The following is a 288,358-nucleotide window of genomic DNA, read 5'->3' on the forward strand; positions in this document are numbered from 1 at the left end:
TCAGTCGACACAAGCTACAATACATTTTTAAAATGTGAACTGTACATAATTTTATAATATATTTTTATTTTAATCTCATCATTAATTTTTTCGGAGAATCGAGTTCAATGGATATTCGATCTTTGTCTCATTCTAACTTATGAAAAAAAAGACAAAACACGATTCTCCTATCCTTATTCTCTTACACTGTACTGCTTTAGATTACGTACCATTTCATCATAAAGCTTTTGAATAAAAAAAATGTCCACTATTTTGTGAAAAAAAAATAGTGAACATAATGTGAAAAAAGCGGACTGTTCGCTCAAATAGTGGACACCTGGCAACCCTACGTGACCATATGGTATTCTGTATTAACCCAAAAATAAGCAAACTCTCTTTCTATTTAATTTGTGAGCCACAATAAATGAGTTGAATGAATTCCACTTCAGCTGTTTCATGACAAAATAGGATGAGATAGTTACTTTCTCACATCTTTAGATTAAAGATGGCTTGAGAATGAAATTGCTTGAAATGTGGGAATTACTTCTTTGGGGCACTTTGCCATCTTAGTTGTCCATTCCTGACGACAATGAATGATGTCATAATGAGAAAATGCACACCATGCCATCCTGTCACAAGAAGCTGAACTTGCATCACAACTTTGTGAGGTATGTTTTCTTACTTCCCCTCCTACAAACCCCTTGCAACTGTTGTTGTTTGCATAGAGATTGGCAGTGCTGATTAAAATTATGAAAATATTCTCGTTTTTGAAGATACATATCTCAAAGGTCTGAGAGAAGCAAACTGGAGAGAGAAAATAGTGCCAGACAAAGAAATTATTTCACACTTTTTCCTAATGTTAATTCAATTTGTAGAAGAGAATCGCCTTTAAAAATACTTTCAGAGGAGAGAATTTTGGAGAAATCTTTATAGATGGAGTGTGCAGTTCTTGTACTTATTTAGTAGCAAGTACATTCCACTTTCTGGAGGGTTTTAGCATCTCTGCCCTTCTTGCCCATGTCAAATGAAGACTTCAGTAGTGACCTGTTCCATAGGGGGAGACTCAGAAATGAATCCCCTATCCCTGCTAAGGAGGAATCTCCATTTGAGAAATAATTGGAGAATATCCTTGTCGTCTGTGTCCCTCCCCCTCCAGAAAATGAAAATTGGAAAAGTCCTCAACTCTATTGCTCTGATAACAAATTTGAAGGGGAATTTTGAGTCTAACTCTGTGTGAATATGTGCATGAATTACGGTAGCTTCAGTTCACCATGCAGGAAACATGGAAACCAAATGACATGCCTATTATTCAGTGACCTGGAACTGGCTCTGAATCTAAACTATTTTATTATTTGAGAAGACCCGGATTCATGACACTCATTAGCCAATTTTGCACCAGTCACTATGTGTTAGTCAAACCAATTGATAAAACATTATAAGGATAAAATGTAGGGAGGAACTTCAGATGTTATTTTAGGTCCCAATGGATTGTCGGGAGATAAAAAGCAAGGAGGAGAAGGAAGAGAAAAAGAAGACCAATTATAGATAGACCAAAATCTGATGAAGAATGTGTGAAGGAAGAAAATATTGTAGAGCATGAGGGAACAGTCGTTGAAGCAGAAACAGAAGAGGCTTTCAAAAAAGTCAGTTTCAATAAGGGGGTGGAATTCTCTTAAGTACAAACACATACAGTACATGCATACACAAATACAAATACTCAAAATGCAATGACAACATGAACAATATAGGGAAACAAAACTTATAGAGCTATTCTGCATTACATAATATTTTTATATATGGTTTTGTCTGCTTATTCTATACCAGGGGTCTGCAACCTTAAATAAAGAGCCATTTGGACCCGTTTCCCACAGAAAAGAAAACACCGGGAGCCACATAACCTGGGTGGGCGTGGCCAATTCAATATCACTCACTTCCACCAGTCACATGACCCCCCCCAGCCACGCCTACTGAGCTGGTCATTAGGGCAGAGAACCAGTTGTTAAAAAACACCAGGAACCACAAAATCCTTTTGATATCTCTCTCTCTCCCCCTCCCCCTCCCCCTCCCTCCCTTCCCCCCCTCTATGTCTCTCTCTCTCCCCCTCTCTCTGTATCTCTCTGTCTCTTTTTATTTATTTATTTATTTATTTATTAATCAAATTTCTATACCGCCCTACTCCCGAAGGACTCAGGCCGGTGAACAGCCAAGATAAAATACAGATAATACAAATATTTAAAAAAATCCCTTAAAATTATTAAATATTTCGGCCGAAACACAGATTAAAACACCCAATTTATAAAATCACAAATTAAAAAATTTAAAAAATTTAAAAAATGGGAGTTAGGCCAGGCCAGCTTGCTGAAATAGAAAAGTTTTGAGAGCACGGCGAAACGTGCGCAGGTCCGGGATCTTCCGTATCTCTGGGGGGAGCTCGTTCCAGGTGGTAGGTGCCCCCACAGAGAAGGCTCTCCCCCTGGGGGCCACCAGTCGACACTGTTTGGCCGACGGCACCCTGAGGAGCCCCTCTCTATGGGAGCGTACTGGTCGGTGAGAGGCTATTGGTAGCAGAAGGCGGTCTCGTAGATACCCCAGTCCGATGCCATGGAGCGCTTTAAAGGTGATCACCAACAGCGGGAAGTAACGAGAGCATGAGTGACCGTATTTAACGAGTCCCGATCCAGAAAGGGTCTCTTCCCTGGCCACTTCTCCATCCCCCACTGTCGCCCTTACCTTCTCAGGCCAGGCGAGGAGTGACTAGGAGGGGAGGGTGAGGGGCGGGGCCAGCCAGTGGTGGGATCATCTGACAGCCACAGCAGAGGGCCCAAAGAGCCGCATGTGGCTCCAGAGCCACAGGTTGCTGACTCCTGTTCTATACTATAAGCCCGGAGTCCGCTTTGGTAACATGGGTAGCTATATAAATTTGATTAATAAACTTAAAAAAAAATAATTCTAGAAATAAGTGATGTTAACCAAATCTAGTCAAGGAAGTTTAAAACCAGTTATGTTTGCTTTATGGTTCTAAATCCCTTGGCTCCTAAGCTATTTGGCTTGCATAATTTAAACAGTGACAGATTAACTCTAGGGAAAACCAAGATGTTGTTAAACCCACTCAGCATAGAAAACAATTAACAGCCAAGCTTTGTCTTGAGGTTATCTGCTGCTGAAATAGTTTGAAAAATAAGATTTGACGGTGGAAGCAGATCACACAGGGGAAAAAAACAATGGTTAAGTCACCTGTGAGTTGAACTCCAATCCTGGTGACCACACACAAGCAAATTTATATAATTTTCTTGGCACTGTTGAAGAAGTCACTTATCATTGCTAACTTTGGAGAGAAATGTATTTCATTTGCCCAATCTAGTCTACCATGCTAGAATTTCCTGGTGGTTTTTGATCCAGCTACTTACCTTCGTCTGATTCTGTTTAACCTTTTAAGAACAACCAATCTCAGATAGATACTTTCTCTTCCTCTCTCCCTCCCAAAAAACACTCCCAATTAATTTTGATTGATCAATCAATCAAATACTGAAAACTGCTTGTCAATGTTAAGTGAAGACTATCTAAGTCTTCGAAACATTACTCAAAACATTATTCTAAAGCCCAAATCAAAGTTAAAAGCAAGATATATGTTTTAAACATCTGAGGTTAGGATTAGAGAAGGAGAGGGAGAAAGAGAAGAATGAGAAGTACTAAATAAATCTCATTTAGAGATTGCATTACTGCTTCTATCTTTACATGATATCAGTCTAAACAGAAACCATGATTCTGCATTCATGGTGAAAGGAACTTGACAGTTTGAGTGAATATGTAAATCTGGACCAGTCATCTGCCCTGGCTTAGAATACAAAATATATTATAGTTTATTTTGTTTTATTCATTTTTTTTTAAAAAAAATGTTATTATACATTTTGCAATTATAGCTCACAAGCTAAAGTCATAATCAAGGCTTGCTTTGGCAGCACATACCCCAAAAAGAGATAATCATGCATACAGATATTTCAATTGGCAAAACCCTCTTGCAAACAATTTCTGATGGAGACAGACCAAGGGAGTTGGCAACTACTTTTTGACATGTCTTTGAAAATCATCCATTTGAGGCCAAAGGTCAGTGATAAGAGGCTTAACCATGGAGTGAATAGGACTGGATCAAAAACGGGTGAGAGCACTTTAATTTTCTCCTCTTGAGATGGGCTCCAATGTTAAAAGCACATATGCCCAATCTCTGAAGTATATCCTGGGATGCCTATTAAAGCAGCTGCCAACTTTAATGTGAACAGCAAATTGGAGAAGAGGAAATTATTTCCCATGCTGTTGGTGATTTTGTGTTATTCGTGAAAAGATGCAAACTTGTTCATATCAAGGAGGCAGTCAAGAACATTCCCCATTACAAACTCTCTCCATTTCTGAGACAACTAGTCTAGTTTTTTGTTTAAAAAAAATCTTTTTTTGCCCTATGAGTTATCTGTATCTTCCTCAATCTTCAGTCCTCTACCAGAGGCCTGGGACTTTGAGGACTCTGTGCAGGATCTCAGATATTCCTAACAATAGGACTTAGATTTATATATTGCCCCATAGAGCTTTACAGCACTCTCTAAGGGGTTTACAGAGACAGCATATTACTCCCAACAATCTGGATCCTCATGTTATCAATCTTGGGAGGATGAAAAGCTGAGTCAACCTTGAGCCATTCAGGATCAAATTTCTGGCAGTGGGCAAAGTCAGCCTGCAATACTAACCACTACATCACCATGGACTCTTCTAGACAGAGATTCTGTCAGTCTGTCTATCCATCTATTTTTGTGGTCCACCGGCAGCCTGCGGAGCTGGCAGCAGAGTCAGACAGTGAGGAGGCTGGGGAGGAACATGGGCCAGTCCTGGAGACTGGAGAAGGCTCGGACAAGGGCTCTTTGTTGGAGGCAGGGAGGGCCATCTGGGAGTTAGGTGTGGACTCCAGAGTCTCCAGAGTCGTATATCAGTGAGGCAGAGGAACATGAGGAGCCTGTTTCCATGCGCAGAGCTGCCAGAAGGCAAGAACAATTAAGACAAAAGGGACGACTCAGGAGTAGGGCTTGGAGATGATTGGCCCCTCCCATAAGACATAAAGGATGAGCAAAGGCACATGGGCTTTTGCAGGAAGCAATATTGTTCATGCTGGCTGGTTTCAATTCTGCAGCTCCATTTTGACTCTGTGTTCCGTGTGGCCTTGCAAAGCTAATTGCCAATTAGGTCTTTGGCAGCGTGTCAAGAGAGGTAAAGGTGGGTGCTTATCAGCCTTATCCCGAAGGACTGTAGCAGACTTCTCTCGGACTCTTTACAACTATTTGGGACTCATCTGTGAATGAACAGATTGAGAATGAACAGGCTGTGAATGAACAGAATTCACAGCCGTTGAAATAAAAAGTTTTTGGGACTCCTTGTGTGCTTTTACTGTATCAGAAAGCCTAGGTCAGAACATCCATCCATCCATCCATCCATCCATCTTCTTGATGTGCAAGGAAAATGTCAGCGTTCCAGAAAAAAAACCCAACTCCAAGTAAAGACTCTGAAGGAAGCATTTTTCAAAGTTCTATTTACTAGAATAGGTAAACTGGCACATCTGGGAAAACCCGAATCTGAGAGGTCCGGGTTTTCCCTCAGGAAATCAAAACCCCCAAAACCATCCCCTCAGTCCTCAGTCGATCACATGCTCCAATCAACCGCCGTCCCATCTCGAGACAGCACTCCGACCACTCCTTCTCCAGATGCAGGATCGGCCTGACCTTGACTGACAGGAAAAATGCTATTATGTCTAAAGACAACCCCTCTACTAAATCCCCCCTCCTACTTTCTCACACGTGAGAAGGTGACAGCATGGAAGCTTCAGGTCTAATATGGCTTCCAAAGCTGACAGAAAGTTGCTTTGGCATAGTGGCAAATTTCCCCCTTCCTCAAGAAGAGCGAATGATGGGGGAAAAGAGGAGAGACACTTAGCAAGAGAGTTTTGCTCTCGACATGCCTAATAAACCTAAAAGTGGCTGGGCTGAGTATATCTTAGGACCAAATCTAATTCCTATCTTCCAGAATCACCTCTGAGATCATTGTGCTGTCTTATTCCATACATCGTGACAAGTCAGCTCTTTGAGGAAATGGCTTCTCGGAGTATGCATTGCCTTCCCCCTGTTGTCTGATTAAAGCCCTGTCAGAGATGCACTCCAGAGGTGGCATCAGACCCTCTAATTCAAACTGACTTTGGATCATGTAGTCTGCTGCTCACAAGTCAGAGTGTGTCTAATACAAGAACCTGACTGCTCTTTTTAACCCCCCCCCCCCGGGAACTGGCACATTCTGCCTTTCCCTTCAGAAGAAAGGTTTGGCAATGATCATGCAGACATTAAAAGAGAGAGAGAGAGAGAGAGAGAACCTTTTAGCATCAGTAGAAAAAACAAAGGTGGATACTGGGTTAATTCTTATTAGGAATCCCTGTTTTCAAAAGGCATCATGATTATGCATCAGCAGGCTCGGAAATAAATTATAGTTGAAGAAAACAAATAGGGCTTGGAGCAGGGGTCCCCAAACTTGGCAGCTTTAAGACTTGTGGACTTCAACTCCCAGAATTCTCCAGCCAGCTGGCTGGAGAATTCTGGGAGTTGGAGTCCACAAGTCTTAAAGCTGCCAAGATTGAAGACCTCTGGCTTGGAGTCTTGGCAAGCAAAGTTGGAACCTTGTCTAATGTGAAACTTGCAAAGAACTCAGAAGCCCCCCCACTTTTTTTCCCCCAGTCTCCCTGAGATGATGTGCTTATGAACGCTGCCAGCTCACCTTCAGTATAATGCTACGTCGAACATTAAAAAAACGAGAACAGCCATGCTGGATTAAGCCAAGAACCCATTTAATCAAACATCCTGTTTCTGACAGCAAACTGATGGATCTCCTAAACTGGGCTGATGTTTACAAGGCCAATTCCCCCATTAGATAGAATGAGATGGCAGCCAGATGGGGGGGGCTCGGGAGACAGATGCTGACAGGAAAGCAATGATGGCAAGATGTCAAAGGTCAGAGATTTGTCTGCCTCACGTGTTAAACGGCTCGGGTATCAGTGTAGACGTAAAATCCGTCAGATCAACTCTGATGTGTAAAATGGATGAATTCCGTCTTTATATCTCCATTATCTCGGTGAAGAACCAGTGTTCAGAATTTGCAAGTCACCTCAGAATAAGGCAGGCTGTCAGCATTCTGATGCTGCCATAAAAAGACGAGGCTTGACTTTTCACCTACTTATTTTCTCTGTAGATAATATTCCCTAGGAGATGGGATGGGTGGGGGGAAACATTCCTGTGGGGTGAGGTCAGAAGCTGGGGCGACTGACTTGGAAGATGGCTAATGAGAAGATGAGAATTGGGGAACAGAAAGGGAAGGGTTTGGGGGTCAGAGGGTTAGTATCGCTACGACGAAGTCGGGGCCAGATCTGTCGTACCCAATAAATGGAATATTTCAACAAAGATTAATTGTTTGGGAGTGCAATTTATTTGAAATGACATCGAAACCTGACACAGGCTGGTAAGATTCCTGCATGGTGTTTTCCAGATGGCATGCCAGTGACTACAAATGGCATTTTATTATCAAAGCAACCACTCTGAGGCAATTCTGGAAGGGGTCAACACTACTTATGATTACCTGGAATTTTTCCCCTGCTCTGAACTGTGTCATCAGCATAACAGGTTTTCACTTAGGGTAAAAGAAAAGGATTTTCAGCAACTAGAAGTGGCAGTTTAAGTAGTTGTATTAAGATCAAAAAGTTGGTAACGCCCAATAGTGGGATTCAATTTTTTTTTACTACCGGTTCTGTGGGCGTGGCTTGGTGGGTGTGGCAGGGGAATGATACTGCAAAATCTCCATTGCCACCCCACTCCAGGGGAAGGATACTGCAAAATCCCCATTCCCTCCCGATCAGCTGGGACTGGGAGGCAGAGAATAGATGGGGGCGGGGCCAGTCAGAGGTGGTATTTACCGGTTCTCTGAACTACTCAAAGTTTCCACTACTGGTTCTCCAGAACTGGTCAGAACCTGCTGAAACCCACTCTGGTAATGCCAAATTCAGATCCAGGCAAAGGGGAGTTTCCCTGGTTTGGGCCACAAGCATTTGGGCCATCCTTAATGGCAATCTTGGAAGCTGAAAACTTCACACATCTAGATGATATCAATTTAGGAAGACAATTTAGCCTTATCCTTTTTTCCTAGATGGGGAGTAAAGCACTGCCCTGAGTCCTCAGGGAGAAGGGCGGTATATAAATTGAAAATAAAATAAAAATAAATAAAATAAAAAAGTAAAACAACACTTCAGAAATGAGTAAAGTTCCTGATAGTTTTATGGAGACATCCACATATTATTCTTGGCAACAACATAATCATTGATACTGGTTAGGTTCTGAGTGAAGTTCAAGGGACTGGTGGTGACATGACATTGGCCTGGTTAGGTAAGGGACCACCTTTCTCTCATTTTCTCTGTGTACCTCTAAGATCTGGAAGAGTGGCCATTCTTCAAGTTCAACAGACCAATGAACAAAGCCATCAGAAAGGTCCCACGAAGTGTGCCTCTCTCTTATGGTGTCTGCCCTCTGAATGGTATCCCCCATGAGTTTGCATTGTCTTGATCCTATTGTCCTTTATATAAGCCTTGAAGATCTCTTTCTTCTCCCAGCCCCAGGATGACAAGGTGTTTTATTTTATTTTATTTTTCAAATTTCTATACTGCCCTTCTCCTTTCGGACTCAAGGCGGTGAACAGCCAAGTAAAACACTTTATATACAAAAGTTAAAATAGATTTAAAATAATGAAATAATTTGGCCCATAATTTAAAACATTACAATTTAAAACCAATTTCAAATTTTAAAAACCCATCATAAAATCAGGACAGCCCAGCTAACTGAAAGAGGTAGGTTTTAAGGGCCCGACGAAAAGTCCGGAGGTGTGGGATCACTCGTATCTCTGGGGGTAGATTGTTCCAGAGGGTAGGTGCCACCACAGAGAAGGCTCTCCCCCTGGGGGTTGCCAGCCGACATTGTCTGGCCGACAGCACCCTGAGGAGGCCCTCTCTGTGGGAGTGTACTGGCCGGTGAGAGGCAATTGGTGGCAGAAGACGGTCCCGTAAGTACCCTGGCCCTAAGCCATGGAGCGCTTTAAAGGTGATCACCAACACCTTGAAGCGCACCCGGAAGTCCACGGGAAGCCAATGCAACTCGCGCAGGAGAGGAGTCACATGGGAGCGCCCCGTCGCTCCCATAATCCCCCATGCAGCCGCATTCTGCACCAGTTGGAGCCTCCGGGTGCACCCCAAGGGCAGCCCCATGTAGAGAGCGTTACAATAGTCCAGACGAGAAGTGACGAGTGCTTGAGTGACTGTGCGTAGGGAGTCCCGATCCAGAAAAGGGCGCAACTGGCATATCAGGCGAACCTGATAGAAAGCTCCCCTGGCCACGGCCATCAAATGATCTTCTAAAGACAGCCGTGCGTCCAGGAGGACACCCAAGCTGCGAGCCCATTCTGTGGGGGCCAATGATTCACCCCCAATAACCAGCGATGGCATCAGCTGGCTATACTGGGACGCCAGCAGCCACAGCCACTCAGTCTTGGAAGGGTTGAGTCGAAGCCTCTTTCTCCCCATCCAGACCCGCACGGCCTTCAGGCACTGGGACATCACTTCCAAGGCATCGTTGGGATGGTCTGGGGTGGAAATGTACAGCTGAGTATCATCAGCGTACTGATGGAACTCCACCCCAAAACCACGGATGATCTCACCCAGCGGCTTCACATAAATGTTGAACAGAAGGGGCGAGAGGACCGACCCTTGTGGCACCCTACAAACAAGGTGCCTCGGGGTCGACCGCTGCCCCCCTGTCAACACAGATTGCGACTGGTCGGAGAGATAGGAGGAGATCCACCGCAAGATGGCGCCCCCCACTGGAAGTTTTTTTTAAAAAAATCAGGTCCTCCTTATTATATAAATTCCTCCTATTTTTATTCTGGTTGGACCATCTTGTTGAGTTTTTTATTGATTGTTTTCTGGTAAGCCACCTTGAGTTGGTCAAATTCAATGGTTTTATACATTTGATTCAGTAAATAAATATATAATCAATCAAATCAATGAATAAATATGGAAGTGGTTTGCCACTGCTTTTTGCTAAGAAGTTTTCCAACTCCTCCATCCCTCCTACAGCCCTAGGATGTTCTAATGGTCTTCATTGTAGAGGTATTTATCAAGCCCCACCTTGCTTAACTATTGTTGTGGTCTGCTGCAGGCCTGCAGAACTGGCAGCAGAGTCAAACAGTGAGGAGGCTGGGGAAGAACATGGGCCAGTCCTGGAGTCTGGGGAAGGCCCGGACGAGGGCTCTGTGTCGGAGGCAGAGATGGGGCCAGGGCCATCTGGGAGTTATGTGTGCAGACTTCAGAGCCTCCAGAGTCAGACATCAGAGAGGCAGAGGAGCAGGGGGAGCCTGTTCCCAGTGCACGCATGGACAGAGCTGCCAGAAGGCAATAACAAACAAAAGGGACAACTCAAGAGTAAGGCTTGGAGATGATTGGCCCCTCCCATAAGACATAAAGGAGGACCAAAGGCCCGTGGGCCTTTGCAGGAAGCAACTATTGTTTGTGCTGGCCGGTTTCAAGACTGCAGCTCCATGTTGAATCTGTGTTTTGTGTGGCCTTGCAAAGCTAATTGGCAATTAGGTCTTGGCAGCGTGTCAAGGGAGATAAAGGTGAGTGTTTATCAGCCTTATCCCAAAGAACTGTGGCAGACTTCTCTCGGACTCTTTACAATTATTTGGGACTGTCAGATGTAAATGCCTTATTCTCTAATGTGTAAATAGTATATGAACGGGGTATCAGGGGTTAATTTATTCTTCACTTCTTAATGTATTCATAATTCACCACTCCCATTCCTAGCTCCACCCATTGTATATATAAGGAGCTGTCTGCACCCTTTTCCTTGCTTCTATCTGTGAATATTCAGTGAATATAGAATGCCTAATGTAAATAAAAGGAGATATATTTAAACCTTTAACTCTTACTAAATTTATTGAGTCTGATCCTGAAAATATTGCAACAAGCTGGTAGCAGAGGATGGTTAATTGACTCAATAAAAACTTAAAAATGTCTAAGAAAGATAGGCCCAACACCAGGGCATACAGCAAAGAAATGGAAACAGAACAAGAAATAATCAACGAATCCACAAATGCGATTTCGAGAGAATCCGAAGAATACACCACTGAAGACGAAGAAATAATAGATGAAAATGATGACCAGGAGGAAATCGAAATAGAGAATAACGAACTCAGGTCAGAGATATTAAAACTATTAAAGAGCCAGAAGAATGATGAAAGCCTCATCGCGAACCTCCAAGATATGCTGAAGAACAGCGGAGCAGCGAGAGAGAAGCACATCACTAATGAAAAAACAAAAGACCCAAAAATAGTGAGTGATATGACTACAGAAAAAATTATTGTGAAGAAGAAAAACGGTGATCCCGCGTGAAATTTTGAATGGCAGCCATCTTGGTTTCAACAGACCTCCAGGGTGAGCGAAGCAGAGCCAATCAGAAAAATCAATTCAAAATTTCTGGCGCGAAAAACATTAACAGACAACGAAAACGAAAAAGAAGATTCAAACACCTCAGAAGAATCAGAATCAGAAAGTGAAGATGATTCAACAAACAAACAAATAAAATCAGCGATGAAAACGCTTTTTGCTGCATTTGGGCCAAAACTAAAAATTACTAAAAAGCTAACAAAGAAGCGAGCGAGCAAGCCAATGCCTCAAGACCTGCCCGCTCCCATCCTGACTACGAGAGCGACGACGCCCGAACCCAGAGAGCCCTGCCGATACCGCCCCACGCCACAGACCGAAGCAAGCACCAACGCACTCAAAAGAAGAGGAAGAGCAGCCGCCATCGTCAGGACTCCCAAAATCGAGCCAGAGACCGATTCGTCTGAGGAGGAGCAGAACGAGCGAGCCACAACGAGGAGAACCTCTCACGACGACTCCAGTGAAGAAATGAACAACGCGCATGCGCAAGACTACGCAGACGGTCCGGAAAGACATGAATTGACGAGGAGACCGTGCAGGCTCGTTGCGAGCATCCCCACGCCGTTTTGTAACTTTCTGCATTTACGAGACCACGGACTACCTCAGGTTGTAAGTAATGGACCTAATAATGTCGGAAATTTACCCAGTGACTTCCCAAAGCTAAGGATAGATGGCATTAATTTGCAAGAATGGTATCAGCAGCTCCAGGTTGTCTTTATGAAGGAAAACTTACTGTTTTTTATCACTAGTCCCCCAAAAAGACCTTGGACTTTAAAAATAGACTGTTTACACCATAGAGCATTTTTCTTATTAATATCTAGTGTGTCTCCTGCAATGTATCACAGCATTAAGCAAAATCTGACTGTTTCAGAAATTATTCAATGCATGTTTAATTTATTTCACAGTGACAGTGTAGCTACCACCACAAGGATGTCTAAAGATTTCTTTTCATCTAGGATAAGACCAGGGGTTTCCATAAGTGAGCATTTAATATCTTTAAACAAAGTAAGAGCTGAGTTGCATTTAAGGGGGGAGGTGATCTCAGACCAAACAATGAAAAGTGTTATTATCAACTCACTTGATCCATCATGGGACAATTATATGTCACACTTAGACACAATCAATCTAGGATACTTATCCATAGAAAGTCTATCCAATAAACTAATAGCAGAAGACAATTCAAGAAGGAATCGTTCTAATAATCACATAGAACACAAACCATATAGGAAAGTAGCTTTCCAAGAAAAATATAATGAAACATCTAAATGTCACAACTGTGGATCCAGGGAACACAATAGAAGAGATTGCCCCAAAATTTCAAAAGAAAGACATAGGTCAGAATATAGAAACAAATACAATTATAGACAGTCTTCCATGGATAGACATAGATATAGAAGCCCACCAAATTACAAAGATAATAGAGGGGGCAGAGATAATTCAAAGGATAGAAAATCTGGTTCACTGAATGGATTAAATAAACAAGACAACACTAACGCACAGCAGAGTGAGAACAATAATTGGCTTATTGATTCTGGAGCAACTAATCACACCACCAATAACAAAGATATATTGTCTTCATTTGTAGAAGATAAATTTGTAATAAAGGTAGCTAACCAAGAAAAGGTTCAAGTATTAGGTAGAGGGAATGTAACCTTGCCTGGTCTAGGAAAAATAGAGGGGGTATTGCTAATACCTGAAATACCTCATAACATACTAAGTGCCATAAAACTAAGTAGAGATTCTGATATTAACATTGTTTTTTCTAAAGGAAAAGCGACTTTGGAGAAAAATAAAATAGATATAGGCACTGTAATAATTAAAGGAGGCCTACCTTATCTAATAACAAAGGAAAAATGGTTGCATAACATTGATTCAAATATAGAAGATTGTATTGAAGTAGATGATGGAAACATTAGCAACAGTGACAATGATGAATGTAAAATATCTCATGATCACAAAGACGCACACAATGAAAAAAAACCAAAAATAGGTAAGCCAATTCATGATGAGTGTGCTCACATCTTACATAGGAAGTTAGGACATGCCAGTTTTCCTGTAGTACAAAAAATGACTGAACACGCAGAAGGTGTTAAAATAAAAAATTGTGAAAACTATTTGGAATGCTCAGTATGTAAATCTACAAAACTAAAAACTAGCCCCAGACCAAGAAAATCTACTAGATCAACCAACAAAATTTTTGATTTAGTACACATGGACTTAGTTGGTCCACTAACTCCATCAATCACTTATAGAAAACGTTACTTCTTGACCATAGTAGACGATTATAGCCGCTATGGATTTGTTTATACATTAAAACACAAAGATGAAACCTTTCAAAAATTTAAAGAATTTTATAAACGCATAGAAACACAACACAATATCAAAATAAAACAAATCATGACAGATAGGGGATGTGAATTCATGTCTAAAGAATTCTCCCAATGGTTAAAGGACAAAGGAATGTTACATTACACGTCTAGTCCATTTTCTGCGTTCCAGAACGGGATTGCAGAGAGGAAGAACTCAACATTACAAACCATGATTAGATGCACATTGGAAGATGCTGGCTTAAGCAAACAATTCTGGTCAGAAGCCTTACATTATTCCAATTACACACAGAATAGAACCTGGTCCAGCATTGTAAATAAGACACCATATGAAGTAATGTATAATAGGAAACCAAAATTGGCACACATGCACATATTTGGAGTTACTGCAGACGTACACATACCTAAGCAACTAAGAAGAAAGGGAGAAAACGTGTCCAGAAGACTCAGATTTATGGGATATGAGACAGGCACTAAAGGGTACAGATTCATTGATAGTAATAACAAATTTATAGTCTCCAGAACAGCTGTGTTCCATGAACAGGCCAACTGGTCTAAAATACATCTTAATGAAATATTTCCGAGTAACAACAAAGATACAAAATCTCAAGAGAAAGGGACTATAGAAAAGCAAAATATCAACAAATATAAAAACAAAACCAAAACTTGGACAAATAGCCAACACAAAATAAAGACAGACACATTAACAAAAAAGGAAGCGAGATATTTGCATGATAACAATAGTAAACCTGAAAAAACAATTAGAAACACCAGAAATCAGATGCCAAATAAATACAAAGATTATATAATGCATATGGGTGGTGAGTCAACGACACCTAATACATATGAGGAAGTGTTAAAACTCCCTCGTAAAGAAAAAGAAAAATGGGAATTAGCAATGAAAAAAGAGATGGAAAGCTTACAAGGATTAAATGTATTTACACCTGCAATTGCACCAAAAGATAAAACAATTATTGGTACCAGATGGATATATAAAATTAAGAACTTAGAGGGAGGCAATACCCTATACAAAGCTAGATTAGTTGCACAAGGTTATGCACAGAAATATCCGGAGGACTATACTGATACGTATTCTCCTACAGTAAGAACCGAGAGTGTCAAAACAGCTCTAGTGGTAGCATCAGCACTCAATCTCGATGTATTCCAATATGACATACAGACTGCGTATCTACACGCAAAACTAGACAAGGAAATATATGTAAGAGCACCTCACAGTCAATACACAAACAAGAATGAAACTTGGTTGTTAAACAAGAGTTTGTACGGGTTAAAACAATCTGGTAAACGATGGTATGATTGTTTAGTAAAAGTACTTAAAACCATGGACTTCAATGCCACCACTGCTGATAACTGTTTCTTTGTCAAAAAGGGTGATGATTGTTTAGAATTTGTATTGATCTATGTGGATGACATTTTATACATAGGAAAACATAAAGAGAAAAGAGAAACTTTTGTAACTAAGCTAAATGAACATTTCTCATTGAAATCTTTAGGCAAAGTAAACAAATATCTTGGTGTTCAAATTAATAAGACTAAAAGAGGATTCAAACTTACTCAGAGAGATAAGATCATAGAACTTTTAAACAAATGCAATCTAAGTGATGCCAAACCTTGTGATACTCCTATGCAGACTGACTTTCTTAGAAATGCTGATGAATCATCCCCTGAATTCAAAGATAACACATTTTATAGATCAGTCATAGGTTCACTTCTTTATATATCAAATTGGACAAGACCAGATATCGCTTTACCCCTCAATTTATTATCTAGACATGTCAGCAAGCCAACAATGTACCACTGGGAAGCTGTCAAAAGAATATTAAGATATCTGAAAAGTACACTTGACTTTTGTTTAATGTTGGAACCTAACGATAATAAAGAACCAAAGCTTACATGTTACGCAGATGCGGACTGGGCTGGAGACACCTCTTGTAGAAAAAGTACATCTGGTTATATATTCCTCTTAAATGACTGTCCAGTTTACTGGTACACTGGTAAACAAGAATTAGTGGCCACTTCAACGACAGAAGCAGAATATGTTTGTTTATCTAAAGCTGCAAATAATCTTGTATGGTTTAATGATTTGATTTCAGATGTTTGGAAAAAACCTGTTTTGCCTTTTGTTATGCATGAAGACAATAAAGCAGCTATTGAAATATCTAGGTCTGACGCCATTGGACAAAGATCCAGACACATAGATATAAAATTTAAACATGTAAGACAATTATCTCAGGATGGATTTATTAAAGCAGTGCATTGTGAAACTTCAGAACAATTAGCTGACATATTGACAAAACCTTTACCTGCTAAGCAGCATAAATACTTAACTTCTAAGTTGTATGTTTTGTACTGTCCTGAATCTGAATGTAATTGGTGTTGCATAACGAATCGGCATTTAGAGGGGGATTTGTCAGATGTAAATGCCTTATTCTCTAATGTGTAAATAGTATATGAACGGGGTATCAGGGGTTAATTTATTCTTCACTTCTTAATGTATTCATAATTCACCACTCCCATTCCTAGCTCCACCCATTGTATATATAAGGAGCTGTTTGCACCCTTTTCCTTGCTTCTATCTGTGAATATTCAGTGAATATAGAATGCCTAATGTAAATAAAAGGAGATATATTTAAACCTTTAACTCTTACTAAATTTATTGAGTCTGATCCTGAAAATATTGCAACAGGGACTCATCTGTGAATGAACAGACTGAGAATGATCAGGCTCTGAACAAGCAGAATTCACAGCCGTTGAAATAAAAAGAGGGTTTTGGGGACTCCTTGTGTACTTTTACTGTATCAGGAAGCCGAGGTCATAACAACTACCTATTTGGCTTGCTCATGCATCTATCAGTCTGTCTCTGAATACTGTCAACTTATCAAATCAACTTATACAGCTGACAAATCAAAATGCAATTCAGAACAGCATATATAGTTAAAAACAACAAACAACATTTGAAAGACACTACTAAGACATCATAAAATCTATTATCCCTAAATCAGCTTCAAATAACCCAACACAATAAATATAGTCCAGATGTGGATTAAATGATCCAACCGAATTGGGGGGGGGAATGGGTGTAGGGGCAGAGGTCTAGAAACTACCACTGCTTTGGTTGATGCAGGTAAGTAAACCCTTGTGAAATAGCTGCTCAGAAAAGATGAGGTTTAATTGCATTGCTTTTAGGAAAGCCAGAATTGGTATTAAGATTAAAACTGCCTGCTTCTGCTCCTTTGCTAATTATACACCTTGTGGAGATACAATCTTATCTGTAGGTTCAGGGAGCTCAGGGAGCAAGGTGCCCTTAAAAACTGTAGCAGTCAGAGGGAATCCCCAGAGCGATTCTGGGCAGTGTAGAAATAACATATTAAAAACATAAAAAACTGAATATAAACATTTAAAATAGAGGCAAGCATAGTTAAAACCCAACATTAAAAGTTAATTAAAAGGGTTAGAATTAGGCTTTCAGGGTACTATGTATTCCTCTGTGAGTCCCAAGCAAGGTAACAGAGAAAGCTGTCTTTAACTGATGCTGTCTGTCACATACATTTCTTGCCTGACAGGGTAGGACAGGCTGATACAATAGGGCCGTGATGGCAAACCTATGGCACTTGTCCTAGAGGTGGCACGCAGCATCCTCTCTGATGGCATGCAAACTGTTGCCCCAGTTCAGCTCTGCTGCGCATGCAATATGTTGTTTTGGCTGAAGACTCCATCCTCCTCAGCTCTCCCTCCTTCAGCTCCAAACTGAATTCATGTTAGAGTAACCTGTTGTGGCCCGTCAGTGGCCTGTGCAGCTAGTAGCTGATTCCGATAGTGAGGAGGCTGGTGTGGTGCTGTGCCAGCAGCCTGTGCAGCTGGCACTCGAGTCAGACAATGAGGAGGCCGGAGAAGATGTGGTGCCAGAGGCGGAGATTCAACCAGGGCCTTCAGAACCTCCAGAGGCTCCTTCAAGTGAAGAAGACAAAGAGGAGGAGCCTCTTCTCGATGCACGGGCGCGCAGAGCTGCCAAAGGCAGGAGTGGCTCCTCAGGAGGAGGTCTCCTCGAGAGTAAGGCTCGGGGCTAATTGGCCACTCCCTTAGCCTATTTAAGGACGGACGACAACTGAGGCAATTTGCAGGAAACAACTTTGTTCACTCTCCTTCGCGTCTTGATCTTAGTTCTCTGCAAATTGTTTCTGGGCTTTCTGCCAACCATAGTAAGATTACGGTTATTTATTCTTTGGATTCTTTGGCTAAGAAAGTTAACTAACAGCCTTTGTTTTTAAAAGACTGATTTAATTTAGTAAATTAATATTTGTACAGACTTTGTGTGTGCTGAGTTCTTTGGGGTCTGTAGCTGGTGCAGAACATAACCAAAGATATAAACAATCCCACAACCTGATCAGATTCTGGCTTGACACAGTTCTTTTAGGTAATCAGTGGTATTGAGATGGGTAAAAAGGAGCAACATGACTCAGATTTGTCACTGAATTATTTGAGGAATGATATCTTGACAGGGATATCTTGATAGGGACATGGTGACTCAGTGGCTAAGACGCTGAACTTGTCAATCGAAAGGTCGGCAGTTCAGTGGTTCAAATCCCTAGTGCCACATAACGGGGTGAGTTCCCATTACTTGTGCCAGCTTCTGCTAACCTAGCAGTTCGAAAGAGTAGATGCGAGTAGAAAACTAGGGACCATCTTTGGTGGGAAGGTAACAGCATTCCATGCGCCTTTGGCATTTACTCATGCCAGCCACATGACCATGGAGACATCTTTGGACAGCGCTGGCTCTTCGGCTTTGAAATAGAGATAAGCACTGCCCCCTAGAGTCAGGAATGACTAGCACATATGTGCAAAGGGAACGTTTACCTTTACCTTATCTTGACAGGGGTGGCTCCATTATGGCATATCAGATGCCTAGGTTCTTGGGTTTTACATAATTTTACTAATTATTCCTAAGGAAATGTGGAATTTGTAACTGCAACTCTTCCTGCTGGTTTTTGGGTAATGGGGGTAACCAGTGGTGAAATATAAAATTTGTTACTACCGGTTCTGTGGGCGTGGCTTGGTGTGGGGGGGTAATGTGACTGGGTGGGCATGGCCAATTTTTTTTTAACTTTTAAAACCATTTTTACTACAACCTCTTCCGCGAAGAGGCTGTAAAAAATGCTTTCAAAAGGCTCTGACGATCCCAGCTGAGTTGCCTGATCATCAGAGACTTTTTTTCTTTTAAATGCTTCTGCCAATCAGGCAACTCAGCTTGGATCGTCAGAGCCTTTTAAAAGAAAAAAAGCCTCTGACGATCAGGCAACTCAGCTTGGATTGTCAGGCATCGTCTTGGATCGTCAGCTTGGATCGTCAAACTCAGCTTGACGATCAGGCAATTCAGCTTGGATCGTCAGAGGCATTTAAAAGAAAAAAAAGCCTCTGATGATTGTGCGACTCAGCTGGGCATGGGGAGGGACAGGGATTTTTGCTACCGGTTCTCTGAATCACCCACCTCCATTGCTACCGGATCGGGTGATCTGGTCTGAACCGGGAGCATTTCATCCCTGGGGGTAGCCACAGGATACAATATACGCCTCCTGGAAAGGCTTTTCTCTAAGCCTTATTTTGCAGCAGTAACAAATCCACTTGAAGAAAGCAAATACCAACAACAATCTAAAGAAATTCTAAAGAGCTTGAAATAGAAACACAGGAGGGCTTTTTTGTTTTTTGTCCAGCAGACAAACCGGAGAAAGTTGTCTGTCAACACAGTATTCTCTAAGGTTCTTTGCTGAATGCCGGTAAGACTCTCCAAAGTCCGTCAGAGATTGTGTTATAGGTAAACATCCAAAACCTCAGTAAAACCACCCCAATGTATCGGCCTTCCCACGCCAAAGAAAAATGATTGATCGTACACACTTGTGCATCCGGAAAAGGGGTGCGGGTGCCTGAAACAGCTTCCCATTTTATCTGCAGCTTCTCTGCTAATGCAACCCAAAATACCATTTGCTTTTTAGTAACATAAAAAAGATTAAACTGGCTTGCTAAGGAAGATTTATGCTTCTGCTCCTATCATAACTCTTGTGAGTAAAGGCATGTCAGATGGTATAGAAACTGTCCATTATCTAACGTAGTTCAGTCGGAGGGGCCAAATGGCATTTTAAACAGCTTGGAAGCCAGTGAGTAACTGCAGCATTATTTGCAGCCAAGTGATATTTAATTGCTCACCTTCAATGGGTCTGCTTTTGGCAGAAGCAAAGTGTCACAATTAACCCATAGTATTCAGGAAGCATCTCTGTGTTTGGTCCTTTCCAAAAGACCGGGGTTATCGTGGGAGAAAATAAGGAGGCATAAAGAAGAATACAAATGCAATTTCTTTCTTTCATGTCCCTTATTATGAACCAAATAGCTTCAGTTTATTCTTTTATTCATGCGTGCAAATTTTCTATATAGGCAAGATATAAACAATTATTTTTTCAAGAGAGCTGGAAGTGATTTAAAAGAAATTCTGCTGCCAAAAATATTTTGTTGCCTCTCTATTACTTCCCGAAGAGGTAAAGCAGATTGTTTTTTTTTTTAAAAAAAAAATAATACCTGCAAAGCTTCTTAGTAGAGAAAGAAATGAATAAGTAAATAACTAGCTATTTCTGTTCTAAACTGCTTAAAAACAGTACACTAAAACTGAGCTAAAATTTCTTGAGTTGAAAATTCCTGATATGTTTTACTGGATTTTTTTTTTCTGCTATTCTTCTGGGAAAATACTATCCTGTTTATTTTCTTCCAAAGATTTTACACTATGCTTAATACTAATCTAAATAATGTTTAGAGCTAACATATGAAGAACGGTTGCAGGCACTGGGTACATCTAGTGTAATGAAGAGAAGGACTAGGGGAGACATGATAGCAGTGTTCCAATATCTCAGGGGCTGCCACAGAGAAGAACGAGTCAAGCTATTCTCCAAAGCACCTGAGGGCAGGACAAGAAGCAACGGGTGGAAACTAATCAAGGAGAGAAGCAACTTAGAACTAAGGAGAAATTTCCTGACAGTTAGAACAATTCATCAGTGGAACAACTTGCCTGCAGAAGTTGTGAATGCTCCAACACTGGAAGTTTTTAAGAAGATGTTGGATAACCACTTGTCTGAAGTGATGTAGGGTTTCCTGCCTGGGCAGGGGGTTGGACTAGAAGACCTCCAAGGTCCCTTCCAACTCTGTTATTCTATTCTATTCTATTCTATTCTATTCTATTCTATTCTATTCTATTCTATTCTATTCTATTCTATTCTATTCTATTCTACCACTGTTAAAATTAACCAAGGCATTAGTGGGAATGCAGTCACCAAACATTTAACTGATGTTAACTCTGTTATGCAAACCTAGAAAATATCAATGCACAAATCATGTTCAACTTAATATGGCTAAATGTAGATTTCTAGGTTTGGAATAAAAAAAAAAAATTCCAAGAAATTACGTAGTGAAGGCAGAGAAACAGGGAAGACTCTTAAGAATCTGTTGCTACTCCACTCAGTATAGGCAATCCTCAACTTACGACAACAACTGAGCCCGAAGTTTATATTGCTAAGTGAGAAATTTGTTAAGTGAGTTTGGTCCTATTTTATGACTTTTCTTGCCACATTTCTTAAGCGAATCACTGCAGTTCTTAAATTAATAACATGGTTGTTAAGTGAATCTGGTCTCCTCATTGACTTTGCTTGTCAGATGGTCGCAAAAGGAGGTCACATGACCCCGGGACACTGCAACTGTCATAAATGCAAGTCAGTTGTCAAGCATCCAAATGTAAATCACATGACCATGGGGATGCTGCAACGGTCATAAGTGTGAAAAATGGTCACAACCACTTTTTTCAGTGCCATTGTAACTTCAAATGGTCACTAAGTGAATTGTTGTAAATCGAGGACTTCCTGCAATTGTCTGGAATCTTTTCAGCCTATACATAATGGCCAGTGGTGAAACCTAAAATTTGTTACTACCGGTTCTGTGGGCATGGCTTGGTGGGGGGGGGGGGTAATGTGGCTGGGTGGACATGGCCAATTTTTTTTTTTTTTTTTTACTGACGATCCCAGCTGAGTTGCCTGATCGGCAGAGGCTTTTTTTCTTTTAAATGCCTCTGATGATCCAAGCAGGGTCGCTTGATCAGCAGAGGCTTTTTAAAAAAGCCTCTGCTGATCAGGCAACTCAACTGGGATCGTATTTAAAATAAAATTAAAAAATGCTTTTAAAAGCCTTTGACGATCCCAGCTGAGATGCAGAGGCTTTTTTTTTTTTACTTTTAAAAGCATTTTTTGGCCAAAGAGGTCAAATGCTTTTAAAAGTAAAAAAAAAAGCCTCTGATGATTGTGCGGCTCAGCTGGGCATGGGGGGGGGGGGCAGGGATTTTTGCTACCGGCTGTCTGAACCACCCGCCCCCATCGCTACTGGATCGGGCGATCCAGTCCGAACCGGGAGCATTTCACCCCTAATAGCGGCCCTATTTAGATATTGAAAAGACATTCTCAAATACCTTGAAAATAAAAACACAGAAAACATTTGGTAAAGTTTTTTTTTTTTCTATAGAAATTGCAAGGCAGATTTTTCACAATAAACTAAATAGCAATACCACTTAGACTTATATACCGCTTCACAGTGCTTTTACAGCCCTCCCTAAGTTTACAGGGTCAGTATATTGCTCCCAACAATCTGAGTCCTCATTTTACTGACCTCAGAAGGATAGAAGACTGAGCCAATCTTGAGCTGTTGGCAGCCGGCAGTCAGCAGAAGTAGCCTGCAGTATTGCATTCTAACCACTCCGCCACCATGTAGAAGCTTTTAGCTAATGTTTAATTGATTGTTATCCTTCCAGTATCAAATTCCTCTGCTTTAATTGTTTTCCAGGTTTTTCCAGGTCAGATACTGTAATGGTACATAGGAAAGACTTTGGAACATGGGGGAGGGGGGAAGAGTTGCTACATAAGGAATCTATATATATAAAAGCGAAAACCACTCATGCATTAATCACAAAATCTCCAGAACTGTAAAGCCTACAGACTTGAAATTAACCACGTATGTTCCTCTTGGCTTCTAGGTGCTCACTAAGAAAGGATTTTTCGAAATGACCATCAGAGCATTAGCATTTCCTATATTATTATTAACACGCTCTGATGCTAAGGAGTTCTACTCCCCCTCCCGACCTGAAAAGAAATCTGTTCCAAATGCAAAACACAAGCAGAGGAGAGGAATTTCACTTTCAGTTTTACTTTCACAGCAGCAAGCAGCTTTACTACAGAACAGTTGAGCTAAGCCACGCCCAGCCTCCTTCCTGTCTCCTTCTTGCTCACACAGCAAATACTGTTTGAGTTTCCAAACACCCCTCAACTCTCTCACACACTGACAGGATGCTAGCCAGATGAATACTGATGGATGCTGCGGGCTGGGACATTCTAGTCCCCCTTCCTCTCTGTTCCAACTACCAGTTCCATTATATTAACACACTCTGATGCTATGGAGTTACACATTATACATTAAGTTTCAGGCTGCAAGTGTCAATTTATCCAGCCCGAGCACATAGTTTCGTAGCGAACATGGGTGTCCAGCTAGTGGTCAGATAAGAGAGGGCATAGCCTGCAGCTGCAGGATGGCTGGAAAAGAGGCTCAGAAGGGATCTTCTCTAAGCTTTCAGTAAAGGGGAGATAAAGCTCTCGGTAAAGGGGACTGTGGGAGATTTGTACTTTCAGCCTTACAAAACTCTTAATGTTGCTATAAAATAAAACAGAGTTAGCTCATTTCCTGTGTGGTCTACTTGGGAAGGTTAACAATTACATTAACCTTAATAATTCTGCTTACTCCTGGCCTTAGAAGGATGTTACATCATGCATCCTGTGGAGTATGCAAAACCATGCCTGGTTACTTATAGACAGAGTCAGCTTTACTCTAAGGATAGGTAGTGACCCAAGGCATTCAAATGTAGGGAGTGCCAACCCTACTCCTTTTTCTGAATCATTCTAAAAAATGCTAATCTTTCTATGACCAGGAGGCTGACCAATCAGAAGCACCATATATTCTCCAGCTACATTGCTAACAGACATATTTGTTGCGTTTACCATTTACAGGAGGAAAAGGGTAGCTTGACAGTGTTGCCTGTGATGAATTTTATTGCATCGCACGAGAAACTGTTGAAGAATTTATTCTCCTCTTAGTGAAATTCTTCAAAAATTTCTCTCCCCCGCTTTCTCAGCTCGCTAGGGGGCAGAGAATTCGGGGAGATTTTTCTGTGTGTGTGCATCATCGTAAAAATGAAAAGCAAAAATAACTCAGGACCAAGTCATATGTTGCTCATATATTCAAACATAGGTTTGAAAATGTGTCAGCAAGAGGCTTGCTGAAATGTATTTGGTTTTTTTTTAAAAAAGGCAGCCTTCTTCTGATGATTGTGCCTTGCAGCTGCTGTACGTAGTGGGGATAAGTCGCTTGGGAGCATCACTTCAGAGAATTAGCCTGGGAACATACAGTAGAGCTGTTGCTGAGGGTTGGGTTGAATTGATTACCGTATTTTTTGCTCCAAAAGACGCACTCTTTTTTTGCCCCAAAAAGTGGGTGGAAGTGTCTGTGTGTCTTAGGGAGCGAATATTGCATCACTGTTCTGAGCTAGGTCTTGGATCAAATTGTTCCTTCAGGATTTTTCCTGTTTATCAAACCTTGGGTGGGTGGGGACCTTAGTTCCAGGAGCTGAAATGATAGAAAAGAGAGCTAGAATGCCTTCGGGACTTGAATGGGACAGATACATGTAAGAGGCCATTTTAGAAATTACATAATAGCACGCACAACAGCAATTTTTTTTCACCTCCTATTGTATCTTCAAGTAGCTAGGCAGTCACCTACCTCAAGGTGCAAGGAATTGCTACACCAGCTGAATTTGGTTCTATTTTGATAAGGTTACCTGAATTCTCAAATACTTTACAAAATGGGGCAGAAAGAATTTCAGTTTATTTTTTTTAATGAATGTAGAGAAAAGCAAATCAGAGAGAGGCCTCAAAGGATGTGATACCTCCTTAAAGTTATTTGCTTGACACTATTGCTCTCAGCTTTTTTTGGCACTGGGTGAAGTGGCAAAATGGATTTATTTAAGGATATATGTATTTATCCTTTTGATGGTGTTTACAGGCTTGTCTATGCAATGTGTGTGTGTGGGGGGGTTTGTGGGGTTGTATGTCTGTATGTGTTTTAATCTTCTTATTACTTTTATTTGGCACATTTTGCTACTTCCGATTTATTTTTGCTCTTTCTCTTTTTAAAAGTACTATTGTATATGGATGCATTTGTAAGTAATCCTGCGGCTTTCAGAAGTCAAACCATATAAGGATATAAAAATTCCTTAATAAAATAGATCGCTTCAAAAGGAAGAGAAAGGAAGAAGATGGAAAGAGAAATGTGATGGGGGGGGGGAACAAACTGAAAAATAAATTATATCTGTGTTTCAAAGTCTGCGCCAAATGCCTTTTTTTTTTTTTTGTTTGCCAGAAATTACAGTATAAACATATTTATTTTGAAGTGTTATCTTTCTTGGCCTTCCTTCACCTCCAAGCATCCATTCTCATGATCAACACTCCTTTGCCTCCTAAGGAACTTTATGGCTATCTTGCAACCAGGAAAAATGGTTAAGGGGAGAAAGGATGATTTGCTTAGCCTAACAAATGCAGGGGGGAAATCCAGCAGGTTCTGACAGGTTCTGGAGAACCGGTAGTGGAAATTTTGAGCAGTTCGGAGAACCGGCAAATACCACCTCCGGCTGGCCCTAGAGTGGGGTGGGAACAAAGATTTTGCAATATTCTTCCCTCAGGAGTGGGGAGGGAATGGAGATTTTGCAAATTCCTTCCCTCAGGAGTGGGGAGGGAATGGGGATTTTGCAATATCCTTTCCCCCAGGAGTGGGGAGAGAATGGAGATTTTGCAATATCCTTCCTTCGGAGTGAGGAGGGAATAGGGATTTTGCAATATCCTTCCCCTGGCATGGGGTGGGAATGGAGATTTTGCAGTATCCTTCCCCTGCCATGCCCACCAAGCCACGCCACGCCCACCAATTTTTTTTAAATTGGATTTCACCACTGAACAAATGCCATTTTCTCCTTCATATGGTATTTATGAATATCTGTGCAAGAAAAAGATTGCAGGAGTGAGAGAGAATAGCTAGGATATGCCTGACATTTGATAACCAGTGAAATTTATTTAAGCCCTCTTCTGGAAGGTGTTGTGAGAAGGTTAAGCTATGAGATGCTGTTATGGCCAAAATCTGGCTCACCTTCAGCAACCAAAGCACTTTGAGGATACAACATAATTTCATAACATACTGGGCTCTCAGCAAAGTACAACAAAATACACAGTACTCCCAGCTTCTTTGCTGAGCAGCCCTGAACAAAAGTAGAATCAGAGCTTATATACCTTTGGCCTCCTACAATGAAAGAACAACTCAAAGGGGAAAAAAGGGCAGACATGGTGTAAATTACAGCAAGACAGTTGGAACGGTTTAGATAAACCCTTCTGAGTGACCTTCTTGTTATTGATTCCTTCCTACTAAGTCAGCATACTTTGAGATAAATAGAAACAATTTGGATTACTGGGCCATAAGTTCCTGACTGAGTCCTCTCTTTGTCATTGCTCAGGGTCAACTCAGGCTGCTGTGTCAAATCCAATGAACCAAGAACAACACATGGAATTACCGCTGAGTAGTTTCCTTATCGTTGTTTGCCGATAGACAGAATCCTATCAGCCTATATTGATTATCTGCATAACTGTAGATACAATCCAAGAATTGCTAGGGAGGGTCCAACCTTGTTCTCTTCCTGCCAATCAGACATTCCAAACTCCATTGTCTCTGTTACGATATTTTCAGGATCAGACTCAATAAATAATTTGAGAATCAGATATTCAAATATATCTCTCTTTATTTACATAAGGCATTCTATATTCACTGAATATTCACAGATAGAAGCACAGAATGGAGGTATGCAGCTCCTTATATATACAATGGGTGGAGCTAAGTATGGGAGTGGTAAAGTATGAATACATTAAGAAGTAAAGAATAAGTTAACCCCTGACACACACTGTCCATGTACTATTTACATAATGGAGAATAAGGCATTTACTTGTGACAAATCCCCCTCTAAATGCCGATTCGATACATTATAACAATTACATTCAGATTCAGAACAATATAAGACATGTAACTTAGAAGTCAAGTATTTATGTTGCTTAGACAGCAAAGGCTTTGTTAATATGTCAGCTATTTGCTCTGATGTTTCGCAATGAACTGCTTTGATAAATCCATCCTGAGATAACTGTCTCACATGTTTAAATTTTATATCTATATGTCTGGACCTTTGTCCAATGGCATCAGATCTAGATATTTCGATAGCAGCTTTGTTATCTTCATACATAATAAAAGGCAAAATGGGTTTTTTCCAAATGTCTGAAAGTAAATCATTGAACCATACAAGATTATTTGCTGCCTTAGATAGACAAACATATTCTGCCTCTGTTGTCGAGGTGGCTACTAAATCTTGTTTGCCAGTATACCAGTAAACTGGACAACCGTTAAGAAAGAATATGTAGCCAGATGTGCTTTTTCTACATGAGGTATCTCCAGCCCAATCCGCATCGGCGTAACATGTGAGGATGGGCTCCTTGACATTATTAGGTTCCAACAATAAACAGAAATCTAAACTATTCTTTAAATATCTTAATATTCTTTTGACAGCTTTCCAATGGTATAGTGATGGTTTGCTGACATGTCTGGACAATAAGTTGAGAGGTAAAGCAATATCAGGTCTAGTCCAATTAGAGATATAAAGAAGTGAACCTATGACTGACCTGTAAAATGTATTATCTTTAAATTCAGGAGATGATTCTTCTGTATTTTTCAAAAAATCAGTTTGCATGGGAGTGTCACAGGGCTTAGCGTTACTTAAATTACATTTATTCAAGAGCTCTATAATTTTGTCTCTTTGAGAAAGTTTAAATCCCCTTCTGGTTTTGCTTATTTGAACACCAAGATACTTATTTACCTTACCCAAAGATTTCAGTGAAAAATGTTCATTCAGTTTTGCTACAAATGCCTCTTTCCTTTCTTTATGTTTACCTATGTACAAAATGTCATCCACATAGATCAATACAAATTCTAGGGAATCATTCTCTTTTTTAACAAAGAAGCAATTGTCAGCAGTAGTGGCATTGAAGTTCATGGTTTTAAGAACTTTTACCAAACAATCATACCATTGTTTACCAGATTGTTTTAACCCGTATAAACTTTTATTTAATAACCAAGTCTCATTTTTGTTTGTGTATTGACTGTGAGGTGCTCTTACATATATTTCCTTATCCAATTTTGCGTGTAGATACGCAGTCTGTATGTCGTATTGAAACACATCGAGGTTGAGTGCTGATGCTATAACCAGAGCTGTTTTGACACTCTCTGTTCTCACTGTGGGGGAGTATGTGTCTGTATAATCCTCGGGATATTTCTGTGCATAACCTTGTGCAACTAATCTAGCTTTGTACAGAGTATTGCCTCCCTCTAAATTTTTAATTTTATATATCCATCTAGTGCCAATGATGGTTTTGTCCTTTGGTGCAACTGTAGGTGTGAACACATTTAGCGCTCGTAAACTATCCATCTCTTTAGTCATGGCTGCTTCCCATTTTTTCTTTTCTTCAGGAGGAAGTTTTAACACTTCCTCATATGTGTTAGGTATTGATGATTCTCCATCCATATACATTACATAATCTTTATATTTGTTTGGCATTTGATTTCTGCTACTTCTGATTGCTTTTTCTGGTTTACTATCATTGTCATGTAAATACCTTGCTTCTTTTTTAGTTAATGAATCTGTTTTTATTTTATATTGACTGTTTGTCCATGTTTTAATTTTATTTTTATGTATGTTGTTACTGTGTTCTTCTCTAATCCTTTTTTCTTGAGGTTTGGTGTCTGGGTTGGTGTTTGGGAATATTTCATTAAGATGTATTTTAGACCAGTTGGCCTGTTCATGGAACACAGCTGTTCTGGAAACTATAAATTTATTGTTATTATCGATAAATCTGTACCCTTTTGTACCTGTCTCGTATCCCATGAACCTAAGTCTTCTGGGTACATTCTCACCTTTGCGCCTTAATTGTTTAGGTATGTGTACGTCTGCAGTGACTCCAAATATGTGCATGTGTGCTAATTTTGGTTTCCTATTATACATTACTTCATATGGTGTCTTATTTACAATGCTGGACCAAGTTCTATTTTGTGTGTAATTAGAATATTGTAGGGCTTCTGACCAGAATTGTTTACTTAAGCCAGCATCTTCTAATGTGCATCTAATCATGGTTTGTAATGTTGAGTTCTTTCTCTCTACCACTCCGTTCTGGAATGCAGAAAAAGGGCTAGATGTGTAATGTAACATTCCTTTATCTTTTAGCCATTGGGAGAATTCTTTAGACATGAATTCACATCCCCTATCTGTCATGATTTGTTTTATTTTAATGTTGTGTTGTGTCTCTATGCGTTTGTAAAATTCTTTAAATTTCTGAAAAGTTTCATCTTTATGTTTTAATGTGTAAACAAATCCATAACGACTATAATCATCCACAATGGTCAGAAAATAGCGTTTTTTATAAGTAATTGATGGTGTTAGAGGACCAACTAGATCCATATGTACCAAATCAAAAATTTTGTTGGTTGATCTCGTTGATTTTCTAGGTCTGGGACTAGTTTTGAGCTTTGTAGATTTACATACTGAGCATTCCAAATAGTTTTCACAATTTTTTATTTTAACACCTTCTGCATGTTCAGTCATCTTTTGTACTACAGGAAAACTGGCATGTCCTAATTTCCTATGTAAGACATGAGCACATTCATCATGAATTGGTTTACCTATCTTAGGTTTTTCTTTATTGTGTGTATCTTTGTGATTATGGGTTATTTCATGTTCCTCATTGTCACTGTTACTATTGTCTCCATTATCTATCTCATTGTCATTTTCCATACTTGAATCAATGTTGTGTAACTATTCCTCCTTTGTCATTAAGTAAGGTAGACCTCCTTTGATTATTACTGTACCTATATTTATTTTGTTTCTCTCTAATGCTGCTTTTCCTTTCGAGAACACAATGTTAATGTCAGAGTCTCTGCTTAGTTTTATGGCACTAAGTATGTTATGAGGAATTTCAGGTATTAGTAATACCCCCTCTATTTTTCCTAGGCCAGGTAAGGTTACATTCCCTCTACCTATCACTTGAACCTTTTCTTGATTAGCTACTTTGATTACAAATTTATCTTCTACAAATGAAGATAATATGTTTTTATTATTTGTAGTGTGATTAGATGCTCCAGAATCAATAAGCCAATTATTGTTCTCTGGTTGTTGTATGTTAATGTTGTCATGTTTATTTAGCCCATTCAGTGAACCAAATTTTCTATCCTTTGAATTATCTCTGCCCCCTCTATGTTCTCTATAGTTGGGTGGACTTCTATACCTATGTCTATCAATAGAAGACTGTCTGTTGTTGTACCTATTTCTATATTCTGATCTATGTCTTTCTCTTAGAATTTTAGGACAATCCCTCCTATTATGCTCTTTGGACCCACAATTGTGGCATCTAAATGTTTCATGATATCTTTCTTGAAATGCTACCTTTTTGTATTGTTTGTGCTCTATGTGATTGTTATAACGACTTCTCCTTGAATTGTCTTCAGCTATTAACTTATTGGATAGACTTTCTATGGATAAGTATCCTAGATTGATTGTGTCTAAGTGTGAAATATATTTATCCCATGATGGGTCAAGTGAATTGATGATAACACTTTTCATCGTTTGATCTGAAATCACCTCCCCCCTTAAGTGCAGCTCTGCTCTAATCTTGTTTAAAGATATTAAATGTTCACTTATGGTAACCCCTGGCTTTATCCTAGAAGAGAAGAAATCTTTAGACATTCTTGTGGTAGTGGCTACGCTTTCACTGTGAAACAAATTAAACATGCATTGAATAATTTCTGAGACAGTCAGATTTTGCTTAATACTGTGATACATGGCAGGAGACACACTAGAAATTAATAAGAAAAATGCTCTGTGGTGTAGGCAATCTAACTTTAGAGTCCAAGGTCTTTTTGGGGGGTTAGTAATAAAAAACAGTAAGTTTTCTTTCATAAAGACAACCTGGAGCTGCTGATACCATTCTTGCAAATTAATGCCATCTATTCTCAGCTTTGGGAAGTCACTGGGTAAATTCCCAACGTTGTTGGGTCCATTACTTACAACCGGGAGTAGTCCGTGGTCTTGTAGATGTTTAAAGTTGCAAAACGGTGTGGGGATGCTCGCTACAAGTCTGCATGATTCTCTCCCCATTCCATGTCTTCCTGGGTTGTCTGCGTAGTCCTGCGCATGCGTGTTGTTCATTTCGTTCTTGGAGTCATCGAGAGAGGTTCTCGCTGCTGCAGCTCCCTCGCTTTGTTCTCCTTCCGATGAATCAGTCTCCGGCTCGATCTTGGGAGTCCTGGTGATAGCGGGCGCTCGTCCTCTCTTGCTGAAGGCGCTGGTCCTTGGGTTATTCTGCGGCGTGGGGTGGCATCCGCAGGGCTCTCTGGGCTCAGGTGTCGATTCTCTCGCCGTATGGATAGAAGCGGGTAGATTTTGATGCGTTGGTTCGCTTGCTTGCTTTTTTGTTGATTTTTTAGCAATCTTCAGTTTCGGTCCAAATGCAGCAAAAAGCGTTTTCATTGCTGACTTTACTTGCATGTCTACTGGATCTTCTTCGTTCTCTGTTTCTGATTCTTCTGATGTATATGTTTTTTCTCTTTCGTTTTTTATGTCGAGTAAGGCTTTTCGCGCCAGACATTTTGAATCCTGCATTCTGATTGGCTCTGCTTCGCTCATCTTAGGTGTCTGTTGGAACCAAGATGGCTGCCATTCGAAATTTTGCGCGGGATTGTTGGTTTTCTTCTTCTCTGCATTTTTATCTGTAAGCATATCACTTACTATTTTTGAGTCTTTTGATTTTTTAGTAGCGATGTGCTTCTCTCTCGCTGCTCCGTTGTTTTTTAGTATATCTTGGAGGTTCGCGACAAGACTTTCATCGCTCTTTTGGCTTTTTAAAAGTTTTAGTATCTCTGACCTGAGTTCGTTGTTTTCTATTTCGTTTTCTTCTTGGTCATCATCTTCATTTATTATTTCTTCGTCTTCTGTGGTGTATTCTTCAGATTCTCTCGAAATTGCATTCGTGGACTCATCTATTATTTCTTGATCCGCTTCCATTTCTTTGCTGTATGCCCTGGTGTTGGGCCTATCTCTTTTAGACATGTTTAAGTTTTTATTGAGTCTATTCAACCATCCTCTGCTACCAGATTGTTACAATATTTTCAGGATCAGACTCAATAAATAATTTGAGAATCAGATATTCAAATATATCTTTGTTTATTTACATAAGGCATTCTATATTCACTGAATATTCACAGATAGAAGCACAGAATGGAGGTATGCAGCTCCTTATATATACAATGGGTGGAGCTAAGTATGGGAGTGGTAAAGTATGAATACATTAAGAAGTAAAGAATAAGTTAACCCCTGACACACACTGTCCATGTACTATTTACATAATGGAGAATAAGGCATTTACTTGTGACAGTCTCCTTGCCCTCCAAGAAAGAGCCCCTCCCTCCCTCCCTCCCTCCCTCCCACCCACCATCCATATTATATTCCACTATAGTATGTTTTTTGACAAGGGCATTTTAAGCAGTTGGGGGGGGGGGGCTGAGGGAAGCATCTGATAGATTTGGCAGTGAATTCAGTCCACATGTTTGTGGAGGGATGCTTTTTACCAGGAGAATGCAAGTGGTTAGAGTTTGCAAGTAATACAAATCATGAAAAGCTAAGCCTGGGGGGAATAGTAGAGATTAAAGGAGAGATAAATTGTTGGGGGGAGCAAAAAAAAAAAAAGAGAAAGTGGTTAATTCAGACATATCAGAGGGTCTCTTTCTCCAAGGAAGAAAGATGCAGAAATGAAACTTACAAATCAGGGAGGGTATAAAAGTAACATATTGTGGGTGCACAAGAGAAACTCACTGGGAAGAGAAGTACAGTGGCACCTTGGCAGGGGTGGGCTTCAACAATTTTAGCAAAGGGTCCTCTGCCCTGTTGCTGGGTGGGCATGGCCATGGTGGGTGTGGCCTAGTCAGCCTCCTGCATCATGGCTGAGGGGGCGTTTTTGCCCTCCCCAGGCTCCAAAAGCTTTCCTCAAGCCTCTGGGAGGGCGAAAATGGCTTCCCCAGGCTCCGGAGGCCCTCTGGAGGCCGGAAACAGGCCTGTTTCCAGCCTTCCCAAACTTCCGGTAGGCCCGTTTTTTGCCCTCCCTGAGCTTCTGCGCGCGCCCTGCACTAACCTACATCCAAAATGGGCCGCATGGGGACTACTGGGAGGGGCAGGGTGTATTGGGCAGGGCCATCAAAGAGTGGGATTTGGGGGTTCTCCAAACTACACAGAATCTTAGCTAGAGGTTCTCCCAAACCCCTGCAAACCCCCCAGCAGCCCACCCCTGCACCTTGGTATTCGACGGATTCAAAAACTTGTCACATTTGGTACTCAATACATTTTGATGCAAAACTGTTGTCCCAGCACTCATCTTTGTTTGGTATTGAGGATGCTGCAAAAGAAAATGGAGGACAGCCACAGAGTGTGGATAGTAAGTCGGCCATGCTGGGAAGGTCATTGCAAAAGGAAGCAGGGCAGATAAGAAATCAGCCATGCTGGGAAGGTTGGTGACATAGGAAAAGGGACAAATAGGAAGTCCTTCATGGCCGAAACAAAAGATCACATGGTTTGTTTGCTATTCATCCGTTTTAGTACTCATCATACTTCTCGGAACCAATTAAGCATGAGTACAGAGGTCCTATGTGTAAGACAACCAATAGCAATAGCATTTAGGCTTATATACCAGCCTATAGCCCTTTAGGGCACTCTGGATGGTTTATAATATTAGCATTATTTCCATATTGCCCCCAACAATCTTGGTCCTCATTTTACCGATCTCAGAAAGATGAAAGGCTGAGTCAACATAATAATAGATTGACAGAGTTGGAAGGAATCTTGGAGGTCTTCTAGTCAAATTCGCTGCTCAGGAAGGAAACTTTATATCACTTCAGATAAATGAAAGTTTTCAACTTTTCTTGAAAACTTCCAGTGATGGTGCACCCATGACTTCTGGAGGCAAGTTATTCCACTGATTAATTGTTCAAATTGTCAGGTAATTTCTCTTAGTTCTAGGTTGGTTATTTCCTTGATTAGTTTCCATCCATGGCTTCTTGTCCTGCCTTCAGGTGCTTCGGAGAATAGATTGACCCTTTCTTCTTTATGACAATCCCTTAGATATTGCAACATTGCTATCATGTCACCCCTAGTCCTTCTTTTCATTAAACTAGACATACTCAATTCCAGCAACCATTCTTTATATGTTTTAGCCTCCAGTCCCCTAATCAACTTTGTTGCTCTTCTCTGCACCCTTTCTAGAGTCTCAGCATCTTTTTAATATTGTGGTGACCAAAATTGGATGCAGTATTCCAAGTGTGGCCTTACCAAAGCTCTATAGAGTGCTATTAACACTTTACGTGATCTTGATTCTGTCCCTATGTTAATACAGTCTAGAACAGTGTTGGCTTTTTTGGCAGCTGCAGCACACTGCTGGCTTATATTTAACTGATTGTCCACTAGGACTCCAAGATCTGTTAAACTACTGAAGTTCGCAGATGACACAATAATGATCAGTCTCATTTGAGACAATGATGAATCCACATATAGACAACTAGCCTCGTTGTTCAATTAGTTGAACAACTAGCCTCGTGGTGTGACGGAACAATCTGGAACTGAACACTCTCAAAACCGTAGAAATGGTGGTAGACTTTAGGAGAAACCCTTCCATACTTCCACCTCTCACAATACTAGACAACACAGTATCAACAGTAGAGATCTTCAAATTTCTAGGTTGTACCATATCGCAAGATCTAAAATGGACAGCTAACATCAAAAACGTCATCAAAAAAGCACAACAAAGAATGTTCTTTCTGCACCAACTCAGAAAGCTCAAACTGCTCAAGGAGCTGCTGATCCAGTTCTACAGAGGAATTATTGAGTCTGTCATCTGCACCTCTATAACTGTCTGGTTTGGCTCTGCAACCCAACAAGAAAGACATAGACTTCAGAGGATAATTAGAACTGCAGAAAAAACAATGGCTACCAATCTGCCTTCCATTGAGGACCTGTATACTGCACAAGTCAAAAAGAGGGCTGGGAAAATATCTACAGACCCCTCACATCCTGGACATAAATTGTTTCAACTCCTACCCTCAAAACAATGCTATAGAGCACTGCACACCAGAACAACTAGACACAAGGACAGCTTTTTTCCCGAATGCCATCACTCTGCTAAACAAATAATTCCCTCAACACTGTCAAACTAGTTACTAAGTCTGCACTACTATTAATCTTCTCATTGTTCCCACCACCCATCTCCTTCCACTTATGACTGTATGACTGTAATTTTGTTGCTTGTATCCTTACAATTTATATCGATACTGTTTCCTGATTGTTTACTTGTACCCTATGACTATCATTAAGTGTTGTACCTTATGATTCTTGATGAACGTATCTTTTCTTTTATGTACACTGAGAGCGTATGCACCAAGACAAATTCCTTGTGTGTTCAATCACACTTGGCCAATAAAAAATTCAATTCTTCTTCTATTCTATCCCTCTCACAGTTACTATTGAGCCCTCTAGGCTGTGGGCAAAGTTTTTCCTGCAATACTGCACTTTAATCACTGTGCCACCAGGACTCTTAACCAACCAGATAAAGTACTAAATCTGAAAAGAAGAGGAAAAAAGATAGATTGGGGTGTGGGGGAACAGCCTAAAGAAGAAAAGAATGAAACTGAGAGTCCTTTCACTCTCTAAAGAGGAAGAAAGGAAAGATGATTCATAAATATAAAAAGAGATAGGAGAAATTGTTCTTTGCATGCTGTCAAAGCAAGGGCTCTCTTCCCTATTGAAATTGGAAGGCAGGATTACCTAATTCCTTTTTTTCCTGACCAAGTTACTGAAATGGGCTATTTATCCAGTGGTGAAAACCAATTTTTTTTACTACCAGTTCTGTGGGTGTGGTTTGGTGGACATGGTGTGGCTTGGTAGGCGTGGCAGGGGAAGGATACTGCAAAATCCCCATTCCCTCCCCACTCCAGCGGAAGGATACTGCAAAATCCCCATTCCCTCCCCACTCCAGGGGAAGGATACTGCAAAATCCCCATTCCCTCCCCACTCCTGGGGGAAGGATACTGCAAAATCCCCATTCCCTCCCCACTCCTGGGGGAAGGATATTGCAAAATATCCATTCCCACCCCAGTCCAGGGGAAGGATACCGCAAAATCCCCATTCCCTCCCCACTCCTGGGGGAAGGATATTGCAAAATCCCCATTCCCTCCCCACTCCTGGGGGAAGGATATTGCAAAATCTCCATTCCCACCCCACTCCGGGGCCAGACAGAGGTGGTATTTGCCGGTTCTCCGAACTGCTCAAAATTTCTGCTACCGGTTGTCCAGAACCTGTCAGAACCTGCTGGATTTCACCCCTGTATTTATCTTATAGCAACTAAACTGTAATATATGTGCTTTATGTATTATTTATCCTGATTTTTCATTACAGCTTTCCACAACATACATTGTGTTGTATGGACTTTTTTTTTTTTAAGAAAAAAGCCAATGAGGGACAGGGCAGGATTGGCTTTGATGGATTAGGCACTTTCATTATTTAATCTTTCAATCCATCTACACAGAGAATTGATAAAAAGCAGGCTTTCCTTGGACTCTTGATCCTATCACATTTTAAAGTCTCATGTTACCAAGAAAGAAGGAATGCTAAAGAAATCACATAGGTGGATTTTTGAAGACCAGGTTAATATTTTTCAGAAAGTATAAACTCTGGAAAACAGAAGACTAAGCTGGTCTTTTGATCTATTTCATCAGGACTTGTTTTACATGTATAAAGTTACAGCAGCCTGGATGATACATCCAGATTCTGGTTTCCAATTGTAAATCAAGAATCAGAAGGCTAACCAATTCAGACATAGACCATTATTTTCCTAACCTTGGGAAAATAGGTTAAGAAGCAATAATTCCTCCCCTGAATATGTGGAAATAGTGTCTTCCTATGTTAAAAATAGCTTTTGAAGACCTGGTTAGTACTTTTAAAGAAAGTTCTAAATATAAACTGTACAAATTAGAAGACTTAAGTTCATTTGATCTCTTCTATCAGGACGCATCGTATATTTATAGTTACAGTGGCCTGGACATTGTATCTAAGATGATAGATTCTGATTTTTCCTTTGTAAGTCAAGAATCAGAAGGCTAACCAATTCAGACATGGACTATTATTTTCCCAACCTTGGGAAAATAGGTTAAGCAGTAATAATTCTGTCCCTGAATATGTGGAAATAGCATCTTCCTGTGTTAAAAATACCCTTACCCTTTGCCTTTTAAAATCAAGTGATGCTTCTTCTCGTACCAGCCTGTATGAGAAACTTCTTAAATCTTTTAACAAGAGCTACTGTATTCATCAGTTGTTGAATGCACTTAGTTCACAGCTAAAGAGATATGTGTCTCTTTGGGGGTATTAAACTTCACTGCATTGGCTTTCTCAGCCTCAAAATTTCCCAGGACATAACTGTACTCTTCAATTTCCTCTGATCAGAAGTCTATTAGTGGTAATATTTGATTGAGGGAGGAAAATTTTATGAGCTCACGCTGAAGCATTGCTCTGCAGAGGGACAGAAAAGAGAAGGAAAGTTTTCTTATCCGTCAGTTCCAGATTCAGAGCTGCCAAATTTTCAACTTGCTTGAAAATGCCAAAGGCAAGAGAATTTGGCACTGTCCTCTCCCTGATTCTGACCTTCACTTCCTTCACTCGTCCTTTCATTTTCTTCCATACAACTAGTTTTGGTGCATCTGTGCTTCATTTGTCAGTGTGGACACACAGACCATGCCAGAAGCTTTTTTCACATTCATTACTATTCTCTCTTGTGTTAGAGCAGGGCTCTGCAACCTTAAATACTCAAAGAGCCATTTGGACCAGTTTCCCACAGAAAAGAAAACACCGGGAGACACAGAACCTAGGTGGGCATGGCCAACTCAATGTCACTGACTCCCACCCAGTCACATGACACACCCCCAGCCATGCCTTCCCAGGTTCTATGGCTCCCGGTGCTTTCTTTTCTGTAAGAAACAGGTCTGTCTCTCTGTCTGTCTGTCTGTCTGTCTGTCTGTCTGTCATATATATATATACATACATACATACATACATACATACATACATACATACATATATATATGTGAAAAAAAAGAGTCAGTGGCATCTGACTATATATAATCAGCAAGTACAGGGGTGCTTTGCTCCTGCTCTGGAATATGGAGCAAGTCTCCATCCCCTGCTGTCACCCTTACCTTCTCAGGCCAGGCGAGGAGTGACTGGGAGGGTGAGGGGTGGGGCCAGCCAGTGGTGGTTCAGCCAACAGGGAGCCACAGCAAGGGGACGAAAGAGCCACATGCAGCTCCGGAGCTGCAGGTTGCTGACCCTTGTTTTAGAGTAATGAAGACTACGGGTAGTTCTTGACTTAGGATCATAATTGAACTTGCAAAATGGTCATTAAGTGGCTCGCGCAACTATGCCTGATTTTACAGCCTGTTTTGTTGTGTTCATCAAGTAAACATGCCTGTCATTCACTGAACACAACGGTCATTAAATGAATGCAATGCTCCCATTGTTAAAAGAATCCATTGTTCACTATGGGCATTTTTTTTGCAAGAAAGTAGAAGTAAAATGTTGGTTTCCAGCAAAAACATAAATTGTGGTAACATGACTGAGGAATGCTGCAAAAGGCTGTAAATATGGCCTGGTTGCCAAGGTCTCCAAATGCAGTCACATCACCATGAGGGTGGGGTGTGGGGGAGAGACATCAAATGTTTGAACCCAGGTTGTAAGCACCTTTTTCAGGATCCATTGTAAGTTTGAATAGTCACTAAATGACCCTTATAAGGATATAAGGTTATGAGTCAAGAACTATCTATATACAAAGATCAGAAATAGACTATTAAGGTCTTGTGTCTGCCATGTATAACATTTTTCTTATGGATGTTTTATTACATCCCTTGATAACATCCAGCCTTTCCTCTAGGACAGCATTTCCCAACTTTGGAAACTTTAAGATATGTGGACTTCAACTCCCAGAATTCCTCAGCCATCATGCATTTCACATTTTAATATAATTAGTATAGTATAGTATAGTATAGTATAGTATAGTATAGTATAGTATAGTATAGTATAGTATAGTATAGTATAACAGGGGCGTGGTGGCTCAGTGGCTAAGATGCTGAGCTTGTCAATCGAAAGGTCGGCAGTTCAGCGGTTCAAATCCCTAGTGCCGCATAACGGGGTGAGCTCCTGTGACTTGTCCCAGCTTCTGCCAACCTAGCAGTTCGAAAGCACGTAAAAAATGCAAGTAGAAAAACAAAGACCGTCAGCGTTTAGTCATGCCAGCCACATGACCATGGAGACGTCTTTGGACAGCGCTGGCTCTTCGGCTTTGAAATGGAGATGAGCACCGCCCCCTAGAGTCAGGAACGACTAGCACATATGTATAGTATAGTATAGTATAGTATAGTGTAGTGTAGTGTAGTGTAGTGTAGTGTAGTGTAGTGTAGTGTAGTGTAGTGTAGTGTAGTGGTGTATTGTGTTGTGTTGTGTTGTGTTGTGTTGTATTGTATTGTATTGTATTGTATTGTATTGTATTGTATTGTATTGTATTGTATTGTATTGTATTGTATTGTATTGTATTGTATTGTATTGTATTGTATTGTATTGTAGGGACTTTGCAGACCTCTGGAAAAATGTCTGGACAATGAAAAGCCAGATATTTGCACATAAAGCAGAGAGAGGGAGTATTGTGACCTAGGCTTACTGAGTCATTACAATACACAATTAGTCCCAAACAAACCTATTTTATTATAACAGCTGAGAATTACGTTCATTCCCAGCTGAGTCCCAATTAGTTGCAAAACAAGTCCTTCGGAAGAAGTCCTTCGGGATAATCACCAACCTTTATCTTCTTTGACACCCTGCCAAAGGCCTTACTTGGCAAAGCCCCACGAAGTTCAGAAACAAACAAGAGATGCCGATTAGAAACAGAGTTAGCAACGTTGCTTTCCTGCAAAAGGCCCAAATGCCTTCGTTTCTCTTTTAAGCCTTATGGGAGGGGCCAATCATCTCCTGGCCTTACTCCTGAGACATCCCTTTCACTTTACCTGCTCTTGCCTTCTGGCAGCTCTGTGCATGCGTGCACTAGGAAGAGGCTCCTCCTGTTCCTCTGCCTCTCTGCTGTCCGACTCTGGCAGCTCCAGAGTCCGCGCATAACTCCCAGATGTCCCTGGCCCATCTCTGCCTCCGATGCAGAGCCCTCGTCAGCCCTTCCCCAGACTCCAGGACTGGCCCATGTTCCTTCCCAGCCTCCTCATTATCTGACTCCACTGCCAGCTCCTCAAGCTGCTGGCAGACCACAACAGGGAGAGGAAGAGGAAGAGGAAGGGGAAGAGGGAGAAGGAGAGGGAGTGGGAGAGAGAAAGAGAGAGGGTGGGAGAAAACCATCACATTTCACCTGAGAGAATTTTCCTGAATTCCTTTCTGCTTTGAAACAAATTTCTAAAACAATTCCTCTCTCATCAATTTGAATCAGAGGGGGGAAAAACCCTTTGAGAGAATGCATCTTTCTGCCCAGTATCAGCTCTAGGTTGCATATATATCTATATCTATCTATACTGTAACTATATCTATATCTATATTGTTGCAATATTTTCAGGATCAGACTCAATAAATTATGTAAGAGTTAAGAGTTCAAATATATCTCTCTTTATTTACATAAGGCATTCTATATTCACTGAATATTCACAGATAGAAGCAAGGAATGGGTGCGTGCAGCTCCTTATATATACAATGGGTGGAGCTAGGTATGGGAGTGGTAAAGTATGAATACATTAAGAAGTGAAGAACAAATTAACCCCTGATATCCCGTTCATATACTATTTACATATTAGAGAATAAGGCATTTACATGTGACAAATCCCCCTCTAAATGCCGATTCGATATGCTGCACCAATTACATTCAGATTCAGAACAATACAAAACATATAACTTGGAAGTCAAATATTTATGTTGCTTAGATGGCAAAGGCTTTGTCAATATGTCAGCTAATTGTTCTGATGTCTCACAATGCACCGCTTTAATAAATCCATCCTGAGATAATTGTCTCACATGTTTAAATTTTATGTCTATATGTCTGGACCTCTGTCCAATGGCGTCAGATCTAGATATTTCGATAGCCGCTTTATTATCTTCATGCATGACAAAAGGTAAGGCAGGTTTTTTCCAAACATCAGAAATTAAATCATTAAACCATACAAGGTTATTTGCTGCTTTAGATAAACAAACATATTCCGCTTCTGTCGTTGAAGTGGCCACTAAATCTTGTTTGCCAGTGTACCAGTAAACTGGACAACCGTTTAGGAGGAATAAATAACCAGATGTACTTTTTCTGCATGAAGTGTCTCCAGCCCAATCTGCATCTGCGTAACATGTGAGGTTTGGCTCTTTGACATTATTAGGCTCTAATATCAAACAAAAATCTAAGGTATTCTTTAAGTATCTTAATATCCTTTTAACAGCTTCCCAATGGTACATCGTTGGTTTGCTGACATGTCTGGACAATAAATTGAGGGGTAAAGCGATATCAGGTCTAGTCCAATTGGAAATGTAAAGAAGGGAACCTATGATTGATCTATAGAATGTGTTATCTTTGAATTCAGGGGATGATTCATCTGCATTTCTTAGGAAGTCAGTCTGCATAGGAGTGTCACATGGTTTGGCATTGCTTAGATTACATTTGTTCAAGAGTTCTATGATCTTATCTCTCTGAGAAAGCTTGAATCCTCTTCTAGTTTTACTAATTTGAACACCAAGATACTTATTTACTTTGCCTAAAGATTTCAATGAGAAATGTTCATTTAACTTTGTTACAAATGTTTCTCTTCTTTCTTTATGTTTACCTATGTACAAAATGTCATCCACATAGATCAATACAAATTCTATGTAATCATCACCCTTTTTAACAAAGAAACAGTTATCAGCAGTAGTAGCATTGAAATCCATAGTTTTAAGTACTTTCACTAAACAATCATACCATCGTTTACCAGATTGTTTTAACCCGTATAAACTTTTGTTTAATAACCAAGTCTCATTCTTGTTTGTGTATTGACTGTGAGGTGCTCTTACATATATTTCCTTATCTAATTTTGCGTGTAAATACGCAGTCTGTATGTCATATTGGAATACATCGAGATTGAGTGCTGATGCTACAACTAGAGCTGTTTTGACACTCTCAGTTCTTACTGTGGGGGAGTATGTGTCAGTATAGTCCTCCGGATATTTCTGTGCATAACCTTGTGCAACTAATCTAGCCTTGTATAGAGTATTGCCTCCCTCTAAATTTTTAATTTTATATATCCACCTAGTGCCAATAATGGTTTTGTCCTTTGGTACAATTGCAGGTGTAAATACATCTAATCCTTGTAAACTTTCCATCTCTTTTGTCATTGCTAATTCCCATTTTTCTTTTTCTTTAGGAGGAAGTTTTAATACTTCTTCATATGTATTAGGTGTCGTTAATTCTCCATTCATATGCATTATATAATCTTTGTATTTATTTGGCATTTGGTTTCTAGTGTTTCTAATTGTTTTTTCAGGTTTACTATTATTATCGTGCAAATATCTTGCTTCCTTTTTTGTTAATGTATCTGTCTTTATTTTGTGTTGACTGTTTGTCCATGTTTTGGTTTTGTTTCTATGTTTGTTGTCATTTTGCTTTTCTATAGTCCTTTTCTCTTGGGATTTTGTATCTGTGTTGTTGCTTGGGAATATTTCATTAAGATGTATTTTAGACCAGTTGGCCTGTTCATGAAACACAGCTGTTCTGGAAACTATAAATTTGTTATTATTATCAATGAATCTGTACCCTTTTGTACCTGTCTCATATCCCATAAATCTAAGTCTTCTAGACACATTTTCTCCCTTTCTTCTTAATTGTTTAGGTATGTGTACGTCTGCAGTGACTCCAAATATGTGCATGTGTGCTAATTTTGGTTTCCTATTATACATCACTTCATATGGTGTCTTATTTACAATGCTGGACCAAGTTCTATTTTGTGTGTAATTGGAATATTGTAGGGCTTCTGACCAGAATTGTTTGCTTAAGCCAGCATCTTCCAATGTGCATCTAATCATGGTTTGTAATGTTGAGTTCTTCCTCTCTACAATTCCGTTCTGGAATGCGGAAAATGGGCTAGATGTGTAATGTAACATTCCTTTGTCCTTCAGCCATTGGGAGAATTCCTTAGACATGAATTCACATCCCCTATCTGTCATGATTTGTTTTATTTTGATATTGTGTTGTGTTTCTACGCGTTTGTAAAATTCTTTAAATTTCTGAAAAGTCTCATCTTTGTGTTTTAATGTGTAAACAAATCCATAGCGACTATAATCGTCCACAATGGTTAAGAAGTAATGTTTTTTATAAGTGATTGATGGAGTTAGTGGACCAACCAGGTCCATGTGTACTAAATCAAAAATTTTGTTGGTTGACCTTGTTGATTTTCTAGGCCTGGGACTAGTTTTTAGTTTTGTAGATTTACATACTGAGCATTCCAAATAGTTTTCACAATTTTTTATTTTAACACCTTCTGCGTGTTCAGTCATTTTTTGTACTACAGGAAAACTGGCATGTCCTAACTTTCTATGTAAAACATGCGCACATTCATCATGAATTGGTTTACCTATTTTTGTTTTTTTTTCATTATGTGCATCCTTGTGATCATGAGCTACTTTACATTCATCATTGTCACTGTTGCTAATGTTTCCATTATCTAGTTCAATACAATCTTCCATATTTGAATCAATGTTGTGTAACCATTTTTCCTTAGTCATTAAATAAGGTAGGCCTCCCTTAATCATTACTGTACCTATATCTATTTTATTTTTCTCCAAGGTTGCTTTTCCTTTTGAAAACACAATATTAATATCAGAATCTCTGCTTAGTTTTATGGCACTTAGTATGTTATGAGGTATTTCAGGTATCAGTAATACCCCCTCTATTTTTCCTAGGCCAGGTAAGGTTACATTCCCTCTACCTAATACTTGAACCTTTTCTTGGTTAGCTACCTTTATTACAAATTTATCTTCTACAAATGAAGATAATATACTTTTATTATTAGTGGTGTGATTAGTTGCTCCAGAATCAATAAGCCAATTATTGTTCTCAATTTGCTGTATGTTAGTGTTGTCTTGTTTGTTTAGTCCATTCAGTGAACCAGATTTTCTATCCTTTGAATTATCTCTGCCCCCTCTATGCTCTTTGTAATTTGGTGGGCTTCTATATCTATGTCTATCAATGGAAGACTGTCTATAGTTGTATTTGTTTCTGTGTTCTGACCTATGTCTTTCTTTTGAAATTTTGGGGCAATCTCTTCTATTGTGTTCCCTGGATCCACAGTTGTGGCATCTAAATGTTTCATTATATCTTTCTTGGAAAGCTACTTTTTTATATGGTTTGTGTTCTATGTGGTTGTTAGGGCGACTCCTCCTTGAATTGTCTTCAGCTATTAACTTATTGGATAGACTTTCTATGGATAAGTATCCTAGATTGATTGTGTCTAAATGTGACATATAATTATCCCATGATGGGTCAAGTGAATTGATGATAACACTTTTCATCGTTTGGTCTGAAATCACCTCCCCCCTTAAATGCAGTTCAGCTCTTATTTTGTTTAAAGATATTAAATGTTCACTTATGGAAACCCCTGGATTTATTCTAGAAGAAAAGAAATCTTTAGACATTCTTGTGGTAGTAGCTACACTATCACTGTGAAATAAATTGAACATGCATTGAATAATTTCTGAGACAGTCAGATTTTGCTTAATGCTGTGATACATAGCAGGAGATACACTAGAAATTAATAAGAAAAATGCTCTATGGTGTAAGCAGTCTAACTTTAGAGTCCAAGGTCTTTTTGGGGGATTAGTGATAAAAAACAATAAGTTTTCTTTCATAAAGACAACTTGGAGCTGCTGATACCATTCTTGTAAATTAATGCCATCTATTCTCAGTTTTGGGAAGTCACTGGGCAAGTTTCCGACATTATTGGGTCCATTACTTACAACCGGAGGTAGTCCGTGGTCTTGTAAATGCTGGAAATTACAAAACGGCGTGGGAATGCTCGCGACGAGCCTGCAGGATCCTTTCAGCAACTCATGTCTTCCTGGGCCGTCTGCGTAGTCTTGCGCATGCGCGTTGCTCATTTCGTTCCTGGAGTCGTCGTGAGAGGTTCTCGTCGTTGCGGCTCGCTCGTTCTGCTCCTCCTCAGATGAATCGGTCTCCGGCTCGATCTTGGGGGTCCTGATGATGGCGGTTGTTCTTTTTCTTCTCTTGAGAGCGTTGGTGCTTGCATCGGTCTGCGGTGTGGGGCGGTATCTGCAGGGCTCTCTGGGTTCAGGCGTCGGTGCTCTCGTCGTCAGGATGGGAGCGGGTAGATTTTGAGACGTTGGCTTGCTCGCTTGCTTTCTAGTTGACTTTTTGGTAATCTTTAGTTTCGGTCCAAATGCAGCAAAAAGCGTTTTCATTGCTGACTTTATTTGAGTATCTGTTGAATCACCTTCACTTTCCGATTCTGATCCTTCTGAGGTGTTTGACTTTTCTTTTTCGTTTTCATTATCTAGTAATGTTTTTCGCGCCAGAAATTTTGAATCAAGTTTTCTGATTGGCTCTGCTTCGCTCACCCTGGAGGTCTGTTGAAACCAAGATGGCTGCCATTCAAAATTTTGCGCGGGATCACCGTTTTTCTTCTTCATAGTGTTTTTTTCTGTAATCGTATCACTCACTATTTTTGAATCTTTTGGCTTTTCAGTAGCGATGTGCTTCTCTCTCGCTGCTCCGCTGTTTTTCAGCATGTCTTGGAGGTTCGCGATGAGACTTTCATCGTTCTTCTGGCTTTTTAACAGTTTTAATATCTCTGACCTGAGTTCGTTGTTTTCTATTTTGATTTCCTCTCGGTCATCATCTTCATTTATTATTTCTTCGTCTTCAGTTGTGTATTCTTCAGATTCTCTCGAAATCGCATTTGTGGACTCATCGATTATTTCTTGATCCGTTTCCATTTCTTTGCTGTATGCCCTGGTGTTGGGCCTATCTCTCTTAGACATATTTAAGTTTTTATTGAGTCAATTCAACCATCCTCTGCTACCAGCTTGTTGCAATATTTTCAGGATCAGACTCAATAAATTATGTAAGAGTTAAGAGTTCAAATATATCTCTCTTTATTTACATAAGGCATTCTATATTCACTGAATATTCACAGATAGAAGCAAGGAATGGGTGCGTGCAGCTCCTTATATATACAATGGGTGGAGCTAGGTATGGGAGTGGTAAAGTATGAATACATTAAGAAGTGAAGAATAAATTAACCCCTGATATCCCGTTCATATACTATTTACATATTAGAGAATAAGGCATTTACATGTGACATATATCTATATCTATATCTATATCTATATCTATATCTATATCTATATCTATATCTATATCTATATCTATCTATACTGTATCTATATCTATATCTATATCTATATCTATATCTATATCTATCTATACTGTATCTATATCTATATCTATATCTATATCTATATCTATATCTATATCTATATCTATATCTATATCTATATCTATATCTATATCTATATCTATATCTATATAACCAGGTCAGTTTTGTTTTCATGCTTGCTACAATATACTGGAACCTTTTTGTTTTTGTTGTCGATTGGATTCCAACCAGTTTATCATGCAGGTTAAAGCTCAGCAATCCAACAATTATTGATGGTTTTGCCAATGTTTTGTACAATGCCACCGGACAATTATTTCATCTATTTTCAATGTGTGATCCTGAGCTCTCTTCTTGATGTCAGCTGCCATGTTACATGGCAATGATACAAAACATCCTATTTTTACAGTTTTCTCCAACAGCTGCCAAACTTGGAGAGATCCTGATATTTATCAAAGGGGCTCAAGGAGATAAAATTACTTTATCATCTGTCATTTGAAGAGCAGAGCTTTTCTTTAACAAATATCTAGACAGCTCCTTCAGGTGGCATGAGAAAAGTAAAAACTGGGCTGCTTCTGTCAACTTTTGGACAGATTTTCGCTTTTTCTTTCTCCACTCTCTTCTGAAGCAATTCTCTTTTCTTTTGATTTTTTCTTTTTTTTTTTTAGTGTCCGGTGAAGAAAAAATGAGACATTATCAGTAATAAGGCCTGCCAGTGATGAAGTCTGATTGATGGCCTGCACTAAAAGACATTATAATTCATCCACTGGCTTTTTGAAAATAACCAGATATATATTTTAAAAGTGTGCAATTAAAAAAAGAGGGAGAAAATGCTTACAGTTGCTGTCTACATAGATCTTTCTTTGTAAACATATTAGAGAGAAAAAGAAGTAAGGTTTTTTTTTTACATTTACTAACATGACACTAATTGGTTTGGGTTAATTTGGACTCCTAAAATGCAAGTGTAAAAAAAAAAATGTAGATTGGCCTCACTTGGTTTCAAATTCAGTTTAAGTAATCAGTGTATCCATCCAAGTCTCAAACTTCAGTTAGTTTCAGTTGTCAAATCTTTGTTGAATCAATTTCAGCGACTGAATATTTGATCTCCCATTTCTTGACAAGCTGTCCCATTTCTTATTAACCCACTTGTCCAGTCCTCTTCACTATCCCTCTTGAAAGCTGTGGAGGTAACACAATTATTTTAAAAGTGAAAGGAGGAATAACCATCTCTGACAAATCACCAACCAACATACAAGGGGCTATCAATTTCTGATTTTATATATATATATGGTAGGAAAGGTATAGTGACTAATCTTCTCTTCCATGTTGACAGCTGATTTAGATTTAGTTCCGTCTTAGGCTCAGTACTCTACAATATCTTCATAAATGACTTGGATGAGGGAATAGAAAGGGAAATTTGCAGGTGACACTAAGCTGGCAGGAAGAGCCAACACCCTGAATGATCTCTACATATTTGAACACTGGGCCCTATCTAACAAAATGAAATTCATTGTTGAGAAAAGTAAGGTCTTACACTTAGACAAAGAAAAACCACGTATAGATTAGGTGAAACTGGCTTAATAGCAGTGACTGTGAGAGGGATCTTGGAGTCCTAGTGGAACAATCAATTAAATATGAGCCAGCAGTGTACAGCAGCCAGCAAAGAAAAGCCAATACAATCCTAAATTGCATTGACAGAGATATTGAAACAAAATCACACGAGGTGGCAACTACCACTATATAAAGTCTTAGTAAGGCCACACCTAGAATACTTCATTCAGTTTTGAAACACCACACCCCACTATAAAAAAGATGTTGAGGCTCTAGAAAGAGTACAGAGAAGAGCAACAAAGATGATTAGGGCTGGAGGTTAAAGCACATGAAGAACGGTTGTAAGAACTGGGCATGGCTAGTCTAGTAAAGAGAAGGACTAGGGGAGACATGATAGCAGGGTTCCAATATTTGAAGGGCTGTCTCAGAGAGGAGAGGAAAAACCTATTTTCCAAAGCACCCGAAGGCCAGACAAGGAATAATGGATGGAAACTGATCAAGGAGAGACTCAATCTAGAAATAAGGGGGAATTTTCTGACAGTGAGAACAATCAACTAATGCAACAGCTTGCCTTTGGAAGTTGTGGGTGCTTCATTACTGGAGGCTTTCAAGAAGAGACTGGAGAACCATTTGTCAGAAATGGCATAGGGTCTCCTGCTTGAGCAGGGGGTTGGATTAGATGACCTACAAGGTCCCTTCCAACTCTGTTATTCTGTATTAGAGTCTCAACAATGAAAGGGGTTCAGTGTTCAAATGTCAAGTGCAAGCAAACAGAGCCAGTTGTGAATAGCTAAAGTCATCAACTTTATTTTCTACTACCTATCTTACAAGAATCTCACCACACTTGCTTGCCTTCCCCTGGGAACAACCAGATAAGGTTTCATGGGTCTTGGAAGGTCAGGATTATGGCATGTGCAGCTGCGCAATGACTCCAAGCTAGTTCCCCACTTGACCCTTCCTTCCAGGCTAGCTGGCATTGTACCACACATGCTAGCCAATCCCCCGCACCCCCTTCATAATGTAAACGATATATAGTGAACAGGTCTATTTGGAGTGAAGCAGAATGACAGTCAATGTACAAATTTGCTCTCTTTGTACATTCCAGCTGTGCAAATCACTAAACATTTTATCTCTGCTTAACTGTTTGTATTAGCAATGCAGCATTCCCGGTGTAGTGATACTTTTAAAATGTTCATAAGTATAGCTATTTAGATTTGCAATGACTCCTAACACTGAGATTCCTTTATGCATTCTGCCTTCATTCTTTAAAAACCAAATAACTTTCTAATGAAGCTATTTTTCCTCTTTTTGACATCTATATTTTCCCCAATGTAAGATCTCTTCTAAAATACTTCTGCCTGCATGTAACTTTCAACCTTCTGGTTGAATAAACAAAGAATAAACAAAGATCCAGATGCAGGATCTAAGAGACAATAACTACATTTGTGATGGGCATAAAGCTGTTGCAGAGAACCCCCATTTTTTTCCAATATGAAAATAAGGCAATCTTACCCCAGCTTTTAAAGTGCTCATAAAACCTTCAGGATGGTAAGAAACTACGACAAATGGGACAGTCTTTTCCATAGCTGAGGTTGAGAACATTATGTTTTGTTTTGGTTTTTATTATGTGCCTTTTTTAATTATTAAAATCAAAAGCACTGTGTTCTTGTAATTGCAACAGCATGAGCATCTTCTGAAGAAAGCCAAAAGTATTTCTTGAAGTGGAGAGAGCAGCAGTGAATTCTAAGAACAAGCTTAGTCATCTCAGCAATTTTATTAGTTGATCAAATGTGCACTCACATTTCCATTCCAAAGCAGACTGTAGCATTTAAACCTTTAGGGTATAGTTTGTATTTTCGGGGCCAAAAAAGGTCCATGGAATAAACAGAAACTTCAGACCTGATCTTGGGAAGTGCATAGGAAGAACCTTTCTCATGATGGTTCATATCAGGGGTGAAATCCAGCAGGTTCTGACAGGTTCTAGAGAACCAGTAGCGGAAATTTTGAGTAGTTCAGAGAACCGGCAAATACCACCTCTGGCTGGCCCCAGAGTGGGAGGGAATGGGGATTTTGCAGTATCCTTCCCCTGGAGTGGGATGGGAATGGAGATTTTGCAGAATCCTTTCCCTGCCACACCCACCAAGCCACGCCCATCAAGCTAAAAAGCATTTTAAAAATGCTTTTAAAAGAAAAAAAAGCCTCTGACGATCAGGCAAGTCAGCTGGGATCGTCAGAGCCTTTTAAAAGCATTTTTTTTACAACCTCTTGTTGTAGAAAAAATGCTTTTAAAAGTTAAAAAAAAAAAGTTGGTCACGCCCAGCCAGTCACATTACCCCCCCACCAAGCCACGCCCACAGAACCGGTAGTAACAAATTTTACATTTCACCACTGACTTTCTGCATAAGAAGCCTCTGAAATATACAGGAAGTCCTCAACTTACAACAGTTTGTTTAGTGATCAAAGTTACAATAGCACTGAAAAATTGTGAGCTATGACCAGTTACGACTTTGCAGCATCCCCATGACCACGCGATCAAAATTGAGATGCTTGACAACTGGTTCGTATTTATGACCATTGCTGTGTCCCAAGGTCACATGATCAACTTTTGCAACCTTCTGACAGGCAAAGTCCATGGGGAAGCCAATGTTGTGACCCAGGCCCAAGTAGGTATTATCAGACGCAATCAGTTCGAAAACAAACAGACTTTATTAGAACAGCTGAGAATTAACTCATTCTCAGCGTAGTCCAAACTAATTCAAAACAAATTCTTCATAGCACAATTCTTCAGCCTTATCACCAACCTTGGGTTAATTAGGTAACCTGCCAAAGGCTTTTCTTGGCAAAAGTTCAGAAGCAGAAGACGCCGACAAGAAATAAATGCAGCAAGACAAGAAACAAATCTATCAACGTTGTTTTCCGACAAAGAGCCCAAGAGCCGTTGCTGCTCTTTCAAGCCTTATGGGAGGGCCAATCATCTCTTGGCCTTACTCCCGAGTCATCCTTTTTGCTTTAGCTGCTCTTGCCTTCTGGCAGCTCTTCTCATGCGTGCACTAGGAACAGACTCCTCCTGTTCCTCTGCCTCTCTACTGTCAGCCTCTGGAGGCTCCAAAGTCCGTGCATCACTCCCAGATGGCCCTGGCCCCATCTCTGCCTCCGATGCAGAGCCCTCGTCTGGTCCTTTTCCGGCCTCCAGGACTGGCCCATGTTCTTCCTCAGCCTCCTCACTGTCCGACTCCACTGCCAGCTCTGCAGGCTGCTGGCAGACCAGAGCAGCCAGATTCACTTAACAACCATGATAGTAACTTAACAACTGTACTGATTCACTTAACAACTGTGGCAAGAAAAGTCGTAAAATGGGGCAAAACTCACTTTACAAACATCTCCCTTAACAACAGAAATTTTGGGCTCAATTATGGTCATAAGTTGAGGATTACCTGTACTGGAGTAAAGCTAAGTACAAAGAGATATGTAGACTAACGTTATAAAGTATAGGGACTGTTGGCAAATTGGTAGAGCTTAGGACATGGATTTTTTTCCCCTCAAGCATGAATCATCCAGCTGAGACTCCTGATTCCTTGAAATGTAATTAGTGGAGCTGTATCTGCAAATATTTGTCTCTGAAAGCAAGTGGGATCTTCAGGCATGGTTAAAGTCTCAGGATAGTGACCTTCACATGCTTAGAGAAGACATTGACGTCTGTAATACCAGTGAGTAACTAAGTTGAAAATGCACAGAAGGACATAGAGGCTTTTAAATAAAACTTCTGGACGTGCAATACAAACAGATCACTCCAGAGCTTGCAACTTCTCTACTACCATGAAGACTCATAGTTTGGGGAAAATGTAAACTCCAAGAGAGACGGTGATCTACCAGATCATCTTCTCACAATGAGAAATCATCCTTTTTATAAATGGGATACACCAAACATGCTTCCTTGTAGGAAATATATGGCACTTACCTGAGTCTGAAATGATTTGCTTTTTTCCAAGGGGAGAGAAAAATAACCCTGTAGGACTTATAGACCAACTTGATATATTAGTAGCCACGTGGCAATATTCATTATCCTGAAATAGCTTAGATTTCTTTAAGTAGTTTCGATAGGTTGCAAAAAAGAGAGATACAAAAGGGATGATGTTGATATTTTTACTACTGCCCTAAATTAAAATAGACATGCACTAGGCTTTCTGTAGAGATCTGCCTCTCCTCCTTTCCCAAGAAAGTATAGACTCTTGAAACGTGGTATTTCAAAAGGAAATTTGAGAAAAAGTGATAGCAGAACAGGTGAAGCAGACTCTAAATTCCCTCCCAAATTACACAGTTAGAAATAGGGCTTTAGAATCCCTCCCTCCAGTTTGAATGTGGATTTCAGCCAATCCACAGGTGTGAAGATGTTTATTATAACGGCCCTTCTGAGAACCAGATAAGGATCCGTTCCCATGGTCTTCTTCCACTTTCAACCAGTGACACAATGCACATGGCCCTCCCTGCTTATTTCATTCCCAAAAGGTGAGAATATTGCAGGGCGCTTAGGTGCCAGGAAAAAGATTATAAAATACAGCTTATCCCCATGCTCCCCTCTCCTTCCATTTGAATGGCAGTATCACATTAGGGATGTGACACTTAAACACCAAGGGAAAGTTTTGGATTCTCTATCTCTTTTTGCAGCATAAGTGTGACTTCTGAGTCAAATGATATAGTAAATGGCCACATTCATATAGATATTCTTTCACACGACTGGAGGTTTTGCTCCAAACAGGAAAGATTCAGGCTCTCCCTCCATGCAAAAGTTTCCATAATCTTGTCAGCTTCCATTCTACTTTACCTAACTTGGTTCATGTTGGGCGCAAGCAACCAGAACCACTCATGGATTGTCTCAAGCAGAAGCTATATTGTTAGTCACCCATGTTACAAGAATTTTGCATTTCCTTGGGAATAGAGAGATACAGTTTCAGGGACTGGGGGGGGGGGGGAGGGTAAGGCCTGTGCTGCTTCCTGCAGTGTAAAGACTCTTAAATTCAGCCCTCTTTTAAACACCTCCCTCAGTCCAACTGGAGATTCCACCACAGTTCCCTCTAAGTATGCTGGGTTTCCACTTTGATAATTGTCAGACAGTGAAAATCTCAAGTCTATCTAAAGCCGAGGTGGCGCAGTGGTTAGGGTGCAGTACTGCAGCTACTTCAGCTGACTGCTAGTTCAGCAGATCAGCGGATCAAATCTCACCGGCTCAAGGTTGACGCAGCCTTCCATCCTTCAGAGGTAGATAAAATGAGGACCCAGATTGTTAGGGGGCAATATGCTATTTAGTATACTGTCTTTGGTGTAAACTGCCCAGAGTCCTCGGAGAGTGGGCGGCATAGAAATATGACTAATAAATAAATAAATAAATAAAAATAATAATAATAAAGAATACGAGCTGCAGAGCCATGGTGGGGCTGGTTAGAATCGGGGTGAAATCTACTTACCTTCCCCACCGGTTTGGAAGTGCATTCACTGGCACATGCATGCATCATGTGTGCGTGTGGACCCTCTGCACGTGTGCAAACCCTTCTGCGCATGCAGGGTAAAAAACAAGTTACTTCCTGGTTAAAACCAAGAAGTAACAATGACTGGGCAGGTGGGCGGAGCCTCATGCTGCCATCGCTACCGGTTCTCCGAATCACCCACGGCCATCGCTACCAGTTCAGCCAAACCAGTCCGAACCAGTAGCATTTCACCCCTGGTTAGAATGCAGTACTGCAGGCTACTTCTGCTGACTGCCAGCTGCCAGCAGTTTGACAGTTTGATCCTGACATGGTTTAAGGTTGATGGAGCCTTCCATCCTTCCAAGGTCGGTAAAATGAGAACTCAGGTTGTTGGGGGCAATATGTTGACTCTGTAAACTACTTAAGAGAGGGCTGTAAAGTACTGTGAAGCGATATATACTAAGTCTAAGTGCTATTGCTATTGCTATTGCTATTCCAGAAGTCTTCCCTGGACAGAGCATAGGTTTTTAATGCAAGGAACACATGCAGATGAAGAGAGTCAAAAAAGGTGCTCTAGGAATCAGGAAGGGAAATCCCAATTATCGTACAGTTTCACTTTCTTTTTGCCATCTGTATCGTTGTGCTGGCAGGAATAATTATCTCAAATCTTTGTTCTGTTTGACTTATTCTGATTTACTTTCTGACAGAGGAAAGAGATAATTGTTACTTGAGTCCTCAGTCTCTCATTAAGGAAGGAGGGGGCGAGTGGATGGGGAAAGCGAACTGAACATCCATCTAAATGCAGATATCTGCTGGCAATAAATTATTCTCTGTGGGGTACACATTGGGATACACATTCTAATAAGTACTCCATTCAAAAAACACGTCTCCAGCCATAAACGGTACAGCAGATGCTCACTGCATTTTTGCCAACCAGTCCTTGTAAAGCTTGTCTGCTTTGATTCAAGAAGCTTTATTCAACCATTGCAGGATTATTCAGAAAAGGTGGGGAAGGGATTTTTAAAGATACTCAGCAGTTAATCCATGGATGAACACAAAGATGAGAAAGCAAAGTAGACAAGCTGACAAAATCCACACTCTTGTAGTAGATGAGGAGCATTGGTCTCTAACTGCAACACAGTTAGAAGCTATCAAGCCAAGTCATGATTCCTGGTGAAGAAAAGGCCTCAGGTCTCTCTCCCGTAAAGACCTAATTCTCTGTAGAGAATTAGCATTTGCCGACAATGTGTTAGTAGGGTTGCTAGTGCACAAAGAGTAATGAAAACAGCTTAGTTAATAAAACCCTCAGAAAATGTTTGCTCAGCTGAAACCCCAGATGTCCCATTTCCCCCAAAATAAGACATCTCCTGATAATAAGCCCAATCAGGCTTTTGAGCACATGGCAATAAGGCCTAGCGCTTTTTTCAGGATTCAAAAAAAAATATAAGACAGGGTCTTATTTTCAGGGAAACATGATAGTTATGAGATAAGACGACTGCATGAAGAGGAAACCTAGAATGTGATGACCTAGGGTGTGACACAAAGGCAACACAGCCAGAGAACCGATATGAGTCCCTTTATTATCACCAACTGTGCCCCCAATGTCCCTTTCAACTCTCCAGCCTGGAGAGAGCTCTTCCACCAACCTGTAATAGTCTTTGGCTGGTAATACTTCAGTCCCAAACATTGTAAACAGAAAACTTTCAACTAAAAATCCAACAAGGCAAGACAAGGTAATTAATCCAGCAGGGCAAGCAAAATAGGGAATTCCAGAAGTGAAGTAGCACGACAGTAAATCAAACCCGTTGGGAGGATGCCAGGAACTCAGATAAGCACTAGATGAACTCAGTGTTTGTTCCCGACAACCGGCCCTCCCATTTGCCTCTCCTTTTAAATTCCATCAGCAGCTGTGCCTTGTAAAGAGGATCGGATCCCTTTCCTCCCTCATAAGCCACGCAACCCACATTGCTCTCTTCTCCGTTCCTCTCTGGGCTGCCTAGGTCAGGCAATGTCGGCTGGCGGCCCCCAGGGGGAGAGCCTTCTCTGTGGGGGCACCCGCCCTGTGGAATATTTTTAAATATTGAGACATTGGAACTATAGAAATATACTGAGTAATTTTTATTAAATTGTTATAAAATGGATTTACAGGGGATGATAGAGGCATATGAAGAAATATTCTTGATGTAAAAAAGTGTGTGTGAAATTATAAAGAACAATAAGGAGGCAAGGGGATTGTTTAAAGACACAGAAATGAATGTAGAAGTCACACACCAACTGGGTGGGGGGAAAGAGCAATACGATATTCAGGAAATAGATGAGAAATTAAAAGAAACAGTGGAAGGGGAAAATCAAAATGATATGCAAGAAGCTAAAAATAAAGAAGAGAAAGGATTAATAAGTAGGAATCAATTAGATAACTCCTTAAAAGTTTATAATAGAACAGAGAGAAAAAAGAAAAATCTCTTCAAAAGAAGAAAGATTTAGAGGGAAAAAAGAAAAATCTCTTTTTTTAAAAAAGGAAATTTTGTGGATGGGAGTTCAAATAATACAGCAGAAAGAGACAGAGAGCACCCAGAAGGGAATGTTCAGTAGGTGCAAATATATCAAAAAGAACTATAAGATTCCAAGAGAGAGATAAAAGGCTGACTAAAAAGTCAATAAATGATGGAATTTCAAAAAGGTTATGATGGATGAGAAAATATATTAATAAAATGGAAAAATACAAATAGGGAAAATAGTAGTATATATATTAACAGATAATACAACTTATTATAAGTAAAAATAAATTAAGTTTAGTAGATGGGAATTTAGGATTAGGTAATCCTAATTGTATTATCAACATTAATAGTGTGTTAAAGTATATTGTGAATTTAAAATATTAAGAATTAGAAATTGTGGGGATTTTGAGATACACTCCCGGGATTGATTAAATATTGTTAATATTTGGCTTTATTATCTTACACATTTGGAATATTGAAGTTATGGTGGAATAATGAGTAATTTTTAAAACATTAAATATTAGTAATTTAGTAGGGGATAACAAATACATGACGCAAAGAAATGTTATTTATGTTTAAATGAATTAATGGGAAAAACTATAAAGAATTATAAAGAGAATAGTATTGTTGAAGTTGGAAGATTAGGATTAAACATACTTATTTGTATTATTATTGTTAGCATTGTTTAAAAAAGTTTGACCCAGTCAATGCACTGTCCACAAAATACAGTATGTATGGTGTGAAAAGAAAACTGCAAATAAAACATGTTTTTTTTTTAAAAAAAAAATGTACCAGATAGGAATAATGGACATCTTGACACAATAGCCAGTTTAAGAGACTCAGAAGAGACTGCATAATTCAAAGAATTTTATCTTATAACAGACCAAGGTGACCAAGGAAACAAAACCCTAGCATCCCTCTGTGTTAATTTGTTGAAAAAAGCTGATGGAATTGCCTACAATATAACATGCTTTGACTAAAAATAAATTGGATTTAATAAGTATCTCTGAAAGTCTGATATTACCTTTTTTATATACTTTCCAACCCCATGGAATGTTAGAAAAAATACATTAAGGGGTTCAGAATTCTACCCACCCACCCACCCATCCATCCATCCATCCATCCATCCATCCATCCATCCATCCATCCATGTATTTGTCAGCCTCTACCTTTTTATTGCTTGCTTGCTCGGCTGCCATTGTAACAGGAGCTGTTTGAATGTCTGGGAGGGGGGAAGTGAGCTGTTGGAGAAGAGGGGAGAAAGTTTTCCTCAGCTTTTCTCTGAAGCTGGGAGAGCGCTGATAACCAAAGTCAACCGTCGTGGCATACCAGGAGAATGGCACCATCGGAAGCTGCACCCCAAATGACCCCTGGAGGGGAGGTGGATTGGATAATCCTGACTGGACGATTGGGTGAAGGGTTTTAAAGATGTTTTCTATATGTGATTTTCGTGCCTATTGCCTCAGACCTTGCTTTTCTTTGGTTGCATTTAGTTCATACTCAGTAAAAATACCTTTCTCTATGAAAATGGAGTTGGGGTTTTTCTTTCTTTCTTTCTTTGAAATTTTTTTTTTATTTTTAAACATAGATAAAATACATCTTTTTAGAGCAAGGGTTTGATCCAGTATAAAATAAGTACAATTGCTCACACTCCCTTCCAAATTTCATCCATTAACATCTTAAAAAGGAAAAAAGAAAAAGAAAAAGACACAAAGAAATCCAAACTCAATTTTTATCACTCAATCTAACATCTTATTCTAAATATTTGGCATTCTGCTATATCACCCTAAATAACCTCCAGCTATAGACAGCTCTTTGCTATATTCATTTATCATTTTAACAATCAGTATTTCATATATGTTCCTTACTTCTAAGACCCAAATCAAATCAGTATTTTTCTTAAATCACATCTAATGTCCGTAGTTTTAACATAAAATATTTTACTCCTCTCTTAAAATCCTTTCAGAATCAATTCACCTTAAAATTTATTCTACATTTCCATCTATAATTTATTATTCCCAAAATGCTTTGTTTTTGCTAGATACGAGCTTCCTCTCCATTGCAACTAATTCTGAACCCCGTCTCCCTTGTTCTACCTCTCCCCTGCTCTGCCCAGCCTGACTTTGCACTTCCCCAGTTTCTTCCACAGCCAACGGATCCACTCTCTCACTCTTCCCCTTCGGATTCAGATTCCGACACGGGCATGACACTAGGGTATCATAGGTGCTAGGAATAGATGATTATGCTATATCTATATATCTGTATCTGTATCTGTATCTGTATCTGTATCTGTATCTGTATCTGTATCTGTATCTGTATCTGTATCTGTATCTGTACCTGTACCTGTACCTGTACCTGTATCTGTATCTGTATCTGTATCCATATCCATATCCATATCCATATCTATCTATCTCAATCATCTATCTACAACCATCTATTTCTCTATCTCTGTCTGTCTGTCTGTCCATCCATATCTATCTATCTATCTATCTATCTATCTATCTATCTATCTATCTGTCTGTCTGTCTGTCTATCTATCATCTATCTACACATACACACACAGAGAGAGAGAGAGGGGGGGGTTACAGATTTGTCAAAAGGCAACAGCTTGGGAAAAGAGAAATGGGGGAGCAATGTACTAATAATGGCATAATGTACTAATTGTTACTGGAAATTAGAGGCAAATGTGCTGATTGCTGCTAAACAGTGAAGATGTAAGCTAAGCAATATTGATAAAGATTGATAAGGTCAGAGGGGCTGGCTTCAGGTGGGCTTCTGGAGAAGTAATTGTAATTGTAAAAACTGTGTCCTTTCCTCTGTGCAGAATATAGCATTGCAAATCTCCATCTCAGCCTTTCAGAACCATTTTTCTCAGACAACATTGGTGACCATATGGACAAATGCTCACCATTTCAATTAATATCCAAAGCAACCGGTAATTATTTCAAGGACATTCCAGTAATTATTTTGGTCCCATCCATCAACCCATCCTATTTGTTGTGTTCCCATTCCTTTGTTTGCCAAGCATAATGCTATTTTTTTCCAGTGCTTCATCTGCTTGCATAACGTGTCCAAAGGATACGAGCTTCTGCCTATTGATCATCACCTCAAGGGACAATCTATCTTTATTTGGCCCAGGACTAAGTGATTAGTTCCTTTTTCAGTCCATGTTCCTATTACTAACAGTTTCCAAATCCCTAATTTGAAGGCATCTATCTTTTTCCCCTTGTTCATTCTCCATGTCTGTCTTTCACAGCCATATAATGCAAATTATATATATATAATTTATATAAAAATTATATAATATATATAAAAATCCGATCACAAACCCAAACTCTGGCTCAGATATGTGGACGACACCTTCATAATCTGGCCACATGGGAAAGAAAAACTGGACAACTTCCTCACACACCTCAACAGCCTACACCCCAAAATACAGTTCACCATGGAAACAGAAGTGAACAACCAACTTCCCTTCCTGGATGTCTTAGTCTACAGAAAATCCAATGGCTCCCTAGGACACACTATATACCAGAAGAAAACACACACAAACCGCTATCTGCACGCACTCTCACACCACCACCCTGCCCAGATCAACTCTGTAGCCAAGACACTCATTTCCAGAACAAAACGCTTAGCTGACGAACAACACCTAAAAACCGAACTACACACCCTCACTAACGTACTCACATCCAATGGATTCCAAAGAAATAAGATCACCAACCTAATCCAAAAAGAAACCCCCACTAAAATCCAAGACAGAGAACAAGAAAACGGCAAGGCCCTCCTCCCATACATAAAAGGCACCACAGACAGAATAAGCAAAATCCTCCACAAACATAACATCAAGACATCATTCTGCACAAACCGAAAAATATCCACCATCCTAAGGAACCCCAAAGACAAAATTGAGTTAGAAAATCAAGGAGTATATGAAATCCCATGCACCGCCTGCCCCACCACATACATCGGACAAACCAACAGACGAATAAGTGCACGCATAGAAGAACACAAGAACTCAGTCAGAAAAGAGGAACCAACTTCTTCCCTGGTCCAACACCTTAAAGCCACAGGACATGATATTGACTTTAAAAAGACCAGAACTATCGCCAAAACTGAACACTTTAACAACAGAATAATCAGAGAAGCCATTGAGATAGAAAAACGCCCACACAGCATGAACAAACGAGACGATACCTCCCGCCTACCAGCCATTTGGAAACCCGCCCTTATTGACAAACGAGTCCCTAACACGACGAATGACACCAGACCCACACTCACGAGTGCCACACCTGATGTCACCACCACACATCCACGCAGAAAGCAGACTCAAACCCACACTGATAATGAGCCACGACCAAGGACCAGAAGCCAGACCGCAGCTGCATCATTAGCCACTTTAAACCCCTCCAATCCATACATGAAGCAGACTGACACCCACCATGAAGAGCTCGCACGGCCACAAACACGAAGCCAAACAACAACAACGCAGCTCACCAGCTCAAATCCCCCTGCAACTCAGACTAAGCTGAGCACAACCAAGCCCCCACCCAAACAGAACACAACCCCAGCCAATCAGAGCACAGCCAAGCCCCTAACCAATCAGAACACACCTCCACCCAATCAGAACACAGCCAAGTTCCCACCCAATCAGCTCACACCTCCACTAGCAGTTAAAAGGAAGAGACAGCTGCGATCTCACATTGCTCCTGGAAGCACGAAGCCGAGAACACCAGCCTGAAGATGACGAATGAGACTTCGTCGAAACGTCGCCAAGACACTTCCAATTTTACGTGGGAGAAGACCTGAATAACCAAAGACCTACATATATATATATATATATATATATATATATATATATATATATATATATATAAAATGTTGCTTTAATTATTTTCATGGCTGTCATAGAAATGCCCTTCTTCATGTTTGACATTGCCATCTTCCTTCAAATTAATTTTCTTTTTATTTCTACAGCAACCTTCTTCTAGCCGAGGTGGCGCAGTGGTTAGAGTGCAGTACTGCAGGCTACTTCAGCTGACTGCTAGCTACAGTTCGGCAGTTCGGATCTCACTGGCTCAAGGGTGACTCAGCCTTCCATCCTTCCGAGGTGAGTAAAATGAGGACCCAGATTGTTGGGGGCAGTAGGCTGTAAACCACTTAGAGAGGGCTGTAAAAGTGCTATTCCTTCCTTCCTTCCTTCCTTCCTTCCTTCCTTCCTTCCTTCCTTCCTTCCTTCCTTCCTTCCTTCCTTCCCCCCCTCTGCCCACTGCCAACAATTAGATCCTGACCAGCTGCAGGTTCATGCAGCCTTCCATCCTTCTGAAGTGGGTAAAATGAGGACCCAGATTGTTGGGGGCAATAGGCTGATTCTGTAAACCACTTAGAGAGGGCTGTAAAATCACTATGAAGCGGTATATAAGTCTAAGTGCTATTGCTATTGTTTTTCTTTAGCTGTTCTATACTTGTTTGTGGTCCATTATAAGTTGGTTGACATTATCTTTGTCTTCTTTGTATTTAATATTAAACAGGATTTTCATTTTCCCCCCCGTTTCATTTACTATTCTATGCCTTCTTTCCTTTCCTTTAAGTGGTGTCATCTGCATATCTCAAAATGTTTTCTCCTCCAGTTTTGATTCCAGATACTATGTTTTCCAGTCTGGACATTCTTGTACTTTATAATAACTTAAAAGGATACGGGGAAAATCACATTCTTGTCTCATAGCCATTCCAACCATTCCAATACATTGTTTGTTGTAAATTTTCTTCAATAAAATAATTCATAATAAAACTATTTAGGCTCAATAGATTCCAGATTCTGCCATGATACTGTCAAAGACTTGATTATGGTCAATGAAGTTAAGGTAAATTTCATTTGGATTCTCTCTCTTTATTATCTATGGCACAGGGCCGTTTACTGGAGAGACCAATTGTCTCCAAAGATGATATTCTTTAATCAAAGGTTCCTGGAGGGGACCAATCCTGCCAGATTGATTTGGCTGGGCAAATGCTATGGGAGACAATTGGTCCCTCAAGTAAACAGGCCCTATGCTGTAGACCAGGCCTGTCAAACTGGCAGCCTCCAGGCCGGATGTGTCACACACAGGCCATGTCCACCCCAGCTCTGCAAAAGCAAGAGATATCACAATACGTCATGATACGTCATGTGACTCAATTGAGTTTGACACCAGTGCCGTAGACAATAAAGAGGGGATAATCAAATAAAATCTACCTTGATTTTGTTGACCATGGGTGTACGACAACTTTTTTTAAAAAATTTGATTTATATGCCGCCCTTCTCCGGAGACTCAGGGCAGCTTACAATGCATTAAGCAATAGCCTTCATACTTTTGTATATTTTTTATAAAAGTCAGCTTATTGCCCCCACAAACTGGGTCCTCAATTTACCTACCTTAGAAAGGATGGAAGGCTGAGTCAACCTTGAGCCTGGTGAGATTCGAACTTACAGTAATTGCAGACAGCTGGTGTTAATCACAATGCTTTTTAGTCTGCTGAGCCACCAGACTTGACACAGTCTACTCGTCACAGCCAACTTGCTATGGCCAACTCAAATGGGGGGAGGGGAAGCTTACAAGCAGGGAGTCAAGAGCAATTTCCATGAATGTTTTCTAAAATCTGGTATTTGGGACATGAGGATATTGGTTCTGGCACCCATCAGTTTCTAGTGCTGATTGCCATTAAGTTGTCTAACTCTATCTAAATCAGTAGCTATCCTGAATTGAAGCAAAACCTATTATTTAATCATGCAAAGCATGTCCTAATTTTATCAAGTCCTTATTCTGGATTTCAATCTTTTGAAAGATGGGGAAAAGATTCCATGCTATGTTCCATGCTATTTGAGATTTTATTCCCCCCCACCCCCCAATCCTCAACCACTAACTACAGAATCATAGAATCATCAAGTTGAAAGGCATCTTGGAGGTCTTCTAGTCCAACCTCTTGGCCAGGGCAGGAATCTTCATATCTTCCATGGTCACATTTACAATGAAGTTAGGAAGCAACTGTCAATGGTAGATGAATTCAAGGGCTTGGAACTCAAACAACTGAACTGTCTTCTTGCAGATGTGTTTCCAACTGCTGGAAAACTGATTTCTACTTTTGCTCTTCTGTTATTTGAACGTAGAAAGAAACGTTTAAGTTCTTAGTTGTGTCTCTTGCTTTATCTCGCTTTCACCTTCTTACATCTAATATTATTTTTATTATTTCATTTTACAAGCCTACTATTCCATTGTTATTTGATGGTACATTACACATTATGCCCTGTGGTTACAACAGTAAATTTACTGACTACACTGCTTAATAGCACTCACCATCCTTATTTCAAGTTTGGGTCTTCTTCTGTAAACTTTCACCCAACAGATCTTGTCATATTTGTCAGAGTTATGAAGCTCTTATCTGTGGACTCTATCATGTCTCCTCTTAGTTCTCTTTTCTTTAGGCTAAGTATATCCAGTGCCTTTAACTGTTTTTCATAAGATTTGGTATTTAGGTTCCTCACCATCTTCACTATTTTTCTCAGCTCTTTTGTCAGATCAATGTCCTTCTAATGTTGCAGTGACTACAACTGGACACAATTTTTCAGAGTGGTCTGACCGGTGCAGAAAAGAGCAGAACTTCCTCTGATCTTAACACTCTACCTTTGTTGATGAGGCTCAAGATTGTACAGGCACTTTTGACATCTGAAGCATGTTGCTCCTGGTATCATGCTTAATAACTGTTCTACCAAGACATCCAGATCCTTCTCACAAGTAGTACTGCCAAGTGAGATATTGCCCATCTACTTTAAATCTGGTTTATCCTACCTAAATGTAGAACCCCACTTTTCTCATGGTTCAATTCCACTTTCTTGTATAAGACCTAATGTTCAAGTCTATCAAGATCATTTGAACCTTGAGCCTATCTTCTGAGATTAGTAGTCCTACAAGATTTGATAAGTATCCCTTCCATCCTATTACCTAAATAATTTATGAAAATGTTAAAAGAGCACTTGAGAGAGTCTTGAACTATTCTGCTTGTTCATATTGACATAGAACATTATGGGCTACATCAGTGGTAGGTTTCAAATTTTTTTACTACCGGTTCTGTGGGTGTGGCTTGGTGGGCGTGGCATGGCTTGGTGGGCATGGCTTAATGAGCATGGCAGGGGGGAGATACTGTAAAATCTCCATTCCCTCCCCACTCCAGGGGGTTACTGCAAAATCCCCATTTCCTCCCGATCAGCTGGGACTCGGGAGGCAGAGAATAGATGGGGACGGGGCCAGTCAGAGATGGTATTTACCGGTTCTCCGAACTACTCAAAATTTCTGCTACCGGTTCTCCAGAACTGGTCAGAACCTGCTGAAACCCAACTCTGGGCTACATGTACATGTAGATTTGTTTCTAAATTTTTTGTTCTAAGCACCTTGACTCCTAAATTGCTTTAAAAATTAAAATGTTGGAGTCAGAATGATTCTACCCCTTTGTTTTTAGGGGGGCACATAAGCCTGATCTCAACATCCATATTTGGCTGCTGATGAAACCCTATATATTTTGTATTCACTGCTGTAAAGGCAGCTCAGGTTATCCTATGGCATGGATTCCACTAGAAACAAATGAGAAATGTATTTATTTTGCAACTATATGGAACCTTTTTAATATCTGATTTTTTAACAAAGTTTCATAAGCCTAACTTAGTTATCCTTCCATGCTCTGAATTTTGTGTTGCAGTTCACAAAGAAAAACAATAAAATTAGAGTAGCGTAAATTGCATACCAAGATTCATATATTCAAGAAAACAATATACCGAATGGTATTGTATCAGGGAAATTTGTTTGCAAGAACTGCACACATTAAGCTGAGCTACAAATAAGAATGCATACATTTGAAGTAGAGCATACCAAAAGATGTATAAATTTTAGGGCAAACCAGACAATCACGTTCAATGGAGTACATTCCATATATTTGCAGAAATAGGAATCTGACATTGACAGTTGTATCCAAGCCCAACTTTAATTCACTCTCCCTATATAGTAGTATAAATTAATGAGCCAGTGTTACTTTACTATGAGATTAACAGGAATTTAGTAGCATCTGCCTTTCCCTCCAACCTTAACTATATTGATTTGGATTAGGCACTTTAATTCCATTGGGTTGACTTGGCTTCATTCATGATCGCAGAAATGTCTTGGTCAACACTGTCTCCTTCAGCTAGGAAATGGAGGTGAATGTTGCCTCCTAGAATTGAAAACAACTGGGCAGGTATAAACAGAATGGAATGGAATGGAATGGAATAGAATAACTTTGTCACTTAGAATGTACACTAACTGGCATACATTAAAATGAAATTTTGTGGCATGCAGCTCTCAAAGGGTCACCATCTCCAATGTACATTATCATAAATAAATAAATAAATAAATAAATAAATAAATAAATAAATAAATATGCATATACCACATATATTAAACCTCCTCCCAGAAGGGAGCAACAGAAACAGACTGTAAAGTGGGTATGTGGGGTCCCTAACAATGCTTTGACCTCTAAGAACATCGCGATTATAAGCAGTATCCTGAATAACGGGAAGTGAGCTTCCCAGTGGTGGGTTGATCCCGGTTGCAAGAACTGGTAGTAAAAATTTGTAGTAGTTCGGAGAACCGGTAATAACATTGGCTGGCCACGCCGCCAAACCGGTCCCCAGCCTGGTCGCCACTCGCTTACCCCACCCACCTCATCAGAGGGTTTTTTTTTAACTTTTAAAAGCATTTTTTCTACAACCTCTTCAGCAGAAAAAATGCTTTTAAAAGTAAAAAAAAAAAAGCCTCTGATGATCCCGCGGCTCAGCTGAGATCATCAGAGGCTTTTCAAAACATTTTTTCTACCACCTCTTCCGAAGAGGTGGTAAAAAAAATGCTTTGAAAAGCCTCTGACGATCTCAGCTGAGTTGCCTGATGGCAGAGGCTTTTCAAAGCATTATTTTCTGAAACCTCTTAAAGTTGTAGAAAAAAATTCTTTTAAAAGTAAAAAAAAAAAGTTGGCCACGGCCACCTAGTCACATTACCCCCACCAAGCTATGCCCACAAAATAAGCCATGCCCACAGAACCGGTAGTAAAAAATGTTAGAACCCACGCCTGGAGCTTCCTATAATTTTCTCCACCATCCTCACCACTCTCTGTATGGACTTTCTATCTGAGGCACCACTGCCACCAAACCAAATAGTGGTGCAGTTTGTTAAAACACTCTCAATTGTGCCTCTGTTGTTTTACTGACATTGGGTAAAGAAGACTTTCTGATAAAACAATTGAGCTAATGCAGGAAAAAGTTTGCTCTGAGCTCTGTTTGAAAAGCCAGTTTGTAATTTTTTTCCCCTAAAGAATGACATGGCTGAGGCCAACGAAATTTAAGAGAAAGAACATTATAGCAAATAGGAGGGCAACGGAGAAGGCATTTTTACGGGGAGACTGGCAAATGTACAAATGGAAAACAAGCATCCCAAGGTCTCAGCATTTTGCCGTTTTACTTATTTCATATTTGAACTTCTGCTAAGCAGAGGTTATCTTGCCTTTTCCCAGATACATTTACTCAGAAGCAAGTCTAATTGGATGCTCTGAGGTTCAGCCCTTGCCTGCAAAGGAAACTCAGAATAAGACATTGTGTTGAATTTCCAAAGCCATCTCTTTGAAAGTAACTTCCCTCTCCCTCCCTCCCTCCCTCCCTCCCTCCCTCCCTCTCTCTCTCTCTCTCTCTCCCTCCCTCCCTCCCTCCCTCCCTCCCTCCCCTCTCCCTCCCCCCTCTCTCTCTCTGCTACTGCTTTGTGATGATAGTTTTATCAAATAAAACTGGGGGAACAAAACAAACAGAATGAGGCCTCTGCCTGTAAGACATTTTCCCCACAGAAGGATCCAAATGCTTTTTGAAGTGCTCAGCGGCTGAACTGGGTTTACCGAGAATGCACACGGTTGCCTTCCAAATAAATTCAACATAAATATTTTACGTACCCGTACAATCCATTTTGTGCAACGAGGGAAACAAGAATATTAAGGAGAGGGCTCTTGCCTGGAAGTATTTCATTTCAGTTGAATATTTGCTGCAAAGTTTCCATTTCCTAGCAAATTCTTAACTGTGTTTTCTAGAAGCGTCATTTACTTGTTAAGTAGGAACTTACCCGGAATGGACTAAAATCAAATTTGGTTCTAGGATATACTTCAGGGCGTGTTTGTTTTCTCCCTATGAAAATAAGCCCAGGAGAAATAAGCAGATTTCTGTTAGACACCAGCTTCTCTTGTAAGAGAAGTTTAATTCCGACTGGGAAATAGATTACAGAGATAGCCTTGAAAGTAGAGTTGTATGTGGGTGAAAAATGTGAAAGAAATCCATCACTCTTTTCCAAACAAAAGGAAAACAAAGTAGAATTCATGTCTAGTAGTGATTCACATCCAGACTGTAAAAATGGGGAATTAATTGAGTGATTGTGTGCCATCAAGTCCATGTCAACTCTTAGTGACCATATGGATAGATTTTTCTCCAGGAGGTTCTATCTCTAACCTGGTCCTTCAGGTCTTACAATAGTGAACCCGTTGCTACTTTAACTAAACCTGTTGCTACTTTAATCCACCTTCCTGCTACTTGTCCTCTTCTCTTCCACCTTTCTCAGCATTAGAGTCTTTTCTAGAGATAATGGAGCAAGGAACATGTTAATAATAATAATAATAATAATAATAATAATAATAATAATAATAATAATAATAATAACAACAACAACAACAACAACAACAACAACTTTATTGTCATTGTATGTGTATACACAGTATACCCATACAACGAAATTCACCTAACACTCAAAGACCAGGCCCAACACACATAATAATCCCCAAACACACTCCAACCCACCACAATTCCCCGACCCTAAACCACCCAAACATCCACACAACAGACCAAATAATGCTGTCCAACAGCTCACTGATGGTGGCCCTTTAGTTCATTGTTGAGTGCAATTATAGCTCTGGGATAAAAACTATTCAGAAAATGTGTGGTCCGAGTTTTAATTGTTCTGTATCTTCTGCCAGAAGGCAACAGTCCAAAAAGATTGTAAATGTCTACTGTGGATAGATAATAAATACACTGTGTATGAGTGTAGGAATGGGTGCAGGTATGTAGTCATAAAGTTTAGCTGAGGAGTTTTCTGGTACACATAAAATAACACTAATGAACACAGAGGACTTGGACTCAAAAATGTATTGAGTGTAATTTGTCATTTTTAAATGAATTTTTGCATTTGTGTAATTCAGCCATTAGCGTGTATGTGAGTGCTCTCAAATTCAGAATAAGAATTGTTCAGCAATGGCCTTTTCAAATGATGGTCCACAAGGAATAACAGATGATTTAAAAGATGAGCTTGTCACCAAGTTGTTCCTTTTCACATGTTTAAGAAGGTCAACAGGAGGGAGAGTGCTGTTTTATGGGAACATCAAAAGGCAGTTTATTGATCCAGTCAAACACACCAAAGAATGGCCTTTGATTGTGTCGATCATGTCAAGCTATGGAATGTCCTTAGCAAAATGGGAATCTCCTCATCCTCATGACAAACCCTTGCTTCAGTGGTGGGTTTCAAATTTTTTTTATTACTGGTTCTGTGGGTGTGGCTTGGTGGGTGTGGCATGACTTGGTGGGCATGGCAGGGGAAGGATACTGTGTAAATGCCTACTGTGGCGAAGGTTGTTGAGAGTGTGGTTGCGCGACAGCTCCCCCAGTACCTGGATGAAACGACGTATCTGGATCCGTTCCAGTCGGGCTTCAGGCCTGGGTACAGCACGGAAACGGCATTGGTTACGTTGGTTGATGATCTCTGGAGGGCTCGGGACAGGGGTTGCTCCTCTGTCCTGGTCCTATTAGATCTCTCAGCGGCTTTTGATACCATCAACTATGGTATCATGCTGCACCGGCTGGAAGAGTTAGGGGTGGGGGGCACTGTACTACGGTGGTTCTCCTCCTTTCTCTCTGACCAGTTGCAGTCTGTGTTGGCAGGGGGGCAGAGGTCGACCCCGAGGCCCCTCATATGTGGGGTGCCACAAGGGTCAGTCCTCTCGCCCCTTTTGTTCAACATTTATGTAAAGCCGCTGGGCAAGATCATCCGTGGTTTCGGGGTGAAATACCATCAGTACACTGATGATACTCAGTTGTACATCTCCACCCCGGACCACCCCAACGATGCCCTTGAAGTGATGTCCCGGTGTCTGGAGGCCGTGCGGATCTGGATGGGGAGGAACAGGCTCAGGCTCAACCCATTCAAGACCGAGTGGCTGTGGTTTCCGACGTCCCGATATAGTCAGTTGACGCCATCGCTGGCTATTGGGGGCAAATCGCTGCCCCCCCGGAGAGGGCTCGCAACTTGGGTGTCCTCCTGGATTCACAGCTGTCTTTAGAAGAACACTTGACGGCCGTGACCGGGAGGATTTTTCATCAGGTTCGCCTGATTCGCCAGTTGTGTCCCTTTCTGGATCGGGACTCCCTACACACAGTCACTCATGCCCTCGTCACCTCCCACCTGGACTATTGTAATGCTCTCTACATGGGACTCCCCTTGAGGAGCACCCGGAGGCTCCAACTGGCACAGAGTGCGGCCGCGCGGGTGGTTATGGGAGCAACATGGCGCTCCCGTATGACACCTCTCCTGCGTGAGCTACACTGACTCCCGGTGGTCTTCCATGTGCGCTTCAAGGTTTTGGTTACCACCTTTAGAGCGCTCCATGGCTTAGGACCTTGTTACTTACGGGACCACCTACGATCACAAACAGCCTCCCACCGGCCGGTACGCTCTCATAGAGAGGGGCTCCTCTGGGTGCCGTCAGCCAAGCAGTGTCGACTGGCGGCCCCCAGGGGGAGGGCCTTCTCTGTGGGGGCACCCACTATCTGGAACGAGCTCCCCCCGGAGATACGGAGGATCCTGGATCTGCGCACTTTCCGCCGTGCTCTTAAGACCCTCTTATTTCAGCAAGCCGGCCTGGCCTAATTTTTTCTCCCCTTTCTTTTAAATTTTTAAACTGAAATTTTAATTTGTTTTTAAATTATTGGGATTTTAAATTGTCGTGGGCTAAATTATTTAATTTGGTTTTAAATTGTTTCTAACTTTTGTATTTCTGTATTTTATCCTGTGCCTGTTCACCGCCCTGAGTCCTTCGGGAGTAGGGCGGTATACAAATTTAATAATAATAATAATAATAATAATAATAATAATAATAATAATAATAATAATAAATAATAATAACAATAAAAAAAAATAAAAAATCTCCATTCCCAACCCACTCCAAGGGAAGGTTACTGCAAAATCCCCATTTCCTCCTGATCAGCTAGGACTCAGGAGGCAGAGAATAGATGGGGGCGGGGCCATTCAGAATTTTTACTACCGGTTCTCTGAACTACTCAAAATTTCCACTACCGGTTCTCCAGAATTGGTCAGAACCTGCTGAAACCCACCTCTGCCTTGCTTCCATACAGGGAAGCTATATTGGAAAAAGATGAGCATAATTTTAAAATGGGAAGAAGAAACATCAATTACCTGCACTATCCTAATAAAGTTACACTTATAGCAAAAAGTGCAAAGGGCCTGCAATTTCTGGTAGTGAAAGTCAAGGACCACAGTGGAAAAAATGAGATCTCAAGAAGACTACTAATAACAACAGATGCATCAATCAGCTTTAAACTGACAATTATGATATTGAAGTGGTGATGAGCTCCTTCCTTTTAGGAGCAGACATCAATAGTAAAGGAACAAGGAGTCAAGAAATATGTTACAGACCTTCACTGGGTCAAGTAGCAATGAAGGAAAAGATGTACAGATGTCATGATGTGTTTATACCTAGAGAGATCAGAACTGTGCAAGGGATAGTTCCTCGTAACACTCCATGGAAGAAAAGTTGGACTTTGAAGAAGCAGAAAGTGAAGAGCTTTGAACTTTAGTGTGGAAGACTCCTGAGAATACAATAGACATCCAAAAAAAAAAAAACACCACACCAATGGATCATTGGACAAATCAATCCAGAGTTCTCAAATGAGGCACAATCCACAATTCAAATCATCCTATTTCAGATACATTATGCAAAGATCCAACTCTCTAGAGATGGCTCTGATGCTGGAAAAATTGAAAGGAAAGAGAAGATCACTTCTTCAGCAAGTAGATGGACTCACTAATAATGAGTGCTTTGTTTGGAAGAACTGAAGGACCAGATTGGGGACAGATCCTCCTAGGGAAAATCTAAAAGTGGCTTCTAAAAGTCAACACTGACTCTTTAGTACATAAACATCATCAATCACACATTATTTCATAACAGTTGTCTATATACTTATGCTCCTATTGTTACACGAAAGAGAGAGAGAGAAAAGAGAGAGGAAGATACTGATGGTTTTTTTATAATATATATAAATGAAACTTCAGCCCCAATCCCAGAGCATCCTAATAGATTCAATATGTTTGATGTTTCTCAATTAATTTGAATCATCTCCATTAATACTGTAGTTGCAAAGCACGGAAGAAACTGGGAATCGTCAATGAGACAGAAATTCCCTGGTGACTTGCATTCTTTCCAGTTTATTAAAATGGTGTTTTTATGGCAAAGATGAAGAACAAAGAGGAAACATTTGTACATTGTTCCCCAGTTTCATGGCAACCATTCAGATCAATGTTAATGACCATGTGCCTCTGGTTTACAATACATACACAAGGAGGGAGGCCTTGTTCCCCACATTCATTCGGACAGGAGCCTACACAATTGAGACACATGCTCATGAAAGCATCATAATAGCCACTCGATCATCAAACACTCAAGCAACGCATCCAGATGTTCGTTATTTAGAGACATTATTCTCTCCCTTTATTGTATCTGCCATATGTAGCCCCTCTCCACTGTATTTTTCATGATCCCTTCATCAGTTTTAGTCTGTGCTCACTTATTCTTTCCTGCATTGGCTCGTAGGTTGATCTTGTCCCTATCTTATTTTTCAGCATTTAGGAACCTCTTCAACGCCACAAATTTCTCTATCTTTGCTGTCACCATCCCTTAAATTTGATTTATGCATTTGTATCTAGGCTTTTGTCTTAATCTTCTGCAGTCTCCTACCACTGAAATGCATCCTAATATATTACAGCCCTTGGTATGTTACAACAAATAACGGGAAACAAAATAATGCAATGCCTTGTTGTCGGGCACAAATAAATAATTGCCAGTGTGAATATTTGATGTAAGTAGAAAAATGGCATGTCAGAGGAAAAGTAGGTCTTCCTCTTATGTTGATGGTTTTCTTTACACAGACATTCTTCACACGGAAGGGACACTTGGTTTAATCATGTCATCTCATTCACGCAGTCTGTAATAATACGGTATAATGGAAAGGGTCTAAAATGTGTCTCCTTAATCATCAGTTTTCAGAACATTCTAGCTGATTTCACTGTTCCTCATGATCTTGCCAATTTCCTAAGTGAGAAAATCAATTATGGCAGGCCGGTTTCTCTTCAATATAGAATAGAATAGAATAGAATAGAATAGAATAGAATAGAATAGAAAGACAGAGTTGGAAGGGACCTTGGAGGTCTTCTAGTCCAACCCCCTGGTTAGGCAGGAAACCCTACACCACTTCAGACAAATGGTTATCTAGCTTGTCTTTCACCATTGATCTCCTGCTGCAAGAAACTCATTCTCCATTGATGTAAAACGGCAATGAAGCCTAAGCAGGCAGAGTTACTATCCCTAAGTGGATTGTGCATAAGTTTGTTTGTTTATTTATTTATTTATTTATTTATTTATTTATTTATTTATTTATTTATTTATTTATTTTTCAATTTATATACCGCCCTTCTCCCTAAGGACTCAGGGCGGTGCACAGCCAGAATTAAGAACATGAACTACAAATATTAAGAACAATTAAAATATATATAAATTTGGCCCAAAAATTTAAAAATCACAAACCAATTAAAACATTTAAAAAAATTTAAAAATTTCTTCTTAAGCCAGCCTGGCTTGCTGGAAAAAGTGGGTTTTAAGGGCACGGCAGAAGTAAGACTTTATTACAATCATGTGTGCATATATGTACGTTTCATACATATAAACACACAAACATAATATGCATAATATCTATGCATAATATCTATCTATCTATCTATCTATCTATCTATCTATCTATCTATCTATCTATCTACCTGTTCTGCCCCAGCTCCGGATTTCCGAGGATATTGACACACACCAACGGTCCTTATCAAATTTATTAAGTAGCAAGAATAAACAAGATATGATAAATGGTATGATAAACCAAAATACTCTGATAATAATACGAGTTGTTTCCAGCAAGAACGCACTAGCTGCATGCGACTTAAATAGGCTAAGGGAGTGGCCAATTATCCTCAAGCCCTACTCTCGAGTAGACCTCCTCCTCCTGAGTAGCCACTCCTGCCTTTTGGCAGCCCTGCATGCTCAAGCACTGAGGAGAGGCTCCTCCACTTCGCTCTCTCCACTTGAAGGAGCCTCTGGAGGTTCTGAAGGCCCTGGCTGAGTCTCTGCCTCTGGCACCACATCCTCTTCAGCCTCCTCGCTGTCCGACGCGAGCGCCGGCTGTGCAGGCTGCTGGCGTGACACCACACCAGCCTCCTCGTCGTTGGGATCAGCCATGATCTGCGCAGGCTGCTGGCGGGCCACAATACTACCTGGCTATATTATTTCTTTTATAAACAACTCAAGGTGGCAAACATATCTAAAACTCCTTCCTCTTCCTATTTTCCCTATAGCAACAACTCTACAAGTGAATTGATCTGAGAGAGAATTAACCCAAGCTCACCCAGCTGGATTTCAAGGCTAAGGTGGGACTAGAACTTCCAGTTTCCTGATTTTTAACCTACTGCCTTAACCATTAGACCAAACTGGCTCTCTAATAGAGTGAATAAATGAGACTTCATAATGATCTCTCTCTCTCTCTCTCTCTCTCTCTCTCTCTCTCTCTCTCTCTCTCTCTCTCTCTCTCTCTTACACACACACACACACACACACACACACACACACACAGCTACCTGGATTGTGCATAAATAAACAAAAAAATTTAAAATAAATAGAAGCCATGGTAGTGCAGTGGTTAGAATGCAGTACTGCAGGCTAATTCAGCTGACTGCCATGAGTTCAATCCTGACTGGCTCCAGGTTGACTCAGCCTTCCATCCTTCTGAGGTTGGAAAAATGAGGATCCAGATTGCTGGGGGGCAATGTTGAGTTTGTAAACCACTTAGAGAATGCTATAAAACACTATGAAATGGTATATAAGTCTAAGTGCTATTGCTATAAATACACACACACACACATAGGAGAGATTCCACTATAACCCAAAAATACAATAACAAAAGGAATGCAATAAGGAACCATATATATGAATTAAATAAAACAAAAAACAAAAAATTGAAGCTTAGAAAGCTTGACAATAAGAATGCCCTTATTGTTGTATATGCAAGTAGGAGTGAAGTCTGACATCACTCATTGGTTCATTTTCCCCGGCAGGAAAATGAACAATTGTCAGTGGCTGACAGGCTGGACAGCTCCCGGTAAAAGGAGCTGCAGCTGTGTGCTCAGTTCATTCTTATTTCTTGCTGTTCCCTGTTGCCTAAACTAAATGGCTGTTTTACTCCTCTATGATCGTCCTGTCTCTCTTTCGTGTCCGGACTTAACACTTATCATCTACCAGAAGAAAAGACATTATTTCTACCTGGCAATTTTTGTTGTTGCTGCTGCTGCTTGACAAGAGGTCTAATTATTGCTGCATGTCAGGTCTCTATATCTAATGAAACATGTCACATAACGTCTATAGGATAGGAAACACACAAGCAGAGGTGGTCATGGTAGGATGCATTTCAGAATTTACCCCATTTTTCAACAGCAAAATAATAATAATAATTTCATCTGGTATGTGAAGCCACATCCTGAATAAACCAGCGTTATCTGGGATCACACAACACAACCATAATGTCATTAGAGCAACAGGGAAAAGCTGAGCTATTGGGGAGGTTGATGTAGGTGGGGTAGAAGTTCATCAAGTTTCTCATCAAGGAAGAAGTACGGAAGGCAAACCAAGAATCCATGAGGAGATTTGAATGAAGCTACCCCAGAAAACGTAAATGGGAAGGACTTCTACCCCACCTACATCACAACTGATGAAGTTTCTCAAATGAGAAGTGAAACATCTTCTTCCTCCTCCTCCTCAAAAAACAGCCCAGTTGCCTTTTGAGAAAGTAACTTTGAGATAGCTATGACCTGGATTATTAAGAATATCCAAAGACATTTAACCCCCCCCCCCATCATGAGTGCCAAGACAAAGAGGTCACTACTACCCTCAATAAATGCCATGGGATCCCACCAAACCCATGCCACACAATGAACTGTTGGTCAGCATATTCCAGAATACCAGTTCTACAGCAATCCACAGTGATGCCAAAACAAGATGTGCATTGCAGTAAGTACTTCACATCAATATCTTGAAGGTCATAAAATTGAGAATGGCCACATGGGTGACTCTCTAAATAACTGTCATGATTATAATTCTGGAAGTGGTGGGTTGCTACTGGTTCACACCGGATCAGGCAAACTGGTAGCGGTGGTGGTGGGAGGCTCCGCCCACCTGCCCAGACGCTTCCACCCATGCGCAGAAGCGCTGCGTGCACCAGCAAACCGGTAGTGACGGGATTTGGAACCTGCTCCTGAATTCTGGGATCAGTTATGGTCATAAATCAAGGACTACCTGTACAAAATAAAAATCAGGTCACATAATCAGTTCATTCAGGTATCATATGGTTAACTCTGGAATCATCTAAGGAGTTCTACATTCCATGTCTCTCCAGGTCTAATGCTATTTTCCCCAAACTGTCTTGTCCACAGTCGGGGTGGAAAAACTCAAAGCAAATTGAAAATTTTCCCTTTTTCTTTTTTGGCATACCTGTTTTCTCCACTACACTGCTTCTCTTTATGTTTTGGTGCATTACGTTCTGCATAAAGTTATCCATTATCCAAAGCTTGTTCTTCTTCCTTATTAAATTTTGTGTCTAAGTTAATAATTCCCTTCTTTAGGAAAACAAATTGATCCAGCTTGTACAACAGCTGGCATCATGTGCATTTCTTTGGGTTTCCTCCTGTGCCAATAGACCACCTACTTCTAAGTAAACAAATCATACTTATAATGGGCTCTCTCTGCCACCCAAAATGATACAGCTGGGCAGAGAAATGCCATTCTTTTAAAAACCTCTTTCAGTTGCCATTTATTTTTTAGGATGGAAGGAGTTAAGCTATAATGAATTTGTGAGTACTACAAATCACACATTGGGGGATAGTTTACCCATATGAAATTTACTGTCTTAATTTAGCTTGCATTACTGAAATAGATCTTCCATTATCTCCCTGTGTGTATCTCTCTCTCTCTTTCTGTGTATGTGTATGTGAGACAGAGCTAGAAATAGAAATAGGGATAGAGATATATAGATATGGATGTGGATGTACTGTAGACTTAGACATAGAATTCAGGGCTGGGCAATTATGGCCCTTTTATGAACTGTGGACTTCAATTCCCAGAATTCCTGAGCCAGCATGCTGGCTCAGGAATTCTGGGAGTTGAAGTCCACAATTCATAAAAGGGCCATAATTGCCCAGCCCTGCTGATAGAATAACTTTATTGTCACTTTAAATGTACACTAATCGGCATACATTAAAATGAAATTTCATTCATACAGCTCTCACCGGATCACCACCTCCAATATACACTACATAAATATGACAAATCAATCAATCAATCAATCAATCAACAAATGTGCACATACCCACATATATTATGACACAGAGAAACAACACAGTCTAATTCAGATGTATACATGTACATGGCGAGAAAAACGAATCTTGTGAGTTTACCAAACGGTATGGCATAGGAAACAAAGTTATTACAGAATCTGGTAGTCCTACTAGAAATACTTTGAGGGGAGGGGAGCAACAGAAACAGATCATGAAGTGGGTGTGTGGGGTCTCTAACAATGCGTTGAGAGCGAGTTTTCTATAATCTTCTCTGCTGTCCTTACCACTCTCTGTATGGACTTTCTATCTGAAGTGCTGCTGCCACCAAACCAAACAATGATTGCAGTTAGTTAAAATGCTCTCAGTCATGTCCCTGTAAAAAGTGCCAGGACAGAAGGAGAAAGATGTGCTCTCCTCAACTTTTGATGCTAGTTTGCACGTTTCACTAAGGATGACGTGTGGAGAGACCAATTCAGATTATAGATATCGATATGTTTAAGTTATAGATATAGTGATATAGGTAGTCCTTGACTCATAACCATTTGTTTAGCAACCATTTGAAGTTACAACAGCACTGTAAAATGTGACTTACAACCAGTCTTTGCGCTTACCAGCATGCAGAATCCCCCTTGCAGACAAACTTTGCTGAACACCAGAGAAAAGATTAACACATTGATGATGCAAAATTGGGAATTTAAACCAGGTGAATGTGCAGCAATGATGAAACTTAACGGTATATGTGCATAACGGTAGTTTAAGTCAATTTAAGCAAGAATGGCTTTCATATATATTACGTACTATGCAGAAAAGTAAATATAAACATGCATGATTGCTAAAGCTTACACCAACATATTGCAAACCAATTGGAGTACAAAGACTGGAGAAAGTCACACCAAATACGTACATTATTTTTACAGATCTTTCTTTCTTTCTTTCTTTCTTTCTTTCTTTCTTTCTTTCTTTCTTTCTTTCTTTCTTTCTTCTTTCTTTTCCTTTAACATTTATATATAAAAAAATATATAGTGGAGCTTTTGGCATTAAGATCAACAATTGATACCTTAGAAACTCATGGCTAAGGCCATGTGAAGATAAGACAGCTTCTTGGATGAGAAGTGAAACTTCTTCAAAGGAAAACCAGAAAGTCCAGTTGCCTCTTGAAAAAAAGCACTTTTGGGACAACCATGACCTGGATGACTGAGAATCTCCATAGATATAAGACAGCCCTCAAATTTTTTTTATTCAAAATATCATGCAAAATGCACTACTAACTGCATTTTTCATGATGTTTGGGTTAAAAAAATGTGTCTTCTTTATAGAAGGATGGTGAGAGATAGTGTCTATGGAGAGTCAGTGAAGTGAAGTGAAGTGAAGTGAAGTGAAGTGAAGTGAAGTGAAGTGAAGTGAAGGCAGCTTTCCAGGAAAGAGGGACCACATTCCAAGGAGGGAATGGAATGGAATGGAATGGAATGGAATGGAATGGAATAGAATAGAATAGAATAGAATAGAATAGAATAGAATAGAATAGAATAGAATAGAATAGAATAGAATAGAATAGAATAGAATAGAATAGAATAGAATAGAATTCTTTATTGGCCAAGTGTGACTGGACACACAAGGAATTTGTCTTGGTGCATACGCTCTCAGTGTACATAAAAAGAAAAGATACGTTCATCAAGAATCATAAGGTACAACACTTAATGATAGTCATAGGGAAACAATATCAATATAAATCTTAAGGATACCAGCAACAAGGTTACAGTCGTACAGTCATAAGTGGAAGGAGATGGGTGATAGGAACAATGAGAAGATTAATAGTAATGCAGACTTAGTAAATAGTTTGACAGTGTTGAGGGAATTATTTGTTTAGCAGAGTGATGGCATTTGGGAAAAAACTGTTCTTGTGTCTAGTTGTTCTAGTGTGCAGTGCTCTGCAGCGTCGTTTTGAGGGTAGGAGCTGAAACAGTTTATGTCCAGGATGCGAGGTCTGTAAATATGAAGTGAAGTGAAAAATGAAGTGAAGTGAAGTGTAGTGAAGGCAGCTTTCCAGGAAAGAGGGACCACATTCCAAGGAGGGGATGAGACAAGAGGCAGCATAGTCCAGTGCTGGACAAGAGACAGAGGAAGGGAATCAGGATAGCCACAACCTACAATCACCAAGCGTATATCCATTACGGAGAGAGTAGCATTTGTTTTAGTTGGGCGAGATTCTGTCTTTTCAGCATGAGCAAATAAAGAACTGAACTTTGGCTGGATTGTTCTACGTCATTCTTGGGCTCATATGAATGATGATCTTATACACAAGTATATATGGGAAATATGAGTACTTTAAAACATTATTACCATATATACTTAAGGATAAGCCCTTCCACACATACATTGAACTTGATTTGGGGGTATATTCTGGCACATACAACTTTTTGGCAGGTGCATATAGTAATATTTTTATATCATAAAAACAAATGACTATACTCTGCTTGGTATCTTTTAGTAAGGCTACATTGACCTATAATTGTATAACCTTAAAAATCTGTTCATTTATAAATTATACATACACATATATACATATATATGTATTTAAAGCAAAGGTGCATTCTATCTATCTATCTATCTATCTATCTATCTATCTATCTATCTATCTATCTATCATCTATCTATCCATCTGTTCATCCATCTCCATCCATCATCTATCTATCTATCTATCTATCTATCTATCTATCTATCTATCTATCTATCTATCTATCATCTATCTATCCATCTGTTCATCCATCTCCATCCATCATCTATCTATCTATCTATCTATCTATCTATCTATCTATCTCTATCTATCTATCTATCTATCTATCTATCTATCTATCTATCTATCTATCCATCCTTCCGTCTGTTCATCCATCTCTATCTATCTATCTATCTATCTATCTATCTATCTATCTATCATCTATCTATCATCTATCTATATATCTATCATCTATCTGTCTGTTCATCCATCTCCATCCATCATCTATCTATCTATCTATCTATCTATCTATCTATCTATCTATCATCTATCTATCATCTATCTATATATCTATCATCTATCTATCCGTCTGTTCATCCATCTCCATCATCTATCTATCTATCTATCTATCTATCTATCTATCTATCTATCTATCCATCCATCTGTCTGTTCATCCATATCTATCTATCTATCTATCTATCTATCTATCTATCTATCTATCATCTATCTATATATCTATCATCTATCTATCCATCTGTTCATCCATCTCCATCCATCATCTATCTATCTATCTATCTATCTATCTATCTATCTATCTATCTATCTATCTATCTATCTATCTATCCACCTATCTATCATCTATCTGTCTGTTTCATGCATCTCCATCCATCATCTATCTATCTATCTATCTATCTATCTATCTATCTATCTATCTATCTATTTTTTAAAAAAATTGCAATGAAATTGTTAATGGGAGGGGAAAATGGAAACAAGTAACTCTAGAAGTTTGACAGGACTGCCTGAAAGCTCAGCTCATTGGAAGAAGATGACTTCTTTCAAAGAGAGATGAGATTGCCCCAAAAGGAGTGGAAGAAAAAAAGGAGACGGGAAGAAATGGAAAGGAGATTAGAGCAAGAAAGTATGAAGTACCAGGGTGCCAGAAGCAATCATCAAAAGGCTGATAAAATCTTCAGGGAACATAAAGTGATGTTGTGGAAGAGAGAGGAGCTGGTTTTAAAAGCTCAGGAGAATTTATAAAAGTTCAACACTGTCCCTATTTCCAACAACTTTTCAGTATCCCTGGATAGAAGTTGTAAGATGTGAAAGTTGCAAAGGTTGAAAGGTTACCTAGCCTTATTTATTTACTTACAGAATTTATATCACTATCTCAGGGGTGTCTAACCTTTGCAACTTTAAGATCTGTGGATTTCAAAACTCCCAGAATTCCCCAGCCAGCCTTGTTGGGGAATTCTGGGAGTAAATATCCACATAGCCTTAAAGCTGCCAAGTTGAACACGCATGATCTATCTCATATAATAATTCTAAGTGGCACACAATAAGTCATAAAAACTTGGCTAAAAACCAAAGTGTTTTTTTAAAAAACCTTTTTGGGTTGAACACTCATTAAAAACAGGAATGCATGTGAAACAGAACATGTGTTTTCTTCCCAGATCACATTTCGCACAAAATATTCTGATAAAATATTATTTTATTCTAAAGGTCAGATATTTCACATCGTTCTGTCCAGTGGTGAAATCCAAATTTTTTTATACCGGTTCTGTGGGTGTGGCTTGGTGGGTGTGGCTTGGTGGGCTTGGCAGGGGACGGATACTGCAAAATCTCCATTCCCACCCCACTCCAGGGGAAGGATACTGCAAAATCCCCATTCCCTCCCCATTCTGGGACCAGCCAGAGGTGGCATTTGCCGGTTCTCCTGACTACTCAAAATTTCCGCTACCGGTTCTCTGAACTGCTCAAACTACCAGTTCTCCAGAACCTGCCAGAACCTTCTGGATTTCATCCCTGTTTCTGTCATATTTCACTCAAATTGTTTTTAGGGTTCCAATCCCCAAAGAGTAAAGTGGACCTGGGACTAGCTTTCTTCCTTTGCTTCTCAACCCAGATCTAAAGATTAATCATCACTGACGTCTCTCTACCATCCAAATTTAAATGAATGAATGAATGAATGAATGAATGAATGAATGAATGAATGAATGAATGAATGAATGATCTGGTCAAGGGAATGATTTTGAAAACCTTTTTGAAAACATTAAAACATTTTTTTAAAAAGAAACTATAGAAAAGAAGCAGAATTGAGTTGCATCCTCATTCATTGAAAAACAACTATTTTGATTAGAATCTGTTAGCAAAAATTCTTCACACCCCACTTCAGTAACAAAACAGAGAGAGAGAAGTCTTTTTTTTTTTCAGTTTCATTAAGTAAATTCTCTGAGATTAAAGTACAAAGAAAGCAGCTAATCTCCTTAACATTATTTTCAATTAGCACATCTCCTCTATAAAGTCCTCTTAATGTTTTGATTAAAAGAAGAAGAAATGATCTCCTTGGCTAATTTTTCTGCAGGTACTGATACTCCACTTAATTAGCAAGATCAAGCAACAGATTTAGCATTTTCTTCTTTTCTTTTCTTTTTCTTTTTACAAGCTTCTTTTGAGATGTAAATCTTGCAAAAGCAAGTATGTTATTTTTGCTTGCATATAAGAGTGCCTGCTGGTAGCAAAAAATAAAATAAAATAAATAAATGCTGGTATTTCTTAATGTCATATATATTAACATTATAACAAGTACACATAATGCCGAAACTGAAACAGCCCAAGCATAAGTTTATTTTTTTTTATTTTTAAATTCACCCTGCAGCTCATCAAATACAGACATTGAGTGCATAGGAAAGCCTAACAAGCTAATTGCATAAAAACTGGAGTAGTGAGTTTTTAGTGTACACAATCTTAGAAACATTAGCAACATGCTCAATAGCTGTATTAGTATGTGGGAATGACCTTGAGAGAGGGAGGAAGAGATTCTGCCTAGGGAAGGATAAGTGGGGAAGGGAGAGAGCCTGTGGCTGCATAACAGACAACGAAAGAAACTCATAAAGGAACCTCCCTAACTTATCAGGCAATAAAAGAGACAGCAGGAGATTTGCACTTTTAGACTTGCAAGATTCTATTAACTTAGCCTCACAATAAAGTAGATTTAACACATCTGGCAATGTTTCCTATTTGGACTACCTGGGAAGGCTAACAGTAGCAAAGCTCAAAAGTGCATGCAAAATGAAATGCAGTACACCCAATTTGCATACCCAATTAAATATTAATTCTCCCATAATAAAGTTCTCCAAAAGAGATTCCCAACTGATTAGGTTGATTGGAAAGCAGCCAATTGTGAGCACCCTTCCTCTGCCAACCATATTGATAGCTGCTTCTTCCCTCTCACACGCCAATCCCATTACATACTATCAGCTCTCCATTTTAAATTGTTTTTATCAGATTTTAGTAATACTTTGTGTTTGGAACTCTGCACTTTGATAGGGGCCCAAGGGGTAATCAATAAAGTAAACTAAACTACTACTTCTTCTTCTTGTGCCATATCCGTCATCGGACTTCGGCGATCATGTTGGCAATCCTATTTTTGTCAACAGCCGCATGAAAAAGTGCTGCTGAGTCCCTTAGATTTTGAAGCCATGATGTTCTTTTTCTGCCTGGATCTCGTTTGCCTTCAATTTTTCCCTGGAGGATTAAGTGAAGGATGCCGTATTTTTCTGGGTGTTGCATCACACGTCCAAATAGTAGTACTACTTAATAGTAGTAACTGTGAGAGGGATCTTGGAGTCCTTAGTGGACAACCATTTAGATAAGAGACAGCTGTGTGCAGCAGCTGCCAAAAAAGCCAACACAGTTCTGGGCTGCATCAACAGAGGGATAGAATCAAGATCACGTGAAGTGTTAATATTACTTTATAAGGCCTTGGAAAGGCCACACTTGGAATACTGCATCCAGTTTTGGTCGCCACGATGTAAAAAAGATGTTGAGATTCTAGAAAGAGTGCAGAGAAGAGCAACAAAGATGATTAGGGGACTGGAGGCTAAAACTTATGGAGAACGGTTGCAGGAACTGGGTATGTCTAGTTTGATGAAGAGAAGGACTAGGGGAGACATGATAGCAGTATTCCAGTATCTCAGGGGTTGCCACAGAGAAGAACGAGTCAAGCTATTCTCCAGAGCATCTGAGGGTAGAACAAGAAGCAACGAGTGGAAACTAATCAAGGAGAGAAACAATTTAGAACTAAGGAGAAATTTCCTGACCATTAGAACAATTAATCAGTGGAACAACTTGCCTCCAGAAGTTGTGAATGCAACAATGCTGGAAGTTTTAAAGAAGATGTTGGATAACCATTTGTCTGAAGTGGTGTAGGGTTTCCTGCCTAGGCAGGGGGTTGGACTAGAAGACCTCCAAGGTCCCTTCCAACTCTGTTATTCTATTGTATTCTAAATATTTTAACTTTCGGTTTTTAATGGCTTTGATGATTTCCCTTTGCTTTCCCAGGAGGCTTATCACCTCCTCATTTGTGATTTTGTTAACCCAGTTTATACATAACAGTCGTCTGTAAATCCACATTTCCAATTAGTACTTTGGGGTTTATCATGCTTCTAGTGGACCGGGAGATTCTTAGCACTCCTGCCCCATTTAAGAGGCGCCCGTACTTGGGGCCGCCATTAACATGATTTTCCTGGGAAATATATAGTGTAGTAGTCTTCCCTTTGCTTTCTACACCGCTGTACACCCCTGTTCAAGAGGCTGCCACCACACCATGTGCTGTTCTTCTGAAGCCGTTCTGACCAATGAGGTCTCCGCCTTCAGTCGATACTGATGAGCCAGCTGCCACTCACCAGGCCTGTTGGTCCATGGGAGGTATGGGTTAGAGTTAGAGTCAGAAATGGGGGGAGGGGAGGAATGAAAGAAACCTAACTACTAAACTAAACTACTATCAGCTCAAAATTAAGGCCAACAATGGTTCTTACTGTTGAACCAGCTAGGCTGGGAATAATCCTCCTCCTCCTTTATATGGTCAATATCTAAAAGAAAAGGATCTGAAAATAAGTGAAGTACTAAGCAAAGAACTACCAAGAAGAAAACCATGCTCCGACCAAACTGGCAGGCAAGATGCTGTATATAAACAGGGAGGAAATCCCACACTCACTCATACTGATGTTACCTACCATGTTTCCCTGAAAATAAGACCCTGCCTTATTTTTTATTTTTTTTGAACCCTGAAATAAGTGCTTGGCCTTATAGCCATGCGCTCAAAACCCCAATTGGGCTTATTATCAGGGGATGTCTTATTTTTTTTTTAGGGGGGGGAAACAGGGTAGTTACATAATGAAATATCTGCAAGCAAACAACCAAGCTCAGAGAATACCAAGGACTCCACAGAAATATATCATCATCATAATCTGAACTAGATGTGTCAGATCAAAAAACCTGCTTGTTCTATCCAGAAAGTGATACAAATCAATTTATATTTACCTAGGAAAATGGTTAGTTCTGGTTTGTTGCCCAAGAAACAGACATTGGAGGATTAAATCAGAGGCTTAAATAAAAGCAACAAAGAGAAAATGTTAATGGTTATCTGCAGGGGAAATGTTTGGAGTGACATAGAATCAGAGATGGCATATAAAACTGAACTGTAGAGAAGAGGTAGGGGAGGTGAAAATCTCAGCAGCACCACAGTTTCTTGGAGAAGAGGCAGCACATTCCAAAGAGAAGCCCAGATTAAGAGTCCCAAACTAGAACAGGGAGGGAGAGGTTCAGAATCTTTCATAATATACTTATAATAATAATAATAATAATAATTTTATTTCTATACCGCCCTTCTCCCGAAGGACTCAGGGCGGTGTACAGCCTATTTAAAAACACAAAAAACACGACAACAATTAAAATTTAAAATCATTAAATAATTAGGCTCCAATTAAAATCCCAGAAATTTAAAATACCCCAATTTAAAACATTATGTTAATAGCCCTGCCTGGCGGAACAACAGGGTCTTCAGAGCGCAGCGGAACACCCGGAGGTCGGAAATCTTTCGTATTTCGGGGGGCAATTCATTCCACAGGGCTGGAGCTCCCACAGAGAAGGCCCTCCCCCTGGGTGTCGCCAGCCGACATAACTTGGCTGATGGCACCCGGAGGAGACCCTCTCTGTGGGAGCGAACTGGTCGGTGGGAGGCTATTGGTGGCAGAAGTCGGTCTCGAAGGTACCCGGGTCCTATGCCATGGAGCGCTTTAAAGGTGGTAACCAACACCTTGAATCGCACCCGGAAGACCACTGGGAGCCAGTGCAGCTCGCGCAGGAGGGGTGTCACATGGGCACAACGGGTTGCACCCATAACCACCCGCGCGGCCGCATTCTGGACCAGTTGGAGCCTCCGAGTGCTCTTCAAGGGGAGCCCCATGTAGAGAGCATTACAATAGTCCAACCGGGAGGCGACAAGGGCGTGAGTGACCGTGCGCAAGGCGTCCCGATCCAGAAAGGGCTGCAACTGGCGAATCAGGCGAACCTGATAAAAGGCCCCCCTGGCCACGGCCGTCATATGCTCTTCTAAAGACAGCCGTGCGTCCAGGAGGACACCCAGATTGCGAGCCCTCTCTGTGGGGGGCAAAGATTCACCCCCAATAGTCAGCGATGGCACCTGCTGACCATATCGGGGCGCCGGAAGCCACAGCCACTCGGTCTTGGAGGGGTTGAGTCTGAGCCTGTTCCTCCCCATCCAGGCCCGCACAGCCTCCAGGCAGCGGGACATCACATCAAGGGCATCGTTGGGGTGGTCTGGGGTGGAGATGTACAGCTGAGTATCGTCAGCGTACAGATGACACTTCACCCCGAAACCACGGATGATCTCACCCAGCGGCTTCACATAAATGTTGAACAGGAGAGGCGAGAGGACCGACCCTTGTGGCACTCCCCATGCGAGATGCCTCGAGGTCGACCTCTGTCCCCCTGCCAACACAAACTGCGAGCGGTCGGAGAGGAAGGAGGAGAACCACCGCAAAACGGTGCCCCCTATTCCTAACCCCCTCAACCGCTGCAGCATGATACCATGGTCGATGGTATCAAAAGCCGCCGAGAGGTCTAATAGGACTAGGACAGAGGAGCAGCCCCTGTCCCGAGCCCTCCAGAGATCATCCACCAACGCGACCAATGCCGTTTCAGTGCTGTACCCCTGCCTGAAGCCCGACTGGTACGGGTCTAGATAGATAGCTTCATCCAGGTGCCGGGGAAGTTGTCGTGCCACCACGCTCTCAACAACCTTCGCCACAAAACGAAGGTTGGAGACTGGACGATAGTTGGCTAATTCAGCCGGGTCCAGGGAAGGCTTCTTGAGGAGGGGCCTCACTACCGCCTCTTTCAAGGCGGCAGGAAAGGCACCCTCACTCAGAGAAGCACTTATAATCCCCTGGAGCCAGCCTCGTGTAACCTCCCGGGAGGCCAGCACCAACCAGGAGGGACACGGGTCCAATAAACACGTGGCGGCACTAATCTTACCCAGAACCCTGTCCACATCCTCGGGAGTCACAGGATCAAACTCCTCCCAGGTAACATTCTCAAGACCTGCCCTCGTCTCCTCCCGTGGACTCATCCAGTCGGAGTCCAAGCCATCCCGAATCCGAGCGACTTTATCGTGCAGGAATTGCACAAAATCCTCAGCGCGACCCTGCAAGGGATCTTCCCGCACTCCCCCCCGGAGGAGGGAGTGGGTCACCCTAAACAAGGCGGCTGGGCGGTTCTCTGCAGATGCGATAAGAGCGGAAAAGTGGTTAGACTTTGCCGCTTTTATCGCCACTAGGTAGGTCTTGATATAAGACCTCACCTGTGTCCGGTCGGAATCGGATTGGCTAGTCCTCCAAATGCTCTCTAGGTGTCTTTTCCGATGCTTCATCTCTCTCAGCTCCTCAGAAAACCAAGGAGCCAGTTGAGATCGGCATCGGGTCAGAGGCCGCAAAGGCACGACGCGGTCCAAAGCTCCAGCGGCCGCCCTTTCCCAGGCGGCCACCAGCTCTTCAGTCGAGTCGTGTGTTAGGGTCTCAGGACACGGCCCAAGCTCCGTCAGGAACCTTTCGGGTTCCATCAGGCGCCTGGGACGGAACCATCTAGTTGGCTCCGTCTCCCTGCGGCGGGGGGCGGCGGTAGGAAAGTCTAGTTGGAGGAGCGAATGATCTGTCCATGACAAGGGTTTAATATCTAGGTCCCCTCTACCAAGATCATTCAACCACTGACCAGAGACAAAAATCAGGTCCAGAGTGTGTCCCCCTATGTGAGTGGGGCCTTGAACTAACTGGGTCAGGTCCATGGCCGTCATGGAAGCCATGAACTCCCGAGCCACCTCTGACGCCTCACCCGCGGATGGAAGGTTGAAATCCCCCATGACAATAAGTCTGGGGGTATCAACCGCCACCCCGGCAATGACGTCGAGTAGCTCGGGCAGGGTCGCTGCCACGTGGCAGGGAGCCAGGTACGTAGTCAGCAAACCCATCTGCACCCCACGGCCCCACTTTACACAGAGGGACTCACATCCGGCTATCTGAGGAACAGTGGTCTCCCTCGGACAAAGACTTTCCCTAATAATCACCGCCACTCCCCCACCCCTCCCCTGGGCCCTTGGCTGATGAAATGCACGGAAACCTGGCGGGCACATCTCAACGAGGGGGACCCCCCCCTCCTGGCCCAACCAGGTCTCCGTGATACCTGCCAGGTCCGCACCCCCCTCCGAAATAAGGTCACAAATGAGGGGGGCTTTATTAACCACCGACCTGGCATTACACAACATCAGCCGCGGACCCAGGGCCTGAGACTCTACACAACCCAGGACACGAGTCGCGCATTGGGGGCCGGAGTGCGCAATCGCTCGTAAACAGCGTATGCGCACCCCCGACACTTGATATGGCCCCCTGCGTCCGTCATACCTGCCCCTCCCACTCATTATTTCAATTTCACAGCCCTTCCTGTCATCCCCCTGCTTCCCGGTTGAATTTCCTTTCGCGACCCTCCTGCTGCAACTAATCGACCCATCATCCCGCTCGGTTGCTATCTGGACCCCCCCAGGTCCGCTTTTACAACCCCCCCTCCCTCCCGGGTCCCCTTAAAATTTTTTTAAAAAATTTTCCTAAAAAACCCCTCAACCCCCTCTTTGCTACATGCCATCTCTCGGGGTTCCAAAGCCCGTCATCAAGATAGGCCCTCGATAATGTGGAGGGCCAGGCCTGCGAGAGGGGGGAGTCTCGCAGCGCAAGAAGGTCGGCTTTTTGGAGCATCAACCGAACCAGAGATGGGAAAAAGGCCAGTCCGGGGGTCTATCATAGTCCAAAGGGATGACTGAACATACAGATCACAAAAAATGTCCATTTGTAGAGCTGGACTCCACTGTCCTCTCACGACAGGGAGAAGGTCCAATGTTCTTTTTCTCCAACAGAGGCTAATAGCCAACCATCCTCTCACGATGGCCGGTCCCGTTACAAGGGTTAACGGGAACAATGTTCTATCCTCCCCGTTGGGATACAAAAATCCCTCAGTTCTTTCAAATGGTGTTCAGTCTCTCCTACCAGCGAGGGCATGAGTGGAAACATAGTGGGGGGGGGGGTCCAGGATGTCCAGAGCATAGTAGTTCGTAAGCCCCACCCCCCATGAAAAAGGGGGGGGGAAGGCAGGGGGAAGGAGGGGGGGGGGAAACAATATCCCCAGAGGAGGGTAACATCTCCTCCTCTGCCGATCTGTTAGTCCAGGCCCCCTCACTTCGGCTTCTCCTCTCCACTCTCCGCAAGCCACCACTGCAGCATTCTGTGGCAGACGTCGCACCGGAGCCAGTGTCACCCCCCACCCCAGCACCATAACAGATGCATGGGGGGGGGCAACCAGCGCCGCCAACTGGCCTCCACCGCCAGCACCGCCTTGGTTCTGCTGCTTTGAGTGGGGGGGGGGAGGGGGAGGAGGGGGGGGCATCGCCCCACGGCCGTTCGTACCACCGCCGGAGCCACCGTGGCCTTATTAGGTTAGAACCAATGGTGGGTTGCTCCCAGTTCTGTCTGGTTCTTGCGAACCAGTAGCAAAAGTGGCGGGAAGCTCCGTCCACCTGCCAGGACGTCAAAATGGATGATCTGTGCATATGCAGAAGCACACGTGCACACTCTCCTGTTGCTTAACGCATTGTAAACCGTCCTGAGTCTCCGGAGAAGGGCGGCATATAAATTAAAGCAAAAACAAAAACAAAAACAAAACCCGGTAGTAAAAGTAAGTAGAACCCACCCCTGATTAGAACATGGGTATCAAACTCAAGGTCCGCAGGCCAGATCTAGATGCTTAGATCTGGCCCACAGGGCCGCCCTGGAAGCAGCGAAGGACCAGCTCGCAGTGCCTTTGCCTGTGAAAATGGAGCTTGTGAGGGCCATGGACAGCATTCCTGAGCTCTGTTTTCAGCTGCAACGGCCTCCTGCAGCCCCCTGCCAGTGAAAATGGCAGAGGGCCCAAGCTCTGTTTTTGCTGGCAGAGGGCTGCAGGAGGCTGTCGCAGCCAGAAACAGAGCCCGGGAGGGCTGCATGCAGAGTGCTAGCAAAACAAACTACTAGCAAAAGTGGCATTTGATTACACGAGTGCCATCGAGCTGACCACACCCACCCTGGCCATGCCCTCATTGAAATAAAGTTTAATACTCCTGGATTAGAAGGTTATAGCATTATTCTGGCAAGATTTGTCCATTGGGCATAAGCAAATAAAAAATTGGACTTGACTGGATTTCACTGTGTCGGTTTTTGGCTTGGGCCAAATGACATGAACAGATACTATAGTCAATGAAGAACTGAAAAAATAAACCTATGCATGCTCAATGGTTGAAGGAAGGTGAAGACTGGGCAGTCAGTCACAAAATTTGGCAAGGCTTTAGAGTGGATCCCTCAAAAAGGAAACGGAAGGTCTAATAGTTGCACCATAAAAACCAGCACTAATAACAAATGTGTATGCATTTGTGTGTGTGTGTGTGTGTATACATACATACAGTATATATGGAAGTAACTTTAACATAGATTATGCAAAGAGAAATGTAAGCCTATGCACATCTGTGTCAGAGTTTGTTTGTTTATTTATTTCTTTATTTCTTTATTTCTTTATTTCTTTATTTATTATATTTCTATACCGCCTTTCTCCCGTAGGACTCAAGGCGGTGTACAGTCAAGAAAAATATAGACACACAAACATCATAAAATTGCTAATTAAAATTATTACTTAGTTTGGTCAATTAAATAAAACCCAGAATTAGATAACATTTAAAAAATCATTCACATGTTCGTATGTTTAGCCCTGCCTGTTGGAACATCAGGGTCTTGAGGGCACGGCGGAAAGCACGGAGATCAGGGATATTCCGTATCTCCGGGGGCAGTTCATTCCAAAGGGTTGGAGCCCCCACAGAGAAGGCCCTCCCCCTGGGAGTCGCCAGTCGACATAATTTGACTGACGGTACCCTGAGTAGTCCCTCCCTGTGAGAACGAATTGGTCGGTGGGAGGCTATTGGTGGCAAAAGACGGTCTCGTAGGTTCCCAGGTCCTAAACCATGGAGCGCTTTAAAGGTGATAACTAACACTGTTAACTAACATTGTTGCAGAAATCACATCCAGAAAGCACACACAGATAACTGATTCAGCAGGATTCATTAACTTCTCTTTATATACATAATAACACATACAATACCAACAGCAGATTCTTCCAACATGGTAGAGAGTTACAGGCAAAATACACAGGCAGAGGAGAGAACAGCAGAGATGAGTTTCAGTTTCAATTCAGCAGACAGACAAGACCAGACTTTTTTACTAAGCCACACCCAGGCTCCCTGCTGCCTCCAGCAAATACTGTTTCAGTTTCCAAACAGTCCCCATTGGCTGACCCAGTTGCCATGCCTATTCATTGGCTGACCTTGTTACCAGTTCATGAATATTCTGGCAATCTGTGACATGGCTATAGCAAATGTTTTGAACCAGATTATAAAACAAGATATGATCAAATAGGAAAAAATGGTATTACGGTATAAATTAGATGTCCCAAATATCTGTCAAATTGTAGCATTGAAAAAGTGCTTCAGAATGATTACGTAAAAAGATATAGGAGTTCTAATTCAGATACATCAACACTGAAAATTATAAAGGCACTTATTATCATATGTGGTGGACCTGCCCAATGGCAAAACAATATTGGCAAATGATTAAAACACAAATAGAGGAAATAACACACCAAAAGATAGAATTAAGACCAGAAACCTTCCTACTTGGTATAGTACATGGACAACATGGAAAAGAAACAACATACTTAATCATACACATGATAACAGCAGCACGAATAATATATGCACAATATTGGAAAAGCAATGATATACCAACAGAAGATAGGGTAATTAGTAAAATCATGGAATGTGCAGAACTAGATAGACTCACAAAGGAACTACAAAACAGAGAGGAACATGACTATTATTTAGTATGGGAAAAGTGGTATGTCTGGTTGGAAAGGAAAATAGGAAAGGAACAAAAGATCAGGAAATAAAGGAAATGACCAAATATAGAAAGAGGAATGTAAACCACATATATAGGTCAATCAAGAACTACAAAGATAGACAGAAAAGATAGACCAAACAGGGAGGAGTCAAATTGCAAATGAAATTATATACTACAGTTGCGATAAACTGGACATGTATGTAAATTTATGTTTATATGTTTATATGTTTTGTATGTTTTACTGTTTTGTTTAGTTTGTATTTATAAATAAAAAACCTTTCAAAAAAAGAAAATTAGTTGAAGAAAAGCAAATGTCAATGACAGGTTTGGCAAGACTAAATGAGAATGGAGTATTTCAAAAGGAAGTGGAAACAATTGTAAACCATCAGGCTTTAACAACTGAAATACAGAGATACCAAGATGGAATAAATCAACAAAAGTTTTCCTACAGTTATGGTAGAAGAGCAGGAAAAGCTGGGGGTGGAGTTAAATGAGTCATTAACCTAGAGTCATTATATTCCCACAAATTACTATTATTATTTATTTATTTGTCAACTAGTACAAGGAAACAAGTAACAGTATAGACATAGACATGGACACATGAAAAAAATTGGGCACAAATAAAAGGATATAAATAGGTAAAACATAGCCATAAATACATAAAATGAATGCATATAAATGGGGACAGTAGGACAGGGATGGTAGGCACGCTGGTGCGCTTATGCGTGCCCCCCCCTTTACGGACCTCTTAAGAAACGTGAAAGGTTCACGGTAGACAGATTGTTGGTAAAAGGTATGGTGTTTGGAGAGACTAACAACAGGATCAGGTAGAGTGTTCCAGACATTTACTACTCTATTGCAGAAGTCATATATCCTACAATCAAGATTAGAGCGAATTACATTGAATCTATTGATAGCCCTTGTGTTATTACGGTTGAAGTTAAAGTACTCATTAACAGATAGGACGTTTTGGTAAATAATCTTGTGTACTAAGCTTTTAGGTCGGAACATAGACAGTGTAGTCCATGGTCTAAGTCCATCCCCTTTTTAATTCCATTAACCCTTATCTGGCAACAATTTAATACTGAACTTTAGTTGACTACGTTCTTGTGCATAGGTTTGAGCAATAAATCTTCTGAACTACAATTTAAGGTATGGTCCTGATTCTTTGCTCCTGACAGTTATTCAAGTATCAGCTGCTCTAACAGTGCAACTCCCCAGTTTACAAAACCAGTTGTTTTGTCTGAAATAAAGTATGTATTATGACAATATTGGGTGAAGTTCAGGGGTGAAATGTAAAATGTGTTACTACCGGTTCTGTGGGCATGGCTTGGTGTGTGGGGGTAATGTGACTGGGTGGGCATGGCCAACTTTTTTTTTTTAACTTTTCAAAGCATTTTTTCTAATGCTTTGAAAAGCCTCTGCCAATCAGGCAACTCAGCTGGGATCGTCAGAGACTTTTCAAAGCATTTTTTTTACCACCTCTTTGGCCAAGAGGTTGCAGAAAAAAATGCTTTGAAAAGCCTCTGAGGATCCCAGCTGAGCCGCGCCATCATCAGAGGCTTTTTTTTTTTTACTTTTAAAAGCATTTTTTCGTTGGAAGAGTTTGTAGAAAAAATGTTTTAAAAGTAAAAAAAAAAAAAAAGCCTCTGATAATCGTGCGATTCAGCTGAGCATGGTGGGGGGGTGCAGGGATTTTTGCTACTGATTCTCCGAACCACCTGCCACCATCGCTACCGGATCGGGTGATCCGGTCCAAACTGGGAGCATTTCACCCCTGGTGAAGTTGCATTGATATTAAACTATCCATATTGTGAACATTCTTCAGAAAAGAATTCTTTATTCAAACAAACATACACAAATGCAATTCCCAAGAACAACAGCTCAATTGTAGGGGTTGGAAAAGCTAGAATCCCTGAGCTCACAAAGGTCTTTTTGCTCCTTGGAGTTTTGTTTGCTTCTGTATTCTGTTTAAGTTCTGTTTAACTCTAATAGATTTTTGCTTGTTCACCACAAATCACCATTCTGAGGACATCATGCTTGGAAGTTGAATTGTTTTGCTTATCCCCAGTGGTGAAATCCAAACTTTTTAAATACCAGTTCTGTGGACGTGGCTTGGTGGGTGTGGTGTGGTTTGATCGGCATGGCTTGGTGGGCATGGCAGGTGAAGGATATTGCAAAATCCCCATTCCCTCCCAACTCCTGGGGGAAAAATATTGCAAAATCTCCATTCCCAACCCACTCTGGGGCCAGCCAGAGGTGGTATTTGCCGGTTCTCCAGAACCTGTCAGAACCTGCTGGATTTCACCCCTGCTTATCCCTGCTCTTCAATATTAATGGTGATACTGGCAGCAGAGTCTATTTGAAGCACAGTCCTTAATGCCATCTGGTTATGTTTAATAAATTACCATCAAAATCTCTGAGAGCTTGGAATGAGATTTATCAGTCTGATATTGTTAGAGTTTGCAGCAATCCAACCAGCACACAAGTAAATAAGTCAGCAGGATTCATGTATAAAAAAACCTTCTTTATATACAATAATATAAAGCATGATACATGCATACAATACCCATGCAGCAGAAGCCAGAACCAGAACTCAGAAGACAGAAACACAGAAGCCTTATAATACAGAGGCTACATTGCAAGGACAAAGCAACTCTTACGATATACAAATCAGTCAAGCTATGCCATGCCCAGGTTCCGAGCTGTCTGGGTCACCAAACAGTCCCCATTGGCTGACCTGTTACCATGTCTATTCCAATTCATGAAATCTCATACACTGACAGATATTCATGTCCTTATCATGACCCTTGTCTTCCATCAGTTGAGGTAAAGAGCTGCAGAAGAACCCTAACTTACACTAACACTAACTGTGTAAGGAACTTTTTTTATTCAAAATCACACCTTCCAAATATGGGTAGGGTGATAAGAATACTTGATCCAAAACATTGGGAGATGGCCCTTAGTCCATGAGATTATAAATGTAATACTCTATGAGGAATCTTCACACTTGAGGTATCCTCACACTAGAGGTATGCACTGCATGGAACACATTATTAGCCACACACAGGTGTATTTGCAGTACCTGACACTTCCCTGTTTTATAATTGTTCACAAGCTGTGAAGCTGGCCAAATTGTATACCTCCCTGGCTAGGAAGACAGCATAAATGAGCAATTACTGAGGCTCTCTATGATACTTCCCAAACCATTAAATAATCAATAGTTACCTTGCACCAGACATTTTCATTTCTATCACGAGATATTCTTCATAGGATTCACCTTTTTAATTCAAATGCCTCACAACTCTCTCCCAGAGAGACACGTATAAAAGGAGAGAATTAAAATCTTGAACTTATTGCTATCAGGGATCATGTTTGGATAAGGTGACCAGATTTTAACATTGGTAAAGAGGGAAATTGTGGGCGTGGCTTATTTTGTGGGCGTGGCTAGCTGGTCATGTGACTGGGTGGGCGTGGCTAGCTGGTCATGTGACCGGGTGGCCATGGCTATGTGTATAGGGTAAGGTGAACAGATTTTAACATTGGTAAGAGGGACACCATTGTGGGCGTGGCTTATTGTGTGGGCGTGGCTTGGAGGCCATGTGACTGGGTGGGCGTGGCTAGCTGGTCATGTGACCGGGTGGCCATGGCTATGTGTATAGGGACTACTCAGAGGGCTGGAAAGTCATTTCTGACAGGTCCTCACACTTTTGACTGGTCCTCACACTTATGACCATCCTCACATTTATGCCCGTGCAGCATTCTTAACAACCATGTCACTCATTTCACAACTGCTTCTCTTCACCATGGTGACAAGATAGGGCAAAAACGTAAAATGTGAGGACAGTCGTAAGTTCGAGGACTGGTCAAAAGTGCGAGGACCAGTCAAAAATAACTTTTTCAGCCCTCTGAGTAGTCCATATGCACAAAAGGACTAACCAGAGGGCTGAAAAAAGTCATTTCTGACAGGTCCTCGCACTTTTGACTGGTCCTCACACTTATGACCATCCTCACATTTATGCCCGTGCAGCATTCTTAACAACCATGTCACTCATTTCACAACTGCTTCTCTTCACCATGGTGATAAGATAGGGAAAAAAACGTAAAATGTGAAGACAGTCGTAAGTTCGAGGACTGGTCAAAAGTGCAAGGACCAGTCAAAAATAACTTTTTCAGCCCTCTGAGTAGTCCATATGCACAAAAGGACTAACCAGAGGGCTGAAAAAAGTCATTTCTGACAGGTCCTCGCACTTTTGACTGGTCCTCACACTTATGACCATCCTCACATTTATGCCCGTGCAGTATTCTTAACAACCATGTCACTCATTTCACAACTGCTTCTCTTCACCATGGTGACAAGATAGGGCAAAAAACGTAAAATGTGAGGACAGTCGTAAGTTCGAGGACTGGTCAAAAGTGCAAGGACCAGTCAAAAATAACTTTTTCAGCCCTCTGAGTAGTCCATATGCATAAAAGGATACAGTAATTGAGAGGGATGAAGGAAGGGAAGGGAAATTAGAGTAGGAGTGACGGTTAAGAGAGGGAGGAAGAGAGGAGGAGAAGGAGAAAGGAAGAGGAAGTAGGGAGGAGAAGAAGAGGGGGGGAAGAGAAAGTAAGAAGGAAAGAAAAGAGAGGTGGTAGGTTTGAGGAGAAAGATTGCTGTACAATAAAAAAGATGAAAGGGAAGAAAGCCAACCCCAAACAAATATAAAGATATTAAGATAAAGAATGAATTGTTAAACTTTAAAGAATAAAAGAGAACAAATATGAATAAATAGCAATAATTAGAAACACACATGCATACAATGTATTTTCTTTGAACAGAATATTTGGCTGGTTCACAAATTTAAACAGTGTTTAGTCATTTCAATTAAATTTACAATTTCTATATTTCCTTTTTGCCATATTTATTCCTCATCTATTTTTTTAAAAAAACAATATTACCCTTCATCCTCATCTCTAATCTTAATCAAATTCAATTTTTCCCTTCTATTCTATTTTATACCCCTTCCCATTGTCATCTATTTTTATATCCATCCTCACATTGGTTAATTATGTAATTATGTAATACAGTTGTTTAATACAAATTCAACATTTTAATATAAATCAATTAGTTATATCTATCTTTTTTGTATATTAATCAATATGAACATGAATATTCCAATTATTTCCATGCAATCCAATTTCTTACAAATCAATTAATTATACTTACCAATAATAATAAACCAAATAATTTCCCCCATATATTCCTCCAAACCACAACTTAACCATTTCTGCTTTCAACACAGTATACAATTAATAATATCTCAATTATTACAATTCCCTAGTTAAAAAGAGCTTTTTTTTCTTTTGTGTTTTAAAATCTTGAACTCTCCTCTTTTGCCCTAAATAATTTTCCATTGTTTGCACTTACCTTTTTTGGTGAGGAAAAGGAAAATAAATCTGCTGCCTAATTTTCCAACGTTGCAAGCAAACCGCAAAGCCAACAGCCTGTTTTACTTTCAGTTTCGTTTTGAGCTTGGTTTGCACAAAGAGGAAAAAAAAACTGAGCAATTTAGCAAGAGCAGAGCCCTGTGCAAATCAGCTGAGAGGGGGAAGCCGAGCTAATTAACGTAGGGCGGCCCTTTGAAGCCCCGCGGCAAGAGTTTAAACAGGTTTTTTCCCTCTAGCCATCAGCGGGGATTCAGGAGGCAGCCGGGAACCAGGAGGCAGAATGAAAAATCGGGACTTTTTTAAAACGCCGCGGGACGCGGGACAAATTGCTCAAAAGCGAGACTGTCCCGCCAAAAGCGGGACGTCTGGTCACCTTATGTTTGGAGGCATTCACAAAATCATACAATGTAAGCATCAGAAGATACCTTGAAGATCATGTACCCAGGGTTTCTCAACCTTGGAACCTTTTAAAATGTGTGGACTCTCAGAACTCCTTAGACAACCTGGGACAATCAACAAGCCAAGAAGGGGATAAAAAGACCAAAACACTTCCCCACCAGCAATCAACACAGAGATGAGCATAGATTAACACCAAGATTAACACCAGACCAAGAAGTAAATAATATCTCAAGCAAGGAACTGTCAAACAAGCTAACAGTAAACAGCCCAAGCAAAGAACCTACAAAACCATTCCCACCAACACTGATGGGGCAAACCACTAGAACAGTGATGGCTAACTTTTTTGCCATCGCTTGCCAAAAGTGGGGGGAGTGGGGGGGGTCGTGCATGTGCGTGCCCACACCCATAATTCTATGTGCCCCACCCACCCCGCACATGCGCTCACCACCTTCCTCCCACGCTTTTGGCACGGGATGGCACAGTGGGCCCGGTAGGCCTGATTTTTGCCCTCCCCAGGCTTCAGAGACTTTCTAGGAGCCTGGGGAGGGCAAAAATGGCCTCCCCAGACCCGGAGGCCAGAAACAGCCCATTTGCCAACTTCCAGTGGGCCCGGAAGGCCCGAAAATCAGCTTGCCAGCACGTGCATGCGTGCTGGAGCTGAGCTTACATGCCCACCAATATGGCTCCACTTGCCACCTGTGGCACGCGTGCCATAGGTTCGCCATCACGGCACTAGAATATAAATTGAGAACAAACCCCATTCTTTATTAGCACTGATGAAGTTACCTAGGTTGGCTAATGAAACATCTGCAAGAAAACAACTAAATTCAGAGAGCATCAAGGACCCCTCATAACTCAGTTGCGGATGCTGATCAAGAAAGTATAGTGGAGGCAATTAAGCAATGCATTCAGGACTTTGAGATTCAAACAGACCTGATGTCCCTCCTTAAAGATATATTTTAAATAGACCTCGTACCCTTTATAGACCTGCCTGCCATCTAAGCTAAATTACTGTCCCCAAATTAAGGAGGGCCTTAACTTTGACATGGTTTATTGAACTTCCGTCAGCAGTTTTAGAGGGGAGATACAAGGACACCGGATTCAATTCCAGGCTTTGCCCATGTGGTGAAGAAGCCACATCTTTTGTCATCTTTAGTGTTCATTTTATTTATACCAAGACTCAGCATGAATTGTAATCCCCAGATCTAATTAAATACACCGATCGCCCTGATCAGTTTTATTTAAAACTTTTACTTTCAGGGTCAGCTATTCTATTTCCTTAACAGTGAACAAATGTTGTCAGGTAAGATGTAAGATGCATAGCAATCTGAATGATCAGTTAATCTGTCTGGCTAATCAATATTATCTACATGTACGCCATGTGTTTAGTGGATTGGTCATTGATTGCAGTACAGATTGTCAGTTATGGTGAGACCCTGGAATCTATTTAATGTCCCAGAATCAGGGGTGAAATGCTACCGGTTCGCACCAGTTTGAGCGAACTGGTAGTAATAATAGTAGCTGATAGTATTAGCTACTATAATAGTAGCTAATATAATAATAGCTAATTATTAACTAATATAATAATAAATAGCTAATATAATAATAGCTGATCATATTACCGACAATCAGCTGTGCTGCGCGATTTATATTTGCTAGAAAGCAGAAAATCCTGTTTTCTAGCAAACCTAAATCACATGGCACAGCTGTTCCTCCCCCTCGCTGTTCTACTTACCTTCTTAAGCCTCCTTTTTCTGCGTGAAGCATGCATTTGGTGTGCACTGCACATGCACACGCATGCAGTATGTGTTTGGTGTGCACTGTGCATGTGTGCACAGCATGAGTTTGGCGTGCACTGCGTGTATGCACATGCGCAGTGTGCATTTGGCACACACTGTGCATGCATGCATGTGCAGCATGTGTTTGCTGCACATTGCGCATGCGCTCGCATGCAGCGTGCATTTGGTGTGCACGGTGCATGCATGGGCAGCAAACTGGTGGCAAACTGCAGAGGATTTCACCACTGCCCAGAATGTTTCTTGATATACTTTGGCAGTTGTGTAATTGTTTTCCATTTTTGTCCCCTCCGCTTGGATTTCTTCCGGGCAGCTATTTGATGCTGCTGTCCTTCTATTATAAAGTAAAACCTTACTAAGGGAGTGCAAACCAGTTTGTCAGGGTGTTAAGTGAGAGGGGAAAAAAGCAGAAAAGGATTCAAAGAGATGGTTGAGTCTGCTGAGTGATTGCTGCTATTTCTTGAGTTCTGCTGATTACCCATTATGTGTGATTGGACCATTGCCTAATGGTGACCTAGCAGAGACCACTTCAGGGGATATACTATAAGGAAGCCATCTCTCTCCTGCGGAAAACAGGTTTGGTCAACAGACGAGAGTTTTGCAGGACCCAGTTAAAGAACTCCCACCCTTCTCTAGTAAGAGGAAGGATAGTTTTGTATTTAGCCCCCATCACCTTGACTTCTAGGACAGGGGTCTCCAACCTTGGCAACTTTAAGACTTGTGGACTTCAACTCCCAGAGTTCCTCAGCCAGCTTTGCTTTAAGACTTGTGGACTTCAACTCCCAGAATTCCTCAGGCAGCTTTGCTCACTGAGGACCTCTGGGAGTTGAAGTCCACAAGTCTTAAAGTTGCCAAGGTTGGAGACCCCTGTTCTAGGAAGGCAATCAGTTTGCACTTGTAACATGTATAATTCTGAAGTTTGTCTCCAAGGAAGAAAACAAACATGACATGCATCCTGCATAATCATAAGAGAAATCCTCCATGTTCCTCTAATGAAGAACAACAATTTTAAAAGTGCTTCCCCTGACAAATCCCCGTTTGCTGAGCAAACTTGCTGTTCTCTAGGGAGATGCTTCTGTATGTATCCCCTGAAGCTGCCCCAGCTAGGCCATCATTAAGCAATGCTCCAATCACATATAATGGGCAATCAGAATCACTCGGGAAACTCAACCATTTCTCTGAATCTTCCACTCTTTAGTCTGCCTTTTCCCTTAAACACTCTCACAAACTGGTCTGTACTCCCTCAGTGAGTTTTTCTTTATAATAAGGTAAGAATTAAAGTGGGGGGGAAGACACAGGAAAGGCCCAAAGGTTTAATTTTGGGATAAGCCAACATATATTGTTCCTCAACTGAACAAAAACCTATTAAAAGGTAACGGTAAAGATTCCCCTCGCACATATGTGCTAGTCGTTCCAGACTCTAGGGGGCAGTGCTCATCTCCGTTTCAAAGCTGAAGAGCCAGCTGTCCGAAGACGTCTTCGTGGTTATGTGGCCTGCATGACTCGACGCCAAAGGTGCAAGGAGCGTTGTTACCTTCCCACCAAAGGTGGTCCCTGTTTTTCTACTTGCATTTTTTACATGCTTTTGAACTGCTAGGTTGGCAGAAGCTGGGACAAGTAATGGGAGCTCACCCCATTACGCGGCACTAGGGATTTGAACTGCTGAACTGCCGACCTTTCGATTGACAAGCTCAACATCTTAGCCACTGAACCACCACATCCCTTTTTTTAAAAAAGCCTATTAGAGTTAGTTAAACAGAGGGAAGCAAACGAAAATCCAGGGAGCAAAAAGAGTATAAATTAATCAAAGAAAAGATCATCAAGGAAACCCATTTTGAAAAGTCAGCACTTCAGGACTTCAAAGGAAAAAAGAAATGTTTTTGAGAGGAAAGAGTTGACTGAAAATACCTGGCTGTGCAAGAAGATAATTTTTCACACATAAGAGGCTGTGGGAAACCTATTGCCTTTCAGAATCACCTCCCCCTTCCAGATAGGGCTGACTTGCACTCCCCCATCAGATGACAATGTCTAAAGATGTAAATATATACCACGTTTCCTGTCTTATATAATTTTGAACCCCGAAATAAGTGTTTGATCTTATTTTCGGGGATGTCTTATTATTTTGGGGCACGTGGAGCAAGATGGGGCTCCTCTTGCCGTCTTACCTGATTTCCAGCTCTGTCTCCCTAACCCTAACCAGAGGCAATGTCAGGAACCAGCTGCACATTCTTTTAAATATTTTTGGGGTGGGCTTATTTTTGGAGGTGGGGGCTTATTTTCAGGGTGGGGGCTTATTTTAGTGCATGCACTCAAAAGCCCGATTGGGCTTATTATCAGGGGATGTCTTATTTTTGGGGAAACAGGGTGTATATCACTGGTGGGTTGCCCCCAGTTCGGACCAGTTCACAAGAACCTGTAGTAAAACCAGTGGGAGTCCCCACCCACCACCCCAGATGTCATCATCGGTGATCTGCGCATGCGCAGAAGAGCGCACGCGCAGCCCCGTTGTGAACCAGTAGTAAAGATAAGTAGAACCTACCCCTGGTGTATATATACATTAGGATCAGTGGTGGGTTGCCCCCAGTTCAGATCGGTTCTATAGAACCGATAGTAAAACCGGTGGGAGGCTCTGCCCACTAACCCCAACTTCATCAGGACACTTCTGTGTATGCACAGAAGAGTGTGCTCACAGCCCTGTTGCGAACCAGTAGTAAAGATAAATAGAAACCACCCCTGGCTAGGATCCACCTAGGAGTCAAGATTGGACATTGATTCTAACAGATCCATAGCATTTCAAAAGCTATCTACAAACATCTAGTTAGGTGTTGAATTCCTCACTATTAAAAAGAATCCACATGGGCGCAAGCTTAATTTATCCACTCTCTAAAGTCGCCAGAATATTTTTTTTCCCATTTAATATTTTAAATATTCCTGGTGGACTGGTGGATACCTGGATGGGGAGGAACAGGCTCCGACTCAACCCCACCAAGACCGAATGGCTGTGGGTACCGGCATCTGGGTCCAATCGAGGTATCCCATCGTTGACCATCGGGGGTGAGGTGTTACCCCCTGTGGATAGGGCCTGCAACTTGTGTGTCCTTCTGGATTCACGGTTGTCTCTGGAAGATCATGTAGCGACCATGACCAGGGGGGCATTTGCCCAGGTCCGCCTTGTGTGCCAGCTACGCCCTTACTTGGACCAAGATGCCCTACGCACCGTTACTCATGTGCTGGTCCACCTCCCATCTTGACTACTGCACCGCTGTCTACCTAGGGCTGCCCTTGAAAACCACTCGAAGGCTTCAGTTGGTGCAGAATGCAGCCGTGTGGGTTGTGATGGGAGTGTCCCGACACTCCCATGTTACACCCCTTCTGCGAGACCTGCATTGGCTACCGGTTGCCCTTCAGGTGAGGTTCAAGGTGCTGGTTATCACCTATAAAGCCCTTCATGGCCTATGCCTGGGATATTTGTCGGACCCCCTGCAGCCAGCAACAATCTCCAATCGCCCGGTGCATTCCCACAGACAGGGCCTCCTCAGGGTGCCGTCGGCCAGACAATGTCGGCTGGCGATCCCCAGGGGGAGAGCTTTCTCTGTGGGTGCACCCACCCTTTGGAACCAACTTCCTTTGGAGCTCCGGATGGCCCCTGACCTTCGCTCATTCCGCCGTGATTTGAAGACCTGGCTGTTTCGCCGGGGGCGGGGGGGTTCGCCAGGGGGGGGGGGTTCTTAATAGATTTTAAATTGATTTTAAATTGTTTTAATTTGGACTTTTAATTTTATATTGTTTTAATGTGCAATTGTGCATTTTATTGCATTTTATTGTTGTGAGCCGCCCTGAGTCCATTGGAGATAGAGTGGCATATAAATCACATTAAACTAAACTAAACTAAACTAAACTTTCACCGAGATACCAATTCTCCCTTGCAATGCTTCCTGGAATGACCTTATGACCGTCACGCAGTCATTCCAAGAAGCACTATGAAACAATTCTACCCTGGGAGACAGGGGGGGAAGGGGGGAGATTGAAAAGGGAGCATTCACTTGGCTACATCATGCAGTGGAGAAAGGAATCTCAGTGTGAGCTCCTAAACAGTTCAATGATTTTTTCCTCTTGAAACAAACAAACAAACCAAAAAAAAAAAAAAAAAGAAAAAGAAAAGGAGAAGTGGAAGTCAATCTCCCAAAGCAAATAAATAAATGGAATAGTTTTTGATCTGATTTGCATATCCCAAGCATTATTATCAGTGGATCCACTTCAAAGTCCCTTTTAATTTTTTTTCCTTTTAAATAGTAACAGAAAAGAACAAAACACAGAGATAATTACAATGAAAATACATAAATTCTCAAAGTTGTTGTTGTTTTTTTTTTAACTTTTAAAGCACAACAGAAAAAAGAACCAAAGATAATTACAATGCAAATACATACATTCTCAGGGGTCTGCTTCAAAGTCTTACGGCATGGTGTCTACCTTCATTTCCTATATCAGCTATTTACATTTCAGGAAAGGCAACAGCTTCTCCCAGAGTTCCTGGCAGCGTATACAATTATTATATCATTATTATTACACAACAACATGAAATCATAGCTGCCAGTTCTTTAACTGGCATGACCTTTCCAAGAAGTTAGGCTGTCATAACGTCTTGATGAATATTGTTCGATTATTATGTTTGGTCAAACAGTCAAAGAGGAGTTAAGAGTGGATTTGGCATTTTTATTCACCTATCAAGTCCATCTCAAGAACCTTGGCTAGCCAGATGTTGTTGTTTTTTAATGGTGTTAAAAGCATTGTTGCAGGATGTAAGCTGTTCCAAGTAAAGCTGCCTTTTGCAATTGACTGATGCTGATTTTGTCAATGCCGATGGTGTTGAAGTGGTGCTTCAGAGATTTTTGAATTCAACCCAAGACATTTGGTACTATTTTTCTTTTCTTTTGCCATGGTCATTCTACTTTTATTTGCAGGTGTTTATATTCTGTGATCTTCTCCAGTCCCCTTATTATTATAAATATCAACGCTTCTATTTATATCTGTGTGGATTAGCCAGACAAAACACACATAGTTACAAGTGTATAGCAGTATTTTTTGGCATCCCATAAGAGATGATGCCCAAATGAGGCACACAAGAAGATTAGGGTTATCTGCAAGTTGAGATAATAGTGAGCATCACAATGATACTTTCCCTACTTAGAAGAACTTTAAAGGTTAAAGATACTAGACCAAAATCCACACATGGTTGGAAAAAATGACAAGAAAAAAAAAACACATAGATTTTAAACCAGAGATTTTTCTATTGGGGATTGTACCTGAAATATACTGTATAATATATAATAGAGAAGTGAGATATCTGATTGTGAATGTATTAACAGCGGCTAGGATTGTGTTTGCTAAAAATTGGAAAAATGAGAAAATACCAACGCAGGACGAAGTTATTAAAAAATAATGGAATGTGCTGAAATTGACATTTGAAATTAGAGAACAAGAAGATAAACAATACTATAAGATATGGGATCTATTTTACCAATGGCTAGATAAAAATCATGGAAATGAAATATGGTAGAGATTTTTACAATATAAGAATTGTAGAACTATATGAAATATAACATATAGATGTATGATTATTGAATAGATTCAGGAGATTGAAATGAATGCTATCAATAAAAATTAACTCAAATCTTAGAATATTTTGAATAATGAGGGAAGAAATAGACATATTCAAATAAATGATTAATGAGGATAACAATATATAGATATATATTAGGTTGATGATATGAGAATCTAGGTAAACTGTAAATTGTAAGCTATGAATTTGGTGAATGATGCACAAAAGACTTGTAACCAACCGACACGCTGTTTGCAATTGAAGATGATTTTATGTATGTTTGTTTAAAAATAAAACTTTTTTCAAAAAAAAAAAAAGAAGAACTTTAAAGATTTTATTAACCTATCTCCTAATCATGTGATTTCTCTGGTTGGCATTTTTATCTCAGCAGAAGTTACAACAGCTGTCAGGCATTGAAATAATAGTAAACCATGATTGATGTATTGCAATCTCCCATTGTAAGCAGGAGTGCTGAGCCAACAGGAAGCTGAAGGACAATTGGTTGGGATGTCAGAAATATCATACATGCCAAGAGTTGATACAGATATTGACCATGGGAGGCCAGGCCATCATTTGGGTTAAAAAAGATGCAACTACCATTCTGAGTTGTTTTTATTTTTCTAAAAACCTTCTAAGGTCCAATGATTTGTATGGTAGAGAGACACTATCTCTGCTCATTATTTTGCTCTGATTGATGTTTATGAAAAAAAAATAAACTGTTTTTGGAGAGCTGAACCAATTCAGCACACTATAGAAAGATACTGCTGCAATTTCAAACAAAGCAAAAAATTGCAAGCACACAAATCTAGAGTTGAATCTTGGAGGAACTGGGGGAGAAAAAAAGTTGAATTTATTCCAGTAAGACAAATGTTATTTTTCAGGGTAGATTTTTAAAAGCATGTGATTAGATGCAAGAAAATGCTTAATGTCAAAGGAAAAAGGAAAGTACACTTTTGGACATGATTTGGATTTTCAGAAGGGATCTGGATATGGGCCCAGACAGACAGCAAGAGCAGTGAGGTCAAAATGCTATTCCTGGCAAGAGCGTGCTGAAAAAGTCAAGGTGGCAGTCCCAATTGTGTGATTGACGCGTCACCTGTTCTTCGTGGGTGTTGCATTCTATCCAGCTTGAGTTGTTGGTCCCAATGCTGAACTCAAGTCCAACAACTATTACTACCAACAATTACTCCTATTATTTAAGCCTCTAGTACTTCATGTCATTGAGAATGGGGCTGAAAATATCTGCCCTTTTTATTAGTTTTGCTATCACTCTGACCCAGTAGTGAAATCCAATTTCTTTTACTACCGGTTCTGTGGATGGGGCTTGGTGGGCATGGCAGGGGAAGGATATTGCAAAATCTCCATTCCCACCCTGCTCTGGGGCCAGCCAAAGGTGGTATTTGCCGGTTCTCCAAACTACCCAAAATTTCCACTACCGGTTCTCCAGAACCTGCTGGATTTCACTCCTACTCTGACCCCAGAGTGACAGGGAGCCTAGTTGGACTGTTGTCAGTTTGCACGTGTGTGTGTGTGTGTGTGTGTGTGTGATTGGTTCCTATACTGAGGTTTTGTTTTTGTAAGCTTCCCAGAGTCACCACGAATGAATTGGGCAGCCATATACATTTTCTTACAAATAAATAAATAAATCCCCAAATGTGTCATCAGATCTTACAGAAAAAGTCTTCTGCCTGCAGTTTTCTGATTAGGATCCTAAAAGAGATTTCTCAGTTTTATTTCTTTCCTGGAGCAGGTTTCCCACCCAGTGGGTAAGTTCATCATTTTCTGCCTGTCTTCTCTATTTGCTCAGCTCATTTGCTAGAAATACACTTTCCTGCACTGTCCAAGGTACTTGAAGATAAAACGCATCTTTTCACTCTCAGTGTTGATTTCCTTGTTTGGGTCACCAGAGTAGACCACTCATCCGATCTTTCTAGACAGGTAGGTCGATCATGGAGTAATTAGTTCTCCTCCCCCTCCCAAAATACAGTGGTATTTTTCACTGAAATCTCTCTTAAAATTTTATTTAAAGAGGAATTATTAATTAATAATATATATATATATATATTAAAGAGAAATTATTGAATCTGTCATCTGCACCTCTATAACTGTCTGGTTTGGTTCTGCAACCCAACAAGACAGACACAGACTTCAGAGGATAATTAGAACTGCAGAAAAAACAATGGCTACCAACCTGCCTTCCATGGAGGACCTGTATACTGCACGAGTCAAAAAGAGGGCTGTGAAAATATTTACAGACCCCTCGCATCCTGGACATAAACGGTTTCAACTCCTACTCTCAAAACGACGCTATAGAGCACTGCACACCAGAACAACTAGACACAAGGACAGTTTTTTCCTGAACGTCATCACTCTGCTAAACAAATAATTCCCTCAACACTGTCAAACTATTTACTAAGTCTGCATTACTATTAATCTTCTCATCGTTCCCACCACCCATCTCCTTCCACTTATACTGTATGACTGTAATTTTGTTGCTTGTATCCTTACAATTTATATTGATATTGTTTCCTGATTGCTTATTTGTTCCCTATGACTATCATTAAGTGTTGTACCTTATGATTCTTGATGAATGTATCTTTTCTTTTATGTACACTGAGAGTGTATGCACCAAGACAAATTCCTTGTGTGTCCAATCACACTTGGCCAATAAAAAATTCTATTCTATTCTATTCTATTCTATTCTATTCTATTCTATTCTATTCTATTCTATTCTATTCAAAGAGCATTTCTCAAAGTTTGGATCCTTGGATGTGGGTGTCATAAGGCAATGAATAGAAGATCACTAAAGAATGCCTTCCTTGTAACATTCTTTCTGACCATGTTTGATGCAAAACATGCATATCCCTGTATGAAGTCAGAGTGTTCTGTTTGGTTGTTTTGTTGTTGTTGTTGTTTTCTAACACACATTTGCTTTTCAAAAGAGAACTAATCATGCCTGGGGGGCACAAGGCTTCTTTTGTAAAGCAAGGGCCTTCCACTGTGGGAATGATGGCCACAGGGCAGAGAAGGTAGCAGTAAAAAGGCAGAATGGCAAGAATGGAGAAAAGCATCTAGAAGCACAAGACTGGGAAGGAAAGAGGCAATAGGCTATGATTATAACATCAGTGCAGTCAGTTGTGGTGCTGAGTTTTGGGCCGTGCCAAAAACAACTTACAGCCTGCCAGTGTTTTGCAAGCTGCAATGTTTTAAGACAAGTTTAAGATAAAAAGTGATTTAAGGCAAAAGTTATTTAAGGCTGTCTCCCTCCCTCCCTCTCTCTTTCCCTCTTTCTTTTCTGGACATTAGTGAATCAGAATAGCTGTCTTCAAACTGAAACCCAGATTTCAAGAATTATACAAGATTAAACAAGATCATCCTTCTCTGATAAAGATGGTTTATATTTGTATTGATTTGGGTTATTCTACTTAGATTGTACTAAGTAGGGTTGTATTTAGAGTTTTGGTTGTTTTGCTTTGCTTAATTCCAACGAAAGTGTCTTCTGTGACATTGTGAAGTTCTATCATTATTTCATTTGATATGTAACATTAACATTGAATGTTTATTTCTTGCCTGGCTCTAGTCCCAATGAAGGTTGGATAAATTCATTTTATCATTTTATGGAATTATGGTATTGTAAAGTTTGAGCGTCCCAGGGTTAAAAAATAACATAAACTGGGAACTAACTGATATGCTGCCAAACTTCTACATCAATATTTGTGTATTCTGGAACATGGCATTTTAAAAGACAATATGCTTCTGATGCCTGAACCTCACTTAACGTTTATCAAATTAGAGATGTGCAAATAAGTTCCAGTCCAATTCAAGCATGATTTAATTCTGATACTTCAGTCATTTCAAGTCTATTTCATTTGAAGCTACAAGTCAAATCACTGAACAAGGGTCATTTTATTCAGTTGGTCTGGTTTATAAAAAGAGTTTTGGAAAATTGATTGAGATAGTTGATTAACAATTTGAAGTGACTATTTAATCAAAGCTTTGCATCGCCCTACTAAAACTGACACATTGAGCATGGCACAGCTCAGACCTTTCATTGAATGAGACCGATCCTCTGTGGGAAGGCCTTTATTTTGTGGCAAATGCTCCAGGACACAACCCATGGCAGTGTTAAAGCAAAATTCCAGCCTCAGGCTACCTAACTGTGGAGTCAAACCCTACCTAAGTAAGGTAGTCTTTCCTAAAATCAAACATTCAACCTTTGCAATCCATTATATACATGTGTTAAATAAATATGAAAAGAAGAGACAAGAAAGGAAAAGAAGAAAGAAAAGAAAAAAGAAAAGATGTTGAGACTCTAGAAAGAGTGCAGAGAAGAGGCTAAAGACTGGAGGCTAAAACATATGAAGAACAGTTGCAGGAATTGAACATGGCTGGTTTAATTTAAAAAAGAATTAGATGGGGGTGACTTGACAGCAATGTTCCAATATCCAAGAGACTGCCACAAAGAAGAAGGGGTCAATCTATTCTCCAAAACAGATGAAAGCAGGACAAGAAGCAATGGATAGAAACTAATCAAGGAGAGAAGCAACCTAGAACGAAGGAGGAGTTTTCTGACAGAACAATTAATCAGTGGAATTGTGGGTGCTCCAATGCTGCAAATTTTAAGCAGAGATTGAATAACCATTTGTCTGAAATGGTATAGGGCAGGGGTCTGCAACCTTAAACACTCAAAGAGCCATTTGGACCCGTTTCCCACAGAAAACACCTGGAGCCACAAAACCTGGGTGGGCGTGGCCAACTCGACATTACTCACTTCCACCAGTCACATGACACACACCCCAGCCACGCCTACCAGCTGGTCATTAGGGCAGAGAACCAGTTGTTAAAAAACACCGGGAACCACAAAACCCTTCTGACATCTCTCTCTCCCTCCCTAGCTCCCTGTATCTCTCTCTGTCTCTCTCTCCCCACCTCTTTCTGTGTCTCTCTGTCTCTGCCCTGGCCGCTTCTCCATCCCCTGACATCGCCCTTACCTTCTCAGGCCAGGCAAGGAATGACTGGGAGGGGAGGGTGAGGGGCAGGGCCAGCCAGTGGTGGGATCACCCGACAGGGAGCCACACAGAGGGCCCAAAGAGCTGCATGCGGCTCCGGAGCCGCAGGTTGCTGACACCTGGTATAGGGTTTCCTGATTGAGCAGGTGTTTTGGACTAGAAGACCTTTGAGGTCTCTTCCAATGCTGTTTTCCATTATTCTGTTAAAAAATAATGTGTCAAGAAGCATAGCTTCAATTTTCAATATCATTATAATCTTTAAATCTCAAAGATAAAGGGAAAGAAATTTCCCTTTATTCATTCTCAAGTGTCACTGAGAGTGAATAAAGAAGGTTCATTCTAAGGCTAGAGAGACAAATGGGAAAATAAGTAATTTTCACACACTCTATTCAGATTTTCCCTTCCGCGTGATAATGAACTGTAGTCAAAGGATTCTAGAAAGACATTCTTGGGTAGACAACCAGCTCATCTATCCTTCATCCACAATGGACACTGTCAAGTTTGTTGACCAAACTCTACTATATGCTCCTGGCAACTGCAGTTCGCAAGCAGACTCAGCAATGTTGAACAAGCTGTGGTGTATCAAAGTCAAAACTGGCCTTCTGAAAGAGAGATCTAGCTCAGTAAGCTACAGGTAATAAACCCCAGGATTTCCTTATCACACACTTGGAAAACCATCTCTTTGAAATCACTACCAATTAACGAAACAGGTTTTTATTCATAGCACTCATGGCCTGAGATAGAGTTTTCAAAGTAAGTCAAAGAATAGACGACAGAATGGAGAGAATGTCCAAGGGTGCTTTTTCAAAAGGCAACTGGACTTTTTTTTCTTTTTTTTTCCTTGAAGATGTTTCGCTTCTCATCCAAGAAACTTCTTCAGAAGCTCAGACTGGATGGTGGAGAATGGAAGGATTTATATTCTTTGCAGTCATCTGGTCATTAGTCTTCTGAGAATTGTTGAGGCCACTTGGAGGTTTATCTATGCCCTCAGGGTCACCTGAATAGTGCAAATGGGTGTGGAACCGCCTTGGAACTGCTGAAAGGATTGTGTTGTAAACAGGAGATAGGTGTTGTTGTATCCCTCCCCCTCTTTTTTTTTTTTTTGTGTATGGCACGTGTTAGCCAGGGATCACCGAGGTGGCTGGATGCCTCTGTGAAAGGAAATTTTTCGGGCAGTGCTATCTTTACCCCAGTGGTGGGTTTCTACCGGTAGGGGCGGTGGCGGGAAAGCTCCACTCACCCAACCGGACGTCTCTACACATACGCAGAAGCTTTTGCGCATGCACAGAAATGTGTACACACATCCACAAACAGACCAGTAGTGACAGGATTTGAAACAGGGGCAGGTTTCAAAACCTGTTGTTACCGGTTCACGTGTGCATGCTTGCAACGCTTCCGTGCATGTGCATGCATGTGTGCAATGCGCAGAAGCATTTGGGCGGGTGGATAGAGCCTCCTGCCGCTGCTACCAGTTCACTTGATCCGGGGCGAACCGGTAGCAACCAACCACTGATTTGAAACCCACTACTGCTTTCCCCGCAGGATGCCTGGATGCCGGAGAGCCTTGGTGGCGCAGCAGACTAAAGCACTGTTAAGTAACACCAGCTGCCTGTAATTACTGCAAGTTCAAATCTCACCAGGCTCAAGGTTGACTCAGCCTTCCATCCTTTCGAGGTAGCTAAAACGAGGACCCGGTTTGTGGGGGCAATAATTTATTTATTTATTTATTAGTTTGATTCATATGCCGCCCTTCTCCGGAGACTCAGGGCGGCTTACAATGCTTTTTAAGCAATAGCCTTCATACTTTTGTATATACCTGCTTAGTAGGGCTTTTGCCCCCCCCCAAGCGATGTTCTATTTTATACAAAGTCAGCTTATTGCCCCCACAAACCGGGTCCTCATTTTACCTACCTCGGAAGGATGGAAGGCTGAGTCAACTTTGAGCCTGGTGAGAATTGAACTCGCAGTAATTGCAGGCAGCTGGCAGCTAAATACTACTTTAACAGTAGTTTAGTCCACTGCACCACCGGGCTCCCACTGCACCACCAGGAATAAGCTGACTTTGTATAAAAAAGAACACCGCTTGGGGGGGGGGGGGTGAAAGCCCTACTAAGCAGGTATATACAAAACTATGAAGGCTATTGCTTAATGCATTGTAAGCTGCCCTGAGTCTCCGGAAAAGGGCGGCATATAAATAAATAAATAAATAAATAAATAAATAAATAAATAAATAAATAAATAAATAAATAAATAAATAAATAAATAAATAAATCAGGGGAGGCTCCTTTCTTGTCCCTATGTGGTTTATTCACTCACAGGACTCGACCTGCTGACCTCAGTGGTGCACAGCGTCTTACCACGTGAGTCACCGCAGCCCCCGAGAGAGGGCTGTTCAATCTTAACGTACATGGCCTCTTTGACTCCTCTTTCAAACTATCGGTTCTCTCCCACCTGGATGACCGAGAATCTCCATAGACAATGGAGAGAACGAACATTTTTGTTCTCCTTCTCTTTCTCATAGAACTCACACAAGCCATTCCCTTCACTTCTTGAATTGCATCTGAAAGAAAAAAGATTTTAAAAACAGAATAAGAGCATCAATGTTCTTAATTCAATATTTTAATTTTTTACTTGTTTTATAACTTGTGAGTCATCCAGAGTCACCTTGTAGGGGAGATGGGTGGCATGATAGATAGATAGATAGATAGATAGATAGATAGATAGATAGATAGATAGATAGATAGATAATCCATCAATCAAGAACCACCCTGTGATCAGAAATGAAAAGCTGGGGAAATGTGAAGAAAAGCTGGGGAAATGACTTGCTCTTACCTTTTCAAAGTCATTGCCTTTCGATTGCCTTATTAGCAAATGGGGAATTGTGACTGGTGTGATTTTGAAAAATCATTTTAATCCCACTTGGCAAGGGAAGGCCTCGAGATAGGGAGACGAAAACACAGAAACAGCAGAAGAAATGGAGAGGAAGAGGCAGTAAATGGTGAAGAAAGATAGCTGTCTGACATTGACGCTTGCCGAGCTCAGAAGCTGAAGCAGGCTTTTGATTTAAAAGCTTGCATTCCATTCTTGTCTGCTGAATTTTACTCGATAAAGTTTGAATGCTAAATAACAACTCCATGACATGTCCGGGAGTGGGGTGTGGGGAGTGTCTGTATCTAAGGCGGCATTACAGAGCCAGAAACTAATTTCTATCACTGCTCCATTTTTTTTTTTATTATTGCAATGCACACCTCACTCACAGGACACATTCAATGTCTTCCCTGCTGGTTCTCTATTTCCACTTTCCCAACAAGTGGCCCCCGGTTTTGGAATGTGAGTTTCTGCAAACTCGGAGACAGAGTTTCAGCAAACATGAGATTTTTCTCCTACCCTCAAAGTGTTAGCTAGTATTTCACTTACTGAAAATGAGCATATTTCTGAGCCTGAATTGCTATAGCTCCTCCCCTTCCCTCTCCTCTCCTCTCCTTTCTCTTTTCAAGATGTAGCTTACGGGACTTTTCTATTCTTACTTATTACCTAATAAATTTACTTTTAAACATAATGAATGTGTTAGAATTCACTTATCGGTCCAAGTCCAAGATTTTTAAATATTTAATATCCTTAAATATTTATCTCCCCCCCCCCATGGGGTGCTCTGCCCCTTAATAATGCAACCGTCTTTCACCAATTCTTCTTATATTCAAAGAGCACATTCTCTAACAAGGGCTCCTGCTGAATTGAAATCTCCAATCGAGGCTTTATTGCAAGAAGAACAAACGCAAAGAAAACGGTTGATTGTTCTCTGCCAATGAGAGCATTCAGGTCTTCTTACACTCACACTGGTTAAAACTCAACACCGTTTCTTTCATCTTTGAATGATGTGAGGCCCTTGGTAGCCTGGCAGCGGAGGGTTCCTAAATGTTTACATATAACACTGGCCCTTACCCATTTTTTTTTAAAAAAAAGGTTATTCGTAAGATAAAATACCAATGCAAACAAAAATTTAGAAAGTAAAAGCGGAAAGTGGAAAAAGTGCAGAAAGAGATGAAATGAAACAAAAGTAGTGACTTCCCACTTTTTTCAGTGGAGCAAAATACAACGTTACAACACCTCAACCTTTTGCTTTTCATTTCTAAATATTGCAAGACTTTTCCAGAACAACAAAATAATTCTAAACATCAAAACCAAAATTAAAGTTTCATTTTTTTTCAGTTCCAACTACAAAATCCAGAAGTGGTTTCCAAATGAAAAAAAACAAACAAACCCCACACTAGATTCTTCTCCATCATCTAAGCCAGTGATGGCTAATCTTTTTGCCATCGCTTGCCAAAAGCAGGGGGGGCATTGGGGGAGTGCGGGCGGGTCATGCGTGTGTGTGCCCACACCCATAATTCAATGTGCCCCTGCTCCCGCGCACATGACCCCCCACGCTCCCCCCACTTTTGGCACATGACGGCACCGTGGGCCTGGTAGGCCCATTTTTTGGCCTCCCCAGACTCCAGAGACTTTCTAGGAGCCTGGGGAGGTTGAAAATGGCCTCCCCAGACCCAGAGGCCAGAAACAGCCCATTTCCTCACTTCCGGTGGCCCAGAAGGCCTGAAAATCAGCTGTGTGGCGTGTGCAGGTGCACTGGAGCTGAGCTAGGGCAACACTCATGTGCCCACAGATATGGCTCTACGTGCCACCTGTGGCACACGTGCCATAGGTTCACCATCATGGATCTAAACAGTACCTGTTAACCAAATTCTCCTAGTGATCACCTCCAAAATGAAGCAACAGACAGCAACTGTAAGCAACCCACCTCTATGACTATGAATACAAGCAAAGGAATAGAGCAGAGGTCTTCAAACTTGGCAGCTTTAAGACTTGTGGACTTCAACTCCCAGAATTCTCCAGCCAGCTGGAGAATTCTGGGAGTTTAAGTCCACAAGTCTTAAAGCTGCCAAGTTTGAAGACCTCTGGACTAGAGCGTGTAGTTCTAAATCCATCATTACCCTATCTCAGCCCTTATGGATTCAGCACCATAGAACCCCTTCTGAAAAATAAATAGCACAGGTGTATGTCACATAGTCATTAGGCATGTGCAACTATTCAGATTTTAAATAGAAAATGTATTTGGGAGGACTCGCCATACCTGTTGGCACCTCCTTAAAAAAAACACTTTACCTTGTTTTGCCAGGTCCCTGAATAACAGACATTAGAGAGACAACATGGCATGATGACTTGTAACATGGCATGGCTTGTAACACTTTCAGTTTCTTCTTAAATTCAGTGTGCTATTTTCCTGGAACTGTGTAGAGAGCAAGAGTATCCATACCTTCTCTTATTCAGCTCTTCCACTTCAGAGCCAGATAGCTTACATCTAACACATTTGTTAGATCTAAACCATTTGTTAATACATAAGGGATGCGGTGGCTCAGTGGCTAAGATGCTGAGCTTGTTGATCGAAAGGTCGGCAGTTCAGCAATTCGAATCCCTAATGCTGCGTAACGGGGTGAGCTCCCATTACTTGTCCCAGTTTCTGCCAACCTAGCAGTTCGAAAGCATGTAAAAAGTGCAAGTAGAAAAATAGGGACCACCTTTGGTGGGAAGGTAACAGCGTTCCGTGCGCCTTTGGTGTTTAGTCATGCAGGCCACATGACCACGGAGACGTCTTCGGACAGCGCTGGCTCTTTGGCTTTGAAACGGAGATGAGCATTGCCCCCTAGAGTCGGGAACGACTAGCACATATGTGTGAGGGGAACCTTTACCTCTAACACATTTGATTCATTGTGCTATGTGGTTTATTTCCACTTTCTCAAGAGGCAATCTTTTGGTAGCCAGAACATTTTAGAGAAGGATGAGGGTTGCACTGGATGGACCAATGACTTTCAGTAGATTGGATTTGTTGTTCTCAACCTCACATGTTGAGATACCATTTCATCAATGTTCGATTATGGTTGATGAAAAGCATTCCAAGGTAGAAAAGAATTTCAGACGGCAGGAAATAATTGACCCGTTTCTCAAAATTGGTAAAAGCAACATTTCAAGACTCATGCAAGTTCCTGCATAGGAAAAATATACCCAATTAAGTTTGATGGAAGCAGGAAAGAATTCTCGACAAATTCCCTGGCTAAGGGCAGTAATATATAGCATCTAAAGTAGCTTTCATATCTTGAGCGATTATAGAGGTAGCTGAATCTTAAAGGATCTCAATATTAAAATATATCAAAAAGACCAAGCTGAATCTGACCTAGTTAATATTAAAATCGGAGACTACCAGGAAATACCAGAGTTATAGGAACATTGAAAGTTGTAGGAATGTTGAAAGTGAAGAAACTTCTAAATGAATGCTATGTCAGCCCATTTCTATAGCATTGTCAAGAATGCAACATGCATGTGTCTCTACAGTCACCAGGAATCAATCTTGAAACTTTAGACATTTTCCTAAAGGGAAACTTTAACATTTTTGTAACCTAGAACATTATAGACACACTAGACTTCAGCTCCCATAATTATTAGACAGCATGGTTAAATCCAAGACATGTAAAAGGCATCATGCTGAATACAACAAGCATCACTGAACAAAAGAATAGAATAGAATTTTTTATTGGCCAAGTGTGATTGGACACACAAGGAATTTGTCTTGGTGCATAGGCTCTCAGTGTACATAAAAGAAAAGATACGTTCATCAAGAATCATAAGGTACAACACTTAATGATAGTCATAAGGTACAAATAAGCAATCAGGAACAATAACAATATAAATTGTAATATGAAGGCTCCTCCATATTATGAGTATTATGCTAGCAAAGGAAGTAAACTCAACCATGCTAAAAAAGAAAATATTCCTTTTAGAATCTAGTACAGGAAAGGAAAAAAAATGTATATAGTTAGACCCTTTGGCTGTGTCCTTAATAAAACCTCATTGTTAAGGATTGTGGTCACTGTCAGATGGAAAACAAATTGAATGTGACATCAATATTCAATCAAGGATGTCAAGATTTAGATGTCCATATTAATAAGATGCATCTTGGCTATTTCTGCTGCACTTGCTTGGTATTTACATTTCAGCCCTGGAAGCTAGCCAGGCATTTCCATCATATAAAATTACCACAAGCACTATTGAGAAAAGAAATTCAGTCCTGATAACTGAGTTCCCAACCTATCACGGTTAGAAGATATTGATAAAATAAAGTGTAACATTTAAATATGTTATACCAAAGTAAGAAATAAAGAGAAATGGGCCTCTCAGAAGAAATAGAAATAGAATAACAGAGTTGGAAGGGACCTTGGAGGTCTTCTAGTCCAACCTCCTGCCCAGGCAGGAAACCCTATACCACTTCGGACAAATGGTAATTCAACAACTTCTTAAAAACTTCCAGTGTTGGAGCATTCACAACTTCTGCAGGCAAGTTGTTCCACTGATTCATTGTTCTCACTGTCAGGAAATTCCTCCTTAGTTCTAAGTTGCTTCTCTCCTTGATTAGTTTCCATCCGTTGCTTCTTGTCCTGCCCTCAGGTGCTTTGGAGAATAGCTTGACTCCCTCTTCTTTGTGGCAGCCCCTGAGATGCTGGAACACTGCTATCATGTCTTCCCTAGTCCTTCTTTTCATTAAACTAGACATACCCAGTTCCTGCAACCGTTCTTCATATGTCTTAGCTTCCAGTCCCCTAATCCTCTTTGTTGCTCTTTTCTGCACTCTTTCTAGAGTCTCCATATCTTTTTTACATTGTGGCGACCAGAAGCTTCTGCCCTATAGGTAAAAGTAAGTAAGAAGGATAGCTTTTCCATCTTGGACCCCCTGGTCCTAACACAATGAGAGTGATATATAATATAAAAATATAAAGTCAATTTGACCCATGGAGCTGGCACACAGAATTTTTCCAGGTGAAGTCTTTACCAACCCATCAGTGGTGGGTTTCAAACATTTTTTTACTACCGGTTTTGTGGGGGTGGCTTGGTGGGCATGGCAACTTCTAATGGTCGCTAAACGAATGGTTGTAGGTAGAGGACTACCTGTAGGTCAAGCATGTAGGTATTTTGCTATTTGCTTCCAGACTGTATTTGCTTATTAATTTGCCTCTATTTATACAAGCCCAGCTACCTGGTTAAATTACAGTTCGGGATGTTGCATGAAACCAGCCAATACGATTAACCTAGTTAACTACCATGAAGTAAACATGGTTAAATAAGTTCTTGAAAGTGAGCCACTCTGTTCAAGCGGAAGGGGATATGTAGTAAAATTCAGGAGCATAAAATTGCAGATTTTGGCAGAGATTACAAGAGCATCTTTTTCACTTACATTTGGGATTAGTATAGGCCAGTGAGGGCTAACCTTTTTGCCATTGCGTGCCAGGAGAGGGGGGGTGGGGGAGGTTCGCATGTGCATGTGCCCACACCCATAATTCTATGTGCCCCCCTGTGCATGTGAGTGCAACCCCCCCCTCTCCCCCGCTCCTGGCACGCGATGGCTGGTAGGCCCATTTTTCTTTCTTACCTGGTTCCAGATCCTCTCTATGCATCTGGGGAGGGCAAAAATAGCCTTTCTCACTCCCTCGGAGGCCTGAAAGGGCCCATTTCCCAACTCCCGGTGGGACAGGAAGTGACATTTTTTGCTGTCCCCAGCCTCCAGAGCCTCTCTAGAAGTCTCTGGAAGCTGGGGACAACAAAAAACGTCATTTCCTGTCCTGCTGGGAGTTGGGAAATGGGCCCTTTCAGACCTCCGGAGGGCCTCCGAGGGAGTAGAAAAGGCTGTTTTCGCCCTCCCCAGATGCATAGAGAGGATCTGGAGCCAGGTAAGAAAGAAAAACAGGCCCTCCACCCACCCCAGGCCCTCTGGAGGCAGGAAACAGCTCGTTTCCCTACTTCTGGTGTGCCCAGAAGGCCCGAAAATCAGCTGGCTGGCACGTGCATAAGCACCAGAGCTGAGCTGGCATGCCCACTGATAGGGCTATGTGGGCCACCTGTGTCTCGCGTGCCATTGGTTCGCCATCATGGGTATAGGCAAATGACCATCCCGCCCTAGGAAAAACATTAACTGCCCTGAAAAGCCAGATTATTCTTGAAAAAAGTTATAAATTAGCTCTGATACAGTGGTGGGTTTCAATTTTTTTTATTACCGGTTCTGTGGGTGTGGCTTGGTTGGCATGGCATTGCTTGGTGAGCATGGCAGGGGAAGGATACTGTAAAATCTCCATTCCCACCCCACTCCGGGGGAAGGTTACTGCAAAATCTCCATTTCCTCCTGATCAGCTGGGACTCGGCAGGCAGAGAATAGATGGGGGCGAGGCCAGTCAGAAGTGGCATTTACCAGTTCTCCGAACTACTCAAAATTTCTGCTACCGGTTCTCCAGAACTGGTCAGAACTGCTGAAATCCACCTCTGCAACCCATGGATCAGAATAATTGGGAGGAACATGAAACCTCACTACCATTAACATGGGGGAAAAGCAGTTGTGGTTGTCATAGAAATGGAAACCTCTAGCCAACCTTTAGCTAAAGAAAATCCAATTGTGGCTACTTTCCAGATCACCAGGGAAGCTGAGAACTGAAGGCTACACTGGAAAATTGGGGGCTGGGGGAAGCCCAGTGGAAGACAATTAAAAATTACTTTCATGTTATTATCAAGAAAACTAGATGGACATATTCATAAAGTTGCCAGAAGCTCAACTAGAGGGAACTTTTGCCATATTGTTGTTTCTATTAGAACATGTGAAGGCCATCCCAAAGTTGCTTTTTCAAGAGGCAACTGGACTTTCTGGTTTTTCTTTGAAGATGTTTCGCTTCTCATCCAAGAAGCTTCTTGAGCTGAAGAAGCGTATTGAATGAGAAACGAAACATTTTCAAAGAAAAACCAGAAAGTTAGTTGCCTCTTGAAAAAGCAACTTTGGGGGCAACCATGACCTGGATGACCGAGAATCTCCATATGTGAAGTTCCTTCAAAACTGCAGGATCTTAATATAAGTTTAATATATAAACTTATATATAAGAATAGTAGGTCCTAGACTCTGCTGGTTTGGAGGTCCATGTGTTGTGAATGGGCAATCCAATGGGACAATGAATCTTCAGCTGTTGTCAGTTGACTTACTGAGCCCCCAGAAACTCCAACTGCTGTTTTATACACCCCAGTTAAACATGTATTACTTGTTTGATGGGAAAGGAGCCTATGCTGCTCTTAACAGTTAAGTAGCAATGTGAAGGGGAAAAATTAAGCCCTTTTTCTTCTTAGTGATTCCTCATGTGACCAAGAACATAATTCTACGTTAGAGCTTGTGTTGCCACATTGGAGAAGCAAGTTTAACTGGGACACAAATGGCCTTTCTATATTCTCCACCTACTTTATAGACAGAGAAATTTGATTGGCAATTTCTCTGCATGCTTTCTATAGGAAGACATCCTTTCTGATGTTCCAACTTTCACAGTGATATGTTGCAACTGGAGGAACCATGGTCTTAACATAAGGTTAAGACCATGATGGTTTGTTGCCATCATGATGTTTCTACACTTTATTACCATATTTTTCAGAGTATAAGACACACTGGACTATAAGACTCACCTACCTTTTTTGGTGAGGAAAAGAAGAAAAAGAAATCTGCCTCTGCCTCTGCGCAATTTTGCCTCGTTGCAGCAAACAGCCTGCTTTACTTTCATTTTCGTTTTCAGCATAGCTTAATTAGCACAAGGGAAAAAAAATCTTCTGTAGTAGTTTTCTTCCTTGCAGCAAGCAACAGAGCCCTGCCCAAAACAGCTGAGAGCAGAACAGCTGAGAGTCGGGAGGCCGATCCAATCAACTTGTGCTAATTAGGCTGTGCTGAAGTTGAAAGGAGCCGTTTCTTCTTGCTGTTTGCTGCAAGGAGATAACTGCTGGGAAGCAGAGGCCAAAGGGTGGGGGCCAGTGGGTGGGCAGGGCTACATTCGGTGTATAAAACACACCTAAATTTTCACCCCCTTTTAGGGGAGGGAAAGGTGCATCTTATACTCCGAAAAATACGGTATTTTGTCTAGACCTGTCATAGCTTTTTCCGAAGAAGCAAATGCTTCCTTTTTTCATACTACAACCAGTATCCCTGTATTTCTTTTTTCACCCTAGTAAGATAAAACCACACTTGGCTACCTAGTAGATTACAATCATACCTGGCTTCCTACAATACATAAAGAGGATGCAGATCTTTTCTGAAAATGGTGAGATCTAAATAGGTAGTAAGATGTGCTGATCTTCCAGGCTAATACAATAAGATATCTGCTTGGTTAGCTGTCTCCTCTTTTTTAATCAGATGGGTTGTTGATTTTATTGTTATAGCTTTAATTATATAGCATTAGACTTTGGTTGATTTCTTTGGTTACTGTTATACTGAGATTGCTTTATTAATTAAAACCTAAACGTCTATTGATATGTCTTTAGAAACCATTCAGAACAAATAGTTACTGGTTTTCCTCTTGTGCATTTCACACCATGAAATGCAATTGTCTGAGAGAAAAGCAATGTGACTCCTTTAAAATCTTATCAATCCATCTAATTGGATCAGTTAGAAATCCCATTGATTTCAATCAGAAAGACTGAAACATACTTAACTCTTATAAATAATTTAGTTTATGTATTTTTCAACCTCTTTTCAAAAACATGTTCTCACCACACAAGCACTTAAAGTCACAATAGGCATACTTTAGATCTAAGTGATAGGTAAAGCATCCAATAAATAAAGAGATCAGAAATGGATAAATGCCAGTTGCATGGAAATTTCAGCAATCTGAAAAAACATACATGTTAAGAATGTATTGCCTATAACCGTGTTGGCGAACCTATGGAATGCGTGTCGGAAGCGGCATGCAGAACCATCCTGCGAGGGATGCGTGGCCCCATTGGCTCCTCTTTCGCATTCCTGTGCACACACACGCGCCGGTCAGCTGGCTGTCCCACGCACGGGACTGCCGAAACCTGGAAGAGCAGCATTCCATTGCGCATGCACGAGCCGGCACCCGAACTTCCAAGTTTACGTTGTGCACATGCGTGACAGCCAGCTGTTCATTGAGCGTGCATCTCTGCCGGAAACCAGACATTTGGGTGCTGGCTCACACATGCATGATGGAACACTGTTTTTCCGGGTTTTGGCTCTCCCGCCCATGCGAAGGCCAGCAAGGCTGCACGGTCCAGGCGGGATGGTTTTGCATGCCATTTCCAGCACACAGGCCAGCACACGGTGACATAAAAGGTTAGCCATCACTGGCCTATAAAGATGAGTAAAGATGTTTCTGAGTGATGATCGCAGTCAATTTAGGACTCTTAGGCTGTAGCTTTTTTCAAAGATCTCCTTTATTGGGTACATCATATCCAATGTTCAGGTGTGAATCCAACTCAAATATTTCCCGTGGTTTGGTATAATGAAAAGAATAGACGTTCCCCACCTCCCCAGTGTCACAGATTACGTGGGCCAACCAGGTAAGTGGCAGTCTTCTCAACTACTCCCTCCGGCTGTTACGAGCATTCGTTGAGATGACCTTGGTTCCCACGAGCCCTATCGCTGTTATGACTGGCACATTAGAAGAAAACATTTCTCACTTCATTGGTCCCCCCTCCCCCCATATGTATGGCAACTAAGAAATGAAGAAAAAGAGAATATGGTTTCGACTAAAGTCATTTCAAGAGTTGATAGACACTTTTATGTTAAGACCATGGAACCTCCAGTTGTAGCATATAGCTGTGAAAGCTAAATCATCAGAATATATATATATATATTTTTAAATCTCTTTGAATTGCGGGGCTGGAGAGGATTCTGAAAATATCTTGGACAGGAAGAAGAACAAATAATTCAAAAGCAGATGATGTTAAACCAGAAAGCACCAACGATGAAATTAAAGCTTATGCATTTCGGACACACAGTTTCTGATGCTTAGAAAAATCAAAGAGGCCAGCAGAAGACAATGTGGCTAAATCATATCACTAATTGCACTAACAGGAGCCTCAAAGCAATTACTTTACCAGTCCGAGCAAAATGATGGGGTCGCAAAGAGTCAGCAGCAACAAGCTGCAAAACTGTGGTTTATGCCAGCATGGATACCTTTTTGGCACCCCATAGTCACATTTTGGAAGGAAGATGAATACCTCATTTATTATTATTATTATTATTATTATTATTATTATTATTATTATTATTATTATTATTATTATTTTGGTAATTAAAAGGAGAGGGTTATGACCCATAAAAACTCCTCATGCTGGGAGTCTCCCAGAGAATTCTGGGAGTTGAAGTCCACCAAACTTTAAAGTGACAAAGTTTTATTTTTATTTTATTTATTTATTTGCCGAGTACGTATTAGATAATATATATATAAGTATAAACATAATTTGAATACATGGAAAGAGTAAGAGTAAAAAGAAACATTAGAACAGGGACGGTAGGCATGCTGGTGCTCTTATGCACGCCCCTTACAGACCTCTTAGGAATGGGGTGAGGTCAACAGTAGACAGTTTAAGGTTAAAGTTTTAGGGGTTTGGGGATGAAACCACAGAGTCTGGTAGTGCATTCCAGGCATTGACCACTCTGTTGCTAAAGTCGTATTTTCTGCAATCGAGTTTGGAGCGGTTCACTTTAAGTTTGTATCTGTTGTGTGCTTGTGTATTGTTGTGGTTGAAGCTGAAGTCGTCATTGACAGGTAGGACATTGTAGCAGATGATTTTATGAGCTATGCTTAAGTCATTCTAAAGACAGCCTAGTTCTAAATTTTCTAAGTCTGGTGTCCAAAATTTCAAGCCTGGTGGCCTAAGGTATTTTGTTGTGAGCAGAGGAGTGGAGGACTCTTCTTGTGAAATATTTCTGGACGCGTTCAATTGTATTAATGTCTGATAATGTGCGGGTTCCAGACAGATGGGCTGTATTCAAGAATTGGTCTGGCAAATGTTTGGTATGCTCTGGTTAGTAGTGTAAGTTGAGAAGCACTGTCTTAGATTGTTGTTTAGAAATAGGGGAAAAAAAGATTTTTAGCCATCTACACTCCTATCCCAATTTCTCTGGACACACCACACAAGATTAGGTATATGGCTTTTGAATCCCAGCTTCCATTTTTTTCTGAAAAATATGGAGACATTAAAAGATGTGCCATGCTTTCTTTCTTCCCACAGTATCCTTCTTGATAAATCGACCACCTTACTAATCTCTTCCTCAACCCTACACCTCATTATATCTCTGTCTCCGAGATAAATATCAGACATTATTATCATGTATCTGCCGAGACTCCACTATATCACTAAACAAATTATTAGCTGTAGGTTGCCTTGTGCTCTGATTATACCAATAAATAATAGCTCATAAATTAAACAAAAGAAATTAAGGGAGGAGGGGGATAAAGGTAACCACCTTCCCAGTAGAGCCATTAAAATTAAGCTATTTTGACAGCACAATTAGGGTTAATTAGTTTCCAAAAGGAAAACAAACAAACATAACCCCCCATTGTGCAGATCTTTCAATTTCATATTACATATACCTACACCCATTCCCGTCATACCCTATTATCATCATGGAAACTCAGCTTGTTGTGTTGAAAACACAAAACTGAGTCTCTTTGAAATTAGGCTTACTCATAAGCAAAGCATATCCATGGAAAAGAGTTGACCAGGGGTGAAATCCAGCAGGATCTGACAGGTTCTGGAGAATCGGTAGTGGAAATTTTGAGCAGTTTGGAGAACTGGCAAATCTGGCTGGCCCCAAAGTGGGGTGGGAATGGCAATTTTGCAATATCCTTTCCCCAGGAGTGGGGAGGGAATGGCAATTTTGCAGTATCCTTCCCCTGGAGGGGGTGGGAATGGAGATTTTGCAATATCCTTCCCCCAGGAGTGGGGAGTGAATGGAGATTTCACAGTATCCTTCCCCTGGAGTGAGGAGGGAATGGGGATTTTGCAGTATCCTTCCCCTGTCATGCCCACCAAGCCACACCATGCCCACCAAGCCACGCCCACAGAACCAGTAGTAAAATAATTTGGATTTCACGTCTGCCACAGACAACTTTCCAGTGGCTGTTGAAGCACATGGGTGGGTACCAGTGCATTCATATCAGTTAGGCAGAACTGAAACTGGGAACTTAAGTCCCAGATCAGCAAACCCTGATTTTTCAGGCTCACATTGAAACTAATTTCATGAATATCAGAACATTTCAACGGTTGAGAAGGGAAGGGGAGTCAGACTGGCATCAGCTGCATTATGGCATTGCAACACAAGCCCCACCTCTTTTTAATGTGGATTAATTAGGACATCACAAAAATGTCCCACAGAGGTGGTGCTAGCAAAAACATGTTTGTAACATTGCTTCCGGCATGCTGACATTCTTATAGTGGCTGCTGGAAAGCTGTTGTTCTTGCATTGAGTCCCAAACATTTTCAAATCTCTTTTCAAATTTGCCCAGCCCTAGTTTTAATCCTGCTGTTTCACTTCTTGTGAATATATTTGTAAATACGAAACTACACTTAGATTTTTTGCAGTGTGCTAGAATCCAACTTCTATCTACTGAGTGTTCTTTAAGTCTAACTCATTTCCTGTTCTGTTCTCATTCATTCATTCATTCATTCAATTTGTAAATTTTAAGGAGTTTACTCTGTATTTTTGAGGTCTATTTCTTATGTTATAATCAGCCTGTTCAAACCATGCCATTCTCTAAAACTCTGAAAATCATGAGAAAGAAAACATTCCTAATAATTCTTGGTCTTATGGAATAAGCAGATTGCTCTGACTGACTTCAGCTACCATATTTTTCAGAGTATAAGACACATCTTTTTTCCCAAAAAAAGAGGGTGAAAATCTGGGTGCGTCTTATACTCCGAATGTAGCCCCACTCAGCTTCTCAAAAGGAGGTTTCAGAGGCTGAAAAAAGCATCAGAAACAAAGATTCAGAAAAGAAGCTTCCAAACAGAGCTTCAGAGGCTTTTTTTCTGAAGCTGTTTCAGAGGCTTTCAGAGGCAGAAAAAAAAGGTTTTTTTTTCTGAAATGGAGTTTCAGAAGTTTCAGAGGAAGAAAAAAAAGCAAGGCACAGAACTCACAACCAAGGAACCTGTTGCTAAAATTCACCTCTGGGAACAGCTGATTGGGGGTGTTCCGGGAGGCTGATCCACCCGCCAATCAGCTTTTTTCTTATTTTCCTCCCCAAAAACTAAGGTGCGTCTTATACTCAGGTGCGTCTTATACTTCAAAAAAATATGGTGATCTGAGCTTTTTCCATCGTATAATATCCCCATCTTCTCCATACCTTTTCCCCTTCTGAAGCTCAGCTTTGGCTCAGCTCCAGATCTTTGGCTCATGTAAAGCATTCATTCAAGTGCAAATGTTACCATGTTTACTTGCAGAAGTATAATGAGTACATAGTATGAATCCTGAAATGAAGAGACATTACACAGCCTAGACTAACCTGGTGGTGGGTGGCATGAGGAAGGTATTTGCTGCTTGAGAACTGAAAGTTGATTGCACTAGGAACTGAATCAAACACTATATATGGATCAGTGGTGAAATCCAATTTTTTTTACTACTGGTTCTGTGGGCGTGACTTAGTGGGCGTGGTGTGGCTTGGGGGCTTGGTTTGGGAGGCATGGAAGGGGAAGGATACTGCAAAATTCCCATTCCCACCCCACTCTGGGGCCAGCCAGAGATGGCATTTGCCGGTTCTCCAAACTACTCAAAATTTCCACTACAGGTTCTCCGAACTGCTCAAAATTTCCACTACCAATTCTCCAGAACCTGTCAGAACCTGCTGGATTTCACCCCTGATATGGACTAATTTAGGATGCATTGTTTCTTATCCCAAAATCTCATTGTCACCCTTTGGACAATTGCTTCATGATATCTAATGGTACAACTGGATTGGTAAACTGGGTTACAAATCTTTATTCAATTCACTTCTAATGAGCCTGACTCCGAAGTATGTAGTTTTTGGACTATTTTATTTTATTTAGTTATTCTTTTTCAATAATTCTTCCATCCAAGCTCTCAGTTTAATTCCACATCAAACCTTTGAAAGTCCCATACTCTGTGGGTTTGTTTGATCCGTTCTTTGAAGTTCTTGAAGCTAGAGGCTACCACTCTATTTTTCAGCACTAAATTCTTGGATTTCATTATAAGGGTGCAAGTTTCCTGAATCAGTTGATCTGGAAAGTGACACCTATTCCTAGCTCTAATTTTATGAAAGTGGAAAATGATACACAACTTGTCTAGAACATTTATATTATGATGTATTCTACAGAATGCATGGATGTATTCAGGACATTCTTGTGATTAGATGATTAGCTGTAGAAGATCAGGATTTTGGACCATCCCACCTCCAACCAGTAATGATCATATTTGTTAGACTACAATGGTAATTGTGGGTAAATTTTGGCAGATTTGTAGTCAGATTGAAAACTACTATGGATATAAGTACTTTCCCCCATACAGTGATATCTCTTCCCCTGGAGCCACTTGGAAACTCACTGGTAATATTTACTTAATGTTTGAGAACTTCACAACAGAAGGCACTGCTTAAAATGTCAATTGCTATTATAGTTTCTTGCTATTGGCATTGATTTCTTCTTTAGCATTTGCATACAGATAGAGCGATCAGATATCCCTAGGAAAAGGACAGGGCTCTCTGGAGAAACTTCCTCATCACATAACCGAGTTTCTATAATTTGTTCTTTGGGGGGGAAGCAGGAGGTTGAGAGGGACACGGTGGCTTAGTGGCTAAGACGCTGAGCTTGTCGATTGAAAGGTTGGCAGTTCAGCAGTTCAAATCCCTAGTGCCACATAACGGGGTGAGCACCCGTTACTTGTCCCAGCTTCTGCCAACCTAGCAGTTCGAAAGCATGTAAAAAGTGCAAGTAGAAAAAATAAGGACCACCTTTGGTGGGAAGGTAACAGCGTTCTGTGCACCTTTGACATTGAGTCATGCCGGCCACATGACCACAGAGACATCTTCAGACAGTGCTGGCTCTTCGGCTTTGAAACGGAGATGAGCACCGCCCCCTAGAGTCGGGAATGACTAGCACAGAGGTGGAAGGGGAACTTTTACCTTTTAGGAGGTTGAGATAGGGCTTAGCATAAATGGAGACAAACCTGCCCAGTTTGGGTGTTTTTACCCAACTTTTTAAAATTACACTGAAAAAACTGAGGGCCTGTGATGGAATGTGCACCTGGAGAAGGAGGGTGTGTGTGCATGGGATGGAGGGGGGAATCTTTGCAAGAGCACCATGGTTTCCCATGGATGAGGCAACATGTTCCAGAGAAGGGCCCAAGACAAGAAACTGCACAGTCTAGGCTGAATGGGGGAGAGAGGAAGAAGTTCAGGGTAGCCACACCACTTTAGTCTGGCAAGATTCTGTCTATTTGATGTAAGGAAATAAAGAACACATTTGGACTTCACAGTATCATCTTTGGGTTTCAGCCTGATAAGCCCAAAGCTACAGGTAAATCCCAAAGGTCCTTCAAAAGTTGATAGACAGTTATTTTTCTTTATTTAAAATAAGTATAGCACATCCACTATCCCCAGATCTCATAACAGGTTACGGTGAGGTTACATTGGTTACAGTAAAATGAACTAAGCACAACAGTAAAACCATGTAAAATAGTTAATAACATAAAACACAATAAAAATAATTATGAAAAGGATGCACCAACAGAGCAAAAGGCATTATAAACCTATGAACCCTATAATGACCCTATAAAAAACCCTATAAACCTATAGAGAATTAACAGAATTAGATAAGATATTAACAGGGACAGATGAAAAATTAATGAAGAAAACATATAGCTACTTGTTAATATTAAGATGGAAGACGAACAACTAAAAGAGACAATGATAATATGGGTTAAAAGTTTTGGCTATCCGATTGAGTTAGATAAATGGCAGAAACTATAGGATAGAAACTATAAATTAACAATGTCTACTGCATATAAAGAAAATCTTTATAAAATGTTTTATAGATGACATTTTCTGCCTTCAAGGTTAGCAACAATGTTTAAGGATAAATCTGTAAAATGTTGGAAATGCCAGCAGACACCTGGTTCCTACTATCATATGTGGCGGACATGCCAAAAAGCGAAAAAATATTGAACAAAAATGCACACATGACTGGGAAAAAATGATAAAACAGTATATTGATTTGAAACCAGAAACATTTTTGTTGGGCATTTCACCAGACAAATATAATAAAGGGAATGTATATTTGATTTTACATGTACTGACTGCAGCTAGAATAGTATTTGCACAACAATGGAAAAGTGAAGAGATGTCAACATATGAAAGGGTGATTTAAAAAATACTAGAATGTGCAGAAATGGATAGGCTAACGCTTATAATTAAGGAAAAGAAAGAAACTGAATATTTTTTTGACTTGGGACTTATTTTATCAATGGTTAGCTGACAAAAACAGGAGCTAAAAACAGGAAAATATATGAAAGAATCAGTGATATAAGTAAGATATGTTAAATTGGTTAAACAAATAGTATGATTATTACTGTTGTTATTATTTACTTTATTTATTAAACATGAAACTCAGTCAACAGAACATTCAAAAATGCACCACAAATACCATTGACTGGTGCTAATGGTTGATACAGGTTGCTGCCAGCGTCCTAGGTATCAACCAAGTACCTTCTTAAGATGTACAATGTTCCAAGTAGTACAGTTTTTTGCAGTTCCGCTGTTGTTATCGCAGGAAGCTGCAATTTGTTGGTGTATCTTATAAAATTCTTGGACATGGTACCAAGTGCCCTGATGACAATGGGTATCACTGTTACATGTGTCATCCATAATCGAGTAGTTTCACAACTGTGATATCTGTTGTGTTGTGTTCCAAATGATGACCCGTCTGTATTCAAAAGTCCCACAAAATCTTCACCTTCTCATTTGCTTTAAATTTTTCCACTTTATGTTCCCATGACTTTTTGGATACAGGTAAATCATATTTTTTTACATAATGACCAGTGGATTAATTTAGCAACTCGGTCGTGTCTAGCTTTGTAATCAGTTTGTGTGATTTTGCTGCATTCACATATTAAATGTGAAACAGTTTCAACTTTGTTGTTGCAAAGTCGGCAGTTTGGATTGTCGGTGGATTTTTGTATCTTTGCTTTCATGGCATTAGTTTGTAGTGCTTGTTCTTGAGCAGCGAGGATTAAACCTTCCATTTCTTTCTTGATGGTTCCCATCTTAAGCCATGTAAAGTTGTCATCACATTTTCCTTCAATGTTTTTCAAGTGCTGTTCATGCAAAGCTTTGGTTTTCCATCTATTTAATCTGTCATCAGCTGTTTTTCTTTATATTCTGCCTTGGTTTCTGTTGTTTTTATAATGTTCTCCATTTTCACAGCCTGCAGCAAATTTTCTGTACTTTGGTTCACATAATCATTCAAACTTTGTTTTTCTTCTTCTACAGTTTGATAATCTGCAACAATCCCTATCTCCACTTACTATATCATCCATTTTCCCTTGAGATCCTTATCTAATGTACCTCTATTCTTGCTCTTTTTCTATCTTGATGGGTAAAGTTGATCACTCTCTCTTCCATGATAAGTATTGTCATTAAGATCAGCTGAAATAGATAATTGCTAGGGATGCTTTTTCCTCTGTAGATCAACTCCCGGTTCAAATAAATACATTTTAATCACTGTAGGGAGTAATTACCATAACAGTTTCATCCTAAGAACCTCAGAGTCTGGTCTGGTGTGAAGCTCTTAGGAGCAGGTTATGTGAGGGAAATTAAGCATAATATCTCGCAATATATATAAAGGTGTTTATTCAGCTGTTTCCAGTTGCTGACAAGAATGCAAAAAAAAAGCTTTAGCAGACTAAATTTTGTATTTACTTTTGGCCACCATGGTCTGCTTTTTAAGAAGACAATTTGTTCTGTACTTATGAAAATTATATCGGAAAACCAGCCCTAATCCATTTCGTCATGTCATGCGGAACTTGAAACCATGAAAAATTAAAAGGTAAGCAGTTCAATTCCAAAATATTTCCTACATTCCTGTTAATAAAACATTCACAAGTCTTCAAATTATACAACTATGTTCTCTTCACCAGTGGTTGTTTTTTTTTTTCAGCCCCAAATTTAACTAGTTCACTTTTAAACACTGTATAGAAAGAGGATTTGTCAAACTGTGTCTCTCCTGGGAAAATATCTTGCGGTTCCTTTGTAGATCATGAGGGGGATCTGGAAGCCACACTAAATCTTTTGGAGTTGCCAAGTAGAATAGAATAGAATAGAATAGAATAGAATAGAATAGAATAGAATAGAATAGAATAGAATAGAATAGAATAGAATAGAATAGAATAGAATTTTTTATTGGCCAAGTGTGATTGGACACACAAGGAATTTGTCTTGGTGCATACGCTCTCGGTGTACATAAAAGAAAAGATACGTTCATCAAAAATCATAAGGTACAACACTTAATGATAGTCATAGGGAACAAATAAGCAATCAAATCATATTAGGAAACAGTCAATATAAATCGTAAGGATACCAGCAAGAAGGTTACAGCCCAACATGTTTTATGGAATATCTTTTTTCATTGCAAATTTATTTTTATTTCTTTATTAAATTTATCTGCTACTCATCTCATGATCGAGCTGGGCTCAAAATTAGTAGAAATTATGAGATAGCAATAGCAATTAGACTTACATATCGCTCCGTAGTGCTTTATTACACTCTGTGAATGGTTTACAATGTCAGCATGTTGCGCCCAGCAATCTGGGTCCTCTTTTTAGTGACTTTGGAAGGATAGAAGGCTAAGTCTACCTTGAACTGGTCAGGATCGAACTCCTGGCTGCGGGCAGAGTTTGCCTGCAATACTGTATTTTAACCACTGCACCACCATGGCTCTATATTTAGATACTTAGATCTTGCAATGGTGTCAGGGCAAAAGTAATCTCCCAGGTGACTGCCATTTGTACCTGCACTGAAGGTATAAAACAAGCCACGGTTGGCAAAACTGGTAGCTGCTATGCTTGATAACAGAGGTTTCTGAATGTCTGTATCAAAGTACTTGATATTAACTAATTGAAAAACTAGAGGAGGGTGTCATGTATGTAGATACATGGCTGGTTTAAGCATTCTTCCCAGTGAGTGTTTGTCAATGGTTCTTCATCAAGTTGGAGAGGTATATTCAGGGGGATGCCCTTGGTTCTCTGTTTTCCAATCTTTTCATAAATTGTTTGGATGATGAGGAGGAGGGATTGTTTATCAAATTTGCAGCTGATAACAAATTTGGTTTGGCTCTGCAGCCCAACAAGACATACACAGACTTCAGAGGATAATTAGAACTGCAGAAAAAACAATGGTTACCAACCTGCCTTCCATTGAGGACCTGTATACTGTACGAGTCAAAAAGAGGGCTGGGAAAATATTTACAGGCCCCTCGCATCCTGGATATGAATTGTTTCAACTCCTACCCTCAAAACAATGCTATAGAGCATTGCACATCAGAACAACTAGACACAAGAACAGGTTTTTCCCCAAATGCCATCACTCTGCTAAACAAATAATTCCCTGTCAAACTATTCACTAAGGCTGCATTACTATTAATCTTCTTATCATTCCCACCACCCATCTCCTCCCACTTATGACTGTAACCTTGTTGCTGGTATCCTTACAATTTATATTGACTGTTTCCTAATATGATTTGATTGCTTATTTGTACCTATGACTATCATTAAGTGTTGTACCTTATGATTCTTGATGAACGTATCTTTTCTTTTATGTACACTGAGAGCATATGCATCAAAGACAAATTCCTTGTGTGTCCAATCACACTTGGCCAATAAAAAATTCTATTCTATTCTATTCTATTCTATTCTATTCTATTCTATTCTATTCTATTCTATTCTATTCTATTCTATTCTAAAATTGGACAGGATAGCTAATCACTCAGTGATGACCCAGTGAAGTTAATCACTTAACTAGGTCATCCAGTGTGACTGGAAGAAATCAAGAGAGACAAAAGGATTTCCTCCCCCCACCCCCAATGTATAATCAAACTTTGGAATTCACTACCATGAGATAGGTGTCCGGCTACCAGTTTGGCTGGCTTTAGAGAAGAATTGGAACAATTCATGAAAGTCAATTCATGGATCAATGGCTATTAGCCTAAATGCCTATGTGACTGCCTTGGGTGGTCAGGTGGCTACTGTGAAAATAGACTGCTGAACGAAATGAGCCAGAGGTCCAATCTAACAGTGCACTGCTTATGTTCTTATGTAATACTCTGGAAAACATACATACAATTCAAAATGATCTTATTAGGTTGGGGACCTGGACTGCAAGTAAAAGAATGAAAGAGGAACAGAAAAATATGTCAAGGTTTCCTCTTAGGAAACAAAAATTAGATCAGCAGGCATAATAGGAGTATACATAGCTGGGTAATAGTATTGTGACAAAAATATTGGAATAGTAGCTGATTGCAAACTAAATATCATCCTGGAATGTGATGATGGGGCCTCAAAGAATGTAAATGATATTTGTGACTGCATCCACAAAAGCATAATTTCCAAAATACAGGAAGCAATAGTTCCACTTCATCCTTCTTGGATCAATCCCACCTCAAGTATTCCTCTGCTCGCAACAAAATACCTTATGCCACCAGACTTGAAATTCTGGGCCTAGAAAACTTAGAACTACGCCACCTTCAGTATGACCTAAGCGTAGTTCATAAAATTATCTGCTACAATGTCCTACCTGTCCATGACTACTTCAGCTTCAGCCACAATAATACACGAGCACACAATAGATGCAAACTTAAATTAAACCGCTCCAAACTCAATTGCAGAAAATACGACTTCAGCAACAGAGTGGTCAATGCCTGGAATGCACTACTGTGCTTGTGGTTGACTCTGTGGTTTCATCCCAAAACCCCCAAAATTTAAACCTAAGACTGTCTACTGTTGACCTACCCCATTCCTAAGAGGTCTGTAATGGGCGTGCATAAGCGCACCAGCGTGCCTACCGTCCCTGTCCTAATGTTCCCTTTAATTATATTCATTTTATGTATTAAATTCATGCTTATACTTATATATATTACCTAATATATTCTTGACAAATAAATAAAATTTAAAAAAAAATATTGCATCCAGTTCTTTAGGGAAGAATTGAGAGAAATCAGAAGAGGTTCAGAAAAGTTATTGAAGATGTCCAGGCAACTAGAAAGCCCAACAAAGAGAGATTGAAAGGGCTAGATACGGTTAAGCCTTAAAGAAATACGGCAGGTAGGCCAGTGGGAAATATGATAGCATTCTTCAAGTATTGAAAGAATGTCACTCAGAAGATCAAAACCTGTCTTTTCTCATTCTAGAATGCAAGGCAGAGAATAATGGCTTTAAGTTACAGGATGACAGAGTCTGATTAAATGTTAGGAGGGGGAAAAATATAAGAATCCTTCCAAAAGTAAGAGCAGTTTGACAGTAGAACCAATTTCCCAGGGAAGCGATGGGCTCCTCATAACTAAATGCATTCAACTGGAGGCTAGAGAGCCATCTGTGTGGGATGCTTTAATATGCATTCCCTCACAGTGCGGTGGTGGCGGGGGTCAATGCTACCATCTTTAAAAATCAATAAAGCTTAGTACAGTCCTATCACTTCTGATATGATTAAATGGTGACCCTAAGATCCTCCAGAGCTCCAATACTAATAATATAAAAAAACAACCTTGTGGAAATACTCAATTCACATTCAAATTTATTACAGCCCTAATGTCAGAAATCAGGGGATGTGGTGGTTCAGTGGCTAAGACACTGAGCTTGTCGATCGAAAGGTTGGCAGTTCAGGAGTTCGAATCCCTAGTGCCGCGTAACGGGGCGAGCTCCATTTACTTGTCCCAGCTTCTTCTAACCTAGCAGTTTGAAAGCACATAAAAATGCAAGTAGAAAAATAGGGACCACCTTTGGTGGGAAGGGAACAGTGTTCCATGCGCCTTTGGCATTGAGTCATGGTGGCCACATGACCACGGAGACGTCTTCGGACAGCGCTGGCTCTTCAGCTTTGAAACGGAGATGAGCAGTGCCCCCTAGAGTCGGGAACAGCTAGCAAGTATGTGCGAGGGGAACCTTTACCTTTAATGTCAGAAATATTGAATAAAACAAGCATTACTTCCTTTTTTATATATGCATATGTGTATAAGAAAAAAACAGTAAGTATAATGCAGTCGAAAAACAATTAAGAACACAGTTACTAAAATGAATCCACATAAAAGAGTATTATAAGAAGTTCCGATCCTAAGTAATGGTGCAGCATATTGTACACATGGTAGCAGAGATCTGGGCAGTTTGAGAAGTGATTCTCAAGTCCTGTCTGAGAGGAAAACCATTAAATAGAAATACAAATTCCTGCTTGAACATTTCTTCGAGACAGGATATATAAGGGTCTGTCTAGAGTCCTCACATTGAAAATAGCATAGCAGCATCTGGCTTAGAGTTTCTATTGAAGCATCATCATGTGGACATAACTGAAGATGCATAGAAGCACCCTTAAAACCTCCAAGGATCACTGAGGGCACAGTATCAAACCTAGCTAAAATGAAGGTATTACAGTACAAAATTTTAAAATCAGAGTGGATGATAAATATGTGACTGGAAGGAACAAAATGCCAAATAATCCATTAGTTTCACTTTCTGGATATGCTGCTTCCTAAAAAGACCTTATTTTTCCTAAATATTCGTTTTCCTTTCCTTTATGCCAAAAAAGAAAAAAAAATTCCTGACCATATTGCCCATAGTTTGTTGTTGTTGTTAGTTGCAAAGTCATGTCCGACCCATCGTGACTCCATGGGCAACGTTCCCACAGGCCTTCCTGTTCTCTACCATCCTCTGGAGTCCATTTAAGCTCACGTTGACTGCTTCAATGACTCCATCCAGTCACCTTGTTCTCTCCCGTCCCCTTCTTCTTTTGCTCTCAATCTTTCCCAGCATTAGGCTCTTCTCCAGTGAATCCTTCCTTCTCATTAGGTGGCCAAAGTATTTGATGCCCGTAGTTAGAGATCACTTTTTAGCAGGATAGTAGTAGAGGAAAAAAGTCAGATTCAAAATGTTCTGGGATTTATCTAGATGTAGTACCAAATACATAAGTACAGTTGTTTGGAAGAATTTGCTGATGTCTTCAGGTCATAGGATTTTCCATTAGCAACATCATTGATAAGGTAGGACAAGATATACATACGTCTAACTGTTTCTATCTAGAAACCATTTCTGGATTTTGTGCTTGAGATAGAAAAAAAAAGAAACTTTGGGATTTATTGATTAGACAAGATTAGACATTAGCATTGGTGGTGTTACATAGTTTGGGTAATGAATAGAATAGAATAGAATAGAATAGAATAGAATAGAATAGAATAGAATAGAATAGAATAGAATAGAATAGAATAGAATAAGAACAGAAAGAATGGAATGGAATGGAATGGAATGGAATGGAATGGAATGGAATGGAATGGAATGGAATGGAATATAGAATAGAATAGAATAGAATAGAATAGAATAGAATAGAATAGAATAGAATAGAATAGAATAGAATAGAATAGAATTCTTTATTGGCCAAGTGTGATTGGATACACAAGGAATTTGTCTTTGGTGTATATGCTCTCAGTGTACATAAGGAGAATAAAATACATTCTTCAAGAATAAAAAGATACAACACTTTTAGTCAGTGTTGTACACAACAGTGTTGTATACAACAGTGATAGTCAAGTTACTAATAAAACCACCAAGCTCAGAAAGTATTAAGGATCCCTCAAGATTATTTTGTTATAGAAATGACCAGTATATACTGAATATTCAAAGAAAAAAGTTGAGGTTGTAACCTTACTATATTCATTCTATTTTGCTGTAAAGAGTCAGAAGTTAATTATTATTTTCTTTTTTCTCCTTCACCCTACACTTCTCTCTGTTCCCTTTTTCCCTTTCCAGCTATTTTCATTTTCATTGGTATTTTATAATCTAGTTCAATAAAATATTATAAAAAGAGATAATCTAGGGCAAGGATCTGTAACCTTAAACACTCAAAGAACCATTTGGACCTGTTTCCCACAGAAAAGAAAACACCGGGAGCCACAAAACCTCAGTGGGCATGGCCAACTCAATGTCACTCACTTTCACTAGTCACATGACCCCCACCCCCAGCCATGCCTACCCAGCTGGTCATTAGGGCAGAGAAACGGTTGTTAAAAAACAACAAGAACCTCAACACCCTTTTGACATCTCTCTCTCTCTCTCTCTCTCCCCCTCCCTCCCCTTCCCTCTCTCTCCCCCTCTCCCCCTCTCTCTCTGTATCTCTCTATGTCTCTCTCTCCCCCTCTCTCTGTATCTCTCTGTATCTGCCCCGGCCGCTTCTCCATCCCCCGCCGTCACCCTTACCTTCTCAGGCCAGGCGAGGAGTGACTGGGAGGGGAGGACAAGGGGTGGGGCGAGCCAGTAGTGGGATCATCCAACAGGGAGTCACAGCAGAGAGCCCAAAGAGCCACATACGGCTCTGGAGCCACATGTTGCTGACACCCGATCTAGGGCAAGATAAGATCCCTCTCTTAAATAAGTTCCACCAGATATCAGAGCAACAGACACACTTATTGGACCATTGAAGTGAGAAAATTTTGGCTAATTCTTCACCCTTTCTGGGAACAGAACTCAAACAGAAGGAATCTCCTTTTTCTCCTTAACAATAATCAGTCCCTTTGCTTTGCTTTGGCGCTGAAGATGAATGCAATTTCACCTGAAGCTGATAACAGAACAGGAGTGCCATTCAAGTCACAACCTGGTGAGCTAAAATTCAGCACCGTACGTGCTTTCCTAAAATTAATTAATAGAGGTGACATTACCTGCCAAGATAAAGAGACAGAATGAAGACACATTGAATGTGTGCGCCAGAACGGAGTGTCAAACCATTGGGGAAATTATGGGAGTTGGAGTCCAACTGATTTGGAAGGTATCAGATTGGGGAGGCTGTCACAGAGGAAGAAAACAGAGCTAGGATTTGGCATCACTATCAAGATGATGGGTAGATAAAAAGACTTGTCTCTCAAATACTTTTCCAACCAGTGTGTCTTTTCCACAAGCTATTGTTCAATTCATTATACTTTGGTATTTTTTAAAAAAATCAACATAAATATGTTTTTGTGTATATTTTGCGCAATATATACCGTATACTCATCAATGTACTTTTCTAGTATGTGTTGTGACCTAGGCTTCCTGAGTCATTAAAACACACAAGTAGTCCCAAAAACCTCTTTTATTGCAACAGCTATGAATTACGTTCATTTACAGCTGAGTCCCAATTAGTTGCAAAAAGTCCTTCGGGAGAAGTCCTTCAGGATAATCACCAACTTTTATCTCCCTTGACACTCTGCCAAAGACCTACTTGGCAAAGCCACACGGATTCCAGAATCAAACAGAGATGCCGACTGGGAACAGAATTAACAACATTGCTTTCCTGCAAAGTGCCCACGTGCCTTTGCTCCTCTTTTAAGCCTTATGGGAGGGGCCAATCATCTCCAGGCCTTACTCCCGAGTCGACCCTTTTGTTTTAACTGATTGTGCCTCTGGCAGCTCCGCGCATGTGCATACTAGGAACAGGCTCCTCCTGTTCCTCTGCCTCTCTGCTGTCCAAGTCTGGAGGCTCCGGAGTCCGTGCATCACACCCAGATGGCCCTGGCCCCATCTCTGTCTCCGACGCAGAGCCCTCATCCAAGCCTTCCCCAGACTCCAGGACTGGCCCATGTTCCTCCCCAGCTTCCTCACTGTCCAACTCCACTGCCAGCTCCAGAGGCTGCTGGCGGACCACAACAGTATGCATCTTCCCAATGCAGGTCTGTAAATTATTTTTGGTGATATAAACAAGGTTTGTTTTATTTTGAATTCTGAGAATTGCAGCACACAAATTGAACATCAAAGGGTTGTATTTCAGTTTGTTCCAAGAGTGGCAATTAGGTGAGCTTCATTAAAATATCAACTTAACAACTTTTTTGCCCTTCCCCAGTGACAGGTCTTTCCCTTTCTCCCCTGATTCTACATAATAACACTGAACTAAAGGAGATGTGGAAGGGCACTGAGCAAAAGCACGCTCAGTGAAATGTTACAAACTGCATTTTCATCCAGGCAACCAGGAAAAAATATTTAGATTCTTCTGATGGCAAATTCATTTATAGCAGATCAAGAACCTTCCTGCATGGGGAAAGGTTTTCTCAAAATATTGGTACATTAATTTTGTCTAAGATGGTGACAGATGTACATAGCTAGGTGAGAGAATGACTTAACATTAATAAAAAAGATAGATAATAGATATAATGAAGCATATATCCAAGATCTGCTGTTTCTAATAGCAAAAGAAGGACAGATTAAACTACCATATTTTTCTCCAAAAAAAGGTTGAAAATCTGGGTGCATTTTATACTCTGAATGTAGCCCCGCCCAGCCTCGCAAATGGAGATTTCAGAGGCTGAAAGAAGCCTCTGAAAGAAGCTTCAGAAAAAAAAACTCTGAAAGGCTTTTATCTAAAATAATATGACAAGCCACAAAAGAAGAATCAGTAAAGGTTCTAACCAAACTATGCTAACAAATCTGGAGAATGACACAATAAGCAACAGATCGGAAGAGGTTAATCTATATACCAATACTAAAGAAAGGTGATTGAACAGAGTACACATAGTCCTTCAGAATAAAAGCCTCTGGAAGAAGCTTCATAAAAAAAGCGTCCAAACAGAGCTTCAGAAAAAAAGCCTCCAAATAGAGCTTCAGAAAAAAAGGCTTTTTTTCTGAAGCTCTGTTTCGGAGGCTTTCAGAGGCAAAAAAAAAAAGCAAGGCACAGAGCTCACAACCAACCAACCTGTTGCTAAAATTCACCTCTGGGAACAGCTGATTGGGGGTATTCTGGAAGGCCGATCCAGCCACCAATCAGCTTTTTTCTTATTTTCCTCCCCAAAAACTAAGGTGTATCTTATACTCCAAAAAATATGGTAACTATTGATCTTCACTGGTTTCTGGAAATAATGTATCTTTGATGGATAAAATCGTTTATTGAAATAAATTTGTTCATCTTTGTTAAGGAAATGTATTTTATACAACTGTGCAGAACCATGCAGAGGGCCCTCCCACATATGTGCAAATGCTCAGATAATACACCCACTGGAACTGCTGTTTGTGTAAATATTTGTGCATATGTACCTATCCAGTATGGAGTGGCAATGTGGGAGACCATTGTTATTTCAAACAATGGTCAAACAAGTTGCATATTTTGATTTCTCCTTCATACTAAGAAAAGAGCTCATTTTGAGCTAACCTTGTTTACTGAATAAAAGAAAAGAAAGGGGGATCTTCACATACCAGCAAAGCTTTTCTTACTGGGAAACTGTCAGACTTCCAGTTCCCATCCAAGAATCATGTGCCACCCAGTGGTGGAATGCTGCCGGTTTAACAACTGGTTTGGTGAATGCACGCTTTGTATACAGTTTGCGTGCCTATGACGCTTGCGCCACAGTGCTGAAAATGGATCATTTAGAAGCTCAGCTGCTTACCTTCCAAGTCAGCAACGGTAAGTAGAACAGTGAGGGAGAGAGGAAATCAGATGTGCTGCACAATTGAGATGAGCTACAAAGCAGGAAATAAAGGACAGGATAGAGCGGGGGCGAGTGGGCAGGGCCAACCGATCATCGGCACTACTGGATCGCCCAAACCTGTCTGAACCGGCTAAATACCATCTCTGGTGCAGTGGTGGGTTGCCCCCAGTTCGCACTGGTTCTATAGAACCGGTAGTAAAACCGTCGGGAGGCTCCGTCACCGACGCTGACGTCATCAAAATGCTTCTGCGCATGCACAGAAGAGCTCAGGTGCAGCCCCGTTGCGAACCGGTAGTAAAGGTAAGTAGAACCCACCCCTGCTCTGGTGCCACCAGTTAAGGTCAGGCCTTGCAGTCTCCTGACCATAGCAGTACCATGAAGTCACAGTGCCAGGTTTTGGTGACAACCTTGAGGTTGTTGTTGTTTGTGAGAAGATTCTGCACACAAGACCCTAGCACTGAGTACTGCGGAAATTGGCCACCCTTGGGGTATCTCTGCTGGCATTATTAAGGAGCTCCTGACAGTTTATGAAAGGTTTAGGTATTATCTTGTTTGGTGTGTATACTTTTTATGTGATGGTTTTCAACACGTTTGCTTGAGCTAATAATAAAGCTTAAAAATCCCTTTATTTACTGGTCTGCTTATTGTCTCTGGAGCCAAAAGATCCAATTTCCTGAGCATCTGACACTTGGCAAAACACAGTATCCTAATAATAAAGGGCCTAACAACGGCCCTTTTCTGCCTTCCTACGAATGCTTCAAGTTCCCTTCCAAATTGTTTTGAACAGCCCAGATATTTTATCGATCATAATGATAGCGTCTACGAGAGATGTATCTGGATTTACCTTAGCATTTCCTACTTTGGTGTTCATTTTGTGCTTTGGAATTCAATTCGCATTGTCACCTTAATCATGCTGGAGATGAGGGGAGTTATCTGATAGATTACAAAAAGAGGAGGCAGAAGATATATCAGCCTATTCCCATTCCCACCTAGGAGACATGTCATGTCATTTATTTCAGATCCATCTGTTTTGGGGGGTGGCGGGTTGTATGGATTACATATGCTGAATCAGACACTCCATTGTTTGTTTGTTTTCCTGAATGTCAGTAGCTCTTCAAGCAGGGGTGAAATCCAGCAGGTTCTGATAGGTTCTGGAGAACCGGTAGCGGAAATTTTGAGCAATTCAGAAACTGGCAAATACCACCTCTGGCTGGCCCCAGAGTGGGTTGGGAATGGAGATTTTGCAGTATCCTTCTCCTGCCATGCCCACCAAACCACACCCACCAAGCCACACCACGCCCACCAAGCCATGCCCAGAGAACCAGTAGTACAAAAATTTGGATTTCACCATTGCAAAAAAGACAATGGTAAACCCCTTTTGAAAAATCTTGCTAAGAAAATTCCAGGTCGTCTTTTGTTTTTCATTCAGGAGGTTTCAGCTGCTAATTAAAGGAGATTTACATTTGCAGTTTTAAAATTATACCCAAACATTCTATCTCAAGTCAAAGACTAGTGCATTATATCCATTGAAAACCTTCGTTATGAGCTATTTCAGAATTGACATACATAACATAAATTGAAATGCTTTAGAGTCCAATTATCTTGGAAAACATGGAATTCCTTCTCCTATCTTAGTCCCCAAAGAAATAGTATGACAGCACCGGTTTAATCATTAACAATATAAACAATTCAAGACTGAAAACCAAAAGGAATGTTTTTTGTTGAAGAACATTGATGGAACATGGAATCTTTCTGCTTTAGATCAAGTTAATAGGACTAACTGATGAAGTTATAGCTGCAACAGAACCATCACCGGCCAAGAAGCACAGCAAGATAACATTTTCAGTTAACCCTAAATGGCTCAGAATCCTCAGTATTTTGGAGGATTGACCAGCATTTATAAAACAATAAGGCCATATTTTAATTTATAAATGGCTTTTAGATTATATGCAGGGATGGGATTCAGCCGGTTCAGACCAGTTCAAGCAAACCAGATGTTAATTTTAATCTGGTTCGTCAAACCGGTTGTTCCAAGGCCTCGCTGACCCTGCCCACCCCACCTCACCCCTTCCAGGAGTCTCCACACAGCCCATTTTGGATGCCAGGTAAGTGCAGGGTACGCACGGAGGCTCTGGGAAGGCAAAAAATGGGCCCACCAGAAGTCTGGAAACGGTCCTGTTTCTGGCCTCCGGAGGGCCTCCAGAGCCCAGGGGAGGCCGTTTTTGCCCTCCTGGAGGCTCCAGGAAAGCCTCCGGAGCCTGAGGAGGGCAAAAAATGGGCCTACTGGAAGTACCAGAAGTCTGAAAATGGGCCCATTTCTGGCCTCCAGAAGGCCTCCGGACATCTGGGGAGGCCATTTTTGCCCTCCTGGAGGCTTCAGAAAAGCCTCTAGAGCCTGGGTAGGGTGAAAACGCCCCCCCCCCACACACACCATGTTGCAGGAGGACAAGTAGGCCACACCCCCATGGCCACGCCTATCCAGCAACCAGGCAGCAAACCAGTTGTTGAAAGTTTTCAATTCCACCCCTGATTATATGGTTTAATATTCAAAAGTATTAGGAGGCATGGAATAAGGAATTGAAATATCTAGTTCATCAATGCCAACAGAAAGCTATTTTAGCCCATGTGTCACATTTTAATAGATTTACAAAAATAATTAATTCAACAACAACAACATCATTATATACTAGAGTCAGTCTTGTGTTCCAGGAAGAAAATTAGGCATCAACTAATTGTCAGACATGCAAGGCTCCAAGTAAAATTATCCTAGAAGGCACACTGATTTTCATGGATGCTTATATTCTATAAATAGCAATCCAATGGCACACACAAGCACCCACTGACTCAAAATCAGGAGTCTGATAGGACGTTTTCCAACTAGATTAAAAAAAATAATCTTTCAGGGGCTGCCTTTCACTTCATCAGATACATGTTCCCTTCCCCCCACTCCGCGCCCATATCACCCCCATTTAAATCCCACATCTGTGAAACCACTCCATGCGACTGATGAAGGGCAACTTCCAAAAGCTGATGCGATAATAAAATTTGTTAGCCAGAAAAGGCTAACATCAGACGCCTCTTGATGTTTTTTGCCACTGTAAATTTTTTGCCACTGTAAATTAGCACAGCTCCCCTCCAACGATCCAGTGGTATGGAAACTAGCCAGAAGATGCCGTAAAAATAATAATAAAAAAAATAAATAAGCAGAAATAAAAAGAAATGACTTTTACAACAGCTATAAATAAAACCTACGCTGAATGCTTTATGATTTACAACATAAATTCGTTCTGTGAGGGAGATGGGCAGTGTCTAAATATGATAAATAATGTCCACTTTCTATAGTTTATTAGTATTACTAATAATCAAATCCATATATCCTTCCCTCCCCCTTCCTTCCTTCTTTCCTTCCTTCCCTTCCCCTTCCTTCCTTCCTTCCTTCCTTCCTTCCTTCCTTCCTTCCCTTCCCTTCCCTTCCCTTCCCCTTCCTTCCTTCCTTCCTTCCCTTCCCCTTCCTTCCTTCCTTCCTCCCATTCCCACTCCCTCTCTCTTTCCTCTTTCCTCCCTTCTTTTTCTTTATTATTAGTTCTTGTTAGTTTTTATACATTCTATCAGAGGGATCTTTGCAGAAGGCAGACTTTAAAAAGACAAGGCCATGGTTACAATTGTGTGACTGGAGTAGGGGTGAAATCTAGCAGGTTCTGACAGGTTCTGGAGAACCAGTAGCAGAAATTTTGAGTAGTTCAGGGAACTGGCAAATACCACCTCTGGTTGGCTCTAGAGTGGGGTGGGAATGGAGATTTTGCAGTATCCTTCCCCTGGAGTGGGGTGGGAATGGAGATTTTGCACAGGGGTGAAATCCAGCAGGTTCTGACAGGTTCTGGAGAACCTGTAGCGGAAATTTTGAGTAGTTTGGAGAACCAGCAAATACCTACCTCTGGCTGGTCCCAGAGTGGGCTGGGAATGGAGATTTTGCAATATCCTTCCCCCAGGAGTTGGGAGGGAATGGGGATTTTGCAATATCCTTCCCTTAGGAGTGGGAAGGGAATGGGGATTTTGCAGTATCCTTCCCCTGCCACTCCCATCAGGCCACTCCCACCAGGCCTCACCATGCCCACCAAGCCACGCTCACACAACTGGTAGTAAAGAAATTTGAATTTCACCACTGGACTGAAGCCCCGCCCCTCTTTTACAACATATGCAACAGCCCTAAAGAGGGGTAGCTTTGATTGCCTAGCTGCCACATTAAATGTTGTGATGTCTTCTTCCTCCTCCTCCCTGGGCAACATTGTCCTTCTTCTGGTGCTTTTAGCCTTCTACCCAGCCATAATCTGATGAGATCCTCCAGTTTGGCACACTTCCTGCCTTGCATTTTAATTAAGGTGACCAGATTTTAACATTGGTAAAGAGGGACATTGTGGGCGTGGCTTATTTTGTGGGCGTGGCTAGCTGGTCATGTGACTGGGTGGGCATGGCTAGCTGGTCATGTGACCGGGTGGCCATGGCTATGTCTATAGGGTAAGGTGAACAGATTTTAACATTGGTAAGAAGGACACCATTGTGGGCGTGGCTTATTGTGTGGGCGTGGCTTGGAGGCCATGTGACTGGGTGGGCGTGGCTACCTGGTCATGTGACCGGGTGGCCATGGCTATGTGTATAGGGACTACTCAGAGGGCTGAAAAGTCATTTCTGACAGGTCCTCACACTTTTGACTGGTCCTCACACTTATGACCATCCTCACATTTATGCCCGTGCAGCATTCTTAACAACCATGTCACTCATTTCACAACTGCTTCTCTTCAACAAGGTGACAAGATAGGGCAAAAATGTAAAATGTGAGGACAGTCGTTAGTTCGAGGACTGGTCAAAAGTGTGAGGACCAGTCAAAAATAACTTTTTCAGCCCTCTGAGTAGTCCATATGCACAAAAGGACTAACCAGAGGGCTGAAAAAAGTCATTTCTGACAGGTCCTCGCACTTTTGACTGGTCCTCACACTTATGACCATCCTCACATTTATGCCCGTGCAGCATTCTTAACAACCATGTCACTCATTTCACAACTGCTTCTCTTCAACATGGTGACAAGATAGGGCAAAAATGTAAAATGTGAGGACAGTCGTAAGTTCGAGGACTGGTCAAAAGTGTGAGGACCAGTCAAAAATAACTTTTTCAGCCCTCTGAGTAGTCCATATGCACAAAAGGACTAACCAGAGGGCTGAAAAAAGTCATTTCTGACAGGTCCTCGCACTTTTGACTGGTCCTCACACTTATGACCATCCTCACATTTATGCCCGTGCAGCATTCTTAACAACCATGTCACTCATTTCACAACTGCTTCTCTTCAACATGGTGACAAGATAGGGCAAAAATGTAAAATGTGAGGACAGTCGTAAGTTCGAGGACTGGTCAAAAGTGTGAGGACCAGTCAAAAATAACTTTTTCAGCCCTCTGAGTAGTCCATATGCACAAAAGGACTAACCAGAGGGCTGAAAAAAGTCATTTCTGACAGGTCCTCGCACTTTTGACTGGTCCTCACACTTATGACCATCCTCACATTTATGCCCATGCAGCATTCTTAACAACCATGTCACTCATTTCACAACTGCTTCTCTTCACCATGATGACAAGATAGGGCAAAAATGTAAAATGTGAGGACAGTCATAAGTTCGAGGACTGGTCAAAAGTGTGAGGACCAGTCAAAAATAACTTTTTCAGCCCTCTGAGTAGTCCATATGCATTAAAGGATTACAGCAATAGAGAGGGATGAAGGAATGGAAATTAGAGTAGGAGTGAGGGTAAGAGAGGGAGGAAGAGAGGAGGAGAAGGAGAAAGAAAGAGGAAGTAGGGAGGAGAAAAAGAGGGTGGGGGGAAGAGAAAGTAAGAAGGAAAGAAAAGAGAGAGGTGGTAGGTTTGAGGAGGAAGATTGCTGTACAATAAAAAAGATGAAAGGGAAGAAAGCCAACCCCAAGCAAATATAAAGATATTAAGATAAAGAATGAATTGTTAAACTTTAAAGAATAAAAGAGAACAAATATGAATAAATAGCAATAATTAGAAACACACATACAAACATACAATGTATTTTCTTTGAACAGAATATTTGGCTGGTTCACAAATTTAAACAGCGTTTAGTCATTTCAATTAAATTTACAATTTCTATATTTCCTTTTTGCCATATTTATTCCTCATCTATTTTTTAAAAAAACCAATATTACCCTTCATCCTCATCTCTAATCTTAATCAAATTCAATTTTTCCCTTCTATTCTATATTATACCCCTTCCCATTGTCATCTATTTTTATATCCATCCTCACATTGTTTAATTATGTAATTATGTAATACAGTTGTTTAATACAAATTCAACATTTTAATATAAATCAATTAGTTATAAAACTATCTTTTTTGTATATTAATCAATATGAACATGAATATTCCAATTATTTCCATGCAATCCAATTTCTTACAAATCAATTAATTATATTTACCAATAATAATAAACCAAATAATTTCTCCCATATATTCCTCCGAACCACAACTTAACCATTTCTGCTTTCAACACAATATACAATTAATAGTATCTCAATTATTACAATTCCCTAGTTAAATACAGCTTTTTTTCCTTTGTGTTTTAAAATCTTGAACTCTCCTCCTAAATTTCCCATTGTTTGCAGTTTTTCACCTACCTTTTTTGGGGAGGAAAAATAAAAATAAAAATAAATCTCTCTCTGCCTCATTTTGTCACGCTGCACCAAAGACCCTGGTTTCGGTTTCGTTTCTGAAGCTTAGCTAGGGGAAAAAAAAACTGCTTTACACTGATTGCCTGTAGGGCGGCCCTTTGAAGCCCCGGGCAAGAGTTTAAACAGTTTTTTTTTCTTCTAGCCATCAGCTGGGGCTCAAGAAAAATCGGGACTTTTTTGAAACGCCGCGGGACGCGGGACAAATTGCTCAAAAGCGGGACTGTCCCGCCAAAAGCGGGACGTCTGGTCACCTTAATTTTAATGCAGTTGAGCCAGTGGTGAAATGTAAAATTTGTTACCACCGGTTCTGTGGGTGTGGCTTGGTGGGGGGTGGGGGGTAATGTGACTGGGTGGGCATGGCCAACTTTTTTTTTTTTTTACTTTTTTAAAGCATTTTTTACAACCTATTCGGCCGAATAGGTTGTAAAAAAAATGCTTTTAAAAGGTTAAAAAAAGGCTCTGACGATCACACGTGATCGTCACAGCCTTTTTTTTAACCTTTTAAAAGCAGGAAGTAACGACACCCGGATGGGTGGGTGGGGCCTCGCACCGCCATCACTACCGGTTCTCTCAACCACCTGCCACAATCGCTACCAGATCGCCCGATCTGGTCCGAACTGGGAGCATTTCACCCCTGAGTTGAGCCCTTCTGAAGGATGAGAAAGAACTCAAGTGCAGACATTGCCTGCTCCTTTCCTTCCTGCTTAAACCTATATACATCTATCTATATGAAATCAATTCCCTTATTCAGTGGACCATCACACCACCATTGCCCATAAAACAGAATGTATACAACTTTGGATACACATTTCTTGCCCCATTAAACCATTCTCTCAATGACAAGAAGCTATGAATAAGTGATAAGACAGTTAACACAATGGCTGTTTATCTTTGCAGCATAAAATATCTAAAGGAAGACATATTCGAACAGTTTCAAACCCCATAATCATGGTACCTCCATCAAAGACATATGCAAGCCAATTAACATGTATAAAGAGGGGAGGGGCTAGTCTACAGAGGGCTGAAGGAAGTGGAGAGGAAAGATTTGCAAATAAATGGAATTTAAGCCTCTGTGTAAAAATTTCCCATGAATTCTAAGCGTACACCGGGAACTGAATCATGTAACAAGGGTGGATACAAGTGGTGTATAGAAGATTACTACAAACAAAACCAATTAAGTTTTATATTACAAAATTGGATATAGGAAGCTCATTTCCTATAATATCTTGGATGCAAAAACAAACCACTTTCTCCTAATCAACCAATCTGGGATATAGATTTACAAAAAAAGCCTGAGTAAGATGTCACATCCCACTGTTTATCATTTGCGCCCGAAAGGATTCCAACCAGCTGCCTGCAATTACTGCAAGTTAGAATCTCACCAGGTTTAAGGTTGACTCAGCCTTCCATCCTTCTGAGGTAGGTAAAATGAGGACCCGGATTGTGGGGGCAATAAGCTGACTTCGTATGAAAAAGAATACCCCTGGTGGGGGGGGGGAAGCCCTACTAAGCAGGTATATACAAAAGTATGAAGGCTATTGCTTAATGCATTGTAAGCTGCACTGAGTCTCCGGAGAAGGACGGCATATAAATCGAACCAATAAATAAATAAGTAAATACACCAGCCACATATTTACCCTCCATTCCAATTTTAAAATTTCAAAAGCCCTTCACTTCAACCAGATTGGATACTATGCCCTCAGCAGTCCTTCTTGGATGTTTTAAAGGTGTTCCTAGGCATCATTTGCTCATTTCTGTGTTGTAATGGTTCAATAGAAACTCTAGGTCCTATGCCAGTGATGGATAACCTTCTTGTGGTCGCATGCCAAAAGCATGTGTGTGACAGCGCATGCTCATGTGTCAACAACCATAATGTGTGAGCCCCCCCCCGTGCTACCCCACCCCCCATGCATGTGCGCGCAACAGGGGTGAAATCCAGCAGGTTCTAACAGGATCTGGAGGACCGGTAGCGGAAATTTTGAGTAGTTCGGAGAACCGGCAAATACCACCTCTGGCTGGTCCCAGAGTGGGGTGGGAATGGGTATTTTGTAATATCCTTCCCCCAGGAGTGGGGAGGGAATGGGGATTTTGCAGTATCCTTCCCCTGCCACACCCACCAAGCCAGGCTGCAAAACCGGTAGGGGAAAAAATTGAATTTCACCCCTGGCATGCGAGGGGTTTGGGGCCTAGCAGGCTGCCTTGCAGCCTCCTGGGACCAAACTTGGGCCGCGGGGGGGGGCTACACCCCCTACACTTCCCCCGCCCCACACACATGTGCACGTATCTCCCGCATGTGCCTCCTCACGCATGCGTAGCAGAGACCCAAAAATCAGCTGGCCGGCGGGAGGCACGCAAGCATGCACGGTTGAGCTGAGCTGGGTTGACGGCTCGCATGCCCGCAGAGAGGGCTATGTGTGCCACCTGTGGTAAGCGTGCCATAGGTTTGCCATCACAGCCCTATGGTATTATATTGTTCCTTATACAAAGACTTTCAACAGACACTTATCCTCTATCCTCTTATATATTCAGATAGGAAATGAAAATTCTGCTTAATGCCACTCCTTGCATTGCTACTTGAAAATACTCCCAAATTGTCCAGTTCTGTGTTACGATTTGTATGATATGTCATACCATAATTTAGGACTGGAACTTCTTAGAATACAGGTAGTCCTTGATTTACAACAGTTCATTTAGTGACTATTCAAAGTTACAACTGTTACAACTACAAAAACTGTTTTTCACAGTTACGACCTTTCCAGCACCCCCATGATCATGTGATCAAAATTCAGATGCTTGGCAACTGCTTCATATTTATGACCATTGCTGTGTCCCAAGATAATGTGATCATCTTTTGTGACCTTCTGACAAGCAAAGTCAATGAGGAAGCTGGATTCACTTAACAACTGGGTTTCTGCCGTGATTCACTTAACAACTGAGGCAAGAAAGGTCGTAAAATGAGGGAAAATTCACTTAACAATGTCACACTTAACAACAGAAATTTGGAGCTTAATTGTGGTCATAGGTCGGGGACTACTTGTAGTCTTTTATTTGGCTTGTAACTTTATTTTTAGGTTCCAGTATAGTTATTGTTTTTCTCCTATAAAAGTAAAGGTTCCCCTTGCACATATGTGCTAGTCATTCCTGACTCTAGGGGGCGGTGCTCATCTCCGTTTCAAAGCCGAAGAGCCAGCGCTGTCTGAAGATGTCTCTGTGGTTATGTGGCTGGCATGACTAAATGCCAAAGGCACACAGAACGCTGTTCCCTTCCCACCAAAGGTGGTCCCTATTTTTCTACTTGCATTTTTTTTTACATGCTTTCGAACTCCTAGGTTGGCAGAAGCTGGGGCAAGGAACGGGAGCTCACCCCATTACGCAGCACTAGGGATTCAAACCACTGAACTGCCCACCTTTCAATCGACAAACTCAGCGTTTTAGCCACTGAGCCACCACATCCCTGCATTTTCTCCTATACACATCCATATTTCTATAGAAGGATGTAGTATGGTATAGGGTCTCCTACTTAAGCAAGGAGTTGGACTAGAAGACATCCAAAGTCTCTTCCAACTCTGTTATTCTATTATTACTGGCTCAATTTCATTATGTCTGTCTTTGGCCTTAAGGTTGTAATACAATTGAATTGAATTGACCCCTTTCAGCTATTCCTTGCGGTCATGTGAAGGAAACCAGAGTTGCTAAATTTGTAGTGTAAAATACAAGAGATGAGTTATTATTCCCTTGATGCCATGACCAAACCAAGCCTGGTACCAGCTGGCATTCCATTCCTGTCAGAGGTTGACCTTTGATTGTATGCAATTGGATCAAGATTCATCTAGAGGAAGTGGGTCAACAGACTGCTGAAATGTTTGTACAAGTTGACAGGGCAGACAACAGCTGGTTTTGAATTCTCTGCTCAGAATACCACCAGAATTCTGAACTTTTACCAGGCGGATGGGTTAATCGTATTGGTTGCATTTGATTAAGGCTTTCTTTCTGAAGGCTGTCCTTGAATGCCACGGATTAAGGATGATGAAGTTGTTCTCCCATCCCACAAGATCTGTAAAATCCTGTAAAACTTTTCTCTTTCAGTTTACTCTGCAATCTGGTCAAACCATTCTATCAAATAACAAGATATACTCTGATTCATCATATAACCTGTTTCACTTTTCTTCCTGATGATTGACCAGTTAACTTCCATCTAGTGTCTTCTCTCTTTGCTTTTTATTACTTGTTATTCTAATCCGACATCTGACAACTTTCAATATCCTGCCATCTTCTTCCTATATATAGCCTACCATATGTTCTTATGAATTATAGGTAAAGGTAAAGGTTTCCCTCGCACATATGTGCTAGTTGTTCCCGACTCTAGGGGGCAGTGCTCATGTCCGTTTCAAAGCCGAAGAGCCAGCGCTGTCCGAAGACGTCTCCGTGGTTATGTGGCCAGCATGACTCAACGCCAAAGGTGCACAGAACACTGTTACCTTCCCACCAAAGGTGGTCCCTGTTTTTCTACTTGCATTTTTTTATGTGCTTTCAAACTCCTAGGTTGGCAGAAGCTGGGGCAAGTAACAGGAGCTCACCCCGTTACACGGCACTAGGGATTCAAACCGCTGAACTGCTAAGCTTTCGATCGACAAGCTAGCATTTTAGCCACTGAGCCACCACATCTCTTTTATGAACTATAAATAACCTTATATTATTTATATTCTTATGATATTGGGTGTAACTTATCCATAGATGGGCTTATCCATAAGTGGTAACTTTTAAAAATACCTGTATATTCAGTATTTACTGAGGTGGCGCAGTGGTTAGAATGCAGTACTGCAGGCTAACTCACTACTCACTCGAGGAGTTTGATCCTGACCAGCTCAAGGTTGACTCAGCCTTCCATCCTTCCAAGGTCAGTAAAATGAGGACCCAGATTATTGGGGGCAATATGCTGACTCTGTAAACTGCTTAGAGAGAGAGCTGTAAAGCACTATGAAGTGGTATATAAATCTAAGTGCTATTGCTATTGCTATTGCTACTAATGGATAAGTCAGTCCACAGAAAAGTAGATTTTCAAATTTTTAACCAAAATACCATTAAAAATGTACCACCTACAGTTAATCCATAGACAGTTGTGAAAACTAACATGTGAAAATTTTGAAGGCCATTTTATCCATGGATGGTGAATTCTCCATAGTATTTTGGATATAAACTTGTGGGTCAGATTATCTGTGGATCAGAGGTGAGCTACATATAAATTAACAACTGGTTTGCCCAGAATCGAAAATGTGAGCATGTGCGCGGGCATGCTCGGTTCACTCACATGTGCACACCTTGTACATATGCACACTGCATCAAAAACATGGTGATTGTATAAGACAGGATAGCGCCGGGGCAGGTGGGCAGGCCCAGCTACTGGTCCTAATTGCCAGTTCACCAGAACTGATTCGAACCGGCTGAATCCCATTCCTGCTGTGGATAGGCTCATCTATGATATATTTCTAAATTGAAATTGCATTTCCAGCTCTACAGCATAGTGTTGATCAGTGGTGTGTTGCCCCCGGTTCAGACCGGTTCAAAGAACCGGTAGTAAAACTGGTGGGAGGCCCCGCCCACCACCCCGGATGTCATCATTGTCGATGTGCACGATCTGCACGATCCCGTTGCGAACCGGTAGTAAAGATAAATAGAACCCACCCCTGGTGTTGATCAAAAAGGGGACTGTGAATGATCTCTTTGCACGCATTTAACTTGGTCATTGGTAGGAGTCCTCAATCAAAGTTTCTTTACTCCGAGTTTCCAGAAGTGACTCGCATCTTTCTATTCTAACAATGATTTGCGAAGTCATTTTATTCCCCCTTCAATGTTTCTGCCCAAGTTTCATACTATTGTTTGTAGTTTAAGCATCTGTGGAATTTAAGTGGTGCTTCCTCTTTTAAATAATTTGGCATGATGATAACAGGATCTCATTTGGAAAACCAAACTAATTATGTACTCTATTAATAGCTGAGCTATATTTTGCTACAATTTTCATGAATGCTTGAAACGGTTGTGGAAAGCTGGCGTGATATTTGCTCCAGGAAAGATTAACAAGAACATACAATCTTTCATAGAATATGGGGATCTTTTCTGTTCAAATAACTTCCTTGTCCATTTGTTTAAAAAACACATAAAATATTCCTCATAAGACACAGAAACCTACAGACAAAACAAACATAGCAGGAGAGAGAAGAGCTCCTTCAAATCCCAATTCTTAAAATGAGACCAAATTTTAGAAAAAGGAAAATAGCAATGCAAACAAAACAACTGCTCAGAAACATTTGCTTCATCATGTGAAATGAAATGAAATGAAATAACCACTTACCTGATTCTTGAAGATTCAGGTGATGGATTTGACAAACCATAGGACAAAATTTGACATGGATAACTATATCTGGCAATAAAAAAGTATAAAACATGTCAGATCTAGCTGGTTTATTAAACAGTGACAGAGTGCTTGTCACTCGGAGTATTTTGATAAAATTCAGTAGAATGTGCTTCAGATCTTAATCTCCCCCGAGCCACAAAGGCAGAATTGGTCTCCGGTAGGAATATTATCAGCTTTACCACCTGTACCATTCATAGTAAAAACATTAAAGAAACAAGGTATAAAGCCCAATCTACCTGAAAATAGTTTAAAGTATCTGGTTCCTTAGAAAATGTCCAGGACCCCTCTATGCTAAATGTATGTGATAACTTAAATAGATTATATTGAAACTCGTGGTATAAAGCTTTGTCTAATAATTTATTTTGCCAATTAGCTGGCGGTATTTCTATGTCAATTAGAATGAAAATTGTCAAACAATGTAAAAACAATGCTAAGTCTATTGAGAAACAGACAGTTCTTCACTTATGACCACAGTTGGGACTGGGACATCTGTTGCTAAGCAATACAGTTGTTAAATGACTGTCAGGGTTCCAACCAATGCCCTAATTAAATCATGAGCCTCAAGACAAGCTTCAAAAGAAATCCAGTTATTTGTTAAGAGCTTCATGTTGGCACATTCCAAATGAAGCCAACTCTGACCTCACCTAATTTACATCCCGGTTCTGACCCTGTTTTCCCCTCCCCCCCAAGTGTGTCATCAGTCACATTCTCCAACGAAGCAATTTCGCAGGTTGTAGAGATCACTCCCCTCCAGCCACTGTGGGTAACTATGGAGATGGCCATGACAGAGGGATGGCTAGAATGTGCTTTTGTTTTGACTGAAGTGTGATTCACTCGCTGCAAATGCAAAGTTCATTTTCTCATCCCCCTTGCCTATGGCAACTCGAGAGCAGGCCAGGGATGCTTTGCAAGTTGACATGTACCCAATTTTGCAATCTTTTTTTGCCATGGTTGCTAAGCAAATCACTGCAATTATTAAGCCAATCACTGCAGTCATTATTCAAATCCAGCTCAGGCAGAGCTGGGGGTGGCGTGGGGTGGGGTGGAATTAAGCATGTCATCAGTTTAAAGTCATTCCATTCCCACAAATGGTCCAAGTCCAACCCCTCTTGAATTCTGTTGACTCTTATCTGGCATCAATTTAGTGTTGAACTTTAGTTGACTAGATTCTTGTGTATAGGCTTGAATAAATGTGTTGCAACTTTAAAAAATGGTCCTGTCTCTGGACCCCTCTTCAGACATGAGTTCGGAAGAGGAGGATGAGGATGAGCCAGGTCCTGGCATCTTGGAGGAAGAGAGCACAGAGGTGCAGAGAGCTATGGTTCAGGGAGCAGAGGGTCCCAGCCAAATGAGGCACTTCAGCCCAGGTGATTAGACAAGCGGTAGGCTGAGACCAAGCCTGGAGGATCCAGGTGAGAAATGCTTCCGGCAGTCAGTGAGGCTGAGGAGATGGAATCTACACCTCCTCCCGATCCAAGGACATGCAGAGTGAAAAAAAGATAGATGCAATGCTGGTCGGCCAGATTATTCACAAGGAGGCAGTCTTGTCTATTGTGAGGGTCCATACCAGTGTTGCCCATTTAATCCTGCCCAAAGTAAGCCCAAAGTTTACTGGAACAATGTGTCCAGGTACTTGACCAGTGCTCATATTTTGTGTTTCTTGCTTTTGACCTCTTGTTTGGATGTTGGACTGACTTGGGACTACAAATGTTTTGTGGACTGAGCCTTGTCAAGAACTCCTGTTTCTCTTTTGGGTACAAATATTGACTTATTAGAGTCTAAAATGGAGGAAATTGAGGATAATTTGGACAATAAAATACAAAGAACTGAAAATGATTTGATAAACACTCAAGATAATAGCTTAGAAGAAAAACTTAAAATGGATGCTGATCATAAGACTTGTAATGCAGAAAATATAAAACAAAGGATTGAAAAAGAAGTTTTAATGATGCAATATAATCTCACAGAATATGCGATTAGACTGAGAGGATTACAGGAAAACAACAGAGATGACTTAAGGAAAATATCTTCTGAAATTCTGGCTGGGATCTTAAAGGTTCATCCTGAGGAAGTATTTTGTAGGATTGACAGAGTTTATAGAATAAACTCCTGGATTGCAAAGCAAAGGCAATTGCCAAGAGATGTGGTGATTTATTTTACAGACAAAGAAATAAGAAATAATATTGTGCAAAAATCTTTTAATTCTACTCTGCACTTGCTTGGAAGAAAGATTTGGATATACAAAGAGCTACCACCTAAGATGTTATTGGAAAGAAAGAAATTTGGTTTTCTGGTGACTGAGCTTAAAAATCGAAATATTCTATTTAGGTGGGATACTCCAGTTGGTATCATACTGAGATATCAAGGAGTAAGATATCAATTAAATACTGTTGAAAAAGCGGAAGAATTTTACCAAAATTTTTTGAAAATGAGTTCAACATTTTTATGCACAACACAAGATAAGCAGAAGGAGTTGGAAATAAAGGAAAAATATCGAGCTACAGAGGCCTCTGTAGATGAATTGCCTTTGGATTCTTTAGATACCTCAGCTGGATTATCCATAAATAAAAGAGATGTGGCATTGGATTCTAATGTGATGATTCATCAAGTCACAGACAAGCATGGAAATCAATTAGTTGATACACAATTTATAGAAAAGAAATATGAGTCACAAAAGCAAAACCAACAAGATCAAGCCATAAATCAGAATGAAAACCGATCAGTCAATATACAACTCATAGAAAGGAGATTAGGATGGAGATCAAACCCACAACAAGTCAAGAAAAAAAGAAATAGATCTCGCAAAAACAAAAATTTCTAAATTAGGCAACAGTGAAGCCAGTTATTTAAAAGATGACTGAATACATGAAAAGATAGTTGAGGCGAAGTATTGGTCAATATTATCCTGAGGAGAGTGACAGACCTCTGCAATGCTGTAATTTTGGGATGTGAAAAGGGCCTTAAATTGTTGGATTGGAATTATTCATTTTGGACTTTTTTTTTTATATAAATATATCATGCTTATCCTGAGCTATATGGCAAGAGAGCTATGCTGGGGCATGCAGAAGATCTGGTTGTTACCCCATTATGATGGTGGGAATTAATAATCCTGAAGAAATCCACTATTACAAATATTATATGGAATACAATTATAATGTCACTCGGGTGGTTGTTTTCCTTTTTTATATACATGAAGATATTTATTATTGATGGGGGCAGATGATAACTGAGGATTTTGAGCTTTATGTTGCAATCAGGATGCTATGTTACCCTAATATGGGCGATGGAGTTAACAATCCAGTGGAGAGACATCAAAGAAGATATTATATTATATGGATTATAAATTTAAAGTCATTGATTTTATTTATATAAGGGAATATTTTTTTTTTAGTAGGGTGGGCAGAAGAATAAAGATATTAAGAATTGTTATGTATGGTAATTTTGTAGGAAAGTGGGTGGAGACAGGTTAGTTTATTGATGGTTTAGTTTAAGAAAAGGGATGTTTAAGAGATACATTTATGGGAGTGGAGGAAATGGATAGAGTTGAATAAATGTTAAATTAGGATTTGTTATATAGCTTTTTAGGGGAAGGCTGCTTTGAAATGTTATATTAATATACATTAAAGATTAAATGTTAAAATAGGATTTATTATATAGTCTTAAAGTGGAAGGTTGTTTTGAAATGTTATATTAATATATAGATATATGTATGGGGGAGGAGAAAAAGGGCAGATTATTGCTAAATTGGGAGTTATAATAATGTTATTATGCTAAACCAGAAGTTATTATACAATGTTACAGTAGAATGTTATTTTGAAATGTATGGTAAAAGAGGAATGTAATAATATTATTAGAAAGAAAGGGTCAGTATTTGAGGGATGGAGTAAGGGGATAGTAAAATATTATATAATCTGTTACGAATTTGGATTTTATTTTGAGGAAGTCACAGGGGGACGGGTGGCGAGGGGGGGTTAGGGAGGAGGGGGGAGAAAAAAGGGGGAAAAATTTGTATTTGAAAAACTTTTTCAATTAAAAAAAAAAAAGAACTCCTGTTTCTCACGAGTTTAGATGAGGGTGGCAATTGGATCCACCCGTGGTGTGAAAATGCTTTTGAACTGCTAGAGGTTTGACTCTTTGTGGGGTGTGTGCGTGTGCGCGCGCATGTGTGAGCAGGGCAGCACAAGTCCTAATCCTTTGTGCCTGACATTCAGAAGGTCACAAATGACAATCACTTGACCTCAGGAAGCTGCAACCATCATAAATGTGCAACAGGTGCCAAGAGTCTGAATCATAATCCTGTAACCATGGAGACATTGCGACAGTCATAAGGGCAAGGACTTATCCTTGGTTTACAGGTAGTCATTGACTTAGAACCATTTGATTGTTCAACATTACAACTGCACTGAAAACAATGACTTATGACTGATATTCACATTTATGATGGTCCCAGCATCCCCACAGTCTCATGATCAAAAGTTGGATTCTTGGTAACGATCCTTACAATGGGTCATGTGATTACCATTTGCAGCCTTCCTGGCCATCTTCTAACAAGCAAAGGTGCAAATTGGATTCGTTTAGCAAACATGTGATTTACTTAACAATTGTAGTGACTTGCTTAATAACTATGGTCATAAATTGGGTATAATTCATTTAACAATGGAAATGATGGCCCCAATTGTGATCATATGAACAGGATTTGTAGTTAGCCGGCAGGAGAAATCAGCCGAAAGTAACATTAAGAGAGTAGTAAATTCTTGCAAAAAAAAAAAAAAAGGATATGAAAAGGCTATTCAAGTTTTCATACTGAATTGAAATAAATTGAGGGAGGATCTTGCTTGGCTGTAGATTCCATTTAAGAGTTCCACCTCCTTCCCTTCTTGTCTTTCTGCGGCACATATGACAAGGGATAATTTAAACCACCAAGTGCCAATTTGTTTGAATTAATGGAAGACAAGATGCTGATGAGAGTGGAAAAAAGAGAACAGCAAAACTCTTTCCAATTCTGTATTACCTATTGAGTAATTATCTAATCATTCCTTTAGAGAAATAGAAAATGCCTCGTATTATTTTCTTCCCTCCTTTATCCCTGTACTACATAGCAAGTGACACTTTAATGCTGTCATGTTAAACAAGAAGCTAAATAAAAGATTGTGACAGCTTCCTTTCCTTTCCTAGGTAAAGTTTCTAAACAACTGACTTTCAGAGAGAAAACTTCCAAGTTTTTTGGTTGGCTTCTACCAAGGCAAAGTGCAAACAGAGTCAAGATTCATTTCTAATAATCTCAGTGAGCGATGGGAAAGCTTCATTCCCACAGATGGATATAAATAGAATGATTACCCCTTGTGCCCAAAATAGAAAGAACTTAATTTATTTCCTGAGCCAAACAGCATTCAACAAAGCTGTTCCCTTTCATAAAGTGTTAGAAATATTTGCTACATTTTTTTTTTAGCTTGACCTTGGAAGATGGGGAAGAGATGCTGTCTAGGGAATGATCAGATAAAAAGGAGGAGAAGCTCACAATTGAGTAATGGAAAGAAAGAAAGAAAGGAAGGAAGGAAGGAAGGAAGGAAGGAAGGAAGGAAGGAAGGAAGAAAGAAAGAAAGAAAGAAAGAAAGAAAGAAAGAAAGAAAGAAAGAAAGAAAGAAAGAAAGAAAGAAAGAAACGGAAGTTGAGAATGGATCAGCCCTAACATATCAGGCAGTAAAAAGAGAAGCTGAAAGATTTGCATTTTCAGACTTGCAAGATTCCATGAATGCAGCTTTACAATAACATAGAATTCATCCACTCGTGTTTCCTGTCTGGTCTACTTGGGAAACTGATAAGGGGAATAAAGGGTAAAAAAATCCCTCCCAGGTGGAATCACATCTAAAATGCCCAGGGGAAGATAGACTTTGACCAACCACAAAGTTCTCAAAGAGCAGATGTAAAGATGCCACCCAAATACAATCCAAATGTTGGATACCAATACTTCTGGAGGATTCCAGACTGGGATATCCTGTCCTACATACCCTGAAAATCCTTTATATTCAATGTATTCAGTAAAGATATAAAACTGCCCTCTTCTGTTTTAGTCTACTTTACCCATATTTTTTTGGAGTATAAGACATACCGGAGTATAAGACGCACCTTAGTTTTTGGGGAGGAAAATAGGGGGGAAAAAATTCTGCCTACCAAGTATTCATCTAGCTAGTCCTTAGCCTGGTCAGCTTCAGCACATTAGTTTGCTCACTGGCTTTGAGGTTGGGGCTGATTCAGTGGTGGGATTCAGCCAGTTTGCACCACTTCGGGAGAACCGGTTGTTAACTTGCTGAGCAGTTTGGCACACTGGTTGTTGGAAGAAATCATTAGGGCAGAGAACCAGTTGTTAAATTACTTGAATCCCACCACTGGGCTGGTTGGGGCTAAAAAACAGCTTCAAAAGCATAGCTGATCGTTGGAGGGAGCAGCAATTAGAAAAGCAGGCAAAGCACGGAAGATCACTTCGCTTATGTTTGGGCTGAAAAACAGCTTCAAAAGCACAGCTGATCATCGGAAGCGCGGAAGGAGTAAGAGAAGGCAGCAGCTGTTCTGGGCAGTCATTTTGGGCACCGTGCCCAGGGTTACATTCAGAGTATAAGATGCATCCAAATTTTCAGCTTCTTTTAGGAGGGAAAAAAGTGTATTTTATACTCCAAAAAATATAGTACCTATTGAGAGTGTATCATTTTGGCTCTGCATTTAAGAGAACTTTGCTATACATTTTCCTGTGTGTGGATTGCCAATCCCAAACAAAGCAAGGTAGAAGGAGAACTAGTTGGGACAAAGTTGAACTGGGATTTGTCCTTCCTCTGGATAAAAGAAAAAGAAAAAGAAGGTTAGAGAAAAAGAAGACGAAATAAGGGAATACCACTCAAGGACACAAAAATGAGGAACCAAAATTAATATCATTACATAAATATCATTATATAATGAAGATAGATAGATAGATAGATAGATAGATAGATAGATAGATAGAGATAGAGATAGAGATAGAGATAGAGATAGAGATAGAGATAGAGATAGAGATAGAGATAGAGATAGAGATAGAGATAGAGATATATGGATATACAAATTACCGATGTAGCTCCATTCACAAAGCTCAAGTTGCATGACTTGATTTTAGTGTACAGTTTATGTATAGTTTGTTTTTATGTGTGTATGTTTGTATATGTATGTTTGTTTATTGTTAATAAAAAAACTAAAAAAAAAAAGAAAAGAAAGGACTTGCTTGTCCCAAAGGTGCTTTCTCAAAAAGCAAACTGGACTTTCTTTGTTTTTCCTTGAAAATGTTTTACTTCTCATCCAAGAAGCTTCTTCAGTTTGAAAGGAAAATGAGGAGGTCAGGATTCTAGATGTGTGTGCATTTATGTTTATCTTTTTTTGTTTTTACAGCAAAAAAAGCTCTACACCCTCAAAAAAGATGGTGTTAAAAGATGGTATTTAAGGGTTGGTTCTTCTTTTTGGCATCTTCTGGATGGACTATGGCATCATGCAAAATTGCATATTTGCCCAGTCATTAGAGGAAGGACTGCGAGGTAGAAGACATAAGCACCCTGAAAGAAACCCAATCACACAATTGTACTTTTTAAACAATAAATGCCTCCTATCCTCACTCCAACAGAAAAAGACCAGCAAATGTATGTCTAGATTGTTGTATTGTCTTAGTGGGATTTTATCCAAGGCAAAATCTGCCCTTTCAAGCTGGTAGTAAAATGCTCCATTCCACACACAGTTGACTCCACTCCAGGAAGCATGCTCCGGATTAGAAACAGAAGACCTCTGAAGACCAGTTGCTGGGGAACAGGAGATAGAGTTAGATATTGCTTTTATGAACAGCTTGCAAGCTTCTCAGAAGCAGCTGGCGAACTCTGGCACTACAATGTCCTTGGTGCAATCTAGCTGGGCTCTCCTCTCCATCTCCAATGAATTTTCTCCAATACATAGAAACATAGAAGCTGTATCCACCCACATGCAGTTATCTACAACTGCATATTATATTTTCCCCGGATAAAGGAAAAGTCAACATTAATGATGGTTTGAATCAAGGTCACACACCAAATAAACTATTTGGCATGTGTCTTTGTATAGACAAGCTACTGCCTGGTTTTCATAGGTAGTGAGAATATTCACAAATTGACTACCTGGCCAACAGATATCTCCACATTAGGATTGAAAAGTCAACATATCCATGATATCCTCTTTCTAGCCCTACTTAGCTATTTAGTTCAAAGAGGGCATGAAAACTCGTGAAATTCATCTCCAATTATAGAGTCTACCACTGAGGCAGGACAAGAAGCTCAATTCACAGAAGGATTCCATTCTCACATCTTTGAACAACAGTAAGGAACTCAAAACAGACTGAAAAGTGTGCATACCCAAAAGGGACTTTCTGTCACTGTCACTTTGCTCTTCCAAGAAAGAAAGCAGACATTTAAATATTACAATTACTCCACTAAAATTACTCTAAAGTCCTAAAGATATACTGAAATGAGCAGGAGCACTAAACATTAGGGCTTGTGCGAAGTTTTGAAGCTGCACTGGGGTTTAACAAATTTCCTGCAAAGCTGGTTCATAAAACAATGCAACAAGATGCTTCTAAAAACAATGCAGAGCAGCAGAACTTCTCTGACTTGACTAGGCTTTTCTGACTCCTGGAACTGCCAATCAAATCTCTGTTACAAGACCAATTGGGCTTCCTTGATGTGAAGAGCCATATAAAGGCAAAGCATATCTATCTCATACACCTACTGTAATGAATATTTTGGCTATCTGGTGGATAAAGTCATAACCAGTGCCTTGAATTACAGTGGACTACCCTCAGCCCACCAACTAGCCAAATTGTTCATGAAGCACATCTACCACCTGCATGGAGTACCACAAAGAATTATCTCAGACAGAGGGGTCCATTTCAGAGCTAAGTTCTGGAGGGAATTCCTGCAGTCCATTGGGTCGTCCCAGGGCCTTAGCTTTGCCTTACATCCGAGCACCAATGTGGGGGGCAGAGAGACTGAATGCTATGGTAGAACAATACCTAAGGCGTTACATGAACTATCAGTAGTCCAATTGAGTGGACCTCCTGCCTTTCGCTGAGGTCACATACAATAATGCTGTTCACAGTAGCATGGGACTAACTCCATTCAAAGGAGTGAGTGGCATGGACTTCATTCCAATGCCAGAATATCCAAGGGATCCCCCCTCCTCAGTCAGCTTGACAGATTGGCTGTCAACACTGACAGCAACCTGGGAGAATGTCAAGAAAGCACAACTAAAGTGGTGCAGACGTATAAGAAACAGTCAACAAACACTGAGCCCCGCAATGGCCATTCCAGCTGGGGGAGAAGGTCTACCTCTCCACCAAGTACTTGAGGTTGAAACTCCCCAGTAAGAAACTGGGACCAAAGTTTATGGGGCCATTCCCCATAGTGAAGATCATCAACCCGTTCACAGTGCAATTAAAATTGCCCCGACTGCTAGGGAATATACACCTGGTATTCCATAGCAGCCTCTTAAAAAACGTGGTCCGATTGACCCTGAGGCCACTAACCTGTGAGCCCCTGGACCCCATGATCATAGGGGGGCAAACCCATTATGAGGTGCAATGAATCCTCTACTCAAGGTGGCACAGGAGACAGCTCCAATACCTAATCAAGTGGAAGGGCTGCCCCTTATCAGAGGCATCTTGGGTAAAGAGTAGTAACATCCAGGCTGACCGCCTCATAGCTAAATTCCACGCAGACAACCCAAACAAGCCTGGAGGGGAATCGCAATCCTAAAATCTATACCTGTACTCAAATTGTTTTTGCTTTGCACAGCTTGCCTTCAGGAAGTGAGGGGAGCCGAATGTCAACTCGCAAAGAATCCCTGGTCTGCTCTTGAGTTGCCATAGGCAAGGGGGATGGAAAACAAACTTTGCAGCTGTGGTGAGGCAGCACGTCAGTCAAAACCACTGATAGAAGAGAAAATTTGTAGTCAAACTATGGAGGCTTCTCCCCTTCTTCCTCTTTAATTCTCCATGGTGCTCCCTTTTTATGGGGTCATTGGGTGCTTTTTGAGCTTGGCTGTTTTCTTGCAGATGTTGCATTGTCAAACTAAGTAACATCCTCAGTGCTGATGATGTAATGTAGTTTTAGTAATGACATGTCTGCAAGAGGACAGCCAAACCCCATAGAAGGGAGCACCTTCTATGGAAAGTTAAAGAAGAAGATGGGGAGAACCCGCCATAGCTTGACTTCTGAACAAAGAATTGTTTATTAATTGGCACATCTATCTTATTTTAGTCTTGAGAATACCAATCAGTTGCTTCTGAAATGTCTAATGTGTCTATTGATCCCACAGCATTGTATATCCCTTGGCCTAGTATTCTTTTCTCTGTGGATTGTTGCATGCTATATAATAATTTATGTATTAGAAATGTATGCTATATATACATATGAATAATATATACATAAATACATGTTATGTAATTTGTATGTACTATATTACTATAGGAATGCTTATACTGCATTTTTTAAAAGTCAGTCTTGACGCCTGGTGACTGCCTACAATAATACAGTAATGGCATATATTTATACATGTAGATATAGCATTATTAGAAAGATAGATATGTTGATGTATTTGATACACTTAATAAATTATGCAGAACTGTTCCATAAATAAGCCCAAACTCAAAATAAATTAAGTGGCAGCTGCTCTCTAATCTCACTGAACTGATAACAGAAGGAAGAGAAGGGGAGGGGAGAGGGGAGGAGAGAATGAAGGACAAAACCAAGGAAGGTGTATATCCAGTCACCTGTACTTAACTGCTAAGTGTTTATTGCTGATAATTAATGTTCTGGGCCTAATGGTTGGTGAATGACCTAGAGGTAATAGGAATGAAGCTGAATGCAAATGGATTTCTATGGGTGATGCTACACCTGACAATTATCCGGAAGTTGCAATCGGTGCCAAATGTGGCACATGGCTCCTCAAAGAGTAGAGAGATCATACAATGCCTTTCTGAACAATTTACACAGATTGCTTACTTGGCTGAATTTAAGGTTAGACGTGTCTATTTAAGAGAGCCCTTCTCCCGTTATGAAACTGTTCAGCTATTCAGACTTGGAGAAGAAGTCCTTCTGAAGACACCTCTGCTAGCTGAGGCCCATCTTTCGGGAACAACTCCATCTGGTGTGGTAATTGCACCCTTTCCTGGATCAGAAAGCTCTTCAGATGCATGCTCTATCTCACCACACAACTTGAGTACTGCAAAATGCTGTTCATAGGGCTCTGTGTGACACTCACTTGAAAGCTTCATCTGAACCAAAAAGCAACAACATGGACAGTGATAGCCATGCTTTACTATACCCATGTAAACCTCTACTTTGCAAGCTGTGCTGGACACCAATATGTCAGGGGTGTCAAACTCAAGGCCCGGGGGCCAGGGGTGGGTTCTACCTACCTTTACTACTGGTCTATGGATGAGAGCAGCAACAAAGAAAGTGCTCTGAACTTTTACACATGTTGTTCTTTGTTTCCTACACCTGACATCCTTCAGAAGCAGTTTGATGAAGTTTCCCCCATTCGTTTACTTTAGAGATAAGAAAAGCTTCCTTCACTAAAGATCTAAGGGTTCTCAGTCACTGTTTAAACAGAGAAAGTGGGAATGGACAATCTCCTAAGCAGGAATTCAACAGAAGGTACCTCTTTAGTTCATTTGCTCATGCAATCAGTCTAATGGCCTGAGTGTAGCACATGCAAAACATTTTGTTGTTGTTAGTTGCAAAGTCATGCCTGACCAATCACAACCCCATGGACAATATTCCTTCAGGCATTCTTGTCCTCTACCATCCTCTGGAGTCCATTTAAGCTCACGCCGACTGCTTCAGTGACTCCATCCAGCCACCTCGTTCTCTGCCGTCCCGTTCTTCTTTTGCCCTCAATCCTTCCCAGCATTCGGCTCTTCTCCAGGGAATCCTTCCTTCTCATTAGGTGGCCAAAGCATTTGAGTTTCATCTTCAGGATCTGGCCTTCTAAAGAGCAGTCAAGGTTGATCTCCTCTAGGACTGACCGGTTGGATCGCCTTGCAGTCCAAGGGACTTGCAGGAGTTAAATGTAATTTAAATTTAATTTAATTTAAATGTAATTTAAATTTAAGTTAAATGCAAAACATTTACTTGCTATTTAATTTGGATAAAGGGTGGCTTCCTCAGAAGTCTGCAACAGATACAGGAGGAAAACGTACAACAACATTAGAGAAGCCGTATTTTGGCATAGATGAATTCTCTTAGAGGTAGACTGCTGGTGTTCCTTGGCATAGAAAGTTGTTCCCTTGGTTCCCTTCCATTCTTCTCATTCTACTTCTCACCTCTTGCTTTCATCTTTGCCCTTATTATTGACCAGTTTTTTTTTTAATTTGATTTATATGCCGCCTTTCTCCGAAGACTCAGGGCGGCTTACAATGCGTTAAGCAATAGTCTTCATACTTTTGTATATTTATACAAAGTCAACTTATTGCCCCCACAAACTGGGTCCTCAATTTACCTACCTTAGAAAGGATGGAAGGCTGAGTCAACCTTGAGCCTGGGGAGATTCGAACTTGCGGTAATTGCAGGCAGCTGAATGTTAATAACAGGCTATTAGTCTGCTGTGCCACCAGGCTCTTTAGGTATCAGGTGTTAAAAGGCATTAACACCTTTTTTTTGTTTGCTTTGCTTTAACCTCTGAAAATATGTCATTCTACGTTCAGCCAGACGATGCTTCCCTCTTCTTGTTCAATATAGAAACCTGACAGCTGCATTTGGTAGCAGCTGCAGTTTCCATGCTGTCTTCAAGGGAAGACGCACAGCACCTCATGTTCTCACATCCTACTTTATCTGATTACTGAATTAACCTATTTTCTAGAGTTGCAAAATATATTGTACTGTAAAGTAAACAACTCAACATGGTTCAGCCAATATGGTTAATCCCCAAACAGCAACAACACCTCAGGGCGTGCATAAAAAAGAATTTGCTCAAAATAATAGGTATGAGTTGAGAGTAGAGCTTGTGAACATCATTAAGAGATCTTCTGCACTAGACTACATCAACTTGAGCTCTTCCAGGAATGTGAACTTTATCTTGCAGAATTTTGCAGCCAGCAAGAATGACCATCATCTGAAGTCTGCATCTCTGGAATGACTACCGTGTTTCCCCAAAAATAAGACCCTGTCTTATATTTTTTTGAACTCTGATATAAGTTATTACCTTATTACCTTATTTCCTTATTACCTATTCTGCCCCAGCTACGGGCACCAAAGAATGCAGCACACACAAAGTCTGTTCAAACCTTAGTTTACTAAATAAACCAGTCTTTTACAACAACGGCTGTTAATTAATTGCATTAACAGCCGCCAAGAATTCAAAGAATAATAACTGAAAGCTTACTATGGTTGGCAGAATGCCCAGAAGCAATTTGCAGGAAGCTGATAAGATAAGCAAGACAAGACACGAAGGTATGTGAACTAAGTTGTTCCCTGCAAATTGCTTCAGTCGGCGTTCCTCCTTAAATAGGCTAAGGGAGTGGCCAATTAGCCCCAAGCCTTACTCTCAAGGAGACCTCCTCCTGAGGAGCCACTCCTGCCTTTTGGCAGTTCTGCGCGCCCGTGCATTGAGAAGAGGCTCCTCCTCTTCTTCCTCTTCACTTAAAGGAGCTTCTGGAGGTTCTGAAGGCCCTGGCTGAATCCCGGCCTCTGGCACCACATCTTCTCCAGCCTCCTCATTGTCCGACTCAAGTGCCAGCTGCACAGGCTGCTGGCGCAGCACCACACCAGCCTCCTTGCTGTCGGAATCAGCTACTAGCTGCACAGGCTGCTGACGGGCCAGAACACGGGGTCAGGCGATCACCATTTGCATACTTCCCAGCTGGCTTCTGATAAGCAAATGGGTGAAGCCAGATTTCTTTAACAATTGTGTGATTCACTTAACAACGGCAGTGATTTGCTTATTTACAGACCCCCTCGCATCCTGGACATAAACTGTTTCAACTCCTACCCTCAAAATGACGCTATAGAGCACTGCACACCAGAACAACTAGACACAAGGACAGTTTTTCCCCCGAACACCATCACTCTGCTAAACAAATAATTTCCTCAACACTGTCAAACTATTCACTAAGTCTGCATTACTATTACTATTAGTCTTCTCATCATTCCTATCACCCATCTCCTTCCACTAATGACTGCATGACTGTAACTTTGTTGCTGGTATCCTTACGATTTATATCGACCATTTCCTAATAGGATTTGATTGCTTATTTGTACCCTATGACTATCATTACTGTATTTTTCAGAGTATAAGACGCACCGGAGTATAAGACGCACCTAACTTTTTTGGTGAGAAAAAGAAGAAAAAGAAGACCCTGTTGTTCCGCCAGGCAGGGCTATTAACATAACGTTTTAAATTGGGGTATTTTAAATTTCTGGGATTTTAATTGGAGCCTAATTATTTAATGATTTTAAATTTTAAATTGTTGTTGTGTTTTTTGTGTTTTTAAATAGGCTGTACACCGCCCTGAGTCCTTCGGGAGAAGGGCGGTATAGAAATAAAATTATTATTATTATTATTATTATTAAATCTCCCTCTGTCTCTGCCACTGAGCAATTTTGCCTCATTGCAGCAAACAGCAAACAACCTGCTTTACTTTCATTTTCATTTTCAACATAGCTTGATTAGCACAAGGGAAAAAAAATCTGCTCCATCAATTTACCTCTTTGCAGCAAGCAGCAGAGCCCTGCCCAAAACAGCTGATAGCAAATCAGCTTAGAGTCGGGAGGCCAAGCTAATCAAGTTGTGCTAATTAGGTTGTGCTGAAGCTGAAAGGAGCTGTTTTTTCTTGCTGTTAGCTTGCAGATAACTGCTGCAAGGCACAGGCCAAAGGGTGGGGGCCAGTGGGTGGGCGGGGCTACATTCAGTGTATAAGACGCACCTAAATTTTCACCCCCTTTTGGGGGGGAAATGGTGCATCTTATACTCCAAAAAATATGGTAAGTGTTGTACCTTTTGATTCTTGATGAACATATCTTTTCTTACACGTACACTGAGAGCGTATGCACCAAGACAAATTCCTTGTGTGTCCAATCACACTTGGCCAATAAAAGATTCTATTCTATTCTATTCTATTCTATTCTATTCTATTCTATTCTAAACAACTGTGGCTAATCAAGATGGTTAATAACTATCTTGATTAGCAACAGAAATAGTGCTCCTAATTGTAGTCCAATGTCGAGGACTGCCTATATTTCATTTAACAAGCCTTTCCATTTCACAATTTTTCAAGTGCGAAAGAAAAGCAACAGGACAATAATTCCTCTTTCTTCTCCCATTGTAATGTGCCTTTGGAAAAATACCTACTTTACAGTTAGCCACAACCTGTTGACTGTTATTGTTTGCATTGCCGTTAACAACACCTGCTGGTGAAGCTTCATAAGAAAGGAAAACTTTGTGCGTGGAGGAAACATATATACTTTAGGAGAGACATGAAAAATATGCTTTGTTAGAAAAAAAGTTGGGTGTCCTCAATTATGTTTTCCATTCCTAAATGTTTTGCTTCCGAGCATCACAAAAGGCCCTATTCAGCCATGTTGGAACACTGTGGCAGACCATAAACCTTTGATGGGATCCAGCATAGCTCTTTTTAGTGCTAATATAAGATTGGATGGAAAAGGCAATTGAATGTTATAATGGAAAGATAACACATAGCAGACGTTTTTCAGGAAAACTGAGAATCAGGAAAAAAAATGTTTTTCATACAGGACTAAGCCAGCTTTCCTATCTGCTGGTGACAATGCTTCTTCCCATTACTCTGAAGCTACTAAAATGGAATGCTGGGCTTTCCATTTAGGGCTGTTAGCTAGATTTGTACAGATTGTAGTTGTGAGATTATTATTATTATTGGTTAATTTTTAATGAGATTCATAGCCTTTAAGGCTGGTTAATAGCTCAGCAGCTCGAGTCCTAACCAAGGACCTAGGAACTGTTAAGGTATCGTCGGAGGATGTAAGCTGTTCCGAGTAAGGTGGTTTTTTGTAGAGTCAAAATGTTCAAGTCCGGCAAATTTAGAATTTCTAAATAGCGGGGTAGCCCTTTGGGTATTGCTCCAAGGGCTCCAATTACAATCAGGACAACACACAATTTCTTTTTCCACAGTCGCTCAACTTCAATTTGCAAGTCCCGATTCTTTGTGATTTTTTCTTGCTGCTTATCTTCAATCCGTGCATCACCAGGTATTGCAATGTCAATGAACCATCCTTTTTTCTTTTCAACTATTGTTATGTCAGGTGTGTTGTGGACCAAGTGCCTGTCAGTCTGAATCCTGAAGTCCCACAAGATCTTGAGTTTCTCATTCTCTAAAACTTTCTTAATCTGATGTTCCCAGTGGTTTTTGCTGTACTCAAATCCAAACTTCTGGCACAATTTCCAGTGAATGATCTTAGCAACATGGTCATGGCGTTGTAGGTAGTCAGTTTGTGAAATTTTGCTCCACCCACTGATCAGGTGGTCAACTGTCATTATTATTATTATTATTATTATTATTATTATTATTATTATTATTACTATTATTATTATTATTTTGAGCTTCATGGAGGCACATTGCTCTGCCTTGAGATGGCAAGTTTATCTGAGGTTCACCTTTGAAGATCAGTGCAGACTTTTGTTGTTGTTGTTGTTGATTCTCTTTCTGTCTCTCTTTGCTTATGTAGCTCTGCCAGGGTGAAATGCTCCCAGTTCGGACTGGATCGCCCAATCCGGTAGTGATGGCAGTGGGTGGTTTGGAGAACCAGTAGCAAAAATCCCTGCCTCCCCCCATGCCCAACTGAGCTGCGCGATCATCAGAGGCTTTTTTTTTTTTACTTTTAAAAGCATTTTTTCTACAGCCTCTTCAGCCAAAAAAAAAAAATGCTTTTAAAAGTAAAAAAAAAGAGCCTCTGATGATCGCGCAGCTCAGCTGGGATCATCAGAGGCTTTTAAAAGCATTTTTTCTACAACCTCTTCAGCCGAATTGGTTGTAGAAAAAATGCTTTTAAAAGTTAAAAGAAAAAAAAGTTGGCCACGCCCACCCAGTCACATTACCCCCCACCAAGCCACGCCCACAGAACCGGTAGTAGCAAATTTTACATTTCACCACTGAGCTCTGCTTTATGTTTAACGGAACTAGCTTCATGATCCAGAAAGTCTGAAACTGGTGAGCCTTCTTACAGCATAGAACATAGAAGGGGCCTTGGAGGTGTTCTAGTCCAACTCCTTGCCCATTTCAGAAGATCCTATAAATGTCTGTCGAGTCTCTTCTTGAAGACCTCCAGTGATGGAGTAGCCATATCTTCTGGAGGCAAGCCATTTCACTGATGACTTGATCTGTCGTGAAATTTCTCCTTAGTTCTAGGATGGATCTCTCTTTGATGATCTTCCACCTCTTACTTTTTGGTTATAGCCACCTTGCTTATAAGCCAGGCTGATCGATGGAATATAGGATGGCCTGGAATATAGGATGATCATCAGAGGGTTAGCATTGAGGAGTCATTGCCTAAAGCAAATCCAAATCAGAGGTGGGTTTCAGCACGTTCTGACCAGTTCTGAAGAATCGGTAGCGGAAATTTTGAGTAGTTCGGAGAACCGGTAAATATCACCTCTGACTGGCCCTGCCCCCATCTATTCTCTGCCTCCTGAGTCCCAGCTGATCGGGAGGAAATGGGGATTTTGCAGTAACCTTCCCCTGGAATGGGGAGGGAATGGAGATTTTACAGTATCCTTCTCCTGGAGTGTAATGGGAATGGAGATTTTACAGCATCCTCCCCCTGCCATGCCCACCAAACCATGCCCACCAAGCCATGCTATGCCCACCAAGCCACACCCACAGAACCAGTAGTAAAAAAACTTGAATCCCACCACTGATGACCATGCTAAGAAACTCAAATATATTTTGGTACAGGTAATCCTCAATTTATGACTATAATTGAGTCTGGAATTATGGTCATAAGTCATGTTGGTTATTAAGCGGGTCATTCAATGATTCTGCCTTTTTTACAACTTTTGTGGCAGTCATAAAGCAAACACCACGATTGTTAAGCAAATCCATTGCCCCCAATGGGTGCTTTTTGGCTGGAAAATGGAAGAGAAGGCTAGTTTTTAGCAAGAAAAACCCAACAAACATTGTAAGTTGCAGTCATATTTTTATTTATTTATTTATTTAATTTGTATACCGCCCTTCTCCAACAGGACTCAGGGCGGTGAATAGCCACGATAAAACATAACATATAAAATTTAAAAGCAATTTAAAAAACATTAAATAATTTTGGCTATCCATTTAAAACAACCCGGATTAAAACCAATTACAAATTAAAACTGAAGGGATGGGATCAAGCCAGCCCAGCTAGGTGAAAAAGATGTGTTTTCAGGGCCCGACGAAAAGTCCGGAGGTCCGGGATCCTCCGTATCTCCGGGGGGAGCTCGTTCCAGAGGGCAGGTGCTGCCACAGAGAAGGCTCTCCCCCTGGGGGTCGCCAGCCGACATTGTCTGGCTGACGGCACCCTGAGGAGGCCCTCTCTGTGGGAGCGTACTGGCCGGTGGGAGGCTATTGGCGGCAGAAGGCGGTCTCGTAAATACCCTGGCCCTAAGCCATGGAGCGCTTTAAAGGTGGTCACCAACACCTTGAAGCGCACCCGGAAGTCCACAGAAAGCCAGTGCAGCTCGCGCAGGAGAGCTGCACTGATTGCAGGATGGTTGCAGGATGGGTGTAAATATAGGTTAGCCAAAAATGCAATTGTGTGACCATGGGGGTGGGGGCATCAGAACATGGGATCCAGGCAGGGGTGAAATCTAGTATGTTCTGACAGGTTCTGGAGAACCGGTAGTGGAAATTTTGAGCAGTTCGGAGAACCAGCAAATGCCACCCCTGGCTGGCCCCAGGAGTGGGGAGGGATGGGGATTTTGCAATATCCTTCCCCTGGAGTGGGGAGGGAATGGGGATTTTGCAGTATCCTTCCCCTGCCACGCCCACCAAGCCACGCCCACCAAGCCACACTACACCCACCAAGCCACGCCCACAGAACTGGTAGTAAAAAAAATTGGATTTCACCCCTGGAGCCAGGTCATAATTACTGTATTTTAGGTCCACCATAACTTTGGTCATTAAGTGACCTATCATTAATTGAGTACTAACCTGTATAGAAAGTCTACAGCCATGGCATTTGTGGGCAGGGCTCACAAAATTGTCAAGATGGCAGATGGAGCCTCATTATTTCTCTCTGAAATCTTGCCAATTTTGACCTTAACCTCTGCAGATCCAACTATCTATGGCGAAAAGGAAGTTTCCCCTCCCACAGGGACAGGAGAAGCCCCCCCCTTTTTTAATATTTAAATTCATAGAACCCAGTATTTAAATCTCCAAAGCTTCTATAAAGCCCCCCTGTTGAATCCTATCAATGCTTCCAGCATTTGCAAAACTGTAAACTTTGCTTAAGAGTAAGAGCTACAGAAGTGTTCACTAAATAAAATCCACATAGATCTTCACCTCCCTTTTCTAAATATAGTTTTTATTAAATCTGTTAAACAAGAAGACAAAAATTAGCACAAAGTAATATAAAGTAAAGATCAAAGAAAAAGCAAAAAGTTGAAGAAAAGTTGAAGAAAGATACAAAAGAAAGCCAAAAAAAAAAAAAGGTTTAAAGAAATGGCTTCTGTTATTCTTCATGGCAGTTATATGTACAAATAACATTTTAACCTCCCTTTCTAAAGTTTCATATGCATCTGTTCTTTCTGTTATCTATCATGTCTAAAATCATAAAAAAATCACAAGTTTTTCCATTTTTACACACAATATCCATAAGAGGCTTCCAGTCACCAGTGCTACTGCTGCTGTTGTTGTTAGTTGCGAAGTCGTGTCCGATCCATCGCGACCCCATGGACAACGTTCCTCCAGGCCTTCCTGTCCTCTACCATCCTCTGGAGTCCATTTAAACTCACGCCGACTGCTTCAGTGACTCCATCCAGCCACCTCATTCTCTGTCGTCCTTTTCTTCTTTTGCCCTCAGTCTTTCCCAGCATTAGGCTCTTCTCCAGTGAGTCCTTCCTTCTCATTAGGTGGCCAAAGTATTTGAGTTTCATGTTCAGGATCTGGCCTTCTAAAGAGCACTCAGGGTGGATCTCCTCTAGGACTGACCAGTTTGATTGCCTTGCAGTCCAAGGGACTCACAGAAGTCTTCTCCAGCACCAGAGTTCAAAGGCCCCAGTCACCAGTAAATACAGAAAATTATTGTCTTTTCTCTAATCATGGCTAATTGATGCATTTTAGCCAAATTAGATTTTCTGCTCCCTATTGAAGGCAAAAAGCAAGGAGAAGTTACAATATATGTGTGTAGGAGATCTTATAACTGCTACACTTTTCTTCTTCCCCTCACCTTAGAGGGGAAATGAATAAATTTTAAGACATTGGAACAATCTATCATTCCAAATTCAAGGTTTGTTGTATCTTGCTGTTCTTGGCAAGTCTCACCACTTTGGAGAAGTTTCGTTTAGAATAATCGTTGATAAGGTTCTGCCAGCTAGTACATTTAGCACTTTATTTGCTAAATTCTCCAAGGAAAGTGTAAAAATAGCCCTCAATCAAGCAGCCAGCCAGAGAAGAACGAGTTCCTGGCCAATCCTGACTGCCCAGAGGCATATAAATGTAATTAATAGTAATATTAACAGCAATCTGAAATCCTTGGGAGGGACTCGATAGGTGGATAAAAATGCCAAATCCAGTCTAAACATCTGACTGATTGTGTGACAAGCCATGTAATAAAATAAAGAGCCAACATTCTTTTCTCTTGGTGTCTTTGTCTTTTTAAATTTAAAACATTATCCAAAATAAGTTAAACTGCTTCCATCATGTCCTAAGTCAGAGGTCTTCAAACTTGGCAGCTTTAAGACTTGTGGACTTCAACTCCCAGAATTCTCTGGCTGAAGAATTCTGGGAGTTGAAGTCCACAAATCTTAAAGCTGCCAAGTTTGGGGACCCCTGCCCTAAATTCAGGCACTCTTCAACTTACATCCAAAGTTGGGACCAAAATTTCTATTGCTAAGCGAGTTGTGACAATTTTGCAATTTTTTGCCATGGATCTGAAACAAATCACTGCAGTTATAAGTGAATCGTGTGATTGATAAGCAATAAGCAGCTTTCCCATTGGCTTTGCTTGTTGGAAGCTAGTTAGGAAGGTGATCACATGACCCCAGCATGCTGCAATTGTTGTAAATGCATATGCCTGAATTTTGATCACATGACCATGGGGATACTACGATGGTTGTGAGTGCAAGAACCGGTTGTAAGTCCCTTTTTTTGGTGGTAATTCTGAACACTTACTAAATGAATGGTTGTAAATTGAGGACCACCTATAATCCAGAAATACTTTATCTCTTTTCTGGGTTTTCCTCTCTGATTCTGCAAAATCTTTTCCTCTTCTCTTTTAAATCTCTTTAACCTATTTGTCTCAGGGGTGGGTTCCTCCTGGTTCGGCCCAGTTCGGCCGAGCCGGTAGCAGTAACGATATGATGTCACTAAGCCAGTTCTCTTTGTTCGGGATCTGGGCCCTCCTTCCCCCCCCATGTTATTCTTACCTTTTATTTGGCCCCGCCCCTAATCTATTTGCTGCCTCCCGAGTCCCAGCTGATCAGCTAGAAGGAAAAAAACTGTTTAAACTCTTGCCATGGGGCTTCAAAGGGCCGCCCTACAGCTGATCAGTGTTAAAAGGCAGTGTGGTGGTAGACCAGTGCGCTCGAAAAACAAATGGGTAGACCGGTGCCTCCAAAAACAAATGAATAGACTGGTGCCTCCAAAAACAAATGAGTAGACCGGTGCCTCCAAAAACAAATGAGTAGACTGGAACGCTCCAAGAACAAATGGGTAGAACAGTACAGCTCTGCAAGCAGTTAAAAGCCTGGTAGACCAGTACCTCTGCTAAATCCTAAAGAATTGTCACATGACCATCAAACCACGCCCACAAAATAAGCCACACCCACAGAAAAATTTTAGAACCCCCCCTGATTTGTCTTCCTAATTTTCTTGCCGCCAGTCTGGTGTATTGATCATTTTAGCCCTAGGAATGTATAGTAACTGCCTCTTCATCTTTTTCTCATTGAATTGAAAATAAATGCCCCTATAACCTGTTAACTACCTAAGATCTCTGTGGTAGCCTTTATTGTACTGACTGTGAGCATCGAAAACCAAGTAATTTGATTTGCTCGGTGTACCGTTACTCTCCAATATTCTTTAGTTAACTGTATTGATTGGGTATTAATTAATTATCGTTTCAGTGCTGGACTTCCTGAATGCATAGGCCTCTGGAATAACGTGTTTAGTCCTAGCAGAATTGCCACTGTGATCATTGATTCCATGCTAATCACAGAAAACCGCAAATTTCAAATGAGAAACTCATGTTTTAATTTAAAAAGATAAAGCGCTAATGCAAAATTGGGTGCGTTTGCATTCAAATGCAAGCCAAATTAATTTATCCTGTGTATGTAACACAATCTTGTAGAAGGGTGCATCTGATTAAATCCCTTTAAAAATATAAAACTCACAGTATGGCTGACTTTTTCCGCTAATATGGATTTTTCCCTTTTCACTATCAAGATCTTTCCTCTAAGCATCGTTATGGAATATGTTTCTATAAAAGCTAAGCATTTATTTTAAACAATTATTAGCAGGCAATAGCAAAGCATCTCATACAAGACTGTTCAGTGGAAAATGTGTCTATGTATATATACACACACACACACACACTTCATGCCAAATTCAATCATCCAAATCTGGTTTAGGTCTATGTAGGTTTAGGCATAGACTTGATTTAAGTCTACAATTTTATTAAGGCCTTTCCATTGGGTGGTGTGGTGGCTCAGTGGTTAAGATGCTGCTGTTGTTGCTGGAAAACTGGCAGCCCAGCTTCAAGACCTGAGCACCACATGACGGGGTGAGCTCCCATCCTCACCTTAGCTTTCCACCAATCTAACAGTTTGAAAGCATGCAAATGTGAGTAGATAAGTAGGTACCATTATGGTGGGAAGGTAACAGTGCTCCTTGACGTCATGCTGGCCACATGACCAGGGAAATGTCTTTGGAGAGAACTGGCTCAATGGCCTTGAAATGGAGATGAGCACCACCTCCTATACTTGGCAACGACTAGCAAAATCCACAGTGTCACCTTTAACTTTTATTACCTTTCCATGTATGCCTGAATTCCATGCAAAGAAAGTTGCCTTACAGAGTAGGAGCAAAACTACCTCCCAGGTTTTAAAGTGACACTACCAGCTAAACAATTAACAAAAAAGGAAAGGAGAATCAAATAGGATATGTTTGATTGTTGATCCCAGGTTACTGATATGAAATAATTCTGTGGGCACTCTCATGACACCTGGTTTTGCCACACTTCTAGACAATGGATGAGAATTATCAGTGTGCATCATTCATATTATTATAAATGAGCAAATAGTAGCAACAAATATGCGTGCATAGAAGAGTCACCCATGATGGGTAGGTTATAGGTAAAGGGTTGGGTTAAACTTCAGGAGGAAATGACAATTCACAAGTATTCTACCAAGAAAACTACTGTATTTTTCGGAGTATAAGATGCACCGGAGTATAAGATGCACCTTAGTTTTTGGGAAGGAAATAAGAAAAAAGCTGATTGGCAGGTAGATCCGCCTCCCGGAATACCCCCAATCGGCTGTTCCCAGAGGTGAATTTTAGCAACAGGTTCCTTGGTTGTGAGCTTTGTGCCTTGCTTTTTTTTTTTTTTTTTTTTTGCTTCTTTTTCTGCCTCTGAAACCTCTGAAACTCTGTTTCAGAAAAATCTTTTTTTCCTGCTTCTAAAAGCCTCCGAAACAGAGCTCCGGAAAAAAAGCCTCTGAAGCTCTGTTTGGGGGCTTCTTTTCTGAAGCTTTGGCTACATTCAGAGTATAAGACGCACCAAGATTTTCACTCTCTTTTTTTGGGGAAAAGGGTGCATCTTATATTCCAAAAAATACAGTAAATGATTTTACAACCAAGATTCAATTCAATTTTATTTATTGATTAGCCCTTTGGGCCATATCAAGTGCAGAATTACAAAGACAAATCATTAAAAAGGTTTGGTAAAACAAATTAAGTAAGATTGGAATAACTCACAATTAAAATACAATTAGAATAAAATACGATCTAAAATACAACCAAGATAACATCAGTATGATACTGGATCTCCAGATTGGAAAAAAATCCAGCAGTTACTTTGGAAGAGCAAAGGATGAGTAATCACTATGAAAACCAAGTACTGATATTCTGGAAATCAGTGAACTGAAAGAGATGAAAAGGGTCACTTCATATCAGAGCCACATATTTTATTTTACTGCAGACAAAACTATAAATTGAGTAGCCATGCTTATTAACAGCAGGTGCCAAATTCAATGCTCAGATATAAGCCCCACTCCCCATAGCAGAAAAATCTCAGTTCAAAACCCAAAGTAATGTAGTCAATATTATGACCATTTAAATCAAAGCTTCAACCATATATGCTGGAGAAAGAGGAAGTTAATATTTCTATGCTAACCTAGGAGACATTATTGATCCAAAATCCAAAATATAAAAAACTCTTATGCTGACTGGGAAAGTTAATAGTGAAAGAAAAATAGCACCAAAAATAATAGGAAAATTTGGCCTTAGTCTTCGAAATAAATCAGGTGAGACAGACTCAGGGGTGAAATCCAGCAGGTTCTGACAGGTTCTGGAGATCCAGTAGTGGAAATTTTGAGTAGTTCAGAGAACTGGCAAATACCATCTCTGGCTGGCCCCAGAGTGAGGTGGGAATGGAGATTTTGCAATATCCTTCCCCCAGGAGTGGGGTGGGAATGGGGATTTTGCAGTAACCTTCCCCTGGAGTGGGGTGGGAATGGAGATTTTGCAGTATCCTTCCCCTGCCACACCCACCAAGCCATGCCCACCAAGACACACCATGCCAACCAAGCCATGCCCAGAGAACTGGTAGTAAAAAAAAAAAAATTGAATTTCAACAATGGACAGACTGATCAAATTTTGACTAGAAAATTCAGTGCTGATAACAAATGACCTCTTCCAACAACAGAAAATATGTTTCTATACACAGGGATCACTAGTTGGACAATATCAAACTGACTACATCCACTCTAATCAAAGATAGATGCTATCTATTCTATTAGATAAAAAATCTCTTAGACCTGGCATTGTTTGTGACTCATATCACAGATTTACAACTTAAGCTACAGAAAACAACATAATACTAACAAAATAAAAACATATTTCACAATGCATGTAAAAATAGATGTAATGGATTTAATTGGATAAATTAATTACAAATGGACCTATAATAATAAGGGAAGTTTCAAAAAGCAATCAAAAAGAATAAACTAGGAGAAATGCCTTAACCAGATTGATTATTGAATCTGTTATAAGTACTTTGAGGATGAATTTTTACAACCTTTACAAAGCACAATGAATTCTATTTTACAGGGAGGAAAAATGCCAGAAACTTGGAAGGAGGCTAATACAACAGTAATACCTAAAGAAGGAACAGATTTCATTTCAGTAAAAAATTACAGACCAATGTCATTATTGAACAACGATTACACTTTGTTTACAATGATTTTAGCTAACAGACTGAAAATAATTTTGCAAGAATCAATTCAGAGGAATTAATGTGGGTTTTTACTTAAAAGACAGCTGAAAGATTATCGAACTGTTAATGTTAGAACTGTATTTGATATTTTGGAATATTTGCAACAATATAATAAAAAGCAAGTCACATGTATTTTCTTAGGTGAAGAGAAGGTTTTTGATACTTCAACAGGATCTTTTTGAGATTTGGAAATTAAGATTTGGAAAATATGAGTTTTGGAGACAACTTTATTAAAATGGGAGAAATTAGTTTATACTTCACAAATACTTTATGTTAGCACAAATAATTGTTATTGGAGATCTAAGCAAACCATGCAAAATAAAAAAGATGTAAAAAAGTTGCCCACTGTTTCCTCTTTTGTTTATTTTCCCATGTGAAATATACAGATGGATTTGACACACATAGACATATACAACATAATGAGAAGATTGTGGGTGTCCCGATTTAAAAAGTGTCAAACAAGTTGAGAGCTTTTGAGGATATTTAATTTTGGTTTTAGCAGCCCAAAATGAAATAAAATTATTTGGGGGAAAAAAAGGAATTTAACTTTTGATAATTACAAGAATTTGGGTTACTAGCAGGTTGCAAAACAAACATTAACAAAAAATGAAGATACAAGATCAAATTGATTTGATGAATAAAATAGGTTTTAAGATTGAGAAGATGGTAAAATATTTGGTTATAATTATGACAAATATTAATTGCACATTATTTCAAAATAACTGTGTTAAGATACAGAATGAAGTTTTAAAAAGACATGTTAAGATGTGATCAGTTACAATTGTCATTGCTAAGTAGAATTTATGTGATTAAGATGAATGTTTTATCATGAATGCTTTTTATTTCAGACAATACCGGCTTTGACAATTGATCTACCATTTAAACAATGGCAGAAAAATACATCTACGTAGCTATATTTGTATCACAAGAGGAAAAAAAAAAAACCCATGAGTTAAATATAAGGTATTAAAAGATGCAAAGGAAAGAGGAGGAGTCATGATCAGATCTAAAACTATCTTTTGCTGCCTGCTATTTGGTTTGGATGAAAAACTTTAGTTGCCTAGAGCCACCTCTAGGTGAGATGGGGGGCATATAAAATTGAAGGAAGGAAGGCAGGAAGGCAGGCAGGAAGGAAGGCAGGGAGGGAGGGAGGGAGGCAGGCAGGCAGGCAGGCAGGCAGGCAGGAAGGAAGGAAGGAAGGAAGGAAGGAAGGAAGGAAGGCTGACAGGGAGGGAGGGAGGCAGGCAGGGAGGAAGGCAAGAAGGAAGGTAGGCAGGCAGGAAGGAAGGAAGGGAGGAAGGAAGGCAGGAAGGCAGGCAGGCAGGCAGGCAGGCAGGAAGGAAGGAAGGAAGGAAGGAAGGAAGGAAGGAAGGAAGGAAGGCAGGGAGGGAGGCAGGCAGGCAGGGAGGCAGGGAGGGAGGCAGGCAGGCAGGAAGGAAGGAAGGAAGGGAGAGAGGAAGGGAGGGAGGGAGGCAGGCAGGCAGGAAGTGAGGAAGGCAAGCAGGCAGGCAAGAAGGAAGGCAGGCAGGAAGGAAGGAAGGAAGGAAGGGAGAGAGGAAGGAAGGGAGAGAGGGAGGGAGGGAGGGAGGAAGGAAGGAAGGAAGGAAGGAAGGAAGGAAGGAAGGAAGGAAGGAAGGAAGGAAGGAAGGAGTTAAATGGAAGGTGATCAGATTTTGAAGGTCATGATTTGAGATTTGGATGGCACGGTTATCTGTGGTATGATAAAGTGAAGGTAAATGTAGATTTTAAAAATCACCAAGGCAGGCTATTCTTAAGAATATGGAATAAATATGTATTTAGATTCTACCTAAAAATATCTTTGTGGCTTTCAGTGCAAGAAACATTTTACAGATGAGAGAAGATAAGTAAACTTAAATGATTAACTTATCATGATGTATTAGAATTCTTTCAAGGAGACAATAAAATGAAATCAAGGGGAGATCTGATAACAAGCGATACACCTCTCAGTGATTTTCTTATGTACACTTAATAAAAAAGTTTAAAGTGACTAAAAGACTCTTTGATTTTGAACAAAATGAAAGTGACTTTGAAATAGAAGTATGTATCAATAACGAAAATTTATTGCTAAAAATGTATAAACGTTTGGTGAGATATGAGACATAAGAAGAACTGAGAGACTGTTTGAGAGAATGGATTAGAAATTTGTGTATAATATACACAAACCAATAGATTTATCACCAGATAAAAATACTTAAAATGTAAAAAGATACTTCTACTCTTTTGCTGGAAACATGACTAACATGAAGGACATTTTTGTCATGCTTGATGGACATGTAAAAAGGTTAAAAAAGAATGTGGATTCAAATACATATAATAATTCGAAAAAAATTAAAAGTTAAATTACAGTTGAAACCAGAGACTTTTCTTTTGGGATTAATGAACAGGCAGCTAGAAAATGTCATAGAATTTTGTTTTTATATATGACAACCAGGGGTGAAATCCATCAGGTTCTGACAGGTTCTGGAGAACCGTTAGCAAAAATTTTGAGCAGTTCGGAGAACTGACAAATACCACCTCTGGCTGACCCCTGAGTGGGGTGGGAATGGAGATTTTGCAGTATCCTTCCCCCTGGAATAGGGAGGGAATGGGGATTTTGCAGTATCCTTCCCTTGCCGCGCCCACCAAGCCACACCCACCAAGCTACACCATGCCCACCAAGCCACGCGCACAGAACCGGCAGTAAAAAAATTTGGATTTCACCCCTGATGACAACTGTAATGAGATTACTATATACTCAAAAGTGGAAAACTTTGTCAATACCCACAACAGGGGAATGGTTGGTAAAGATAATGGAACTTGCCAAAATGGCTAAATTAAGCTAACCTCTTTGATTAGAAAAAAATGATATCTACATTTATGGTTGACTTCAAACCCCAAATAGACTTTTTACATAAAATGGAAATAAAATGTACTTATGATTTATTGCCTGATTATTACAACCCCCTCCTGGCTAATAGCTTTCTTTTATAACTTTATAATTGTACTTATATTTTCTTCAAAGGAAACCAGAAACTTCTTCTATTTCTTTTTATACTTTCTATACTTTTGTCTTTTCTCTCATCTACTTTTACTTATGAGTTGGTGTTAGTTTTTCTGCTCTTTGTAAAACTTTCAGTAAAAATCTATTTTAAAAAAATCCAAAGGAATGGCAACTATAAAATAAAGAGCCATGAGGTAAAAAGATGTCTGCTTCTTGGGGGGAAGAAATGAAAAATTTAGATGAACTATAACAGTGTGGAGACACCACACTGTCAACAAAGGCAGCTATTGTCAAGGCCATGCTTTTTCTAGTTGTGACAACAGACTATGAAAAGCTGGACATCCGAAAAACTGAGTGAAGGAAAATGTATTCCTCTGAAAAGGAAATTGCTGAGAATTTCTTAGATTGCAGGAAAAATAATACATTTAATACTAGATGAAATAAATCCAGACTGCTCACTGGAAGCATGTGTGCTAGTCGTTCCTGACTCTAGGGGGTGGTGCTCATCTCCGTTTCAAAACCGAAGAGCCAGCGCTGTCCGAAGACGTCTCCGTGGTCATGTGGCCGGCATGACTAAATACCAAAGGCACACAGAACGCTGTTCCCTTCCCACCAAAGGTGGTCCCTATTTTTCTACTTGCATTTTTGATGTGCTTTCGAACTGCTAGGTTGGTAGAAGCTGGAACAAGTCACGGGAGCTCACCTCGTTACGCAGCACTAGGGATTCAAACCGCTGAACTGCGGACCTTTCAATCGACAAGCTCAGCATCTTAGCCACTGAGCCACTGCGTCCCATTTATTTATTTATTTATTTATTTATTTATTTATTTATTTATTTATTTATTTATTTATTCAATTTGTATACCGCCCCTCTCCGAAGACTCAGGGCAGCTTTATATTCTGTATACATAATAGGGGAAAAAATGAATCACTGAAGATGACCCCAAGGCTTAGAAAAACAGAAAGCAGCTGAAAACAAGAGTAACAGAAGACAAGATGTCTATACTGCATACAACCACTTAATACAGCAAACTTTGGCTACATTATCTATAAAATGCATAGCCAATTAATTAGTATTCCTGTTAATTTTATGACTAGTACCTGTCTACACATATATAAGTTTTATTATGAGTGGTCATTACCCACAATAAATATCCCTCTCCTCTCCCCTCTCCCCATTCCTATTTCTATATGTTACAAGGGAAACTTACAAGTAGTCACAAGCAATTGTAATGAAATGATGACCCTTGGGTTGCAAACTCTGATTTGGTATCATACAGTTATGAGAGCATTTAAGTCAGTGGTGAAATCCAATTTTTTTTTTACTACCGGTTCTGTGGGTGTGGCTTGGTGGGCGTGGCATGGCTTGGTGGGCGTGACGGGGGAAAGATACTGCAAAATCCCCAATCGATCCCCACTCCTGGGGGAAGGATACTGTAAAATCTCCATTCCCACCCACTCCAGAGGAAGGTTACTACAAAATTCCTATTTCTTCCCGATCAGCTGAGACTCGGGAGGCAGAGAATAGATGGGGGCGGGGCCAGCCAGAGGCGGTATTTGTCGGTTCTCTGAACTACTCAGAAGTTCTGCTACCGGTTCTCCAAAACCTGTCAGAACCTGCTAGATTTCATCCCTGACTTAAATCCTACAGAAACTTTAATCTGGTTCTGTCTGATGAATAACAATTAGGTCTGAATACAAAACCTGGTTTTACCTGGTACCTGGTTTTACAGGAAACACCTCTTTCTCTTAGTCTTACAATCTGGTTCAAGAATGGGACCATCCCCCAACTTAAATCAAGCATTCCCCGTTTTCAATTAAAAAGAAAAAAATCCAGCAAATATTCAGCGATAGTCAATTGCTCTAACTCTTCTACCCAGGAATTACACATGACATAAATTGAAGCCAATTTCTGAGTTCCTCATCTAGACAAATAGTGGAGTCGTTTTTAGTTTTAAAAATATTTCAGAAATGCTAATAAGATGAACAGCAATTCCCAGCAGAGAGAGCAATTCGTATGTTTCTACTAGACTTCAAGTAAAGGCATTAGGAAGCAAATTCAGAACTTCCTTGCCAGGTATAGCAGCTGGAAGAACCAGGAGTTTCTTCAGAAAGGGAGACCACAAAACCTGAGTTTCTTTATAGAAATGTAGAGAACCTGTAATTTTTTTAGCCCATTCCTTCTGCATCCTCTTTCAACCGCACCCTGCTATTTTAACAAAATAACAGTTGGAAAGGACATTGGAGGTCTTCTAGTCCAACCCCCCAGCTCGAGCAGGAAACCTTATACCATTAAGGACAAATGGTTGTTCAATCTCTTCTTAAAAACTTCCATTGTTGGAGCACCCAAAACTTCTGGAGGCAAGTTGTTCCACTGATTAATTGTTCTGTCAGGAATTTCCTTAGTTCTAGGCTGGTTCTCTCCTTCATTAGTTTCCATCCATTGCTTCTTGTCCTGCCTTCAGGTGGTTTGGAAATTTGGTGTGGAATTAATCTTAAAATCAAAATAAAATAAATTGCTTGGATTTTATTTTATTTATTAGTCATATTTCTATGCCGCCCACTCTCCGAGGACTCTGGGCGGCTTACACCAAAGACAGTATACTAAATAGCATATTGCCCCCAACAATCTGGGTCCTCATTTTACCCACCTCGGAAGGATGGAAGGCTGAGTCAACCTTGAGCCGGTGAGATTTGATCCGCTGAACTAGCTGTCAGCTGAAGTAGCTGCAGTACTGCACTCTAACCACTGTGCCACCTCGGCTCTACAGGGATATGATCTACAGGGATATGATATGATCTAGCTGTTCATTTTTGATCAAGTGCCCTATTTGATTTAGCAAGGCATAGATCTCTCACTTACACAACACACACCATTTATCAGTGGTCGTTCACGAAGACCAACTGTTGGTTTTTTCCTGTTAGTTGTAAAAGCTCAAAATCGGTACACAACCAATGTTTCAGTGTACATGAGCCTTGGTGGTGCAGTGGTTAAAGTGCAGAAGGCAAACACTGCCCCCAGCCTCGAGTTTGATCCTGGCGGGGCTCAAGGTTGATGCAGCTTTCCATCCTTCTGAAGTCGGATGAGGACCCAGATTGTTGGGGTTAATATGCAAATAATGCTTCAATATTAAAAACTGCCCAGAGATTGCTATAAAGTGGTATATAAACTTAAATGCTATTGCTATTGCTATAGAGCCTTGGTGGCACAGTGGTTGGAGTGCTTTACTGCAGGCCACTTCTGTTGACTATCGGCTGCCTGCAGTTTGGCAGTTCAAATCCCACCAGGCTCAAGGTTGACTCAGCCTTCCATCATTCCAAGGTCGGTAAAATGAGGACCCAGATTGTTGGGGGCAATATGCTGACTCTGTTAAACATCTTAGAGAGGTTGTAAAGCACTATAAAGCGGTATATAAGTCTAAGTGCTATTGCTATTAAAGTTCTCCTTCTGCAGTACAACACAGAACTTCCTGCTATAGCCCCATACCTAACAATGCCTCTTCTGCCGTTAGTAGTGTGTTGGGAAGAGGCAACTGGATTAAAAACTGCCTTTTCTTCTCGCAATGCAGTTTATTCCTTTTAACCACAGGCATCAGCTACTAACCATGGTGATGAAGAATGAGGAAGCTTGCATCATGGTGTCATTATGCAAATCTTGCCCTTTTAAATTTGCATTCCAGTGTTGGGCACGAGTCCATAAATCAAGGCATTTATGTCATGATACCATGGCACACATTTTATCATTTTCTCCTCCTTGCTCTCTCCCATCCCTACGGATGCTTAGATTTTGTCCTTCTTGCTTTCCACTGATGCAGTGAAAGTTGTTTCTCACACGGTGAAAAGTAAACAGCTCAAAACTGTCCATTGTCTGTCTATTACCAAGAAAAGGAATACAGGTAGTCCTTTGCTGATTTACAACAATTCATTTAAGTGACCTTTCAAAGTTAAAATGACACTGACTTATGACCTTTTTTCACACTTATGACTGTTGCAGCATCCGCAGGATCAGATCTGATCAGATCACAATAGAGCTGGAAGGGACCTTGGAGATTTTCTACTCCAACCCCCTGCTCAGCAGGAGATCCTATACCATTTCAGACAGGTAGCTGTCTTTTCTTTATGTTTTTTTCTTTATAAGTCTTTTCTTAAAAACCTCCAGTGATGCAGCACCCACAACATCTGAAGGCAAAGCTGTTCCACTGGTTAATTCTCCTCACTGTTAGGAAGTTTCTCCTTAATTCCTAGATTATTTTCCTCCTAGATTACTTTCCATCCATCGTTTCTTGTCCTGCCCTCTTGTGCTTTGATAAATAAGTTGATTCCCTCTTCTTTGTGGCAGCCCCTCAAATACTGGACTACTGTTATCATGTCACCCCAGTCCTTCTTTTCTCTAGACTAGACATACCCAATTCATCAAGATTCAGATGCTTGTGCCAACCCTGAAGTTGGCCAAACTGTGGCCATTTTCTTTTTGGTAGTTTTCTCTAGGGAGGTTTCTCTTTCTCACTGCTTCAGGGCTGACACATCCTGGAGCGATGGGCCCAGGGAAGGGTGTGTAGAGATAGCTGTGGTGTTGTAGCCTAAATAAAATTCATTCCCCTGGGAATCAAGGACGTTGGTGCAGGTCCGTGGTGGGTTGTTCTCGGTTCTATCCGGTTCTTGCGAACCGGTAGTAAAATAGGTGGGAAGCTCCGCCCACCCACCCAGATGTCATTATGGGTGAACTGCACATGTGCACGCTCCCTTTATGAACCAGTAGTAAAGGTAAGTAGAACCCACCCCTGGTGCAGGTGTTTGAAATGTGGAGACTGAGGTCACCTAGTAACTGGACTGTATGCTGGTTGGACCATGTGACTGGAGACTCTGGGGGGAAGTGACAAAGTTTTACTTTTAATTGGGTGTAAAAACCAGCGGGAACTTAAAGCCGGTTTTTCCCAAGGAACGTGCCAATTTGATATGTCCCAATAAAATGTTCTTTGAGGATGTTGCCTGCCTCAGAGTTCTTATTGAATGGGATGTATTACTTGGAACCTTGACAGCTTGACAACTGATTCATATTTATGACAGTTGCAGTGTCCCAGGGTCATATGGTTTCCTTTTGTGACCTTCTGACGAACAAAGTCAATGGGGAAACCAAATTCACTTAACAACCATGTTACTAACTTAATAGCTGCAGTGATTCACTTAACAACTGTGGCAAGACAGGTTGTAAAATGAAACAAAATTCGCAACAACTGTCTCGCTTAGTAACAAAAAGTTTGGGCTGAGTGGCGGTTGGACAAGATTCCATTCTAGCTCTCAACATAGCAGAGGTAGAGAAAGAGGTGCAAGAAATGTAAATAGAATAGAATAGAATAGAATAGAATAGAATAGAATAGAATAGAATAGAATAGAATAGAATAGAATAGAATAGAATAGAATTCTTTATTGGCCAAGTGTGATTGGACACACAAGGAATTTGTCTTGGTGCATATGCTCTCGGTATACATAAAAGAAAAGATACATTCATCAAGAATCATAAGGTACAACACTTAATGATAGACATAGGGAACAAATAAGCAATCAAATCATATTAGGAAACAGTCAATATAAATCGTAATGATACCAGCAACAAGGTTACAGTCATACAGTCATAAGTGGGAGGAGATGAGTGATGGGAACGATGAGAAGATTAATAGTAGTGCAGACTTAGTAACTAGTTTGACAGTGTTGAAGGAATTATTTGTTTAGCAGAGTGATGGTGTTTGAGAAAAAACTGTCCTTGTGTCTAGTTGTTCTGGTGTGTAGTGCTCTATAGCATTGTTTTGAGAGTAGGAGTTGAAACAGTTTATGTGCAGGATGTGAGGGTCTGTAAATATTTTCACAGTCCTCTTTTTGACTCATGCAGTATACAGGTCCTCAATGGAAGGCAGGTTGATAGCAATTGTTTTTTGAATGTGAATGGTTATCAATCCAGCAGTCATTTGAATTTTTCTGTAACTGACTGCAGTTCCTCAACTGGCTGTCTTCTGCAGCAAAATTATTTGGGATCAGCCTATTTGCACTCCTTTCAAATTGGTTAAGAAAAAGCTGAAAAGTTCAACCTTACTACAAAAGATTGGGACCATTAAAAGGGCAAGAAGAAAGTTTGGTAGATCAAATCATCATGCATCTTGTGCCGACTCTCACACAAATCGGGACTTTAATCCTCATATCTGTTGAAATGCTTCTGTAGATCTGGAAGCAGCCTATCATTGTTAAAGCTAGGTGTGATTGATGCTTCTGGTAATCCCAGTATCTACCTTGCTTTCACTTTCTCAATGAGGCAAAAAGAACATTCATAGATCGAAGTGTAAAGTTTCACTCTAATTCTCTAATATTTATGAAAAATATATAGGTTTATAAATTGGAGGTGTCAAAAATGGATATCACCCGACTCTATTACAGTCTGCTCTAACTTGATGCTTTCCAACTTCTAACTTCAAGTGCTAAATTACCAAGCTGATTAGAAATTCCGTTGACATCAGATGACATTAGAGTTTGTACCATCTCAAACCAACTTGTTTTATTTTCAAAGGAATCATAGTCCGGGCAGAAATGAGGCTTCATCAAAAGAAAATGACAGCTGGGGAAACTTTTATTAATATCCTCATTCCACCCTAGCCCTGTGCTGAACAGGCTTTCCATACATAGATGGTGTTTCTTTTTTTTAAAAAAAAAAACATGTTTAAGTTTTTTTTTATTTTTTAGACAAACAAACATTTAATACATCAGTCATTCTTTCCATGTGACATCTCAGTGTTGTCTCCAAAAATTCTTTTTGTGGTTTCTTCTATCTTCATTCTCATCATCACAACAGTTCATCGCTAACACAATATTCTAATCATAGCACTTTTTATACATAACTATTAATTTAATTATTTGTATCTCATTTCTAACCAATAGTAAAATTGATTCCTTATCTTAAAGTATTCTGAATCTTCTCTTTCTTTAATCATCAAAGTCAATCTATTCATTTCCGCACAGTCTAAAACTTTTTTAATTACTTCTCCTTCCAAAGGTATTTTCAGAGAGACCTAATCTTAAGGGCAATTCTACCCAGCATGTAACACTCTTCCTGTTGCCAGTTGCACATTAGTTAGTTGACAGAATTGCCTATAAGAGAGATGGGCTGCTGGGGGTTCGCAGGAGTTTGAGAGAACCTCTAGCTAAGATTCTGTGCAGTTTGGAGAACCTCCAAATCCCACTCCTGGCTGGCCCTGCCCATCCTGCCCTGCCCCTCCCAGGAGTCCCCACGCGGCCCGTTTGGATGCAGGTAAGTGCAGGGCGTGTATGGAAGCTCAGGGAGAGTGAAAAATGGGACTACAAGAAGTTTGGAAAGGCTGGAAACGGGCCCGTTTCCAGCCTCCAGTGGGCCTCCGGAGCCTGGGTAGGTCGTTTTTGCCCTTCTGGAGCCTCAAAGAAAGCCTCCGGAGCCTGGGAAGGGCAAAAATGCCCTGTGGTATAGGAGGCCAACTAGGTCATGCCCACCCAGCAACCGGGCAGAGAACCCCTTGCTAAAATTTTTGAAGCCCACCCCTGCTCTAAGAGCTGACTATCCAAATCAGGTATAGGGAACCATGGCCCTTTTATGACTTGTGGGCTTCCATGATGGCTCAGGAATTCTGGGAGTTGAAGTCCACAAGTCAAAAAGGAGGCATTGTTCCCCACCTTTGATCCAAATGGTCCCCTGTGTCCTGCAAATGTAGTTATGAATCATTAACCAAAACCGGGAATGATTTGACCCTTACAATATATTGATAGTCTTTCCTTCTCCAGATGATCATGTAATTTATATGTTTTAGCCTCCAGTCCCCTAATCATCTTTGATGCTCTTCTCTGCACACTTTCTAGAATCTCCACATCTTTTTTCATCGTGGTGACCAAAACTGGATGCAATATTCCAAGTGTGGCCTTACCAAGGCCTTATAAAGTGGTATTAACACTTCACGTGATCTTGATTCTATCCCTCTGTTTATGCAGCCCAGAACTGTGTTGGCTTTTTTGGCAGCTGCTGCACACTGCTGGCTCATATCTAAATGATTGTCCACCAGGACTCCAAGATCCCTCTCACAGTTAGTACTATTGAGCAAGGTATCACATATACGGTACCTATGCATTTTGTTCATATAAGACATGAATATCCTTAAATTCACATCTCTGACAGGCCAAGATCATTACTTTCACCTAGCCAAGTTTAAGTTACACCTTCATGGAGGAATGTGGTCTTTTCCCAAAAACCTTTGGTGTTAACACAAAAAGCTCTCAGAGAACATTCTTTCCAAAACTTTTTTTTTTAAATCAGCATCTTTGTCATAGCAGATGGAAGTTCTTATTTTGTTGGTCTAAGAAAAGATTTTCTCTCCATTGTGACAGAGAACAGAGAACACTTCTTTGGAGATGTGAATTCTTGTGGCGCATCCTTATATCATTTAAATCTAAAATGTGTTTTGTTATTATAACCAAACAAATGTTATTTGTGTAAATGTATGCAGTTCTCTAATGCCATGATGGTGAACCTATGGGACTGGAAGTTGGCAGATGGGCCATTTCTGGCCTCCCGAGGGCCTCCGGAGCAGGAGGAGAGGAACGCTGTTTTTGCCCTCCCCAGACTCCTAGAAAGGCTCTGGAGTCTGGGGAGGGTGAAAAACAGGCCTACCGGTCCCACCGGAAGTCAGCAAAAGGGCTATTTCCTGCCTCTGGAGAGCCTCGGGGGGGGGCATTTTCGCCCTGGGGAGGGCGAAAAACAGGCCTACTGGGCCCACTGTGCCATTGTGTGCCAAAAGTGGGGGGAACCGCGGGGGGTCACGCACACATGTGTGGGGGGCAGGGTGCGTTGAATTATGGGTGTGGGCACACACGCGCATGACCCCCCTGTGCTGCCCCTGCTTTTGACACACGACGGCAAAAAGCTAGCCATCACTGATGTAATGAATAGATTTAGGTTTGTTTCTTCAGAAATAAGCACTCAGTTCATTCAATGTGAACCCAGGTTACATGTGTGTGTAAAATTGGAGGCATAACCTAGTTATGCGCATACAAATTTAACCAAAAATCCTGATTCATGTTAACACCATGATTCATGCGCATATGGAATGGCTATCTGGAATGGTGTCTGGAGGCCGTGCAGATCTGGATGGGGAGGAACAGGCTCAGGCTTAACCCATCCAAGACCGAGTGGCTGTGGTTTCCGACGTCCCGATATAGTCAGTTGACGCCATCGCTGACTATTGGGGGCGAATCGCTAGCCCCCACGGAGAGGGCTCGCAACTTGGGCGTCCTCCTGGATTCACGGCTGTCTTTAGAAGAACACTTGACGGCCGTGACCGGGAGGATTTTTCATCAGGTTCGCCTGATTCACCAATTGCGTCCCTTTCTGGATCGGGGCTCCCTACACACAGTCATTCATGCCCTCGTCACCTCCCGCCTGGACTATTGTAATGCTCTCTACATGGGGCTCCCTTTGAGGAGCACCCGGAGGCTCCAACTGGCGTAGAGTGTGGCCGCACGGGTGGTTATGGGAGTAACATGGCGCTCCCGTGTGACACCTCTCCTGCGCGAGCTGCACTGGCTCCCGGTGGTCTTCCGGGTGCGCTTCAAGGTTTTGGTTATCACCTTTAGAGTGCTCCATGGCTTAGGACCTGGTTATTTACGGGACTGCCTACTACCACAAACAGCCTCCCACCGGCCAGTACGCTCTCATAGAGAGGGGCTCCTCCGGGTGCCATCAGCCAAGCAGTGTCAACTGGCAGCCCCCAGGGGGAGGGCCTTCTCTGTGGGGGCACCTACTATCTGGAATGAGCTTCCCCTGGAGATACGGAGGATCCCAGATCTGCGCACTTTCTGCCATGCTCTTAAGACCCTCCTATTCCAGCAAGCCGGCCTGGCCTAATTTTTTCTCCCCTTTCTTTTAAATTTTTAAACTGAAATTTTAATTTGTTTTAAATTATTGGGATTTTTAATTGTCTTGGGCTAAATTATTTAATTTGGTTTTAAATTGTTTCTAACTTTTGTATTTCTGTATTTTATTCTGTGCCTGTTCACCGCCCTGAGTCCTTCGGGAGTAGGGCGGTATACAAATTTAATAAAACAAACATAAAACATATCTCTACATTGGAAAGGGCATACCCGGAGCACAATATTTTAAGCATGAGCTATATCACATATTTCCAAAGGTACATACAGTATCTTTACAGTACATACAGTAAACTTACTGCCATACAATGGCAGTAGGTTTAGTGCCATTCAAGAAAATTACAATGGCACTGAAAAAGAATGAAAAGAAAAAAAGAGAAAAGAAGTTGTGGGTGCTCCCCACAAAAAAAAACCCTGCAGTTTTTAGGAAGAGGTCGAACAGCTATTTGTCCAGAATGGTACATAGCAGAGGTCTCCAATCTTGGCAACTTTAAGACTTGTGGACTTCAACTCCCAAAATTCCTCAGCCAGCTTTGCTCCCATGAATTCTGGGAGTTGTAGTCTACAAGTCTTAAAGTTGCCAAGATTGGAGACCCCTGCTATATAGGGTCTCCTGCTTGAGCAGGAGATTGGACTAGAAAACCGTCAAGATTCCTTCCAACTCTGTTATTCTGTATGTTTTTTTTACCAGTCCTTCCATTTATGACTATCGCAGCATTCCTATGGTCATGTGACCAAAATTGTGCACTTGACAACTGAGTAGAGATGGATTTCAGCAGGTTCTGAGCAGTTCTGGAGAACCGGTAGCCGAAATTTTGAGTAGTTTGGAGAACTGGTAGTAAAAATTCTGGCTGGCCCCACCCACATCTATTCTCTGCCTCCCGAGTCCCAGCTAATTGGGAGGAAATGGGGATTTTGCAGTAACCTTCCCCTGGAGTGGGGAGGGAATGGAGATTTTACAGTATCCTTCCCCTGCCACGCCCACCAAGCCATGCCCACCAAACCATGCCATTCCCACCAAGCCACACCCACAGAACCAGTAGTAAAATTTTTTGAAACCCACCACTGCAACTGATATTTAACAATGATGGTAGTCGTATCCTGCTATCATGTGATCATTTACAACTTTGCCAGGGGGCTTTCTGTGAAACCCATTGCAATGATTTACTTAACGATGACAGCAAAAAAAATCAGGTGGGACTCACCTAACAACCACATTGCTTAGTGACAGAAGCTGTTCTGCCCCAGCTATGGATCCCAAAGAATGTAGCACACACAAAACTCCGAACAAAACTCAGTTTACTTCAAAACACTGTCTTTTGCAAATGCAGGCTGTTAATAAAATATCTTAACAACCTGCCAGAAATTCCACAGATAAGATAGAGTCTTACAAGAGTTGGCAGATAGCCCAGAAACAAGGTTTGCAGAGAAAATTCAAACTCAATGATCAGCGAACGAACGGACGAACACACATTGTTTCCTGCAGCTTTTTACAAGCTGTGTGCAAATTTAAATAGGCTAAGGGAGTGGCCAATTAGCCCCAATCTTTTCTCTAGAGGAGACCTCCTCCTGAGGAGCCACTCCTGCCTTTTGGCAGCTCTGCGTGCTCGTCCATTGAGAAGAGGCTCTTCCTCTTCTTCCTCTTCACTTAAAGGAGCCTCTGGAGGTTCTGAAGGCCCTGGCTGAATCCCTGCCTCTGGCACCACATCTTCTTCAGCTTCCTTGTCCAACTCGCGCGCCGGCTGCACAGGCTGCTGGCGCGACACCACACCAGCCTCCTCGTTGGCGGGATCAGCAACAATCCATGCAGGCCACTGGCGGGCCACAACAGAAGCTCTGCTCCCAGTTATGGCTGAATCCCAGTGGTGGGATTCAGCCAGTTCGCACCACTTCGGGAGAACCAGTTGTTAACTTTCTGAGCAGTTTGGCAAACTGGTTGTTGGAAGAAATCATTAGGGCAGAGAACCGATCGTTAAATTATTTGAATCTCACCTCTGGTTGTGAGTCAAGGACTACTTGGAGACAAGCGTGCAGATAGTGGTCGTAGTTTCCAGTTCATATTTCTCATGATTTCCATTTGGAAAAAAATATATATGTGTCTGATAAAGGAAGAAACAAATCAAAGAATTGTTGTTGTGTTTATGTGCAGTGTACAAGGCTACACGCACAGCAGATGTTTCTTGTCAGTTCTATGCAGCATCTCTGCTCTTAACAATTCCCCTTTCCCTTCCACTAATCTTGATAGAAACTGACAAGTAACAGACCCGTGAGTCTGACATTCAGTCACTTTTCAAAAGAGAAGTTAATACAAATAATAAAAGTACCCAGACATAAGTGTATATTTGTGGAAAATACACCAAGAATCGTATCATACCCAGACCCAAGTGTCAGAAAAATATGCAGATTGTAAAACACAGACACACACACAGACACAGACACACACACACACAGAGACACACACACACACACACAATACATGAGGTGGAAGAAGCTAAGACATCACTTTCCATGCGTAGGTTTTCAAAATTATTTCAAACATCTCTTCCCTATCACCTGCTCTTACCACCCCATCCCTCATCACAATCGAGTGAGCATTTTCCTTCAGCACATAACAATAGGAGCTGCTATGTTGAACCTCTAGAAGTAGCAAGGTCATTGTACAAGTCTGTGCCACACTTGGGTTCAAAGTCAGAAAATTATTTCAAGAACACAGAGGGCAGGAAAGAAGCATGATCTATAGTTATGTAAAAAAAAAATTTTTTTTCTTGAGATGGCACAGTGCTGGTGGAAAGTGGAAAGATCTTAAAAAAACCATTCACAAGATATGGACAGACTTAAGCATAGTTTTGACTATGAAACTGTGAGCATCCTAGATAATGTTGCCAGGTGTCCACTATTTGAGCGGACAGTCTGCTTTTTTCACATTATGTTCACTATTTTTTTTCACAAAATAGTGGACATTTTTTTTATTCAAAAGCTTTATGATGAAATTAAAATGTAATTTAATATTTTACATATTATTATAATATATTTGATGTTTTGAATTTTAAGTGAAGTTTTGAAGTGATTATTTAGTACGTGTTAAAATGTTTGTAAGAAAATATATAATTTAATTGTAATTTTTTTTTATTTTTTTACTACTTAATCCCCCCCCCCCCCCCCGCTTGTCCGCTATTTTTTGGAAGCAGACCTGGCAACCCTAATCCTAGACCAAACCCAGCCCAAAAATGCTAGAGAATTCTTAGAAGCCTAGCATTCAGATAAATAGGTCATCAACAGGCACAGAGACATCAACACCACCTATATCAGGGGTGAAATCCAGCAGGTTCTGACAGGTTCCAGAGAACCGGTAGCGGAAATTTTGAGCAGTTTGGAGAACCGGCAAATACCACCTCTGGCTGGCCCCAGAGTGGGGTGGGAATGGAGATTTTGCAATATCCGATTGCAGAAAATATGACTTCAGCCACAGAGTGGCCAATGCCTGGAATGCACTACCTGACTCTGTGGTTTCATCCCAAAACCCTCCAAATTTTAACCTTAGACTGTCTACTGTTGACCTCACCCCATTTCTAAGAGGTCTGTAAGGGGCGTGCATAAGAGCACCAGTGTGCCTACCATCCCTGTCCTAATGTTTCCTTTAATTATATTCATTTTATTTATTCAATTCATGCTTATACATATATATATTATCTAATACGTTCTAGATAGATAGCTAGATAGCTAGATAGCTAGATAGCTAGATAGCTAGATAGCTAGATAGCTAGATAGCTAGATAGATAGATAGATAGATAGATAGATAGATAGATAGATAGATAGATAGATAGATAGATAGATAGATAGATCTAGAAGGACCCAAGAACGCAAACCTGAACATTAGGAGGCATTGTATCAGCATTGCAAGGTAGTCCAGACAAGAAACAGAGCAAGAACTGCTAGCTGTTACTTTAAGATTATATAAACAAAATATTGTAAAAGTGATTCTCTTCTCCTGCCTTTTCAGTTAAAAAACTGGGGAGGGTTTGTTCTGAGGTGTCTCTGTGCCTCCATTTCCTTTTGTGGGCTCAGCTATCTCTTATTTGATTCTGATCCAGTCTGCAGCATTTCCTTCTGTCTCCCAAGGTTATCCCCACATACTATTTACACATCGAGACTTTTTATGGACTCCTCAATTGCTTCAATCTGAAAAGACTGGCGAGATACATCAAACAATGTCTTCACAGTCTGTTCTGATTGAAACAGACTTCTGTTTGTCTTTGAGGTGAGTTCCAATCTCTTTTCTGTTTCTGCCATAATTTCATAAGCTTCTGTCATATCCACTTAGTCCTGTTATGCCCACAATCCAATCCAAGTCATTCTGTCACAAAGGCCCTTTCCAGATTCTGCATTATTAACAAGCTTACTGAGTTCCAAAGCAACTGTTTCCAGTTTTTTTTGTTTGTTTGTTTTTACAATAACCCAATTGAGGAGTAAATAACTTACCCAAGATGCAATCCCCTCTTTTTAAATAAGGTTATAAAAGTTATACACAAACCATTTGCAGTTCCTGTTGTACTTGAGTGATATTTGATTATATCTCCAATACCTGAATGGGCAACAAAATCAAAAAGCAATTTCACAGAACAAATGCTGTACAACTGATTTGCCAAGTGGGTTGCCCTGCAAATGAGAGGAAGGTCTCCTATGTTTGGCAAAAGGAAAAGAAAAATCATTAGCCAGGCACTCTTTGCTGCTTCAAAAATGAGACTTTGCAGAGCATGAATGCTAACAGGAAATGAGTACAATTTCTTTTTTCTTTTCTTTTTTTAAAAAACAACTTTAAACTCCAGACATCTTAAGGAAAGTACACTTATGGAATCCAGAATAAACAAACCAACTCATTATGGTTTGCAATGGTGTAACACGACATTCATTACATCCATATAAGGTAGCTTTGCTTTGTAGGATGGAGGCATTATTTATTTATTTATTTATTTATTTATTTATTTATTTATTTATTTATTTATTTATTTATTGGTTCGATTTATATGCCGCCCTTCTCCAGAGAGTCAGGGCAGTTTACAATGCGTTAAGCAATAGCCTTCATACTTTTTGTATATACCTGCTTAGTAGGGCTTTGCCCCCCCCAAATGGTGTTCTTTTTTATACAAAGTCAGCTTATTACCCCCACAAACCGGGTCCTCATTTTACCTACCTCGAAAGGATGGAAGGCTCAGTCAACCTTGAGCCTGGTGAGATTTGAACTTGCAGTAATTGCAGGCAGCTGGTGCTACTTAACAGCACATAAGTCCACTGCGCCACCAAGGCTCTATATAATTCTCCTTCTGGGAACCAACCTCTTTGCCTTGGTGAAATGTTTTGCATTGCACCAATATCTACAAAAAAAGTCTTAAGTTTGTATTCAGTGGAAGTCATTGAATGAAATTAAAGAACAACATGGCTATTTTTTTTTATTTATAAACATAAGGGAATGCTTTGCTTTGCAAATTATCATGGAAGCATTCCCTGCCCTGACTTCAAAAGCTTTGTACAGCTAGTCCTTGCTTAATGATGGTCATTGGGACTGAAATGAAATGACCATTGGGACATGGTCATAAAGTCCTATTGCTTTATGACATCACATGGCAGCCAATTGTGACCTCTTGCCAGCTTCCCCACTGATTTTCCTGGTTGGAAGCTGACAGGGAAGGTCGTAAATGGTGAATCGGGTGGCTGTGGAGATGCTGCAACAGCCTCAACACAAGGAACTAGTTAAATGCTGCTCCTTCAGACCTGTTGTAACTTTGAACAGCCACTGAACAAGTGTTCTTTAAACGAGGATGGCCTGTAGAGTCTATCCAGTAGAATGGGAAACTAGACTGGAGAAGAGCTGACATATTTCTCTAGAACAATTGCTAGGAACAGGTTGTGAACATCTCATCAGAAAGCCTAAAGAGAAGGATTATCATATTTTTCGGAGTATAAAACACTCTGGACTATAAGATGCCCCTACTTTTTTGGGGGAGGAAAGCAAGAAAAACAATCTGCCTCTACCTCCCTGCAATTTGCCTCCTTGCAGCAAACAGCCGGCTTCAGCTTCAGCTTCAGCACAGCCTGATTAACACAAGCAGCTGATTGTCGGTTGGATCGGCCTCCCGAAGATCAGCTGTTTCAGGCTGCAGGGATTGCCATAGCCTATTGCCCTTTCTGCGTGCCCCATTTTCCAGGGCCTGGCGGGTAGACGGGACTACATTCGGTGTAAAGACGCACCCAAATTTTCACCTCTTTTACTGGGGGAAAAGTGTATCTTATACTCTGAAAAATACAGTAATTACTTTTTTTTGGCACAGAATACAGAATAACACATTTGAAAGGAAGCTTGGAGGTCTTCTAGTTCAACTGATGGCCATAGTTGGGAGTTGGGGAACATCATGGTCTGGTCATGATTTGCCAGGATCATCAAGTCTCTATTACCTCCTCCTGTTAGCAGGATCCAGTAGATAAACCACATCCTTCCTGGCTAGTAATCCAACCACCATCCTATCCCAAAAATCTGGATTGTGATAGCACTTTAAACCAAGATACTAAGAACAGTTGGCTTCAATCTTCCAATACTACTTATAACATTTCCCCATTCTATACCCTTCCCAGCCTGCTGTCTAGTTTCCATGCTGTTCCTTCCGTTCTACCCTACACTCTCAGCGTCTCTGTTATCCCTTATTGTATGTCAGTCTTAAAATTTCACTCCACAAGTGTTTTCAGAATATTTTCAGTGGCATTAATCCCCATTCCACCATTTCAATCTTTATTCTTTATATTACACTATCTTTAAATAATAGAGGCATCTCATAACAAAGTCTATGGTAATTCTGGTAATGCTTATTCCTGCCTAGTTAATAGACTTATGCATTGTTGATTACGAGCAAGTGTAATACTTATACTTGCATGCTTAATACTGATATTGAATCTGATCAACCTAGGACAATTATGCTATCAGCTAAACACAATAGATAAATCTTGATCTAAACACCTGATCAATTAGAGATTGAGATTAGAGCTGGGATTTAACATGCAATATCTCCAGTACAATATCTAGACAATTGGATCTGCTTCAATAAATCTCAGGAGGAATTTGCAAATGGTCTCCATCTTAATCTCATTCATTTCCAGGTCAAGTTGGGAATCTCCCTTACCTGTAGGTACCTGACTGATCTACAACATTCCAGGGTTTGAGCACAGGTTGACTAGTAACTTTAGGACAGGGGTGAAATTCAAAATTTTTCCCTACCATTCTGTGGGCATGGCTTGGTGGGCATGGCAGGGGAAGGATACTGCAAAATCTCCATTCCCACCCCACTCTGGGGTCAGCCAGAGGTGGTATTTGCTGGTTCTCTGAACTACTCAAAATTTCCGCTACCGGTTCTCCAGAACCTGCTGGATTTCATCCCTGTCCTAGGATCCAAATAAAGATAACAGGGAAGTCAAGTCAGGAGTGGGAGAGCTGTTTGTAGTAAAATACAAGGGCCTGGGAGTTTGCCCTTATATAGATTCAGATGCTGGTATGGCTTGATTAAAGGGATGTGGTGGCTCAGTGGCTAAGACACTGAGCTTGTCGATTGAAAGTTTAGCAGTTCAGTGGTTCAAATCCCTAGTGCGGCGTAATGGGGTGAGCTCCCATTACTTGTCCCAGCTTCTGCCAACCTAGCAGTTCGAAAGCATGTAAAAAATGCAAGTAGAAAAATAGGGACCACCTTTGGTGGGAAGGTAACAACATTCCATTTGGTGTTTGGCGTTGAGTCATGCCGGCCACATGACCATGGAGATGTCTTCGGACAGCGCTGGCTCTTCGGCTTTGAAATGGGGATGAGCATCGCCCCCTAGAGTGGGAACGGCTAGCACACATGCTTCCAGTGAGCAGTCTGGATTTATTTCATCTAGTATTAAATGTTTTATTTTTCCTGAAATCTAAGAAATTCTCAGCAATTTCCTTTTCAGAAAGATGTGCAAGAGGAACCTTTACCTTTACCTTGGTGGGTGTGGCAGGGTATCCTACCAAGCCATGCCCACAGAACCGGTAGTAAAAAAATTTGGATTTCACCACTGCTCTGAACCTTTAGAGCAGAGGTCCTCAACCTCTGGATGGCAACTGACTACCGGGCTACAGCTCAGTTAGAACCAGACCGCAGAAGCAGCAGGTAAGCAGCTTCAATTCCATCAGCAGTGTGCAACCACACACACAGTTCCATTTGCCCACTACTCACGCAAACCTGATCAAACAGAACCATCCCCTCTACCCCCCTGTAGGTACACAAAGCTGGGAAGATTGGGGACCACTGATTTAGAGAATCTTGCTTCCTTTGGCTTGATAATGAAGGAGGGTATCCAGCAGAAGACGATTCCTGATAAGAGCCAACTCCTGGCAGCTGGAGAATTGTGTCATTTAAACCAATAATGAATAACTAATAGACAAGCTCAGAGATCTTATTAATATGTGTCTTGGGGCATGGAGAAGTGCTCTGATAAACTTAGTTTGCATCACTTCCATCTACCTATAATTTGAATAAGGACCTAACTGGGAACCATAAAGCAGCTGAGCCAGGGATTTCGCTACGAAAAACGTGAAAGCTGTAGGAAGAGATTTCCCATGTTCAACGTGAAACACAAAATTAAAATGCCCAAAGCATTTTATGGCATGAGGAGTCATAGAATCACTAGGTGCACTTCATGACGGTGTCTTGAAGGATTATACCTAGGTATTTAGAAACCCTCACCTGCTCAGTCTCTTGACCTTCCGTTCTCCCTTGGAGCTTCCAGGAGGTTTCAGCAAAGAGCATTATTTTGGGCTTCTACTAACTTCTCAGAAATTGGTACCCACTACAATAGCACGCTAAAGTATTAAGAGAATGCCTAAGGCAATTGTAATTGTAGGAATAAAGACTGCATCCTGTAATATGGAATATTGATACAGGCAGGGGTGAAATCCAAAATTTTTCCCCACCAGTTCTGTGGGCGTGGCTTGGTGGGCGTGGCAGGGGAAGGATACTGCAAAATCTCCATTCCCACCCCACTCTGGGGTCAGCCAGAGGTGGTATTTGCTGGTTCTCTGAACTACTCAAAATTTCCGCTACCGGTTCTCCAGAACCTGCTGGATTTCATCCCTGTCCTAGGATCCAAATAAAGATAACAGGGAAGTCAAGTCAGGAGTGGGAGAGCTGTTTGTAGTAAAACACAAGGACCTGGGAGTTTGCCCTTATATAGATTCAGATGCTGGTATGGCTTGATTAAAGGGACGTGGTGGCTCAGTGGCTAAGACACTGAGCTTGTCGATCAAAGGTTTAGCAGTTCAGCAATTCAAATCCCTAGTACCGCATAATGGGGTGAGCTCCCATTACTTGTCCCAGCTTCTGCCAACCTAGCAGTTCGAAAGCACGTAAAAAATGCAAGTAGAAAAATAGGGACCACCTTTGGTAGGAAGGTAACAGCAATAGCACGCTGAAGTATTAAGAGAATGCCTAAGGCAATTGTAATTGTAGGAATAACGACTGCATCCTGTAATATGGAATATTGATACAGGCAGGGGTGAAATCCAAAATTTTTCCCCACCAGTTCTGTGGGCGTGGCTTGGTGGGCGTGGCAGGGGAAGATACTGCAAAATCTCCATTCCCTCCCCTCCTGGGTGAAGGATATTGCAAAATCCCCATTCCCACTGCACTCCGGGGCCAGCCAGAGGTGGTATTTGCCGGTTCTCTGAACTACTCAAAATTTCCGCTACCGGTTCTCCAGAACCTGTCAGAACCTCCTGAATTTCACCCCTGGATATAGGTAGTCCTTATTTTACAACCATTCATTTACTGACCATTCAGAGTTGCAATGGCACTGAAAAAGGTGACATACAATCGCTCCTCACATGCAGCATTCCCACGGTCACATGATCAAAATTTAGATGTTTGGCAGTTGGCATTTATTTATGACTTTTCCACAATCTTTTGATCACCATTTGTGACCTGCCCAGCTGGTTTCTGACAAGCAAACTCAATGGAGGAAGCTGGATTTGCTTAACGACCACAGGATTCATTTAACAGCTGCAGTGATTCACTTAACATCCATGGAGAAAAAGGTCACAAAATGTGATTCACTTAACAGCCTTGCTTAGCAATGGCTGTTAAATGAGGGAGATGGGTGGTTAAGAAGTATAAAATACAAATAAATAAGTAAATAATAAATAAATAAATTGAAATCCTGGTCCCAATTGTAGTCATAAATTGAGGACTACCTGTATCTGAGCCCTGGTGGTGCAGTGGTTAGGATGCAGTACTGCAGGCTAATTCTGCTGACTGCCAACAGTTCAATCCTCACTGGTTCAAGGTTGATTCAGCTTCCCATCCTTCTGAGGTTGATAAAATTGTTGGGGGCAATATACTGCCTCTGTAAACCATTTAGAGAGGTCCGTAAAATACTGTGAAATGGTAGTCGAAGTGCTATTGCTATCTTCAATTTTGGGATGATGAAATTTTGGCTCTAAAACTCCTTAGACAAGGAGTTTGTTGTTGTTGGTTGCAAAGTCGTGTCTGACCCATCGCGACCCCATGGAGAATGTTCTCCCAGGCCTTCCTGTCCTCTACCATCCTCTGGAGTCCATTTAAGCTCACGCCGACTGCTTCAGTGACTCCATCCAGCCACCTCGTTCTCTGTTGTCCCCTTCTTCTTTTGTCCTCAGTCTTTCCCAGCATTAGGCTCTTCTCCAGCAAGTCCTTCCTTCTCATTAGGTGGCCAAAGTATTTGAGTTTCATCTTCAGGACCCAGCCTTCTAAAGAGCAGTCAGGGTGGATCTCCTCTAGGACTGACCGGTTGGATCGCCTTGCAGTCCAAGGGACTCGCAGGAATTTTCTCCAGCACCAGAGTTCAATGGCCTCAATTCTTTGATGCTCAGCCTTTCTTATGGTCCAACTTTCACAGCCATCCATTGCAACTGGGTAAGGAGTTTACATATACATTAATTGGGGAAGGAGTGGCAATACATCTCTGCCTAACTCCCATATGTACAGGAATTGGGTTTGATAATAGGCCTTGTAGGTCATATCATATTCTAACCTTGGAATTCTCTGATCTCTTGACTAGGGCCCAACAACTGCCATCAACCTCTGCACTGATGCTGAATTTAGATTACTTGGTAGACTCTTGAATAGCGCAACTGCTTGTCTTCTCATAACTCTAATAAAAAGTTGGGGAGTAATTTACGGCTTTATAGCACAAATATGCTAGTAGGTGGGCTGAGTTATGACTATGGTCTCTGCTGGAGGCTTGTTTAGCTAAACTAGGGTTAAAACAAATCATGGCATAGCCCAATGAATGAATTCATATTGCTAGGAATGTTTGGGCAGCATAGTCCTTAGCTATGATGTTGTGAAATTTGGGCATTAGAGTGACAATATATTTGGGGAACACTGGAGGAGACATACTAATGAGCTGAATAACAAGTTTCTGAACTGTATATCAATTTCAAAAGTACTGATACAGCCAATGCTCTGTCCCCATCACAGATCTATTTATAAAACAAATGGCAGGTGCCATGTATCTTTCTTTCTGTAAGATAATTCACACACAGGCAATCCACTGGAAGTGACCAAAAACATTGACCAAAAGATGTTCTTCTTTTAGATTTGCAGGGCAATCATACTGAAGCTTTTAAAAATAAGAAGAGAGAGGAAAATCAAACAAACAGCTCAGCAGTGTCAGATTCTTGGGCACTTGTGACTCAACAGTAAGGTAGGTGTGTGTCTGTATGTGTGTTTGTGTGTGTGTGTGTGTGTGTGTATCTACCTCTGTCTCTGTCCCTATCTGTATCTGTATCTCTATAGGTGTGTGTGAAAGTGGTTAAAGATGCTGAATTTATCAGCTGACAGCTTGGGTTTGAGACCTGAGCTCCACCCAATATGGTGAGTTCCTTGCCCCAGCTGCTGCCCATCTAGCAGTTTGAAAGGATGCAAATGTGAGTAGATAAATAGGTACCACTCAGTGGGAAGGTAACAACATTATGTGCACCTTTGTTGTATAGTCATGCTGGTTACATGGTCTTCAGACCACGCTGGCTCCCTCGTATAAGAAATGGAGATGAGCACCACTCCCTAGAGTTGGACACGACTGGATAAGGGAAACCTTTACCTTTATATATATATAGTGGGAGCAACTACGACTCTCTTAAGGGGGTCAAGTTATATGGCCTCAGTCAGTGCCTCCTCATGGTGACCAGTGGAAAAGGCATGAGAGGAGTCTTGGCACCTATAGTGTTAGGCCATCCCATTGCTGGGCCAGCACTTTGCAGGGGGTGAATCAGGGGTGAAATGCTCCCGGTTTGGACTGGATCACCTGATCCAGTAGTGATGACTGGGGATGGTTTGGAGAACCAGTAGCAAAAATCCCTGCCCATGCCCAGCTGAGCCGTACGATCATCAGAGGCTTTCTTTTTTATTTTTAAAAGCATTTTTTCTTTGGCCAAAGAAAAAATGCTTTTAAAAGTAAAAAAAAAAAAAAAAGTGTCAGATGATCACGCGGCTCAGCTGGGATCGTCAGAGCCTTTTAAAAGCATTTTTTCTACAACCAAGAGGTTGTAGAAAAAATGCTTTTAAAAGGCTCTGACGATCCCAGCTGAGTTGCCTGATTGGCAGAGGCTTTTAAAAGCATTTTTTCTACAACCTCTTCGGCCGAAGGAGTTGAAGAAAAAATGCTTTTAAAAGTTTCTTTTTTTTTAAGTTGGCCACGCCCATCCAGTCACATTACCCCCCACCAAGCCACACCCACAGAACCGGTAGTAACAAATTTTACATTTCATCACTGGGGTGAATTGCTGATTTCACCAAATTAAGAGAAAAATCTTCCTGGTCCCTCTGGATCCCAAGACCACAGCAGCAATGAGGCATTGTTGTTCCCAGACTAGTTGCGTATGTTTGTGTATGTGTGTAATGTAATATTTCCAGATTACTTGAGGAATCACTCATTGCCCTCCCCAGTGTTTCAGCTGAGCTGTCATTCCTGTCATTTTTAGCTCCTTTGGACTTTTCAATGATATGCCCTTTTCTGACAAGCCAGCAGAGAGGCTGTCAGCCTCATACATCAAATTGGCTTCCTCAGAATTATTCAGAAATCAAGGTGCCTCTCCCAAAGAAACTGCTCACGAGAGGCGAGAGGGAACAGCATTCCTTTCCTTTTCTCCCCCCCCCCCACTTCTTTTCTCTCTGGCTCCTTTTAAGTTCATGATAATGAGGGCCACTTAATGTATGGCAATGGTTATCTTTGAAATATTCCATAGTTTGCTGTAAAATAGGTTTTATTTCATCGTGGTCCTTTCATTTCTGCAAAAGAAGAGGGAGGACGTTAGTTTCTTTTGTATATTTTAAGGAAAGGGAAGTACAGTCATGAAAGAGCCGACGTTAAAGCTTTTAATTTATTTTTAGTGTTTTCATTTGGTATTCCCTTACAGTATATCCAAGCTTAGTACAAATCCCATTTTTGTTCCAATTAAACAAAAGCTCATTCCTCCAAAGAGAATTGAATCCATATGTTTTCTTGTTTATTAGAACCTCGTAGTTTATTAAGATCTCCAGAGATTTTCCAGGGTTTTTTAATTTTATTTTACTTCTCTCTTTCACTTCCTTTGAGATTTTGGTAATGATCCATTATAAACCCACGTGGACCTGTTCCGAATAATATTACTACTAATGAAATGCCAAGAAGATTCAAGTTGGACCTGTAAGGCAACATTAATTGAAAGGTCATTGGGAATAAAGGAAAATTTTCTTTAATGATATAGGATATTGAAACCAATATCTTAGCCTGTTTATTCTTTTAAGGTCACATTATGTCAGCTTTATTATGTAGAACCCATAAGCCATGTTTTCCCACATTGGTGCTCTCCAAAATGTATGGAGGGAAAATAAAGATCTATTATTCTATTCTATTCTATTCTATTCTATTCTATTCTATTCTATTCTATTCTATTCTATTCTATTCTATTCTATTCTATTCTATTCTTTCACTACTGGTGGAATCAATGGGGCTTTATAAAGCTTTATGCTTTATTAGATTATAGAAATAACAGAAATGATTCAATCTTCATCAAGAGCAATGGAAAAACCAGCCCAGAAATAAATTCTGTATCATTTAATACATAAACAAACCTGAAACCTGAAATAAATGTCTTGTTCATTCAGACACTACTGCAGTGAAGATATGTTCTTTTTTTTTTTAAAGGCAAGTATAAAATAGTTAAATATCCATTTATTCCTACCTGTAATATTTGCGTCTTGACTTCCTTCTTGATGATGGAAGAATGGGAGGGAGGCAACAACTGAGAGAAGATCATTCTTGGCCTGAGAAAAATGTTGCTGCTTTTCCCAATGTGCATGAATCCTGTCATTCAGTCAAGACGCCAATCAAAAGTGGAAGTTTATTCAACTGCTTGGTAGGGATGTTTGAAAGACCTACATTCAGCATCAAACAGGGAAGCAAAACCAACCAGAAACTTTGAGATAACTGCTGTAAAAGATTAGAAAGTGAAAGCACTTTCATGGCAATCAGCAGCATTCCAGATTCAACTAGCTGTGATTTATGATGGTTGCAGTGTCCTGGGATCATATAATCACCTTCTGACCAGCAAAATCAATGGGGAAGCCAGTTAACTTATTAATTAATTAATTAATTAATTGATTCGATTGATATGTCGCCCTTCTCCGGAGACTCAGGGCAGCTTACAATGCATTAAGCAATAGCCTTCATACTTTTATATATACCTGCTTAGTAGGGCTTTTGCCCCCCCCCCACAAGCAGTGTTCTTTTTTATTCAAAGTCAGCTTATTGCCCCCACAATCCGGGTCCTCATTTTACCTACCTTTACAACTTAGCAAGAGAAATTTTGGGCTCGATTGCAGTCGTAAGTTGAGGACTATCTGTACACGTACTGCTATAGGTCCTTGACTCTCACAGAATTAATATAATCGGAGCCATTATAAACATACCTTTCAAATTGCCAAATATCTAAAGACAGAAATGTAGGAGAAGAAGCAGGCAGAGCTGGAGGTGGAGTTAAGCAAGTCATCAACCAAGAGACATTACGTTCCCACAAACGTAAGTTTAACCACTTTTGAATTCAGCTGACTCTTACCTAGCACCAATTTAGTATTGAATGTCAGTGGACTAGATTCTTGTGTATAGGATTGAGCAACAAATCTTCTTAACTTCACGTGGGCACGTTGTGTCCACGTGACACCCCTCCTGCGTGAGCTGCACTGGCTCCCAGTGGTCTTCCGGGTGCGATTCAAGGTGTTGGTTACCACCTTTAAAGCGCTCCATGGCATTGGACCTGGATACCTTCGAGACCGTCTTCTGCCACCAGTAGCCTCCCACCGGCCAGTTCGCTCCCACAGAGAGGGTCTCCTCAGGGTGCCATCGGCCAAATTATGTCGGCTGGCGACACCCAGGGGGAGGGCCTTCTCTGTGGGAGCTTTGGAATGAACTGCCCCCAGAAATGCGTAAGATCTCCGACCTCCGTGTATTTCGCTGTGCCCTCAAAACCTTGTTGTTCCGCCAGGCTGGCCTATCAATGTAAAGATTTTAATTGGTTTTAAATGGGATTTAAAATTTGGGGTTTTATTAATTGGGCCTATCATTTAATAATTTTAATTATTTTTAAATTTTGTCTGTCTCTGTGCTTTTAATCAGGCTGTACACCGCCCTGAGTCCTTCGGGAGAAGGGCGGTATAGAAATAAAACAAACAAACAAACAAACAAACAAATAAACAAATAAATAAATAAATAAATAAAATTAACTGCAATTTAACATATGGCCCTGATTCTTCGTACCTGACAAAAATGCCTAACCATCAAAGGGAGGTATTTACAGATGCAAGATTTGAGCAGCTGGACACAGTGGTTCAATATGGAAGATTTAACCAAGTCCCTTATAATGAACACATTTCTTTTGCAGAACTTCAGTGATTGAAGATATAATTCATTTATTATTCAATTATCAACTGTATAAGAGAAAATGTCAGCCTCTATGATGCTTGCTTGCTATTGGCTGCCAGAGTAATGTGGGGAGGGAATATATAGGTATTTGGGTGGGGGAAGCGAGCTGGTGGAGATGTCTCGTGATGTGACCAAAAGGGAGGAAAAGAGAGGAATATTCTCATCATCCTCTGTGCAGGTGAATGGACTTGTTGATAGCCAACAAGTCCGCAGGTGACCTTGATAGCCAAGGTCAACCGTTCTGGCATACCAGATGGATGGGACCATCTGAAGATGCACCTCACATGACACCTTGAGGAGCTGGGGATTGGACATTCAGCCAGGGTCCTTGGGGGGAGAGATTTGGGAATATTTTCAATATGTAATTTTCATGCTTATTGCCTCAGATCTTGCTTTCTTTTCGTTGCTATCAGTTCATGCTCAGTAAAAGTACCTTTCTCTACAAACATGGAATTGAGGTTTTTCTTTCTTGAGTTTTGAACGGAGGACACCTGGCATTAACTGTATTTTTTCTGTTTAAGGTTAAAGAATTTGAAAGAATACAGTAAATTTTGTTAATATAAATGGTGATATTTTATAAAGATTAAGTGCAAAGAGAAATATATATTATTTCCACAGAAAGGAAGAAAAAGCAGGAATGGTTAAAATGATTGCTTTATTCAAAGAGGAAAATATATTTAATTATATTTTTTATTTGGAAATAATTTCTGGATTTTGTGCTTGCGATTAAAAAAAATGAAACTTTGACTTTGGTTTTGAAAGTTAGTTAATTTGTTGTTATAGAAATGGTTAGTATATACCAATGTGTAAAAGTAAAAGGTTAAGACTGTAATATTATCTTCTATTGTAATAGAATAGAATAGAATAGAATAGAATAGAATAGAATAGAATAGAATAGAATAGAATAGAATAGAATAGAATAGAATTCTTTATTGGCCAAGTGTGATTGGACACAAAAGGAATTTTTTTTTTTTAATTTTGATTTATATGCCGCCCTTCTCCGAAGACTCAGGGCGGCTTACAATGTGCTCAGCAATAGCCTTCATCCTTTTGTATATTTATACAAAGTCAGCTTATTGCCCCCATAACTGGGTCCTCAATTTACCTACCTTAGAAAGGATGGAAGGCTGAGTCAACCTTGAGCCTTGGCGAGATTCGAACCCTGCAGTAATTGCAGGCAGCTGGTCTTAATAACCAGCTTAATAACAGGGTGCCTTAAACCACTGTACTACCAAGGCTCTTGGTGCATATGCTCTCAGTGTACATAAAAGAAAAGATACATTCGTCAAGAATCATAAGGGTGGATTGATTATATTCAAAACAAATATCAGACTAAAAAGTATCAAATAGCTTATGAATGAATAGAAAAATTAAGAGTATTCATATTTAGTTAAGTAAAAGGGGAGTTAAAGTGTGAAGGGGGGGATAGGCGTCCATAGATAGCTAGCTTAGCTTAGTATATGATTGTTAATTGTTATACCCTGTATTTTGTTCCGGGAAGTTCGGGGTGAGGGGTGGGGGGGAGGGTAAGGAAGGGAGGGGGGGAGGGGGAAATATTTGTAAAATTTTTTGTAAAACTCTTTAATAAAAAAAAAGAATCATAAGGGTTGGAAGTCAACACTTTTTCCTCCTTGTACCCCATATTTTCTTTCCCCCCTCTCTTTTTCCTTCCCCTAATTTCTTATTTCTATTTTTCTTTATATTTTATACTTAGTCAAAACAATAAAAGTCATAAAGAGAAAAAGCAGCGTATAAGAGAGACCAGTATCTTGGACCACACATTAGATGAACAAACAATTTGGACTCTTATATTAAAACAATATATTTAATGTGTGATCAGAACTGAAAAATCCCATATAACATGGTTCTTCAATCAGTTCAGTTGAGATCTACATATGTGGGTATCATTGAAGTAAATTGTTGGGTGATTCAGAAGCATGATATGTATTCCTTATTTTATTTCTTTTAATCTGTTTTATTCTATATTTTGGTATGGCACTGGGCTAATCAATAACAATAAGCACCTTAGCATATAATAAGAAAAGAAATTGAACTATGTAACAGGAACAGATTGACTGCTGCCTATATTTTGGAGGAAATAAACACTTAGAAAGCATTATGAGAAATATCTGTTGCCTTGCTTTTGCATTCAAGGGCATTGTTCGGTAGTAGCGAGAAATGGCTATTGAATCCAAGAGGAGTCTATTTAGCCCTTTACCAAGCAATCTGTGAGTTCATCAATAAGTGTATTTTCTTGCCTGCCTGCTTATTAAGATATTCTTGCCTTTGCTGTTACAAAATCTGGAGATGAAGGAATCTGGAAGTCATAAATCTGAACTTTTTTGGAAATGTAGGAATCTAAATTGAAATATTGCTGATATAACCAATCTCTACTTGAATATGTCTAATAGTTCTAATAGGCTTCCCTGATGGGCAGGCAGCAGGCTGGATGCACCTCTCACACGTGGACAGGGATGGTGACACCATAGGACAGGAGCATGAAGGAGACTTGTTCCAGCCCCATTGACTGGCTGTACCTGCAGGAGGCTGGATCCAGAGACACTGTGGTCAATGAAGGAGATGTCACAGGGGGAGTGCGTTGAATTGTCCCTCATTGAGTTTCCCATAGCGATTTGTCCCATGCCAAGATAGCCACACCAAGGTTACCATGTCTGTGACAAGATGGTGTTCTGTCCCGGTCTCACACACGCACACAAACAGTCAGCTAGGGGTTAAATAAAACTTGCAGACAACAAATTCTTTTGATAAGAGGATTGGCAGCAACCCAGTAGCTGCTTGCCAAGAACTTTACTCATAGAGGGAGGGGTTGTTTCTCCGTCCGATAAGCCAAAACAATATACCCACAGTCAAAGAATTATCAAGTCCAGTTCGTATTAAATCCAAGGCAGATAATGTTGTTTCAAAGATACAATGTGACTCGCTAGTAGTTTAGTTTTGTCCGTCACAGAGTCTGAACGGCCACCACATCCCCTTTTATCCCCTGTGGGGTGTGGTCCAGTGACTCAGCTTAATCTCTGGCATGCCTCCTTTTCTGCTGCGTGCGCTTGTCTCTCCGACGCTGGCGTGGATCCAGCCAAGATTTATCTCTGTCACTGTCCGACTGCGAGTAGATACCTGGCTCCTGGCCAATCTCTTCTCCTTCGGGAGACACCTGAGGCATTGCCAGAGTGGAGGGTCCTGGAGAGGGAGGCCTGGCCAACTCCTCTCCTTCATGTTCGGAACCTTCTCCCTCCGATAAATTGGCCTCGGGGGTCGGAGTCACAACAGATGGTGGCTCTGAGATGGTAGTGCCAAGGCAGTGGTGGGTTGCTCTCGGTTCTGTCTGGTTCTTGCAAACCGGTAGTAAGAGGCTCTGCCCACCCACCCGGACATCATAATGGACAGTTTGCATATGTGCAGAAGCGCGCGTACGTGCGTGCTCCCGTTGCAAACCGGTAGTAAAGGTAAGTAGAACCCACCCCGTGCCAAGGTGTCATAGATATGGCCCACAACATGCCTGACATCACTATTGACTGTGAATCAAATTGAAGATTAAATCTTTAATAATAATAATATAATTGATTGCCCTCCTCTTCAGAGATATCCCTTCCCTCTCAAATTTCTGTAAGTTTTACACAGTTTTGGAAAGCAATTAAAACAGATTTTTAAATAAGTCTTCAGAGAGTAACACCTATGCCCGTTATGGCAAACCTATGGTGCGGGTGCCACGGGTGGCATGCAGCACCCTCTCTGTGGACACGCAAGCCATTGCCCCAGTTCAGCTCCACTGTGCATGCGCGTGTGCCTCCCGCCAGCCAGCTGGTCGTCACGCCTCTGCCGTGCATGCATGGGGGTGGGGCATGTGGGGGGCACGTGCATGCGCAGGTGTGGGCACATGAAGGGGGCACAGATGCATGCATGGGGGCTCATGCATGGGACTGCATGTGCATGCATGGGGCAGGGATGCATTTTGGGGGTTCATCGATGCGCGCACTTTGGGCACTTGGTCCAGAAAAGGTTAGCCGTCATGACCTATCTTTGCTTTCTGTCCAATATTTTAAAATTACACTGATGCTTTATGAATTTCTTTACAAAGAATCACCTAGAGAGGAGTAATTGGAAGGGCAGAGAAACATTGACAATGAATAAATTCCTTATGGACTTAAGTCCCAGTCCCTGAACGTACCTGATTTGCACATACAGCAAATAGCATCTACTGAATGTCTCTGAAAAAGTGGCGCCCAGAACTGGAACCAGAAGTTGAGGTGGGTGAGTGCAAAATGATGAAAAATTATTAATTTCTCTAGAACAAAACTCCAAAATTTAACATAAAACACATTCAGAAACATATAAGAAGAGGTAAAAGGTAAAGGTTCCCCTTGCACATATGTGCTAGTCATTCCCAACACTAGGGGGCAGTGTTCATCTCCGTTTCAAAGCCAAAGAGCCAGCGCTGTCCCAAGACATCTCTGTGGTCATGTGGCCGGCATGACTAAACGCCAAAGGCACACAGAACGCTGTTGCCTTCCCACCAAAGGTGATCCCTATTTTTTCTACTTGCATTTTTTATGTGCTTTCAAACTGCTAGGTTGGCAGAAGCTGGGACAAATAACGGGAGCTCACCCTGTAATGCGGCACTAGGGATTTGAACCGCTGAACTGCCAACCTTTCGATCAACAAGCTCAGCATCTTAGCCACTGAGCCACTGCATCCCTCTCTCTCTATATAACTATATATCAAATTTATATTTTGCTGATAATATATATATATATATATATTATATAAAGTGTTTTTTCTGTCAAAGCACCTGGTCTACCCCAATATTGGAGATATAGCCAGACTTTAAGATAAGACAGTTAGGTGGCATTAAGTCAAACTCAGTCCTGGGGGCTGTATGGCTAATGCTTGTCATCTCAACCTGTCTTAAGTAATATTTCATACTTTTCCCAAGGTCGTTCCAGTAATCTCTTTGGTCTTATCCATTATCTTCCCTTCTCCGTTCCTCAACCTTGCCAAGTGGAGTCATTTTTAAAGTCCATCATTCTCTTGCATCACACATCCAAAGTCTTTGACTTCCTGATTGCTGATCATTGCCTGAAGGGAGCAGTCAGTCTTTATTTGGCCCAGGACTGATTGATAGGTTCTTCTTGCAGATCATGATGCTCTTGGTAACTGTTTCCTGATCCATAATTCAAAGGGATCTATTTTCTTCCCTTGTCCTTTCTCAGTGCCCAGCCTTACATTATCCCAAGAGAGATCACTGCCTTAACTATTTTGTCATTGATCTATCCTTATCCTGCATGATCTTGTCTAAATTTACTATTGTTTTCCTCTCTAGGATTAATCTCCCCTTTAAGATGCTGAGCTTGTTGATCGAAAGGTTGGCAGTTCAGCAGTTTGAATTCCTAGTGCCGCGTAACGGGGTGAGTTTCCGTTACTTGCCCCAGCTTCTGCCAACCTAGCAGTTCGAAAGCATGTAACAAATACAAGTAGAAAAATAGGGACCACCTTTGGTGGGAAGGTAACAGAGTTCTGTGTGCCTTTGGCATTTAGTCATGCTGGCTACATGACCATGGAGACGTCTTCAAACAGCGCTGGCTCTTCGGCTTTGAAACGGAGATGAGCACTGCCCCCTAGAGTCAGGAATGACTAGCACATATGTGCGAGGGGAACCTTTACCTTTATACCATCCAGCTCTTTAGCTCAAGAAAAGAAACCTTCTCACCTCATTGAGCTTAAAGTTAGCAGACGCTTCCGAATGGCAGTCACTTCATAACAAAGGTGTTTCAGCTAGGAAATCTCTGTATATCCTCATCCCCATGATGGGCAATCCCAGTTCTGAGATGCTGGAAAGTTCTTGTTTGGCAAACTTTAATCCCTTAGCAGATGCACACCAGGAAAGCCATTTCAGTAGGTCCTCTGCCATCACAGTATGATAGGTTATATTGAGATAGGTCTTCAAACTGATGGCTCCCCAGCTGTAGAATCCTCTTCTGCATTTAAGGCCTATTATTTCCCCAGGTGTCAAGTATGAATTTGTTTTAATGACTGCTATTATGCTGCATTTTCTGCTCCTGTTAGGTTGCTGATTTATTACCTCCATTTGAGTGGTTCTGGTTTTTTAAATGTCATTTTAGGGAAGGATTAGTAGTGCCTGAAAAACAGAACAAAATAAATAGTCTGCTTCACAACCCAGAAAAGATCATATGAAATTTATATGCCCTGCTTAACAGATGGGCCAGCAAGATTGTTCCAGGAAGAATTCTCGTTATTATAGAAGAGTGGAGTTTTAAGTTACATGTGGTATTCTTTTTAAAGCTTAACATTTTTTTAAATACTTATGGAGTCTTTTAAAGTCCTCATATAATTTTACAGACAACTGAATTCATGTATTTATTTGACTAGGATTTGCTGAAGATTTCCCTCTTACTTCTGGCCCCGACTCGCTGAACTCAGCTAGTGCCAACAGATGAATCAAGACAGCCCGAGTTGAAATGTCATGAATTAGAGCAACTCAAATTGAGATGTCAGACAAATGAATGTGTTTAACTCTGGAATGACCAGCTTGTTGATTACCAAGGGCTACATGGGGGACATATTGTGAGCTGAAGGCCATGTTGATTTGCAAGTTTTAATTGCATATCGTTAACAAAGCTGGCCTTTTTCATGAGCCGTGAGACAACATGTTCTTATCACCCAAATGGAAAGAGCATCATCAGTTTGCAACCTCAGTACCAGTGGTGGGTTTTAAATTTTTTTACTACCGGTTCTGTGGGTGTGGCTTGGGTGGATGTGGCATTGCTTGGTGGGCGTGGCAGGGGAAGGTTACTGTAAAATCTCCATTTCCTCCCCACTCCAGGGGAAGGATACTGCAAAATCCCCATTTCCTCCAAATCAGCTGGGACTCGGGAGGCAGAGAATAGATGGGAGTGGGGCCAGTCAGAATTTTTACCGGTTCTGTGGGTGTGGCTTGGTGGGCATGGCATGGCTTGGTGGGCGTGGCAGGGGAAGGATATTGTAAAATCTTCATTCCCACCTCACTCCAGGGGAAGGTTACTGCAAAATCCCCATTTCCTCCCGATCAGCTGGGACTCGGGAGGCAGAAAATAGATGGGGGCGGAGCCAGCCAGAGGTGGTATTTACCAGTTCTCTGAACTACTCAAAATTTCTACTACCGGTTCTCCAGAACTGGTCAGAACCTGCTGAAACCCACCTCTGCTCAGTACCTAGAACTACAATCAGAACTGGTAGAAATGTCCAAACTTCTCATTGTAGAAACTATGTAAAGAATATATTTCCATAATACGGTCATCAAATTATAATGATTTTTTGAAGTTTTTTTTTTTCAGAACTTCAGAACTCCAAGACGGAAGGCTGTAGAGTGACTAATTATACTTAAAGTTATAGTGAATATTTATGTTTTTTTTTTTAAAAAAAAATCCCTAAGATTTTGTATACCCTTTCAAGTGATAGCCCCAATTAAATATACACAGGAAAAATAGTCAGGCCCCAGTGAAAATTTCAAAGCAAGAGTTCAGATTTCAGTCAAGCAAAATCAAAGTTTCAGCAGACAGTTTGTAATTCATCCCCACAGGGAGATGAAGCAGAAGACTTCAGGGTTCAAGGCTTAGATGTTACTTTGATGCAAGACAAATGCTTCTCCAGGAAATCTCTCTTTTTCCAACAATGGTTATAATCCTTCATAGGAACACTTCCACCCTGCACCACCCCCAAATTCAATAATTACTGATTCTCGGAGATTGCCTGGACAAGTCCTTACAATTTTCTTGGCAATGTTTTTCAGAAGTGTTTTACCCTTGCCTCTTTCATAAGGCTGAGAGATAGTGACTGCCCCACCCCAGAATTGTCCAGCTCTTTTGTGTCGAAGGCAGGACTAGAACTCATTATCTTTCACTGTCCAGCCTGATGCCTTAACCTCTTACACCAAATTGGCTCTTAATAGGCACCATAGACATTCCTAAAAAGTGCAGCCCATACTTTACGAGGGTGCCTATTATCCAGGAAACAATAATAATGGCAAAGTGAGCAAAGGGTACAAAAGTCTTGTTAGAAGAGGGGTTAGAACCATGGCCCTTTTATGACTTGTGGACTCCTACTCCCAGAATTCCTGAATCCACAAGCCATAAAGGGGCCATGGTTCCCCACCCAGGAGGAGGAGGAGAAGCAGAAGAAGCAGAAGAAGCAGAAGCAGGAGGAGGAGGAGGAGGAGGAGGAGGAGGAGGAGGAGGAGGAGGAGGAGGAGGAGGAGGAGGGGAAGGGAAGGGGAAGGGGAAGGAGAAGGGGAAGAAGAAGAAGAAGAAGAGGAAGAGGAAGAGGAAGAGGAAGAAGAGGAAGAGGAAGAAGAGGAAGAGGAAGAGGAAGAAGAAAAAGAAGGAACTTCAGCAGTTGTTTGCCTGCCTTCCAGTATAGGAAAATTTTGTGCCACTTTGGCATCTACATCAGCCCTGTTGTGAATGTATCCTTGTGTTCACTGAATGAGGATATCTTTGTTCTAAATGTCAAAGAATGACAATATGTTGGCCAAAAAAGGAGTTTTTGGAGTTGCTGGAAATATCTAGGGCACATTTACATGCAATTTATACTTGAGTCCTTTTGTATTTGCTCCATCTCTAGACATGGGGAAATTACATTATAACAAAGAATGCTTATCCAAGTCAGATAACAACTTAAAGTTTGAATTCACATGTTGAACTTGACGGGTTTTAATCTTGATTGGGGCATTTTATGATTTAATATGTTGTGTGGGAACTCAACCTGTTTGGTAGTTTGATTCAATGTATTTTTCAAATGCAGAAACTACTGTAGGTTAACTTAGTAAAAATTTGGTTGTCTGAACATGGTAAGTGTATATTACAGATCATCTCCTAGTATGTGAAAGACAGAAAAATGGCAGAAATCCACTTTTTGGTATAGCCCCAATTTCAGACATCGGCACTTTTATTGATTGTTAAACCTATCCTTGATTTTGGTTACAATCCTAAACCTACTGAACAGAGAATAAGTCTCACTGAAGTGAAAGGAAATATTGTTTGTTAAATTAGGCAAAAATTATGTCAGAGTTTCTTGCAAAAATCAACTCCAGAAGCACACACAGATAAACTGATTCAGCAGGATTCATTAACTTCTTTATATACATAATAATAGATGAAGTATTTACAATACCAATATCAAAGTTCTTCTTCAATGTAGTAGCAGTTTCAACATAAGGCAGGAGAGAACAGTTTCATTTTCAGCAGAGCAGGCAGCATGCACACACTGATTTCAGTTTCGTTTCTCTGCACAGAATCAGAAGCTGCAGACTAAGACACACCCTGGCCCCAGTCTGTCTCAGCTCCCAATTGGCTGATTTAGTTGCTATGCCTATTCATTGGCTGACCTTGCTACCATGCCTTCCCAGTCATGAATATTCTAACAGGTTATATCATTGATTGCCAATTAAAATTCAACTTTCTCACCTTTATGACAGCCCCATGGGGAATTTGCATCTTTATTTTGACAGGAGACAAAAGCATGGGTGGACTTCAGAGTTGTTGAATATTTGTAGCTCGGGATTGACCTGTGGATCCTTGGTGCTTTTTGAGCTTGAATTTTTGCAGACACTTCATTATGTTTGCAAACCCAACTCCCTTCTATCACTGATGATGTTACCTAGTTGGGTAATGAAACATCTACAAGAAGACAATCAAGCTCAGAAAGCACCATAGAGCCCTCAATAGCTTCATTCCAAGCAGGGGCAGGTTTCAAATCCTATCGCTACTGGTTTGCTCATGGGCATGTGCTCGCTTATGTGTACAACGCTTCTGCACATGCACAGAAGCATCCGGGCGGGTGGGCGGAGCCTCCCGCCACCGCCGCTACCGGTTTGCCCAATCCAGAGTGAACCGGTAGCAACCCACCACTGATTCCAAGTGATTAAAGGGGTGGGAATGATATCTTGCTTTTTTACATTTCCACCCTGGTTTCCTTTAAATGCAATGCAAAGATATTATGATGACTCTCTTCTCAATTTTAAAAAAAGGGAGACACCTGAAGTGATATAAAGATATGTAATTGGGTTTAATTCTGCACTATCACATGGCAAGAGAAGTAAGTCAAGTGGTAGGGAAGGCAGTTGAAACAAATTCTGTCACACTATGAATATATAGAAAACCAGAAGGCTCACTTATCAACAGAGACGTTCCAGAAATTGCATAGCTGATCTCAGGAGACTAATAATTATTGCATTCATGTATAACTCCTCCAGAAAATAACTTGGGCAGTCGGAGTCCCTTTCCGACCTAAAGCTGCAATCTCAGTTCAATAATTGTACCTTATAAGGGTGAAAGTGGTTCAGCTAACCTGTGTCTTTCGTCAAATGTGAGGACTCCCACAAGTTAAACTTTCCACTGATTGGCTCCTTCCCACCAGAGCTCAATGGGAAGACACTTTTGAGGCAAGCTTGCCCTCAGCTATGATAGTCACCGTCTGCTTGATTGGTAATTACGAGACATACCAGTCATTTTCTGAATTTGGATTTGGAAATTCTCAGCTTACAGCTGTGGGTTAACATGTAAAAAGGAGGAGAATCATTCCTGTCGAGATACCTGGGGGTCTTGTTTTTCCCAGCCCTTGACATCACATTTTGGTGATGTGCCATTCACGTTTGCATCTCAAAGGCCTGGAAACTATGGCAACCATCAAGCACTCTGCAGTTCTAACTGGGAACCCTAGCAATCAGATGGCAGCATCTGAAATTGAAAAGCTGCAGCAAAATCATTTGGGAGACCTCTTCTGGAGGCTGGATGAGTAGAAGGTGCAACATATAGAGATATATATTATTAAGGGGAGGGGGGGTCCTTGCTATTTGTAGCTCAAGGTTGAAATGAGAGGTTCTTGGAGCTCTCTGAGCTTGGTTATTTCTTGTTTCATTACCCAAACTAGGTAACATCATCAGGGCATTGAGGATGTTACAGGGTTTGGGCAATGAAATGCCTGCAAGAAAGCAACCAAACTCAGAGAGCACTAAGGACCCCTTACTATGAAAACTGAAGAAATAGGTCAGTTGGTATACTTGTTGTGGCCTGGTTGCGGCCAGCAGAGCTGGTAGCGGAGTCAGACCGTGAAGAGGTTGGGGAGGAATGTGGGCCGGTCCTGGAGTCTGGGGAAGGCCCGGACAATGGCTCTGAGTCAGAGGCAGAGAGGGGGCCAAGGCCATCTGGTAGTTCTTTGCTGCCTCTAGAGTCTCCGGAGTCTGACATCAGAGAGGCAGAAGAACAGCAGGAGCCTGTTCCCAGTGTGCGCATGCGCAGAGCTGCCAGAGGACAAGAACAATTAAGAAAACAGGGTCGACTTGGGAGTAAGGCTTGGAGAGGATTGGCCCCTCCCATAAGACATAAAAGAGGAGCGAATGGGACATGAGCTTTTGCAGGAAACAATTAGTTCATCTGGCCAATTCAAGATTTGAAAATTCTGTTTGTGACTCTGTGCCCTGTGCCCTGTGCCCTGTGACTCTGTGCCCTGCATCTGGAAATTAGCTCTTTGGCAGCATTCCACGTGAGATAGGTGGGTGTTTGTAAATACTCCCCTGAAAAACTGTTTGAGAAGCCTTTTGGACTGGGAATGACAGTAATTCACAGCCGTATGAATAAAAGAGGTTTGCCAGGACTAAGATTGTGCTGTATACTTTCTAAGGAAGCCTAGGTCAGAACAATACCATTAATTAGCACTGATGGTATCAGATTTGGATAGTAAAATGTCTGCAAGAAACCATCCAAACTAAAGAGCACCAAAAACCCTTCATTTCAGCCCTGAACTACAAATATTCTTCTTCATCAATATATTATCAATATATAACTTTAATAAAGTTCCCCACAATGCCTGTCCTGTCTTGATTAGGATGATCCTCATCTATTGTGATAACAGGGCTTTGTTGACCTCATTCCCATGATGTTCCCAGAAAGAGAAGAATAAACATGAAGAAATGAGTAATGGCCTCACAGACTAAGATCAGGCTTCTTAGTAGGAAAGTAGAAATGCTCCCTGGAGCAGGAGTTAAAACTCAAAATGTTGAGAGTTGGAAGAACTACTCAATCTAACACCTAACGAGAGTTTAAAGCCTCTGAATTTCAGTCTTTTTATATCCAGGTGCCAATTTTAGTATGTATGCTGTTGAAGAGCTTTAACCCTTGCATGCTGCAAAGCTTTGGCAACTGTAGTTTTCAAAGGGAGATTCCAAAAAAATGTCATTCAATGAAGACCTTTGTCATTGCAAAGCAGGAACTAAAGAAAAAAAAAACCCACTAGACACTTCTATACTGTCAATCTTATGAACTGTGACACAAGCTTATTAAACCTTTATTACCTCAACTTTCGGGTCCCTCAAGTCCTTTTATCTTAGTTATTCCTAGCTGATCAAAGGGATGTGCTCTCTTACGACATCATCATCCTTATTTTTTTTAAAAAAAGATGGCCAGATATGTCAGGACCTTTCCAGAAATAGTTCAATTTGATTACATTTTTTAATTTACCTTTTGATTTTATTATGTTTCATTAATCTGATTCATATTTTTATTAATCTCATTCTGCTATTTTATTCTACTTTGTCAATGACTATAATAAAATATTTTTTCCTTTGATGTGTACATTAGACCTTCGTGTGAATGATCCAGGAAAAACGTTGAGGATAATCCATCAAGGGTCAGCTGAGGTGAGATAAAAAGATGTTTGAAATGTCTTGATTAGTGAAATGGAAGACTGAAAAACAGGAGAGGAAGTGAGATAGTAACTAATCTGTTACAGGGATGTACAGCAGTGGTGAAATCTAAAATTTGTCACTACCGGTTCTATGGCATGGTTTGGTGGTGGGGGGGGGGTGTAATGTGACTGGGTGGGCATGGCCAATTTTTTTTTTTTTACTTTTAAAACCATTTTTTCTACAATTTCTTCGGTGAAGAGGTTGTAAAAAATGCTTTCAAAAGGCTCTGGCGATCCCAGCTGAGTTGCCTGATCCGCAGAGGCTTTTTTTCTTTTAAATGCCTCTGACGATCAGGCAACTCAGCTTGGATTGTCAGAGGCAATTTTTTTCTTTTAAAAGCCTTTGATGATCCCAGCTGAGCCGCGCGATCATCAGAGGCTTTTTTTTTTTACTTTTAAAAGCATATTTTCAGCCGAAGAGGTTATAGAAAAAATGCTTTCAAAAGTAAAAAAAAAAGCCTCTGATGATTGTGTGGCTCAGGTGGGCATGGGGGGGGGCAGGGATTTTTGCTACCGGTTCTCTGAACCACCCGCCGCCATCGCTACTGGATCAGGTGATCCGGTCCGAACCGGGAACATTTCACCCCTGATGTACAGGTAGTCCTGTAGACTTACAACCATTTGTTTAGTGACTGTTTGAAGTTACAGCGGAACTAAACAATGTGACTTATGACCGTTTTTCACACGGTTGTAGCATCCCCATGGTCACATGATCAAAATTTGAACACTTGGCAACCAACATGTATTTCTGACAGTTACCTTTTCCCAAAGTCATGTGCTCATCTTTTGCAATCTCCTGACAAAGAAACTTAATGGGGAAGCCAGATTGACTATACAACCATGTTACTAATTTAACAACTGCAGTGATTCAATTAACAGTTGTGGCAAGAAAGGACAAAAAGGGGGGAAAGTCTCTTAACAACTCTCTTGCTTATCAATGGACATTTTGGCCTCAATTGTGATTGTAAATTGAGGATTATCTGTACTTGCATGGAAGGAGTGCCATTAGAATTAGAATTAGAATTAGAATTAGAATTAGAATTAGAATTAGAATTAGAATTAGAATTAGAATTAGAATTAGAATTAGAATTGGAATTGGAATTGGAATTAGAATTAAGAATAGAGTAGAGTAGAGCAGAATAGAGTAGAATAGAATAAGAATAGAATATGAATAGAGTAGAGTAGAATAGAATAAGAATATGAATATAGTAGAGTAGAATAGAATATGAATAGAGTAGAATAGAGTAGAGTAGAGTAGAATAGAATAGAATAGAATAGAATAGAATAGAATAGAATAGAATAGAATAGAATAGAATAGAATAGAATAGAATAGAATAGAATAGAATAGAATAGAATAGAAATTTTTATTGGCCAAGTGTGATTGGACTTGGACACCCAAGTAATTTGTCTCAAGTGCATAAGCTTTCAGTGTAAACAACAAAGTGATAAGTCATAGATCATAACTTAAATCATAGTTACAATTATAAATCATATGATACAAACAACAATTGATAAATCATAAGATACCACTAGGAGAGGATAGTAAGAAACATGAGAAAGATGAGAAAATGAGAAAGATAAGATGAGAATGGTAATAGTAATACAGCCTATTACATAGGTAGATATCTTTAGTCAAAAGACTGTGCTCTGGGAGTCAGGTGTTCAGCAGAGAGATGCATGCAATGCTCTTTAGTAGCATCTTGAAGGGAGAAGTTGAAACAATTTATGTCCAGGATGTGAGGGAACTGTAGATATTGGCCTAATCTTAGTATGTTTGTAAGAGGCAGAAATCATTTATTTCTTTAATAAAATGTATTGCTTGCTTCAGTTGCCAAAATAACATAAGGCAATGCACAGTACAATCTACAGCAGGCTACACTTAGCCAACAAAAACAGTACAAGAAACAAATGGCAAGTAGGGTCACAAATCATCCCATCGCAGCAGATCTTGAAAAAAAAAAACATTTGCAGCTTTCCTGAAGAGCAGCCAGTATATCAGTGGTTGGATATACTGGGAGTCACATTTAAAAATTCAGAAAAAGCTTAACTGGACTCTACTGCTCTCTCTCTCTTGCTCTCTCGCTCTTCCTCTCTCTCTCCCTCTCTCTCTCCCTCCCTCTCTCTCTCTCTCTCCCTCCCTCTCTCTCTCTCTCTCTCTCTCACACACACACACACACGTATGTATATACCGTATTTTTCAGAGTATAAGACACACCAGAGTATAAGACACACTGAGATTTCGAAGAGGAAAACAAGAAAAAAAATCATTTTTGGCCTCCGCGCATCCGGTTTTTGCCCGGGATATAAACATACACCAACTAATTAATTATAAATTAATTAATTAATGTATTACTTTATTAATCAACTAAAACGATTAAAGACCCGGAGACAAAAATGTATGAAGAACAATTGCAGGATTTGGGTTTGGCTAGTCTAGAGAATAGAAGGACTAGGTGGGACATGATAGGAGTATTCTAGTATTTGAGGGATGCCACAAAGAAGTCAAATTATTCTACAAAGAACCGGAGGGCAGGACAGGAAACAACAAATGGAAACTAATCAAGGAGAGAAGCAACCTGGAATTAAGGAGAAACTTCCTAACATTGAGGACAATTAACCAATGGAACAGCTTGCCACCAGAAGTTGTAGGAACTTCACCACTGGAGGTTTTTAAGAAGGGACTGGACAGTTACCTATGTGAAATGGTATAGGGTCTTCTGCTTGAGCAGGTCACTGGACTAGAAGACCTCCAAGGTCCCTTCCAACTCTATTCTGATTGATTGACTGATGTTTTAAAAAATACAGTACAATCATGTATAGTGCTGTGTATATTTAAAAAGTCAAATAATTACAAAAAATGAAATACGAGAAAAACAAAATCATTTCGTTAGAGAAGGTGCACTTTCAGGGTTTTCTAAAGGAGCATTGCTTCACTGATGGGACCTAAAGAATAGAATAGAATTTTTTATTGGCCAAATGTGATTGGACACACAAGGAATTTCTTTTGGTGCATACGCTCTCGGTGTACATAAAAGAAAATATATGTTCATCAAGAATCATAAGGTACAACACTTAATGATAGTCATAAGTAATAAGCAATCAGGAAACAATATCAATATAAATCATAAGAATACAAGCAACAAGGTTACAGTCATACAGTCATAAGTGGGAGGAGATGGGTGGTGGGAACAATGAGAAGATTAATAGTAGTGCAGACTTAGTAAATAGTTTGACAGAGTTGATGGAATTATTTGTTTAGCAGAGTTATGGTGTTCGGGGGAAAAACTGTCCTTGTGTCTAGTTGTTCTAGTGTGCAGTGCTCTATAGTGTCGTTTTGAGGGTAGGAGTTGAAACAGTTTATGTCCAGGATGTGAGGGGTCTGTAAATATTTTCACAGCCCTCTTTTTGACTCGTGCAGTATACAGGTCCTCAATGGAAGGCAGGTTGGTAGCCATTGTTTTTTCTGAAGTTCTAATTATCCTCTGAAGTCTGTGTCTATCTTGTTGATTCAAAGCATGTTGATCCTACCAGATGATCTGCTAACTGAGGGAAATGGAATTTAGGTGAGGACAATAAGAAAGAGGTCCACCAGGAGAAGAAGATGCATACAAACCTACAAGCAAATATGTAACTTGATGAGGTTACTCTGTGTGAAAACATTAGCAATGCATTTAACCCTGTTTAGTAAATTGTATGGGGCCATTGCAACTCACAGCAAAACTATTTTCTCCTACCCCAGATGGCAAGGCTACATCTTGTTTAAGTTTTAGAAAGTGAGATCTCAGATTAATTATAGCAGAGACTTCTTAAAGCTAAGGGCAGTTTGGAGGACTTTTATTTTACAGGTCTTCAAGCAGGAACCAAACAAGCATCTATTTCAGATGGCCTTCATGTGGGTTTCTATATTGCCAGGCAGAAACATTCTCTTCCATTTATTTCCCCAACAACTCTCAGCGCCTTGGTGGCGCAGCAGACTAAAGTGCAGTTAAGTAGCACCAGCTGCCTGTAATTACTGCAAGTTCAAATCTCACCAGGCTCACGGTTGACTCAGCCTTCCATCCTTTCGAGGTAGGTAAAATGAGGACCTGGATTGTGGGGGAAATAAGCTGACTTTGTATAAAAAAGAACACCGCTTTGGGGGGGGGGCGAAGCCCTACTAAGCAGGTATATACAAAATGAAGGCTATTGCTTAACACATTGTAAGCCACCCTGAGTCTCTGGAGAAGGGCGGCATATAAATCGAACCAATAAATAAATAAATAAATAAATTTAATTTGATGAAAGAAAATTGGTTTTCAATTGGTCTATCAGGGTTCCAAGTTGCCAGTTAAAATGTCTAACTCCTGTGCAGCTCCCCATACCAGTCTAGCAAGGGTTAAACCACCCAGACCACTACCCCTTAACCTCACCTCACCCCTGGCTCCTCCCCTTGGGTTTATAAGGTTGCCACCTGGGCACAAGAGCCAGTTCCAGCCATGATCCCGTAAGAAAATCAGGTAGAGATTAATATATGCTTGAACCTGAAATATACCCTATGTATGAATAAACTGAATATACTGATTGTCTGGTTATCCTGTGAGTTATTGGGCTAGATCTGTCAATCCTCAACACAAGTAACACCTCCAACGAAAGAAGACTCTGAGGCTAGAAGTTCCTCAAAGTTCCATTTTATTAGAGATGTCATATTGCCACATCTGGGAAAACCCGAACCTGAAAGCCCCCAGGTTTTCCACACCTAAAGGAAAATCAAAGTCACTTCCTGATCTGTCCCCGTCCCCATACTCACACAACACAGCCAGCCGAGGGTTAAGGAAACACTTTGGAACGCACCCAGTTCTTATCTCCCTCTTGGCAGCGATAGACACACCGTCTGCCAAGGGACTTTATTTTCACAAACAGACAGATAAGATACGAACGTTCAAGAAAGTCCAAACAGAAATAATATTCCTCCCAGCAGTTCCGGACGAGGCTTTAGTGACTGTCCAAGGTTTACTTTGTTCGTCACAAGGATCCTTTGACCACTACCCTCTATTATATAGTCTCTGGGGTGTGGTCCAGTGACTCAGTTCTAATCCCTAGCACGCCTCCTAAGCTGCTGCAAACGTTTATCACGCCTTCGGAGGCGTGCGTCCAGGAATGATGTTTCATTATCACTTTGATTCGAATCAGCTGTCTCCTCTCCCTCGGAGAGGGCGCGATCGGCGAACCGTTTATAATCCTCTTTCGCCCGGATCAGCTGCCGCCGCACCAGTTGCTGCACCGCCTGCAGCTCCGAGAGGAAGTCCCGGGTCTCGGGAACAGGGGAGTCCATGATGGTCAACGGGAAAAGCCGTGGATGGTATCCGACATTGGCATGGAACGGGGTCATCTGGGTGGAGGTGTGTTGGGAGTTATTAAAGGCAAACTCTGCCAGGGGAAGGTACTCGGCCCAGTTGTCCTGCTGCTGGTTGACAAAACAGCGGAGGTACTGCTCCAGTATGCCGATGACCTTCTCCGTGCCCCCGTCAGTCTCCGGATGGTGCGATGACGACAGGCACACCTGCACCTCCAGCGCGGCCATCAGGCTTTTCCAGAAGCGGGCCGTGAACTGGGCCCCGCGGTCCGAAACCACCCGGTCCGGCAGGCCGTGGAGGCGGAAGATATGTTGCAGGAACAGGTGAGCCGTGGTGCGGGCCGAGGGCAGGCCGCGGCACGGGATGAAATGTGCCATCTTCGTGAGCGCATCCACCACCACGAGGACGGTCGTGTACGTAGCGGACAGGGGCAGGTCTGTCAGGAAGTCCATGGAGATGGCTCCCCACGGTCTCTCCGGTGTCGGCAGCGGCTGGAGGAGTCCGGGAGGGGGGCCGGACGCGGCTTTGGCCTGTCGGCACGTCACACAGGACGTCACATAGGCGTGCACGTCGTGCCGTACCCGAGGCCACCAAAAAGTCCATGTCACCAGGTTCAAAGTCTTAAAGAAGCCGAAGTGCGCCGCCGCGGGGTTGTCATGACACTGGTTAATGACGAGGGCTCGGAGCGGACTCGTGGGCACGTACAGCCGACCCCGATGTCTGAGCAAGCCCTCCTCCACGGTCCATGGGGACGCGGGGCCGACGTCCGCTCTCCGCTGCTGCGACCAGTCGTCCCGTCGCTGCGCTTCCAGCACCTGAGCCCGCAGATCCACCGGTTCCTGGACCGCGGCCAAGGAGTCCACTGGCAGCACCGTCCGGGGGGGAAGGGAGTCCTTGGGGCAAAAGTATTCCGGCTTACGGGATAGTGCGTCCGCCCTCTGGTTGAGGTTGCTCGGAATGTAGGTGACGTGGAAGTTGAACCGGGCGAAAAACAACGACCACCGGATCTGCCGCTGGTTCAACTTCCGTGCCGTGGTGAGGTGCTCCAGGTTCCGATGGTCCGTCCGCACCTCCACCTGGTGTCGGGCCCCTCGAGGTGATGTCGCCAAGCCTCGAACGCGGCCTTGATGGCCAGCAACTCCTTTTCCCAGATGGTGTAGTTGCGCTCGGAAGGGTTGAGTTTCCAGGAGTAGTATGCGCAGGGAAAAAGAGTGCCGCCATCCACCATCCTGTAGCAGCACCGCCCCAATCGCCACGTTGGACGCGTCCGTCTCCACCACGAACGGACGGTGTGGATTGGTGTGCCTCAGGACTGGCTCCGTGAGGAAGGCCTGCTTGAGGACCTCGAAGGCCTGCTGCTGCGGGGGCCCCCACTGGAACTGGACCTTCTTCAGAAGGAGCTGGGTCAACGGCAAGGTCAGGGTGGTGAAGACCGGGATGAAGGTCTGATAGTAGTTGGCGAATCCCAACAGACGCTGGACGTCCTTCACCCGATGCGGGGGTTCCCAACTGCGCAAGGCCTCCACCTTGTGCGGGTCCATCGCCATGCCCTCGGGGGTGATGATGTGCCCGAGGAACTCTATGGAAGTCTGGAAGAAGTAGCATTTCTCCAACTTCGCATAGAGCTGGTGCTCCCGCAGGCGCTGCAGGACCTGGCGGACATGCTGGAGGTGACTTTCCGGGGTCCGGGAATAGATCAAAATGTCATCCAAGTAGATCACCACGAACCGATCCAGCATGTCCCGGAACACATCGTTCATCAAGTGCTGGAAGACCACGGGGGCGTTGGTCAACCCGAATGGCATGACGGTATACTCGAAGTGTCCATACCGCGTGCCGAACGCCGTCTTCCACTCGTCCCCCTCTCTCACGCACACCAGGTTGTAAGCCCCTCGGAGATCGAGCTTAGTGAAGATCGAGGCCTCCCGCAACCTCTCCATCAGCTCCGGGATCAGCGGCAGGGGGTAGCGATTTTGCACTGTGATGGCATTCAAGCGCCGGTAGTCGCAACACAGGCGCAAGTCCCCCGTCTTCTTTTTAACGAAGAGGACCGGGGCCGAGAGTGGGGAGGTCGAAGGCCGGATGAACCCACGGGCCAGGTTCTTTTCCAGAAAGTCCCGTAAGGCGGCCAGCTCGGACTCCGACATGGAGTACAGGCGTCCCGATGGCAGGGGCGCGTTGGGCATTAGGTCCACCGCACAGTCGTAGGGTCGGTGCGGGGGCAAGCGGTCCGCCTCCTTCTCACTGAACACGTCGGCGAAGGGCGTCAGCTCCGGAGGCAAGGAGACGTTTGGGGCAGAGACGTCCTGGCCGGCGCAGGTGTGGCGAAGGTGGTCGACACACTGCAGGCTCAGGAATGAGATGGCGTTTCTCGACCACGCCACCTGAGGGTCGTGCGCCCGAAGCCAGGCCATCCCCAGGACCAAGGGAAAGTGCAGATCTGCCGTTACGTAAAACTGGATCGCCTCCTCGTGGTTTCCAATGGCGAGGCGCAAGGGCTGGGTAGCGGTTTTGATGGGCCCTGCCACGAGTTCCCGCCCATCTATAGTTTCAACCCTCAACGGAGGGTCCACTGGAACCAAGGGGACTTTGTAATGGGCCACAAAGGCCTGGTCCATAAAGTTCGTGGTGGCCCCCGAGTCCACCAGCGCGTGCGCTTGGAGCCCCTCCGACCGGTTAGCCAACAACACCCGGGTGTTCAAAATCAGGTGCCGAGGGGGCTCACAGTCCACAGCCGCCGACTCCGGCGGGGCATGGTCACGTGCCTGACCCAGAGTTTCCCCTAGGCCAGGCCTGGCCCGTTTCCCGGCTGGTCACGCCGAGACTCCGGAACAGGCTTGAGCGGTCCACTCCGCTTCTGGGGACACGAGGCGGCAAAATGTCCCGCCTCGCCGCAATAGAGGCACAACCCCCCTTGATGTCTCCGCATCCGCTCCTGGGCCGTCAGTTGAGGTCTGGCTGCTCCGAGCTCCATGGGCTCCTCAGCCGTCGCCACAAAACGCTGTGCGGTCCGGAGCGCTGTCGGTGCGAAACGCGGGGGTGCCGACGCTGTCGATGGTTCCGGAAGAGCCCGACGGGGCCGTCGCCATTGCAGGCGGGCGTCGATGCGCAGGCATTGGGTCACCAGCGCGTTGAGGGTCGGTGGCGCCTCCACACGAACCAGCTCGTCCTGCATCTCGTCGGAAAGGCCGTCCTGGAAGGCGTCCATCAGCGCCACCTCATTCCAAGCCGAATCCTGGCCTAGCAGTCGGAACTCTGCAATATAGTCCTGCAGGGGGCGCTTGCCTTGGCGGAGGTCCTTGATGCGCCTCGCTGCCGTCTGCACCCGGAGGGGATCCTCAAACATGGTGTGCAGGTGTTGTAAAAAGCCCTGAAAGTCCAGGAGCAAGGGGCTATCTTGCAACAACAGGGGCGTGGCCCATCGGGCGGCAGTGCCAGAGAGGGAGCTGATAACAAATGCCACCCGAGCCCGGTCATCCGGAAAATCCTCCGGCCTCATCGCCATAAACAGTTGGCATTGTCCCAAGAAGGCCGGAAACATCTCCTGCTGCCCAGAAAACCTATCTGGCATGTTCACTGGGCATCTCGGACGGGGAGGGGGAGGAGGTGGAGCTGCAGGAGCATTTCCCAAAGCAAGTTGGGCAGTTAGCTGTGCTACTTGCTGTTGCAGAAGCTGATTGGCCTCCAGCATCTGCTGTATCTGCTGCTGCAGCTGTTGGTCCATCGTGGGTTAACGATGGAGTATGGGGTGACGAACAAGATGATCTGTCCCCGTCCCCACACACACACAACACAGCCAGCCGAGGGTTAAGGAAACACTTTGGAATGCACCCAGTTCTTATCTCCCTCTTGGCAGCGATAGACACACCGTCTGCCAAGGGACTTTATTTTCACAAACAGACAGATAAGATACGAACGTTCAAGAAAGTCCAAACAGAAATAATATTCCTCCCAGCAGTTCCGGACGAGGCTTTAGTGACTGTCCAAGGTTTACTTTGTTCGTCACAAGGATCCTTTGACCACTACCCTCTATTATATAGTCTCTGGGGTGTGGTCCAGTGACTCAGTTCTAATCCCTAGCACGCCTCCTAAGCTGCTGCAAACGTTTATCACGCCTTCGGAGGCGTGCGTCCAGGAATGATGTTTCATTATCACTTTGATTCGAATCAGCTGTCTCCTCTCCTTCGACCGGCACTTGAGACAATGTCAGAGGGGAGGGGCCTGGAGAGGGAGGCCTGGCTGACTCCTCTTCCTCATGCTCGGAGCTTTCTTCCTACGATGGGACAGGCTCAGAGGGCGGGGCCACAACACTTCCCCTCCACCCACATGTCCATCACATGGTCCAATCAATCCACCATCCCAACTGGAGATGATCCCCCAGTCACGTCTCTCCAGGTGCAGGCTGAACGTCCTTGACTCCCAGAGAAAGGAATGTTGTTATGGCTATATATCTCCACCAACTCCATGCAAACCCCCTCCCATTTTCCCACAGCACTAAGTGTGGCAGCCCTGAAGATCCAAAGAAAAAGATGGACTCCGGGGCTGACATGGTCTCCCAAAGGAGAGGCCAGAGTCAATATGGTAATGGATGAGCAACACTGAATTTTATTTTCATCCATTTTATCTTTTCCTCTTTTTGTTGCTTTTATACCTAAAATAGTATAGCTCTCCTTTCCTTCCTTTTATATATTGATTAATAACACTATCAACCCTGCCTATCACTATTGCCTGTCTTCCGAGAGAACTTTACACTTTCAGTGAAATTGTGTCATTACAATCTAATGTTCTGGCACTTATTTAGTGATAAGTCATCAAGGAGGATAAGGGACACGGTGGCTCAGTGGCTAAGACGCTGAACTTGTCGATCGAAAGGTCAGCAGTTCAGTGGTTCGAATCCCTAGGGCCGCGTAACAGGGTGAGTTCCTATGACTTATCCCAGCTTCTGCCAACCTAGCAGTTCGAAAGCACGTAAAAAATGCAAGTAGAAAAATAGGGACCTCCTTTGGTGGGAAGGTAAGAGCGTTCCGTGCCCCTTTGGCATTTAGTCATTCCGGCCACATGACCACAGAGACGTCTTCGGACAGCGCTGGTTCTTCGGCTTTGAAACGGAGATGAGCACCACCCCCCAGAGTAGGAAAGACTAGCACATATGTGTGAGGGGAACCTTTACCTTTCTACCTTTACATCAAGGAGGATGTGTGAATGGCCTGGTGTTCATTGCATAATGCTCCTGTCTTTGGTGGTTTGCAGTCTTCCTGACTTCTCACATTTTTACTGAAGACATCCGAAGGGAATTTCATCCTTTTCTAATTGGAACCGAAACTTCACATCATCAAAACTTCAAGGTCTCCCAATTCTTCCCATGCATTCACAGATCCTAAATCTGTGCTGATTTGTATGGTAAGACATTTGCTGCATGCTCAGGTCAATTTTAGTCTCTGCTCCCAACCTTCCATTCCATGGTCATGAGATGCTTTCTATAGATAAACCCCCACTGCTTCCTCTCAGCATCCATTCAAGAGCAATTACTCAAAAGGCTATTTGCTACATTGAGCTCCCCGCTCCCCATTTGGGGGGCCTCTCATTGCTTTTTTGCACACATATACCACCATAGCCATGATTCAGATGCCTGGTGTCAGGCTTGAGCACAGACAAGAAATCCAATTGAATCCAATCCTTTATTTCCTTACATTTAATGGACAGAATCTTGCCAAACTAAAGCTATCACATTCTAACCTACTAGATATATCCAGAGATAATGCACAGTGTGATTACCCTGATTTTTTTTTCTCCCTTCCTCTATTCAGGACAGGACTGCACAGTCTCTTAATCTGGATCTCTTTCTGGGGAAGATCTGGGTTGCCAAAAGCCTATCCCTCTGCTCCTGCAGTTGTATGTTCCATCACATCTAGGCAATGCAGGAATCAAACCCTTGAAGGTAAGAAAGCGGCTGACATTAAGATGCAGAATTGAGTTGTTACAAAAAAGCCAAAGCAGTTTAGGAATTTGAGCACTTGGGAAACAGCTGCTTTGAATTATGGAGGCCATCCCCTGGAATCTTTCCACATTGCTTGGTGAACCATGCAGCCTTATCGCCAAAGGAAGTTGAAAGCTGGGCAGAGTGATTGGGGACTGCACTGCACTGTCACTCCTAGGTAGACACAAAGCGTTAAGGTTTGTCTGTCTCTTCTCTGTTACTAGTCTGGCGCAGCTCGGCTGCTGCTGCTGCTGAATGTTTGTTGTTAAAGAACTAAAGTTTAGAAAAGGGGATTTTGCTGCATATATATGTGTGTCCCATTTTGGACAAACAAACTGAGGAAATTGGGGTTCCAGTCCACCTTTAAGAGCAATGTTAAATGTAACATCCCATGCATACAGAAAGTCCATTCAAATCACCCACATCACAGGCTAGCACTGACAAAACTGATATTTTAGAGTATTCTGTGTGTCATGTTCCTCTGTCAGGAGCTTTGGGTTACACAGGCGCTCAGCTGAGTCTATGACCACTTTTATCAATAAGAAGAAAATGCCCACAAAGAAAGTGGTTGGAGAAGCTGGTCTCCCTCCCAGCCAAAGTAGCACAGAGTTAAGTGACTAGACTGAAATCAAAACTTGTGGGCCAATTGGCACCAAGCAGATTGCCAACCCAAGAAAAGATGAGAACATCTAACATATACGGAGGAGGTACTTGCATCATTTCAAGTGCCTCCTAATTTATGATAGACATTTTCCTGTTTTCTGGTAGTGTGATATGGAAAGCACCACTTCCACACTGAAACACCCAAAGCTGGCTTCAGGCAGACAGTAGTGATATTAAGGAGACATGTTTATGGCAACCAGTAAGTAGGACATTTGAGAAAGGGCCAATTTGGTCTGGTGATTAAGGTACCCGACTAGAAACCAGGAGGTGGTAAGTTCTAGTTCTGCTTTAGGCATGAACACTGGCTGAGTGACTTTGGGCCGGTCACTCTCTCTCAAACCAGCCTTCCTCACAGAGTTACTATTGTGGGGAAAATAAGAGGAAGAAGGAGTATTAGGTATGTTCATTGCCTTGATTTATAAAAACAATAAAGGCAGGATGAAAAGTTTTAAAAAGTTTAAATAAATACATTTTGGATTCTAGACTGCTCCCATTGGAATTTTTAGCATGATCAACAAATATTATCTCAATGCTTTACCTTCTACGAGAAGGTGACCTTTGTTTTTCATGGTGACCAGCTCCAAAGTATGACTAACCACTCCCAACTATAGAACACTGTCCAAGCTTCTATTTATTGTTAGAAAAACTGGAATTACCCTAATGAAAATCCATGTGTCTCATTTGGGCACTCCAATTTGAGGATTAGAAAATATTTTGGGCAACTGCCGGCTTAAGCAGATGGCAAGCTGGCAGACCCATGAATATAGACTAAAATTCAAACAAGATGAAAGCCAATAATTTACTCTTGCAAAAAGAGGCCACATTGGCTTCCTTGAAAGGACGCATTGCTTAGACCTAAAGGGAGGTCAAAGTTTAGGATCACTATGTCAGGACATGGGGATTAAGATTTGGAAGATAGTTGTTGTAGCTGAAAACCATCACTTCCCCCTCGTCTGACTGGCAGCCTGATCCAGCCATGCAAAAAGCCAAGATTGAAACTTTAGAAGAATGATTTAAATTTATCAAAACCTGCTCTTGTCTCGCTGTCTACTGAAGACAATGTTTTGACTTTGGAAGAGCCAAACCCTAACAGATTTGAGTGGGCTGGGATTTAAATTTGGCGCTACAACAGAGAATGTTCCTTTGTAATTATAGGCAGATTTGAGAGACAGGGTAATAATTACAGAGGGAAATTAAGTGGGTTGATCAGATGGCAAATAGAAACTGTGAAAATGAGCAAGTCCTGGAATCCAGGGCCAGTAAACAAAGGTGCCATGGAGAGAGAGAAAGGAAGGCACTTGGCAGCTGGGGCAGGGACAGCTCAGAGAAAAAACCTTGCTGTATATGGGTTTGCCATTCAAACAATGCTGGCCATCCATGGTTTATTAACAATGCTCTTTTTAAACAACACTGCAATTGAATTGGCTTCCCAATTTCCTAAAATCTTTCTTTTCCTGTAATTGAGGCTTTTCTACTTCCTTGACATAGGTGCTTTCATTTTTCTTTTGGTGACATTTTTGAGCTTACTTTAGCATTGCAAAGAAGCCTAGAAGTTGTGACACCTGTCCTTGTTGTGGTACAGCCACCTTAGCAGCTCACATAATGAATTGAACGAGTTCCCAGGTGAATTCCTTCATGATGTCTTCCTCTTGGGATTTAGTAGAAGTGAAAGAAGCTGTAGACAATTGCCCGATGAATAACATGGTTAGTGTGCATACACACATATATGTACTTTTGGGCTAGCTCATCAAGCTAGAATGCCATATGTCTCCAAGAGGGTGAACGGTGTAATTGTTAATAGCACAATCCCCTCTCCAGTGATTTGTAGCCTCCATGGCTTCCCATTCCCAAATTCCAGAAAAAGCCATCTGAAATTTTTCTCACAGTCGTCACTGCTAGGAAGAGTCTTGACTTGAGAAATGGTTAGAAGATTGTTTCCTTCACCTGAAGACTTCTGGAAAAATAGCCATCCCATTTCTCTAAATATATGTTGTCAATAGAATACCTTTTGAACCTGTGTTTGCACCGGTGCCGTATGAAACTTTCAGGTTAGAACTAGCTCATTCTTGTTCAAGTTTCGATCTAGTCATAAGGTTCACAGGTCTATCTTTGCCTATGACTGCCTAAACGGTCTGAAGGGATTATAAGAAAGAAGAAGAAGAAAAGATGGAAGAGTTGAGTTTCTTGGAGGAAAGATCAGTCTGCCAATGCAGGCAATAAATATGTGATCTGAACATGACAAGCAAAGCAAAAACTAAATTGACATGCTATATATATCCAGCTCAGAGATGTGAAAATAAGCCTAAATTTCCAGTCATTGCAGAAGAGGAAAATCACAGTAAATATCCTGTTGTTGAAAAAGAAACGAAAGCGGATTAAGCAAAATAAGGATAGTAAAAATGGAAATTGAAGTAACAGTTCAGATCGGCAGTTTAAAAATCACAGTTGCCCACAATTGCCCAGTCTCTTTCAGAGATTTTCTCATAGTTTCAGGAAATGTTAACTGCCTAATCAGTTATTGGATGGTTTCTTTCCATTATATTTGCTGAGCTGGGTAAATGGAAATTATTTTCTGAAGTGGATTATACACTTGTTAGTATGCACACATTGCTCTACCTCTCTAAACAATGACCTGAACATCAATATGCAACATAAACAGCAAATAAGCTCCACATGAAGCATCTGGGATCCTTGATAACTGAGACCGTCCATGGTCAATATTTGTCATTGGTATAGTCTGTTAGTGATGCTACAGATTGTTTTCAAATCAAATGACTGAATAGGTAATAAAGCCTTTACCACCTGCATTATGTTTTTCAACAATGGTTTTTGGCAAGTTTTAGAGGCAGTTAGAAATCAGTTTTGTCTGGTCAGCTTTGATGTTTCCTTCCATCTTCCATTCAAAAACATGGGCCTGGTGTCCACAGGGTTTTTTTACGCTGTCCTTATCGCAACCTTGTGCCCTTTCTTTGGATGTACTGTATATGCAAAACCACATGCATGAGATAAAATAGTAAAATGGCACTGTGGCAGTGGTGGTTTGACGTGGAACAAACAGGCATAGCAACAGGCAATAAAAAGCTCATGGAGTAAATGAATTAAAATGCTTAGCCATACCGAAAGACTGCTGTAGGATCATCTGGGCTTAACAAACTCAATTAACCTAGCTTAAACCAGCAGCTGTTTTGGACAGTCTCCTAAGCTCCTCAGCATATTGTGCCAATCCAACCTGTTTATTTTATTTATAATTCAATGTATAGTGCAAACCTAGAAAAATGAGTTAATTCAGTAACCAGATTGGGAAAAAAAATTATTTGAATATAGCCATTGAATTATAAATAAGGAATGTGAAGATGAACATGGAAGGGAGCAAATAGATTTCCCCAGATCAAATTTCCACATTCCTGATATGACAAGAAAACCTGTTTCATTGCCCCATGATCATATGTTAGAGAACAGCAAAGAGAGAACCATAACTGAGAAATAACATGCTAGGATACGGACAGCATTGAAGAAAATGTGAGAGAAAGGCAAACAGAAAGAATGAAATAATCAGTCAAGCCACATCAAAGTCCATATCAGGTGAGAAAGCTAAGGGAGACATGTCAAAGTTGGTCCAAGAGCTGGAAGATTAGAAGTTGAAACTGAGTTTAACCACCAAGTATGAAGCTATAAGCCAGAGGTGGTCTGAAGATCAGGTCAGAAGATCAGTTTGCAAGCCCAGTGAAATACATTCAGAGTCGTGAAAATGGGAACTTGTCCCTGTCAGAGCATCAAAGGCAAACCAACTTTGACCCAAAAGAATTTCCAGAGTTTATTGGATTTGGGATCTCATAAAGAATTACCAGCAAGAGTATGGAACCCAAATGATAGAAAATATTCTACTATATATTCTACTATAATTCAATTGTTTCAGTTTCAACAATGTAGTTCTTATCCCTAAATTTACCAATAGTAGAATTATCATAAAGTAGTGGACAATATAATAATATAATATAATATAATATAATATAATATAATATAATATAATATAATATAATATAATATAATATAATATAATATAATATAATATAATATAATATAATATAATATAATATAATATAATATAATATAATATAATATAATATAATATAATAATATAATAATATAATATAATATAATATAATATAATATAATATAATGTAGTGGGCGCGGTGGCTCAGTGGCTAAGACTCTGAGCTTGTCAATCGAAAGGTCGGCAGTTCAGCAGTTCCAATCCCTAGTGCCGCGTAATGGGGTGAGCTCACGTTACTTGTCCCAACTTCTACCAACCTAGCAGTTCGAAAGCAGGTAAAAAAAAATGCAAGTAGAAAAATAGGGACCACCTTTGGTGGGAAGGTAATAGCATTCTGTGCGCCTTTGGCATTCAGTCATGCCGGCCAAATGACCACTGAGACATCTTCGGACAGTGCTGGCTCTTTGGCTTTGAAACAGAGATGAGCACTGCCCCCTAGAGTCAGGAACGACTAGCACACATGTGCAAGGGGAACCTTTATCTTTACCTTTTAGTGGAGTTGCTATATAAATATCCTTTAAAATATTAGTCAAGTAAATATATTCTGATTAAGAATAAGATTAGTCAAGCTCTTACAATTTAGCAATCTGTACTCTATTATGTTCCTTAATCAGGTTTTGGCAGATTCTTCATTTTATTTTAATTTAAATCCATTTACTGAGCAATCATAACAAACTAAACCTAAATGAAAAGTTAAACCAAAACAGCCCATCTAATTCCGTAAGAAGCTACAATGTACTGGCACTTTAGTACGTTGAACTAAATGCATCAGAGATTTTCTTAAAACAAATCTTGCAAAATGCATGCTCAGTTTCCTTAGTCATTCTGTGATAGGAAAATGTTCTCCGCCTCCCAATTTCTTTTAAGTGGAAAGTTATTTTGACCATTTCATATGTGACCTAGAGATTTTATTTTTTTTAAAGAGCAAATCATCCATATTTTTAAAAAGGAAAATTATTGGCTGCATCTGATAGTGTCACATTTCAGTATATCAGAGAAGGCAAATGTTTGAAAAAAAAGATACATTTTCTATTTGGAAAGTGAGTCAATGAGATCAAGAAGCTCATTTGATCTGACCTCATCACAGTTAAGATCGGTGATAAGAAAAGAAATGAAAATGTCATGAGGATCACTCTCCTTATCTTCAGCAGCTCTATGGCAGATATTCTGAATGGCAGTCCTGAGGATAAAAAGTGCTCTCAGCTGTTCAATATGCTGATGCAATCATCTAGCAAAGGTCTTGCAGCCAATAAGATGTTCTTCAAACCAAGTGATGCTCCTTTCCACTGCAATGCAGTGAACGTTACCATTCAAAAGGCTTCCACCAGCCTATCTTTAATAAGAATTATGGTAGGAAAGAAAAGGTTGGGAAAAGAAAGAGAAGAAACTGAGAAGACCCGGGAATGATAAAGATGAGACTGGTCAATTGTACTCTAGATGTTTGTGTCACCTGAACATCTAACAGATACGGCATGGAGTGTCCTACCTGCAGCTAGAAGTAAATGTCACAGCATTACATCTGACAGCTACTCCGGAGGAGTGAATTATTCTTCCAACTATGAGTCAGCTGAGCATTTCCAAAAATGCAAAGGAAGCAATATCAATGTTCTGGAAAAGACTCATTACTAAAAAGGCAAACGGAAGATTAACTGCATTCCTATATAGGACCCATCTTCTTAATACTGATTCAGAGATCACTGAAGTTTGAAAATGGAGAGTATGTTGACATGTGTTTGACCTACTTTTTCCATTTCTTGGCAACAGTGGCCAAGCCAAGAACTTCTTTCAGGATTCAGAAACAATAACTATACCTAAAGAGTGTAGACAAAGCAATAGAAGGATATTTGTTATAAGATATAAAGTACAGAGAGAAAGGTAAGAGAAATATTACACAAACACATGCAAATTCTATTGCTTCAAGGCATCAGATTATACCTGAGCAGAGCACTTCCTAGATCACGGATGTCAAACTCGCGGTGTCACGTTGCCGTCACATGACATTTCATGATTTTTTTTCCCATTCTCAGAGCTGGGGTGGGTGTGGCCCACACATGATGCATCCGGCCCGCCAGTTTGACACCCCTGTTCTAGATGGTCTATGCCCATGATGGCAAACCTATGGCATGCGTGCCACAGGTTGCACACGGAGCCATTTCTGCGGGCACGCGAGCCATTGCTCTAGGTCAGCTCCACCGCACATGTGTGTGCACCTCCCACTGGCCAGCTGATTTTCGGGTCTCTGCTGCACATGCGGGAGATGCGTGCACATGCCCATGCCGCCCTTCCCCTCCCAGGAGTCTCCATGCAGCCCATTTTGGATGCCAGGTAAGTACAGGGCTCGCGCGGTGCCTCTGGGAGGGCAAAAAATGGGCCTACCAGAAGTCCAGAAATGGGCCGTTTCTGGCCTCTGGAGGCTACAGGGAGGCTTGCTAGGCCCAAAACAGGGTGTGGTGGGGCCGCGTGCACATGTGTGAGGGGTGGGGAGCATGGGGGGGTCACATGTGCCTGTGTATGGGGGCGGCACTTGCAGGGGACATTGTATTATGGGTGTGGGCATGCATGCATGTGCTATCACTCACGCATACTTTTGGCACCTGAGGAAAAAATGGTTAGCCATCACTGGTCTATGCTGAAGTCCTCCAAATAACTGTTGCCTTTTATATCTTACATTTCACTTTGTTGTGACTATAATTTTCTACTTGGGCCAAGAAGAGCCTTATCTGAGTATTTTGGATCTCTTTCTGTCACTTTTTCTACATTGGGAGAAATCCAAGTTCAAATAGATGCATGGAAAGCACTACTTTTCACCTCTTAAAGTGTGGTGAAAAATCTGGCAGCCCATTATATCACTTCACTCAATCTTCTGAAGTCCCAACACATTCAATGAAACTATATTTTGCCTTAGAGTTTACTATTACGGCTATCATCAGCATGGCTGACTGAGGAATTCTGAGAGTTGAACTCTGGACTTCTTGAAATTGTCAAGGCTGAGAAACACTATCTAAGAGTGAACCATCGTGGCTACTGTTAAGGAATAACCCTTGAGTAGCAAGGGTGTGCACATGAAAGCAGTTGAGAGTAGTTATGAATAAGCACAATCACCACACAGATACACTGAGTCGTGTTTACAGTTTACATTCGGGAAAAATAAAGCACAGTCCAATAAACAAAGTCTTCATACCAGTCGCAGTAATCATACACAGTAAATAGTTCTTCTGGAGTTGCAAACAGTAATACAGTAAGTCAGACAGAGATATCAGAGAGCAAGAACAACAAAGAGAACAAACTATGTTTCTAGCTCCCTCTTAAGGAAATTGGCAACAAAGCTAACCAATCAGGACACAGTATGATGCAATACAGCAGTCTTAAAGCTATACAATACAATACAATACAATGCAAACATACATTGATAGTTTATATATTGCCAACCCAACAAGTTAGGTAATAGTCTTATTCCTAACATCTACCATCTTGACTTTTTGACCCTACCCTAGGAACACTCTTGTCTGCTGTGACCTACTTCTCCCCACTCCCCCCAACAGGATGGTCTCAGCATGGATAGGCTAGGGAAGTGGGGTATCATTTCCATTTGTTTCTGCTGCTCTTCCTCTATCACTCCCAGGGAGGAAAAATATCAAGGAGTGAAATAAAGAGAAACTGGTCTGCAAGCAGTTGAGTTGAGATCAACTTTGGATAATATCATGGATTCCTTCAGGCAATTTTCTTGGCAACCACATGGAAGGGTTCATGTTGCCTTCTATAGAATGTTTTCAAGGACTTATTTTATTTATTTATTTGTTAGTTTGTTTGTTTGTCAACAAGTACAAAGAAACAACTAACAGTATAGACATAGACATGAACACATGAAAAAAAATTGGCACAAATAAAAGGATATAAATAGGCAAAACATAGCCATAAACACATAAAATGAGTACATATAAATGGGGACAGTAGGACAGGGACGGTAGGCACGCTGGTGCGCTTATGCACGCTCCCTTAGGGACCTCTTAAGAAACGTGAAAGGTCCATGGTAGACAGTTTAAGGTAAAAGGTATGGAGGTTAGAGAGACTAACAACAGGATCAGGTAGAGTGTTCTAGACATTTATTACTCTATTGCAGAAGTCATATTTCCTACAATCAAGATTAGAGAGAATTACATTGAGTTTGAATCTATTTTTTTTTTTAATTTGATTTATATGCCGCCTTTCTCCAGAGACTCAGGGCGGCTTACAATGCGTTAAGCAATAGCCTTCATACTTTTGTATATTCATACAAAGTCAGCTTATTGCCCCCACAAACTGGGTCCTCATTTCACCTACCTTAGAAAGGATGGAAGGCTGAGTCAACCTTGAGCCTTGGTGACATTCGAACCTGCAGTAATTGCAGGCAGCTGTGTTAATTACAGGGTGCATTAAACCACTGTACTACCAAGGCTCTGTACTGGTAGCCCTTGTGTTATTACGGTTGAAGTTAAAGTACTCATGCACTAACCTTCAGTGATCTCAAAAGAAGTTAAACAAGTTTGGACCTGACTTGGCTAATACTTGGATGGGATCAGGAATGCAAAAGCTATAGGTCAGTTGTTCTCAATCTGTGGTCCACAGACCCCTGAGGGGCCATGATGCCGTCACAGGGGGGCCACAGAAACTTGAAAAAAATGTTATAATTTCAATCTTGAGTTTCATTTTGGGGGTCCGTGGTGAAGAAAAGTTTGAGAACAACTGCTGTAGGCTAAACTAGGACATCAAAACAGCAAGCCTGTTGTGGCCCGTACGCGGCTTGTGCAGCTGATGGTTGATTCAGACAGCGAGGAGGCTGGTGTGGTGCTGCGCCAGCAGCCAGTGCAGCTGACACTCAAGTCGGACAATGAGGAGGCTGGAGAAGATGTGGTGCCAGAGGCAGGGATTCAGCCAGGGCCTTCAGAACCTCCAGAAGCTCCCTTAAGTGAAGAGGACGAAGAGGAGGAGCCTCTTCTCGATGCACGGGCGCGCAGAGCTGTCAAAAGACAGGAGTGGCTCCTCAGGAGGAGGTCTCCTCGAGAGTAAGGCTTGGGGCTAATTGGCCACTCCCTTAGCCTATTTAAGGAGGAACGCCGACTGAAGCAATTTGCAGGGAACAACTTTGTTCACTCTCCTTCGTGCCTTGATCTTCGTTCTTTGCAAATTGCTTCTGGGCTTTCTGCCAATCATAGTAAGATTAAGATTATTTATTCTTCGGATTCTTGCAGGCTGTTAAGAAAGTTAATTAACAGCCTTTGTTTGGAAAAAAATTCTTATTTAATTTAGTAAACTAAAGTTTGTACAGACTTTGTGTGTGCTGCGTTCTTTGGGGTCTGTAGCTGGGGCAGAACAAAGCCAAGAAAACACCAGAAATGTGACCATGGGTGTCATCAGGAATTGACCTGGACTTGATATGAGCTTTTCATACACCAGGTAAAACTAGTGAAAAAAAGTCCTAAGTAAATAATTATTTCAGGGCCAGACCTAGTGGGAAACAATGATAAAAGAACCAAAATTATAAGTGCTTGTTAAAGAGAAAGGTTTCTCTTTATCTCTCTTGTTTTAAGCATGTTTCATCTGTGCTGGTTTTAGTTCCTTGTCTTCTTTCTTTCAACCAGAATTTATTAGACTGAGATTTTCTTTTCTTTTTATCCTTCTAGCTTCATACTTTGGGTTTTATTGTGTATTTTTGAATTATTGCATTGTTATATAAAACTGGTACTGCTTAATTGCCAGGTTTTATCCTTGTGCTGTACCAAAAGCAATCAGTTATTTTACTAGAAACAGACATCACATTAAGTTTCATAATTTTGTTTTAGTTTTATAGCAACTCGTGTGAACAAGCCATTGTGTTTATGACTTAGGATCGTATGCAAAATCAGCCAATCAGGCTGATTATTTAAAGCATTATCAACACAAACAACGGTGTAACATGAGTATTACAGTTTAGTCAAATGTTGAACTAAAACAATTGAAAGGAGATCTGGTAATAGATGGATAGTCTAAGGAAAAATATAATTACTACATAATTAACACAAGTATTGATTAGGGAAAACTGAATAGAATAGAATAGAATAGAATAGAATAGAATAGAATAGAATAGAATAGATTTTTTTAATTTGTTTTATTGGCCAAGTGTGATTGAACACACAAGGAATTTGTCTTGGTGCATACGCTCTCAGTGTATATTTTAAAAAAAAGATATTTCATCAAGAATCATAAGGTAACGTTTCGATGTTAGCTGTCCATTTTAAATCATGCAATATGGTAGAACCTAGAAATCTGAATATGAAATTAGGCATACCCAATTAGCCTATAGTGATAGCCACTAACTTAGATTGCTGTAAAGGAGAAACAGATAAATTCTTGAAGGACAGATCTACCCAATGGTTGTTTATCTGAAGCTTCAATATTCTGGAATGGAGCAGGATGTCTTCAAGTCTCAGTTGGAAGGGAATAGTGGCAGAATGGGTATTTCTCCACCGCCTGCTAGTGAACATCTTGGAGGCATGTCAGTTGCTGTGAGGAACAAAGTACAACTTGGCCTGATCCAGCAGGGCTATGGTAATCATTATCTGATGGTTTTTTGATCAAGGAAATGGAAGTTCCAGCCACATCTACTTAGATTTTTGCACAGACTAATAAGAATTAATCTCATTTCCAAGGCAGATTGAATAAACGACTTTGATGGTAAGAAGCTTAAGGGAGCAAGTAGGTCTTAAGTTATTTAAAACCATGGAAATGTTCCCACCAGACAGAAAATATTATGTAGAAAGGCAGAGACTTTGAAGAAAGAGCAGAAACTGGCATTTTAGTTTGTTCCAAAATTACAGAAAGGCCTTTTTACAAGGAAGGTTTTCATTCTCAGCTTTTATTTGGCTTTCTTAAGCTCTTGGGGCAGGTTGATTTGCTGATACTTTAAAACACACTAGATCTTTGAAATAAAGCCAGAGATTAGTAAATTTAATTTTCTCTCATTCAGAAACAAGCTAAAAGATTAAATAAAGGTTATCAGTTGGGATAGCTAAAGGTCTTCACCACTGTTGTTGTTTACTATTATTGTACATACAACAGTGTGAAATCACAGCTGCCAGATCTTTAACTGATATTGGCTTTCATACGCAATCAAAGGTATTATTTCAATTTGGTACTTCCCAACTCAAAAACAACACTGGGCAGCTCACACATATTTTTTTTCTTTTAAAGATAATAGGAAACAAGATAATACAGAACAAGAAACAACTAGAAAAGAACAAGATCGTGAATCTAACAATACAGAACATACCGTATAGATTTATAGAACCAACATCCAGGGAGGGGCTCCATCAGGTGAGAGCCATCTGGATCTCAAGGGCAACCTCATTTCAGAGGGCAGGTCCTGGGATAGAAAAGAGATACTTACTAGATCTTATTGGGTGACATTGGGTGAATCTGGACATGCTATCCTTATCAGTTCATACTGATTTTGTAGCTACCATGGGCACTTATATCTCGGAGGACCTCTCATGGACTATGAATGCTAACATGCTTGTGAAGAAGGCACAGAAGAGGCTGTACTTCTTGAGAATGCTCAGGAAGATAAATCTATCTCAGCATCTACTTCTGTCCTACTATCGCAGCACCATTGAGAGTGTCCTGACATACAGCATTCTTACATGGTATGGGAGCAGCTCTGTAGCAGACAAAAAAGCTCTACAGAGAATCATTAGAACTGCCCAGAATATCATCGGGTTCCAGCTACCAGCCCTGGATGACATCTTCGAATCTCACTGTTTGAGAAAGTTGCATAACATTCTCAGAGACTCTTCCCATCCTGCTTACAATCTTTTTGGACTGTTGCCTTCTGGCAGAAGATACAAAACAATTAAAACTCGGACCACACATCTTTTGAATAGTTTTTATCCCAGAGCTATAATTGCACTCAACAATGAACTAAAGGGCCACCAACAGTGAGTTGTTGGACAGCATGACTTGGTCTGTTGTGTGAATGTTTGGGTGGTTTAGGGGTGGGGAATTGTGGTGGGTGGGGGCGTGTTTGGGGATTGTTGTGTGTGTTGAGCTTGGTCTTTGGGTGTCAAGTAAATTTCATTGTATGTGTATACTGTTTATACACATACAATGACAATAAAGTTTATTTATTATTTAAAAAAAGAACAATTGAACAATTGAAGATGTTGTAGAAACTCAGTATGGAAGAAATGGAGGAGCTTCAAATGAGATCTACAACAGCGTAGTCATGAACAGCAGAAAGCTTCTGTGGTTATCATATAGAGCTTCTATATTTGCATTTGCTCATAACAACATTATCAGCACCATCCCATTTGGCAGCTGTTCTTTCTACCAAATGATGAATCTCTTGACTTTTTTTTAAAAAGATACAAATTGCTGCTACATGTCAGTTTTCAAATTCAGATCAGTTTAAATGCTGTTTCAGATCAGTTATCACTCTGAGAAATATTATATGCCAAAGAAAGTTAATTACGTTGCTGACAGGTATCAACTCCTGGGAAAAAAAATGTCAGATGCCCCAATGCTAAAGTTAAATATTTGGCAAAGTTTTGTTGTTCATTAGATTTGTATCCTCCTTTTTCTCCAGGAACTCACCTTGGCATAGAAAACATTCCTTTCTCCCATTCTTCCTCTGATCGTGATAAATTTGGTTTAAGGAGTATGACTGGCCCAAAGTCATTTTGTGAACTTTCACAGCTAAGGGTGGAGTTGAATCTTTATCTTCCCGCTCACATCCTCAAAATCAGACCATACTTGGGTTCTGTTTTGTTTTTGGCTGAGAGTTGTGGATGCGCCATCACTGGAGGTTTTCAATAATAGTCTGGATAACCATTTGTCCAGAATGGTATAGGTCTCCTGCTTGAGGAAGGGTGTGGACTAGAAATCCTCCAAGGTCCTTTTCAGTTCTTATTTCGATTGGCCTAAAGTTTTTTATGATTGACAATAATCTAGACATTGGATCTCCCCGTTTCTAGTCCAACATTTTAACCACAACACCAGTGGCCCTTAGCTGGGAGAGGAGGACTGGCTCAAAGCCACCTTGAGCTTCTGTGATGGAAGACTAGAAGTTTGGTCTGTGTCAGGTGTGCTTCTGTCAAAGTCCAAGAAATAATGACCCCGACTCCATGGTTTATAGAGAAAGGTACTTTTACTGAAAATTGAACTGATCGCAACCAAAGAAAAGCAGAATCTGAGGCAAAAGCATGAAAATTACAGATAGAAAGCATTCCCTCCCACTGTCCATCGTAAATCATCCAATCCAAAGGTCTCCCAGAGGTCAGGTGGGAGCACACGTCTGGCAGTGTCATCAATCAGGAATGCCACGACCGTTGACCCGATAGCAGCTTCAAAGATGCAGCACAGTAGCTTAAGTCTCACTTTCGTTTCTCTCCAGCACGCTTCCCCCCCATGCTAGCTCCCCCCTCCCCCCGTTTACCATGGCAGCCAAAGCAGTAAAGGCGGAGGCTGACAGTCTGTCCATTCCAGAGGTCTTCAAACTTGGCAGCTTTAAGACTTGTGGACTTCAACTCCACAATTCTGGGAGTTGAAGTCCATAAGTCTTAAAACTGCCAAGTTTGGGGACCCCTGCTTCATTCCTTATCTCATCATTGGCATCCTTCAGTCTCAAGAGACTATGGTATCGTGCTCTGGAAAGAGGTCCTAAAACAGCATCTAGTGTGACTAAAAAGACCAATTTGAGAGTGGCAAATCCTTCCGCACTGAGGGCAGATTCTGTCCCCTGCCCAGCCCCCAGATTTCACTGGTTCCGGGACTGCCTCTTTGCCTCGGCCTGTCGAACGAGTGTCTCTTCGAATTGGAGAAGGCCATGCTGCGTCTTTAGCCTCCAAGCTGAACGATCGGAGGTCAAGGTTTCCCAGTTGTTAATGTCCATTCCCAGGGCCTTTAGGTCCCTCTTGCAGATATCCTTATATCGCAGCTGTGGTCTCCCTCTGAGGCGCTTTCCCTACACTAATTCTCCATACCGGAGATCTTTCGGAATCCGACCATCAACCATTCTCACGACATGCCCCATGTCGTGAGAATGTAGTAGATTCCTTATCTACTATCTTTAATAATGCCTCTGTAGCACTTCTCAATATTCATTCTGCTTGCTAAAATTATACAGAACATTTGAACAAATGATCCACTTTAACTAGCATTCACCTAGATATCCAGGCTGAATAAAGCAACAAGCATGAACTGTTGTCACTCAGCGTGACAATCACAGCTGTGATCCTAATGGGGAAGCTTATCTTCCAAAAAAACCTAGAATTTGAAGGAATTCATTCCGAGAGTGATAGAGGCCTTTCTTTGAACTTTCTTGGATGTCTATGGGGAATTTCACCCCTTGCTCATTTTGGTCCCCTAAAAACTACCCAAGGAAATAGAGACATGTGCTCCTAAAGAAATATTATTTTTATAAGGCATCTTTGGGATGCTACATTTTGAGAGTGAAGAGACCCAACTAGTTCCCCAAAATGTAGTGTCTGTGTCATGGAAGAATTAGCTGACTGGATATGGATGCATTAGCCTTGATTTTATTCGTCCTTCTGCCTTTTCTGTAATTTTGCAGATTTTACCGCCTTCAGTCAATGGTGGTGCAAATACATTCCATTCAAACATGGAGCATCAACAAAGGTGATCTCTTTTCAGAAAATTCACAGAATCCAGCAAAGAAATTTCTCCAAATGTATTTATCACTGAACATATCTAAGCAACATCTCAGAAGAAAAACACCTATAGGTTTTGATGTTCCCTATGGGGTATAAACTTAAAAATAATAATCTGAAAAAGATGTTCTCAAAAAGTGAACATTTCTGTCTTCAGGGATGGTGTAACCATTAATGAATTTGTTTCCTTCATGTTAACCCCCTCTGAGCACTCTTCAAAACTTATGGGTGCAGTATCTTTGCTTGCTATTATGAAATTAAACAACAGCAACAACAAAAAAATCCCTGCACAACTACTAAAAGAATCCTTTTTATTGCAAGAAACAGACACAGAGAAACCCTGCAAACATTTTATGTGTGCTTGGTTCTAGAAACTATTTTGTATACTCACATTTTTAATATAGTAATGTTGAATTAGAGGTTGTAAACTCAATATTAAGTATGGACATAAAAATAAAAAAGAAATGGAGTGATAAAAAATTACCGTTTTTTTTTTTTTAGTCAAAAGTAAAAACAAGGTTCTGTGTTATTTACAGACATGGATAGGTCTTAGTAATAGTATTGAAAAGCTATTCAAGGAAAGAATGTGTTCTGTAATATATTTCTATAACTATATGTATATTTGAAGCTCCTCATTCCTAACTTTCCATAATATACAGAATTTCCCCAGTAGATTGGATTTTATTTATTTATTTGTGTAATTTATATAGCCACCCAGTGCACAAAACAAACATTTATTTATATACAGGTAGCTATTTAAATATAAATATATTTATATATTATTATTATTATTATTATTATTATTATTATTATTATTATTATTATTATTATTATTATTATTATTATTATTAAAATTTATATACTGCCCTATTCCCAAGGGACTCAGGGTGGTGAACAGCGAATGATAAAAATACATGTAATACAAACGTTAAAAAACCAATTCAAATATACTAAACATTCTGGTCCTAGATAATTCAAGACATCCCAGTTTAAAATAAAATCAGAAGCAATATAAAGGGAAAGTTAGGCCAGGCCGGCCTGCTGAAACAGGAATGTTTTGAGGGCACAGCGGAAAGTGCGCAGATCCGGGATCTTCTGTATCTCTGGGGGGAGCTCGTTCCAGATGGTGGGTGCCCTCACAGAAAAGGCTCTCCCCCTGGGGGCCGCCAGTCGACACTGTTTGGCTGACGGCACCCTGAGAACAGCCCCTCTCTATGGGAGCGTACTGGGCGGTGAGAGGCTATTGGTAGCAGAAGGCGGTCTCGTAAGTACCCCGGTCCTAAGCCATGGAGCGCTCTAAAGGTGGTAACCAAGACCTTGAAGCGCACCCGGAAGACCACCAGGAGCCAGTGCAGCTTGCACAGGAGGGGAGCCACATGGGAGCGCCATGCTGCTCCCATAACTACCCGCGCGGCCGCATTCTGGACCAGCTGGAGCCTCCGGGTGCTCCTCAAGGGGAGCCCCATGTAGAGAGCATTACAGTAGTCCAGGCGTGAAGTGATGAGGGCATGAGTGACCGTATTTAACTAGTCCCGATCCAGAAAGGGATGCAACTGGCGAATCAGGCGAACCTGATAAAAAGACCTCCTGGCCACAGCCGTCAAGTGTTCTTCTAAAGACAGCCATGAGTCCAAGAGGACGCCTAAGATGCGAACCCTCTCCGTGGGGGGCAATGACTCGTCCCCAATAGTCAGTGATGGCACCAACTGACTATATCGGGACGTCGGAAATCACAGCCACTCGGTCTTGGATGGGTTGAGCCTGAGTCTGTTCCTCCCCATCCAGATATGTACGGCCTCCAGGCACCGGGACATCACTTCAAGGGCATCATTGGGGTGGTCCGGGGATGATCTCACCCAGCGGCTTCACATAAATGTTGAACAGAAGGGGCGAGAGAACTGATCCCTGTGGCACCCCACATACAAGGGGCCTCGGGGTCGACCTCTGCCCCCCTGTCAACACGGACTGCGACCGATCAGAGAGAAAGGAGGAGAACTACCGCAACACGGTACCCCCCACCCCCAGCTCTTCCAACCGGTGCAGCATGATACCATGGCCAATGGTATCAAAAGCTGCTGAGAGGTCTAATAGGACCAGGATAAAGAGGCAACCCCTGTCCCGGGCCCTCCAGAGATCATCTACCAATGTGACCAATGCCGTTTCCGTGCTGTATCCAGGCCTGAAGCCCGACTGGAATGGATCTAGATAAGCCGATTCATCCAAGTACTGAGGAAGCTGTTGCGCTACCACACTCTCAACAACCTTCGCAACGAAGCGAAGGTTGGAGACTGGACGGTAATTAGCCAACACTGCTGGGTCCAGGGAAGGCTTCTTGAGGAGAGGCTTCACCACCGCCTCTTTCAAGGTGGCGGGGAAGGCACCCTCCCTCAAGGAAGCATTTATAATCCCCTGGAGCCAGCCTCGTGTAACCTCCCGAGAGGCCAGCACCAGCCAGGAGGGACACAGGTCCAATAAACATGTGGCCGCGCTCAGTCTGTCCAGTATCTTGTCCACGTTTTCCGGAGTCACAGAATCAAACTCTTCCCAGGTAATATTCTCAAGACTTGCCTCCATCCTCCCTCCTGAATCTACCCAGTCAGAGTCCAAATTTTCCCAAATCTGAGCGATTTTGTCATACAGATATTGTACAAAGTCCTCGGCTCTACCCTCCAAGGGATCCTCCCGCGCTTCCTGGTGGAGCAGGGAGTGGGTCACCCTAAACAGGGCGGCCAGGCGGTTATCTGATGACGCAATAAGAGTGGAAAAATAGTTACATTTTGCCGCTTTTATTGCCACCAGGTAGGTCTTAATATGAGACCTTACCAGTGTTCGATCAGATTCAGAATGGCTGGCCCTCCAACTGCTCTCCAGGCGTCTTTTCTGGCGTTTCATCTCCCTCAGCTCCTCGGTGAACCAGGGAGTCACGTGAGATCGACGCCGGGTTAGAGGCCGCAAAGGTACGACCCGGTCTAAAGCTCCAGCGGCCGCCCTATCCCAGGCAGCCACTAGGTCTTCAGTCGAGCCGTGTGCCAGAGCCTCAGGAAATGGCCCAAGCTCCATCTGGAACTTATCCGGGTCCATCAGGCGCCTGGGGCAGAACCACCTCATCGGTTCCGCCTCCCTGCAGTGGGGTGCGGCAGTTCGAAGGTCAAAGCGAAGGAGGGAGTGATCTGACCATGACAAGGGCTCATGGTTATATAAACATTTATATAGATATGAAATGTAAATATAAATAATTACTTTTTATACTTCTTCATTATTTATAAATAACTCACGGAAGCAAACATACCTAATACTCCTCCTTCTTATTCTCCCCACAACAACACTGTGAGGTAAATTGGACTGAGAGTGAGTGATTCACCCAAAGTCACCCAGATGGCTTTCGTGCCTAAAGCAGGACAAGAGTCACCATTTCTGGTAATTGGCCCCAAATCCCTCAGCTTGCTTTGGTGCCTAAGGTGGGATAGAATTCACAACTTTTTGATGTTTGGCCCAAAATCACCCAGCTGGCTTTGATGGCTGAGGCAGGACTAAAACTCCTTGTCTCCTGGTTCCTAAGATGACACAAAACAGGCTAAGCATAATCAAGCAAATCCATGTGATCTATTTAGCCTATTGTGGGTATACAAACAGAGGGTTCATAATACAAAAAATGCAATAGAAATGTTTGTACATGAAATGTTTGGTTTCGCTTTCCTCCCTTTCTTTCTCCTTTTTTGTTAAACATTGAAATGTCACACTTTGTAAAGAAGTTCAAACTGAAAGCTCTGAAGCCGACTGACTGCCCAATGAATACTGAAGTCATATAATGTCAGTCGACTACTGCAATGCTCTTTACATGGGGCTGCCCATGAAGACAACTCGGAGGCTTCAGCTAGTGCAGGATGCGGCCACACGGGAAGTGATGGGAGTGTCCCGACACTCTCATGTTACACCCCTCCTGCACGACCTGCATTGGCTACCGGTTGCCCTCCGGTGAGATTCAAGGTGCTGGTTATTACCTATAAAGCCCTACATGGCCTAGGCCCAGGGTACCTGACGGACCATCTGCGGCCAGCGACAGGTCTCCATCGCCCGATGCGTTCCCACAGGGAGGGCCTCCTTGGTGTGCCATCGGCCAGGCAGTGTCGTCTGGCGACTCCTAGGGAAAGGGCTTTCTCTGTGGGCACACCTACCTTATGGAATCAACTCCCCCTGGAGCTCCGGGTGGCCCCTGACCTGCGCTCTTTCTGCCGTGACCTTAAGACATGGTTATTTCGCCAGGCCAGATTGGATTGAAGGGGTTTTTAAGGGGAGTTTTAATGGTTTTTAACACTTAATATTGATTTTATTGCTGGGAGCCATCCTGAGTCCTTTCCGGAGAGAGGGCAGCATATAAGCTTAATAAATAAATAAATAAATAAATAAATAAATAAATAAATAAATAAATAAATAAATAAATAAATAAATAAATAAATAAATAAATAAATAAATAAATAAATAAAAAGTCATTTTGTGAATTAAGTTAATTTTATTCTTTACTTTTAAAGGCCAGGCACTTCAAAGAACTTTTAAATGGCATCTTACTCATATTTTCCACCCTACTACCACTGCTACCCTGTGAAACAAATCAAGACTTCTTCCCATCCAGCTGAATTCCTGAGGACTTGATGATAAAAATTTGATTTGATCTAATATGATGCTAAGTTTTGGTCACATAGAATAGAATAGAATTTTTTATTGGCCAAGTGTGATTGGACACAGAAGGAATTTGTCTTGGTGCATATGCTCTCAGTGTACATAAAAGAAAAGATACGTTCATCAAGAATCAGAAGGTACAACACTTAATGATAGTCATAAGGTACAAATAAGCAATCAGGAAACAATATCAATATAAATTGTAAGAATCCAAGCAACAAAGTTACAGTCATACAGTCATAAGTGGAAGGAGAGGGGTGATGGGAATGATGAGAAGATGAATAGTAATGCAGACTTAGTGAATAGTTTGACAGTGTTGAGAGAATTATTTGTTTAGCAGAATGATGGCGTTTGGGAAAACACTGCTCTTGTGTCTAGTTGTTCTGGTGTGCGGTGCTCTATAGCGTCCTTTTGAGGGTAGGAATTGAAACAGTTGATGTCCAGGATGTGAGGGTTCTGTAGATATTTTCACAGCCCTCTTTTTGACTCGTGCAGTATACAGGTCCTCAATGGAAGGCAGGTTGGTAGCCATTGTTTTTTTCTGCAGTTCTAATTATCCTCTGAAGTCTGTTTCTGTCTTGTTGGGTTGCAAAGACAAACCAGACAGTTATAGAGATGCAGATGACAGACTCAATAATTCCTCTGTAGAACTGGATCGGCAGCTCCTTGGGCAGTTTGAGCTTTCTTAGTTGGCGCAGAAAGAACATTCCTGGTTATGCTTTTTTGATGATAGGTGTCCATTCAGATCCAACTAAGTCCAACTTTTTCAAAATTGATTGGACAATATGCTATGATTTTTTAAAAAATAATTATTCTTCAAGAAGCAGATGGAGACTTTTCTTATATAATTTATTCAGACATAGAAATGAATGCTCCAGGACAATTTGAGTTTTGAATGACTTGCAGTTGGGTCTGCTGGAAAGCAGCAGAAGGAAGACGCTGCTGATTTTGGATTAAGCCAGGAATGAAGAAGGGGAAACTGAACATCAGCAGAAGCATCACAAAGACACTTCCCCAGTACAGCATGAGAGACAAATGTGAAAAAGGGCAATAATGAGGATGCTCATAAGCCAATCTTACTGGCATAAGAAGAAAATAGAATTAGCTGAGCATTTTATTCAGATTCCAAGTTGGGTGCTAAAAGGGGGGATGATTAAAAATTCTCCATGGATAGCTGAGCCAGCAGTTCTGCAAATAACTCTATCAAGGCTGTATTTCATTGGTTGTGTTATCATGATACATTTAACCAGGTCAGTACAAAATGTAATTTACCCAACATGTTAAGCTTTGCTATTTTTGACCTTGGTTGGTTTTTTGGTCTGGCTTAATTTATGGTTCAGTGTATTGTATCAATCCAAAAAATGGCTCAATTCAGTACCTAAGTTAAGATGATTATCTGAACACTGCCATTGAGTTTCTTAAGGTCTTTCTTTCTCCAGAGAAAAATGTAGAACAGGGATGAGAAGGAAATGCATGTTTCTGAAAGTTACATGGAAAAAGAAGTATTTATTTATTTATTTATTTATTTATTTATTTTAAAAAAAAGCTTTTAGGGTGAACAGTTTCCTTTTTAAAAGTCTTCATTTGAGTAAGTTGTGAAGAATCCTCTATGAGTCTAATCTAATAGCACCATATGAAGGAGTCAAAGGATTCCTTCCCCAGTCAACAAGCTCATTTTTGTCTGCTAGTAACATGTAACTCATTATGGGATGTATGTTTGTGCATGTCATATGTTGTTATAGTTCCCTCAATTCTGTAAAGGAAAAAGGAAAGTTGACGATTTCCCCTCATTTAAGTTTCTGTAGGGTGTGGTGAAAAAAATCAAGACAATGTCTAGAACAGAGGTTTTCAAACTTGGCAGCTTTAAGACTTGTGGACTTCAACTCCCAGAATTCTCCAGCCAGCATAGCTTTGGGGACCCCTGGACTAGAACAATGAAATCAAAGAGCTGCCTCTTCTTGATGCAAACAAACCTCAGTGTTTCTCAATCTGACCCATTTTTAAGAGGTGACGACTTCAGCTCCTAGAATTCCCCAGTCAGCCGGTTGAAGTCCCCACTTCTTAAAGTGGCTATGGTTGAGAAACACTGACTTAGAGTGTACCATTGTACAGTTGCTTCTGCTCCTCCTTCATCACTCCCAGGCATTACCAAGCAGAGAGATAAAGAAAGTGATCTGCAGGCATTGTTAGTTAAGAACCTTGAGCTGAGCTCAATTGGAATGATTTCATGGATTTCTTGGCAACCACATGGACGTGGTGCCACGTTTCCTTCTACATTATATTTTTCAAATTCTCAGCATAGCCATCCACCCTGGAATTATCTGGAGGTCTTCCAACCAAATTCTCATCAGGTGCATTGTTGCTTGGCTTCTAAGGTCAGATATGAGTTGCCACCTGCTGAAACTACATGGACATAACCATGTATTTGTAACTGCACTGAAGTAACAACATGATGCTCCTTTGGGATATTTTTTTTCCTGAGCTAGCCTCAAGTGACTAAAAAGCTTGTCCCACATCCAGACTAGAATCTGCATTTTCTCGGTCTAAGTTAGTTACCAATTGCTTTGAGAATTATAGATGGAACCATATCCTTCATTCTTCTAGAAGAGTATTTTCTTTGCTAGTGCCAGAAATCCCAATAGGTGTGGCCATTGGAAGATGCAGTCCCAGGAAAACTGCAGTCTGAACCTGGGGAAGGTTGCTTCTGACAACTTGGAGCAGTTTTCATATAGCTCAGCAGAATTTGGGGACTGAACTTGAAAACGTTTGCATGCAAAGCATATTGTCTGTCCTACGTTAGGTTCTTCTCTTGCTTCAAGGGCAACTTCACTGTGGCAATATTTAAGCCTCATTAATCTAAAGCCATGGGTGGAATTTGCTTTGGATAACACCGACTTTCTTTGAGCCAGCATTGCTCACTATTTGTATTGACCAGAGATAAAGCTGAAAGATTGAATCTTCTTTATAGGGAATTTGTCTATCTATCTGTCTACTTACCTGTCATCCTTGCCTTCTGGAGCCAGATATTCTCCAACTCTTTAAAAAAAAAAAAACCCTCTGAAACATGAGCTTAGTGCACTGGGAAAATTCTAGTCAAGATAGTAAAGTTGTATTTAGAAATAATTTATATCTGTTTAAAGAGACAAGGAAGATACAGGAAGCATCTTCTGTTAGCATAGGAAATAAGCTTCTTGCATGTCTCAATTTTCTCTTTCCATTTCTATAATTTAGATTCAAAGCTCAGAACAGGTATATGCAAACAATATTGCTTCTTCAGTAAAGAATGAGACAGATGGGAAGTTAGATTGGTTACATAGGTATGGCATTTAACAAAGGTATCATTTATCAGTAACTTTCTGAGACACATTTACATAGACTTGATTCATCTATGACATGCCAAATAATGGTTTGCATAAGTAGGGATTGTTGAATAAGCCACAATTGGCTACATTCCAAATATATTCAAAGCTATAAACTATATTATTAAAACACTATGACAATCTGAATAGAAATAGCTTTCAGTATTCTGATCATATAGGGATAAATAAATTGGTATTACCTTTCCTGTGACAGTAACAAAAAGTTGGGTCCCACAATTAACACTATTCCAAGCTATTTATGCATTGGTAGGCACATCCACTTAATTAATGAAAATGAGTAATTAATAGCAGTACAGCTGGGTTAAATCAAGTCTTTGACCCAAATCAAGGGAGTCGGGGATAAACTGTTTGAAATATATTGCTACTAAGATAGGCTTTGGAGTCCTTCTTTCCCCATGCTTAGTTTAAAATTCAAGACATTGTTCAGTTAAAGGCCTACAAGTCAAAATTTCCCACTTTTCTGGAAAGCTGTATATCTAATTGGGTTGTATATGAAGTTTATGCTACTGTTTGATAGCTCTCTACTAGGGCAAGAATGCTTTAATGTTTATACTTTGAAGATTCAGTCTATTTCTTATGGAGCATAGAGTGACATCTCTAAATTAAATCAGAAGACAGTATAACAGGCTTGGAAGGGATGTTGGAAGTCTTCTAGTCCAACTCCCTGTTCGAGCAAGAGACCCTATACCATTCTGAACAAAAAGTTGTCTAATCTCTTCTTGAAAATTTGCAGTGATGGTATCTACAACTTCTGGAGGTAAGCCATTCCACTGAATAATTGTTTTCACTGATAAGAATTTTTTTCCCCTTAATTCTACATTAGATCTTACTTTGATAAGCTTCTAGCCATTACTTCTTGTCCTGCCTTTAGGTGCTTTTGAGAATGATTCAATCCTCTTTTCTCTGTGACATCCCTCAAAAACTGGAAGACTGCTATCATGTCATCATATCTTATCATGCTATCATGTCACAAGAAGAGACTGGACAGACACTTGTCTAAAATGGCATAGGGCAAGGATGTCAAACTTGCATCGTCACATCATTGTCACGTGACGTATCGTGAATTTTTTTCCCCCTTCACTAAACTGGGGTGGGTGTGGCCAGCATGTGATGGCCCGCAAGCCATGATTGATCGTGCGCAAAGCTCATGCGTGATGCAAACCGGTGTTAAAACTGATTAGAACCCACCACTGTTCAATACCCAAATAGGTCTTGGCAGCTTCACTTGTACCAATATGGTTACTCTGCTCTATTTTTCATATTTTTAAAAAAAAAAATTCAGCCCCAAACTATTAAAGGGGAATCAAAGGCTGTGTGGCAAGAGTTTTATTGGGTAAAACAGAAAGTGACTCAGACTGAACTTCCTACTGGTTCTAAACATTTTTTTTTTAATCCCTTGTTCAGACCTTGATTTTAATTCCTGGAAATGATTAGATGCATCAGAAAAGGGGGAAAAAATGATCTGTGTATAAGAGAGAAAGTCCAGCTGTGTTGAATATCAAATATTATTTGAAGTTTAAAAAATGAAATACAATCTAAGCAAGAGTCTGCATTTTAAAGGAAAATGTTTTCTGGTCTCCAAAGGAATCAATTGTGTGGGCCTTACATAAATATTGATTTATGTAACACAGTGCAGGCTGTCTAGTATGAGTGTGGACTTGTATTTTTTTTTTAAATAGAAGGTAGATGATTAAATAGCAGCCTGGAGCTATTACATCTCCCTAGGCCAAAGTACCTCCTTAAGCACATTTGACTAACTGGTTTCACAGTTCCTTTCCAAATCTTATCAAAAATTGAGTTGTGTAGCCAATTTACTGTGGGCAACTACAATTTAAATGTCAAGAAAAATAGTGGGCCTATTTATACACCCATCATTGGAAGATATTTATCATTAAGTTAATGAATGTATAATTTAGAATAACTTTTTAACATTTAAATTGTGGAACCACCTTATGTGATTTGAGAAGGAAACCTATAATTGCAAATGCAGTCATAAGAGATAAGGGACATGGCATTGTGAGAACTCTGGCATTGTCAATAATGGTAAAAAGGTAGATAAAGATGTCCCTGTGTGTTTTACCCCACTAGTCATGACCAATTTTAGGGGGCTCATCTCCATTTCTTAAGCCAAAGAGCCAACATTGTCTGAAGATGATTCTGCAGTCTTGTGGCTGGCATGACATCACATCGCAGCACAGAGAGTACAGCGAATTACAGAACGCTGTTATTTTCCTGCAAACTTATATGTGGTACCTTTTCATCTACTTGCATTTACATGCTTTCGAACTGCTAGATTGGCAAGAATGGTAAGCCATTGCTGAAATAAATGCATAAAGTATAATGGGATCAGTTACATTAATTACATAAATATTCCCTTTTCACACTGGCAGATCACACATTGGATGACTTTCCCCATAAAATAAATGAAACAAGTGTATAATGCAAACCAGTCTATTAATGCAGTTAATTTATTTCACATAGCATATTCTGCAAAGACCGTGCAGTCTTAGCCTAGGTTAATGTGTTAGGAGAACTCATTCACTAAATCCTTTTTCTGAACACAAACATCCACTGCTAAATATAATGACTCAAAAACAATAATGCAGTGATGCCCTAATACAAGCTCTACAAGCAAATATTTAAAGGACAGAATCTATTTTGCAGTGACATGGCATCCATTTTGTCATCCAGACCTCCAAGTCATTGTGATAATCATACTTCATGAATTAACATAATGGCTAAGATTGTGTTTAAATTCTGAGAAGGAAAATAATATAGGCACCAGGATAGAAAGCAGGGGACCATGAATTCAAGTCCTACCTTAGCCAAGAAAGCCAGCTGAATGACTTTGGGTCAATCACTCCCTCTCAGCTCAATTCGCCTCACTGGGTTGCTGTTCTGAGGAAAATAGAAGGAAGAAGGTGTATTGGATTTGTTCACCACCTTGAATTATTTGTAAAAATAAATAAGGTGGGATAGAAATAAAATGTATTATTTTATTTTATTTTATTTTATTTTATTTTATTTTATTTTATTTTATTTTATTTTATTTTATTTTATTTTATTTTATTTTATTTTATTTTATTTTATTTTATTTTATTTTATTTTATTTTATTTTATTTTATTATTTTATCCCCAGCTTTCCTGGGGAGGAAAGCTATGGCAAAGCTAGACAGCCTACTAAAAAGCAGAGACATCACCCTGCCAACAAAAGTGCGTATAGTCAAGGCTATGGTTTTCCCAGTTGCAATGTATGGCTGTGAAAGTTGGACCATAAGGAAGGCTGAGCACCAAAGAATGGAGATCTTTGAACTCTGGTGCTGGAGAAGATTCCTCCGAGTCCCTTGGACTGCAAGGCGACCCAACCGGTCAGTCCTAGAGGAGATCAACCCTGACTGCTCTTTAGAAGGCCAGATCCTGAAGATGAAACTCAAATCCTTTGGCCACCTAATGAGAAGGAAGGACTCGCTGGAGAAGAGCCTAATGCTGGGAAAGATTGAGGGCAAAAGAAGAAAGGGACGGCAGAGAACAAGGTGGCCGGATGGAGTCACTGAAGCAGTAGACGTTAGCTCAAATGGGCTCCAGAGGATGGTAGAGGACAGGAAGCCCTGGAGGAATGTTGTCTATGGGGTCACGATAGGTTCCCATTGCAACTAACAACAACACAAATAAAATAAAAATATATTGTTTTATTTCAATAAAATATAGTTCTGGTATTCTTGAGGAATTGATTTTCTGACTTAAACTACCCAACAGAACTGATAGCCATGCACCTAAGGGGAAGAGAAGGACACCACTGTCTGATTCCTCCTCTTCTAGTAAAACTACAGAACTACACAAAGAAAGAAATATTTGCCAACAATTTAACTTCTGTATTTGACATCTGACCTTCTTTTCAAGAGCTGATAAATGACAGCAATGTAACTAATCTTCATTGTAATTTAGAACTTGTCACAAAGTGATAACTGATCCTCACAGCATTTGACATTTACCAGGATTTGAAAACTGACATGTAATGGCATTTTGTCTCTTAAAAACAAAAACAAAAACAAAAAAGGTATCAGAATTTCCATCATTTGATAGAAAGAACAGCTACCATTTGAGGTATTTGATCATGTTACCAAATGATGTCTATCTACACAGAATGTAGATTGCCTCTGTGTGGCAACAATAGTCACAAAAGTCTTCTACTGTCCATGAAGGCACTATTGTAGAGCTCAGTTTAAGCTTTTCCATTTCTTCTATACTGAGCTTGTAAAACATCTACCGAGTCCTCCCAATTTTTGTTGTTCAATTGCTGCTGACAATGGCAAAGACCTTTAGCTGGCCCAATGGATAACCGCTTTCTTTATTCTTTTACCTCTTTCCGAATGAGATAAAATTAAATTTACTAATCCAAGGTTCACTTCACAGTATTTTAAAATATCAGCCAATCAACTTGAGCCAACAGTTTAAGAAAGCTGAACAAAGGCAGAAACTGAATCTTACCCTTTCTGTCTAGTTAGAACTAAATTGTCAATTTCTACTCTTACAGAGTGGATACAAATGATACTAAAGACATTTACCTCCCATGTATCTGGCTTTGGTCTGGAGAATAAAAGTTCCAGAGCCAAAAAAATAAATAAATAAATAAAGATGATTATGATGATTACACTGGGATTAACAGTGGAATAAAGATGATTACACTGGGATTAACAGTGGAATGATAAAATAACAATGGTAATAATTCGAATATTTTTCACTTAAGCAAAAAAGAAAAGAAAATTGAAACAATATATGATTATGATTTACAAACAAAAACTATTTAATTGGTGTTTAGAATAAAATGGAATAAGGACTTAATGAGCATTACGTGAAGTAATAAATAAATGTAAGGAAGTTATAGAAATGGAAATAATTTTGAAATATAAACATGTTTGAACTGTATTGTTAATAGTGAGGATTTAGGGTAAGAATTGAGAAATGTATTATGAGGTATTAATTGAATTAAGATTTAAGGTGGGTTAATAGAAGGGTAATTATATTGATTAAGTAAATATGAGTAAACTTTTTCTAAGATGGTATTAGTTGAAATATATGGTGTAAGATTAAGAAATAAGTGTTATGGCAAAATAGAATATATAAAATTTTGTTAAAGATGACAAAAATTTGAACAAATTGATGACCGGATGAAAGCTCTGTTCCGAAAAGATGTAATTTGTGTGTTTGGAAAAAAAAAATTAAAAAAAACATTTTGCAAAAAAAAAAAAAAAAGTTCCAGAGTTTTTTCCCCCAATGCTTTGCTTTGAAAGCCTAAATCCAGTTAGAAAAGGGATTTTTTTAAGTGAACTGCTAGTTGCAATTCTGATACAAACAATATGGTTCGGATGTTTTTCACGAATGATGTAAACTTCAGGAGGAAAACTACATTTTTCAATAATATCTGGCTAACCTAGTTAGCAGAATTGAAGAGGGCAGGAGCCATAGGACCTATGGTAAACAATCAATTCACAAGCAACAGACTCAATACAGCAACGAAGCAGCATGTTTTGGAAATGATTAGTTTAACAACGAATAAAGGAAATCCGAGAATTACAAAGATAACAAACACAGGGAGTCTAATCCATTCCCTTAAATGACTTTACAATCATGCATAAGATGTTGGTAATAAGCAAGATGAGTTGGGTGACAGGAAGCAGAAAGGCAATATTTGATACAGTGGAGATTTTAAAAATGTGGTGGGATGAATTGCAAGGAATGGACTGTTGGGCTGATGGGTACATTTTGTTTTAGGCAACACAAGAGAAGTGGTGGGGCAACATTTTACAACTGGAATTAATTTACTTGTGCAGAGGCTCATGGGCTAGAGCAGGGATGTCAAACTCAAGGCCTGGGGGATGGATCCGGCCCACGGGATGCTTAAATGTGGCCTGCAAGACCGTCCTGGAAATATTGAAGGACCCACAGTGCCTCTGCCAGCAAAAATGGAGCTTAGGAGGGCTGCAGAGCCCCTCCTGAGTGCTGTTTTCACTGGCAGAGGGTTGTAGGAGGCCATTTCAGCCAAAAACAATGTCGGCTGTCGGCCCCTAGGGGGAGAGCCTTCTCTGTGGGGGCACCTACAATCTGGAACGAGCTCCCCCCACAGATACGGAGGATCCCGGATCTGCACACCTTCCGCCGCGAGCTGAAGACCCTTTTATTTCATCAAGCTGGCCTCGCCTAAATCTTCTCCCTTTTAAGTGCAAATTTTAAATTTTAATGTGTTTTAAAATATGGGTATTTTAAATTATGGGTATTAATTCAGCCAAATTTATTTAATTCATTTTATTCAATTTTAAATTTTTTATATGTATGTGTTTTATTTTGTGGCTGTTCACCGCCCTGAGTCCTCCGGGAGTAGGGCGGTATAGAAATTCAATAAAACTAAACTAAACTAAACTAAAAACGGAGCTGGGTTAGTTCAGACGAGATGACTGAGGCAGGTCTTGAGAGTGTTATCTGGGAGGAGTTCGATCCTGTGGCTCCCGAGGATGTGGACAGGATCTTGGGATGACTGAACGCAACCACATGTTTATTGGACCCGTGTTGGTGCTGCCAGACCCCTCCTGGTTGGTGCTGGCTTCCCAGGAGGTTACATGAGGCTGGCTCCAGGGGATTATTAACACTTCTTTGAGCGAGGGTGTCCTGCCGGCCGCCTTGAAAGAGGCGGTGGTGAGGCCTCTCCTCAAGAAGCCATCCCTGGATCCGGCTGTTTTGGCTAACTATCGTCCAGTCTCCAACCTTCGCTTTATTGCGAAGGTTGTTGAGAGCGTGGTGGCGCGACAGCTTCCCCAGTACCTGGATGAAGCTGTCTATCTGGATCTGCTCCAGTCCGGCTTCAGACCTGGGTACAGCACAGAAACGGCATTGGTCGCGTTGGTGGATGATCTCTGGAGGGCCCGGGATAGGGGTTATTCCTCTATCCTGGTCCTATTAGACCTCTCAGCGGCTTTTGATACCATCGACCATGGTATCATGTTGCGCCGGCTGGAGGGACTGGGAGTGGGGGGCACCGTTCTGCGGTGGTTCTCCTCCTATCTCTCTGACCGGTCGCAATCTGTGTTGACAGGGGGGCAGCAGTCGACCCCAAGGCGCCTTGTTTGTGGGGTGCCGCAAGGGTCGGTCCTCTCGCCCCTCCTGTTCAACATTTATGTGAAGCCGCTGGGTGAGATCATCCGTGGTTTTGGGGTGGAGTTCCATCAGTACGCTGATGATACTCAGCTGTACATTTCCACCCCAGACCATCCCAATGATGCCTTGGAAGTGATGTCCCAGTGCCTGGAGGCCGTGCGGGTCTGGATGGGGAGAAACAGGCTTGGACTCAACCCTTCCAAGACTGAGTGGCTGTGGCTGCCGGCGTCCCGGTATAGCCAGCTGACACCATCGCTGGTTATTGGGGGTGAATCATTGGCCCCCACGGAGAGGGCCCGCAACTTGGGTGTCCTCCTGGATGCGCGGCTGTCTTTAGAAGGGCATATGACAGCCGTGGCCAGGGGGGCTTTTTGTCAGGTTCACCTGATACGCCAGTTGCACCCCTTTCTGGACTGGGACTTCCTACGCACAGTCACTCAAGCACTTGTCACTTCTCGTCTGGACTATTGTAACGCTCTCTACATGGGGCTCCCCTTGGGGTACACCCGGAGGCTCCAACTGGTGCAGAATGCGGCTACGCGGGGGATTATGGGAGCGACGGGGCGCTCCCATGTGACACCTCTCCTGCGTGAGCTGCATTGGCTTCCGGTGGACTTCCGGGTGCGCTTCAAGGTGTTGGTGATCACCTTTAAAGCGCTCCATGGCTTAGGGCCAGGGTACTTACGGGACCGCCTTCTGCCACCAATAGCCTCCCACCGGCCGGTTCGCTCCCACAGAGAGGGCCTCCTCAGGGTGCCGTCGGCCAGACAATGCCGGCTGACGACCCCCAGGAGGAGAGCCTTCTCTGTGGTGGCACCTATCCTTTGGAACAATCTACCCCCAGAGATACGAGTGATCTCCGACCTCCGGATTTTTCGTCGGGCCTAAAAACTTATTTTTTTCAGTTAGCCGGTCTGTCTTGATTTTAGGGTTAGTTTTAAAATTTTAATATTGATTTTAATTGACAAGTTTTAAATTATGGGCCAAATTTATAAATTATTTTAACTTTATTTTTTAACTGTGATGTTTGTATAGATGTTTTTTATTTGGCTGTTCACCACCCTGAGTCCGAAAGGAGAAGGGTGGTATAGAAGTTTGAATAAATAAATAAATAAATAAATAAATTAATTAATTAATTAATTAATTAATTAATTAATTAATTTTTGCTGGTAGATCGCTCAGGCCACCATAGGTGCCTCTGATACAAGTGACGTTCAATGGCCACACCCACCCCGGCCATGCCTACCCAAGTTCTCCCAAGGTCAAACACAACCCTGATGCGGCCCTCAATGAAATCAAGTTTAATTGAGCATCTAGGTTAAGAATAAATAAGAAGATACCCAAAGAGATAACTAAAATGATGCAGAGCTGTTGGATCTTTCCAATTATCTTTGGGGAGTCCTGGAAAATTAGGGAGGGTCCAGAGGTCTAAAAAAGAGCAAGTATGATTCTCTTTTTATAAGAAAGGGGGGGGAGAGAACCCCGATAATTATTAACACAACATTGGGAGTTTGGCCATTCTCAAACAGTGATCACATGACCCCGGGATGCTGCAACCAGCATAAATATATGTCCATTGCCAAGTGCCTAAATATTGATTTAATTTAATTTAATTAATTCAATTTATATGCCGCCCCTCTCCGAAGACTCAGGGCGGCTGATCATGTGACCGGGTGATACCGTGATGGTTGTAAGTACGAGGACTGATTGTAAGTTACGTTTTTCAATGCCATTGTAACATTGAGTGGTTGCTACATAAATGGCTGCAAGTCTGGAACTACCTCCACAGAGCTGTCAGGAAGACAGTTGTGATCTAATTCTCAAACAGAATTAGATTAAAGTCTAATCTGGGCTGGTTGGAAGACTGGGTTGAGAAGAAAAGCTCATTGTAGTTATTGAAAACCAGCCAAATGTAAACTGAAGTATGAAAGATGCTAGAAAGGGCTAATACAGTTCTGGGCTACATTAGAAGAAGTATTGCATCAAAGGTATGTGAAACCCTTATTTCCTTCTACTATGTCCTGGTCAGAACACACCTGACAGGTTAGTATAGGTTTAGGGGGAAGTGACACAGATGGTTGAAATAGAGACTTGGAGATGTGTTCTGTGAAGACAAGCTGAAGAAACTTGAGATGTTCAGTCTGGACTTGGGGGAAATATGAAAGCAGAGTTCAGATATATAAAAGGAAGGGAAGATGGTGAGAAACCACTGCCAAAGAAAGTAAGAGCCAAGCTACGTTGTAGATAGTTATTTAAATATAAGTAAAACCTTCCTGGTAAGGGATGTGGTCGCTCAGTGGCTAAGATGCTGAGCTTGTCGACCAAAAGGTCAGCAGTTCAGCGGTTCAAATCCCTAGTGCCGCGTAATGGGGTGAGCTCCCGTGACTTTTCCCAGCTTCTGCCAACCTAGCAGTTCAAAAGCACATTAAAACATGCAAGTAGAAAAATAGGGACCACCTTTGGTGGGAAGGTAACAGCATTCTGTGCACTTTTGGCATTTAGTCCTGCCGGCCACATGACCATGGAGACATCTCCAGACAGCACTGGCTCTTCGGCTTTGAAACAGAGATGAGCACCGCCCCCTAGAGTCAGGAATGACTAGCACATCTATGCGAGGGGAACCTTTACCTTTACCTTAAAACCTTCCTGAAAGTTCTGTGGAGGTAGTTCTAGACTTGCAGCCATTTATGTAGCAACCACTCAATGTTACAATGGCATTGAAAAACGTAACTTACAATCAGTCCTCATACTTACAACCATCACGGTATTCCCCGGTCACATGATCAATATTTAGGCACTTGGCAATGGACATATATTTATGCTCGTTGCGGCATCTTGGAGTCATGTGATCACTATTTGCAACCTTCCCAGCCAGTTTGCAACAAACAAAGAGCCCTGGTGGTGCACTGGTCAGAATGCAGTACTGCAGGCTACTTCTGCTGATTGCTGGCTGCCAGCAGTTCACAGTTCGATTCTCATTAGGTCAAGGTTGACTCAGCCTTCCATCCTTCCAAGATGGAAAATAAGGACCCAGATTGTTGGGGGCAATATGCTGATTCTGTAATCCACTTAGAGAGGGCTGTAAAGCACTGTGAAGTGGTATATAAGTCTAAATGTTATTGCTAATGGGGGAAGCTAGATTCACCTAATGACTGTCTGACTCATTTAAGAACTGCAATGGTTCACTTAATGACTGTCAAAAAAGGTTGTAAAGTTGGGTGCAACTCAACAGTCCCCTTGCTTAGCATTGGAAATTCTGGTGCCAATTGTGGTCATGAGTTGAGGAATACCTTTATAACAAGTTTACCTTCCCCAGAGGTTAGGATTTCTGGTGAGAGACTGAACAGCCACTTTTCAGACAGTTTATTTGGTTTTCCTGCACACTACAGGGGGTTAGACTAGATCAGGGGTGGGCAACTGTGGCTCTTTTACATCCTGTGGACTTCAATTCCCAGAATTCCTGAGACAGCCAAGCTGTCCCTGGAACTAGATAATCTAGTTCCTGGACTAGATAATCTTTGTTAACCCACTCCACAATTCTGTTATTTAATAAATTAGCCCAAATTGTGGGATCCTCATTTCTGTAGGTTCCCAGTTCTACATTTAGAGAAGCTACTCTGAACCCATCTAATCCTCTCAGCATTTATTTTCTTCCCTGATGCTGCCACCACCCTAAACCTTTTCCTCATTATATCCTGCAGCATTTTCTGCACAGAGCAGAGGACTCTTTTCCCCTCTTTAAGCTATCGTTTATGATTCAGATGCAAGCACACTTACATTTTTCTAGACGAGATTTGCACAATGTCAAGGTAAACAAACAATGCATCTGACAAGGCCAAGTTGGGTGAATAAATAATGTGTAATTTGGTCTGTGTCTCTGCTCAGTAGCCAGATTTCCATGCTAATGCATGTTTTCTCATGCTGTAAGAACATTTATCCCATTACCTGAAGGAGAAAACCTTTCTTCAATTTAAAACATTGTAAACTATTGCTTGTGCAAACGTATCAGTAATCATAACACCAGTCCTCAATTGTTTTCCCAAAAGTTTTGCTCCCTGAAAAACTTTTTATTTTACTTTATTTATTTTATTTATTGTCAAGAACATATTAGGTAATTTATATAATTATAAGCATGAATTGCATACATAAAATAGATACAAGTAGAGGAAACATTAGGACAGGGACGGAAGGCACGCTGGTGCTCTTATGCACGCCCCTTACAGACCTCTTAGGAATGGGGTGAGGTCAACAGTAAACAGTCTTAGGTTAAAATTTTGGGGGTTTTGGAATGAAACTACAGAGTCAGGTAGTGCATTCCAGGCATTGATCCCTCTGTTGCTGAAGTCATATTTTCTGCAATCGAGTTTGGAGAGGTTTATCTTAAGTTTGTATCTATTGTGTGCTCGTGTATTGTTTGTGGTTGAAGCTTTTGGTGAGTATGATCGACCCTTTCAAACTGAACACAACTATAGTTTCAGATTTCCAAGAAAGAAGTCCAATTGTGAATATGGATAACGAATCTTCAGTGACATGTTGCACTTCCTGGTCTTGTATGCTGTAAGCCGTTTGTCAACCAGTTGAATGTAGTTTGCTCTGTAATTGCCAAGAAAATTCTCAACAACTTCCTTGAATGCTTTCCAGGCAATTTTCTCTGGCCCCACTAACAGATCCTTGAACCTCTTGCCATTGATGATGTATCTGATTTGTGGACCAACAAAAATGCTTCCTTAATCTTGGCATCTTGGCAATTTCTTGGAAATATCTTCCTCAAATAATAAAAACCTTTACCTTCCTTGTTCATTGCTCTCACAACATTTTTCATCAGTCTGAGTTTTATGTGAAGCAGAGGCAAAACATATTTTTGTTGGGTCAACGAGTGATTCATGTGCCACGTTTTTCTGTTCTGAAATCAAATTCTTTTGGAAAGGTCCTTAATATAATATAATGTGACTCTGTTGTACAGCTGTCCCATTCGCATATGTAACAGCAATACTTGATATATCTGAGCTGCATTTCAAACAGCAAAAACCACTACTTTTAGATCACCGCAGATATTCCAGTTGTACTTAGCATACTGGTTATATTTCAACAACAGTTCCATGTTTTTGTATGCTTCTTTTATGTGTACCCCATAGCCACCAGGTACTAAAGAATGTATGTTGCCATTGCTTAAAAACAGAAGATTTGTATAAAACAGTATGTGATAGGTTAAAAGGTTATTTTCATGATTAGCAGCCCCAAATCTATAAGATGCACCCAAAAGTGTTCAGGAAGGAAAATCTTTGTTGTCCAGTGTATCCAGCCAGCCACCTCCCACTGGCTCAGGGTATAGTACAGAGCAGGGGTGGGTTCCACTTACCTTTACTACCGGTTTGCAACGGGAGCGCGCACACTTCTGTACATATGCAGATCATCAGTGATGATTTTGGGGTAGGTGGGCGGAGCCTCCCACCACCATTACTACTGGTTCTGGAGAACCGGTAGTGGAAATTTTGAGTAGTTTGGAGAACCGATAAATACCACCTCTGACTGGCCCCACCCCCATCTATTCTCTGCCTCCTGAGTCCCAGCTGATTGGGAGGAAATGGGGATTTTGCAGTAACCTTCCACTGGAGTGGGGAGGGAATGGAGATTTTTCAGTATCCTTCCCCTGCCACGCCCACCAAGCCACACCCACAGAACCGGAAGTAAAAAAAATTGAATCCCACCACTGGTATAGTAGGGATATTTTTAGGCAAATGTTTGGCATTTAAACTTCCTGGAGCTGAAATAGAATAAGGTTATGAAAAACTGATCACTGTACCTATGAATATTTTCAGTTTATGGATTTTTAACAATCTCCAGATAATTAGGACAAGTTTAAAATGATTTTTTTTCTTTGTAATGGTAGAAGGGAAAAATTCTGTCCAATCAATTCACAGTTCTGTGTATTTTGATTTGGAATTACCGTACTTTTTGGAGTATAAGATGTACCTTTTGCCTGGGGTGCATTTTATAATCTGAATGTAGCCCCGCCCAGCCTCTGAAACGGAGATTTCAGAGACTGGGAAAAAAGCAAGGCGTAGAGCTCACAACCAAGGAACCTGTTGCTAAAATTCACCTCTGGGAACAGCTGATTGGGGGTATTTCGGGAGGTCAATCCACCCACCAATCAGCTTTTTTCTTATTTTCCTCCCCAAAAACTAAGGTGCATCTTATACTCCAGTGTGTTTTATAGTCCAAAAAATATGGGTAAGTTTTCCTGGGTGAATCCTCAGTGCAAAGCCTGTGTTAAGTCACATTCTTGCATTGCACTACTTATTGAATTGTTGGTTGGGCTGCATTCAGCCGATATGCAAAAGAAGCCTTCTCATTATGTTTTTGTTTGTGATAGAAATACATGTTCATTCATGTGTTGAATGGCTAAGGGAACTGGGTGTATTTAGCCTAACTTCAATTTGCAACAGCCACGGTAAGAAAGGCTAATGAAAGGAGAAGAGCACAAAAATAATGGAAAGGGGCCAAACTACTTACCTTTGTTCTATTTGACAAGCTGTCCCATCGAAGTCTGTTGTTAAGAGAAAGGCATTGGAAAGGAAGAACAGCAGAGTTTAGAAATTGCCTGTAAATAGGTGTTGCACCTGTGGTGACACAGCTTACAGAGACCATCCTTCATCAACAAAGAATAGAATAGAATAGAATTCTTTATTGGCCAAGTGTGATTGGACACACAAGGAATTTGTCTTGGTGCATATACATATTAGGGCACTAATTAACTTCACATTGACCCCTTCTTAATTCTTAATTAATTAAGATTAATTCTTAATCTTAATTGAGTTGAATTGAATACTTTATTGGCCAAGTGTGATTAGACACACGAGGAATTTGTCTGTGGTATAGAAGCACTCAGTGTACTAACAAGGCGAATAAATACATGCAATTTTGTCCTAAAATAAAATAAAAACAATAAAAAACAACAAAAGAACTGATATTATGATTATTACTCAGAAGGACTTTGTGGAGAGGCTTTTATCCTTTCTTGAAGATAGCAGAAAATTTGTGAGATTACTTGTTTGTGTGTGTGTGTGTGTGTGTTTGATTTATGTGCTGCCAAATCTTCTCAGACTCCTTGCTGTTTGGAACAATGAAACCCATATGATATGAAAATAACGCATACAAACATAAATATATTTGTGCAGAAAATGCACACAGCTAAGCTAGTTTGCAAAAATGTACCCATGTCAAATTTTATATTAGTGGAAATCTACAATTTGACACACAAAGAGGACTGATTCATCCATTCTTAGCTTTCAGCAGGCTGTTTGCTATCGTGGTGTCTAAAAATAATTGCAGACACATTTATGCATTTCCCCATTAAATATTTTGTCATTCATGAAAAACAACCTCAGTTGCTGTTGCTTAAAAAAGCTATAGAACAGCTCCACGTTTCTCAGTAATTGCTGGTGGAAGGGCGGGGGACATGATCTAGCAGACTGTCCATCTGCCTTCATAATACCTTGACCCTGGATAGAAAACATTCTGGAAATCAAACTTTGTGAATAGCACCATCGTTTTTCTAAAAATTAGATGGGCTGAGAGATGCAGTTCAAATGATAGAGGGAAATCTCCACAACATTTGGAATTTGGAGGTGTAATTGAAGATATCAAAGCTGACACCAACTAGAGCATAGAAAAAAAATCAGTGAAGTAGGGCAAGATTGAAGATGTGGAGAGACCTGGCCCATAGAATCATCAAGAATCAAACACAACTGAATCAATATCATCATCATCATCATCATCATCATCATCATCATCATCATCATCACCACCAGTGTTGGATTTCAAAATTTTTTACTACCAGTTCTGTGGGTGTGACTTAGTGGGTGTGGCATGGCTTCGTGGGCATGGCTTGGTGAGCATGGCAGGGGAAGGATACTATAAAATCTCCATTCCCTCCCCACTCCAGGGGAAGGTTACTGCAGCTGGGACTTGGGAGGCACAGAATAGATGGGGAGGGGCCAGTCAGAGGTGGTATTTACCGGTTCTCCGAACTACTCAAAATTTCCATTACCAGTTCTCCAAAGTACTGAAAATTTCCGCTACTGGTTTTCCAAACTATTCAAAATTTCTGCTACTGGTTCTCCAGAATTGGTCAGAACCTGCTGAAACCCACCTCTAATCATCACCATCATCATATGCAGACTTGAAAGTCACCCATGGGGATATGTCAACACATTTTAGTTAATTGAAAATTCATAAATTTAGTCAAAATTGAGTTAGTTCAAAATTCAGTAAGCACAAAGCATAGAGTGAAGAAAGGATGAAAAAGAACTCAACCAACCACACAAAGAAGCCCATTAATCTCCCAGCAGATGTCCTTCAGAGACAGCCCCATTGCCATCAAGGCTAATAGTCACTGATCCCCAAAACTTCCAAAGCAAATTCCAAAGTTGAATTACACATTGTGTTAAAAAAAATCCTTTTGCCTGTCTTTATTCTTCCAAGATTCAAATTGATTGGGGGAGAACTTCCGATTCTAGTAAGTGCTATTGCTAGTCATGTTTCCTTTCCATTTTACAGGAGCTGACTGAGTAATGCCATCTGCTGCTTTAAGAGGAGCACCTGCATCTTTCAATATGTCACTGCCAGACATGGACACATCACCATGGTGCCTCCATCATTTAAGAACCATCAAATTAATCTTATTACAAAGTATAATATTGAGATGCCAGGTCATCCTTCACTCCTTTCATTTCAGCAGCATTCTTTAATCATCTAACACATGTTATGGATTGGGGGGGATAAGAATATTGAATTAAAATGAAGTGTATTATGTACTTTTGAGCAGGTGGGGAAGTAGATAGCAACAACTTGATGGCCACCCACAGAGAATGAATAAGGTTGTCCATATTTCAGAAAGTAGAGATTAAAATCCCTTGTTGGGATCACGTGATGTCAGCGTTCCAGAAAACCCCCAACTCCAAGTAAAGACTCTGAAGCAAGCATTTTCCAAAGTTCTCTTTACTAGAATAGATAAACTGGCACATCTGGGAAAACCCGAATCTGAGAGGTCTGGGTTTTCCCTCAGTAAATCAAAACCCCCCAAACCATCCCCTCACTCCTCAGTCGATCACATGCTCCAATCAACGTCCGTCCCATCTCGACTCAGCACTCCGACCACTCCTTCTCCAGATGCCGGATCATCCTGACCTTGACCGACAGGAAGAAGGCTATTATGTCTACCAACAACCCCTGTACTAAATCCCCCCTCCTACTTTCCCATGCATGAGAAGGTGGCAGCATTGAAGCTTCCGGCCTAATATGGCTTCCAAAGCTTTCAGGGGTCACCCCCTGCAGAAAAAACTACATCCTGAAAAGTAAAACAGACAAAACACAAAAGAAGGAGTGAGAAATTTCTGAGGTGCTGAAAGTTTGCATACCTTACCACACAAAGCCTCTGAAGTATGGTGTACTACAAATCCTACAAACATTAAGTGTGCAAGGGCACAGAAATTATACTCCACATGTTTGTTAGTATTTCTGTGACAATTGGTTCCCATGCTGAAAAAGATTCAGGAGGCAGTTAGGAGGCTAGCTGCAAACATCTCCCTTCTCTAGGGAAAAAATCCATTAGAACAAAAATGTCCATGACTAACTGGACAGCAGCCATATTTAGTTTTAAATAATTGATAATGAAATAATAATTACTGAAGCCAGAAGGCAAGCATTTCCTAGAAGAGGTCTTCCTTTCTCTTTGGAAGCAAATAGTAGTAAAAAGCAAACAATGAAAAGCCACTTCCTTCTTGGATCACAGAAGTAGAGTAGAATAACAGAGTTGGAAGGGATCTTGGAGGTCTTCTAGTCCAGCCCCCTGCTTAGGCAGGAAACCTTACACCACTTCAGACAAATGGTTATCCAATCTCTTCTTTAAAACTTCCAGTGTTGGAACATTCACAACTTCTGGAGGCAAGTCATTCCATTGATTAATTGTTCTGTCGGGAAATTTTTTCTTAGTTCTAGTTTGTTTCTCTTCTTGATCAGTTTCCACCCATTGCTTCTTGTCCTACCCTCAGGTGCTTTGGAGAATAGCTTGACTCCCTCTTCTTTGTGGCAACCCCTGAGATATTGGAACACTGCTCTCATGTCTCCCCTAGTCCTTCTTTTCATTAAACTAGACATACCCAGTTCCTGCAACCGTTTTTTATATGTTTTAGCCTCCAGTCCCCTAATCCTCTTTGTTGCTCTTCTCTGCACTCTTTCTAGAGTCTCAACATTGTTTTTTTACATTGTGGTGCCCAAAACTGAATGCAGAAAGATTGTTGGACACTGCAAAAACCTATTAGGAAATGGATTAGTTCTACATGATATATAGCTTTTATAACCCCATCTTTTTCATTCAATACATCTTGCTAAAAAGAGTGTCAGCCTCTTGCTTGAAAAGAACTGGTTTTGGTTTTAGGCAGATACTAAAGAGATGATGATGATGATAATGATGATGATGATGATGATGATGATGATGATGATGATGATGATATTGAAAGGAGAAAATCTCTGCCTTGTTGTAAAGGGATTATATAAGAGGGGGAATGAATATTTACAAGGAGGAATCAAAATTCAGAATCATGGACTGCAGCTAGACCAGGGTCAGCAACTGTGGCTCTGGAGCCTCATGTGGCTCTTTCATCCCTCTGCTGCGGCTTCCTGTTGCTGGTCGGCTCCACAATTGATAGGGCTTTCGGTTAGGACAGGTAGAGGAAATAGGACACCGCACTAGAAGGAGATTCTATGGTGGGAGAACCGGACTTCTGGTCAGCTCCAGAATTGAATGGGGGGCTTCTGGTTAGGACCTTTGTGGCTCTTTGACTGTTTAAGGTTGCTGACCCCTGAGCTAGACCAATTGTTACCAGGTGGTATCATCTCAATGTACTTGAATACAATCTCTCTCACACCCAGGCATATATTCAGGAAATGACACTGTGCTACAACACATCAGATGGGAAAGTATGTCATTGGACAATGGTACTATATAACAAAAATAAAACATTGCTTGATCAATTCATCCTATATTCTCATATATATGAGGATTGTCTCCCAAGGACAGCACCCTTGGAAGATGGAGGAATTATCATCTGGGAACTGGGTGGGAGAACTATACCAGAGACTGATCATAAAGAAGAGCTATTGGCATCTTTGTCTACTTCTCCATATTTTAAATAACCCAGAAGGCTAAGATTGCCAGGACTAAGGTTCAATGAGTGTTTGAAATTAAAATATTGCAGAAGTTGAACTTCCTGAAAAAGACTAATCAAACAGCTCTGGGAGAAATACTTAGCTTGGCAGATATAAGAAACTTGCTGCTTATTCCTAAGGCTGTTTTTAGCTGGAGCCTTTGTTCTGGACCTCTTTGATCATACCGTGAACTTCTGATTGTGTACTTGAAGTCATTTATTGACTTCACTATTGACTGTTCCTTGAATTCATTTGTCATTTAAAGACTTCAGTTTTGTCCTTGCTGTAGACATTAGACTACTCTCCCTACAATCCTAACTTTCTCTGACATCGGGCCAGGTTTTTTTTTTCTATCTCATAATTATAATGGAAATCATATTTGCTGAATACATGAAAAGCCACTTCAGCTAAAATAAAATAGGATTTTGGATGGGCACACGCAGGGGTGAAATCCAGCAGGTTCTGACAGGTTCTGGAGAACTGGTAGCGGAAATTTTGAGCAGTTCGGAGAACCGGTAGCGGAAATTTTGAGTAGTCTGGAGAACAGGCAAATACCACCTCTGGCTGGCCCCAGAGTGGGGTGGGAATGTAGATTTTGTAATATCCTTCCCCCGGAGTGGGGAGGGAATGTGGATATTATTTATTTATTTATTTATTTATTTATTTATTTATTTATTTATTTATTTACTTATTTATTTATTTATTTATTTATTTATTTATTATTTATTTATTTATTTATTTATTTATTTATTTATTGTTTATTTATTTATTTATTTATTTATTCGATTTATATGCCGCCCTTGTCCGGATACTCAGGGCGGCTTACAATGCGTTAAGTAATAGCCTTCATACTTTTGTTGCCCCCACAATCCAGTCCTCACTTTACCTACCTCGAAAGGATGGAAGGCTGAGTCAACCTTGAGCCTGCTGAGATTTGAACTCGTAGTAATTGCAGGAGCTGGCAGCTAAGTACTACTTTAACAGGACTTAGTCCACTGCACCACCAAGGCTGCTTGATATTTTGCAGTATCCTTCCCCTGCCACGCCCACCAAGCCACGCCCACCAAGCCACACCATGCCCACCAAGCCATGCCCACAGAACCGGTAGTAAAAAAAATTGGATTTCACCACTGGGCACACACCATACTTCACTGAAATATTGGCATCTAATGGGATACAGAAAGTGTGCCTTTTCTGTGGCTGCCTCTATCTTATGGATACACTCCCTGCAGCAATCTGGCTGGCTCTCCATCTTCCTAGAGCACAGAGAGCACTAACTTCTGAAAGACCATTAAAACCTGGCTTTTTATCTAGGCATCGGGGTAGAGTGGTGGAACCCAAAGAGTTGTTGAGGTGCCCTGGGAAGTTGATTGAAGAGTCTGTTTTTTTAAGTTTTTACAGATTTTTACGGTTTTATTTTGTGAGACACCTAGAGTTCAAGATGGGCAACTGTACAAATCTTTTAAAAGCTAAATATGAGCCAGCAGTGTGCAGTGGCAGCTAAAAAAGCCAATGAAATCCTAAATTGCAGTAACAGAGGGATACAATCAAGACCAAGTGAGGTACTAATACCACTCTATAAAGCCTTAGTAAGACCACACCTAGGATACTGCATCTAGTTTTGGTCACCACACTATAAAAAAGATGTTGAGACTCTAGAAAAAGTGCAGAGGAGAGCAACCAGGATGATTAGGGGACTGGAGACTAAAACATATGAAGAACGGTTACAGGAATTGGGCCTGGCTGGTCTAGTGAAGAGAAGGACCAGGGGAGACAGGATAGCAGTCTTCCAATATTTGAGGGGCTGCCACAGAGAGGAGGGGGTCAAGCTGTTTTCCAAATCACCTAAAGGCCAGACAAGGAATAATGGATGGAAACTGACCAAGGAGAGATTCAATTTAGAAATGAGGAGGAACTTTCTGACAGTGAGAACAATCAACCCATGGAACAGAAGTTGCCTTCGGAAGTTGTGGGAGCTTCATCACTTGAGACTTTCAAGAAAAGATTGGACTGCCATTTGTCAGAAATGGTGTAGGGTCTCCTGCTTGGGCAGAGGGTTGGACTAGATGACCTATAAAGTCCCTTCCAACTCTGTTAATCTGAATCTGAATCTAAAATAAATAAACACATTTTTAAAATGTGGCTCAGCTAAAATATGGTTAGCTACACTACGGCTCCATGTATTCTGTGAACTCATCCCCTGTGATTACTTTCTGAGTAAGTGTTGTTCAAATCTAGGCAATTGGATTAATCCAATAAACTATAATTCGCATGTGGTGCAAGCAAAGCTTAAGTACAGCAATGTTTCTAAAGGAGGAGAGGGATGTTTCTCTGAGTATCTTAGAAGAGGCATTTACCATCTGCTCCCCCAAAGAAATGAATACCTCTTTAAAGAAATACTTGTCTTCTGGAGTTTGATTAATTACTTATGTTATAAATCTTTTAAATCTCCAATAAAGCTGGTGCACAGTTAATCATGGACACCTATTTTCTGATGGATCTAGAAGATTTCCATCAGTTTGCCTAACTGCCTCTTTGACTAAGCAAAGTTGAGTAATTTTATTTGCCAATAATCTTAAAAACACCAGATCTACTTAAAAACAGCTTGAAGGGAACTCATGTAATATCTGTTGAAGCTGGTGCTGTTGTCTGGATTATTTTATACCTAGGAAATCTTTATACAATAGAGCAGAACTTTTGCATTTTCATACCCTGTTTCCCCAAAAATAAGACATCCCCTGATAATAAGCCCAATCAGGCTTTTGAGCGTATGCGCTAAAATAAGCCCTCCTCAAAAATAAGCCCTCCCCAAAAATACTTAAACACATGCGTAGCCGGTCCCCACCATTTCCTTTGGTTAGGGTTAGGGAGACAGAGCTAGAAATCAGGTAAGATGTCAAGAGGAGCCCCATCTTGCTCCATGCACCCCAAAATAATAAGACCTCCCCAAAAATAAGGCCAAGCACTTATTTCAGGGTTAAAAAAATACAAGACAGGGTCTTATTTTCAGGGAAACACAGTACATTTTTGTCCAGATAACAAGCAAAGGCAAAGTTGTGACTCCTGTAAATGTCACTGAACAGTGGAGACAGATGTTACTTTTGTTATTAGCAGGACCTGAGACTTTCAGAGGATGCTGTTCTGCTGAAAAGTTAAGAGTTCTAATTACATTGAAATACTTTTTGTCCCTTTAATTGCATACAAAAAAATCTCAAACTGAAAGAAAAATAAACAATATGTGGTTATGAAGAATAGCAGCAAAAAGAACAAAATAGAATGAAAAGAGCAAAACAGAAAAGCATTCAGGGTATATTGTGGGATAAATATGTATGTAATAGAAGTTCTGCATAAACATCTCAGTGGATGGTAGCCCTGCTTCATTATAATTGTCCATAGCTTTTCTGTTTTAATAATTAATTTCTTTGTAAGTTGCATTCTGCCTTGCGCCTTGGTCTCCAGTGGTTATTTACAGAGCAAATGCAAGACTCCTCAGAAAAACTCTCCTTAGGACTAAGTTTTAGTAATCTTTTGCAGTCTTTAGTAATCTTCTTCCTGGCATGTAGTGAAGCTTTAGTCGGGTGTTGGCAACCCGCAGCTCCAGAGCTGCATGCGGCTCTTTGGGTCCTCTGCTGTGGCTCCCTGTTGGCTGAACCCACCACTGGCTGGCCCCGCCCCTCACCATCCCCTACCAGTCACTCCTCGCCTGAGAAGGTAAGGGCGACGGCAGGGGATGGAGAAGTGGCTGGAGATGATTCTACGGTGCCTCATCTCTTCTGGAGCTTCTTCCAGCCCTTGGTGCTGGGCGTGCCTTGGTTGCTTGGGAAGATGCACAACCTGCTCTCCACCCCGAGACACTGGCCCGACCCAGCTGTGACTGATGCCGGCCTCACTAACATGAGGGCTGGTGGGGTGGGAATGGGAAAGGGGGATGGGCCCACAGTGCCCAGCCACAGCTTTAAGAAGCTCAGGGCAGCAGAAAAAGGGGGCTGGCCCTACCAAACCTCGCATGCCCACCCTGGAGGTCAGGCCCAGAGCACCCATGCCAAAAATGCTCGCCAGCTGGTCAGCCCGCTGTGCTTTGGCCAAACCTGGTCGCTTGCTTGAGGAAGATCTCCCCACTCATATGCGCCCTCCAGGCCCCACCACAGTCAGCCAGGGAGTCATGAGAGGAGAGGGAGGGGGAGGAGGGGGAGGGTCACCAGAGCTTAGTGCAGGAGCAAAGTGGCCCTGTACTTGCCTTTGCGCCACATTTGTGCTCAAGGCAGCCCTAGCCTCCAAGAGTGTGAGAGTGCCTCATAGCCTGCCCGACACCTCATCAGAATCAGAGGGGGGGAGAGAGGGGGAGAGAGTGTGAGAGGGGGTGAGAGAGGGGGGTATAGAGAGGGAGAGAGGAGGAGAGAGAGAGAGACAGAGAGAGAGAGAAACAGAGAGATATACAGAGAGAGGGGAGAGAGGGGGGAGCTAGAGAGGGAGGGGGAGAGAGAGAGACATAAAGAGACACAGAGAGGGAGAGATACAGAGAGAGAGACACAGAGAGAGAGAGAGCTGGAGAGAGAGAAATGTCAAAAGGGTTTTGTGGCTCTCGGTGTTTTTTAACAACTGGTTCTCTGCCCTAATGACCAGCTGGGTAAGTGTGACTAGGGGGTCATCTGACTGGGAGTGAGTGACATCGAGTTGGCCACGCCCAGCCAGGTACTGTGACTCCTGGTGTTTTCTTTTCTGTGGGAAATGGGTCCAAATGGCTCTTGGATTGTTTAAAGTTGCAGACCTCTGCTTTAGGTGGATCTTCAGTTGCTTATTTCACGTGGTATTAACATTTCACATGATCTTGATTCTATCTCTCTGTTTATGCAGCCTAGAACTGTGTTGGCTTTTTTGGCAGCTGCTGAACATGGCTGGCTCATATCTAAATGGTTGTCCACTAGGACTCCAAGATCCCTCTCACAGTTACTACTATTGAGCAAGGTACCACATATGCTGAATCTGTGCATTTTGTTTTTCTTGCCTAAATGTAGAACCTTACTTTTTTCACTGTTGAATTTCATTTTGTTAGATATTTTTAGATATTTGTTAGATATGTTCAAGTCTGTCAAGATCCTTCTGTATCTTGAGCCTATCTTCTGGAGTGTTGGCTATTCCTGCCAGCTTGGTGTCATCTGCAAATTTGATGAGTTCCCCATCTATCCCCTCGTCCAAGTCATTGATGAAGATGTTGAAGAGTATTGGGCCTAAAACAGAGCCTTGGGGTACTCCACTGCATACTTCCCTCCATGTAGATGCAGTTCCATTGAGGACTACACGTTGAGTGCGGTTGGTCAGCCAGTTACAAATCCATCTGGTGGTGATGCTGTCTAACCCACATTTTTCTACTTTATCTGGTAGTAGGTTATGGTCCACTTTATCAAATGCTTTACTGAAGTCCAAGTAAATTATATTGACAGCATTCCTCTGGTCCACTAATTTTGTCACTGTCAAAGAATGCAATAAGATTAGTCTGGCATGATCTGTTTTTGACAAACCCATGTTGGCTTTTTGGTTATAACTTTTGGTTATTACTTTGTTTGCTTCTAGGTATTTGCTGATTCGTTGCTTGATTATCTTTTCAAGAATCTTCTCTGAGATCAGGCTGATAGGTCTGTAGTTTCCTAGATCTGTTTTTTTTTTTCCTTTTTTTGAAGAAGGGAACTACATCAGCTCTTTTCCAGTCCTCTGGCAATTCTGCTGTGCTCCAGGATCTTTGAAAGATATAGTTCAGTGTTTCTGAGATCTCGTCTGCCAGTTCCTTCAGAACCTTGGGGTGTAATCCTTCCAGTCCTGGTGATTCGTCTAGGGTAGGCAGGTGTTCACTTGCCATTTTCTTCCCTATTTTATCTTGTGTTCCTAATCTGTTTTTTGTGGTGCTGTTTTTGATAGGTTGGACTGTTTTTTTCCTTTTGTGTAAAGACAGATGCAAAAAATGAGTTAAGTAGTTCTGCTTTCTCCCTGTTGCTTGTCACCTTCTTGCCACTTTCTCCCAGCAATGGGGCAATTGTTTCCTTGACTTTTTTCTTGTTTTTAACATGTTGGAAGAAGCTTTTTTTGTTATTTTTTACTTTTGTCGCAAGCCTTTGTTCATTGTGAGAGTTAGCTTTCCTCACTTCATCTTTACAAGCTTGGGCTATTTGCTGATATTCTGCCTTAGTTATTTGCCCCTCTTTCCACTTTTTATACTTGTCCTTTTTGTCTTTCAATTTGTCAGAGGGTTCTTTATGCAGCCATGCTTTTCTTTTGAGAGCTATTATTATTTTTCTTCTTCACTGGTATTGTGTTAGGGTGGGCTTTTATAATCTCTCTTTTCAAAATTTCCCAGGCTTCTTGAGTTGTTTTCCCCTTGAGGATTCTCTCTTTTTTTAATGAAATTTTATTGAATTAAGAATATATTACAATTCAAACTATACGGTTTGGCAACGTGTAGTCATATTGTATATTTACAAGTGCGGTGTCTAATCAATTATCTAATTAATTCTACAGTTTGTACAAAAATTCTTATGTATAAAATTAATTACTGTTTAATTAGGGTACAATAATATATAGGATTAACTAATAGTTGTGCATTATTCCACATGAGTATTAACTTTTGCATTTAATTTCCAGCCACCTATACCACAGATCCCAGATCGTATAAAATTCTGAATCCTCCTTTCCGTTTAACACATACGTTAATCTGAACATTGAGGATTCTCATCCATGGAATCCTTCTCAAGCTCTCTCCAAGTTTATTGAAATTGTTCTCTTAAAGTCCAAGACTCTAGTTTGACTTTGTTCTACTACTTGTGTTTGCATAATGTTGAATTCCAATATTGCATGATCACTTGCCCCCAAGGTTCTTTCTATCATTTCATCTCTGTTAGTGAGAATTAAGTCTAATATGGCTGATCCCCTTGTTCCCTTCTCTACTTTTTGAGAAATAAAGTTGTCTGCTAGGTTTGTTAGGAACTTGTTGGATCTTCCACTTGGTGCAGAGTTTGTCTCCCACTTATAGTTAGCTCCCAGGGTACTTAAAATCCCCCATTACTATTGTGATGTGCTTCCTACATAGTTAGCTGACTAGCAAAAAGTTCATCTACTTCCTCTGTTTGTTTGGTTGGGTGGCCTATAGTATAGACCCATGGCCATGTCATTTCCCCCCCCCTTTAATATTGACCCAAATGCGTTCAAGATAATTTTCATCACTGTTGTTCTCTATTTCTGTAGAGATGTAGTTATTTCTTATATAGTGCAACTCCACCTCCTCTTTTATTTGGTCTATTTCTTTTAAATAATTTATATCCCTCTAGCTGTATGTTCCATTCGTGGATTTCATCCCACCAAGTTTCCATAATGGCAACAATATCATATCTGCCCTCATTTACTTGAATTTCTAATTCACCTTGTTTATTCCTCATACTCTGTGCATTGGTGTATAGACATTTGAGTCCATTTTGATTGATCCTGTGTCTACATACCTGTAACTGTTGTGACCCAGGCCCACGTAGTTGATATTAAATGCAAAACAGTTCCAAAAAACAAACAGATTTTATTAAAACAGCTGAGAATTAACTCATTCTCAGCATATTCTAAATGAAATGAAAGCAAAGTCCCTAAAACACCAGTCTTTAGTTTATCTCTGACCTTGGGATAATTAGGCAAACTGCCAAAGGCTTTTCTTGGCAACAGTTCAGGAACAGAAGAAATAACTACAGCCAAACAAGAAGCAATTCACTCAATGGTTGTTTTCCGGCAAAGAGGCCAAGAGCTGTTGCTCGTCTTTTAAGCCTTATGGAAGGGGCCAATCATCTCTTGGCCCTACTCCTGAGTCGTCCTCTCTGCTTTATCTGCTCCTGCTTTCTGGCAGCTCTTCTCATACATGCACTAGGAACAGGCTCCTCCTGTTCCTCTGCCTCTCTACTGCCTCTCTACTGTCAGCCTCTGGAGGCTCAGAAGTCCGCACATCACTCCCCGATGGCCCTGCCCCATCTCTGCCTCCGATGCAGAGCCTTCATCCGGGCCTTCCCCAGCCTCCAGGACTGGCCCATGTTCTTCCGCAGCTTCATCACTGTCTGACTCCGCTGCCAGTTCCTCAGGCTGCTGGTGGACCACAACAGTAACCTGTGTTGTGCCTGACTACCCCTACTTTCTTGTCACCTGTTTGATTAGTGCACATGATATGGCACTCACTATTCAATGCTTGGTTTTGCTTGACAGCAGGGCTGATAATCTTACCAATACAGACATCTATGTTACATGCACTGATAACCCTATTAATTTTGGATTTAAAAGTCATTATTTTCTGATCTTTTTTTTTTTTTTAATTTTGATTTATATGCCGCCCTTCTCCGAAGACTCAGGGCGGCTTACAATGCGCTGAGCAATAGCCTTCATTCTTTTGTATATTTATACAAAGTCAGCTTATTGCCCCCACAACTGGGTCCTCAATTTACCTACCTTAGAAAGGATGGAAGGCTGAGTCAACCTTGAGCCTTGGCGAGATTCGAACCTGCAGTAATTGCAGGCAGCTGGTCTTAATAACCAGCTTAATAACAGGGTGCCTTAGACCACTGTACTACCAAGGCTCTTTTGGTCTAGATTCATCCCTGAACTGAACACAATCTCTAAAGCCTTTTGACTTTAGCTTAGTTGCCCTCTGCTCCTAACTGAACTTCATTTGTGAACATTGGTTTGGCTCCCAGCCCTACTGTGAGTTACTGGCTTTCTTTATTATTTACTTGATTATCAGTTGCTTGTTCAACAGTCTAGACAAGATATTGTCAGCATGTATTTAATATCTTTACCTAGTGGAGAATTGACTATTATTTTACTGGGCTTTTAAACAAGAACTGGCATAATGCCTCCACCCTGGGTTTGATATCCTAATGGAACCATTTCAAGCTTCTTGCCCAAGAAATCCAATAAAAAAAAAAAACTTTCCTGTGGATACCGAACAGCTTAACTACCAGTTGTAAGCAAACATCCATTCAGGTAGAAAGAAGGTATAAGAACAACTTCAGACAAAGCAATTGAACTCAGTGAGATGCATCCCTTTTTTCACCCAAGGGTTGTCCACTTTCCAGAGTTGCTTGTCTCTGCTTCAGAGTAAGCACCGTACATTTTAAAGACAGAGAACATTTTAATTCTAGCAATTCATCCCTTTCCAACTGAGACACTAAAACTCATCATATTCCATGTTTTTCAGTCTCTGCCATTGCGATTGCTGACTATGAATTTTTTTTCTCCTCTCCCCCATCCATTTGGTACATTTATTCTCCTCTGTGAGCACAGTAGTTGCTAGCTTTCTTAATTCACTGAATGCCAACCAAGATGTTTTTCTCCTTGGCAGTGTTGTGGTCCGCCAGCAGCCTGCAGACCTGGCAACAGAGTCGGACAGTGATGAGGCTGAGGAAGAACATGGGCCAGTCCTGGAGGCTGGGGAAGGCCTGGTTGAGTCAGAGGCAGAGATGGGGCCAGGGCCATCGGGGAGTGAGATGCGGACTCCAGAGCCTCCAGAGACTGATAGGAGTGAGGCAGAGGAACAGGAGGAGCCTGTTCCTAATGCACGCATGAGAAGAGCAGCCAGAAGGCAAGAGCAGCTCAAGCAAAGAGGACAACTCGGGAGTAGGGCCAAGAGATGATTGGCCCTTCTCCTAAGGCTTAAAACAAACCAGCAACAGCGTTTGGGTTTTGCTGGAAAACAACATTGGTAGCTTCGTCTTCTTCATCTACGTCTATTTATTTTTGTATCTGGGACTTCTGAATGTTTGCTAAGAAAGGCCTTTGGCAGTTTGCCTAATTGGACTAAGGTTTGTGATAGGACTGAGGAATTTGTGTTGGGAGGAATTTGCTTTAATTTAGTTGAACGACGCTGGGAATGAAGTAATTCTCAGCTGTTCGAATAAAGTTTATTTGTTTTTTCACTGACTGATTTTCCTACTACTTACTTGGGCCTGGGTCACAACAGGCAGGTGGCCTAAGTTCTTCTCTCCATTTGGGCAGAGAGTTGTTGAGCAGAATGTTGCAGAAAGAAAGTCATTCTCTTCTATCCTGCCACTTGCTCTTGAGTCTTCCTCTCTCCTGTTTCAGAGGCAGAAGAGACATCCATTTGTTTCAAATTCTCTTTTTTTCATCCTCTTCTTTTCCAGGTCAACAGCAGGATGAATTTGGGGCATGCAGATAGTTTGTATTCATCTGGCCCCAGGAGTGGGCTTCAGATCCTTTAGCAACGGGTTCGCTACCCCTTGCTGGGTGGGCATGGCCATGGTGGGCGTAGCCTAGTCGGCCGCCTGCACTATGGCGGGGGGGCATTTTTCGCCCTCCCCAGGCTTTGGAGGTTTTTCTCGAGGCTTTCCCCAGGCTCCAGAGGCCCTCCAGAGGCCAGAAACAGGCCCGTTTCTGGACTTCCGGAACCTGTAGTTGGCCCATTTTTTGCCCTCCCAGACCCTCTGCGCAGCCCCCACACTTACCTGGAGTGATGAACGGGCCATGTGAAGACTCCTGGGAGGGGAGGGGTGGGAGGGGAGGAGTGGGCATGCCCAGCTGGAGTGGCATTTGGGGGTTCGCCAAACCCCAGTAATCCTTGGCTAGAAGATCACCCAAACCCTGCCAAACCCCCAGGAGCCCACTCCTGTCTGGCTCCTCTTTTTTTTCCACTTATGCATTTCTTGCAGCTTTACTCCTGGGGATAGATACTCCCATTCTGAGGTCCTTTGCCATAACTTCTTTTACCTCACTACTTATCTACTATAACAGGAGTTTGTTCTTTTTGCTGATCTTTACTTATTTGGCAAATCTTGAGGAACCAATTCCAATTATGTAATGCCATAATAATGCAGCTATTCCTCGACTTACAACAGTTCATTTAGTGATGTTCTAAGTTATAATGGTACTGAAAAGGGGGATGTAATGTCTTTTTTTTATAATTACAATGTTTTGCAACATCCCATGGTCATGTGGTCAAAATTCAGCTGGCTTGGCACCTGGCTCGTATTTATGACGGTTGCAGTGCCCTGGGGATCACCTTTTGTGGCCCTGTGACAAGCGAAGTCAATGGGGAAGCCAGATTCACTTAACAACTGTGGCAAGAAAGGTCGTAAAAGGGACAAAACTCACTTTAAAAAAAAATGATTTATATGTCGCCCTTCTCCGGAGACTCAGGGCGGCTTACAATGCATTAACTTAACAAATGTCTCACTTAGCAACAGAAATTTTGGGCTCAATTGTGGTCATAAGTCAAGGACAACCTGAACCTTTAATTACCTTTTGCACCTAGACTTTAACTTTCTTATTTCCTCCCAGAACCTAAGTGCACCCACAAGGTTGTAAGGTGTTTATTTATTGCGGAGTAGAATTGGAGCTGAAACCAAACTGACAGTGCCAGTCTAAGCCAATCTCAAATGCCATTTTGATGTTCCGCCTGTTGAAAATCACTGTGGATTTGCTGTTGCTTTTCTCTGCTGGATACCTTGACTTCTCAGGAGGCACAATCTGTATTTAGGAGGTGAAGGCTGAGCATCAATTCAAGGAGACACTTAATTTTTGATCAGCTTCTTTGCATAAGTATTGCAGGAAAATTAACTTGCAGGCATGCTCGTAAAAAGCCAACTATGCAGATGGAATTAGAATTTAATATCAAGATGTCAGATGCCATTCTTGCAAATCTTTCACTGTTCTCTATTTATTGGCATTCCCTAATGGCAGTTTTTTTTCTCCTCTGCTTCAATCACAGAGATGGACCTAGCCAGTCAATTCCATTGACAGCCTCTTCCCCCCCCCCTCCCCAGAAGAGTAATTACAAAGAGATGGATAAATAGCGCCTTGGCATATGCAAGATTTCACTCCCTGAGGCCTATGAACAGTACAATACCCTTATTATCTGTGTCTATTAAGACATGATGAGTGCTAAGAGGTTAATCTGCAAAGTACTACTGAGAGTCAGAAAGAATTAAAGACAGGCGGTCTAACTTCTGATTTATCAACACACAAATAAATGCATTTCTCCAAACTTATGGGGCTGATTAGTAAGATGCCAAAGTTTATGGTAATGTGCTCATGAAGTAGAACTGGTGAGGAACAGTAATTTAGGCCCAGAAGGGAAGAAATAATGCATTTATTTGTAAATAAATGTTTCCATTAAATGGTTTCCCATTATTTCGTTGCATTCAATCATTCCACTGGTTCCTTAGCTCATTTATTTTGGAAGTTAGCCCCACTATGCACAAAGATAATGGTCACATAATTGTGTTAAAATATTTAAAATCATGGGTTGTTGACCAAGCCATAGTAGCCTCTTTTACGTATTATGTATTAAACCACAGTGAGAGAATTCACACATCAGGAAAGAAGCCATATTATAGCTTATCCTTTGAGTTATGTGTGAAACACATAGGATTGCAGTTTTTAACAAATCCCCTTGCCTGTATTTTCCCCCTCTCTCAAAAGTAATAAAACTTCTTTTAAAAATCCACAAAGTTTGTAACTATTATTGTACATTTTGGTCATAAATTTCATAGTTTTAATTATATGCTGTGTGAACAAGTGTTTCCTTTACTCTTTCTGAATCTTTGCCATTTAACTTGAGTCTTTCATTATAGGAGATGGACAGCAATTTTCCTCATGTTATACACATTTTATCTATCCCAATTTGCTTTCTTCTAAGTTAAATAGCTCTGCACATAATAGTCTTACCTCGTATAGGAGTTAGTCTGCCACTTCAGCATTTTGTTTAGATGTTTTTTCATCTTTTCAAGCTGCATAACAGGTGGTAGCATTCTAAGCAAGGTTGCCAGAGATTGGTATAAAAACATTGGCATTTGAGGGATTTTTTTTATTTTTACTCTTTTCCTAAAAAAAAAAATGGATTTATTCCACAGATTCCAAGACTGCCCAATAACCTTCAACAGAGGTTTGGTCAAAATCCTTTAAATAATTTTAATCCAAAAAAGTTAAGTCAGCCACATCCCTCTATGCTTACTGTACTTGCTAACACTCTGGGCAAATTCTGAGAGAAGCAAGATAGGACTTAGCTTGATAGATGCCCTGTTGGTTCTTTTTAGCAAGTAGGGACTTTCTACATGCTTAATAAAATTTCTTTGAATAATGCTTTCCCTCAATATATCCAGAATAGCAACTGAGAGAATTAACCTGTGACTTTTTCTATCTTCACATTTTTCTTAGATGGTAACAATGTCCATTGTCCACTGTTTAAACATTTAATACAGAGAATGATGATGGAGTCATGTTCCATGTTTTTGTAGGAAGTTCTACCAGGGATGAAATCCAGCAGGTTCTGACAGGTTCTGGAGAACCAGTAGCGGAAATTTTGAGTAGTTTGGAGAACCAGCAAATATCACCTCTGGCTGGTCCCAAAGTGGGATAGGAATGGAGATTTTGCAATATCCTTCTCCCAGGAGTGGGGAGGGAATGGCGATTTTGCAGTATCCTTCCCCTGGAGTGGGGTGGGAATGGAGTTTTTGCAGTATCCTTCCCCTGCCATGCCCACAAAGCCACGCCCACCAAGTCATACCACGCCCACCAAGCCACGCCCACAGAACTGGTAGTAAAAAAAATTGGATTTCATCACTGAGTTCTACCATTTGCGTTTTAAGTCCCACAAGAAAGCTCAGATGCCATTTTGACTTTAGATCATTATTATTCTTAGTTTCTGTAATACTGTTTTGGTACTATTTGCCTGAAATCCTTCCTGGAAATATGTTTTGTTATGAGTATCTTATATCTTCTGTGCTGAAATCACACATAATTCATTCAACCACTCTATGGTTTCCTTGTTATCTCTTAGAATTCCTTTAATGCCCCTGCTGGTCAGTCTTTCAACTGCATTCAAAATTACATTCCCTATTTAGGATTTTAAAAAAATAAATACTGTATGAATATTATGGGAGAGATCCTTGCCAGACTCATTTTGCATAAATTAGCATTCCTAATCTGCTGCTACATGTAGAAATTTCATGGTAAAAGATCAGCAGCTTTTAGCAAACTAGCACGATTAGACTA

Source organism: Pituophis catenifer, unplaced genomic scaffold (assembly GCF_029215685.1).
Source record: "Pituophis catenifer annectens isolate HBS135680 unplaced genomic scaffold, rPitCat1.0.hap2 SCAF_9, whole genome shotgun sequence".
Lineage (NCBI taxonomy): Eukaryota > Metazoa > Chordata > Lepidosauria > Squamata > Colubridae > Pituophis > Pituophis catenifer.